This window comes from Marmota monax, unplaced genomic scaffold, assembly GCF_021218885.2.
Source record: "Marmota monax isolate L192 unplaced genomic scaffold, Marmota_monax_Labrador192_F-V1.1 WCK01_AAM20220418_F8-fsc00010, whole genome shotgun sequence".
NCBI classification, from domain to species: domain Eukaryota; kingdom Metazoa; phylum Chordata; class Mammalia; order Rodentia; family Sciuridae; genus Marmota; species Marmota monax.
Window position 1 is genome coordinate 6,845,910 of NW_026692321.1, and position 288,358 is coordinate 7,134,267.

Consider the following 288,358-nt stretch of genomic DNA (forward strand, 5'->3'; position numbering starts at 1 on the left):
GGCAGAATTCCACCCTTCTGGGGAGAAGTCAGACTGTTTTATCTTGAGGCTTTCAACTGATTGGACAAGTCTCACTCACATTATGGAGGTGAATCTACTATACTCAGATTGAAAAATCTCATCTAAAACATACCTTTATGAAAACATTCAGAGGGATGTGGATGTTTGAACAAACACCAGGGCACCATGGCCTGGCCAAGTTAATATATAAAATTAACATCACAAATGCTGATCTTCAATAGTGCCCCTGCTGATTCCAACGGAGAGTCAGGGTTGAGTACTGCTGATACAGAACCAGAACTTTCAGAGGCAAGAAATCTGATCAAACCTGACATACGGGCTCTCCACCCTGCCTGAGTCTCCCTCAGTTCCTTAGTTTCTTCTCTTCTGCCTACCTATGGTGCTCCTTGGCTACACATTCTAATTTTCTGAGAGCATTAAAAATTCTGATGCTCAGGATCACTGCCAGGGATATTTGTTTAACTTGGTAGGGAGTAATCAAAAAAATCACAAATGCAAAATGCAGCCTGGATGTCAAGGGCTTGGAAACGTCTCCAGGAGATTCTAATGGGACTGCCAAGTTGAGAACAGCCATTCAGTAGCTCCACGTATTTACTGAAACTTCAACTTTACTTGGGTTGCTGAGAAACTTACCTTTGCAGCTCCACCTTGTTTGTAGATCTTGCCTGACATGGGAGTACAGGACTGTGGATGGGCTTGGATATTTATTTCTGCCACAAACTCTGATTGACCAGTGTCCCTGAGGTGCCACTGTGAGCATCCAGCCGATCCCTCAGGGAGAACAGGATGGAGACAGTGGCACTGCTCAAGGAGTGACAGTGATTGGAGCAAGTGGAGGTCAGTGTCTCCAGCACACACCGTGCTGCTTGCTGGGCCGGGGGGGGGGGGGCGGAATCTGTGTGACCAGGGACTTCTCAAGGTGGGAAAGGGAATGGGGAGAGGTATCCTGGGCTAGGCCAGAGCTGCTCAACCGGCCCAGCCAGGCGTGGGGTGGGCCACTCCGGAAGTGGCAGGCGGTCTGGTGCTGGTGAGTCACTGGACTGCTGGACAGTGGGTGAGATTAGATGGTAAGGAGCTCTGAGGGCCAGAGTGAGGGGTGGGGACTTCTCCTGCACCTCCTAAGGTCACCACGACAGAGAGCATTTACTGATGTTTTGACAAACAATATCTGAGAGCAAGCAAAGGGCAGCACTGGGAGGAGGAAGGACAGACTCAAAAGAAAGTTCTAGAAACAATCAAGGTAAACAATTCTGAGGACCTGGATCAGGGAATTGCTTATGGAGATGGACGGGCTAATGGGAGGCTGGAGACAGGGGAGCCAGTCGAGGGGCAGGGCCAGAGTCTGCTCCAAGGGCTCCCACGTGTGTGCACATACATGTGCACACGTGCACACACTGCAGATGGGATGTGCCAGGCCTCACGCCGGGCACTGTGACAGACACGGTCACTGGCCTCTCTGTCCTGTCCTGGGGTGTGATGGAAACATGAAAGGGAGAAAGCAGCCTCCTGGACTCCAGGCTGCAGGGAAAGTGTCCAAGGAAGGACCATCTGAGTCGAGGCCTGAAAAGTGAGTTGGAGTCCGGGGAGAAGGGCAGCTGGGGGCAGGAGGCTGGGCAGCCAGCAGAGGGACTGGCAGCAGGAAGTCAGGAGGGAGGGCCTGTGGGCCAGTGTGTCGTCTCCGTGGAATGGGCTCCTCCTGATGGCACATGGGTGTGCGGGGACCGTGGTGGGCATCCCCACCTGGAGAGGGAAGCGGGGGCAGATCCAGTGACGCCAAGACGCTGAGCAATGCAGTGTGCACACACCACCCGGCAAGCCGTCTGCTCAGCATCAAAGAAAGGGGCAAGGAACTGTGGACAGATTGAATGACAGAGGGACAATGCTCCTCTTTATAAAATGAATCCGAAAATGCGGGACACTTTGATCTTGCAAAACTGTGAACAGTGAGGCTCTAGATTCTCAATAGACGTCACCTTAAGGAAAAATTCAAACTCTTTGAAATGACGGTTCCCTCTCCATTCTCCCTTGGCATCTCCATCGTCTATCTGGGGAACACCTGCTTGCCCTCTGTGTCTCATTCATGGGCCGACTTCCCTGAGAAACTATCTCAACTTCCTCATAAGACAAAGTCAGGTGACCCCTTCCCAAAACCAAAATGGCACCCCTATTTGATCATGTGTCAGGCAGTATTCAGAGCCTCAGCTCAGAGTTCTGGCTGCTCCTTCAGCTGGGAACTGGGGTGGGTCCATTCCTAATCCCTGGAGCCCAACGCTACCACAGTCAATATTGATGGACACTCGTCTATCTGTTCACCCCCCTCAATCATTATAACAAACAATGAGAGAGACCTTATTATCCTTAGTTTATAGCGAAACTAAATCCAAGGAAGGGTTGCAAACTGGGCTGGAACCCAAAGTCCATGTCTTTCAAATCACTGGCCAAAGGAGCTTCCAGGATTTGAACAGTTTTAATGAATAAATAAATTTGAATCCTGAGACCAAATCTCAGAACTGGCTATTACCCTTTCAAATTTAGAAGCATTCATTTCATAGCATATTGTGCAAAGTAGCACAGTAACTTGTTTAATAAGGACATACAACTTGAGGTCATCCAGTGGAAGGCCGAGGTATATCTACTTTGCTTTCCACTCTTCTGGCATTGGGGCCCCCAAAGGAAGCAGTTTTCCAGGTGGAAAGGTACTGTCCATCTTGGGGCACTCCTGGGAGATCCAGATGTGCAGTGGACATTGATCAACGTTAATCTTGCTGCGGAATCCCCACGCAACAATGTTTCCCCTGTTGTTTCAAATGTGAAGAACCGCAGCAGGGGACTGCTTCCTGGGATGAAGCTCTGACGTGGGCTCCCTGCTTAACACAATCATTCCTGCTAAGCTGATACCTAGAAAGTCTGCCATCTTTTCAAAGTAATAATGACAGCCACCATCACCACTTCCGCTACTTAGTCACATGGTCAATGTGACACACAGTGTTGCAAATATCTAAAGGCTCATGTGATCCTCACAACAACCTTCTGCATGATTCATGGTAACAAATTCCATTCCTGATAAGAAAACGTGCTGTAGAAAGCATTTCCTCCCAATTTACACTGCTACTGAATAACATGAGTATTATTCAAACGTTAAATGACATTGTTCTAGAACGTTAGCTGTCCATGAGGCACTTGTAGTTTTTGATCCAAACGTCCCATACCTGTCCTCTCTTTCTCTCAACTCTTTATGGAGTCAGGCTTCCTTTCAAATGTCTCCTGGTCCCCTCTTATAAAAATCACGAATATTGTAAAGTCCTTAGGACTTAGCCCAACCCTCTCTTCCAGCCCCAACTCCTGCAACACCTTCTTTGTCCCATGACAAGCCCAGCTTGGGCCACCCATGCTTCCTCCATGTGGCCTGGCAGCTTTGCCTGCCCATTATTCTGCTCATTTCTCTAATTCAGCTCCTTTGTGAAGCTGCTTCTTACTCTTATCAGGAGTGAGCTGTAATCTCAAAGCATCCCCACGCTCCACCCAACACACACCGCTCTGTTTACGTTTCCTTCTTTGCTTGGGTTCTCCCCATATGACCCTGGTAACTGCTGGGGGGAGACACTTGTTCTCATGCATCTCTCTCTACTTAATTCTCATATAGGGCCTGACACACAATTGTCCCTCAGTGAATTTCATTCTCACTGGTTTCTGCAAAGTTCTTATTGGCCACCATTTTGTTTGTGTCATGGTAATCATCTCTGCAGACACATAGAACAAGGCCCATGTTGTTTGGTTATCAAGTTTCCAAACCTAAGTAACTGAGAACATTGAATCAACTGGATTAAACTAGGAAAGCTGGACAAGATGGTTCTAGCCTCTACAATTAATGTAGCCACTCAATGGCATCATCAAGGACCCAGGCTCTTTCTACATTTCTTCTCTACAGTCTCCAGCATGTAGGTTGATGACCTCTTGCATCATCAGGTGACTGTTAACAATTCCAGGAATCACATCCAGGCACAGATCTATCTAGGGATAATTACCTGGCTTTTAAATCAGAAAATCCTCCCTGGGTGCTCTCAGCAGGACACCCCTACCATGTCTGAGTCACGACTCTCCAGAGAGAGCTGAGTGATCCACAGGTAAGTGCTGCTAACCTCTAGGGATGATGTGAAAATCACTTTCCTCATCTGCTGGGGAAATAGGGGATGGCTGTGTTTTTGATAGACAATCAAAGATGCTTTCTATAGGGAGTTCACAAATAAGCGTATTTTCACAATATGAAATTCACACATGGACTTAGAATATAAAAAGAGTTTGGAAAAAGTGTTTTGTCATGATGAATGCAATGATTGCCGTGATTCAATCAATGTGCTACTTATGGGTGATTAATTATTGGATAAGTTTCATATTATAGGAGACTTTGGAGCTGCACCTGAATTTACAGCGAATAAGATCCTGACTGCTGGACAAAGGGGGAACGAGTGTGTAGGCAAATAAATGACCACGTGGAACATGGAGAAAGAGGTGAGTTCAAGTGATTCCTTCATTGTGGCCCCACATAGGACTTGTTAGAGAATGGCAGGACATGGGGTAAAAGAAGTGACCTCTGCATTCGGGCTGTCTTTGGAGCCCATCAGAACTGTGGACACCCTGTGATGGAGGTGGCCTTCTTCTCCTTACCTTGGAATCCGTGGCCAGCACCTTGCAGATGTTGGGTTGTTGATGAATGAACAGACATTTGCAACTCAACTCATATGTTAAAATCACTCTTTCACTCTTCAGAGGCTTTGGGTTAACTGACACTTAAATGTCATTTGGCCTCTCAGATTCAGGAAGTCGGGTGTATTCCAGAGTAACAGGCTCTGACATCTGGAGACCCTAGCAAAGCCCCTCCCAGAGTCTCTCCCCATGGCCGACCATCACCTAGGATGCTTCTTTCTGGTTTTGTTTGAAGAAAGGTTCAGGAAACAATGCTTGGGCTTCCGAGCCACAGGCTACCCTGTCTTTCTTGGAGGCTGTGAGTCCTCATCCCTCTGCCTGAGTAGTCTCATCCCACCGCTAGACAGGCCTCAGTGTGCTTCCCCACATGGAGTCCTGAGTCTTCTGTCTTATCAGGCTCCTGGCTCAGGAGAGCTCTGCAGTCCGCTAACTGGGGTGATCCACAGAGGACGGCAGGAAGTCACACTGGAAAAGGATTTTAAGGACACCATTTTAACCATATGCCATTTATAAAAGAGGCAAATGAGACCCTAAAGGACAGGACTATTTAAAGACAGAACAGCAATCTAGAGCTGCAACCCAGTCTCCGGGATCCCTCCCAGTGTCTCTTGCACATGTTATGTATGCTTTTGTATCTTTGCTTAACGTCAAGGCGCGGTTGTGTTCAACTTCCTTGCTAAATGGCTCATTCAGGTTATTGTGCCATGAGCTTATTTATAATTATTAAGTCCTTACAACTGTAGCAATCGAATCTCTGCTCCCAGAGTGCACTGTGCTCTCTGCAGGGAGCCGATCCGTTTTATTCCTTCAGGGCTTATCATTAATTCTCTCGTCATCTTGAGTTTTATTATTCTCCTCCTTCCTCGGGCAAAAAAATGAACCCAAGCATTGAATTGCTTCATCACTACAGACAGTAAAAGTTTAACTTCAGATGTTTTCAAGGCACGTCCATTTCCTCCACTTCTGGCAGCGTCTGCCGCAGGCATGCTCAGGGCCCCATTCTTTCCCTTCCTCCTTCATCTCCCATCTCAATTTACGGCCACATTCAATTAAGGTTTATTGAGCAGATGCCATGCTGGATGCTTTGTATGCATGACATCACCGAATCCTGACAATGGATTCAGTGTGCTGAATATCATCATCCCCATTCTCTAAGAGAGAACAAAATATTGAGGCTCAGGAAGTGGAAGTCCCCTCCCTGGCCAGGCTTGCAGAAAGGACAGGAGTGAGCCAAAATGAGAACATAGGTTTTCTGCTTTGGGGGAATTTAGGTGAAATGATGGTTTTATACCCTTTTTCTGGCAGTGGACTTTTGTTGTGACCCGCTGCCTGCTAGCACCAAGATCTGGTTACCTCTCATTCCCGTGGGTCACTCAGACGCCTGCCATGAAAACCCTTTCTTTCTAGTGGGGATGGCCAGACCTGACAAGCGGACATTTCTTCCTCCTGAAGTGGGGACATGAAGGGAGCTGACTCAGAGCCGAGAGAGATCCTCTTCCTCCTCCGCAGGGTCTGATGGGGAGACCCAAGCACACTCTGGGTGGCTGCGGCTGACAGCTGAGCTGAGGGTGGGGGAGGGAGCCTGTGGTCAGAACTCCTGAAGGACCCGAGGTTGCCAGAGCAGGCTGCCTGGAGAGGTGGCCCAGAAGAATGACATGTGAATCCCACATGACTCAGCCCTCTGTGCAGGTAATGGAACCCTAATGAGACGCGAGCTTATTTAAGAAAATGCACAGGAAGAATTCATCATTGATGTGGCTATTTTGGGAGATGAAAGAGAGTTTGAAAAGGAGGAGCCTGTGAAATGTTTTCCAGCTGAGGGAGTGCGATGGGAAACAAGGTTTCCCTTCATAATTGAACACTAAAAATGAAATGTGTCCCCATCTTTCAAGTCTGAGGATGGACAGAGCGAGGCGTTGAGTACAGATGTGGGCAGCTCTTTGCTTCCTGGCTATACAGAGTGTGGTCTGGGGATACAGGGATTTGGGGAGGGATTTGCTTCTTTGTTTCTTTATTGTTGCTAAGAGAAGCCAGGCAAGCACTGTCCCCTGGGATTGGAGACGGTGGTTCCCCATGTCTGTGCCTAAATGTGACACGGCTTCCCTTATGAAAAGAGGTGTTGCTATCTGACGTCTCTGGTTACCTCACCGCTTGGTGAGAGCGGACATCCCTTCTAATCACTTGCAGGGGGGTCCATGTGGAGCCGTGATCCGCTCTGGGAAGATGCTTCGCAGGAAGGGTCTGATGCCTTTGATGAGATGGATCAGATGTGGGACCGACCTGTGTTCTTTCAACTTCAGTGAAGTCCCAAAGGGCAGGAGGAAGAGGCGAGTTTAAGCAAAGACAAGATTTAAGGCCCACGAAACTACAGTCCTGGCCGCTCTGCTAATTCCCGTTGTCCTGCGGCAGCTCTGACCAGCCTTTCTTCCAGGCCATGCAGAAAAGAGGCCCCAACACCTGACGTTGCCTTCTTGTTCCTGAATCTCTGATTCGGTTGCTCCCAGCCTTCCTGACTTCTGATTCCACAGTCCATTCACTCAGCACCTGTTCAAGAAGAGCCCCTCGGCCTCTGCTCCCTTCGCTGCCCCCCTTTTGTGACGCTCCACCTGTGGAAGCATTTGCTTCACATTCCCATGCCAGTCTCCTGCTCTGGCATCCTCCCACCGGGAACCACTTCCTCTGTCCATCTCTCCCTGGGGTTCAGCAATTCCTGATGCCTTCTGAGATATATTTGTTGGCAGGGATTCTCATATAAAGTCCAAATCAGTTTCTTTTCACTCTGTAGATATTTACTGAGACCTCTTAATAGGCCCTAAGAGATTCTGTGGATACAAGTGTGCAGTTAGACCTGTCCACCGCCTTCATGATCTTCATCATTCAACCAACCTGCAAAGAATCTTTGGAAGAGAAGTGAAGGGCATTACAGCCATCAAAAAGGCAAAGGGTTGTGACAAACCTCATTTGAAAGGGAAGGCTGAGATCTGGGTCAGGAGGAAGGATTCATTAGGCTGGGGGAAAAAAAAAAAGTGCCAAGTAGCAGGAACCATGTGTGTCAGGGCCCTACCGCTAGAAAGAGCAGGGCGCTCCAGGGCCAGAAGGAAGATGGTTGGGCTCCAGCACACGCAGTGCTTCAGAGGCAATCCTGGAGTGACTTTTGCGGAATCTTCTGGAGTGCATGCAAGAGTCCAAATGCCTGATCCGCATCTCTAATTATTGAATCAGAGACTCTAGGGACGGAGCTCTGGCAGGGTTTTCACCCTTTCCACAGCCCATTACCTTTGTGATGTTGCTTTGCAGTTCTTCCCAGCAGAGGTGGGGTCTCTCTATGACCTTTGGATCAGGGCTGGCCTTGTGACTCAGTGAGAACAACAACAGAATAAGGGGCAGTGTTCTCATGTCAATCACGAGCCCAAGACTCAGGAGGTAGAGTAGGATTCTGCACTCTCTCTTGGAACCTGCTGCCATCACATAGGCAAGAGCAGGCCAGCATGCTTCAGAATGAGGAGCCACATGGAATGGGGCCCACGTGTCCCTCTAGGCCACCCAGCCTGTAGCAAGCTATCCCCTAACATGTGAGTGAGGCCAGCTTCCCTGACCCACGACAGGCGTCAAAAGTCCAGAGACCAGTACGCGAACCCTGTAATCATTTGAATAAAATCAACTTATTAAGCCATTGAATGTGGGGTGGGTTTTTTTTTTTTTTTTTTGCAGAGACTTCACAGTTTCAGGGGCCAAGAGTATGGACAGGGATTTTGAGTGTGCTGGAAGAGGTCAGGTTGGTCACTCAGGCATGATGTGCATTTTTAACACTTTATCCTGAGGGCTACATGAAGTATTACAATGTTTTGAGCATGAAGTGGCACAATTAGGTTTGTGTTGTGGACAAGTTAAGTCGACTACTCTGTGGAGGTTCCGTGTTAGGAGCTTGGGTTTAGAAGGAATCACGGCAGATTGCAAGCTGAGTTTCTTTTTCTTCCTTTAAATATATACACTGAGCTCCAGTTGCATTCAGTTGTGGGGTTACAAGGAAAAAATCCTTCCATCTAGCTAGAAAGTTAAGGATTCTGACAAGCCCCACATCAGAGGCACATTCAGGTTGCCATGGCAGCCATGGAGAGAGCACCAGCCCAGCCTCAGGGAGAGAGGAGGGGCCCTGTCCAGCAGTGATGGCTGAGGCTGCCGTGAAGATGGAGGAATGTGGCTTCCCAGGAAGAGGCATGAACCCAAGTGAAAGTTGGCATCCCCGAGGGGCACCCTGAGAGGTGGGAAGCCAAGGGGAGGCGGGTGGGAGAGGGCAGGAGGGCTGGGCCCTGGAGAATCCTCTCAGGACTGAGGCCATGCACAAGCCAAAGTCCAAACCTAGGAACAGGGCACTGCTGCCTGAGAACTCGGCTGCTCTGTTGTCTTCCGGAAGCCAGCTCTCAGCGGAGGCAAGAAGAGAACATTTTTGAGCAGCACCGGCTCTTCCCTGGAGTGTTTGGCACCCTGTGCTGCCAGTCTCCAGCTGTCTGTCTAGACGGAGCACAGATTGGACCCGTGAGGTACTGAACACTGTGATCCAGGCCCACTCACTCTTGGCTGACTGGAGGGTGAGCATCCGAGGACAGAATCCAGGCTGGAGAGACTGGGGCCTCCTTCTCCCGTGAGCACTCGGGGGCTTGTCACAACCTGGAGGTCTCTGTCTGCTAAATCACCTCATCCCCAAATATGCCGTGTGTCCAGGCATGCTTCTCATGTCCTGATGACCACTTCCTGGGCACACAAGAAGCCTCATCTGATCTGCAGGGGCACAGATCCTTGGGAAGGTGCAAAACCTCCCTGTGCAGTAAGAGCTTTCACAGATGGAAGGCCCACGTGTATGAGATGTGGACACTCACATTTCTGCTCAGAATTCACCCAGTGAGCCTGTGGAAGAGACTTTGTTAAACTGATTGTAAAGTGTCAATTAGGCAAACACAATTTGGGGGAAATGTAGTAACTTGCCCATGACCACACAACTGCAGTTGCTGTGGACACAGAATTAGAACACAGAGCTCTTAACTCTAGATCCCATCCTCCATCCATTAAACTAGATCCCCCTGATGGCCAAAATCTTGATTTTAGATGAGGAAAGAGGGACAGAGAGACAGGGATTTGCTGAGGTGTGTAGCAGAGACTGGATCTTCATCCTTGGCTCTGGACTCCATTCTCTTCCCCTTCAGAGAACCCTGCATTCCCGTTGCCACTATTCCAAGCCCTTCTGACAGGCATGGGCTCACAGAGCTGTGGGCAGCGGCGTCTGATTGCTGTGTGCCCTGGCCTCCCCTGTCACTGAACAGCTTGGACAGAGCAGGTGCCAGGCGTGGGGTGCTGTGGGGAAACCCTGGAGTCCATCAGACATTCCCACTGGGAGGAGTTCTGGCAGGACACATGGACCTGGGTTCACTGGGATCCTCCCAACACGTCGTTGCCTCCCTTTCTGTTCTGCCACTTGAATCTTTAGGTGATCACTTGCCTGAGGTCTCAGAGAAACCCAGGGTTTGAAGGAAGTCCACCCTTCCATGTGGTCACCTCACACGGAACCCATGCACAGCCCCTGACGTCCTGAATCTGTAGCAAAGAGATGTCAGAATAACTACAGGAAGGGAGCTGCATCCTGGTTCTCCCCACATCGTGCGACCTTCTTTCCTTTCCCCCCAGCTGTTGACCCTGGGTCTTGCCCTGTACGTTCCACTCACTTTGGTTCCTTCCCATTCTGTTTCCTTCATCTTCCCGGTCTCACGGGGTCCTTGAAATGCCAGCCGTGCACGGTGGAAGACATCTCTCTCAGTTCCTCTGAGCACCTGCCGCTGTGAGGCTCAACGGCCAGGCATCAAAGAATCAAGGCAGGATCAGCTGCTTAATTTGTGGGCCCCAGTAAAAAATGAAAATTTAAGGTCTTTTTCCCATAAAAGTTGTTAATAATTTCAAGGGCTAGCAGAAGGGCATTAAAACAAACATAGGCCCATCTGCAGTTGGGCAATCGTGGAGGTGGTCCTATGTGGAGAAGAGAAGGAAGTCAGAGCTGCACTGGGTTCTGAGGATCAGCATCTCTATCTGTGAAGCAGGGTGATAGGCCTCACTTGATAATTGTACATTAATTTTCAGTAATGCACATAGACTACCGGGAAATCTTAGATGCCAGTTAAGGAGAGGTTCCTTCTCCGATGAGAGAATCTTGTTCAGATCCCTCATTTTGCAGAGAATCTTGTTCAGATCCCTCATTTTGCAGAGAATCTTGTTCAGATCCCTCATTTTGCAGAGGAGGAAGGTGAATCCCAGAGTAGAGAAACATCTTGCTCGTGTTCAGCCAGGTAAACGATTTGTGGTGGGGGTCCCAAGTCTCTTGATTCCCAGCCTGGTAGATGGTCCACTCAACCAGGCCATTTCTCATCTCGGCAGCTGCCTTGGCTGGTTCTTCCTTGACTAACGAGGCAGGGCCTCGGTCCTCATCAGCAGATGGTTTGGAGACAGAATCAACCATCTGTAAGATCAGGCTCCACTTCCTGCCCAGTTGCTGTGTCCCATGACCGAATAACTCTGAAATGAATGTTATCCTTATCACAGGATGCCTGGGTGGGGGATATCTTCCTCAAGTGACTTCTCACATGGTTCATGATGAAATAGTTTCTCTGCACACAGTTGCTGTGCAGTTACCAGATGGTTGCTCTGGGCATTAACAAATGGTGTACTTGGCAGTGATATAATTCAAAGCCTGTCCTGTAGACCAACACACGGTCCACTGAGCTCCATAACATTGGAATGCCACTGGCCATGCACTATGTCAGTGCTTCATAGTCAGGACACTGCTATCAAAGTATCTATAGGCATAAACTTTGGGGAATTATAAACCCCATGACAGATATCATCACTCAGATCTCAGAGGAAGGGCAAGAAAAAGAGTATGAAACTCACAATGACCTGACTAGCTACAGAAAGTCCCAGTGCTGTCCCTCTGGTGATGGTGGCCTTTGAGGAAAAAGACAGCTTTGATTGGTCTCTTTATCTCTGAGTCTTAGGAGAAAATTGGGAACTCCATCAGTGACACTTCTGAACTCTAAATTTTACCCAGCCAACACAATAGAATGTATTGGAAAGAAGAAAGATTTGGGTCTCCTGTACCATCACGGCCTCTCTGATGCTCATTCCCGGACACTGGAGGCTGGTGAAGCACACCACATTGTGACCTGGTGGTGTTCTTGAGTAGAGAACGCCCTGATGGATGGAGAAGAACATTGCAAGGGTAAGTGGGATGGCCCTATAATTTGTGGGGACCATGTTCCTGAATCATGGTCAAGTCTCAAAGTCATTTAGTGTGGAGAGCAGCAGATGACAAGTTTGAGTTTCTATGCAAAATTCCCCACAGCTTATGAATGAGTGAGTACAGCTGTGATTTTTTTTTAAAGCCCCAAATCTGTCCAAAGCTTCAGACCTGCATATGCCATTGTCTGTCAGACACAGATCTCGGGTGAATCCCAGGCACCCCAAACTTGGGATGTCTCTAAGGGAGCTCTGCCCCCTCCACCCCAGACACACTTTCCCTCTGGAGTCCCCTCTCCAAGTTGATATCAACATCTTTACCCATACTGGACTCTCTCCTCTCCTTCCTGTGATGGAACCAACTAGATTCTAAAATTCTGCTGCTCTACGGACCTCTCGCCCGAGACCTCCTGACTGCCTACCTTTCCCACCCTGCTCCCCAGGAACCTCATCTGTGGCCCTGCCCATTGAGTATTTTTTCTTTGATTTAGTGGTGTGCCAAGTACTTTCCTCTTGATAGCAAACCAGGAGGTAGCTAGTAAGACCATCTGGTTGATGGAACAGTGTAGTGAGAGTGTTCTTTCCCCCGAAGTTCCTGTTTCAGAAACTGAAGCTTCAGAGTCATGTGTGAGTGGTTTTTGGAGACGGGACCATTTGGAGGTGATCATGATTAGATGAGATCACGAGGCGGGGGCTCCCACGGTGGGATTAGTGGCTTTAGAAGAAGAGGAAGAGAGGCCTGAGCGGACATGCCTCTCTGTCTCTCCACTTGTGATGTCATCTGCTCGCCTCCGATGTGGCAGAAAGGCCTTCACCAGATGCAGCCCCCCACCCTGGACTCCCAGTCTCTGCAAATGAAGAAATGAATTTTTCTTTTCTTTTTTTTTTTCATAATTTATCCATCTCAGTCTCCTGACCACAGAAATGGACTAAGACACCAGAAAGCTGAAGAACAGATAGTTTAATTAACTTCTCCAAAGTCATGCAGCTGCTGGGTGAGGAAGCAGGGGTTTGTTTATTTCCAGAGACTTCGTTTGGCCCCTAGGTTATTATTTGGGGCTGAATATGTCCCTCCCAGCCCTCCAGTTCAGATGTTGAAGTCCTAATCCCCAGTGTCTCAGCATGTGACAAGAGAGGATTGTTCTTTAAGGAATCCATGAGTTGAAATGAGCTCTCTAGGATGGGTCTTAATCTGAAGAGGGGTCCTTATCCAAAGAGAAGGATGGGTAGACACACGTCCACACAGAGGAAAGAACACAGCAGGACACGGCAGAGGGGGGACAGCCCTGGGGAGAAGCCTCAGAAGGAACCGAACCTGCCCCAGTTTGATCTTGGAGCCCAGCTTCCAGAACTGTGAGGCGATAAACGTGTGCGGCTGGAGCCACCTGTGTGTGGCACCTGTCACGGCACCCTCACGGCAGCCCAGCCAACCAGCTGTGTTGCCTCTCGTGGCACCGGGACTTCTTTAGCACAACACAGTCTCCCCAGAGGGTGGACCTGCCTTCTCCTGGTCCCCTGGCTCCTGCCGCTGACAGCCCAGGTGTCCAGGCGTGCTGAGGAGTTGGCCCCTGGGTCCCAGGCCTCTCGTTGTTCCAAGACTTTCCATGGGGTTCCCGCCGCTTGCTTTATCACCTGGGGGCTTCCAGCCACCCTCTAAATTTCAACTCAGGTGTCACGTCTTCTCTGACGCTCACCTGACCCTCTGTTTGGACGTCCATTTAGTTGAGTCCCTCCCCACTGCTCCCGCACTGGCACCTTGTAGAGGAATCTGTTCCAACCCTCGTCCCGCACCGTTTCGTCACAGGGTCCTCAGCGCCCACCTAGGGAGGACAGAGGCCATGCTGGCATGGCCCTTCCATCCCGAGGTCGTGCCTGCGGGAGGCTCAGCAGGCTCACCACGGCGGGGGTCAGCCCCAGAGAAGGCCGCCAACCTGCTGGAGAAGCTGAGGCTGGAGGACTGGTGAGGAAGGGAAGAGATGGGGAGGGAGCAGGAAATTACAGGAAGGGAGCACCACAGCAGCCAGGCGGGACAAGGGCTGCCTGGGGCCTGAAGGAAATATGGGACCAATAAATCATCATCAAAAGAATAAGTCATGCATATTTCAGCAATCTTCACAATTTTCAATATATGGAAGCAGCATTTGTTCATCAACAGGTGAATGCATAGGGCTGGGGACGTAGCTCAGTTGGTAGAGTGCTTGCCTCGCATTCACAAGGCCCTGAGTTAAAACCCCAGCACCACACACACACACACACACACAAAAGCAGATAAATGAGTAAAGAACATGCAGTATATATTGCAGTGTGCATGTACAAGCATGTAGCAACAAATATCACAATTATGTAAAACTATGCTGCATCAATAAAACCATGAAAAAAAAACCATGCAGTATATACCACAATGGAATACCACACTTCCCTAAAAAGGAGAAAATCGTGACATTTGCAACAACTTGAATGAGACTGGCAGACAGTAAGATAAGTGAAATGATCTGGATCCAGATGCAGAAAGGTAAACCCTAGGATCTTATTTGTAAATGGAGTATAAAAAAGTCCATCTCACAGAAACAACCTCTCCAGAGACAAAATGGAGAGCAGGAGGGCCCAGGAAAGAGAGGTGCAGGAGAAAGGGTAGATGGTTTCCCTCAAGCTGGAGGAATGAGTGTTAAGGATTGACGGCACTGCATGGTGACTGCAGTTAATCATCATGTATTTTAAATTTCAAAATCACTTTAAAAAGGAGATTTTTAATATTCTTAACACAAAAAAAGATAAGATGATGAGATGATGGATATGTTAATTATCTTGAATATTTCTATAATGTACACATGGATCAAAACATCACTTCCTACTCCACAAGCATGCACGATTATTATTTATCAATTAAAAGAATTGAAAGGCAAAGAATAAATGCATGAGTGACTCAGTAACGAGTGAACAATTGAGGAATCAAACCAGCCTCAAGTATCAGTCAGGGCCTTGGTTGTGAGCATCGGAAGACCCCCCAGCTAGCTTAGGAAGGGAGTTTACTGGGAGACCAAGGGGAAGCTCCTCAGGTGGGAGGACAGAGAGCTGGCCCGGCACAGCAGGGACCAGCCAGCTCCAAGCCCAAGGACTGCCCGCCAGGCCCCTGGAGGCCACTGCTGCAGCAGGCGGGCTCCACACACGTCCTGTCTCCGTCTTCAGGTTCCCTTCTGATCTGGGCCGGGAGCATCCACCTGGCTAAGCAGGTCTCTGCTTCCCTGATTTTTTATCCAGTGGATACTTAATTTTCAAGTTAAAGTCAAGTGTCACGACCAAAAATGTGCACTAATCCTTAGAGAATGAAGAAAACCAATATCTACTACGTAGGAATTTTCAGATGATTCACAACTGGCTCTTTTTCATAAACTGAAGTATATTTAGAAATATTTTCATATTCAAAGTCATAGCTTGTTGGTGCTGACAGCTGTTGTCAGTCAATCCACAAGTGTAAAGTGCAGCCCTGAGAAGGAAGTGGCTCAGGGAGCCACGCCCTCTCCAGCCCCCTCCCAGGGGAGCCTTCCCACATCCCCTCCCAGTGCTACCCCACACCTGGGGTGCCTTCACCACCCCACACCAGTAGGGACTGAATGCTTTCATTTTCCCAGACTGATTTGACCGGACAAGGGTATTTATTTATTTTTTTATGAAGATTCTTAAATGACTATCTAGTGTTCCATAAAGGGAAACCTGCGTTTCTTTCTTATTCTCAATACAAGACAGAGGCCTGTATTTCCTTTATCAGTTTAGCATCAGAACTCTCTAACCTGGAGTTCTATAAAGTCTCTTGGTCTGAGCTAGGCACGATCCCTGGCAGGGGATTCAAAATCCAGGAGAATTCACTGCGGCCATTCTGATTTGGGATTCTACAGCATCTTTCTAGATTCTTCTCCTGGAGGGGATCTTGCCAGAGACCTCACTGAGACCCCATCCCCTTCCTGAAGCACCTCAGGGTGGAACCTCACTGACCAGACATAAAAGCTTACAAATCCCATTATTTCACACTCTAGAGAAAACTAGTGTAAGGCTGTAGAAAGCTCAAGAATTCTCCTTTTGTCTCTCAAATTGATCTGCTGAGATGTTTATAAACTCCCCAAGTCCTAAGGCTCTTTATTTTGGTAAGAAGCATCTCCCCTACAGAACACCGTGAGGAGGCGTTATCTTTATTCCCAGGTATGTTCTGGGTGTCTTTGTTTCTGAGTTTGTCCATGTGCTGCTCTGTGGGGGTCTCAGTGAGGTATCCAAGCTCTGGCCCTGGCTTGCCACGGGGCCACCAAAGTTCACCCAGTGACTCTAGACCTCTGTATGTGCAACTGCAAAATGGGAAACATAGCACTTATCTCACCTTTCCTTCTTTTTAGTCATTTTTGAATTGCAAATCCATGTAACATAGAACTTACCATTTTAGCCACCTTTAGGATACAATTAAGGGTGTAGAGCACATTTGTGTTGCTGTTCAAATCTCACCACCATTCTCAGAACGTTTTCCTCTTGCAGGACTGAAACTGCACCCTCTAAATAATAACTCCCCTTTCCCCCTTCTGTATGTAGCCCTTGGTGATAACCATCCTGCTTCCTGTCTCTGTGGGTTCAACTGCTTCAGGGACTTCAAATAAGTGAAGCCACCCGTGTGTGTCCTTTGCAACTGCCTGTTTCATTTAGCATCATGCCCTCAAGATACATTTATTTTGAGGCTTGGGTCAGAATTTTTTCTCTTTTTTATGAATAAATAATATTCCACTTGATGTATCCTTTTACATTTAAAATGATCATTGAGAGGGAAGATTTTAGTGTGGCCACTTTTTTATTTGCTTCAGCTCTGTCTTATATCTTTCTGGGACTCTTTCCTCGCTCACTGCTTTCCTTTGTGTGTAGCAGGATTTTGGGTTCCAATAGGTTTTGATTGTTATCTCATTTCCTTTTGTGCACATTCTATGTCCTTTGTGGTTACTAGGGGGATACATGTAACATCCTAAAGTCATAGCCACCAATTTTGAATGGCTGCCAACCTAACTTCCTATACAGACTCTCCACCTGTGGGATCCAACCCTTCTTCATGTAACTGATGCCATAAAGCACGTCTTTATAGTGTGGAGCCATTAATGTGGATTACATTTTCTACTTTTATCTTTTAAATTCTATAGGGGCATGAAAAGCAGAGTGGGACAAACCTAAATGACAACCGGGCTGCTTTTCTTTTTGTCTGTGTATTTACTTGACCAGGTGACTTTTCTCCTATGTTTTGTTTGGCTTCTCTTTTCATTCTAAGGTTAAGGAAAATTAAATATGCGGAATCTCCTCGTCAATATTTTTAGTGTGGAGGTGGAGTAAATCTGTCAAAAATGGTAGCAACCTCCGTGGAAATACCGAGGACCGACTGGTCCGGCTAAATGAAGGCATAGACGTTCCTCCTCCTCATAGTGAGGCCTGGGAGAAAGAGGCCACACTGGGGCGTCAGCAAAGATCACCACTGACTGCCCAATGTGAATAACCCGTAGCAGAGTGGGCCGGCCAGGCAGGCGGCTTGGATTGTCCCCCGGAGCGTTGTGTGGCCCCGGATGCTGGCTTTCGTGCTCTTACTGCAGTGGGGCACTGAGGCGAAGCTCACTTTTGGACAGCTCGACTGCACAGGTCCTCCTTCCCACTCACTGCTTCAGGAGGTCCCACTCACAGTCAACGCCGCGTGGTTTTGGTTTCCAGCTTGCTGTGACCGTGGAGGGTGGCGGAAGGGACGATTCATAAATCCCATCCTGACCTCGCTTACTCATGCTCAAGGTGCAGCAGGTGAGCTGCTGGCGCCGCTGGACTGAAGCATGGAGTTACTAAAGAGAAGCAGGAACTGCACGTTCAAGGCCCCGTCGAGAGGAACACATGTGCGCAGGAAAGACTCCGGCAAATGTGGATTCCAAATTGCTCATGCCCCTACGCGGGCTGTGCAAACTGACTTAACAACAACCGGGGGCGTGCATCTAGCCTCAAGCAGAGCGCGTGAAGCATCACGGTTGGCATGATTATGCAAATGCTGTTTGGCAGAACCAGGGAGACTCTGCCCGTTGAATTTGTTGGATTCACCTGCTGCCTGATCTACAAGCACTGTGGGACACAAAGGTAGAACATTGTGCCTGTTACAGAAAAGAAGCTGTAGTCTTCCAGTTACATGTTTTCTTCTTAAGATGATCTTTTATTATGTCATTCATACCCACAAATACATATTGTACATGTTCTATATGAAAGAATCATGTATCCAAGGGTTGAGATCTGAGTTGAAATCCTGCATCTGACCTGAGCATACAAGCCCAGGAACTCAGGTCACTCTTAGTGGCCCAAATTTCTTCATATATAAAGTAGAGGCAAATATTGATAGTGGATTTAAAAAAATAAACGAGGTATTATATTTATAAACACCTGACTGTCTATACTCAAGTATCTAATGTAGAGCAATTGTTGAACAAACACTGAATTTTTCTTCCTGTCACTCAATTGTTTCCTCACAAGTAAACTATGGGCAGGCTCTGCATCTTTTATCTAATAATAAAGCTTCCATTAGTATTCTGGAACTATCTTCAACTGAGGGGAAGGTAAGGCTATTTTGGGATTATCTCTGCTTCTGTAGGAGATGGTTACATTCCTCATATTTTTAGGAGGTATTAATATATGAATATATTTATACTTTGTAAATGTAAATTATAAGGTATAAGGTATTTTTTTGTTTTATAAATGTTTATAAACTCGGAGAGAAAGTTGAATTGAATCCATTCATTTGCATTCAATGCAAATACTGGGTTGTCAGTTATAGAAAAGTGTTTGATTATCATATTGAAATAGTACATACCATGACAATTTTGTATATCTTTGTAAGGAAAAAAATCATCATCGCTTTGTATTTCTTCAATAAATCATTTAAACCTGGTAATTACAATACTGACAAGTCCAAGTTTACTAGATGGCAGAAGTTCAGAGCAATTTCACGAAACATCTCGATTATAATGACTCTTACGGGAAGATTCTGAGAGCGTCTAGATGAATTCAGTGCAAACGTATAATCTCTCTCATAGATGCAAATAGGTTCTCAAGATTCCTTGGAATTCAACTGATCCATACATAGTTGATCTTGACATTTAAAAATCATAATTCCAAATTTTCTCCTCCTTTAAAGTTGTGTTTCTATTGCTTCAATTAGTTGTGCATGTGTCTTCAACATTTTTCTTTATCACGTGATATTTTTTCCAATGTACTGAGCAAGGTGGACTTTGTCGAGGCCACGGCATCAGGCAAGGAGGTGAGCACAGGCGCAGGGTAACACTGGGGCGCACAGCCATGGAACCACTCACCAAATGTCACAACCGCAGAGCGTGACCCGACACCCAGCGAGTTTCCTGTAGCTGGTATGGTCAGCTGCTTTTCCAGAGTCCCAAGTGTCTTGGAGTCATACCCCTGAACTCCAGAGAGAATCAAGGCGAGCGGGAAGACAGGCCAGGGCAGTGGCAGTGGACCCCATCACTGTCGCTTGCCCTATTTTAGACAACACAAGTTTACTCAACCACGGTCAAATTGTCTCAAGTTTTTAGTTTTCAGCGTACTTTAACAATGAGCTTTCTGTCAGTTATTCGTAGTAAGCCTGTGACAGGGGAATCAAGTCCTTGGAGAGAGAGGAGCCTTGCCTAACACCACCAGAGTGGCAAACATACTTAGACCCAGTTCCAAGTCCAGTGCCCTGGCCAAGCCCCCAGGGCCGTGCCTTTCCACCAGCAGAGCCAGCTCTCAGGGAGACGTGGGGCTGGGGGGAGTCAGGTATGGGGCAGGCACACCAGGGGCTTTCAGTACGACACAGACAAGACAGGACAGGTTGAAGGCCTCAGCTCCTGAGGGAGTTCAGAATGGATGCCTGTGCTCAAGGAGGAGGGGACATTGCAGCTGGCTGAGCTGGGTCTCTCCAGACCTGTGCCTCTGCTCTTACAAGCCATACAATCGCCACTTTTTAGATGCAGAAACTGAAGCCCCAAATTTTTGTCAAAGTTGCTCATTATTACCTTCAATTCAATGAGGTGGGGCAGGTGGAATCCAAAGTGCTCAGGACTATGGCTGCTAACTGCCCTCTCCTCTCACTGGCTCCGTCTGCAGGCCTGGATTTGACCTCAATCCTGATGCTCACATGACAAGGCCAAGTGTGTGTGTGTGTGTGTGTGTGTGTGTGTGTGTGTGTAGATACACATATTTACACAATACACACATATATGCACATATATAATATAAATAACAAATATAGTTTCCATATGTATGTAAAAGATTAGATGTCAGCAAACCAGCTTTGAATATGATCCTTAACCTCTTTGCCATTCAGTTTCCTCACTTATGAAACAGCTATAGGTACATGGACTTCATAGCATTTGTTGCTTGGGACATTCTCCATATCACATGCTTAACACCCATCTGGAAAGTACTGAAGCTAGAATGTCCATTTTTTCCTTCCTTCTTGGAATCTGTAGAACTGGGCTGTCTTCTCCCAATGCAGTCACTTGGTGTGATGGAACCACACACAGCCACAGCAGAGTGGCATGGATCATTCACACAGCACGCTCATTCCCTCCCAGGGATGCCAGTCCGCTCTACAGTGATTCAGCTGCTAATTAAACAACAGGGATGGGCACGATTTTACAGTGTCAGTCATCACAGTTACACTAAGCAGCAAGGACAGATGCTGTAGTTATTCCCATTTCATAGAAGGTCAAGACTCAAAGAAGCTCCCTAAGTTGCCCCAAGTCCTGGGCATTTGATTCCACGTTTCCTGGCTACTGCAGAGCACAGCTGGCCCAGCACTCACAGAGAACCAAAGGAAGCCCAGGCACGAAGAAAACTGGGTGGACACCATCTCACCCTTTCCCAGAACTGTAAAGGAAAGGTTTGTCACAGGGCTGATGTCACACTAAAGGCCACAGAATACTATTCTTCCTCAAAAGCCACGGAAGGTACGCAGGCGCTGCCTGGGAACACATCCCAGGACCCTGCCTTGGTTTGGGGACTTGTGCTCAGGTCAGGGAGAGGAGCCGCTGTCAGCAGGAAGAACCATCATTGTTTCTGCTCAGAACAAAACAAAAGCAACCCGTAACACAGCTGTTATTCTTTCAGATGTGGTTAGAGTGAACTGTTGATAAGAACTGTTTGCAATACTCCATGGAGAAAAATAAATCCCAAGCCATGGGATGGTTTAAGAGCTGTGGGCCTTAGAAACCATGCATTAAGAGTGGAAATAAAACAGAAGACTTGAAATTTCAAACAGTCCTGGCTTCCAACCCAAACTCCCAGCCTCATTTTGCCTCAGTTCCAACCCCTTGGACTTTGCAGAGCATGCTCTGCTGCCCGTCGCCTCCAACCCTTGCTTCATGGTCTCTGAATGGAATGACATTTCTCAACGCACACACAACACCTACGCAGCTCATTCTGAAAACTGTGCTCAGACATCCTCTGCTTGGCGACCCTTGTCTCAGTCTTGCCAGAAGTATGGCTTCTTTGTCCTGGACACCTTTTACTGTTGTATGTGTCATAAATAATCAAAATGATCTCCTTATACCATGCTACCCCACGAGGATGAGGGGAGGGTCACCCACCCCAAATGCTCTTAAGAGCTTAAGAGCCCAGAGTCTCCCATGTAGGTTTCCCGGGCGGTGGGGGGGCGGGATGTATAACAGAATAAAGGAATAAAAACATTGCAGGTTTCCGGCCACTTGAGCTCTCTCCTGCTTCTGACTGACATGGGTGGTGTGCTCAAGAGGACAAGCATAGTGAGAAGGCCACCACGTAGTGAGAGGCTTAGTGAGAAGGCCACCACATTTATACAGGCTGAGGGTGCAACCCAAAGAGGTTAATTCACATTTATCTAAATCCAAAGGACCTGGACTCTAATTCTTCTGTGCAATAAATAGAACCATCCATGCTACAGAAAAGCTGTGGGGGATTTGGTGGTGAGGGCCTTGGTAACTTCCACCTGTTAAAAGGTAAACGACAGCAGTCCTCGCACATGGAGCAGTGGGCTCTGAACAGTAATCCTTTGGCTGGGGCTTCTAGCTCTGGAGTAGCTCAGCTGTTAGTGGATGGGGCAGCTGGGAATGGGCTCCCTCGCTGGTTCTAACAAATCGACCAGCGACTCCTTTATTTACTATTAAACTGTGAGCACCTGGCAAGGCACCTGGTCCCTTTTGCTAGGTTATGACTGGGACTCATGGGACATGGCCATTAGACGAGCAGCTGGAATCTTTAAAATGTCAAGTAGGAAATTCCAAAGTTTCAGAAGTTGGGCACAGTTTCCTTTATGGGATAAGTGGGGAGGTTGGGTGGAATTAGAATGAGCTCGGAATCTGGGTTCCACAGGTTGAACTCACCTTGAACCCACACCTGGCACGGTTCTGATTGCTTTTGCAGGGTGAGATTTTGGGGTTGGTCCTGACAATGGGGTCTCCAAAGGGATTTTGTGGATCATTAATGTCTACCAAAAGCCCTGAGTCTGCAGAGAACCTACCTGGTAGAGTGGAGGAAAAGGGTTTGACATACCTCGGGTTTAATCTTGATCTTGTCAATACCAAGACCTTGGAAAAAATTCTGAAATTCCTAAGCCTTTTCCTCATCTGTAACACAGGGTGATAAATCTAGTTCAGGGAACCCTGAAGATGGTTCTAATGGTAAGCATCTTACCTGATACATCAGTCATCAAAAGAAATACTAGAAAACATTCCAAAGATCCATCCACTTGGCTGGTACCACAAGAATTGCATGGCACCCACGTATTTGGTTAAAACCAGGTTTCTCAGCCAGTTCAGAAGAGCACGAAGATTATTGCTCACTGTTCTTGTCTAGGACACTGCTGGACCTGATGTAGAAATCCTTCAATACCTTTACATGTTCCAAATACCGTGTTGTTCCTTCCAAAGTAAAATAACGTAACACTGTTAGTGATGATCCTTGATCATCACTAACATTTTATTCACTGTTCCATTTTATTCACTGTGATTTTCAAGTTTGGAATATGTTCAAAATGTTACACAAAGTTGAGTGAAAAGTGCAAAACTCCTGAGCTCACCAACTAGCCCCTTCATATCTGCTGAAAAACTTGAGAATCCTTATCCAAGCCCTCCTGCTCTCAGTGTCGACTTCTGTGAAATGGCAGCGTGAGGGTCACACCTCCGAGTCCTTGGGGGAATTCCCCGTGTTACAACTGGGAGAGTGCCAGAGAAGAGCACTCGGAACCCTGTGCTCATTCACCTTGGAACCGACTTCAGACACGGCCAACTGAAGCAGGCCAGGCTGCCCAAGATGGATGGCAGGAAATAGCCGGCCAGTGAGAGGCATCGGCAGTGAGTGAGAACTGGGTTATTTTGATGCTAGGCCAACCAGTAGACCCCTCCATTTACTCTGCACCTGTCCTCACCACAGGGTCCTCACGTTTTTCTGAGTATGGCTGCAGTGTCCAGTTTCTTTTGACTCCCCAGTCTCCTGTCTACGTCTCTCCATTGTTCAGCCTTTCTTGCCCCACCAGGCTTGATGTCACCTGGCTTCTTTGCCAGAATGACCTTCTCCCTGACTCCCACTGACTTCTCTCCACCCACCCATGGCTTTTTGTCTTTAAAATGTTTGCTATATAGGGCTGGGGCTGGGGCTCTGTGGTAGAGCGCTTGCCTAGCATGCATGAGGCACTAGGTTTGATTCTCAGCACCACATATAAATAAGTAAATAAAATAAAGGTCCATCAACTAATAAAATATTTTAAAATGTTATATATATCAAATATTTTATTAATATATATATATATATATATATATATATATATATATATATATAGTGATTATAACAAATCTGTTCCTATAGACAGGAGGATCTCCACACGAATGCATCATAAACTTTTTAGAAATGATGCAAAAATAGAAATCAAAAGGATATAGGTACTCAGTATGATTGCATCATGGTGTTGGGAATACCTGACTCTGATTCTCTACCTGTCAATCAGTCTGTTCTCCCCATCTTTGTCCATTCATAGATTCTTTCAAACTTTTTTTTAGCCTATCATTCAGCAGATGTTGCACTAAGCATCAAATAAAACATAGCACTGAGCAAGGCACGTCTTCATCCTCATGAAGTGTGTTGAATAGTGTTGAGGGTTGGATGTGAGGTGTCCCCCAAAGCTCCTGTTGGGTGCAGGAATGTTCAGAGGTGAAATGATTGATTAGGAGAGCTGTGACCTAATCAGCCCATTGTCGTTTGAATGGACTCACTGGGGGTGAGCAGGAGGTGAAGTATGGCTGCAGGGAGCTGGTCACAGGGTGGTCCCTGGAACAGAGGCTCTTCCTGGGGTCCCCCTCCCCTTCCTCTCCCTGCTTCCTGGCTGCCAGGAGCAGACACCCTCCCTGACTCCTTTTCATCTGGATGTTCTTCCTCACTTCAGGCCTAGAGCAGTGGAGCTGCTGACCATGGACTGAACCTCTGAAATTGTAAACCAAAATAAACATTTCCTTCTCCAATTGGATGTTACCAGGATTTTGGTTGCAGTGACAAAAAGCTGACTAATAAAAATAGTAAGAAACTTTCAAATCAGACTTTCATTTTATAAAAAGATTGTTGTGACTGACAGGGAAAGACACACTGGAGAGAAAAACCTACCATTAGAAAGTCATTAAAAGGTAGCTGCAGTGATTCAGGTGAGGTGGATGATGGAATAAAGGGAGAGAGGCAGGGAGATGCAGAACATCTGCATGAATAGCAACAGCAGCAGCCGCTCTGTGAGAGAGTCTGTGGGCTAGGGAATGGGCCAAGCACTTTACATATACTCTCTTTCAATCAGAATTCTGCAGAGAAGATATGGTCTTTCTTTGACAGACGAGGAAATTGATAGATCAATCTCATGCCAGTGGGGACACTGGTAATGAGCCTCAGAGCTGGGATGTGAACTTGGGTACCTCTGTCTACAGAGCTTGGGCTCTTAACCAGAACTTGGCTCTTGGCCTGGTAAAGGACAGGATCAAAAGGGAGGATCAGAGGGTCACTGGACAGGTTGTGCGGCAGCCCCTGTCCGCTCAGCCCCACTGCGCCTCGTCCTGACTTTGTGTCTTTCTTGTGGATACATCGGCCTGAGTGATGGCTTAGGTCTTTCCTGTGGTTTGAGATTCCCTTTGTTACCCTCTGTTCATTTTCTTCCAGGGCTGATTGTCTCAGCTGTCCTAGAGGAGGTGGCCATGGGCCTGGCTGAGACAGGAGCTGTGGCAACCCAGGGACCCACGTGTGATCCCTGGATCCATGCAGGCTTTGGCTTTGATGTAGCTGCTCCCAGGGACCCAATAAGCCAAGGAGGAGTGGAAGTGCTTTTGCTTTAAGAGCAAATTTTCACTTCTCTTGGGTAAATACCTATGAGGGATCACATAGTAAACACACATGGTGAATGTTTGAAGAAATGGCCAAACCACTTCCTTCCATGATCTGCCATTTCCCTTCTCACCAGCAGTGTAGGAGAGACTCAGTTAATCTACAGCCTCACCGACACGCAGGTCTGATGGGTCTTTTTATTTTAGTAATCACAAGAAACACAAAGTCGTTTCTCACAGTAGTGTTAAATTGCACTTTCCTGGTGGCAAATGCCTCTGATCATCTTTCCAAGTCCTTCCTAGGCATCCGTACACCTTCTTGGTAGTGTCTATTCAAACATTTGCCCATTTTTCAAAACATCGAGCTGCTGAATTTCTTGCTTTTGACTTGTGAGAGTTTTTAAAAATACATTCTAGATATGTGTCCTTCATCAGACACAAGTTCTGGAAATGATTTATCCCACTCTATGACTAGTGTGTTCTTTCTCCTCACGATGTCTTCCAAACAACAGATATTTCTAATTTTGATAAAGTCCAGTTTATCAGTTTGTTCTTTTATGGGTCTTGCTTTTAGTGTTTCATCTAAGACATTTTTTTCTAACCCAAGGTCATGAAAATTTTTTCCTATAATTTATCTTAGAAGTTGTATAGTTTTTTTTTTTTTTTTGGTGTGTGTGTGGGGGATGTAAATTTAGATCTAATTGACATTTTGAGTTGATTGTTTTGTATGTGTTGCAACATATAGATTGAAGTTTGTTTTTAAAAACAAGAGTCTGAAGTTTTCCAGGGCCTTCAGGCTCCCTGTTCTGACCTACCCATCTCTTTGCTCATCTTTATACCACATGACAGCTTCACGGTATGTGTGCAGATAGGGGGATATTGTTGTTCCTGTTTTGTTCTTTATTAAAGTTACTTGGCTATTCTAGGGTCTTTGCATTTCCCTAAGAATTAAAATTTCAGAATATCAATGTTCACAAATGAGCATGTTAAATTACAACTGGTGCATTTGGGGGGAATTTGTTTGTTCAGTTTACGTGTCTTTCACATCTTCTGCCAGGTTAATCCTTCATCATATCCTAGTTTTGATACTATTGAAAACATTATTGTTGTTCTAATGGACAATGTTGCCAATCAGATTTCTGGGGGGAAAAAAAGATTTCAGAGCCATAAAGAAAAGTGAATTAAAAAAATATGACTTCAATAGTGTGTGTGAGTGAGAAGACAGTGCAGGGGCAGATACTGCTCCTAGGGGAAGTGGATCTGTCATACAGGTGTCCCCCAGGAACACGGTGATTGGTCCAAGGACTCTCACAGACACTGGCATAGAGCACAAGCACATAACCCTGAATGTTTTACATCATCTCTGAATTGCTTATCTGACCAAATACATGTAAATGCTATATAAATAGTCGCTACACTGTATTGTCAGGGGAATAATGTGGAGAAAAAACACAGACACAATTTTACAGGAAAATATTTTCACTCTGCAGTTAGTTGATTCATAGATGCAGAACCTGTGGACAAGGAACACAGCCTGCATTTAAGATTTATTGAAATTAATACAACAGTCCGGTTGGTCCTGTGGGCAGGTGACAATGTGGTCTAGAGTGAAAGATGGAAACAGAAAAAAAAAAAATTGGCCTTTTGTTTCATGAGGTAATGCGTACTTTTAGGGGTGAGGTGAAGACATTCTTCCCGGGACCCCAGCCGGGCTCCATGAGTATCTTTCCCAGAAGACTCTGAGCTGCCCAGAGATTGGGGTCCTGTCTTATCTTTAAACTCCAAGAGCAGATCATACCTGCTGGGTTTATGGCTTAGGGGGTTCATCTGGGTTTTATCACTTCCCAACTTCCAAACAAATGACTTGAGCTCTCTAAAACTCAAGTTCCAACACACGAGGGGAGAAAAAAAGGAAAAAAAGAAGACCAGTAAGTGTATCTTCCTTAAGACAAAGAGGCACTCCATGAAAAGTAACTTTTTAAAAAGGAACTTTATGTATGATGGACAGGTGCATGTGTCTGTCCATCAGTTTCCTGAACATTTTCAATGTGCCAGGCACTGAGCCTCTTTTCATTTACTCACTACTCCTAATGATCACCGTGGGAAATGGGCCCTGTAGTCAGCTTCAGGTGACTCAGTGGAGAGGGGCACAGAGAGACAGAGTAGTGGCCCATGGCCACAGAGCCCGTCAGTGGTGGAGATCTGAGGTCTGACTGCGCGCAGTGTGGCTCTGGGGCCCACGCTGTCCTATCACCCCCACTGCAGCTCAGGGTACATGAACGAGCATACGCCCACAAACGGATTTTTTGGTCTGAATGACAAGAACTTACCATTTTAATGTGCTTGTTGCATTTTATCAATCATATACTTCAGAAGCTATTTACATACTGTCCAGCTGTGCTTTAAATATCTCCCCACTTCTAATCTTTATTGCAGCTGCCGTCATTCTATGTATAGGGAAGCAACGAATGGGCCTGCCTTATGTATCTCCAAGGCCACGTCTGAAGCTTTTTATGTCCTCTAGGACTCTGTTTCATTGCCATCCAAAGACTTCGCAGGAAGTAGAAAGGCACCTAACAGGTAGATGTTGACTTGTGTAAATCTCCTCACAAATTATTTTCCACAACTGCAGTATGCATTAAAGAGAGGGCCTCTGGACTAAGTGATGAATGACATCCAGCTCCTTCCTGCTTATTTATACATGTTTAGCAGTTCAAACTTATATAATGTAATTATCTGATCAATAAACAAATGCTTTTTGAAAAATTGAGCTTAATGCATTTTAATATTCCATGGGCATGAATTTTAGAGCAATGCACTGTTTGGCAAAGCAATGCTTTTGAAATGGAGAATTGTTTTATAGAGTGGAAAGGGTTGTGTTTTCATCATGCTGCATTTAGATCTAATTAATCTGGCTTCACTTCAGGTATGAAGTCCCTTGGTTTTACTGAGGAGCTGTTCCTGTCTACCGTCCTTCTTATCCTCCAGGGCCCATCTAAAGGCATCTCCAGGAAAGAGTCTCTGCTCCCTCTCCCTTCCACTCAGACAAAAGGACAAACCCCTCTTTGGTGCTCTCATAAACTGACACATGCCTCTACAAATCAAGTCCTTACTATATTAGTCCTGGTTATGGAGACCTTTTAAAGGACGGAAATTGGCATGTGATTTTTGGCCTTCATAATACCATTGTAGTTAGTTGAGTGTAAAACATTTATTGAATGTTGCCAAGTCTGAAAAGTGCATCAGTGTATTTCTGGAACACAGTAGAAGGTCAGAGGCAAGCTGAAAACAAGCTAAGAGGATTATGACCTTTTGGAGTTGGCTAGGTTGGCATCTCAGGGCACTCTTTAACTTGTTTGTATTCTTGTGGGGTACTAGCAAGTCACAGAGGTACAATGCAGAGGACAGTCTCTGAAGGTGGCTATCCATCATCTTGTCGGCACTACCTGCCCAGCATTTGGGTGCTCTTAAGGAAGGACTGGTGAGAAGTTCAGCTAAGCTATTGGAAAGTGCATGTTTTTACAAAGGAGTGTTGTGCAGTCAGTGGGCAATAAACCTTGGAAGGGCCTCAGTTCTGGTGAACGTTGAATGATCCTCCTCCCGGTTTAGATCCAAAGGCAGCCCAAATCCTGGAACAGGACACTAGGGTAAATAGAAAGAATCTCAGAAAAATAATTTCAGGTGAGAGGAGGATTTATCAGAAAAAATAGGAAATCCATTTTATTTTTTCTCTCTCTCAAGCAAGCTCCAGACTTGCATTTATGGCAAGAATGTCCCCTTGTGTTTGAAGGGGTAAAATAATAATACTAGTGAAAAAAGGAGTTTAAATATCACAATTTATAAAGTACCAACTAGATGAAAAAATACAAGAGTAAATCATACAATTTCAGGTTTGAAGTGACATCACAGAGCCTCTTCCTCCAATCCTTCCCTTGCAGAGGAGAAACACGTCATGATGGTGACGAAGGTGCATCCCCCAGTGGGTGGTGGTGCCAGTCTCTCGGGGTCTTATTGTTCAGCTGGATATTCTCTTTTCATAACCTGAAAGCTGCAGGATTCTTTGCCCATAGGCAGAACTACTGTGTGCAGCAGCAAATGTTTTCCTGAAGGATGCTACAGAGTACAGTCTAGTATATCTTCATGCCATCACTGTTGAATGAAGGAGCTTTGAATAAAAATGTCTAAACATAAGACTCTATTTTTTAAAAAATTTAATTTAAATAGACTTTCAAGAAAACCAAATTTTCTAGAACCGAGAGCCTCTAAAATTGCAGAGTTTTAACCAGGAAGGACCTTGTGCTGAGGCCCTTAGACAGTGGTGACTCGTCCCAGGTGGGTCACTCAGGGTGAAATTTCAACAGACCCAGAAAAAAGTCAGCGGAAAGGCTGCCTCAACATCCCCAAAGTCAGGGCTGACAGTTCTGCTCCACGGCTTCCCTTCGGTGTCTACCAGAAATTCTGATCCAGACTTCTGCAGATTTGGAGGCAGGGTATCATTTATCTTTTATTTTGTAGATGAGGAAGAAAGAGATGTTTTTCAATCATTTGCAGACTTTTTAAGAGATATTTCTTAATGACAGTCACCAAGAAATCAAGAGGCCTAATGCTTAACTTCACTTTGAAAAAACCACAGTTTTTGTTAAAGCCATGTTGAGCTCATTCTGCTGCAGTTCTGCTGGTGAAGGGCAGGTAAGGGTTTGAGTGACTTTACCAATGACACAAATGGCTCACCTGACCAATTTTGTCCCAATTAAATTAAATATGACCGGTGGAGTTTGTGTTTTATGTGAAAACTGTAGCCTTCAGTAAGAAATCAAGTGCATGATTTCAAGGTATTTAGTGGAGGGAAAAACTATCTGGTAGCCAACATAGTCAGTCTTTCCAACTTCAGCTCTTCCTCCAACTGTTTCCCTTTGCCCTGAGAATGTGGAGGTAATCACTGTGGCTGCCACTCATCTGGCCTTAGAGGTTCCCTGCTCAGCTGTGGCCAACAGGAACAAATGCACAGTCTGAATTTTCTAGAGCAGAGCTGAGGTTTAAAACAACATATTCAACATAATACATCTGAACTGATGTACCCTGTGAGGCGTGGCCTCCTTCCTACCATTGGGGTGGACAACCCTCGAAACTGTGGGCTGACCCAGGTGAAGGTACATGTCTAACATGGTCAGGTGGGAGCCAGGTCCAGGTCAGGCCAAGGCCCACATCCCCACCTGCCTGGAGAATGTTCTCATGGTGGAAGCTCCAAGAGCTTAGGCCCCAGTGGAGGTAGTTAGGTCAATGGTGGCACCACCCTCAGAAGAGAACAGGTGGTTCTCACCGTGGACTGTGAGTAGGTTGTGATAAAGCAAGGTCACCCCTCAAGTCTGGCTCCTCTTCATGAGGCCATTTTCCGTCTGCTTCTCTACCATGCTATCAGCAAACCCAGGGGACCCACCCAGAGGCTTTATGGATGGAGCTGTCTGGTGGTGGACTTCCAGCCTCCAAAATTAGAGGCTAAATAAACCTCTTTATTATATAATGTACCCAGCTCCAGGGAAATTGCTATAAAAACATAATATAGGCTAACATAGGCACAATCATAATGCAGCACAATGAGCCTGTTGCATGCATGTTTTTAAAAGTTGCCTAGGATTTGTAGTTGCTTTTGCAGTTCTCTATACAAAAAAATTGGGGTTAATAGATAGTTGAATAGTGTCCCCTCAAAATTTATGTCTGCTAGGACTCCTCAGAGTGTGACATTATTTGAAAGTAGCATCTTCGCAGATGTAATTTTTAAGGTGAGATTGTACTGGTTTCCTGTGGGCCCTAAGCTATTGACTGGAGTCCGTATAAGAGAAAAGGGAGACACACAGACTCACAGGGAGAAAATCGCAAGACAACAGAGGCAGAGATGGGAGCGATGCTGTCACAAGCTAAAGAACACAGAGGACTAATGGCTGTCACCAGAGGCTAGGGAGGAGGCATGGAATGGATTGTCCCTCTGAGCCCCAAAGGGAACTGACCCAGCTGACGCCCCAGTGTGGCATTCCCAGCCTCCACAGCTTTGAGAGGATGAATGTCTGCTATTTTAAGTCACTGAGTTTGTGATAATCTGTGCTGGCAGCATTAGGAATCAAATACGAGGGAAAGATATTGTCAATGAGGGTGGAACAAATGAAAGGTTGTACGAGGTTGGTAGAAAATTCTGTGTGATGCCACTGCGGTTTATAGTAAGACTTGCAAGGTTGTGTGCAAGTATGAACATGAAGAACTACTGTGTGTAATGTTAATGCACCAATAGGCAATTTAAAGAAAGCACAAATATCGTATTATCTATTAGTGATGCATACAAAAGAGCACACAAATTCTAGCAGATATATTGATGCATTTAAAACGAATTCTCATATTTTATCTGTATATACTTATCCTTTTAAAATATCAATTATTTCTGATTCTTAGAATTGCTCTGCAAAAGCAGGCAGGCCATATATTAATAAGTCCATTTTATAGCGATGTCACATAGTGACATATAGGCAATGGCTCCCTGTTGGTCCCCCATCCAGTTAGCAACAAGGCTGACCTTGGACCTGGATTCTCTTGGCTTTGTATGTGTTATTTGAACAATGCAGTAACCAATAATAACTTGAGCAGAGAACTGAGGCTCAGGAGGCACATGCTGCTCACCACAGTTACCTAGAGGGTAGCATAGGCAAGGATAAGAAGCCTGGGCTTTGCACCCATAAGGCCTGTGTGTTCTTAACTACTGGGCTGTCTGGAATTCTCACTCTTCTTCTGGGTGGATGGGTGTGTACATAAAGGAAATGATGAAATCAAAGCTTCATATTTAAAGAATGTACCCTGGGATGGCTCATTAGCTAATTGTATAGCATAAAGGAAAAGGAGAAAATATTAAACTGTTTTGATTGTTTTTCAATAGAATGTTCCAGAGCCAATGCAAATAGTTTTGGTACTTCAATCAACACATAATTAGCGTGATTGAATTGGAATAGTCATATTTAATCCCACTTTATAACTACTTTGTCTTATTTTATTTTAGGGACTTTAATTTAAATTAAAGTCTACTAATTAAGGAAAATTACAAATCTTTGAAATGTTGAGGGATTACTCAGAATCTATAAAACAATCCGGAAGGGAGTCCTTTGCCCACATCACTCCACGTCTGAGCAGTGACAATCCTCTGTAGATGTGAAAACCTCCCAGGACATGACATTCTCCATCCCTCAAGGCAGCCCTTATGTGTCTCACATCCTGTGTGATCAGAAAGCACTCTCTTACTCTGAGCACATGTTGGTCCTTTCTATAGCCTGGATTTCCACATAGCAATGAATCTAATCTCCCTTCGCTTGAAAATTTCTAAGAAATTGAGATTTTTCCTTCTGTTCAACTGCTCAGATTCTTTCACTTTCTAGTCTTTTCTTGATGAATATTAATATTGACCTATTTATTCATTTGACAAATATGCATTAAACACAAACAATGGTATAAGTAGTTTTCCACATTTATATAATACGTATCAAGGAACAAGCATGGCTCTGATTGTTTCTCAAACGTTGACTTTTAAATCTTCACAACAAATCTATGTGGGGTAAATACATTGATAATATATTTTTGAAGTTTAATAAGTATCTTTAAGGGATAAGAGAGTAAATGGATTGATAAATAGATGGATGTACAATGCAAGTATTTCATCACAGGGGCTCCCTCAGTTCTCTCCCATTACTCCTTTGATTTATACCTAACAACATTTTATACCTGTGACTACTATTTAAGCCAAAATAACCAATAAAAGCAGGCATAGTAGTCAGGTGTGGTGGCATGCCTGTCATCCCCGTGACTTGGGAGGCTGAGAAAGGAGGATCATAAGTTTGAGGTCAGCCTAAACAATTTAGTGAACTGCTAAGCAACTTAGTGAGACCCTATCTTAAAATAAAAAAATTTAAAAAATACGTGGGGATGTGGTTCAGATATTAACTGTCCCTGGGTTCAATCCCTAGTACCAACCAACTAACCAAAAAACAAACAAACAAACAAAGTATGCACAATGGACAATGTCATCAGGGCATTGTGAACCTTGAAAGAGGTGCCTCATTCAGAAATATCTGCTCAATATTCTGGGGGAAAAAGGTCTTCTCTTGAAATTATTCACATGGCTGAGTTCAGGGGACCCTGTGAAACAAACCAAAGGAGGTGATGCCTGCAGGGACCTTCTATCGTCCAGACAGCGTTCCGCTCGCTGTCCATCCTGCTCTAATTAGCTCAATTCCATTAAGCCTGTTGCTCATCCCTGTGAGCTCTTCAAACTCTGATGGCCACAAGTCGTGGTTTCTCTGGCTGTGATGAGAGTGACCTCCAGCACTTCCTTAGGATAACTGCTCCCACAGAGCATGAGCAAGGCAGGTGCCAGTGAGACTGGTCGTGCCCAGCTCTGCCATATTCAGCCAGGCTGAGCAAGAACTGTCGGGATCCCAAGGTGGGTATCCATTCGCAAGCACCCTCAGGTCGATTTCAGTGTGGTCAAGAAAGGTTTCAAGTCTGAAGGCAAATGAGGTATCGTAAAGGATCTGGTTTCAGGTAGAAATGGATGTTATTCCTATAGACCTGCATATAAAAAAAAATATTTCCTAAGCAATAAGGAAGGGTTTGTTTGTTTGTTTGTTTGGGGCTTAGTTTTTGTCAAGAATTGTTATTCATAGAGACTCTGCTTAAATACCACTGTTATAACGTCCCATCCTGGATTCTCTAGACAGAAATCATTCCTTTTTTCTCTCCAAACCATTTTAAATGTATTTGTGTCCTGCTTCCTGTTGGATGAAAAATGCCTGCTGAGTTCAGGGGACATGTGTCCCTTCCCTCTGTACCACATCTTCATTCACCTGAATGTCTTAGTAAACAAGACAAAGTCACCATCCATGGAGCTTGTACATTGATAGAGAGCTAAAAGTCATCCTATGTCCTAGGATGGGAGTGAGATAGAGGCTACGGATGCCAAGGCATCAGTGACTTTCTAGATGCTGGAGATGGGAATTTGATAAAAACAGAGATAGTTGAGTAAAAAAACTTGAGTTTTATGATAACTGAGATGTGGGTATGTGTGCCAGAAAGAGTGTGTTAAGAATAACCTCCACTTTTTTTTTTAACCTGGTTTTCCGATTCTCATGTTGTATAATAATACCACCCCAAATTCAACAATGTTCACTATTTCTGTGGGTCAGAAATTCAGAAATGGCACCCACTGTCGGGTTTCTTGTCTCAGCTCCATGATGTCTGAGCTGCATTTGGGAAAACCTGAGAGATGGGTGACTTGAAGACTGGGTGATGGAATCATCCAAAGGCTCATTCACTCACAGTACTAGCATCTAGGTGGGGGGACTTGTTGACTGGGGTGCCAAGACGTCATTCCATGTGGTTTGAATTCCACACAGTAGACTCAAGGTATTTGAGTCCCTTCCTCTCTGGCTCAGGTTCTAACTGAATGGACCGGGGAAGAGGTGGAAGCAATGTCTTCTGTGGCCCATGTTGGAAGTCATCTGGCATCACGACCACCATGTTGTGTTGGTGCCCAAGACAATGGTACATGGAATCTCCCTCTTGATGCAACACAGGTCAGAAGTTCTCAGGGCCATGTTTTAAAACTGCTAGAATTTGAACTCTAGGTACAAATTTATTCATATTTCTCTCACCTGTGAAATACTTCTACCCCTCAAAAACCTGAAATGTCTCATTTCATTACAGAATCAAATTTTTTAAAATCTAGGATCTTTTCATCTAAATCATGTCTCTATGCAGATGGGGCTCTTGAAGTACAATCTGTCCAGTGAGACTTCCTGATTAGAAGACTTATGAACAAAATAAATGATCTACCAGTCTCACCTACCCATTGCCCACCATGCAACGTAGTTATAAAATAACTTCTGTAGAACTCTGTTCAAAATGGAGAATAGGAGGCACACATCAATTTCTAAACCATAGCAATTTTGAAACCCAACTAAGCATCTGTTACCAGTTTCTTGATTAGGGCCTAACTTACTCCCTAGGATCAGTCCCCATTATTCTTGGCTTCAGTTCTGGGACTCTGTTTTTCTACCTAAATTCATCTCTTGTATTCTGAACACATGAATAAGCAAACACACACACACACACACACACACACACACACAAATGCTCACGTTTATAGCTGAGTAGTACACCTTTCAACCTGATTTCTCTCCATGTAAGGCTGAGAACTTACTCTCCATGTAAGTTCTCTTTTTATTTCCTGCTATATCTATACCTTTTAGGTAAAGCTGATACAATTCCTTTACAAATCTTTCAGAGTTCCTGTGAATCACTTTATTATACTAAAAAGGTCACCCTCATAGGCAGTACTGAGATAAGCTCTTCCCTGATTTAGGCTGCCTTGGGCAAACTCTTACAAGTCACAGAAGCCTTATGAAGAGAGTTTTCAAGGCATGCAAAGAAACAGAAAGATATCTAGAGATTTTAAGACTCTACAGCAGCCAGTAAAGCACCAACTTAAACCTTTTTAAGGTCTTGTTAAGTGATTTTAAAAGCACATACATGACTTTGTTATTACTTGAGACATCTTCTTGGGCAGCACCTTCAATTTGATCTTTGCTCCAGGCTCTTGCAAAGAATATTCTGCTAGGAGAGACTGGGGGAACATAGTTTACTTTTGAATCTAGCAAATCTTGGATCCTTGCTATTTTCTTAAAATTTTGCTGAAAGTTGAAAATTTATTTTCTTTTTTAGTTCATCTCTGTCTTTATCTTATCATTCACAGCTGAAGAAAGCCATTGGAAGTTTTAACAATCTGCCTTAAAATTGTCTCAGACAAAGCCATCAATTCATTAGGCATATTTTTCTGATTTCCATGACACAAACATTGACATTGTTACAAAATTTCCTCCCTGAACTCTCAGACTTTTCTCAAGGCCCTTCCAGTCCTACTTGCTGCCTGGTCCCATAACCAATGCCACATGTTTCCAGATTTTCTGTAGCAATACCCACAACCACATCCAAGCACAAAATTCTCTTCTAGGAATTCTTGTTGCCTAACAAGCCACCTCAAACCTCAAAAACAACCACCATTTTATGATGCTTATTGATCCTGAAGGTCAATAATTCAGAAGGGCATAATAAGAATGGCCTGTTTAAGCTTTGCCATGTTGGTGTGGGGCCCAGATTGGAAGAGCTCGGTGGCTGTGAGCTGTGTTTAACTAGTCTTATCCATAGGTCTGCCAGAAGATGGGGGCTGAAAATTAGGGAGCCTAGGAGTGTGTTCCCTGTGATTTGGTTTCCTTATTGCCCGGTGGCCTTTGAGTGGGTAGTTTTGCCTGGTGTGTCAGGGCTTCAAGTGCAGGAATGCTGGAAGTTATAGTGACCTTTGTGATCCCCTCTCAAGAGTCACACAGTGAAACTTCAGCAGTACACTATTAGTTGAAGCAAAAGCCCTCTCAAATTCAGGAAGATAGAAGATTGGCAGTACTTCTCCTTAAAAAGAATGTTAAAGAATTTTGGAGACATGCGTTAAGGCCTCTATGCATTTGTCTAAATTGTTTAGGAACAATCAGAGCAATAGTCTTGTGGAAAGGATGAGCCAGGTCAGGTTTGGAAATTTTGATTTTTTGAGCTGTCTGCATGCTCTTTAGTTGGTGATGATGTACAAAGTATTCATTCATATTTTGATCGAAGGATGAAATTTGAAGATGATTAGAGTTTGGGAAATCATCTCATTTAAATGAGATTTAAGATCTTGAGAGTGGGTGAAAATATCTGCAGAGATACGTAAGCTGAAAAAAGGTGTCCCATGATATACAGAAGACCACAGGTGAGCATATTCAGAAGACACTAAAGAAGCATAATTTAAAATAAATAAATAAATGAGCGTGTGTGTGTGTGTGTGTGTGTGCGTGTGTGTGTATGTGTGCCAGGATGCAAAGGAGGAAAGCATTTCAAGGAGGGGTTTGTAATTAATCCAAATACCTTAATAGGGACTTCACAATTTGATTTGGAAGACCATGGATGACTATGGGGGAAAATGTAGTTAATTCATAAAATATGCAAGTACATAAATGAACAAATAATAAAATAAGTTATTTTAAGTTATAAAATGCTGCTTAAGAACACAACTATTTCACGTTTCAATTCAGGATCCAAATTTTGTACATTGTATTGGATCAGTCTTCTCTATTATTCAAATACAAGGGACCCCCTTATCCATGGAAAATGTGTTCAGAGATGCCGTGTGGAGGCCTGAAAACCAAGTACAACCAGACTCCATGTATGTCATGTTGTCTCCTGCACATGCCTATCTATGATCAAGTTTAATTTACAAATTAGCAAAGCAAAAGATTAACAATAAAACAGAGCAATTAAAGCACTATACTGCCGTAAAATTGCCAGCATCACCACTCTTGAATTTTGGGGACATTTTTACGTAAAATAGGTGTTATTGGTGCAAGAACATTGAGATGCCATGACATTCTGTCTTATAAAGGAGACAGTTACTAAGGGACATGACAGGGTGGTATATACAGTGTGGCTGTGCTGGAACAAAGGGGTGACCGAGTCCTGGAGTGGGATGACATGAGCCGTTACCCTTTGGCTGCAGATGGCATGCAATTTAAAATTTGTGAAATATGTTTTCCAGGAATTTCCCACTGACTATTCTGAGACCACAGTTGAGCATGGGTAGCTTAACTCACAGAAAGCAATACTTTGGATAAAGAAAGACTACTGTGTACTAAGTGGAGTTAGAAATAAAAATCTTAGCATTCAGGTCAATTTTTTTATATGGGCTTTTCTTTATATAGATATTTTAAAAGTATTTTCTATTGTAGTATTTGGGAAGAATACTTCATATAGATGTTTATTGTATATTTTTTATTATAATGCAAGAAGCACCTGAAGTCAGTTTGTCCCACTATTATTGATACTAGATTTGACTTTGGTCCAAGGGCAGATAGCTTGGGCTGTCCATTCTAGAAGTATATTTTCCCTTTTGCAATTAGCGATGAATCTATGGGATGAAACTTTGAGATCATGTGACTGCTATATTTCCCAGAAACTTTTCATAAGGATCTTAGTTTCCATCCATGTATATACTTGCCTGAATCAGTTATTATATTGGTGACTGCAAAATAGGAATATTTCTCTAGCTAATATTCCTTCCCTATTTATATAATGGTTACTTTATGTGTCAACGTGCCTGGGTCACTAAATGTCCAGATAGCTGGTTACACATTACTTCAAGGCATGTCTGTGAGGGTGTTTCTGGAGATAAGCATTGGAATTGGTGGACAAAAGCAGATGACTCCCCCATGTCAAGGGGGGATCATCTGATCTACTGGAGAGAGCAAAAAGGAAAAGGGACATTGGGTTTCTGGTCATGTTTTGAGTTGAGACCCCCATCTTTGGCCCTCAGGGGTCCTGGCTCTGAGTTTTTCGTACCACACTGAAATCTATGCCCTGAGCTCAGGCACTCCAATTACTCCACCAGTTTTCCTGGGTCTGCAGCTTGCAGAGAACACACAGTGGGACTAACTAGCCTCCATAATATCGTGAGCCAATACTTTATAATAAATCTTTTCCAATATACGTGTATGCACACATATGGATCAATGTATGTATGACATATAAATAAATCTCCTATTGATTCTTTTTCTCTGGTGAACTCTGACTAGTACAAATTATAAGCTAGTTTTTCATTCCATTTTTCTCCTTTCTCTCTCTGTCTTTCCTAAATAACACTATGGACACAGTTATTTTTTTACATATTCAAATGTTATAATTCATTCCAAAATTATTCTGTCAAATTATCATATGTTTAGCCAATAAGAGCCTCTTAAAGATGGCTCCCGTGCTCCATTTGAGTTTCAAATTTGACTTTCAGTTCCAGTTTGACTCAAGTCACAATGAAAAGCAGGTTGTGTGAACTATAGGATGCAGAAGCAGAAGCAAGAGACCATACAAAATATTTTTAAGCATTTATGTTTTCAAGCCCTATTTGCTTAGAAAGCTGAGTAAAGGGAGGTGCGACTGAATCCCCTAACTGTTGGTGGTTTCCTCTGCCTTGCCCACCATGAGGAGTCCTCAGCCTGCTCGGATGCTGAGTTTCCTGAAGTTAGAAGAGGTGGACACAGGGCTGGGGTTGTAGCTCAGAGGTAGAGTGCGTGCCTTGCATGCGTGAGACACTGGGTTCAACCCCCAGCACCACATAAAACTAAACAAATAAAAATAAGATTAAATGTTGAGAGCCACAGTTTAGTCGGAATGACGCCTGGCATTTTGCTAGAGGGAATGGTTGAGCTCAGGGCAAGTGACCGGTGCTGGGGGCTTATGCAGCAGTATGGAGTCTTATCAAGTTCAGGGCCTGGGGGTTATTATACACCTCCTATTGTGTTAGCTCTAAGTGACATCATTCAGTTACATCATCTGGTTCAGTCATTCAGTTACATCATTATTCTGGAACGTTCTCACTCACCCTGTGGGTATCTTTCCGGGCAAGGGGGCCATATGCTTACTGGAGTTTCATCTGGGATGACATAACCTCTGATTTCAAGCAGACCAGCTGAGGTGCTCTTTGTAGGCTTTAAAACACACGGAGCACCCGCCTCGGTCCTTTCCTGGTGGTTTACTAAGCTTTGAGCACCTCTTTTCGCCACAAGGTTGCAGATTTATGGAGTCCTTCTCCTGCCTCAGATCTGCAATCAGACATTTATGGGGAAACCTGGTCACTGACTTTGGGAAGTAGGCCTCTGTGCCGGGTGTGCTTGGTGCTTCTGTGACATTGACTCTAGGTTCTTCAGCAGAGCTGCTAGGAAATAGTTCCACACTAAAACCACAAAGATACTGATGCTTCCATTTCAAACTTCATATCATGGGGCTTGCCTTATTTTATTTTATTTTATACTTTTATTTTCTTTTTCTTACAGTGAAAACTGGTATTAATGGTATCTATGGGCTTACTTATTTTCTCATCTATAGTAGGAATTAATACTTTCAGGTTTTTAATATCAATTTAATACCAACAACAAACCTACTAAATAAAGACAGCAGTTTCTTGACAGTTCTTCTTGTCCTTAAACAACATCACACCAAAAAATGTATGTACTGTGTTTAATATTAACTTTAATCATTTAGTTTCTCTGTCTGATTATGTTAAAAATTGAAGTAATTAAATCTTTTTTGTCTTTTAGTTGTATTTTTCCTGGATTTCCCATAACTACATAATTATTTGATAATTTGCTTTTACTGAATTTTCCGAAACTCCATAATTATTTTGAACCTAGAGTTATGTGCTTCCTTAAAAGTAATTACATTTCTCATAAATGATAAATACATATATACATTTAAATTATGATTACTATTAAGTGAAGAATATATCTATCACTAAGTGATAAATATATGTATATGTGTATATATTTATCATTAAATAATATATAAAAATATATTTGTGTGAATATATATATATAAATATATATATATATATATATATATATATATATATATATATTTCTCATTAAGTGATAAACATAAGTAAGTAAAAAATATTATTTCCATTTTGAGGATGAGAAAATCCAAAACTTGCCAGGTGTGGTGGCACATGCCTATAATCCCAGTGGCTCAAGAGGCCCAGGCAGGAGGATTGCTAGTTCAAAGCCAGACTCAGCAAAAGCAAGGTGCTAAGCAACTCAGTGAGACCCTGACTCTAACTAAAATACAAAATAGGGCTGGAGGTGTGGCTCAGTGGTTGAGTGCCCCTGGGTGCAATCCCTGGTACCAAAAAAAAGAAAGAAAGAAAAAAAAATCCAAGTAAGTATCTTGCAAAAGATGCACAGCTAAAAAAAAAAAAAAATGGAAGTCTTGGTCCATTTAACATAAATTCATCGTAAACTATGTTCCTACTTTGTATACTGTATATTTTAAAAAATGATACTTCCTTGTCAAAATCACAAATATAGAAAAAAATGAAGACCAATGTCAGCTTGGATTGGATTAGCAAAGAAGAGACTCCAAACTAAGGTGTTTGGCCATAGACTCCTGGGGAGACCTAGCACATATCTGGCACATAATGTTTACTTGGGACATTTGGGGAAAATACCACGTGCTAGGTGATTTTTCATAATTATGTGACATGAGCTGACATCATCAAAATCACTTTAAAACAACTTTTATGATGTCATGGTCCAACAAGATATAAAATAAAGACGAGAATGCACACACATCCACAAGGTCTGTTTACCAGAACCAGGCTTCTGTGATGGCCCAGTGGTGGTGGGCGGTGTGCTGGCTTACCAAGACATGGTGATGGAGTTCTCTCTCTGGGGAGGGCGTCTGTACCTTAGCAAATGAGAGGTGCCTTCCCTGTAGACTCACTACTCCAGACAAATGGAAATGGCTAGAGAAGAAGCATCAGCATTTGGAAAACTGGATCATAACAACTCCTATTTCTTTGAGGCCTAAGCCTATAATGTACACAGGTACTCTGCCAGGGTTTTCAAAATTATCAGGGAAATTTGAAAATGATCAAATTAATTCCTTTAATGATCAAAGGGTATATGTCTGATACGATTTCATTAAGAATTAATCCATATGATTTCAAGGTCAATGACAAACATCTACTCCACATAACTGCTTAAAACTCCCAGAAGGCATTTGAATGAAGAAGAAAGGCCTGTGACTAAGAACACACCTTTTAGCTTTAATAAAAAGTGATGTCTTTTAATTGCTGTGAAGTTGAAAAAGAAAGCATTCAAGGCCTCAGAGTTGGGCAAATTGTAGCTGCAATTAACATAGGAGATTCAACAACAGAATGGGAGTTTTCCATTTAGCCAGTGCTAGGATCTCCTGGCAGAGCTCAGCAATTTTACTCTGTGCAGTGCAGGCTCTCAAGAACATGAAATCAAGTTGAAGAAAATAGCGCGTGGAAATGGCTGGATTTCTTGATTGCAGTGGGTTCTCCCATTAATAGAGCCAGGACTCCAGAGCAAGGCTGAGACTCCTGGTGAGGAGAGGCCAGGAGCTAGCAAGAGAGGCAGAGCTCAAGCTGGTGGCTGGAAGAGAATTCTGGTGGGATGGCACCCAGATCAGACCAGGGGACCTGGGGCAAGATGGACTGTGGAACAACTCAGAGGATTCGGCACTTACATGAACAGGAGGAAGGCCCTTGTTCTCTCTTTTCTCCCTCTTTCTCATCTCATTTCTATTTCAGATCGGACAATTCCTGTTGATTCATCTCCAAGTTCACTGACAATCATCTGTAATTATACTTCCGCTAACTAATCTACCATTTAAAAAAAATAAGGTTGTATATTTTGAATTCTAAGATTTCCTTTTGCTTCTATTTTATATCTTCTATTTCCCTCATGGGGTTTCTTACATATGCATTCCCAAGGAAATTATCCTCTTTAATGCCTTTGAGCATTATTGAGCTTATTGGAGCAACGACTTTAAACTGGTAGTCTGCTAATTTCAACAATCGTACAATTTCAAAGTTTTGCTTATGCTGACTGACTCTTGCCCTGAGAATAGTTATATTTTCCCTGTTCACGTGTCAGACAATATTAGGCTACATCCTGAATATTGTGAATATTTTAGTATGAGGTGGTAGATTTATTACATTTCTCTGAAAAAATGTGATGTCTTCATTTTAGCTGAGCATTCACTTGGCCAGGGTCAAGCTGCAATCTTGTTCCCCCATCGGGCAGCTGCAGTGCAGACAGTCTGTTTCTTTTAAGGGAATGGCTTCGAGTTGGTCTCAGATTCAGCCGGAGTCTCGCAGAGTTTCCACACAGAACCTGGGGCTCCCTTCTCCGACTCTCTCCCTCCTGGGATACTGCCCTGACCTTCTCATGCTGTGGGTTCCTGGATTCTCCTAGCTCTCAGACCAGCATGATGGTGGTTTTCCATTTGGAGCTTCAGGCAGCCTCTGCCACGCTGGAACATGGTAACCCTTCATTTTGTACAGTCTGAAAAAAAATGCAGTGGAACTGAAATCATATTATTCCTTGTTAAAAAAGTCAACTTCTCTCCAGAACCTTTCTGCCTTTGACTTCTATTCAGAGTCTGTGGGAGTGGTTTTGCATGTTTTCCCATGGACTCTGATGGGTATGAAGTGTCCTCCGCCACATCAGAAGTGTAGCCTCCTTAGCTGAAGAGCTTCTGTTGGAAGTAGCATGAGGCCAGCTTTGCCTTCCTGTGGTGGTCAGCAAAAAGGCACAGTGGAGAGTAGTTTTCGTTGGACGGTAGGGTTGGCAGAGCGAGGAGGCCTCCACAGAGGGCTCACCATGAGAGGACCAGTGCTTGGGACAGATGAGGAGGGGCGGGTTTTAAAGATATTTAAGTAAAGTTGACAGAGTGTGGTGCTCTGGGGTTTTCAGAGTAAAAAGGGAAGATAACATGAGAAGAGGTCACCATTTTTTTTTTGGGTGAGTGACCACAGAGATTGAAATGAAAGAAATGGAAACAGCTTTGTTCATGGGAAGGAAGTGGGCATAAGGAGTCCAATTTGGGAAATTCTGAGTTTGCAAAGCTGTGGACAACCAAAATGGATGTTTATCATGTGCGATTTGACGTGTGGGTTTGGACCTTAGGCAAAGAAGTCCAGATCCAAGTGTTCATACATACGTGGCAGTCATGGGTTTATTTCTGTGGGTGTGGCAGCTGCAGGGGACTTGAGGAGAGGGAATGGAAGAGGCCCAGGGGGAAGCTCTGTCTGGGTTGGTGGAGGACAGCCTGGGGCTGCTGAGCAGAGGCTGGAGAGCAGGTGGCCAAGCAACGGCCGGCTTCAGGGATTCAGGCATGAAGGCATGCGGGGTGATGAACAGAGAGGATGTAAGTTTGGATAGATGGCGAGACTTGTGGCAGTTAAGAACGTGTATATCCTCCTGTATTACTCTGATCCTGAATGAAAAAATAAACAAACAAAAAGCAAACAAGCCAGATCTCCCACAGCACCTCTCCTCTCACCTGCAGCCAGTTCCTGTATCAGGGTTTCTACTCTGGTGCTGGGGAGGGCCTGTGGTTCCATGTGTTGATGTAGATCAAAACTTGACAGAGGGAGGACCAAACTTATGGTAGAACCATAGATTTCAGAGCAAAGCCTAGGGAAACATCATGAGCCTCCCGTGATCACGTTCAACCCTGAAAAGTCTTAAATTATTCACTCTTTTTATTACTTGCTAGCTCTTTGCTCTGACATTCCACTGGGTTATTTCTTTCCTTTGAATCCTTCAGAGCCCAGCTTTTATCACTTGCAACATTTAAAATAATCCCTTAGACTGTGGACCTGTCAGTTATTTATAGACAAATGGCAGAGCTGCCATGCCAGGCTGCGGCTACGGAACGCTTTAAGACTCCTTTAGCCTCTGCATTATTCATGTCGGAACAGACAAGCTTTTCCTGAAGACCTTCCTCCTTGCCCTTCTCCACATCCTCCGAAGTCCCCAGACCTAATTCCAGAGGTGAAAATAGTTCTTATCAGAAGGCAAGAGGAAAAATAGCTCCCTTATCAGAAACAGAGCTACTTTTATTTACAAACAACTCCAAATACTGTCTTTAGCTTTTGTGGGTGAGATGCCATGCTACAGGAAGCTGGAGTTGTCTTTACAATTCAAGAAAATCTGGAGCATCTAAGCCTTAAAAAAGGGACATTGCCAACTTGGCTTCTGATGAGTGATCATAGTCAGCTTTATCTTTTGGAATGCATGTCTGTCTGTATGTATGTACTATTATCAAATATTATATAACAGATATTGTGTGGTCAAGCCATCTTTTAAGGGATTTTAGGTATCTATTTGTCTCATTCTTATAATAACTGTGGCCCAGGGCCTCAGGAATGCTAAGCAAATGCTCTATCACTGAACTATACCCCCGATCCTGAGGTTGGTACTCTTGTATCCCCCGTTTTATAGGTGAATACACAGAGACTAAGAGCACATGGATTAGCTAACTCCCCCCAGGTTATGCGGTCCTAAGGGAAGGCGCAGGGTTGCAGCCGAGGCTGGGCTGGAATGGCTGCTTCTTACCAGTGTGCGGCACCACCTCTCTCAGTTCTGGACGTTCACTCCCTTATTGCAAAATGCAAATTATTAGGGAGGGAATTTCAAGGAGATTTTCCTGTCTAAGGTCTAGCATAATGTCCATCTCTTGAGAATCTCTGAAAACAGCAGGGAGCCTTATCTGATCTCAGTTTCCATTGGGTGTAGTGACACCCGCCTATAATCTCAGGGAATCAGGAGGCTGAGGCAGGAAGATGGCAAAGTCCAGGCCAGACTCAGCAATTTAGTAAGACATTGTCTCAAAATTTAAAACAAAGCTAGGGAAGTAGCTGAGTGGTAAAGTGCCTTTGGATTCAACCCCCATTACATACCCCCAAATCACTTGTTTGCCTAACAAATGAGTGTTGTAGTTCAAATATATTTAAATAAATACTATTCTGTTGACACATTATTGTCTCTTAAAGCATATTGATTTAATATAAATTTTGATTATATGTAGAATACAATGCAGTAACCTGTTCTTACATTTTAATGGTTCCATTGAGGATTCCATACACACAGAAGAGGCTCTTTTCACTGTACAGGATAGTCAGTGGTGGTTTCCTCCAGTTTGTTCCCGCAGCATGTAGGATGTGGGGCAGATGGAAGGTGGACTCTCCTCCCCTAGAAGTAGAGTCCGTGTTCCCTCCCCTTGAATCTGGATGGGTTCTGTAGTTGTCTTGATTAATAGAACTGGCAATAACGATACTAAAATACTCTTTGGGTCTGGAAACTTCTTGTCTTGACACCTAAGAAGAACTTGATGTCAGGGAGCAGGTGCACGTGGTAGAAGCCCATTTGGAGGGAAACCTCCCACTTTGGTGGAGCTGCCGTCAGATCCATGTCACCAGCTTTCCCAGTTCATGAAGAGAAAGAGAGAGAGAGAGAGAGAGAGAGAGAGAGAGAGAGAGAGAGAGAGAGAGAGAGAGAGATATGAGCCCTCCCCAAAGAGCCTTACTAACTTGTCTGGCTCATAAGCAAAGTGAATGGCATTCTTTTAAGATGCGAGCTTGGGGGTGATTTTTGATGTAGCAACAGATAACTGAGAAGGCTGAGGGTAGGCAATTGTAGACTGCTGCATTGATGGACGTGTGAGTTCTAACCAGGCTTCCAAGGGCTTAAAGCTTATTTAACTGGGAATAGGCTTATTGAAAAATAATTTAAAATGATGACAACAAAATTAATTGCTAAAGTAAATATTTATTTAGAACGAGAAAAAAAATTACCTAAAGATTTTGAAAACTTGGAGATAACAGTCCTCTTCTTCTGAGATCTCTTAAGACAATTGTGCTAAGTAGCTGGGCCTCCTGCTTGTCACCGGTTATCACTCTCCATCTGAGCACCTGCCCCTCCCACTCCTGGGAGGAGCCCCCACAGCCCAGACCCCTGAAAGGAAAGGTAAATCTCTCTCTTTTATTTAAAATATACCTTTCTTTTTAGACAGCATAGATTTGGGTCTTGTTCGTGAGTGTATGTGTGTGTGTGTGTATGTGTATGTGTGTGTGTGTGTGTGTGTGTGTGTGTGTGTGTGGTGCATGCATGGTGCAAGAGTAATACAATATAACAATAATCTCTGCTTTATATTTTCTTGTCTGTTTTTGTTCTTTTGCTTTCTTTTTCTGCCTGCCTTTGAATTCAAAATATTTTATGGTTACATTTTATTTCCACTACAGGCTTAGCAGTTACACTTCATTTCTAGTTTTTAAGTGATTGCCATATGGATAAGTTGATATATATATATATATATATATATATATATATATATATATATATCAGTCTACTCTCAAATAATACAGTATCACTTCATATATAGTACATGAATCTTAAAGCACTATACTTTTTCTAACTCATCCCTCCTGAATTTTACTATTATACATTTTGAGCCTTACTTGTGGCATAATCTCCAAAATATATTACTAAAATTTTTGTTTTAGACAGTAAATTATTTGATAAATTATGAAAATTTGCATCATTGGCACATTTTATAGCACTTGTCATTTCTTTCAGTACATTGCAAACTTTTGGCATAAGAACTTCCATTTGTGTTTTGTAACATGCAAGCAATGTAAGGATGTTTGTGTTAGGAAGGCAAGGTGGGTGGGGGAGAGGGAGGAACCAGGAGGGAGGGAGAAGGAGGGAGGGAGGGAGGGAGGGAGAAGGAGGGAGGGAAGGTGGCCCTTACATACACCCTGTCATTCATGGAGTACATCCTCGTGTCTTATGTTACCAACCGCCTTTTACTGACATCCTACTGATTGGGTACTTACTTAAGCACTTTATATACATATATATCAATCATTTAATTATCACACCAATCTTAGGACACCCATACAGATATTACATTAATTTTACACATCGTGGGACCTGGAAGTTTAATTTGCCTGAGATTATCCAAGGAGGCTATTCTCTGCACTGCTGTCATGCCTTCCTGTGAGCTGCCCATTCAGCCCATGCCACCCGTGGACTGCTGTCTGTTACAGATGAAGAGGACAGGTGGACACAGGAGCCTGCCACAGATCACCAAGAGGATACACCCTGGTGGAAACAATGGGAAAACAGGTGTTTGGTTTTGAATTCTGGGTGCTCCCCATCCCACAGAACTATGGCAAATGACCTGCGGCACAGTCCTCTGAGCCTCTTCTCTAAATTCTTCATAGCACTCTAGGCGATGCCTAAAGTATAATGCAATAAATTCTTATTGAATAATAAGGGAAAAGGATGGGAGAATGGAGGGAGAGAAACCGAAACAGGAGGAAGATTATAAAGATGACACAGCTCAAGAAGAAGACAAGTCCAAGCGCATAAGACGTTTTTGGAGGACAAGTCAGATTTCCTTCCCTGTGCTGTCAGGACGTGGCTTGCAATTTGTGGAAGCCATGGGCTGCAGATGTTGCCTCCCTTGTAGCTGCTCAGATCACCATGACAAAGGCGCAGCCTGTCTATAAATAGATGGTCAGATTGATTTCACATCCTGCCCTGGCTCTCCTGCAGCAGTGAGGGTTGTGAGAACGCGCTCCAGGAGTGATTCCATCCCAGCCACACAGGCCTGGCTGTGCTCCTGCTGGAGGGTGACAGTCAGGCTCATTACATGCAGCACAAAGGAGCCTCAGAGACATTTGTCCTCTCAGAGAAATTGAGCCTGTGCCCATTACCATCACATCAAAAGAAAAGATGTGATCTCATCAAGCCCTCCAGCCGAGACTCTGGTTAGAAAGACAATTTGGAGCCCTCCTTTGCCTGTTTCCATCATTGTTAGCTGAAACTTAAGTGGCCAGAGCAGAGGCCAGTCAGAGCTCAGGTCTAACTGGACACTAACGGGTTTCCACTTAAGTGCTGTGGGATGCATTTGTCATAGCTGGGAGTGGGGCCTGAAGAGCTGGTGCCAAGTTCTGCCACCAAATCCTTGACCTTGAGCAAATCATTGAAGTGCCCCAGGCTCAGCTCTTCCTTCCCAGGGTGTTTAAGAGCAGATTACCATTGGTGGGGGGTGTCAGGGCCCCAAGTCCCCTGCCCAGTGGCCTTGAGCACTTTGCCTACTCTTGCTAAATCCCAGTGTCCTCCCTGTGAACACAGTCAATAGCAGCACGTCCCTCGAAGTGGTTGTGAGCACCAAATGAAGAAGAAAATGCCGGGTACACTGTTTCCAGGCCATTTGACCCCGATGAAAAGGACGACAAGATAATTGGACAGTGTTGTGACCACTAAATGGCACAGTCTTATGGTGACTCTTACGATATTAAGATGACACCTATTATTATTATTACAATTAGAAGTCTTAGGGTGCATATTTAAGGTGTCTAACAGTATGTTATCCATTCAATTAACACTGGTTATGGGCATGTTATGTAATCAAGATATTTACAAAGCCAAGAAGGACTTCTGTCCATTGTAACAAAGGTCAGAATCACATATCCTTAACCTCCATTAAGATAGATTTCTCCTTTTGCGTAGACAGGCTCACACTGATGTGAGAGGTTTGCTCCCACCTAAGTGAGGGGACTTCAGATCCGCAGCTATTTCTCGTACTGGTCTCCACAGCTCCATGTTTGTGAACAAGAAAGGCCAAATTGGACGGGCCACAGGAGGCCTTAAAATGGCTATGTTAAGTATGCGGAATTTCTAGATTCTTCCATCAAGCCAGGCCCTACTCCTGTGTGGGAAGTCTGCATTTATTTGAGAATTTCTTTGATGTTCTGCCACGGTTCCAACACTGCGCTTGCTTTGCACTCTAGAACAACACGTGAACTTTTACTGGAAAACAAACATGCCTATATAAACCCCGGTGAAGGAGGCTGAGTCTCAATTAGGGCAGGAAGCCTGCCTCTCACCTGAAGCTCAGAGAATTGCCTGATCCAAGTACGGTGGTCCCCAGAGGCTAATCCCTGAGGCTCAGCATGGAGTACGCCAGCCCAGATGTGAGAGCTGTGGGTCTCAGGCCAGCTGCCTGGTGGCAGAGCAGAGCCAGGCAGAGGATTGTGTAAGGCAGAGTGTGACTTGGAAGCATAAAGGACAGATGTGGCACTTTCACTTTGCCAGGGTAAGAGGCTTCCAATATCTATCTCAGGATCCCAGCGGGCATGGAGGCCATGAGAATCAGGATTGTTTGTACATCTCTGTAACCGCATCAGTCTCTTAGAGTCTTACTTGTAGTTGATTAGAGTCGGGGCACAGTAGGTAACTCCGGAGTGTGCAGAAGGTGCAGACTGCCACTGTAGAACTTGCACACAAGCGTGCTTATGCTGGAAGTGAGGCTTGTCATTCCCAAGGTGTCCATCAGTGAGCCATGTTGAGGACATCTGTCTCAGTTCCCTTCCTTCCTGATATTTTGGAGTCTGACTGGAGTGTCTACTGAGGAGGCTGGGAAGCAGAAGGTAGGGTAGTGATACAGCCTGAAAGCAGAGGGAGAAGAGGCTGGGAAAGCCCAGGGCAGACCAGGTCCTGTTCAGCCAAGTGGGAACATGGTTTGTTCTGTGTAGCTCAGACCCTCTTAGTTCTTCCCCAGGATGTCAAGATTTTCATGACATTCTGTGAGAGCTGGTACTACAGTCTCCGTACCACAGAGGACAAATGGAAGCTCAGTGAGGTCAAGCCAAGGTCATGTACCTGCTAAGTAGCAGAGCAGCAGTCCAATTCACCTGGTCCTCTGGATTCCAGCGTCACATGCATCTGACAAAGTGATAGGAAGAGAAATATGAGTTATGACAGATGAATTCAGCCCTTCTCCACATTTACTCCTTTTGTTTTCTGGCTCTAGAATTCACACTTTCTAAAAAAATTATTTATTTATTAGTTTGTTTGTTGTAATCTGTTATACATGACAGCAGAATGCATTTTAGTGCATAGCACACAAATGGAGAACAATTTTTCATTTCTCTGGTTTTTCACAAAGTAGAGTCACATCATTCGTGTCTTCATACATGTATCTAGGGTAAAGATGAACATCTCATTCCACCATTTTTCCTACCCCATTCTCCCGCCCTTCTCCTCCCTCCTCTTTGTCCAGTCTAAAGATCCTCCATTTCTCCCATGCTCACCCACCCTACCCCCATTATGGATCAGCACAGAGAAAATATTTGGCTTTTGGTTTATGGGGACTGGCTTACTTCAGTTAGCATGATATTCTCCAACTCTATCCATTCACCTGCAAATGCCATGATTTTATTCTCTTAAAATACTGAGTAATCTTCCATTGTGTATATACACCACAGTTTCTTTATCCATTCATCTATCTAGGTTGGTTCCACAATTTAGCTATAGTGAATTGCGCTGCTGTGTGGCTACGTCACTGTAGCATGCTGATTTTAAGTCCTTCAGGTATAAACCAAGGAGTGGGATAGCTGAGTCAAATGGTGGTTCCTTTCCAAGTTTTCCAAGGAATCTCCATACTGCTTTCCAGAGTGGTTGCACCAATTTGCAGTCCCACCAGCGATATATGAGTGTGCCTTTTCCCCACATCCTTGCCAACACTTATTGTTGCTTGTATTCTTAATAGCTGCCATTCTCACTGGAGTGAGTGAGTTTTGATTTGCATTTCTCTAATTGCAGGAGATGTTGGACATTTTTTCATATATTTGTTGATTGATTGTATATCACCTTCTGAGAAGTGTCTGTTCAGTTCCTTGGCCCATTTATTGATTGGGTTATTTGGTTTTTTAGTGTTAAGTTTTTTGAGTTCTTTGTATATCCTGGAGATTATTAGTGCTCTATCTGACATGCATGTGATAAAAATTTGCTCCCATTCTGTAGGCTCTCTTTTCACCTCACTGATCATTTCTTTTGCTGTGAAGAGGCTTTTTAGTTTGAGCCCATCCATTTATTGATTCTTGATTTTATTTCTTGTGCTTTAGTAGTCTTGAAGGAAGTAGGGGTCTAATCCGACATGATGGAGATTTGAGCCTACTTTTTCTTCTACTAGATGCAATGTCTCTGGTCTAAATCCTAGGTCCTTTGTTCCACTTTGAGTTGAGTTTTGTACATGGTAAAAGATACGGGTTTCATTTCATTTTGCCACATATGGATTTCCAGTTCTCCCCAGCACCATTTGTTTCCATATTTGCTCCTTGAAGACACTTTTAAAAATTCATTATAAGAACATACCACAATTTTTTTCTTTTAATTATTCATCTGTGAATGGTCATTTGGGCTATTGCGTTTATTACCAAGTTTTTATTAGTAAAGTTTCGTTAAGCATTCATGTAGAAGTCTTTGTATCATTATGTTTTCATTTCTCTTGAATAAAATATAAAGGTAGAATTATGGGGTTATGTGATAAATGGATTTTTAACTTTATAAATTTTACCAAACACTTTTTCCAAAGTGCAAGGACCATGTTTCCTGCTAGCAATGTACGAGAGTTCCAGTTACTCCCTGTACTCATCAATGCTCACTCTGTCAGTCCTGTTATCATGATCCAGTCTGATTGACATGTCACTTAACAGCAAGCACAAAGCAGCCATCACCAGCACTCATTCACAGAGACACAAAAAATACACTGGAAAACACTACTGGCCAAGAGAAATCCACGTTATATATAGATGATCGCAAGTTCAGCACTTTTAAACTTAATTTTGCTCCTGGAAAGAACTTCAGCCCTAGAGTTCAAACTGGCTTAGTCAATTGTATCTTCACATGTGACATTGGTCAGGTGAGTCGGCCACTCTGAGCCTCAGTTCTGTCATTCTTAAAAGAAGCAACTATGTCTGCAGTAACAGATTGCTAAAAAGATTAAATTTATAGACATGAGTAGAAGGATGTGTACTGGAAATTCAGCAAATAAGAAAAGTAGTAACTATTGCTAGTATTTAAATAGCCTGCTGGGTAAAAAATGAGGGGTGCTCCTCCTGCAGATTGTGTGGAGGTGTTCTGGAGAGGTAGACAAGCGGAGAGGCCATTTTGGTTGGGGCAGCCTAAGAACCTACTCTTTTGACAGTCCAGAAGGAAGGGGTACTGCCCCTAGTCCAGGCAGCAGGGAGGACCCCAGAGAAGGCAATGGCCTCCCAGAGAAGGCAATGGCTGGGCTGAGTCTGGAAAGTGAACATCCTGGAGCTGTTACAGGATTTGGGCACAGAGACAAATTCTTTTAGAGCAAGTCTTTCTAGGGAAAGAAACAAGGAAAATCCAGATTCTTGTGGGATGGGTTTTCTTTATTAATGGTGCCTAATGGCCTGTAATTAAGGCACAACTTGTTAGCTAAACCAACAATTACCATTTGTTTGAAGTGCAAAGGGAAGATAATGAGTGACCTTATTCAGCAGTTTCCCTCCTTTAATGACTTGAGCAAGTGTTGGTGGAGTTTCAATGCCTCTTTCTCTCTCTCTCTCTTTCTCTCCCTCTCTCTCTCTCTCTTCCTTTCTCCCTTCTTTCTTTCTCCTTGTCTCCTTTTATTCTTCTGTCTCTTTCTTTTCTCCTCCCTCCCAACCCACATCTCTCTCTCTCTCTCTCTCTCTCTCTCTCTCTCTCTCTCTCTCTCTCACACACACACACACACACACACACACACACACAGAATTCTTCAACCTATTCAGAAAACAGCAGTCTCTCTTTTTAAGCATTTAGGAGACCTGACCTTCATTTAAACTCATTTCACAGCCCTTATTACCCCATCCTTGCCCTGGTGTCAGTATCAAAATGAGTTTGTAACTAACTCAGTGCTGGGGAAGCCAGTGAGCAGGGTGGTAAAGCAGAGTAAGTGCGTCTTCACTGGAGGCAAACACCTGAGAGATGGGCCTGCCTGGGGAGTTTCCACTCAGCTCCGTAGGAGATGGGTTTTCTGTTGAGAGAACCATTGCTGCTGTAAAATAGAAGAAATGTGAAGAGGATGTGGGGGTGGGGGGTGAGGGGGAGATTGATGAGATTGGGACTCAGGTTGAGCTTCAGGAAGTGGCAAGCTCATGTCAGGAGCTCTGTGGGCACACCAAGGCCAATACACATTCTACACAAAGCAAAGGCAAGAGGCAGGAGCAGGGGTAGGGAGAATGGGGAAGGGAGGTGGTGGTGGTCTCAGAGCTGCAAAGCTATCATAGTCATTCAGTCTCAGTCTGGAGGCATTTTTTTTATCACATTTTGTAGATGCTTAGAGTCCTAGGCCAAAGCCCAAGACTGAGAGCACCCATGAACCAGGCCAGCCACTAGCCCCCAAAACCAAATGGAAAAAAGTAATGGTGAAAAGAAGGAAAAGAACTTCAAATTTATGACCATACTGGCCATAAGAAGGGGACTGGCATTTCTAGCCCTATCTTCAGGGGTCCTGGCATGAGTCGAATTATGCAGATGGCGGACCACAAATATGCATAGTCAAGCAATCTTCATCAGATTGTGGTCTGGTTGATCATTATCTCAGGACTGGCCAGGCTGGGCCTTGCCTGTGGTAAGAAAGTTACTGTTGACCTGGGGATAGTTTTGACTCATCACAAGCTGTTTATTGATCAGACCTGTTGTTCCTGGAATCCAAGGTGACTCAGCAAAGGAAACAGGTACAAAACAGAGGCAGAGATGCCAAGGGTTTACATTCTCTGGCCCATGTGAAGAGTCACTGTGTTAGCCAAAGCAACCATTATGTCCTTGTTTCACTTGGAGTTGGGGGTGAGGAATGTTCTACTGCACAGATCTGCTCATGTAACAGATAGGAAAAAAATAGCCAAAGACACAGATGCTGTTGCCGTCTGTATCTAGAAGGAAGGAGCTTTGAGCCTGCTCAGGAAGGAGACTGCAACCTGTCTGCAGATGTATCTTCCATGTAACTTCCATGAACATGTGGCTGTCTGACATTGTTGGACTTGGGCTACTGCTAACCCAAGAGGTGGGTGGTGAGAAACTCTGTAACTAGTATGAACTAAAAAAATAAAAGATGTTCCATACCATTACGCATGGCAGCTTTTCTCAAAACTACTTCTTCAACATTTCACGGATGCTCCATTAATAATTAACTAGTGTTTAATACCAGAACCGGCTTGGGTGGATCCTTGGAAGTCCTTGGAAGGTAATCGTGTCCAGCGGTTGATCAAATCATTTGTAACAGTCACAACATGTGCTTTACCTTGGCTCTTTCATTGTGTGGCTGGAATTCAAAGTTAAAATAGTCATCACAAGGAGCGTGTGTGTGGGCGGGGGGGCGGGCGGGGAGAGAGGGAGGGAGCCTGTGATTGGAACTGGCACTTATTTATGAGCAGTGGTGAGTTTTTAAACTCTTTAAAATGAGATCATATGTCCATTTATATGTATTGTGAAGGCAGTACAAATACTGAATGAAATGATGTAAAAACCCATATCGTGATGCTGTCATATGATCAGAGCCCCACATGCGATAATAGCTATTACTTTTTGCTGTGAACTAAATCATGTCTCCCAGCTTCAAGTTTACACAGTGAAGTCTTTGCCCTCAATGCAACTCTATTGGAGATAGGGCCCTTAGGGAGGTAATTAAGGTTAAATGTAGTCATAAGGCTGGGTCCTAAACTGATAGGAAGAAGAAGAAACATAAGCTCCATCTCTCTCTCTCTCTCTCTCTCTCTCTCTCTCTCTCCACACATACATACCTTAAATGATGTGAAGGCACCATCAACAAACTGGGAGGAAGCCCTCATCAGAAACCAAATTTAATGGCCCCTTGATCTTGGACGAATAGTCTCCAAACCTTTGAGAAACAGAGATCTGCTATTGAAGCTGCCCTGTGGCATTTTGTGACGGCAGCCCAAGCTGACCACCACACTGGGTAGTCTCCACCCACGATGGCCACCAGTAATTCCCTCCCTGCCAGGGGCACATCTCTCCACCTGCTAAGGATAAAGTTGGAGTCAGTTTCCCCTCCTCTTGAATGTTGACTGACTGGTGACTTATTTTAACCAATACAAAGGTAGTGAAAATAACCCATGAACTTCCAGACTCAGCCCTTCAGAAGCCTGAAAGACTGTCATTTTGCTTTTGGGCACCCAGCTGCCCTGCCATGAATGTTCAAACCATGGTGCTGGAGCGAGGCCATGTGCAGGGCTCTGAGGATGCAGAGTCCTGTGGAGAAGGAGTTTTGGGGGAGAACAGAGATGCCCTAGCCCCAAACAGGTGAGGGAGACCTTCTTGTTCCTCCTGGGCCAGCTCTGAGAGCCACGTTAACGGAATAAAAGCATGCTGTGTGCTATAGCTTGAAGTCTGTGCTTTTAAAACCCATGCTGAAGCCTCCTCTCCATGTGATGGTATTAAGAAGCAGTGTTTGGGGGAAGGAACTAGGACATGAGCACAGAGCCCTAGTGAGTAGGATCAGTGCCCTTATGCAAGAGGCCCCACTTGAGGACAAGCACTGCAGGGCCTGTCTGAGAAGCAGAGCGCAGCCCTCAGCAGATACCACACCTGCAGGCACTCTGATCCCAGACCTTCAGCCTCTGGGACTATAGGAGATAGATTTCTACTGCTATAAGTTACTCAGTCTAGGACATTGTGTTATAGCAACCCCAACAGACCTAGATACCCCACGAAACAGAAGAACCACCTCGTCGATCTGGAACATGGTAAGAAAAACAAACCATCATTCAAACCCTGGTATTTCAGGGTGGTTTGTTATGGCACAAAAAGTGGCTAAAATGGAACATCCACCTAGGGTGCCTCCAGTGTGCTGTGGGTGGGGATGGGGTGATGGGGAGAGGTGTGGGTGGCAGGAAGTCTGTATCCTCACCCAGTCCTGCTCCACGGAGTCTCCTGGTATCACTGAAGGATACAGAAATGACCTGTTTAACTGAACGGCTATAATTTATTTATGTGTCTTGAGATGTACTGATTAGCCTCGTCTCTGATGTTTGCAAAAGTCGCAAATTAAAGTTTATTGCGGTTTGCTCTGTATGGCTTTTGATTACAGTTATACGTCAATCAGATCCCTCAAAGCCCAGCGGTCTTTTTGGATCCTGTTGAACTCTGTGCTCGTTGCTGTGATCAAAATCGCCATACACACGTTGGGGACGTGTCCTACTTGTCTATGACAGAACAGATGTGAAGCAATAAGTGCCACCGAAGGGAACACAGAGCCTGAAATGTGAGAGGATCCGACCGTGTGTGAAGGCTTGACTCAGGAATCAGCAGAATCCCAGAACCTGACCCAGGGCTCTAGCCTCTGTGTCACCTTCTGCATGAGAGGGGCCCAGAGGTGACATGTAGGTTGGTAATGCACTTTGCCTAGCTCAGCCTTCTCAAGAAGGTAGCTATGTGGATTAGTTTTCTGCTGCTGTGTGATAAATCACCATAGACTTCGTGTCTGAAGCAACACACATTCACTATCTCACAGTGTCTCTGCCTGGAGTAAACAGCCGAGTCTTCTGAGAGGGTCTACAGGCTGCAGTCAAGTGACTACGTGGCTTGCATTCCTTCTAGAGCTCAGAGTCTTTCTTCCAAGTTCCTGTATTTGGCAGAACTCAGTTCCTAGTGTCTGTAGGACTATTTCTTGGTGGCTGGAGGTTGGGGCCACCATCAGCTCCTAGAGGACACTCGGGTTCCTCGCCCCCTGAGGTGCTCCCAGGGCCTCTCACAGTAGGACAGCTCACTCACTTCTTCCAGGCCCAAGGAAAATCTGTCACTTCCGTCTGCTACGACGGAGTCTCACATAATCTGACACATGGTACACAGCAAGATGGTGGATCATGGCCATGATGCGCAGGGTCCCAGGGACCGGCCCTGCACCTTTGTCAGAAGTTACTGGCTGGAAGTGAGTCGTGAGGTGCAAGGATCTAAGGGCAGGGGGTGTCCCAGCCACAGCTCATCAGAGGTCAGCTGAGTGGGCCACCTCAGGGTGTCAGGAGACCTTGCTCTGAGGTGTCTTCAGATGGTGACTGAGCTGCAGCGGCTTATGGAGCAGCCTTCAGCCAACTCTCAGCAGCCTTCTGGGAAGACGCACAGAGCCCAGAGTTAAGCAAAGGAGGGTAGAGTGTGGAGGTGGAGGAGCCGGGGAAGCACCAATATTCCTCTGTAAAAGGGCCCTTCACATGATCCAGGGTATTGGACTGAAATTTGCTAGGTGAGAACCCGAAGCCTCGAGTGTAGACAAGAGGAGTGAGTTTTTCTCAGATGTTCCCGTAACCACAGGGGAATCCACGGGAAGACCCCAGGGACCTTTTTTTAATCCTCTCAAAGCACCATGCGGAGCAGAGTGGGGGTGCCTCTGAACAGCTGAAGGCTAACTGCAAGGTGACCACAGCCTGCGTACGGTTTTCCAGGGAAGCGAGTGGTTCCTTCTGTGGAGGCGCCTTTTAACAGGCCACCCACGCTGTACTGGGCGACTCACACAGAGCCCCGCTTAGTGCTCACAGCGAGGCGAGGCGATTTCCAGGTTCAGTTGTAGAAAACACGGCCCAGAGAAATCACTGATTTCTGGACCGGGCTGCCGTGAGAGCAGGGGTCTGCCTGGGTCGTGCCTGTGCACCCAGGGCCTTCAGATCACAGGTCATGGCTCAGGGGGAGCCTCACCCCTGCTGAGAGGTGTTGACAGGATCACAGCCCCAACACCTGCCTTCGCCACAGCACTCACTTCATCACAGTTAGGACTTCTCCCTGTCTGCTTGGATGGTATCGAGTTATCCTGGGTGGCCATTGCTGTCACTGGTCATCTCTGCGTGCCTTTGGTTTTTCACAAGGGGAGCCATTGCATCAGAAAATGGCAACAAAAGTCAAAACACTGACCTGTCCAGGGCAGGAAGAGGGGAGGGCATGGCTGGAGGGCAGACCGAGACCAGTATGTGGCCAGTACAGCACAAGGAGGCATCAGCAATCGTGCTGATCCTGACTGGTGACATCTTTATGCTCTGCTCAAAGAAATCAAAATGACTGCAGCCTAGCCTTGGTGAACATATCAAAATTTCAGGTAAAGACAGGACCTGATCCTGTCTTGGTGGGCTCACCTGACTTCACCCTTGTTACCTTGTGGCCTCAAGAGAAGGTAAGCAGGGACAAGGGAGAATAAGGACAGACAAGATGAGAACAGACACAAGAACCTCTCGTTCTTAGAACCCCAGCTGTCCAGGAACAGCCCTGGGTGGAGAGAAGCAAAGTTCTCCTGGTCCATAGAGCTGGGATTCCCAAGAAAGGCTGGCATCTCTAGAAAATGCATAAAATCCTCTTGGTCAACACCCTCTCCCATGTTTCATCGGGAAAGAGCAGCACTCAGGAGACTGGCCTGGCCTCCAGCACTAGCTCACTGTGTGATCTGGGGCCAGCCCTTCTCAATGGGCCTCAGTACAGCCATCTTTATAGGGAGGTTTGGGGACAGATGCTTTCTGAGTTCTCCTCCAGCTTGGAAATTCTAGAAGCCTGTGGATCATCAGCTTCCAGGCACGGTACTTAATCCTTTGCTCTTTGTGGAACTGCAGAATTCTAGGGAAAATCTGTGAGTAGGTCAGGTGTGGACATCTACCTATTAGCTTTCCTGGCCGCTTTCTCTTTTGTTTGATGATCAGTGGGTCCCAAGAAGAGGTTAGTAGTTGCTCCCAGTGGTCCCCAAAACCCGGGTCCTACCAAAGCTCTGCTGGACTACTTTTCTTCTTGTGACAGTATTGCATTGTCTGGCTGCCCCTTGGCTGGGTTTGTATCTAAGGTAAGAGCAACTACGTAAGGATGCATAATTGTCTAAGAATATCTGAGAGGCGGTCTGTCACAATGGTTGACTCCCAGATTGTTGGAGTGGGTGGTTTAGAGTTCAGTCTCTTCCTCTTACCAGGTGCTTTGGTCAGGGTGCAGGGAAAACAGAAGTTTTTTTGCAGAAAAAGCAAATGAACAGACAGGGATGTGAGAGGAAATCAGGAAAGGGCAGTCCCTCCGCCTTGCAGGGAGGGCATAATCGGAATCCAGTTGGCAAGCACATTTCTGTCCCAGCTTCACAGAGTATGGAAGGGTGGGCTTGGACCTAAAGGTCCCAACTCAGTAACTAGTGCACTAGCTATTTGACCTTAAGAGGATCACCTGGACTTTCTGTGTGCCCATTTACTCAGCTGTAAGACTAAATCAGTTAAATCATGAAAAGCACTTAAAACAGTTCCTGGAACAAAATGATTGTTTAATAAAAATTTATCTATCTGATGGGTAATTTTTGTCAATTTGAAGGAGATCAGAGAGGCCCAGAGAACAGGTAAGACATCATGTGTCTAGGTGTGTCTGTGAGGGTGCTTTAGGAAGGTATAAGCCTTTGAATAGGGAGACTAAATAAAGAAGTTTGTTCTCACAGAGGTGGGCAGCACCATCCACTCGTCCAGTCTGTGCCTGAGTAGCATGACAAGGAGGAGTGGTGGATTTGTGCATCTAAGCTCAGACATCTCAGACATGGACTGAATGATGTTACTTGCTTTCCTGACTTTCCAGCTTGCAAGATGGGACCTCTTGACCTCCTTATTTCTGGAAGCCCATTAATTCCCATAATAAATGGTGTTTGCCCGTGCACGTGTGTACAAATGTATTAGTTACATTTCTCTGGAGAACCCTGCATTATACTCACTGGGATTATTATACATGCAAAAGAGGAGAGGACATACATACAGAGGTGCCTGCCTTCCCCAAGGTTCTAGATTGACCTTTTCCTCTCAATTTGTGGCTTTGTTTCCAGAGTGACTTTGAGAAGTAAATGCCATTTCCCTGATATTCAGATATAAGGCGAGTGAGATCTGGAGTTGTGAGTCATACACCCAGGAGCTCGGGCAGGAGGATTTTGTGAGCAGCAGTTCAATGTAGATCCCTCCCATTCCAAAGACTCTTCTTGATATGGTGGTGTGCTGTTGTCCTGGATCTGGAGACACAGGTAATTCTGATCCTCAGTTCACTTATGGAAGACCACATGGCTATACTTTCCTACCCTTAAACTCCAGGTAAGCCCTCTATAAAATTAGAATGAATCATTTGTTTGGAACACCTAATGAAATTTTTAAAAAATAGCAAAATCAATCTCAACAGCAAGTCAACCAAGATGAAATAGGGGAGAACACACAGTGCTATAGGGTGTGTCTACTTTGACATGGAATCTGTGTTCCAGTAAATTGTGGAACTACACAAAGTTGTACCACGGAAACCACGAGACTCAAGGAAGAGATGGATTACAACACTCAGAAACTTGATCAGTCACATAAACTCACACAGATAGACATCTAATGAAAACTGTAGTGGAGCTGTACACATGTTAAGTGATTAAGCTACACATAAATACCAGGATAAATAGAGCACTTTCCCTTGACAAAGACCTGGAGCTCTTTTGTGGGAGTGGGTGCCAGAAGGGGGCAGCTTGGGAGTCACTATGACGTGGAGTGTGGAGCATGCTCAGAAATCCCAGGGAAGCCCTGGCACAGATGTGAGTGTCTGTGGCCCACACCCCGGGCGCTGCAGAGCCTGGTAGGAGGTGTGTTGCATATTCTTATGAAGCTCAGGTCACCTGTGTTCAGTGTCTGGCAGGTGACATAATCCTTATGCAAATGCACTTTCACATTGTGCTCGAATTGCCTTGTAATATGTTGATCGTGCTAGAAGATACCGATATTTCAAAACAAATGTGATAGTAAATCTGATGTTTTCAGATTCAAAAACTTAGCCAGGAAAAATACCCAATGGAAGAGACATGGCTTAACAACCATCTGGGATAGGAGTCCTCCTGCATCCCCAGACTTGGCCATTGGCACATTGTGCAAGAAGCGTCCCGGGTTGATGAAACCCCAGGTTGCATAAAGAAAAAATATAGTCCGACAACAGCAGCAATAATAATAAAGCATTTTGAGGACAGAGAACACTGAGGGAGACTATGTTAATTAATTCAACACGGAGAGGATCTGTGCTCGGCAGAGCCAGCCACTTGCCCCAGGGAGACTTTGGTCTAGGGATAGAGGGGCTGCAGAAAACTTTGACGATGTCTGAAGGCACTTGCATGCCATTACTCAAGTGTGAGGAAAGTGCTGTGGGAAGTAGCTTTGAGAAGTCTCTGGAAGCTTCCTGGAAGTTGATCATGGCTGGAAGGTGACCAGGACTAAAGGCAATTGAATCCTTGCCAGGAGAATGTTCCCTGGACAAGGCTGCTTCCCCGAAGTCTGGCGGGGGAGATGCCTCATCACTGAGTGCTGAACAGTGAGTTCCCAGTGCCAAGTCCTCCCTACCCAGTGAACCCAATGGGATTCTCATGGGCACAGTGACATTAATTGGTCATAGCATGATCTGTGTGTAGGTATTTTGGACTGGAACCAAAATATCTATCAAAAATAAGGCCATTCACACTGAGCATTTGTTCTGAGAAGTTCTCCATGTCCTCCCACCTGCCCCACCCCGTAGACGTGTCCCCATAGGCAGCCTTCTTCTTCCTCTCACACCAACTACTGGCGGTGGAGTGATGGGGGTTGGGCCACCTGCTCTCTCCCTGCATGACCAGCGGGTCCCACAGAGCAGGAACTGGGCTGGATCCCTCTCAGCTTCCCAAGGCTGAGATGCCATTTACAAGTTGAGATGCCCAAGTTGTGAGGCCCATGAGGACGGACAGAGGCCAGCTGAGCACGTCAGCCCTCCTGGGTGTCTAGGCAGCCCCTGGCATCAGGGAGGCACGCATGAAATATTGCTGGTGGAAAGCCTGACGGCTCCTGGAAGGTCGTTTTCATTCCATCAGCTAAGTAAATAAAAACCCATCTCTACAAAAATTATGTGGCCAACGGAGGGGAAAAGGTTCAGGGGGTCTTTAATGACATCAGGAAATATTTAGAGTATAATGTCGAGTGAGAAAAACTCAGGCTGTGAAGACCCAGGCCCAGTGTGGTCCCCCATTATGGCACAGCAATGGCCTCTGGCTTACCGTGCTTGTCTCTGGGTCCTCAGACGTGGGGTGACTTTTGCTCTCATGATTATACCTTTAGGTCATGTTCTAAATTATCTCAAATAACCCTGCATTACTTTAAAAATTGGAAGGAAATTGCTTTAAGAACAAATAATTTCATCTGGTGCTCTGGTTGATGTGTTTATTCAGTTGGGAACTTTTAGGGAAGGGATGACTTCTGATAAGGGAGATTTCACAAAACTGTTTTCTTTGCCGTAAGAAGGCCAAATTTCCTTTCAGTTCGGTGACTCTGGGGATTCTTAAAATTAGCTGGTGGCCTCCAGAGCGGGCCATGCCCTGAGGGGGAACATCTTTATTTCTGAGTTTCTGTTCCAGAGGAATCCAGGAAGACCAGGGCCCCCAGCTTTGATTTATGTTCCATTGTTTATTCTAATTGTGTGGGTTTGCTCTAGCTTGTGCCTGGGGGTGGCTGGAGATTAACACACGCTAGCGTTCACTCTATCAACCCAGATTGCTAGTGCTTTCGCTCCTCCCCCAGGGTCTCTGTGTGTTCTCTGGTAAGCATTAGTTTCATATCTTTATTTTTGTTTCATCACAATCTATGCCATTTTAAAAAATAAAGGAAACTGCCTTCGTGCATATGCATCCTTTTTTGTAACGACACGATCACTCGGTACAATAGACCCGGGTAAGCACAGAACACACTAGAGGCAGAAACTAGGCCATGGTGAGTCTATATGTGGCCCATGAACTAAGACTTTTTCATATTTTAATTGATTAAAAATAAATCAAAGGAAGAATAATATATTGGTATGTGGGACATATGTGAAATTCAAATTCCAGGGCTCATAAATAAAGTTTTATTGGAACACAGCTATGCCCATTTGTTTGCAAGTAGTCCATGGCCGCTTTTGCTCTGGGATGGCAGGGTTGAGCAGTTGCCATGGAGACCAAATGGCCAGTGAGCCTGAAATACTCACTCCCTGGCCCTGTATAGAAACAGACTGCCGACTCCTGAAACAGACCTCTGTCAGCGTTAAAAGGAAACGTGGAAGAGCTTCTGACCACATAGAGGTAAACCTAGATCAGACTGGACAAATTTGAAACACAAGAACTTGGGAAACCATGGAGTCCCAAGGTTCAGGCCCTCATCCTTCTTCATCTCAGTGACCTCAGGAGCCTCTGAACCTGCCTGCCCTTGTCTCAGCTTGATGCACACCCCATACCACGTCTGAGCTACCTCTCCCAACTACTGTCACACACACAGTGTGCCAAGCTGATTTTTCCAAAGGGAAACTCGTGGCACTGCTCTCCTGCTGGTGGTACTCCAAGGTTCTCATGGCCTACCCTGCAGGTCTTCCCTCTGGGCTCTGAGGAGTCCTGGATTCATTGGGAAATGTGTAAGGTACAGAAATGTTGCATGCATTTGTTTGCATAGGAAAAGCTATGGATCTTTCTCTCTGTGCCCCATTTCAACTGGAAAAGATCTATTTTTGCCTAATTTATACAATGCATTTTAGATGAAGAATGGTTTTTATTGCTTGAAAACAAATGACTTCAAAACCAGTAATGCATGAAGTTTAAGCTTCTTGCTATGGTGCTGTGCCATTTGGTGTGTTACACACAGTCAGTGCACACCAAGGCTGCATGTGCTCACTTGCGTTCCCCAGTCTCCCTTGCAGGGAATGGGCTGATGTGACAGGTCATTGCCCATGAACTTTTTTTTTTTAGTTGTATATGGACACAATGCCTTTATTTATTTTTATATGGTGTTGAGGACCCATTCCTCACACGTGCTCGGCAAGCCCTCTACACTGAGCTACAACTCCCGCTCTTCCTATGAACTTTGGGCTGGGATGACTCAGAGCAATGCACCTCCTCCATCTCTATTTACTCAGACTTAGGAACCATTCAGGCCACTTGTTCGGTGTCACAGTCTAAAGACAGTAGATGATGATCTTGTCGAGAACCATCAATGGCCATGCGGGATGTATTCTTCACCTTGACCTATTTTAGATAGGCATATTTAACTGCAAAACAAACTGTTGTAGTGGAAAATGCCTGAAATTTGGGGGTTTGTTTATTACTAGAGAATAGCATTACGTACTTGACAATTGAACCTGGCCCTTGTTAATCTGTCATATGTCAGTTGGTTGATTGAGTGGTTGATTCATTAATTCAACAATATCGACATAGATGAAGAGTCTGGTATCTAGTATGCTGGATGCTCAATACACTTAAAATATAGTCATAGCTCCCAGCCTGAATGTACAGTCACATCGCTTTCTCTCCAGAGTGTTCCCTTTACCTGGATCCCACAGCAGCCATTGTGAACTATCTGTGAATCCTTGAACTCACTCAGACTATTCCTACACTTCCACCTTGGCCTCCACTCTTTCGTTTCCTATGGATTGAGAAACCTCAGAATCTCAACGGCTGATGGCATTTTGTAAACTCACTGTACTATTTCCTACAGGTCACCAATGTGTTAAGTCACTCTGTGTAAAGGACTTGGACAGCCTCACTGAGTTTCCTTGCCCTCATCAGCACACATGTTTCAGGGAGCAGTGAGACCCCATAATTCATTCTGACACCTTCATTTCCCGATGCTACGCATCCCAATATTACGAAGCCATCTGGAGCATGTGTGCCTGCGGTGGTGATGTCTACACCTGCCTGTGAGAGGAAGACAGCCACTCTGCCAAGCCTGACAGCCACTGGCCACGTGAGGCCACTGAACAATTAAAATTCGGCCGGTGCCATGGAGGAACTTAATTGTTCACTTTAATCCCTTTTAATTACCTTCATTTTAAGCAGCCACATGTGACTGGTGGCTACCTTCTTGTCCAAAGTAGCTCTTGAGGATATTCAGATCTGCTTGTTTAAATGTTTCTTCTTCTTCTTTTTTTTTGTTATTGTTGCCTACATAGAATACATTTAACATATACAACCATTCACATCTGCAAATAACACGAAGGAGGTTGTTGCCAACTAAATAATAGGCTTATTTTCTCTACCAGCATTTCTCTGTCAGAGGGCTCTTCTTTTCACATTTCTCTCATTTACAGCTCTGGGCTATAACTTGGGCCACGAGGCCCAAATCCAAGGTCACCTGAGTCAAGAGGTTGCCTCAATCTCTGAGACCTCTGGTGTGATGACAGTGTCTCAGCAGAGCAGAGACATTAATTCAGTGATAATATTGGAAGTAGCCCAATAAACAAATGTAAAAATCTTTTTGCATTCTTTCAAGAAAAATATTTCAATGCTTAGTATACATTAGGCATGATTATTTTTGGTGCTAGGGATACATCAGAGAACAAATCAGAAAAAGATCCCTGACTTTCTGCAGCTCACATTTTAGTATAGCAGCCCAGGCAATAAGAATAAATAAATATACTAAGTAGGTAGACCACACAGTATAACAGAAAAACTATTTCAGAAGAAGTGGGTTGAGACACAGAAGGGAAAGACAGGAGAGAGGATGAAGTGTCAGAAGGAGACCTGGGAAAGGTGCATGGCGGCTACAGCTCCCATCTGTGAAGGGACACTCCCCATCCTGGGAGGAGGGCAGGCACGGGCCTGGCTGGTGTCCTGAGGGGGGTCTGAGCTGCAGGCAGGATGTCTGCATCAGGAGGGTGTGGGTGGGATAGAGATGGGTCAATGAAGAGGAGATCCTGGAATTCTGGATCATTCGAAGCAGGAATACTTTCATATGGAGTAACTAACTTTTCCCCCTTCATATCTTAACCAAGAAGCTTGGTACCAGGAGTCTGGAGTTCTGGTTCCCTCCTCTAAGATGGGGGCTCCTCTCTAGGAAGCATTCCCTATGGATTATGAGGCGATTTTGCAGAAGATTCCTGCATGGGCCTTCTACACCTACCAGTTGGCAGAGGTCAAGAATGTTAGGTACATGCACACAGTACTGACCTCCTAGGGTTGCCATAACAACGTGCCCCACCCTGGAACACTTCTGGAGGCCACAAGTTTGACATCAAGGGATTGGCAGGGTTGGTTCTTCTGAGGGCTCCTTCCTAGCACTGGGTGGCTCACTGGCCATCTTTGTCATGCTGTGGCTTGTAGACGTAGGGCCCAATCCTTCGTCTTCACGTGGCATTCTCCTGGTATGCATGTTTCTGTCCAAATGCCTTGTTTATGGTAAGACACCAGTCATATTGCGTTAAGGACTCACCCAACTCCAGCAAGACCTCATTCCTTAGCCTATCACATCTGCAATGACTCTGTTTCCAAATAAGTTCACGTGGTCAGGTCCTAGGGGCCAGGACTTCACATATGGCTCACGGGGACACACTTCAACCCATAATACAGGGTCAGACCAAGTAATGGAAAGTCTGCAGGTGTGCCTGGGCCTTATACACCTACAAATGACTCAAGAGGGTTCCCCCTAAATACTTCCCTCTACGCCATCAGCTAGCAATTATGAGTGACTATGGAACAGCCTCAGAAATCACGCAGACCTGAAAGACACTGATGTTATAATTATTTTTAATGTAAAACAGAAAACGATCTTGTTTGGATCTCTTTTCTTCTAGAAATGGATGTCTATTTTCAAAATATTGCACTGGCAGCTTCAGCTAAAGCAATCTATCGCCTGGAAAGGCAGAGAGAAGCCAACGTGCGCCTGCAGCTATCAATACGAGCCCGGAGTTCTACATGAGCAGAGGGAGCTCTGGCGGGGAGCCGGGCAGCCTGCCATGCAAGGAACGTCCTCTGAAACGCGGGGTTCGATCCCACAGATCACTAACCGGTGTTGTGTGATGTCATAGAAGCTGCAGCTCGAGGAACCTCTGGTCTCTCTGAAAACAAATTGCCAATGGGCACAGGCTCAGCCCTTCTCCACTTTTCAGAATCGATCTATGCAATGGGTCCTACTCCAAAATAGGGAACGCAGCATTTCAAATCGCATTTCATAGATTAATCAATAAGTGACATCTTCCAGGTAACAGGGCTTTTAAATGGCAGCCCTGGGACCTGACATCAGTCCTCCAACAGGATCGCACAGTTCCTATCCTCTCCACTGCCTGTGCTGCCTCCCAACCTTGAAAAATGTGGGTTTGAAATCTAAACGCCAGGAAAAAAAAAGTTTAAGATCAATATATTTCTAATTAAAAAAGGCGAAACAAAACAACTCAAAAACTTCCTAAAGACTTGAAGTCTGGAAATCTCCCCCTGTGTAAAAGGATGATCATAGGATTAAGAATAACAAAGGGTGTTTGAGAGTTTACCAAGTGCTTTTGCCCTGAAAATCTCACTTAATCCTCAGAAGTTTACGGGACGGTTGCTTGTGGCCCAGGTGGTAACGGGTGTAGTTAACACATCACCTCTGGGGTGTGGCTAAGCAGAGCTCAAACCTGCATTTAACGCAAAGGCAGATATTAACTCATTCCCTCTGCCTTTATTTCCTACTGTTTGTTTGCTTTTGTCCTGGTTTTGTATTGGAGCCAGCCTTCAGTTTCAATCAGAGTTGGAGATCTACATGAGCAGAACTAGCACAAGACCTTTGAAGACAGCTTCCGCGACTCATCGCGGCCCCGGCTTCTGGACCTCCAGCTATGCACTTCTCCTGATGCAGACTGGAGCTCTTCTGGATGCTGCCTTTGGGTGATGGTGGGGAACGGGCTCTTCTCCCTTCGCCTTGCTGTGTACCCTCAGCTCTGGTTAAGAGATGGTCTCTCTGCCTGGTACAGAGCTGCCATGGTCAGCCGGCCCCTCTGCCTTCAGCACCCTCAACCCACCACCTTTCTGAGATTGCTGGATCTTGTAGTGATTCTCATTAAAACATTATTTCAATTTAACCATTTGAGTGTCAATCCCATTTAAATGATTTCTGAATAATTTGGAAATTATTTGGGGACTATCTTATTGATTTGAATTCGAACTCTTTTCCACCAGATCCTTAGACTCATCAGCTAAGGGATGGACAGGCCGTCTCTCCCAACTGTGATGGCATGACCCAGGGAGAATTCCTCCTATGCCAGGATATTGTCTGCATCCTGGGACTACCAGTCTGTTTGCTTTGATGGGCTATATTTTACATTCTTTATTTGTCTCCAGATTACTGACTTGCATTTGGCATTAATGTTTAGCATCATGCGGAATGTTCTTCTCTCTCTCCAGCATGAACACCCTGGTGGGTTTCTCTGAGCCTATTATAGTCAGCTTTGGCGTATTGCAAAAATCACCCCGATAGGAGATGATTGTGAGTTCTTTCTAAATCCTGATTTCTGACCCCACGTGAATTTCAATTTGTATATATTACTGGGCATCATAGTTGCCACTTATTTTTATTTTGTTTTCTCAAGCTGGCTAATTTTAGATGGATGGTATCTCTCAGCTAGACGGCAGTGGGAAACATGCACTATAGGATCTACCAACTGCATGGAGAGGACACCGAAGCCCAAGGGACGGGCCACATGGAGGGTGTGCTAAGTCCCTGCCTTCCTTGCTACACTCTTCCAGCTACATCCCTCCCTGCAGGGAAGCTGGCCCCATCACGCTCCCTGAAGCAACCTACTCATTCCCATTTCTATTCACATAATGAGAATGAACTCTTCAAATAACTCTTCATCTGCTGGACCCTAAGTGGACACATATTTCGTACTGTGGCACTTAGCCCCGACTACAGCTCTGATTCAATATTCACCCCCACTTTCTAATGAGGAAAGAGGAGTTTTGGAGAGAACAAGGGGCATCCTTCAAACCACAGTCGGTAAGTGGCACCTCTGTGCTTCCAATCCAGGTCTGCCTCTGGTGTGGAGGATGCTCGTTCAGCACTGACAGGAGTTGCCTTTGAATTGTGACCCTTCCTTTCCGCTTTTCTCCTACATGCACTACCAGCGGGGCAAAGGCAGCCTGTTCTCCATCCTCCAAAGGGTTCCTACCAGGGCTCGCCCAGTCCGTCACCGCTCTTCTGGTCTGTGGGAAGCACACTGCTACCAGCTCTGATGACTTCCCTGCTCCATCCACAAAGGACAGGGACCTCAGAGTTCCCACGTTCTTTTCCCTCTGGCTCATTCTCCTCTCTTTCTGCAGCTCCTCCCAGCCCCTCACCTTCACAGATATTTACATGGACAAGTTCCTCTCTGCCACTGGGCCCACCTTGGCCTCTTTTAGAACACTGTTCTACACAATCATCTCTAGTCACAGGTGGAGACAGGTCCAGCCAGTGGTTTGCCCAAACCCAGCCTGTCCCTTACCCTTCCAGCCTCTGCTTCTGGGAGCTGGATGTACAAGACAGCTCCACTGGCTAGCCCATACCCACCCACGGTCAGGGCCAGTCCTCACCTAGCAGAAAATATACCAGGTCCAGGGTAGCATTCACTTCCAATTTTCCATGTGACCTTGGAACCAGAAATCTTTGGGTTTGCTTTTTTTAACAAAAAGTGCCAAATTTAATATTTGCTTTATGAAACTTTCAGGAATGCAATGAGCATCAAAACTGATTTCAAAAATAACAATAATAGCCGAGATGTGGCTCAGTGGTAGAGTCCTTGCCTAGCATGCACAAAACCTGGGATTCAATCCTCAGCACCAGCAAAAAAAATAACAATAACAACAACAACAACAACAACAACAAAACATTAGGCCCAGATGCAGGCAGATGACCTTGATTGACCTAACGTGGGGTTGTGGGTCATCACAGGTGAGTGGTAGAGGGCTGAGTGCTGAGCAGCCCCTGCCTCAAGAAGTTCACAATTTTAGAAAAAAAGAAAAAAAAAAAACAGGCTCATAATAATCAGCTCTGCAAAGTGTTTTCACGATGTTTTGCAACTGAAAGTCGTCATTCTGTGGACTCTCCTGGATTTATTTTTGTGCTGCTGGATACCTGTTGATAGTTTTCTTCTTTGAGAAAAATCAAGTTCTAGCAAAGGACATCTTTCACCCAAAGCACAAGATGCAGTCATGATGACCCAGGGTTGGGCTGTTGCCTTGATTTTTTTTTAAGGGCTGTCATTTATTTGCTCATTTAGTGACCCAGAGTCATGGATGGCTTTTTCCAGACCCCTAAGCACACTGTTAATGCCACATATCTAAGAAAACTAGGGTGGTCTGTGACATTTCTTTGCACATCATTGATGCCACTATGCCAATTTTGGTGCTGATGATGATTCTCCAATACACATTTGCTCCACTTATATAAAATTTACAGCCTAGAGCTCTATTTTTTTTATCTTTTTGTGCATAAATGCTGAATCAAAATCTTCCTGAAGAGATTCTCAGGGTGGTGAAGCTCAATATGGATGGTATTAATGATTTTCCCAAAGAACTAAAGTGGTGGCCGTGTGTCCAGCTCTGGTCCTAAACGATAGCCCCCTGCTGGCTAGTAGCATTTTCATGATTTAAAAGTTGTTAAGAACATTCTGATTTAAAAGATGTTAAACTATATAAAATGTGTGATTTAGAATGTATGAAATACAGTACTTGCTTTTAGCAAGAAATCTGCTTTTTTCCTGGCTAGGCTATAACATTTCTTTCAAAAACTGGGTCTCGCATTGCATGCTTGGCATCCAGAATGCCAAAAGAAAACAGCAGGTGCCAGGTATAGGTTACCTCTTGTCACGTGGGTTGTTTAGTTGGATCATTGAAACAGACCAGGTGTGGCCAGCACTTTCTTCACTTTGTGGAGTATTTTTATATCTATACTGAGCTCACCTGGCATCCCTTAAGACACAAAAGAGGCCCACCATAAACGGGCGGTCACAAGATTAACAATCATGTAGAGTAAGTAACTTTGTCATGGTCAGGCTTTTAGTTAGTATTGAATCTGAAAGTGATCTACAAGGGGCCAGTGAGTGACCCCGCCTTTGGCACTTACTAATCTGGCGCTCCCTAGACAGCCATGGCCTGGCAATAAGTGGAAGCCAAAAATATTTGCTAAATCTGTTGGAGAGAAAGAGAGAGGAAGGAAGGAAGGGAGAGAGGGAGGAGGAAATGGTATAGGGAAGGAGGAAGGGGTATTGAAAAATGAGAAGAAGACAAAAAAAGGAAAGACAAATATAAGACAAGAATAAACACAGAAATAACATCAGAGGAGGAAGGGCAGAGCAAGAGGGGAGGGTGACGGAAAGAGAGCTGTGGGCAGTGGCAAACCTCAGGCTCCTGGTGAGAAGGGATACTCTAACAGTGCCAAGCGGCTTTCCTCCGGATTTCATGGGTGTCACAGTGATTCCAGAAAGTTCTCTAAACATTGGTTTTGAAGGCAGCAACTAGCTCTACAGCTGTCCCTTGGGTCCAGGTTCTCAGCAAACAGAGACTTAATGAGTAACTTGTTTGCGAGGAGGACTGAGGAAGGACACTGGAAGGCACGTCCTGGTCAGCTTGGAGAGACAGCAAGCCACCAAGCTGTATGTGCCGTGTGCAAAGGTTTAAACGGAGGAGTTAGAAATGACTTTGTGTCATGCAACCTGCTCAAGGTGGAGCTTCAGGCACACTCCACAGAGCGATGGGAAGGCCCCACTTAGGAGCAGGAAAAGCTCGGAGCATCCTCACCAGGGTCCAGAGTGATGGAAGGGTGGGGGCCACTAGCAGACAGGCTGCTTCTCGCTCCCTCATCTTTATGTCTCAACAACCCTGGTCCTTCCAGTCTTGGTTCAAGTTCCCACTCAGGTCAGGAAAGCTCTCGACAGGTAAAACTGGGGCTCTGTGGGGAACACTGGGGTAGGACTCAGAGACCTGTGTTGCAGCCTTGGGGCCCACATACCAGTGACAAGCTGCTCCTCTCCCCTGGGTGTCCTCAGCCAGGTCAATTGCACTCAGGGACACGTGCTCAGACAACGCTCTGACACTGAGTCAAGGAGAACTTTCTGTACTCCAAGAAATATCATGTCTGTAAATACAAGAGCCAAGAAAGTAATACCCAGTTCTGGGGGAAACTGGAAAATATGGGGAATGTGAGAGAAAAGAAAAAGAAAATCCAGTCATGTAGAAATAAGCATCATTAATATGTTAATGGATCTTCTTTCACTAATATTATTGCGTACATAACACATATTGAGAAGCATATTGTATTGGTTTTTAACTTCTCTTTAAATTATTTATTAATTTAAATAATATCCAAAGTCATTAAATTATCTTTGGAAAAGAATGATTTTCAATGACTGCATATAACTCAAGCAGATTAACACTAATTAATTTGGACATTTATCTTGGTCTTTTCAGCTATTTTGATCATTTTTGCTAGTACAATAAGGTTGCTATGAACAAGATACTTGAATACACACACACACACACACGCACATACACACATATAGGCACACATATGCACGTCTACACTCTTCCAAGCAATGCATTGGGTAGATTACAATCACTAGGCAAAAGAATGAGGATCAATTTTAAATCATCCTGCAGAGAAGTTGTAGCAAGGTACCAGGAGGGATGGGAATGCTCACTCTATTACCTGAGGTCAGGGTTGAGTACCATGTAGCAAGAACAGTGAGGGAAACTTCACAAGGCATTTTCTCAGTCGACTAAGTGTGATTTAAGTTTTACCGTATGTGAATATTTATTTGATTACTAATGAGGCTAATATTTTTATTTCATGCTTATTTTGACATTTGCAAATCTTCTTTTCTAAGCTTTCTTTTGGCTACTTTGCACATAATTTGTATTAGCAGATGTTCATGCTTGTCCCTTAAATTTTTTAAATGATAAAAATAAAGAACATTGCTAAGTTTTACTATAGAAGTTGTATTAGCTTTTCACCACTGGAAAAGAATACCCGAGAAAATCAACTTAAAATAAAGAAATGTTTATTTTGGCTCCCATTTTCAGAAGTTTCAGTTCCTGGTGGTTCAGGTTTACCACTTTGGGCCTGTGGCAGGGCAGAACGTCATGGCGGAGAGCATGGAGCAGAGCAGACATGTCCACCTCATAGCAGCCAGGAAGCAAAGACAGTGAGAGGAAGGGACTGGGGTCCCCATATCCCTCTGGAGATGCCACCAGTGACCTAACTCCTTTTCCTGGCCCCACCTCCTCTGAGCTCCAACAGCACCATCAGCTGGGAACCAAGCCTTCAACACGCGAGACTTAGGGGCATATTTAAAATCCAAACCGTAACAGATGTTTTCTCATATTTCCTTTTATTATTATTTAAGGTGTTTTGTTTATAATATCTAAGGAAATATGTTTTTAGAATGGAAGTCAAGCTCCCTGAAGCTATGGAAATATATCACTTCCCACCATAAATACATTCTTTTTGTATTAGCACAGAGCTTTTAAAACAATAAACATACGATTCACATCAGAACTGTCTCTCGGTTTCTTTTTTTTTTTTTTTTCCAGTGAGCCAAATTCTCAGCCCATAAAAACAGCAGAACCTAAAATGTTCATGTTTTCATTCTGTGGCTATTGTTTTTTAGATGCAAAATATCCAGAGGACATTGCAACAATCATGTTAACAGTGAAGTTTTCTGTTCTTCCTCCCATAGTAGTTTCCTTGAAGTTAGAACATCATTCAGGAGAGCATCTCACTCTTCCTATAAGGATGTAACTGGAGCAAGGGATCTTTCTCGAAATTGACAAAAGTGAGGGATGAAAACCTTAATCTGAATCCCATGAAGCAAATAAATCAAATGCTTTAAAGACCTAGGATCTCAGAATTTGGATTTCCTAGCACGGCTGATTTTCTTTTTTAGCCTTGACCTGTTCTCACACTTTAGGAATGTATGATTGCACGGGTCTTCTTCTTTTTATAGTTTCCTGGATGATTACCTGCCTTCTTTTCCTTTGCAGCCCCATATGTCCATCTCTGTGCTCCTCAGCTGTGTCTCCTTAGCACAGGCCACCATGGTTTTTTTTTTTTTTTTTTACTGAGCACAGTTGTCATGTTTGAGCTCTGGCCCAATCATCTTCTGCATGCCCCTCACCTGGCTTCATGTCACATCTTCCTGTAACAAACAAAATAATAGCTATGTGTAACACCCCATTGAGATAAAAACTACTGCTAAGCATCTGGCATCCTCCCTTCCAACAACTCTTCTATGTTTCTATATAAGCATTAAACATGCCACCTTTTCCCAACATTTCATTTGAAATTATGTAGTTATCATTTCCCTAAACTGCAATTTTCAGTGCATATAGGACAATTCCACTGCTCCACAACAGACAGAAATTTAGGAGGTTTCCATTTTTCTTGCTTTGCATGGTAGTGACTGAGTGACTGGGCATTCATGGCTTGGATTGCTCTCCAATTATTTTCTTAGGGCAGATTCCTAGGTGCAGGGACACTGTGTTTTAAAAAAAAAGAATATCTATTTATACACACATGCACACACATATAAATTTCTTAGCATATAGATTAAAAATAATCTATAAAAAAAGTAAACCATGTTTCCTTCTGTTTTCAGAAGTTTCCAGGAGGAGAGTGTTTCTGTACATGGGAATATTCTGCCTTATGATCCCAAGAATGTGTTTCCGTATTTCCAATTTTTCAAAGTAATAATTATTACCTAATTGTGTTAATCAGAATTTAAGGAGCAAATGCAGAGGGAAAACATTAGCCCCGTCTCTAGTACAGACGTCCACAGCTCCAACTGTACAATTCCTCTCAGCAGTTCCCAACCCTTGCCTTCTAGGCCTTTCTGCACTAGGGGGACCAACAAGTTTCCACCCACATCCCCCTGAAACCCAAGGAGGCCGGCCTCCTTCTTCAGCTCAGAGCAGAGGGGAGCGTGGCCGGGTGGGCCAGTAGGGCCGGCCACACAGGTCCACATGCCCCGTGTGTTTGGAGAGGAGATTGCTGGAAGGTTTTGTTTAACAGACTGCGGTTTTGCGGTCGAGGGTAGGCAGGGGCGGTGGGAGCAGGCCTTGGGGGCAGGACAACCAGCAGCTACAAACCGCCCTGACCTTGGCGGCTAAGAGCGCTTAATCTCAGATTTTCTTAGAATTCCAAATAAGACTTTCAGCACTAAATTCTTAATCTCAAATATGCAAGACTAGCAAATTCTCTTGTGTGAAACGTGCATCTCTTAACACTGGTCCCAGTGTCCCATTTCAGTCAGGTGTCCCCTGGCCCCCGCTTCCCCTGCCTCCACCCAGTTCCGTTCTCCCCCTGCAGTCTCCCGGGGGTCCTCTCCAGCTCTGCTCTGCAGGGTCAACCAAGCCCCTCACGTCTGCAGGCCTTGGCCGGGCACTGGGGAAAGCTTTCTCCCTTTGGCTGTCAGGAATCCTGCCTTCCCTCGGCGTCTCTGGGGTCACTGTCCCTCCGGCCACCTCTAGGAATCACTGCTCTCCTCGCCTCCTTCTGACGGTGCCAGGCACCCAGAGCCTCCACGTGGCAGCGGTTTCACTGAATCCCAAGGAGTGAAGTGGTCCCTCCCACGAGTCTGCAGACCCCTTGAGGGCAATTCTGTGCCCAATTCCAGGGCCCAGAGAAAGTTGCTGACGACATGGAGAAGTAACAAACATGTTTTCATTGAGGGAAAGAGAGGAGAATGAAGGAGAGGTAGGAAAGAAATAAAGAAGGGAGAGAGGAAAAATAAACGTTTACAGCAGTGAATGGAAGCGGCTGCCGTCTTAGAGCCGGGAAGGGCCGGCACCTTTGATTTGATGTCTAAGACCTGGAGCTGCACAAATGTGTGAAAAGCCTCTTAACCGAAGGTCAGTGTAGCTCTCTGGGACAAGGCCAAGAAGTTGAAGGAAGTGAATATGTGGGACCCGCTCACAGAGGCCAGCGGAGAGGGAGCTCCCGTCCCTTGGGACCTGGCTCACAGTCCCCTTTCTGGTTCACCTGCTTGTTTGTCTATTGCCCTGAAAAGTGAAGATATAGTGTGTTTCCGAGAGCACATGCATTTCCTCTTTTACAGCGTCAAAAGCTATTTGAATCATTTACGTGAAGGGAAGGAGGAAATGGCACTGCTATTCCCAGGAGAGCTGGTCCCTGAGGGAGATGAAAATTCTGATGTGATTCAGCGCCATGCCCAGCCCCATCCAGGTAGGGGGTGCTGGTTTCCCAAAAGCCATCTGCAGTGTCTTCTCCGAGAACAATGGGCTGCTCCTGCCCCACTGCTGCCTGGGGAGAGTCTAGTGCACATTCATTTCCACAGAAAATATCAGATTTGCAGAGGATGGGAAGGGAGTTGTTTTGGTTGGCTGTTTTTTTTTTGTTGATGTGACCAAAAGACCTGACAAGAATAATCCTAGGAGGAGAAGTTTATTTGGGGATCATGGTTTCAAAGTTCTCAGCCCGTTGCTGTGTGCCTGAGGTGTGGCAGAACATCATGGCAGAAGAGTGTGGTGAAGGACATCAGCTGGGCAGGGACGTGGCACCAGGAACCTGAGAGAGAGACAGCTCCCGGCAAGGCACCAAGAACAAAATATGTACCCTCCAGGCACACCCCAGGACCTCCTCCAGCTGCAGCCTATACCTGCAGTTACCACCCAGTTAATCCACATTAAGGGATTAATACACTGATTAGGTTAAGACTCTGAATATCCAATCGCCTCACCTCCAAACTTCCTTGCATTTTCTCACCCAAGCTTTTGGGGGACACCTCATATGTGAACCATAACAGGAGTTCACTCAACAGGCCACTTTGGTTGAAAAGAGCTCCCCAGTCCGAGGCCCACGTGACTCTTGACAGCTTTGGTGATGTTACAGGGAGGGCTGTGCTCTCCAGAGAGCCATGTCCTCACAACTAAGGGGACAATTGTCTCATACACAAACTTAGCAAAATTGCTCAAAAAGTGGAATCTGTGTCAATGAGATGAATGTTCCAGGAAACAGGTAGAGAGTTCTCAGGAATTTGGATGTTTGGCCTGCCCATATTTCTCTAATTTTAATTTCATTTATTTATACTTTTTGAATTCAGGTTATAGAGTACAAAACTCATCTGTCGTCCCTTGTGGGAGACCAAACTTGCACGTGACAGAGTCACACTCCCCGGCTGGGTGCTGAGGTGCTCAGTCACAGAAATGTGGCAGAGCTTTCCCCACCCTTCTTGGGTTCGAGGGTTGGTATCTCGTGCATGGGTGTGTCTTGCTACAGCGCCATGGGTGAGGCTACGCTCACCTGTTCCTTTGTAATATAACCCCGTGCCCTGTTTAGGATAGAATCTTCCATGGAAGCACGTGCTCTCTCTCTCTCTTCCTGTGGACCCGTAAGGTCAGAGGAGCTGTCACAGCGACCCCAAAGAAAACAGGCATTTATGTCTCTTGTGTGGTTATTTCTCACAGCTCAGTTAGCCTAGTTTACCTGGAGTGACCCCTGAGCCTTTTAGTCACAAGAACGGAAACCCGGCAGACCCTGTCACCCAGTTAAAGCTTCTGTTACTGTCTGTGATTTGTGTGTCTTTTGTGTATATTGTAATACAAGAAAATGTATGTGTATATACATCTAAGTGTGTGTATGTGTTTATGCCATATTATGTTAATAATGACATATATTTATATATTTAGAATGCATCTTTCACACACACAGCCATGAATTTTGGTCTCATTTTCTATACATATGACAAATATCACAGTGTCGTACAGCTTGCCTGCCACACAGCAATGCACATCTGAGAACCTTCATGTCGTCTGTAGGACCTCATTCATTCATTCTATGTTAGGCCTGCAGAGCATTCCAGTGCGTGCAGTCTTCATGATGCTGGTTCAAGACCAGGGTTCTTTAAGGCTATTTCTAATCTTCTATTATTAGTAATCTAAATACAATAAAAAATCTGAAATATGGGTCATTCTGTGCCTATGTCGTTTAGGTTTAGCTGCAGAATAAATTTCTAGAGGAAAAGTTGCTAAATCAAGCCTAGGTGTACTCATAATTGTTTTTCCAGAATACCATGTTTTTAATTTATTTTTTGACTACCAAATACATGGATGTGAACCACACTTCAAAAGAATCAAAAATAGTGAAAATGGATCTCCTATATGTGCTTTTTCCTCCTTATAAGGAGGAAACTCAGTTGTACATTAAACACATAATGTCAACAACAAAATTTTGACACACAGCTTCATGGCAGAATATCTAGCCACATCAAACACTGGGACCCTTCATTCTCTAAGTTATATATATATAATATAAATTATATATATGTATACATATATATAAATAATATATAATGATATGTAATATATAATAATAATATATATTTTTTGCATACATATGTATCTCCAACTCATTTATTATTTTTGCATATTTCAGATGCAGTAGAGTGTGGTAGAAAACATTGCTGCCTTTGAAGCAAGAATCAAGTGACCCTAAGACTCCCTAAATAACAGTAGGAAACCCTGAGCTGTTACATTTACCCAACTAGATCAGTAAGAGAATCTGGCATTCAACACATAACACATTAACAACGTGTGTGGATACAGTACTCAGTATGTGATAGCTATCATCATTTCTAGAGACAGACAAAATACTTCATCTTTTCATTATTTTATATGCTAGCATATTTCAGGTGACAGCAGTAAAATTAGCTATGTTGCAAATACACTAAGGTAAATTGTCCCTGGAGAAACAATAACTCAGGGCAGAGCAGGGCTTGTGGGCAGCTCTGCTTCTATAGGACAGTTTCCAGGAAGCCGACTGTCAGGGCTCTCCGAGGACTTTTCATTACATTCATCTCAAATATAGAGTGATTTCATTTTAGATTACAGAAGCAACTACAGTCTCAGAGAGTGGGAAATTGGTAATCAGTCACAGCATCCAGAATTTAGAGAGGAGTTTTGTTCCTCTCCTGCCCACATGTAGGGTCCCAGGGAGCACCCAGGCACCTTTCAGAGACCTGCTTTTCAATACTCTAAGCAAGATGTCATGATACTGAGTATTCAGCTTGCTGGAACTGGGAGGGACACCAGGGACAGCCTAGTGATTAGTTTGTTCATTAACTTATGCATGCAGTAAATATAAATGGTGCATGATGAGTTAGCATCCTCCACGCGCCAGGTGTTATGCTAATGACTTTCCATCAATAATCTCCAATCCTGCAGCCACCCATCAGAAGAGGTATCATTGCCACATTTCTCATGTGAAGAGCTGCCATTTAGAGAGTTTAAGGAAACTTCCTGGGGTGACATCATTCCTTAGGGTGGAGTTGTGTTGGAAGCTGGGCATGCCTGAGTGCAAAACCCATAAACTCTCACTGTACCCTACTAAGGGCTCTCTGTGCTAGACAGCAGTGCTGGGTGTCTGTTCCTGCCGCATGGTGCAGTGAGATGGCAAGTGACTTCCTGTAATCGGGAAGAACAAATGGCTAGTTCAGAGGAGGTTTCCATGCTGGACCTTCCACTTGAGAACCCCACAACCCTGGCCATCCATACTTCAGTGATCCACATGAAATCCCACCCTGCCTCTGAGCAGATGAGGAAAAAATTTATTGGGAAGGACAGATTGGGATTCTTCCTGGTACCTATTTCTATGATCTCCTTGCTCTCAAAGTAAGATTATCTCTCTGTCTCTTACCACTGCTCCTGCACCATAACATATTATCTTAGAGGAGAAATACACCTTTATTCTTCTTCTAGATTTGCCCCTTGGAAACAGCATGTTCATATGATCTGAATGTATGATCCAGTCAACAGCCATTTTCTGCTCTTTCCCCGTATACACTCATTGATCTCTCCGTCCACTGCACTCAATTGCTGGCCCTACACTTCCTTCTGAGCCTCCACTTTCTCTCCCTACAGCCTCTACACTATCCTTCAGCACCACTGACTTCCCTAAAGGGAAGGACTCAGCGAGACCCACTTTCCTCAGCAAGAAGCCCCACGCTGTGAGCAGGAAGGTGGCCACAGTTCCAGTCTTGCTGTCCAAGTCTTTCTTTCTTGAGGGAAGTACAGCGTGTTCCTGTTCAACAGGGAGTCACATCAGCTCCAGATGCCCGCTCTGGTAGCCACTGGAAGATGCATCTAGAACTATCTTCCAGTGGCGTTGAATTGATTCGAGAGCCACGTTACTTTATCCTCCCCACAACCTGCTCCTGCACAGGGCTTTGCAATTCCCATTAAACAGCAAGAAGACCCTTTAAGTCTTTCACAGACTGTGAAAAAACGATCAAGTGAAATGTCCGGCTGAGCTCAGGTTCAACTTCAAGGTGGGAGGTGGATGTCTGCAGTGAGATTTTCTAAGCAGGGAACTATCACAAAGGGGCTCATGCTGTTTCTGGAAATCAGAGGTCTCATTTGCACATGCTTGTTTTGTTGCTACCTCCCTTCCTGTCCCCAGCAGCGCCTACTGTCACCCTGTCTTCCTAGCTGCTCTGTCTCAGCCCCGAGCCCTCAGAGGAGAGGAGATCTGTCTGTCTCACCTAGGCCTCTGAAAGGCAAACAGCAGGCTCCTGTCTCCACATTTAACGAGGAAAACCCAAGTCAGGAAGGCTGGTGCCGAGGTTTTATGGAGGCTCTGGGCCAAATGGCTTCGCCAGGAATTCAGCCCGCACTGGCCTCTCTCCTGGGAGCTGCAAAATGCAAACAGCTCTGGTAAAACCGGAGAGCAATTTCCCAAGCAGGAGACTGGGAGCTTTTAACGAGCTCAAGTGAGCTGCTTGTTCCTCCCCTGGTCCTCTGGTCTGGCTAATTAGATTGCCGGTTGTAAGAAGTGGTTGTAAGGAGCCCTTTGATGGCCCAGAGGCAGCACAAGGGTGGAGGCTCCCTCCGAGAGCCAGCAGTGCAGGTTGGGGTGACAGAAATGAGCAAGGCCTGTGAGGGGCTTTCAGGGTTTTGCAAGGTTTCTCTCCTTTTCACTCTGTCTTCTCTTTCCTTCCTAAGAGTCATGATATAGTTTCGAATTTTTCAAAGAAAGACGGAGGAGAGGGCAGGATGCACTCTCATTATGTTCTCATTCATTCATGCTTGCCTTTTCTTTCCCTCCCTCCTTCCCTTTAATTGACCTTGTTGGGTTTTAAGTTAGAGTTTGGGGTACCAAGATGACCTTGTGCACCTAAGACAGAGAATCCAGATACATTGAGAATTGCCAATTAATTAGGAAATTAATTAATCTGCATTAATTATCTGCATTAATCTCACTGCAGATATCCACCTCCCACCTTGCAGACAGAGCCCAGAGGCCCGTGAAGGTAGTGGGTCAACGGGGTGCTTTGGGGACAGGGAACAGTGACAATGCAAAGAGCATGTGCAGATCAGAAGTCTGATTCCCAGAGCAACAACTGGACTGAGTTTTATTTAAAAAAAAAAATCTATCTTTTGATATTAAAACACAAAAATAGCCAGATAAGTAAGAATTGGTAAGTTAAAGGATGAAAAGGACATTTCACTTAGTTGAAATGATATGAAATAAAGCAATGCTTGATAAATGCAGGGAATTGCATGTGGCTCAGAGTGACGGAGGGCTGCACCCTGACTTCTAGGCCACCCCCAGCATCGTCAAAAGCCTGTGCTTGTTCTCGGTGTTCTCAAGGGGGCATAGAAGAAGGGCAGCTCTGGCCGCCACCCAAGGCTGGCACTCCCTGACCAAGGAGGGGGTCTTCTGTGGTCTGTTCTGTCCCCCACATTCATACATTGAAACTCTCACCCCCAGTTTAGCTCCATTTGGCCATAGACCTGCAAGGAAGTAATTATGGCAGTTCCTTCCTAATCTAAGGGAGAAATAGCTAAGACTCCAGAGGAGTCCTGAGGGCTCAGATAGGACTGTACCCTACCTAGGCTTTTTCCCCCAGCCCATACCTATCTATGACAAAGCTTGGTTTATAAATTAGGCACAGTAAGAGATTAATAATTATCACCAATAATGGAATAATTACAACAGTATTCTACAATAATAATAATAATAATAATCTTTAAATCTTTTGCATTATTTATTTTTGGAAATTCCCATTTAGTATTTTTGGACTCCAGTTGAAAGCACATAAATGAAACATGATCCTGACATCCCTCGTACACGTCTGCCATGAGAACAGCGTGTCCAGAGAGGGGTTCTTCTCTAGCCAGACCCCAAAACTAAGGACACTCATGGAAGGCTGTGCCCAGTGTTACCAAGGGAAGCAGACGTGGAAATAAAAGGGAGGAAATCTCAGTGTTGTGAGGAAATCTCATCAAAGTTGAAGGAGTCCAATAACAGCTGCACAGGTGCGGCCCTGCCTTCAGCCTTCAACCCAGCAAGGCTGACCTGATGGCATTCCCAGGGCTCTCGCCAGGGCCGAGGAGTCGGGCAGGAGGACCAGGACTCACATGTGCCTGCAGCCCGCTGACCTCCTCACCGCTCTTTTTCAAGTACACGTGCCACAGGTGGAAAGACTGACTGGGGGGAGGTGAAACAGTCCAATCAGCCGAGCCTGAGAAAGTGCTGTGTCTAGCATAAGATTCACACTCAGTAAATACTGTCTTATGCTTTGAATGGCATTTTGGGTTTGTATTTTCTTATTCAGTGTAATATTAAGGACAGTTAAATGATGCTAGATTGAACAAATGATACTTGATTCAAATATTAAATTACCTATTAAATTAAAAAAAAAATCTGTGTACTTTCCCTGTGCTTGTGCTATGCTAGATAGTGAGGGGACAAAGAAGACACAAAGGCAACGGTTACCACCTTCAAGTACCTCTGAGTCAGGCGGGAGAGGAAAGCCTCAAAACTAATGTGATAACAAATGCGAACATTTGTTAGAATTGCTGTCACAGGTTTTTCTGAAGGAAATGGTGGAAGTGCAAAGAGGGAGTCGATTGATTCTAACTTGATCAGCCAGGAAAGAGATGGGAACTGGTGTGGGTGTGGGAGACGAGTTGGCACTTCACTGAGAAGACACACGTGTGCATGCACACACACACACACACACACACACACAACTGACTTGTGATGTAATAGGCAGGGACTGCATTTTATAAAATTTAATTTTAAAATTTATTTTAATTAGTTAAATATGGCAGTAGAATGCATTTATGCACTTTGATATATCACACATAGATGGGGTACAATTTCTCTTTTTTCTGAGAAATTGTACATGTTGTAGAATCACATTGGTCATGCAGTCACATATGTACATAAGGTAATAATGTCTGTTTGATTCTACTATCCTTCCTATCCCCACATCCCCTCCCCTCCCCTCCCTTCACTTCCCTCTACCTAATCTAGGGTAATGCTATTCTTCTCTAGCACCCACCTTCCCCTTATTGTGAATTAGCATCCGCATATTAGAGAAAATATTCAGCCTTTAGTTTTTTAGGATTGGCTTATTTCTCTTAGCATGATATTCTCCAACTCCATTCATTTACTGGCAAATGCCATAATTTCATTTTTCTCTAAAGCTGAGTAATATTCCACAGGACTGCATTTTTAATAAAGAAAAACATCTCTGGACAAATGGATTGCTATGGGGATATGAAGAAATTAAGGCAGAGAAAATATCTGAGATGTAATGCTTGATTCAGGGTAATTGATTCATTTAACAGATAATATTCATTGACATCTGATTTCACAGTTTGGTTCATTTAGAATTTCTCCCAGACTTGAATATCAGTGGACAAAAAGGCTTCCCTGTAGCCCCACAGAACAATAACTGTCCATTTGTCTCCGGGCTTACTGATTCAATTTAGGAGACATTATAGTTTAATGGAAAAAGAAATAGACTACCCGAGATACTTGGTCTCTAAGCTTTCTTGATTGTATTTCACTGGAAAAATACCTAAGACCCAGCTTCCCATCTGTGAGATGGGAAGAAAGGCAATATAATGTTAGTGTCATAGTAACAGTGACAAAGCAAGGTGCTGATAAACAGTTAGAGGACAGCAGGCTTCCCTTGATCACCCCGTCAATGAGGCTTGAGAAAACCAAGTGACTGGTTCTTCCCAGAAATCAAATCTATGAATTAGTTGAAATTTATTAAAATTTGCTGTTCTTTAAGAATATCTAGTAGTTAGAGTTGTGTACATACTAAGCCAAACTCTCCCCTCCAGCCCAGCCGCGATCCTTCCCGCTTCTTCCCATTTGTTGGCTCTGACAGTAGGTTGGAAATAAAGTTTTTAATGTCAAAATAGACCATTACAGAATGTCATCTTGCTCTCCTCTTTGTAACTTCCTTGCCACATAGAGAAAATGAACGGAATTAAGAATATTTGGAGACAAAACAAATCCTCTTTTGTGCTGTATCTCCTCAGATAATATATTTTCTAGAAAAAGCCAGAGAATTATGTAAAGTATCCTCTATTTTGGTGTCATATCTTGATTCCAAAAGCCAAATATGACATTGTCACTGTCCTACTCAAAACACTTTTGAGGATTTCCAAGTCAACTCAAGGTAAAGTCAAGATTAGTTCATTTCACGGTAGGCTCCGTGACCTGGTTCCCTTTCCACCCCCTTTCTTGCCCCTTGGCTTGGATCAAACCTAACTCTCCTCTCAACCCTGCTGGGATCCTTCCTGATTCCTTACATTTGCACCTGTCAGTCAGTCTGCAGCACACGGTTCTTGATCAGGGTCCAAGGATTCCAATGGATCTGTGGACAGACAGCTCAGGAGCCTGGCTGTGAAATTTTTATTTTTCTTTTTCATTTGCATCAACTGAAGTGTACTGTTTCCTTCAATTATGAATTTAGCAAACATACCATGGCAATTTTGTGATTTTCATCAGTAATAGAGATCCTAGTTTTTTCATATCACAACCTACTTGAAGATATCTTGAAATGTTGTTTTTGTCAACCTAGCCCTGGACTCTGCTAGAGTGCTTTGCTTAATACGATGTATAGGGCTGGGGGCATGACTCAAATATTTAAAGTTGTATTTTAATATAACATTTTAAAAGTATATAGTTTTCTTTATAAGTTTACATATTTGGCTCTGTGCAATTAAATACTACATCATATTTTAATGATAAACTCTGAGATGGAGTTTAGAGGTTTTGCTAGACAGCATAAGTCAGCCCTATCATGAAAATGTTGAGGGGATCCGAGGCTGTCTCCCCCCCCCCCAGCGGCATGGCTCCTGCGGAGCACCTGGGCTTTGCGTTCTCAAACCTCAGCGACCAGAATGGTCCCCAGGATGGCGATGTGCTCCATTTCATAATTAGTGACTTATTAGAATGAATGAGTAGGCAATCTTTGCCCATTTGAAGGAAAGGATCTGGATCAAGTAAATTGTTTGGGATCAGGAGTATGAATCAGACCATCTTGTCTGTTTTGGTGACTATGTGGAGGTATCTGAATAATCTGAATATCTGAATAATCCAGAACTTCTTGGTTCTCATGTTTTGACATGTAAATGCTTCTAAGGAATAGAGGACTCAGCCAGTTTGCTCTTTGGAGAACCAGGAGAATGTCATGTAGAAAAGCATACCTTGCTTCATTTGGCTCAGATTAACATTCACATCTGTGATAAAGGCCTTCGCTACCTTAGCTATGTTGCTTCATATGTAGGTTATAGTGTGTGTGAGAGATCCACCCCTGTGTCTATTTTTAGAGATATACATACACATTACCCAAAAGTCTGCATACTAAAGTGTACATGAATTTTAGGCAGGGAACAATCTATATTTAAGAAATAAGATTGAGAAACATTTGAGACAGTAGGCTACCCATGGCCTAGTACCTAGTTCTAGAGGCTCACGCTGGCTAAGCTGATCCTGCAGATGGGACACCCTACCTTTCCCCAGTGCTGTCTGTGACTTAGGGCAGCACGTATGTCCTAAAATGTAGAGACATTACTGGAAGAGTACAAGAGCCATCCATTAGGCCTCAAATATATTTCCACTTTCTGGTAGAATGGAAATTTGGGAATATCCATAGTAAATTTATGTATAGAAAGATTCAGTTATTGGTGTTGTTTCATTTTTGAGCTTTTAGACTCTACTTGTCAAATTTATAGATGGGCTATATTTTTATTCTAATTGTCCTACTATGTTTTGAATATGTCCCCCCAAAAGCAGTGTTAGAACCTGAGTCCCCAGTACAGCAGTGTTAAAAGCTAATTAAGTGCCCTCATGAATGGATTAATGACAGAGTTATAAATGGATTTGAGACTATGAGTTCAATCTCTTGTTCTCTGGCACCATGTGATACCTCTTACTATGTTATGATGCAGTAAGAATACCCTGGACAGATGGCAATGTCATGCCATTGAATGTCCCAGAACAGTGAGTCAATAAATTTCTATTCTACGGATTACTCTGTCTTAGGCATTTTGTTATAATAACACAAATAGAAATATATTTTAAAAATTGTACTTCTGTGTAAAACTTCCAAAATCAATTCCTTTATCATTCTAATGTAAATATGTTTTTGGTCCAGTTTTTAAAATTCCATGAATGGATTTTGCATTTTCCAAGTCAGCTTCTCAGATTTTGCCCTCAAGTTTCCTTTTCCCTCTCATGCTAACCAGGAAGGTTGTCCAGAGCTTGGGAGATTCTCCAATTGCTCTCTCTTGCATCTTGGAATTGTTGATCTAGAACTTGCTTGTTTTACTCAGAAAAACTGACTTATTATTAATCTCCTATCCTCCTCCCCTCTCCAACTAGGCCATTAGCTTTCTGTGTTCGACATTTTCTTATTCTCTACAAGGCACAGGCTAAAAATACCAAATAATTTGATTTTAGTTAAAAAGATACAAATCTTAGGTGTTTTAACAGTGCACCTCTCCAGGATGTTTCTGTGTGGTGGTAGAGGGTTGGGGGTCACCTGTGTGTCCGTTACTGGTATCATCATTAGGTAAGTGAGTAGACTACTAAAGGTGGTGCTTACCTGGGCACATTGGGTAGATATTGACAATAGAGCATGGTTAAAAAAAAAGTCAGAAGCATGATGGGATATGAAAAGCAAGGTTGCTTACAGCAATTCAGATACACTCATGCAAAACAACAGCTTGGGCAGCATGTAATGACATACAGCGAGGAACCCTGGCCAGAGTGGCATTGTGTCTGATTGTTGAAGTAAGGGAAACAGGAGACAGACATGGCCAGAAAGGGCGATCAGTAAGTTCACAGTAAATGTTTGAACAAATAAAAATTAAAATGTGCATTTGCACATACTGATAATAAACCAGAAACTGAGCAGTCTAGTGAACTCACCCTTCGCTGTGGTTATACCCAAACAGCAAGGGAAAATCAAGACCAAAGAGGTGCTCAGGAAGCATCCTCTGGGGCCCTCCTTCCTCCCTGCTCAGCGCGAGTTGCGCCTCTTCCCCCAGTGGCCACTGCCTCCGTTAACTCTAGTGGTGATGCTATCTTAGGAACTTTCAATCTTCTTTATTTTTTGTTGTTTGTGCAATTTGGCAGAAAAATGCTGTCTTCATCTACTTTATATTTCTAGCAACTTGCACAGCAATAGAAGGGGAGAAAGCATTACTGTACATGTCGACGGGATTAATTACTGATAAAGAAAACAAGGGGCATTGGACATAAATGAATAGAACTCACCCACCTTCATCAGAATGGTCCCTGCTCGGCACCTCTTCTCTCCCTGTCTCTCTCCTCCCCTCTCTCTCTTATTTGAAAGTTTTCACCATTATTTTCAAAACACTATGATTTCCAACAAACAAGTCATATTTACATCTTCTGCTTAAGTTTAATTCCAAGGAATCAAACTATTCCAAAATTTCCTTTGAAAATGCACCCTGGGATCTCAAGCCCCATGTGTGAAAGGAGGGATTCCTTGTGTTGTGGGGTAAGAGCCAGGGGTGGCAGGCATTCCACAAGCATCAGCTCGCCCCACTCAGACTCACACTTGGAGTGTGCTCTTCTCTTGCTTTAGCCTGTAGCAAGCAGGACGACTTGGAATTGTTTGTCCCAAGGCTATCTCTGCAGATGTCACAGCAGCCTTGCAACTTCAGCTTAATACCCTGGTTGTGGAAGATAAGTTATCAAAAAATGCGAAGGCAGTTGGTTTCCCTAATATGTACTTTGTCTGTGGTAAGAGTATTTGCCTTACTCCTTAATCTGAAAATACTTATCAGTGAAACAGCCGTTTCAGGGTTGGGCAGTGGCTGATTAACAATGGTCTGACCAAGAGTGTGTTAAGTGTATGTCTTTGGTAACTGCCACCCTCTTAGCTGCTAGAAACACCATCTTGTGACCTCAAATCCCTTGATCCTGTCTCCATAAAGCTACTTTAGATGAATGGACTATCTCATCAGTTCCTACTGCACTGGCAAAGCCCGACGATAATATTCTATGAAGTCAAATGGGAACTGTGCTAGGCACAAGTACAGTGTTTACTTCCAACGTGCAGTTCCACGGTCTGTCCACATTTAAAGAAGGCTATCTAGCAATTACAATAATTTGACTCAAGAATCAAATATTTAGGGCAGCAAACCATGTCTATTTCGGGCCTCGCAGCTGACGCACACTCTTAGGATATACAGGATAAACACAGTATTTCATTTCAAGTTCCTAAAAGGGGACGTGGCCATGGACAAAATGAAGAAGTTTTGTTTCCACATGCTGCACATGCCTGCAGCTGGCTGGAGTTGGGGCAGCGGAGCCGGGCCATTAATAAAAGTCTGACACAGCCTGTGACTGAAGCCATTTAAAAGGCTAACATGGTTCAGTCTTGCACAGAGGCATAAAGAAGTGCAGGTTGGCAGAGTTATTAATATATTAGTTGAGGCTGTAATTATTATCCTAATGGCTCTTATCAAAAGCAGCAAGAGGTAGGCAAGAAATGGGTAATTACAGGATGAGCAGAGGAAGATGGTTCCCCCCTCTCCCAAAAGCTTTCCATCAGCATAATGACCAAAGTATCTGGGACCTATTTTGAAATGCATTAACCAGATGATGTGATTACTAAGTCACTTACTTAATTAGCCCTGATCACCAAAGCTTAGTGTAATCCAGACTGCCCCCTCCATCCCCCTACCCCCAGGTAGAAACCATCCTTACCTCCCAACAGCCACTGTGCTCTCAGACCAGGCTTGAGTGGGTCATTGTTTTGATGACATTTTCCATAACCTGCTCAAAGGCAAACCTATCAATCTATCTATCCATCTACCTGATTTCCTGTCTCTCCAAAGTGAATTTGGATTAGCTGATAACAAATGATTAAAAACAGTAAGATTTGAAAGAAAAAAAAATCAAGTGGAAAAAAAAGAGAGAGAAAGACAGACAGATCGACACAGTAGAGTACTGTACACCTGGTCTTGCCTTGTTACTAGAAGTGGTCCTAATTTTGCTTTTCCTTATTCTACAGTCAAAGAAAGAAAAACTTTGTGTATGATAACTCCTAAAATTAACTATATCTTTAAGGCACAAATGAACAGGTCACTGAGGAGAAGCACAACTATATTTTTTTCTGAGATGAAAATCACATTCATCAAGAAAGGGGCACCCAAGGTGCTGTAGGTGTCCCCTCCGTGGCACTCCCACTGCACAGGGGCTCACTCCCCTAGCTCTCTCTTTAATGCCTGTTGGTGAAGCCAGCTGCACAACACCCATGGGAAAACGAGTGAATGTGAACTGAGGCAGCCCAAGTCTCCTAGCACCTCGACCCCTGCAGTTGAAGCAGTGATGCAGGGCTTTACAACCCCCTGTTTAGTTTCCTATCTCTGCATTCAAGTCCATTGCTTAAGACAGAGAATAGGATTTTACTCACCTGTAGCTCTACGGAGATTACCATGATGCCAGAATCAAATGAATTCATTCTTTTGTTGCAAATACAGGTTCTTTGGATCCTTCCTGTCTCCCTCCCTCATCTTCTCCCCACCCCACCCCCTTCTTGATAACACACTCAGAGTCACCAGAGGTTGAAAATGTGGGTCTGAGACGCTCACCAGAGCACCAGGCCAGTGGCCATCTCTGCTCTTTATTTCCAGTGTCTGCTGGTGCAAGGACACTGTGACGGTTCATGTAAGTCAGCTCATCTTGGTCACCATGCCCACAAGTGTGATCAAGCATTATTCTACAAGTTTCCATGAGGATGCTTTTTGATGATATTTACATTTATATATATTTATTTATTTCAAATTATTTATTCTAGTTTGGTATATTTGACAGTGGGATGCATTTTAATTCATATTACACATTGAGACCACAATTTTTCATGTCTTTGTACACAAACTAGAGTCACACCATTCGTGCCTTCATACATGTACTTGGGGTCATGATGTCCATCTCATTCCACTGTCTTTCCTACCCCCATGCCCTCTCCCTTCCCCTCCCTCCCCTTTGCCCTATTTAAAGTACATGCTCCCCACTCCCCTTCCCTATTATGGATCAACATCTACCTATCAGAGAAAACATTCGGCATTTGGTTTTCTGGGATTGACTATTACTTATAATTATATTCTCTAACTCCATCCATTTACCTGCAAATGCCATGATTTTATTCTCTTTTATTAATGATAATATTCCATTGTGTATATATACCACAGTTTCTTTATTCATTCATCTACTGAAGGGCAAATCTGACATGATTAAGATTTGGGCCTATTTTTCTTCTATTAGGCTCAGGGTCTCTGGTCTAATTCCTAGGTCCTTGATCCACTTTGAGTTGAGTTTTGTGCATGGTCAGAGATAGGGGCTTAGTTTCATTTTGTTGCATATGGATGTCCAGTTTTCCCAGCACCATTTGTTGAAGAGGCTATCCTTTCTCCAATATATGTTTTTAGCACCTTTGTCTAATATAATATAATTGTAATTTTGTGGGTTAGTCCCTGTGTCTTCTATTTGGTACCATTGGTCTACAAGTCTATTTTGGTGCCAATACCATGCTGTTTTGTTACTATTGCTTTGAAGCATAGTTCAAGGTCTGGTATAAGTGATGCCACCTGCTTCACTCTTCTTGTTTAGGATTGCTTTAGATATTCTGGGTCTCTTATTTTTCTAGATGAATTTCATGACTGCTTTTTCTATTTCTATGAGAAACATCATTGAGATTTTGATTGGAATAGCATTAAATCTGTATAGTGCTTTTGCTTTTGGTAGTATTGCTATTTTGACAGTATGGTTATTAATTCTGCCTATCCAAGAACAGGGGAGATCTTTCCATCTTCTAAGGTCTTGTTTAATTTCTTTCTTTAGTGTTCTGTAATTTTCATCGTAGAGGACTTTCGCCTCTTTTCGTTAAGTTGATTCGCAAGTTTTTTTTTTTTTTTTTTTTATTTTTTTTTTAGGCTATTGTAAATGGGGTAGTTTTCCTTTCAGAGGATTTGTCACTGATGCACAGAAATGACTTTGATTTATGGGTGTTGATTTTATATCCTGCTACTTTGCTGAATTCATTTATTAGTTCTAGAAGTTTTCTGGTGGAATTTTTTGAATTTTCTAGGTATAGATTCATATTATTGGCAAATAGTGCTAATTTGAATTCTTCTTTTCCTATACGTATCCCTTTAATTTCTTTTGTCTAATTGCTCTGGCTAGAGTTTCAAGAACTATGCTAAATAGGAGTGATGAAAGATGTCTTCTCTATCTTGTTCCAGTTTTTAGGGGGAATGCTTTTAATTTTTTCTCCATTTAGAATGATGTTGGCCTAGGGCTTAGCGTAAATAGTTTTTACAATGTTTAGATATGTTTCTCTTGTTATCCTTAGGTTTTTCAGAGTTTTGAACATGAAGGTGTGCTGTACTTTGTCAAATGCTTTTTCTGCATCTATTGAGATGATCATATGATTATTATCTTTAAGTCTATTGATGTGATGAAATACATTTATTGATTTATGGTATGTTGAACCAAACTTGCATCCCTAGGATGAACCCCATTAGATCATGGAGCACTATCTTTTTGATATGTTTTTGTATCTGATTTGCCAGAATATTATTGAGAATTTTTGTATCTATGTTAATCAGAGATATGATCTGGATTTTTCTTGCTTTGATGTATCTTTGGTTTTTAAATCAGGCAGATATTGGCCTCCTAGAATGAGTTTGGAAGTGTTATTTCTTTTTCTATTTCATGAACTAACTTTGAGCAGTATTGGTATTAGTTCTTCTTTGAAGGTCTTGTAGAACTCAGCTGTATATCCATCTCATCCTGGGTTTATCTTGTTGGTAGGCTTCTGATGGTGACTTGTATTTCATTGCTTGAAATTGATCTATTTAACTTGTATATATCATCCTAATTCAGTTTGGGCAAATCATATGACTCTAGAAATTTTTGGATTACTTCAATACTTTCTATTTTATTGTACTACAAATTTTCAAAATAATTTCTAATTATCTTCTGTATTTCTATAGAGTCAGTCATGATATTTCCTTTTTCATCACAGATGTTAATAATTTGAATTTTCTCTCGCCTTCTCTTCATTAGCATGGCTAAGGATTTATCAATTTTATTTATTTTTCAAAGAACAAACTTTTTGTTGTGTCAATTTTTTAAATTGTTTCTTTTGTTTCAATATCATTGATTTCAGCTCTGATTTTAATTATTTCCTGTCTTCTGCTTTTGGTGTTGGTTTGTTCTTCTTTTTGTAGGGCTTTGATATTTAATGTTGGGTCATTTATTTGTTGACTTTTTCTTATTTAAGGAATGAACTCCATGCATTGAACTTTCCTCTTAGTACTGCCTTCACAGTGTCCCAGAGACTTTTATATGTTGTATCAGCAGAAATTTTTTGATGTCTTTTGCAACCCATTGTTCATTCAATAACATATTATTTAGTCTCCAGGAGTTGGAGTATCTTATATTTTTTATTTTATCATTTATATCTAATTTCATTCCATTATAATCTGATAGAATTCAGGGTAATTTTTCTATTTTTTTTGTATTTGCTAAGAGTTGCTTTGTGGCATAATGTATGGTCTATTTTAGAGAAGGATCCATGTGCTGCTGAGAAGAAAATGTATTCACTTGTTGAATGCAATATTCTATATATATCTGTTAAATCTAAGTTATTGATTATATTATTGAGTTCTATAGTTTCTTTGTTTAGTTTTTGTTTGGAAGATCTATCCAGTGGTAAAAAAGGTGTGTTAAAGTAATCTAGAATTATTGAGTTGTGGTCTATTTGACTCTTGAACTTGAGAAGACTTTGTTTGATAGACATAGATGTTCTATTTTGGGGGGCATATAACTTTGTTATTGTTATGTCTTGTTGATGAATGGTTCCCTTAAGCAGTATGCAATGTCCTTCTTTATCCCTTTTGATTAACTTTGCCTTGAAGTCTACTTTATTTGATATAAAGATGGAAACCCCTGCTTGTTTCCACAGCCCATGTGAGTCGTACGTTTTTTTCCCAACATATTGTTGGGTCTTTTTTCTTAATTCAATCTGCTAGTCTATGCCTTTTGACTGGTGTGTTTAGGGCTTAACATTCAGGGTTATTATTGAGACATTGTTTGTATTCCCAGTCATATTTGTTTATTTTTGCTATTTAACTTGACTTTTTTTTTCCTTTGGTTGGTTTTTCCGTTAGCATAATACCTCCCTCTGCTGATTTTCATTGTTGTTTTTCATTTCCTCCTCATGGAATATTTTTCTGTGGATGTTCTGTAGTGCAGGCTTTCTAGTAGTAAATTCTTTTAACTTTTGTTTATCATAGAAGGTTTTTATTTAGTCATCAAATCTAAAGCTTAGTTTTGCCTCATATAAGATTCTTGGTTGGCATTCATTTTCTTTCAGAGCTTGGTATATGTTGTCCCAGGATCGTCTGGGTTGAACAATCTGCAGATAACCTAATTGGTTTCCCCCTACATGTGATCTGATTCCTTTCTCTTGTGGCTTTTAAAATTCTCTTCTTATTCTGCATGCCAGGTATTTTCATTATATGTGTCTTGGTGTGGGTCTGTTGTGATTTTGTACATTTGGTGTCCTGTAAGCCTCTTGTATTCAATTTTCCAATTCGTTCTTCCTGTTTGGAAAATTTTCTGATATTATTTCATTGAATAGAATGTTTATTCCTTTGGTTTGGAGCTCTATCCCTTCCTCTATCCCAATTATCCTTAAATTTGTTCTTTTTATGTTACCCCATGATTCTTGAATGTTCTGCTCATGGTTTCTTACCATCTTCACTAAGGTCTACATTCTTTTCAAGATTATATATTTTGTCTTCATTGTCTGAAGTTCTTCTTCCAAGTGATCTCTGTTGGTGATGATTTCTTTTGAGCTTTTAATTTGGTTTACTGTTTCTTTCATTTCAAGGATTTTTTCCCAGAACCTGTGTCTCCTTATTGAGGTAATTTTTTGCTTTCTATATTTGCTTATGTAGCTCTTTATTGAAATGATATTTTGTTACCTATATTTGCTCTCTTATATCATCCTTTAATTCACAGAACATTTTAATTATGTACATCTGAACTCCTTCTCTGTCATTTCTTCTGTTGTGCTGGCCACGGGTTCTAACAATGTAATATATTGGTTTGTTGGGAGCACTTTCTTCCATTGTCTTTTCATGTTGTAAGTTTGTCTTCCCTTTTAGTTCTGTGGATCTGAGGCATTAGAGTTTTTACCCTATAGGCTTATAGTGTCCCTGCCAGGTTCCTATACCTCTCCCTTAAGGGGGAGAACAATGTAAACAGATCCCAATACAGACTATATACAACCTTAAACCAAATAGCTGCAATTAAGATGGTTACAGTTTTGTCACAATATACAGAAATTGTAGGTTCAATTATTATCTACAATATAAACAGTAGTTTGAAAAGTATCTACAGTTTCTGGTGGTGGACAAAGAACTAGGGATGAGGTATAGAATGAGATGTTGAGGGGGTAGGAGGTGAGGATATAGAGTTATTAGATCTTAGGAATCTAAAGAAGTTGATTATTAGCAGGAGAAGAGGGAGGAAGTGATTTTGAGGAGACAAGTAAGTGGAAACAGTAGAGTACAAAAATCAAACGAACATAAATATTAAGAAAAGCAAAAAATATAAAAATAGGAGATAAAAAAATATACAATACCACTGTAATATTCTATTCAGACATCCCAGTCCTCAGTAGCCTAAATCATGAAAAGTTCTAGGTTTCACAAATGTTGGGGATGTGAGGGCAGGAGGAGAGAGAGGGAGACAGAGAGAGAGAGAGAGAGAGAGAGAGAGAGAGAGAGAGAGAGAGAGAATCTCCAAGGAAGATACAAGGATTGTTTTGGTTGGAGATCAGTATCTTTTCAGCTTCTTTTCTCATCCAACATGGGGGGTTGTCCCTAGATGGTGAAGGTTATTAGGGTGAGAAGGTTGGTCTTGGGGGTGGAGCTCCTGGGGGTGGGATGTAGTACTTGCCAGTCCTCAATGGGAGACTGCACCCCAAGGATCTCCTTTGGGACCCCCTCGTGTGATGGGGGTGCCTGTTTCTCCTTATATTACCTGTAGACCTCGCAATTTCTGGTCTCTAATTTAGTCTCTAAACTGTATCTCGCTCTCTCCCTCCCTTTCTATTTCCCAATCAGGAACATTTCTCTCTGGAGGCTTGTGGGTTGCTCTCTGCGGGCTGTGCACCTGTCACAGAGAGCTATTTTATATTGGGCAGTTGAGGACCCAGTTTTACAATCTGCTTTTGTGAGCTGCAGACTGGCCACGAAACCACAGGCCCTGTGCTGGGTTAGCCGCTGCCGGGGAGAGGGGGACACTGGGGACTTTCCATACCTTGATATTGTTTCTAAGACCCAATCAGTGTTCCAAGTTGGGAATTGTCTAACTAAAGATGGTGATGAAGGTGTCCCAAGATGGAGGTGGCTTCTTTCAGCAATGGGGTGTCGAGTCGGGTGGTGCCAGGCGGTGACACTGACCAGCATGTTCAGAGATGCAACTCTATGATGTGCAGCATTATGTCTGTTGGACCCAGTGCAGTGACCCCAGGTGCAGGCTACTGTGTGTAGGGGACTGTGGCTGTGGTTGCATTGCTCCCAGATGGAGGCAACCAGGGGAGCCCCACATTGGTAGATAGATGAGGATCTACATGGGAACAGCAGCCAGGAGTCCTGAGCAGGTGGGTGGCCAGGAGTCCTGTGTGGGTACTGATGTTGGTGGTCTTACTCAGGTACCCAGAGGACTACGTGGATGAGTGGCCGGGAGTCCTGAGCTGACACTGAGACCTGGAGACCTGTGTGGCAGAAGCAGCTGTCAGGGGTCTTGCAGAGAAACAGTATTCCCACACTTGACTCCCAGGTCCTGGAATGCTGCTGCCCTTGAGCCCACCATCTTGGATCTCTCTCATTTATTAATTTGAGGGATGGTCCTTTCTGAGATCTTCTGGTGCCATCCCCCAAATCTGGATCAATATTTATATTTAAACAGATGGGTTTTGCACAGAGCTTATCACCCTTGTAACATGAATGGCCTCGTCCAGTCAGCTGAAGGCCTGAGCAGAACCAAAGGCCAACACTCCCAAGTTTCCACGATCACCAGAGCCAATTCCTTAGGATAAATCCCATATTCATCCCCCCGTCTCCCAATCGATTGGTTCTATTTCCCTGTAGGATCCTTACTGGAAAAAATGTGTCCACTCCTCACTGGCCATCAGTAAGTTGATTACACCTCTAAGTGCCACAGAAATGTCCTCTCTTGCCCTGATCCTAGCTTCAGATGCATCCTAGGCACCACGGCTACCTCTACAGCTTGTGGCCCAGCAGAAAGCCTTATCTGGAAATGCAGCAGATCCACTGCAAACAGGAAACCAGCTAAGGGGGATCAAGGCCCAGGAGGCAGAGCCACTGCAAACAGGAAACCAGCTAAGGGGGATCAAGGCCCGGGAGGCAGAGCCACGGAGACACTGATCACTAGTCCATCCAGCAGTGCTTCCCCTGCTTTCTGGCTCTGAAGAGAGACGCAGGGGCTGAATCAGGCCAGACCTGAGCAGACTTTGCAGAAGGGTGTGAGTGACCTTTAAGGATAGATAAGCAGGACTTGGAGGGGTCTCAGGGCACCAGGAGATTAGAGCAGGAGAATAAACATCCAGGAGCCATGTGGTACCGGTTAGGAATAGGAAGCACAAACAACCTTCTGGAATTTGCTAGGGTTCAGGGATACAAGTCTCTCCTTGACAATTACATTTTTCCTATCTAGTAAGATGCAGGCTTGACCTGAATATCATCTGTTCATAGGAAACAAAGTTACATTCTTGTGATCTTGAATTTTTTTGTAGACTGAGAGTTATACTTGCTACAAAACTTAATTTTCTAGAGTAAGGTGACTTATCCCTTAATGCTTAGATTACATATGTTAAAATGTTCATTCAGAAGAGGTAGTAAAATAACACGCCTAGATATTGTGGTAAATGAAAAAGATACACGGTTGATTGATAACAACAGAATAAACAAGTGGTTTTGTGGTCACATGGGCTGGATCTGAACCTCAGATTCACGACTGGCTTGGGGAAGTTTAGACAGGTCCTGACATTCATTTTCTTAGGCTATGGGCATATCTGTAAAGTGGGGGAAAAGGCGTTGATGAACCTCGAGAGTTTTGCAGAAATAAATATGGTGATAAATCTAAATCATGTAGTCCACCTTCTAACCAGAGAGGGCTCAGCAAGTGACACCTCCTTTGTTCTGTCTCCCTGGTAAACTGCATAGGACAGAGCAGGAGGTCTGGAAGGAACAGACCTTGTGCCCTGGGGTGATGACATAATGCCTGATTATTACTAATATTATTTTTTATTTTTCAAAGCTTTCTGTAATGCTGCACCATTTCATTCAACAGACAAATATACATTAGAAAGTTGTCAATTCCTGCAGCAGGCCCTGAAGTCCACAAGTATACAGGAGTGTGTCAGAAGTGTTTGGCCCCTCTCTGTGCCAGTTCTTGCTGTGGCCCTCAGAAAGAGTGGAAGAGCCAAGTGGGACCCATTACTTCCATCTCTTGAATTTCAGTCTGGCCGGCTGATTGCAACACTCCAAAGCCTTGGACTTTCCCCAGCCTTTCTTTGAATATTTTGCTGAACTGCTGTCCACTGTCCAAGGGCAAAGTTTTTTATTTTTATTTTTTGGTCACACAGACCTGCAAGGTTACTGGGCACATATAAGGATAAAGAGAGATTCGAGTTACTCAATACTTGTTTTGCTTAGTCTGTTTTTTTTCCTTTTCTTTTCTTTTTTTAAATTGCATCATATCTCATTTGGTGATTGAGCAATGCAGGGTGGGTAACTAAACTGAAAGTTATGTAAGTCTGAGCTCTAGGCACCTTTGCAATTGAGACATCCATTTATACTCAAGTGGAAAATATTCAGCTCTTCTCAATTAAAAAAGAAATGTGTAAAAAGCCAATGAAAATAAATCCCAGTGTCCCTTGCATAAATCAAATAAGCAGGGAACATTTCCCTTCCTGTTTCTTCTCAGGTGTTTGGCACCCTGTGCTCACGTGATGACTATCAGTAAGATCAGATGTGGGTCCTTGAGACTCTGAGTTCCTGGTAACAGTGCCCCTGCACCCAGGATGGGCTCTCAGTACCAAGAGCACCAACCCTGGAAATGCCTAGTCTGGATTCAGCTCTTAGTTCTAACAGATTCTGGTTAGGTAACTTAAGGCAATGACTTAATCCTCCTGAATGTGAGCCTGCATCTTTATGAGGGGGATGATAATGTTGAAGCAAAAACTAACAGAGAAGGGCTGGAAAGGCCACAGCGGGGACACCGAGGGCCGGCAGCGCTCATACACTCCTTTCCAACTCCCAGCCTTCTTACAGGGCTCAGCCCCTCGGTGCTCCTGTACCGACCCCGACCACCCACCACTGTTCCACTCCGGAAGCTGCCCCAGTGCTTGGCAAGGGGATAAGACAGTCAAGCGTGGGCACTGCCCTTTGGGTGTAGAATGAGAAGACCTGAGATGGAAAAAGGAGAAATTCTTCCAAACTCAAAGATGCCTGCGATCGCTGGGGCGCAGGGGGGCACAGGAAGAAAAGCCAGACGTGGAGCTCGGGAACTTGAGCTCTATCCCGAAAAACCTCCGCCACAGTCTGTCTCCCAGGTGCTTCTCCATTTGGTGCTTCTCTAACGTTGGGGGGTCATTTCCCCGGTCAGCTTCCATCTCTTCACCTTATAGATTTGGCCAACACTCTCTGGTTTCTTGGTTTGGGGTCCCAGAGGAAGGGTGGCAGCACAGGGGGCTGGGAAAGAGTCTGGGAAGTTAATTAAGGCTCAGTGGCATCACGGATCTAAGAGTTTGTAGAGCATAAAGTCTTAATGGAACGTGAGATTATTAGGGTGCATAGATGCTCAGTGCAGGAGAAGTGGATTTTCAACCGGACAAAGGAATCAACGTTTGGTGCAGGTTCCATGCTGGTTTTTTTGAATAAAATAGATGCTGCTTTTCTTTGGCAGGAAGGCGAGGCGCTGCCCAGCCTGGAAGTTCCTACAAACAGCTCAAGAGCAGAGCTCAGGTCAGCTCCTCCCGCGCACTGCGCATGCTCAGTTGCATTGGAACCCTCTTGGCGCAAGAAGTACATCCACATATTCCCAGGGGCAAGAGCTGTGCAAATAACATACTTTCCGCAAGGTGTGGGACATACTGTGCTTGCTGTGGTCTGGGAATCTCAGAGTACAGCCAAGCTGGAGGGTATCTTCAAGCTGGATTCCTTATTCCTGAACTTAGCTCAAAGACCGGCACGACTTTTAAAATTGTAATCATAGAACCAAGAACTCTGAGAGGAAGCCTGTTAAAAGAAACGTGACATCTAGAAACTGGGGAGCTCTGGCATCATTCCATCAATTTAGTCCTTTGGGCACGGATGGCATTTACCTGAAAGTTTATTTAGCAACAGTGTTTCCAGGAAGGAGAGGTGAGGCTCTCACTAGACTGGGAAAATCAAACCTGTTATTTCAGGTACAGTTGTTACAGAAGGATAATTCCAACAGGAGCAGGGCAATTATCCACTTGATTCATTTTTTTAATTAAAAATATTGAATAGTACTATCCATTGATAATATTAACTTTGTCATTCAGAAATCCTACAGAGAAATTTTCCTATTGCTCCTCATTATTAATTTATTTGTTCAATCTTTTAAAAACCTTAGTATGACTTCTTTGATATTTTACCTGTCAGTTATCTCCCCACACTGCTCCTGTGTTCCTTTGACAACACCATCACTCTGTGTGTGTGTGTGTGTGTGTGTGTGTTATAGCATTTCTTTATTTTCTAGCATTTTAGGATGTTCCAAACTCAATTTTGCTTGTACCTTACTTTAGCTCTAGAATCATCTATTTTTCTGAGAATTCCTGGTTCTTTTTGTCGAAGATGGGTATTAGAAACCAAAATCTGGGCCCTCAGTGTGCCCATTCAACTGGGGTGTCATAGGCCCTTCCTTCTCAGCTGACAGTAAGAAAATTAACATGTGTGAACTAACACACTCACAAAACCACATCTATAAATAGTTTTACAAGCATCTGTGTCTATATTAGACTAAAAATGAGTTTCCATTCATGACTCCAACTTTAATCCATCCACACATGAATCATTTCAGCCTTTTCCTTCTGCTTGTCTTTAACCTCTCACTCCAAGGGTAAGAAATCTGGTCCTCACCCTCTGTTTACTAATTGATAATTTCTTGCACAGATGTATAGCAGTAACCAGATCATTAACCTATCATCATTGGAACAGCTTATCAATTAGAGAACAGTTCTTCTGTTCAGGCTTTTACCATTATTCTTACAGGCTCCACTCATCACTAAAGTTAGTTAGGGGAACATCCCTCTTGCCCACCACACTCCTCAGTGAGGTTGTTTTAGACATCTGAAGTACAACTGGATTATTTTGCCACGATCTGTATATCATACTGGAACTAAAACTTTTGAACCAATCTCCTATATGACATTTTTTTTTTTACACTGCCATACTATATCGCTTCATTCTTTGTGTTGTAAACATCTATGGATTCAAACAATGCTATTGTCATATATCCACCATTGTAAGAGCACCAACCCCAGTTGTCCCATCTTCATTTCTCCAACCCTTCTCCTGCCCTAACCCTGGAACACTGACCTTTTACCATTTCTGTAATTTCAATCTATGTATCCTGTAGCTAAGTCAGAATTCTTGGAACGACAGCATATTGTAGACCCATTTATTTGCTTACCTGATTGCAAATTTTAAATCAGTTCTAGTAAAGCTAGTAAATGTATTATTTCTAATGCAAGAAGCACAGAGAAAATTCTTTACATACTAAGGAAAATAAACTGTTTTAAGAATTTTAATAATTACTAATATGACCTCATAACTCATTAGTGCAGATTTTAGTGCTGATATTACTTAAATATGTAAAGTTCTTCAGGTATTAAAATATATACTTTGATATAATTAAACTGTTTTCTTAAACATTTCCAAGGCCAAACAAGTTTGTAACAGTTACTGTAGACAATGAATTGTCACTATTTACTTATATATACCATATTCAAATCAATAAAATAACTGCTTAAACAATCTGATTTAAAGCTACAGTCTGAAGATGTTCAAAATGTTCATTGGTAAAATATTTTTTGAAAAATCCTTGATAATATAATGCTTAATATTGAAATTCTTTGATATATTAATTTCATTTTGGAGACTATTTGGGGAACATTCTCAAAATTGTGGAAAATTTATGAAAAGAATTGGCTTTCATTGCAACAATGTTGCAGGACTTTTCCACAAAGCACATGAAACAGTAAATATAAATTTTATTCATTATAAATGTTTCTATAAAAGGGGAAATTTTAAAGCTTTTTATTTTTAACTAATTTTAGATTTTCAGAAAAGTTGCAGACAGTACAGAGAGCTCCTTTAGGCCTGTCAATCAGCGTCCCCCACAGTACAATGAAACCAGGAATGGCCACTGTGACAATAGGATCCCCACCCTTCAGAGGGTGAGAGACCCACTGGCTTCCCATAACATCCTTTTCTGTGCCAGGATCCTACTGAGAACCCCACTTGGCAAAAAACTGCTGTTTCTCTTAGTTTCTTCCATGAGTAGAAGTTTCTCAGTTTTCTTGCCTTGTGTGACATAGGGAGATGTTCGGCTTACTCTGGATGAGGAGGGCCAGACCTGAATGGCACAAAGACACACACACACACACACACACACACACACACACACACTGTCACACACACACACACACTCACACACACTCACACACACACGCACTCACACACTCTCACACACACACACTCACACATTCTCACACACACTCACACACTCTCACACACACGCGCACTCACACACACACACCCACACTTGCTGGGCTCAGCTCTACAAGGAGATACCTGGAAAACACGGGGAGAAAATGCCCCACAGTGAACAGTTCTCATTTTATCTTTGGGGGGAGGGTTATAGGTAAGCATTTCCCTGAAACTTTTTCTTCCTCTATTTTTTAAAGTATACTTTCAGAATTTGTCATCCAATATTTAAAATTAGAGGGAAAACACTTAAAATGAAACAAGTCGGAGGGTTTTTTTCCTGTCATTTCATTGGACTAAACATCATTTCACTACGTGGGAGTAGGCACATAATTCTTTCTTTTAGTTCTGATACAGCTCATCCTTTGCCAATTCAATTACTTTTCTCCCCTCCCTCCCTCCCTCCTTCTCTCTTTTCTTCTCTACTTCTTTCCACCAACATCCAGACATATTAAATGTGAAGGAACTGGTCAAAAATTAGTGGATGGGGCATGGGTTGTTAGAGGCACATCTAAAAGGACATCTCGAGGCATTCCAAGAGATCGCAGACACAGATGCTCCCTAGAGACAATGCCCGGGGCCAGACTCCACCTGAACCGCACCTTGCTGAAGGCAGGTGGAGCTGTGATGGAGAAATGGTCCTCACCTTCTCAAAACCCCCTGGGAAAAATCTGCTGTGCTACCCCCTCCGCAGTGTGCCATTCAAAACAACAGCTGAAGAAATAAATTCAAAACAGTCACCTTCTACCTGGAAGGTGCTAGAAACTAAAGTCCAGCATTTCTAATCACTGATCACGGAGGCATGTTAGCACACTACACTCTTGACTGATGGGTAGAATCCTTCAGAGTCTGTGGCCACAGAGCAGAAGAATCTACCAGGTGATGTGGAAAAGATCTGCCATTGAGCCTGTGGAGCTTGGGGGTGGCTCCTGGTTACCCACATGTACTAACTTTGGCTATTTATTGAGCACCTACTATGTTCATTCCCTTAGCACCAATTCAGTAATAAATCATAAGACAGGCAACATAAATCTACTATACACACAAGAAATTTGGAACTCTTACAGAGTATGCAACCGTGGGCAATGTAATCTGAGATTCTGTTTCCTCCTCTGTAGGAGAAAAGCAATCCTTTCCTGTGAAAGTTTTTGAAATTAAATGAACCACACAGAGAAAGCCCTGAATACATGCCCCAAGGTCCCGTGGGCACTGCAGAAGAGCTTTCTGTGCTGGCCAGATCCACAGCAGTGCTGCTTCTGGAGGCTTTGCCCAAAGTGTGATCTGGTTTAGATTTTTTAACTTAAGCCTAGAATCCCAAGGAGCTGCCAAGGACCAAGGCTCTACTTGGAATCTTCTTGAAATGCAAACAGTTTAAAGGTCACTGAAAACTTCATCCAGCGTGTATTTATATTTGTCTCATAAACTCCAGAGGAAGATTTTCCAGGAGATGGTGGCGTCTCAGGAGACTCTTCTCTGGGGCTCCTGTAACTCATTCTCTGTTGTTCTTGGCCTCTGCGTCCTGAAAGGAAAAGGGAACTCAGTGAAAAATGTTCAACAAGGCCAAAGATATAAATATTTTTGAAAAGCACTAAATAAAACGTGTTAGAAGCTATTGCTGTGGGGAGGTTTCTCAGCCACCAGTTCCAAGCGGGGACGAGCCTCAGCATCCCTGAATGCTCTTGCTTTTGGCTTCTGGGAGCTCCAGGCTCCTGGAATGAGGGGTGCTCTGGGTCCTATTGACAGGTGAGTGGGGATGTTAGAGGTGGGTAATGCGAGAGCTCTGATCTGTGCCCTTGTGGGGGAAGGTGGGGACTTCTCTACTACAGTGGTCCTCCTGTAGATACATAACAGGAGGTGCACACTGAAACACAGAAATGGGGCTTCAGTTCTTACCCTCTGTGTTTTCTCTCTTTCTTTTATCACTTTTTTCCCCACATGGAGCAACCCTGCTCCAAAAGTATCTTTTTTGGAGCAGAGTTCTATGAGATTGAACACAGGTATCAACTCATGGAATGAGTGTCAGAGTCAGAACACAGGGCACCTGGTCACTTCAACGCATTTGGTGCTCTCCCCTGACAGTCCCACCTTCTATACCTAAACCCTAGCAACCGTGGATCTGTCCTCCTTCCCCACAAGTGTCTTTTCAGGAGAGCCGTGTAGTGGAATCTTGCCACCCATGGTCTTTGAACCTGGTTTCTTGAGCTTTGAGCGTGGTGCTCATGGTCCACCCACACTATTGCTGGTGCCCAAATCTGTTCCTGTTATTGCTCAACAGCATTCCATTGTACAGGTGTGTGGCAGAAAGAGGGAAAGCTGGCCCAGTGCTGTCCTCATCCTCATGCTAAAATCCTACCTCACGTGGGGATTTCACAGATAGAATTACATTAAGGGTCTTGCAGTGGGGAAGTTTTCTTAGCTCATCCATGTGAGCCCAGTGCAATTGCATGGCCCCTGATAAGACAGAGTCGGGAGGGTCAGAGTCAGAGACAGGAGCTGTGACAACAGAAGCAGAGGTTGGAGTGATGGTCTTTGAAGATGGGAAAGGGCTATGGGCCAAAGAAGGCAAGAGAATTCCAGAAGTTGAAAACTCAAGGAAATGGTTGTATTCTGGAGCCTTTAGAAGGAATTTAGCCCTGAGAACACCTTAGTTTTACCCTCAAACAACTCATTTTGGACTCTTGACCTCTGGAACTATAAAACCTATATTGAGTTACTGAATTTGTGGTAATTTGTTATAGCAGCAAAACAAAACTAATACAGAACAAGTAACAGCTTCAACAGCTTGTGTCTGCTTCGTCCATTGAAGGACAGTTGCTATATTCAAACTTCTGGACCATCCTGAATAGAACTAAAAGACCTAAAAGTGGGACTCCTGGGTCCCAACAGTAACTCATGAGAGTTTCAGTTCCTCTTCTCCTGTTCAGCATGTGGTATCCCATGCCCGTGTATATACAAGTTGATTTGAGTAGCTCTATGATATGAGTAGCTCTATGATATGTGTGCCAATGTGGTCTACAGTCTGTAGAATGTAGAACACCTCATATACTTATCTGCCATCCATATATTTCTTGATTGACATGACTGTTCACATATTTTCCTATGCTTTTAAATTGAGTAGATTGGTTTCTTATTGTTGAGTTTTTGAGAATTATTTAAAGTTGTCCATATGGATCCTTTATTGGTTATTTGTGGTTTGCAAATATTGTGTCTTTTTGTTCTCTTGTTTCTTTTGCAGAGAAAAGTTTTCACATTCTGATGAAATCCAATTTATTATGCTTTTCTTTAATGGAATGTATTTTTGTTTTTGTTTAAGCCCATATGAAATTTTGTTTTATGTTCTAGACTAAAGATTGTATAGTGGATGTTTAGCCTTATGATCCATTTTGAATCAGTTTTTAATAACACCAGATCATTGTTTTTCATGAGGAGGTTCAAATTTTCTAACACCTTTGGAAAAGACTCCTTTTTTCCCATTGAGTTGGTTTTGCATCGTTGTAAAAATAGCTTATTTGTACCTGTATAGCCTACTCTGGGCTCTGGTCTGTGCCACTGATATATGTATTCCTTTGTCGATATCATGTTGCCATGATGATTGTAGCTTTGTAGTAAGTTTTAAAATTAGCTACTGCAATTTTTTCAACTTTATTCTTTTCCAAAATTGATCTTATTAGTATGCTTGCATTTTATGGCAAAAAAATTAGTGGGATTTAGATTTTTATTGGTATTTCATTGAATCTACATATTAGTTGGAAGGAACTAACATTTCTACTGCATTGAGAATTTCTATCCATGAACACTGTATGTTTCCCCCATTGTTTAGAATTCATATGATTTTTGTCAGCATTTTTCAGTATACAAAAGGAAAGAGATGTTATGGGAATCTTTCTGGATTTATAGCTATTTATCAAAGCTTTGAAAAATAACTTCAAAAAGTAACATAGCCTTGTATTGTAAGAATAAAAAGTTTCTTATTTGTGGTGCATGATTTTTAAACATTATTGGATTTGTTTTTCTAATAAGTTTTTATGATTTTTTAAATCCACATTATTAAGGAATATCGGTTTGAATCTTTTTGTACTATTTTTACTTATGGCATCAAATTATGTTGGCCTTATAACAGTAATTGGAAAAAAAAACTAATATTCCCTTTCTATTAGCCAGAATAGAGTTTATAGAATTGGTGATATTGAGACTCAGAGACCTGAAGTTTTTCAGCAGTATGCTTTTGAAATACCAGTCAACTCAGTTAATGGGTTTTGGATAATTCAAAGTATCAATTTAATCTTTGTTGTGTTTCAATTGTTTTGGTCATTTCTGAGAAATTGATGTGGCTTCACTGAAGTTGCCAAATATATATCCAGAGTCATGTGAATGTATGTGTAATATATATTCAACAATGATATATGTAAACAGTCTTGTAACAACTATGTATGTAAAAGAGCTATGTGTGTAGAAATGCTATACGTGGACTATAAATACTTGCAGGTAGAAATGTCCTTATCCTTGACGTATGTGTGGACCCTTTAGTGATATAAGCTTTCTTGCTCCCGCCATTTGTCATTTGTAACATCTCTCTCTCTCTCTCTCTCTCTCTCTCTCTCTCTCTGTGTGTGTGTGTGTGTGTGTTTTGCTAGAGGCATAACTACTTTATTCATTTATTCACTTAACCAGGTTTGTTTTCATTATTTCTTTCTGCTGTTTGTGATTTCACTGAATTCTCTTCTTAACTTCCTCCTCCTCCACCTCCTCCTCCTCCGCCTCCTCCTCCTCCTCCTCCTCCTCCTCTTCCTCTTCCTCTCCTCCTCCTCCTCCTTCTTGGCTTGCTTTGGCTTTATTTTACTATTCTTTCCTTAGTGTCTTATGGTGAAGTCTTACATTATTGATTTGAATCTTTTCTTCTCCTGTAAGTAAAAACATTTAATGCCAATAACCTTTCTATAATCATTGTTTCAACTGATCCCACAATGCTGTGGGGTGTTTAATTTTCATTTTATTTAACTAGAAATATTTTCTTATTTATCTTGTGACTTCCTCTGTAATTCATGTGTCTTGTTCAATTTCCATGTTTAGAAACTTTATTATCTTTCTGTTACTGTTTCCCAGTTTGATTCCATGTGATCTTTAATTGACTGAATTATGTTCCCTAAATATTCATATGTCAAAGTTCTAGCCCCAGGACCTCAAAATGGGATTGTGTTTGGAGACAGAGCTTTTTAAAGAAGCAATAAATTGTGGATTCATTAGGGTGGGCCCTGATCCAATATGACTGGAGATCTTATAAAGACAGATTAACGTAGACCATGGGATAATATGTCAGAATGCAGGGAGAGGGCGGCCATATCCAGCCAAGGAGAGAGGCCTCCAAAGAAAGGAACCTGCCTGCACCTCCATCCTGAACTTCCAGCCTCAATAACTGGGAGAAATTGCATTTCTGTCATTTAAATTGCTCTTAAGTGGTATTTTGTTAGTGCAGCCTAAACAAACTAGTGGTTGGTCTAAAGACCAGACTTTCTATGATTTAATTCTTTTAAATTTGTTAAGGCTTGATTTATAACCAAAGATAAGGTCTTTGTTGCTTAGTTCTACATATGCTAGAAAAGATTACACGTTCAGCTCCTTTTTTGATGGAATGATCTATAAATGTCAATTAAATCCAGTTGGCTGATGTCCTTGTTCAATTCTTCCACATCGCGTCTCATTTTCTCTTTGTCTGTTTTGTCAGTCATGGAGAAAGATGGCTGGGATCACAGCAATTTCCTGGACTGGAGTTGTTCTGAGTCCCTGTCACTAGACACGGCCTGTCAGCACTTTAGCATTGGTGTGTCTCTCTGTTCTGAAGCCAACTTTGTTGGGGTTAACATAGCCACTGTGGCTTTCTTTTCTTTTGTGTTCCTACGGCATATCCGTCACAGCCTTTTACGTTGGGACTACCTGTCATGACACTTGCAATGCCTTTCTCCCGGTCTTGTTCAGCTGGAGTTTCCTTGGCTTGAAGATTTGCAATTAAATGCTACTTCCAAGAATGTCCTCCCCTTATGAAGTCTGATTTTAAAATAATTTTTTCCTGAATTTTTGTATTTTATTCTAAGAGGATTCTCTAGAGAGACCAGCTTAGGCTCAATAGGAATCAGGCATCAGAAATCATTATAATATTTTCTTTTTCTTTTCTTTTGCCCATTTAGGGGCAATAGAAGTTGGTTAATATCATCTAAAATTTACATCTGAAGACAAAAAAAGAGATAAGGTAAGGTTACTTATTGGATTGGGAGTAATGGAACTTACAGAGGTGAGTGTGTCTGAAAATGTACAACTTACAGAGGTGAGTGTGTCTGAAAATGTACAACAAGGGACATTTGTCAAGGAATCAACTCAATCCAAGACCATTTAGGGCCATTGTTTATGTTCCCCATATTAGCCTGAAGAACAGCACATTATCTGTAATTCCTCACTGATTTCTGGCCCCAGCCCTCTGCACATCTCTTCCCTTGGTGTGTGGGTTCCCCTTTCTTTATCCACTACCCAACTACACAGTGCTGTCTGGCATGTGCCACTCGATGGCTGGCAGAGGCACCGGTGCAGATAACTGCTGAATCAGCAGGAAGACGTTGGGGCTGTCACCATAAAAATGGTCCTAATGATGTGTGCCAGACACGTTGCTTGTGCTTTTCCAGTATTTTCTTTACTCCTTCTCCAAGCAAAGTTCCTGACGTAGGTAGAGGTGCCATTATGTCAAATACAAGGAAACCAAGTCTTAAAGAGGCTGAACAACTTGCCCAGTATCTCCGAATTAGGAACTGTCCCTATGGGATGTCAGGTCCACTGGCCTGACCCCTGTGCTCTCAACCCCAGAGTATCCCTACCAGATGCTGGGGTTTTCAGGAAAATTCTGGAGTATAGAATCATTGTGAATTGGGGAAGACTTTTTTTTTTTATTAAAAAGGATTGGAAAGTGCAATTCTCTTTCTCTCAAAACTCTTGGCTTCCAAAACGCTCCTAAATTGGAGACAAAGAATATGAAGAAGATCTGATCGATTGGGACTCACCTCATGATGCCCATTTTCATTATTAATCTAGTGTACGTATGGAGGCCTGGCACTGTGATAGAAACCGTGCACCAGACAAGTAACCTGGGATCCAGGTCAGTCACATTACCTGTCTAAATAGATGGATAGTACAGGATTTTAAAGAACTGTGTGAAACATTTGGAGAGTGCCTGGTACATAATAAGCCTTATATATTGGTTGCTGCTTTTATTACTAATTCATGATTTTTCTATTCAACAAGCCTTCTGTAGAGGAATGGCGTAGAATTCATGTTTGGAATCAATAAAAGGTAGAGGTGATGATCATTCCGCTTTCCCGTGCACAACATTTGTTGCACACTAGACGTAAACAAATGTGGAGTTCTTTGGATCATGGCCCTGGCTGGGGAGTCTGCCTTTGGGTATAGAGTGTGAGAATGGGAGAAAGAAGGCCCAAGTGTCACCTCCTCTAAAGGCAGGACTGAGTGGCCCTATAGACTGATGAGATTTGAATGTTCAAGGAGTAGAAAGTCAGGCTGCCTGGGCATTTTTGAGCCAACCTGGAAAACAGACTTCTTAACCAAGTGAGGAGGTGGAGGAGAGAGAGCACTTGTTTCTCATTCAGATATAAAGACAGCAGAAGACCTAGGCATGTCTCAACACAACTTGTCCTTTCTTCTTTAATTTGCCATTGCAAAAACAAATTGAGATTGAAAAAGTAAATAAAACTACTATGGGTCATCATCGGGAGAAGTTGAAATAGGAGTATTAATCACCCAATTTAAATATCCAACATGGAAAAAATGACTAAGAAAATTATGACATATTTTATACACTAAAATGATGGCCTAGAAAATAAGGTTAACAAAGTTGTTGCAATGACATGAAATCGTGAGGTGCATTAATAAGTGGGAAGAACATAATGCAAGGTGGTTAGTAGAATATAATCTGGTTTTTGTGAACACATAAAATAGAGGAAAAAAAACCTAGGAAATGCTAAGCCCGTAGCTATTGCGTGCGGCTTTTGAACTATGCATGATTTTTTCCTACATTTTCATAGGTTTGGGTTCTTTTCAAATTTTCTTTTACAAAGATCCATTAAGTTGTTTAATAAGTCAGAGGAGGTGAGGATGACTACAAAACTACTCAGGGAAACACTTTCAGATGCTCCAGCCAGAGTAAGAGCAAGAATACACAAGCCGTATGTGCAGACACTGATGCGTGCTTATTTATGGAAGACTGGATGATATGTGAGCTCTAAGCATTTGTGTTCAGCCAATGTGTACTCAGGGTTTAACTCAGTGAAATTAAAAGTTAGTTTACCCTGGCATCACTTGGCATGGGGACCAAAGCTCATCCACTGAGGAACAGGCTGCTTCCTTACATAGGAGGCGATGCACTCGGGAGTGAATGGCCACATGGAACAGGAGTTACACAAGCATCTTTCCACATTCACTCGCTGGGAGAGCCTAATAAATTACTCATCCTTCTGTGTCCTGTTTTCTCTAACGCTACAATATGCACAATAATACTTCCCTCTCAAGATTATTTTAAGGATTGAATTGAAATACATCTGGTGTAATGCCTGGCATTGGTTTCCATGAATGACAGCAGTTGTTTATTTTCTTTCTTTCTCTCTTTCTTTCTTTCTTTCTTTTCTTCCTTCCTTCCTTCCTTCCTTCCTTCCTTCCTTCCTTCCTTCCTTCCTTCCTTCCTTTCTTTCTTTCTTTTTCTTTTCTTCCAAGAGATTGAATGCTCTATACTGAGCTACATCCCTAGCACTTTTTGTTTTGAGACAGGGTCCTGCTAAGTGGCCCAGAGAGGCCCTGGACTTGAGATCCTCTTGCCTCAGCCTCCCAAGTTGCTGGAATTACAGATATGAGCCACGGTGCCTGGACTCCATCATTATGTTCCTGTTCATATGGTGATCTGTCTTCCCATCTACGTACCCTATTTGTTCTTATGATTACATAGGGGACAGAGTAGATCAATTCTGTGTGGCAGTGACTATTTCTGCCTCATTCAACACTGGATTCCTACCACATCAAAAAGTGCCTGATGCAGAAGGCTTTTAACAAACCTCTGTGAAATGAGTGGGTGATGGTGAAGAACACAGGGTCGAGTCAAGAATGAAGTGGTCCTTAGTGCAGACCCAGGGTCTCTGATCAGAATAACTTTTGAGGACCTTCGGAGGTCCCTGGGCTCAGAAGGAACTCTGCCTCTGCAGATGTGCAGACGGGCACAGACCTTTGCCTCCGCCAACAGCCAGACCCAGAGCAAGAAGCAGGCCCATGAAGGTGAAGGCTGGGGAGGCCAGGAAGCAGAGGCGGGAGGGAGAATCCCAGAGGGTGGGTAACAGGCACCGAGGTTCATTCGAGGAAGAAGTAATTCTGATATTCTGTAGCACAGGATGCTCTACGACAGTCAATCACACATTTCAAAACAACTAGCAAAGAAGAGTGTGAAGGTTCCCAACACAGAATTGACAATATTTGGGGATATGGAAATGTGAGTTTCCTTGATTTAATCACTGCATGTTGTGTGACAAATGGTAATACTGTACCTGACGGGTAAGTGCAATTGTTATATGTCAACTTAAGAATAAAAAATAAGGAGCTGGGATGTAGCTCAGTGGTAGAACACTTGCCTAGCATGCGTGAGGCCCTGGGTTCAGTCGCCATCACTGCACACAAAAAATTAAGTACAATTTAAAAGGCAAATGAATAGAAATGAATATTGTCATTTCTGTGTTGGGAACCTTCACACTCTACTTTGCTAGTTGTTTTGAAATGTGTGATTGACTGTCACAGAGCATCCTGTGCTACAGATCAGACTTCATCCGAAGATCTCCCCACCTCTGCCTTTTTAGGTCCCCTGTCCCTTGTGACAATTTTAGCTGGGTTTACTCTTATTGGCAACAAACGTATTTTTGATGAGACACTCTTAAAATAGGAAGGATGCTACCTCCTAGATGCCATGTTCATTTATATCAGCCCATTATTTTCATACAATGTTGACTTAAAAACCATCCCAAATATCATTTATTTAGCAACAGACATCTGTTTGGTTCTCATGAGTCTGCTGGCCAATATTATTTTAAGCGATCTAGGATGGGCCTGGCTGGGACAGAGCTGTCCCTGGAGTGCATGGACAACAGACACATATTTTGTGTGAGGTCATATATACAGAAACAATTTCAGTCACTCCAAATCAACTCCTCTGTAGTATCTTAATCTCACGTGACTCCCACCAAAGAAATATGGGACTGTCTGGGAGAGCTTTCCTGGATTTGGGGGCGGCACTGGCTGGGGAAGGGGGGCTGTGATTCAGAGTATGGTTGTCTGGAGTTTTTTCTGTCATACTGGGGCCCAGGCTAAAGAAGCATTGGCTCCCCAGGGTCTGACTTTCTCATGGAGCAACCTGATCATCATCGTCATCATCATCACGGAGCACAGGACTCAAGCCAGACCGTGCAGAGGTATTTAAGGTCTCTGAAATCCTGTGGATCAACTCAAGCCCAAGAAAAATTATACTCTGCCCAAAGTAGAAGTGAATGAGTACTGAATAGAAGGTGGGTGATGATCTAAACTGTAACAGAAGTCATTCATTCATCTGATTGATAAGCATTTATCAACAGTGATACTGTCCTAGGGAGTATCTAGACACTGGGTACCCAACAGTGACCCCGATGAGGTTCTGGTCTATAGCAAACCCACAGTCCAGGAGGGCAGACGGGCATGTGAACATGCAGAGTCAAGACCATGAATCAGATGTTGATAATCACAGAGCTTGTTGTGTAGACAACATCTATTCTAAGGTGTGTCTTCACCTATTTTATCATCTCCACAGTTCTCTGAGGCACAGACAGGTTAAAGAACTTAGGCAAGGCCGAACAGCTTGGTTGGGACCCAAGGACTCAGTGTCAATCAATCTGCTTCTAGGATCTTTATTCAAAACTGCCATGATGTGTGTGTAATGAAAATAGCACCCAGTAGGAATTTGAATAATAAAGTAATTCAGCAATTATAAAATATTATACAGAAGCCAATTTTTATTTTTATGGGTTTTCAGACATTCTTCCAAGTAGATTCATAACATGTTAGATTTGGAAGGAGTATCAGAGTCTGATCCAGTCATCCAATATCTGCCTTTTGTGGGAAGGACAAAGACCTACAGAGGAGGAGAGACAGTCCTGGTCACATAGTTGGTTACTGATGAGTGGAGACCCTCCAAGCCCAGGACTGTACCAGGTTGTCTTTCTAGAAGATAACCATGTTGCCTGCACCAAAAAGTAAGGTTGATGCTGTGGAACAGAGACACAGAACGGCTACCTAACCATCGTGCCTGGGCTCAGAGAGTGAGTTCATCAGCCTTTGTTCACTTTAGAACCACTTAGTGGGTGAATGACAAATTGAGCAGTTTAAGACTTTTTAAGTAATATACAAAATTTGCCACAAGACAAACTGCAGTTTCTGATTTGCTTTGCATTCTATTTTGTGGAGAATAAAACAGGATAGAACTGGTGGCTGGTAAATAGTAACAGGGAAGGAAGGGCTGGGAAAATATTTGAAAGATACTTTTAAATATCAAAACAAACAACCCCAAATTCTTATTCGAATACACCCATACACACATGTGTGTTCAAAAAAGAATTTCCTGTCTTAAATAGACTTTCCAATTTCAGGATCTCTCCAAGGGTATGTTTGATTCAAAAACAGCATTTCCTGGTGAACATCCTGATGACAAGTCTACGGAATCTGAGAAGAAAGTTGCAAAATTAGCTCAGGGCTGGAGGTGAAAAGTCCTATTCTGCTAAAAAATAAAGAAAGAAGAAAAAAAAAAAAAAGAACAGGAGCAACAACAAGTAACCCAGTAAAATCACATTAAATGAGGCTAAAATGACAGTGGCCTGATGTCCATCAGAATCCTTTAGAGGGGGTTTCTAGCTCTCTCACTGGTTTGTTTCAGAGGAATTTCTCCTGCTTCTTCATCCTTCATCCTATTATTTAACAAATATTTGCTGAGCACTTCCCATGGCCCAGACTCTGTGGCTTGCTCTGAGGACACAGACATCATTCACCACTGGCGGGGCCTGCAGTGTGGCTGGACTGGGGCGGTGCAGGGCTCCCAAAGGGAGGAGAGGAGCAGCCGTGAATTACGTGCATGTCAGGGGCACGGTGGCCGAGGAGGCAGCCAAAAGGAGGTGACGCAGAACCTCCGGAAGACGAGTAGGCATCTGCTAGGAGGCGAAGGAAACGCTCCCACAGAGGGAAAGACAGGGACAAGGACCTGAGCCACAGGAGACTGCGGTGGGTTGGGAAAGTGTGAAGGGTGAGAAGTTCATTATCATTTCACCTCTGCCACCAGTAGAAGAAAAAATGGTGGTGTGATGTGCAAGGTCTCCCCTGGGCCCTCTGCGCATCTGGACAACAAGCCACCGAGGATACCAGAGGTGAGATGTCCTGCTTACCCAGGCGGTGTGAAGCTTTAGCCGCCCAGCACAGCCAGTCTGCCCTGCCCTGCTACAGAGCTGCAGCCTGACCTCCTGCTCCCCTTGGACACTGGCATGGGCAAGAGGAGGAGGAGAGAGGGAGGGCCCAGCCGCGAGGCCCTCCAGGGATGGTAGCTTAACGTTTTACATTGCATCCCTGAATCAATCCACAGAAAAGATTTTCCTCACCTGAAGTTCCGAGGTGGCTGCCAAAAAAAGCTGTAACACGCTGACATTCTAGGCAAAGCTTTTCCTGTGTATATGTGCAGTTCTGGGGAAAAGTCAGGCCATGTTTTTCCCCACTTAAAAAAAAAATATCTTCATAACCCTGAATAACTGAGATGCATTAATACAGAGGCAGAAGATTCAGAAATAAACAAAATCCTCATCGGTAGAACCAGCTTCTCTACAAAATGAAAATCTGAGCAGCAGCTTGAGCTCACATCCCAGACATAAGTTGATTCTGTGAGTTATTAACTGTGTGATTTCAGCTAATCACTCAACCTCTCTGGTTCCTTTTCTGTAAGAATGCCTACTTAGATTTTATTTTTTTGGGTGGCGGGGGAGAGTGAGTGAGGCTTAAAATAAAATAACATAAACAAATGACTACCATATCCTAGGGAATTCTATATCACAGTTAATTATTTTTACTATTATTATTACTGATATGCCGGGTTACCCAGGGGACAGAGACTTTCTGACTGAGTTTTTTTGGCAACAATATTTAGAGAAAAAACAGAGTCTGGCTGGAGACCTCTGCCTCCCAGTGTTCTGTTCCTGGCTGGTGTCTGTCTTTACCTTGAACTGCCCTAAGATGAGAATTTCTTGTAAACGTGACTTAATTATTCATCTGCATCCTTTTACCATCTGGGTCTGCTTCCCCCTGTGCACAGGGTAGCCCTGCTTCTCAGAAAGAACTAGAATGAGCCTATTGGTCTGCTCTCCTGAAGGGCAGGATCCCCCGGTCCCCGAAGGGAGGGCAGTTCAGCTCCTAGATTTCAAGTCCCTCTGCTCACATGCACCCACGGCCCCCAGTGGGCTTGTGCAGGGACCTGTTGGGGCTGGATGAGGGTTTTTAGCTAAGGGCGATTTGGGCAGAATGCAGTTATGTCTGGGAAAGAAACCGATGGGGTCAGCAGGAAGAGTATTAAACTAGCTGAAAATGAATGGGAAACTCCAGTCCCACACACTGGAGAAACAAGCAAGTTCTTCTACCAAAGGGCCTTGGAGAATCTCGGTGCTCAGGAGGGCCTCTACCCCTGGAGACTTGTTATTCTGTCTTAGTCAGCTTTTTTTCACCTCTGTGACCGAAAGACCCTATAAGAACAACTTGAGAGGAGGAAAAGTTTATTTGGCACTCAACCGTTTCAGAGGTCTCAGTTCCTAGTCGGCCGACTCTATTACTGTGAGCCAGAGGTGGAAGGGTGTGGAGGAAGAAAAGAGCTCAGGACACGGCCATCAGGAAGTTGAGGGACAAAATATAGACCCCCAAAGCACCCCCCACCACTGACCTCCCTCCTCCAGCCACTCCTACCTGCCTACAGTTACCACCCCTGAATCCATACAAGTGGACTAATTCACGGACAGCTTTCAGCTCTCATAACCCCATACTTTCAACTCTAAACTTTCTTGCTTTCTCTTACTCATGAACTTCTGGAGGATACCTCATAGCTAAGCCATTATACAGAGCAAATGTCACCTCTTTCCCAGAGCCTTGATAGGATGATAGGATGGAAATGGCTTCCTCTGTCCTGCATAGGCCAGAACATGCGTGCTGCAGCCCTCCTTCCCCCGGAGATGGCTCAGATGCTTCTCTTCTGTTGGAGAGTGGCCTGTGCTTGCCGGACACCTGGCACTGGTCAGAGTTCCTAAGAAGCTTCCTGTAAGTAGACATAAGAGAGAGGCAGATGGAGGGAGGGAGGAAAGGAGGGAGGGAAGGAAACATTTTTTGGTTTTGAATTTAACAGACAGGAGATACACTTCTATCTCCACAGTCTACTTCACGGACGGCCTTGAACAAACTTGAACTCTGAGGTCCAACTTCCTCATCTCTAAGAGGGAAGGATGTCCATTGTCTGCAGGTTTGTACTGGAGATCAAACAAGATCGATAACTGACAATAAAACGGCATTGAGATACTTATGAATCAGTTTCCTATTAAGAAAATAAAACATTGTGCCTCCCTGAAATTCTGTTGCTCCCCAGGATTTAGACCTTACATGTTGGTCAGGGCGACACTGGTGGCCTTTCTTCCCCTCACCCTTGGCAGAGCATCTATGTGTCCTCTCAAGGGCAGCATTCCCCAGCCTGGCCTGGTCTTCACCATCTCTCCTATGTGACCCTTGTGGCCTCCCAAGGAATCTGGAACTCCAGTCTCTCTCCCTTGCTGGCCTTCCTCTAGCAAATCACTCAGGTGGACTTCCTAGGACCCAAATGTCACCCTAATGCTGAAAAACACCCCCACTGCTTTCTCTGGTATCATCAGGACTATATCCAGGCGCCCTGGCCCAGCGCTCTGGGGCTGCCCCCGGCATGCCCGTCTCTCTCCTGCCCCCCCCACCTCCGTGCAGGCTGGGGCTGCAGTGGGGACACTTTCTTGGATGACTTTAGCCCGTCCATCCACAGAGAACCTCCTATCCTCCTGACTCAAAGGTCTCCTTCTCTTGGAAACCTGGTCTCCTCCTGAACCGAATTCACGGTGCTGCATCTGAGCTCCGGCAGCCCTACCCATGTGCCTCTCTTAGCTCCTGCACCCCTGCTCCGTAATGATTCCCCGAGGTGTCCTTCTCCCCTGCAGCCCAGGCAGTGCTCCAGGAGAAGGCCTAGGGCTTGTTCTTGGCGAAATTACAGTCCATGTTGAGAGTGAGTGAATAAATGAATGCACCTTACATGTACCCCATCCTTTCTGAGGGCCATGGAGGCACCTGCTCCCCGGGACGATCACTAGCCAGTGTGAATCAGAGCCTGACAAGCCATGATGGCCTTGCTGCCCCCCACACCACCCCACCAGCTGCTGTGGGCCTGCTCGTGTTCTCTGATATAGAAGCTTTTTTGTTCAACTCCCCTTCCTGTTATTTTAGCCTCCTGCCCCTTCAACACTAGACCGTGAGCCTTTGGAGGACAAGGGCCCTGTCCTAAGCATTCACACCCCACTCCATGACCAGCAGGGTGCTGGGGCCAGACCTGGAAGCAGGCCATTCTTTTCCTAAGTATGTCTTCAGCGGACAGCAGAGCAGACCCATAGGAGCCCAGTGCATTGCCTCCAAGGGACAGAGCTCCCCAGGCTCCTTGTCACATGCTGTAAAATGACTCTGTAGATACCCAGACATGGCAGGCTTCTTTTGCCCAACCACTGCATGCTGACAGCAGGTGAGCCAGACAGCATTCCTCCCAATTTTCCTGTAATTCTATTCTGTCTTTCATTTTCTTCTTCCTTCTGAAAATGCAATCACCACAATAAATTAAACTTTCATGACTCCATTTCCTTCTTTCCCATTGCAGAACCCTGACATATTTCCTTAAGGAAATACTTCTGAAATCATAATTGAAACACAATAATTCATAATGGAAATGGGAGGAGGGGAGTTAATAGATTTAGCTCTCGTTTCTCATGGCAGACATGTTAATTACATTTTCTATTTCCGCTCATTACCGTGGAGCAGGTCTCCACAGGCCTGCCCGCTCCCCCGCTCCTCCCGAGCTGAACCCAACCGGGGTATCTGAAATGACCATGTCATCCTGTGGGTGTGCACACCTTCAAAAAGGGCCAGTTCACCCATCCCGAATTAGGTTCCTCGGTGGGGATCAGAAGGCCCACCTAAGGGCCCTCCAGGTTGAGCCTGTAGTTCCATGGACAAGCTGCCCCTGCGTCTGAGACCCTGCATCCATGGCTACCTTGAGCAGGGATGCTCTTCCCTTGATTGTCCCAGGGGAACCTGCCTGGGAACTCCTGCTGTGTACTCAAGAGGCCCACTCCCCGGTCCATTCTGCCCTCACCGCCCTCCCGGGTAACACTGCTGCTCAGAGAAAGGACCTTCCGAAGCCCTTCTGGGGAAATCTGTGAAGCCCTGGGGAAAGAAAGAGAGACAGAGCCGAGATTCAAGTTAATGATGCTGTCTCCTGAAGATGAGCCCACCTGTGCCTGGCGGGGTGGGCTGCTGTGACCGGGCCCTGCCCACAGGTGAGCCCGGTTTAACACATCCGGGTTCTCGTCAGCCAGATTCATCAAACCTCTTCCCTTGGGAAGCAGGGACTGGTACATCTCAGAAAGTATCCTGCAAGGGGCCAGGGATCAGCTATCTTCTGCTGAATGTACAATGCTAACAAGGAGAAAGGCCCTGTCTCTCACCACACTCCGTCCCACACATGAATGAGTGGGAGAAGACCCCCGGAGGGCCCACATTTGTAGGCACCTTTCAGACACGTTGGGCTTGGTGACTGGGTCAAGGCGTTTGGAGGTGGATCATTCTCGATTTCTCCACAGCGTCATTATAGGATCAGATCTACATTTTTAAATCATTTAAATCATTCTGATGGTGGTAAAAAGAAAAATATTTTTCAGAGGAACAAGAGAACGAATTAAGATTTTTTTATTAAAATCTAGAGAAGAGATGACACTTGCTTAGTGTGGAACAGTGGTGAGACAAGAGAAGGGGCAGGTCCCAGAGGTCCTCCCGAGGGACTGGAAGGCTGTGGGGTGAGTCCCACGGAGGAGGGAGGCACGGGATAGTTTTAGGTGGCTATTTCACTGCTGTGACTAAAAGACCCAACCAGCACAATTGTAGGGAGGGAAAGTTTATCTGAAGGCTCATGGTTTCAGAGGTCTTGGTCCATAAAAGGCCATTCCTCAGGGCTCAAGGTGAGGCTGACCTCATGGCGGGAGAGGGTGGCAGAGGGAAGCAGCCCACAGGATGAGCAGCAGTAGCCCCAAGGGGCCTGATTACAGAGACTCTTGGCTCACACTTTTCCACTCCTTTACATCGTAATTGATTTTCCATTTGCTCCCATAAAATGATGATCTACATGGAGCCCTCCACCAGGCCCGTGCCTGCCTAATAGATGAAAGAAGACTATTGTGATTATTGTGATCACTTATTTGCTCATCTAGGAACAGCAATACTTCACTCAAAAACGATTAGATTCAGGTCTCCCTTGCCCAGACACTGTGTTTGACTTCGTCATTGAAACACCTGTGCTCCACAAATGCAACCTGGGGTTTTCTTCTTCATTTTTCCAATTCCAGCTGCAGCCCTTGGAGTGTTCCACATTCCACCCTTGGAGTGTCCACTTTCTGTTCATAATTTCCTCTCAGATTGGAAAGAACTCCTCTGTTCCCTGAAGACCCGAGGGATCCGAGTCCGCTCAGTGCTGCCTCCTTCTAAGGCCTGCCCATCGTCCACAAGACGCACAGAGCTCCTGACCCTCAGGCTCTGTGGGGGGTTCTCAATAGATAAATATGTAAGTAAAGTGTGAGCCTCATCTTTGACAGAAACCTTTGAGTTTAACTCGCCTTCTTTACTACCTACCGTCTGCTCTGTGTTTTAGTCCTGCCTTAATTGTCTGAAGAAGGAGGGAGTTCTGGAAAGGACACTGGACTCAGCCACTGCACCTGGTCCCAGCCCAGCTTGACCAGCGGTCTCACCTGGCTGCCCAGTGCTGAGAGCCTGCACCTTCTCATCCAGGAGGTAGCTTCACATAGTGCAATAGGATTGGATAAGGCCATTGATATAAAATGCCTTCTTCGTTGCAGAAACAGTGACACTTTTCCTTTCTCACTTGCTGCTCAAGGTCAGGGGTGGGAGTCAACCGTTCATTCACAGACTTGCACACGCCATTTCTGGTGCACACTTGGACACTCCATTAACTAAAAGGCGGATGTTGGGGTGGGAAGGAGAGGGACACGTGTTATACTACAGGGAGATTCTATCAGGCTTAACGACCAATTTTGCTGCTGTAGTTATTTCTGCGGAAAGCATGAGAAATTCCCTCGGATTTCTACAACAAGGTGTAAGAAGGAAGGAGACGTCTTGGTAGGCTGGACTCCTCGTGCCAACGAGGTCTCCCGCAGGAAGAGGAGGGCATTGCTGCTTCTCCAAGCTGGGCCTTGGAATTACAGAAATGCGATTTCCAAAGTCCAGGTGAGGAAATGAAGGCCCCGAGAAGAAACTGAGTAGGCCAAGCTGCAGAGAGTTCAAGAGACAAAATTCTAGGCATCTGGGCTCTGGCTCCCGGCCCAGGGCCCCTTCACCCTCACACTTCTGTCCCTGCCCTTTGCCACCTGTGCCCGCTTCCTCCATCCCAAGGGCAACAGCGTTCCCAGCTGCCCTCAGCCAGCACTGTCGGTGGTGATTCATGGATTAGAAGCTCTCTTTATTTTTTGGTCCTGAGCCACTTTAAATGTGATTCACAAGGTTACTTTTGAAAAAGAATGCAAGATACAAATAAAAATGGCTCATGGACTGTCAAGACCAATTGGAGTTCTTTTTTGTCTCACTAGAGAGAAAAGGTACTTCAGGTCATGGATAATATGCTAAATTAGTGAAAATGGGTAATTTTAACAATCATTGTCTGGAGCTGAACAGGATGCCAATATTTATTGATGCAGCTTCCTTCTGTGTAATATTTTTGTATTACTGATGTACATTTGCAACCAGGCAGTTCTGACTTGTTAAAATTAAAAATTAAAAAAAAAAAAAGAGCAAAAAGAAGAACAGTTTAAGGAGTTGAAAGATGGTTTTAAGTGATGTATCGGCAAAAAGAACACAGTACGTGAAAACCCTTCTCCTTTGTTTGCTGGCTGGGTGGCTGGAGCCTGTTGGAGGTCTCTGATGTTGTGCAGGAAAGGGTGGGAGCTCTCCTCCACCCTTCCCCTTCCTGCCCCACACTGCTTCAGCAGGCAAGAGAAGGTCAGGGCGACTCATACCGAAAGCCAGGGGAGCCTGGGGCGTGCAAATCAGTGTCACCTGACGGAGCTTGCGCAACCATGAGCCCAGATTAAACCAACCACACAGCCAATATAAAAAGGAAGATGACCTAGAATCATGCAAATTTCACAGGCTTTTGTGCACATCTCAGCCATGAAAACTAACAATTCGGGGTGGGGGTGTAGCTCAGTGGGGAACACTTGCCTAGCACGTGAGATGCCCTGGGTTTGATCCTCCACACAACAAAACTATTTCTTTGAAAAGAATAATTGTGTAGTATTTGAACACCATATCAACAAAGCTGTTATAAACAACAACATATTCAACAGCCGGGGGTCGTGCACAGGGGTTCAGCCTTGCTGGATGTCCAAAACCTTGAATTTGCTCAGCTCCTCACAACCGAGTGAGTTTTTATAGATCTTATCCAGTTGTTTCACACCTATGAGCAAAAGAGAAAGCATGAGTAAAGAAGCAGAAGCTTTTCTCCTGTGACAGTTGATGTTCCCAGGCCTACGCAGTGCCTGAACCTCAGGGACAGAATGTGCTGTTTTTTAGATTCTTTTATTTTTATTTTTTATTTATTGTTTTTATTTTTAGCTTTAGGTGGACAACAATATCTTTATTTTATTTTTATGTGGTGCTGAGGATCGAACCCAGTGCCTCACGCATGCCAGGCAAGCGCGCTACCACTCGAGCCACATCCCCAGCCCAGAATATGCTGTTTTAACCTCCATTTTTATTTCGAACCACCTCACCTCTTTGGTCTCTGTGGAAATGGGGAGATGAGCTTTCATATTTCACTTTTGGGGGAGTAACCATGAACTCTAAATGGTAAAGAAGTGATGCTAGGAGATGCTGGCTATCTCATGGAGCAAACATTGAGAAAATCATGGTGGCTGCAGCATGTGTGAAGTCTGCGGAGGCTTCAGTTACGCCCTGTGGCCTGTCAAGGGGTCTCTGAGGGCCCTGCTGAAGTCTGCCAGTTGGTGGATTTGGATTTCTTAGAGGATCAAGATTCTGAATGGTGAACTTGAACATGACCCTAAGTCTCCAGGGGGTCTCCCCAAGGGAAATGATAACTAAGCCCTGACCATGGTGGACCCAGGAGGGCAGGACCAGGCACTGCTGGGGAGAAGACTAATATCTACTTACCTGTGTGAGCTCGAAAATGCAAAAAATGTGTCAGAAGAACTAAGAGCATGTAAAAACATTCTGGAAAGGGACACATGAGACCTGAAGTTGAAATCAGAAAATTAAGAATTGGTGGTGGGGGAATCAGAGAATTGGCAACAGACAGAAAGCTTTTAGAACGGAGGATGCAAAGCCTGAGAGGAAGTCACCAGCCTGCTCAAAGCCACAGGTAGATGACAGCACCAAGGCAGGGGACATCAGGCGGGTTTCCGGATCCGGATCCGCGGCCGCTGTCACAGTACAGCCCTGCTCTGTGTCTGAACACGGGAACGCGACACTGCTGATTCAACCTTGCCGCCTCTGCTCGCAGATGCCGCCCGCGCCTCCCCCAGTGGCTACTTCCCACGTGAAACATCTGGTTTGAGGTTCACCAATAATAGCTCTGAAACCACAAGTCTAAGTCAGTGGGATCCAGAGTTGTCAAAAGAATCACCCAAAAATCCAAGAGAAAGGAAACAGATGACTTGGGTTTAAAATATTTTAATTGTGTTCTCTGGTTGGGAGTTTCAAATGAGGAGGCAATAAAAACAGATAGCAAGATAGTCATTATTTGCTTTTTTATTGAAAAAAAAATCACCCTCTAAATTCTTAGATCTTCAGTTGGAGCCTACTATTAAAACAGTGCTGCTCTGGAAAACTAACGGCGGTTCCCTCTGTTACTGGTGATGTTTTTCCTATGCCTGTATTAATTACTTTATGAATGTGAATTGAACATTGAGATCTCTGCCTGCAGCCCTGGGATTGGAGTTTTGGAAAACTCATTTGTAAAAGTACTGGGAGGGCAGCTGCCCCTGGACCTGCATTCTACCCTTACCATGGTCCAACTGACCTCACTCCCCCATGGTACTCCCATTCGAGGATGGGCATTCCAGCATGCAATGCAGAAACAGGAGGGTCAAGATTCCTTTACTGCTGAAGGCAGGAACTCTAGCTGGAGACCCTGGGAAGGATCCTGGTTCTAACAATTAGTAACCTGGAAAGTTACTTTAACTCCCCAATACCAAATTTCTCATCTTTAAAATTAAAGAGGTAATACCTACTCATTATGTTGTACTGGAGAGTAAGAAAGAAAATACACTAATACAAGAAGAGTGTCTAGCACAGAGCCTGGTACATAGTAAACTCTCAATAAATGCCAGCTATTGTTCTAGCCATGTTCACATAATAGTAAGCACATAATAATTATCAGATCCCCACAGGTTGGATGCATTTGAATCTTTGAACTTGCTAATAATTTACTTAACTTTCCCAAAACAGTGATGAGAGTTCATTATATTTACGATGGACGTGGGGAAACTAAGACCCGGTTGGTGTTTCTGAACAATACATTTGGTGACTTTTAACAGAAAGATAAAGATATGAATATCTTCTAGTAATGCCAATGGAAGTTCACTTCTTAAGCTAGGAGAGAAAGAGCGTCGCTCCTGCCTTCAGAACCTGTGAAGGTTTGGAGCCCAGTGGTTTCCTGGGGCAGTAGTCACAGTGAGCACACTCTGCGCCATCAATGTGCCACGTACCATTCTGGGGTTTTCTCCTGCTGCTCATTTTAAGAGCTCCAGCAGCCCTGGAGCAGGTGCACTGCTCCCATCTTACAGAGAAGGGGGTGAAGTTCAGAGAGTCAGCACTATTTCCATCTCCTGCATCTGCTGAACCTCAAAGTCAGGTTTCAAATCCAAGCCTGGGGGACTCCAGGGCCCCACTCTTTCCCACAACACCACGCCACCTCCCACGGGGTTCCTAAAATAGAACTAGAAAATGGTGTGACTCACAGTCCTCCTCGCCACAAAGTCACCTCAAAAATCTTTGGCTTGAAAACAAATTTGAATGGCACCGAGTCAGGCAGTCCTCTCTGCCACCCACACAATGGCGGACTCCCTTCTGCACGGCCTATCAAGAAATCTGTATGCCACTCAAACACACCAAACACAGAGCGCTGCCTGCCTGTGGGGGTGCTGAACAGGGTGGGTAGGGTGCAGAGTCCACTGACTCCATCCCTCACTCTAGGGACGATGGCATTGGGCCTACAGGCAGGCTGTGAGTTGTCCAGCACCCTGGGCTGAGCAGCACAGGCGCAGATTAGTGCTCTTTCTAGAGCAGCTTCACCAGATCCCAAGGCCCTATGGATTAACATCACCAAATCACAGACCATGCAGCCCAAGAGAGTCATTGGAATGCAGAAGGGTACCTCCAACTCTCCACGGCCAACATCTATACTTTCCAGAACAGTCTCTTGCAAGGGAAAGGAATTGCTCTGAAATAGTTTCCTTTTCCCTGTCCAGTCCCTGTAAGAAAAGACAACTGTCAGCTCAGCCAACGTGGGTGGAGAATGTAGCCCTTGACAAGATCCTATCCTGTCTTCACATGAACCCTGGAGAGGAAGCAGTGCACAAGCCACATGTCCCATGAGGGACTAGCGATGAATTAAATATAGTATTTGTCAATATTGCTACAAAAATGAGAGTACCTTAATATGTGAAGCGTTAAGATGGGGAGGGGGTCTTTATCAGTCACATCACAGTACAGTGAGTCAGTGGGATGGTTCGTCTAAAGGTGGTCATTCAGAGATTGGGGGTCCTCTGTCTGTCTCTCAGCCATCTACCACCTACCATCCATGGAGTCCTCACCAGCAGGTGAAGGATCACAGGAAGATTCTAAAAAATGGGCCAGCTTGGAAGCACAGTATATTCTACTCAGAATCCATCAGCTAGAATGTACACATAGAGTCATACCTAACTATCAGGGTTGGGACAGGTAACCTACCTGTGTGCCCAGAAAGAAGAGAAAATGGATGTTGGTGCTTTTAACAAACATTTGATAGTTTTTTTTCAGAATCATCTTGATTTATCAGGGCACAATGACATTTCTTTTCATTTTTGTGATTATTGGTGTAATGTGATGCTTTGATTCATGCATGTTAGGTGATGATCAAGAAAGGGTAATTAGCATACCATCACCTAAAACTTCCATTTTTTCCTTTATGCTGAGTACATTCAAAATTCTCTCTTCTAACCATGTGACCAAGGTTATTAGTTATGTTCACCCTTCTGCCCCACAGAACAGGAACTTGCTTCCTGTCTGACTGGACTACTGTGGCCCTGGACCAGCTGTCCTCATCCCCTCCAGTCTCTGGTAACTGCTCTTCTACTCTCAGCTTCTACAAGACCAACATTTTTAGATTTCACATATGAATGAGATCATAGGAGGTTTATCCTTCTGTGATTGGCTTAGTTCACTGAGCATAATGTCCTCCAGGTCCGTTTGTATTGTTGCAGACTATATAATGTGTATAATACACACTTATATAATTATGTATAATATGTGTATATGTATGAATTATTTATTATGTAGATAATAAATAATGTGTATATACGTACTATATACAAATGTACATGTATGCGTGAATATATAAATTTTTACACAAATATATGTACATACATATTTGATATAATATATATAACACCACACTTTCTTTATTGCTTTTTCTTTTGATGGATGCTTAGGTAATCAACTTAACAACAACAACAATAATAATAAGGTATGGAGGGGCTGGGGTTGTGGCTCAGAGGTACAGTGTGTGCCTACCATGCATGAGGCACTGAGTTCGATCCTCACACCACATAAAGTTAAATAAAGACATTGTGTCCACCTATAACTAAAAAAACAAATATTAAAAAAATGATAATAATAAGGTATGGAATCAAGATATGATTGGCAGTTGTGGCTGGTGCTGCAATCCTGGGCCTGCAGGTGTATCTTTGCCATGCTGATTTCATTTCCACTGGACATATATCCAGTGGTGGGACTGTTGGATTGTACAGTGGGTCCATTTTTACTTTTCTGAGACCCCTCCATATGCCTTCCTAGTTTAGATTCTCACCAACACTTTTCGGGCTCCCTGTTCACCATGCAATTTTAGCACAGCCTTTCTGGAGGTCTACGTGATCTCCTGTCCAGGCCCTACCCTGAGGAAGTACAAACCCTGAGCACGGCCCTCAAAGTCATGCACTAGGGTGCTTTTTCTCATCCTATCACCTTGACCATCTTGGGTGAATTCAAGTTCAGTGACATTGTTTAGACCAAACGGAGATTTTACCATCTTGGTGGCATCCAGTCCCTTGCCCCATCATTCTGGTTATTCAGGTCTCACTTTGATCCCTTTAGCTTCTTTTGGGGATTTTGTTCCATGTTATCTTTGTTCAACATTTATCTAGTCAACTCTTTGCTGAAAGCTTCCTTGTGTCAGGGGCCACAGAAATTCTGGACACTGGAGATTTAGAAATAAATAAAACATAGGGTTTGTGCTAAGAACAAAAAAATCTTATTTTGCACAGAGCACACCCTGCCTAATGGAGAAGCTGAGGAGACGAGTGATGAGACTGCGGCTGACAAGTGTTCTAATAAATCGAGCACACAGGAGAATGAAAGCAATTGTTCCTGCAGACGGTCTCAAAGTAGAAGCAATTTTTAAGATAAATCTTGAAGGATAAGTATGATTCCCAATGAGAGCATATCACAGACAGAAACAAAATACGTACCTATAGCAAGGACAAGATAATAATGAGAATTTTCTCCTGGCTCTTGCTTTGGAGAATGAAGGAGCAAAAGATAAATAGGAATTCAGAGTCTGGACCTAGAGAGTAAAAATGTGAGTGCCACGTAAAGGTTCTCAAATCCTTGCCTTATGGTCTTCAGGGAGAAATGACCCAGTAATCATTCAAATCCTGGTTTTCCAAACTTGCTTTCTGGTCACCGCCCTTGTTTTTCTCTTTAACTTAAAAAAAAAAGTGAAAATTCTACTTTTGGAACTTAGCTGAGAACACTGATCCATCTAAAGTTTTCTGTCTTTCCCTCTCTAGTCCCTCCTCGGTCATTTTCAAAGCGCTCACACAATGCCAGGAGATTTGTATAAAGTCACTGCCTTAGTGCAGCTCACAATCTAATAAGGGAGGCAAATAAACAAATAAAGCCCCAGATGCTGCTTAGAACCATTCCTCCAAACTGTTGGGAGGACAGGGGTCCATGCAGAGAGGCCGCAGGGCGTGAGAAGATGGTGCTTGTGCGACTTAATTCCTAAGGAGCCCTCTTTATTAAATTCCCTGCAGTGAGAAGAGGGAATTTTGAAGAGGGTCTAGTTGCCCTGCCCTACTAGAGAACAAGTTTGCAGGTTGCACCCACACAAGACTGTCAAAACATCCAAGTTCATGGAGCAGATGGGTGGCTTCCTAGTCTGGCAGCGAGGGTGTCCTTTGAGGCAGGGGTCTTTCTGGTGTCCTCTGAACCACTGGTCACTGAGGATTGCACTGCTTTCCAGAGTGTGGAGTCCTGATGGCTGGCCAAGTGCACTCAGAAGAGCAGCCCGTGGGAAGCCCAGATGCTTTCAGAGGGAGAAGCGCTGTCCTCAGAAGCCACAAGTGATGCTTCATCATCCTGCCCCCTCCCACACTAACTGTGCCCCGGGTCCGCAGCCGCCTCTCAGAGGCAGTGACACTGAACTTTCACTGTCTCCAGCATGCACCGGCCATGTCCTTGTGGTTAGCTGATGCCTTGGTTTTGCAATGAAAGACTAAATGAGCCTGAAAGGAAACCATGAGTCTGACCTCGGAGGATTTCATGTTCTCAACTTCACTGAGTCATCACTGAATTTATGAGGCAGGTGAGGGATTTCCAGAGACCAGATGTCGTGCAATGATTCCCTAAAACGTGACATTGAGGAAAACAGGAGAAGAAAAGAAGGTTATTACGTATCTCCCCAACTCCCAACTTCAAGTTTGAATTTTGTAAATCTTTCACTAATTCGGTATGGATTCTTTTTTTTTTTTTTTCTCACTATTCAATTCATCCTCAGAGAACATAGACTTTATCTGGCTTGGGTTCTGATCATTTTAATTAGGGATGAAATAAAAATTCTGGTCATAAGAGCAATGGCAAATTTGGCCTGAACCACAGTCATTCTAGATCAGTGTGAGACACCTGGGCTTCCCAGAACATTGTGGGGCCAGTCACATTTCTGTGCTTGCTGTTTTGTGAATGCGTGTGGGTAACCGCACTAGGTGACATAGGTGAACTCCCTTCTCCACCAGTGCTAGTTGTCTTAGCAGAACATTGATACAACTGAACTCGATTTTTACAGGAGTCTTTATTTATGCACAGTTTAATGTCTGCTAACTCTCTTGGGAATTGTTGATTTTCTCATCCTGAAAACTTGTTAATGGCACATTCTTTTGCTGTTCTTTAGTAGAGAGCCTAGGGTCAACCATGCACCTGAACGTATTATGGTCTCATCTTAATTCCTGCTTCTACTACCTTCACCATCCTGCCAGGCCTCAGGGTCCTTCAACTCCCTTTTCTCCCTCCTGCCTTAAATACCGGCCACTGTTACATCTTCCCGTTCCAATTCCCAGGACACGCGGGTTCCTGTAGTTTTTCAGTTAGGGTTCAGTCCGCTACCTTCCTCTTTCTCCTTTCCAGTGTTCCTTACCCCCTGTACATTTCATCTCTCCAGGGAGAACTATTTTCTTTCTCTTAAGTGATAAATTTTCTCAGTCTTTATTTGCCAAAAGCATATTTATTTCACCTTCATGTGCCCTGAATGTTTTTACAGCATGTGAAATTCTATGTTTAGCCATTTTCTTTTTGTATTTATTTAGCTTAAAGTTCACAGAGCCTCCTGAATATCTAGATCAAGGTCTTTCATCACTTTTGCAAAAACCCAGGCAGTGGTGTGTTTAACCATCGCTGTGATCCTTCCGGGGCTCCAATCACATGTATGTAAAATGTCGAAGCTTGTCCACAATAGCCCTACGTTCTCAATCTGCTTCTGTTTGCTGGTGGGTTTGGTAGTTTCATCTTTTCCTCTCTCTTCTCTAGTTTGTGTGTCTTGTTGACCTTCCCTTCAGAATAATTCTTGATTCTCTTGTGTCCAATCTGTTGTCAAGCCCATCCGTTGGAGTAATTGTTTAATCTATCCCATTTTTCTATTCTAAATTAGCATTCCATTAGTCAGTAATTGGTTCTACTTTTCTGATGAAACTCTATTGTTTTAATTATTTTGCTATTTTTTCGCTTTTCTTAAAAATGGTAGCCATAGATATTCTAAGGCTTTTGTCTAAGACCAATGATAGGTTTGGTTCTTCTGTAAGAGACCAGTTTTGCTCCCTCCCGCCGACACCCAGAGCCTGAAATGTCCCAGGTGGGGGAGGGGCAACTATGGGTCCCCAGCATGCTGTTCTCTGCAGATTTGGGACATTTAGTGTTGTTGTTTCATAGCCCTCTGATCCTTTAGCGACATGCAGGCTTTTACAACCTCTTTAGCTCTTTCTTTGTTGTCATCATAGAGGAAATGCTGGCCCATGTGACTTGTCACACCTCACATGCCATCGTTCCCTTAATGCTGCGTGTGGCTGCTCTGCCACATTCTTCGCTTCTCCTTTGCCCTCTGCCTGGAAAACTGAAAGGTGGTCTTCATACTCAACCATCCAGGATGCCTGGGACTCAAGGGGTCTCTTGGAAGAAGGATTTCTGCTACTGACCTCTCTACAGTCCAGGCCAAACCAGAGCAGCTGGTCACCTCCACCTTTCCCTCCTCACAATCACTCTATGGAAACAAACCTAGAGGTGTCCTGTTGACATTTCAGACCTAACATTGGGAAGCTCCCCTCTGTGAAGCTCTTTCACATCCCACACCCCCTCCGAGCCTGCACCAGAAGCCCCTTCTTTGTATCCTCCAGATACCTTTAGAACCCCATGACCTGTCAGGATGACCTGAGTCTTTGATTCCAGATATCTTATGTATGAGCTGCATGAAGCTCCAGATCATATCTATTCCGTGACCTTTACAGCATGGTCTTGTTCTTCTCTAGAACATGCTGCTAGTGACATTCATAAAGGCATTCATTTACTTATGTATTATTTATTTGTTGAATTCACAAATTCCATACTTATATACTGAGCACTTAACATGTTTCTGCTTCGGTGCCACACTGGAGAAACACGGAGGTGAGGAAAGCTGTTATATTTTACCTGTGTACACTGTACGGAAGTGGAGAATACATCGAATAAGTGCCTCTCATTTGCATTTTTTGTTGAGTAGGCAGACATTGTTTGTCACATTATTCAGAAAACAAAACTTATAAAAGTGTTTAACAATCTGCTCAGTATTTCTTGACTAGTAAGTTACGGGACCTGGGTTTTCTGAGACCAAGCCTAGTGTTCCCATCCCATGATATTACGGGTGCAAATAATTTGACTTAAAAGGGAAAATGCTTCTTATAAAATTATACCATTTCTTTAAAGAATTCCACTCTTCATGACCTTTTCAAAGATGTCCAATTCTTCCACTAGAGCGGTGCTTTCCAAAACAACTCTGTGTTGATGAAAATATTTTATATTTAGTGTGTATTATACACTGTGGTAACTAATAGTCACCATAGACCACTTGATAGGGGCCAGTGTGATAGTGTGATTGAAGACCTGAATTGCTAATTTTATTTAACTTTAAATAAACAGTGGTTGGCTTCCACCATATTGTATAGCACATGTCTCTTTGAAATCAAAGATTCAGCAAAGAAACAAGATTTTCTTCTTTGAAAATAAAAATCTTCCCCTCAGGAATCAAGCTTTTCTCAGCATACAACTTGACTTCCCACCACTTTAACAAATTTCATCAGTTAAAATGTCAGAAAATCTTAGATCTCTGTGTTCAAGGACTCAGTTCTAGGTAACTCTGGTCCTTCTCAGGGAAACCAAAGCACTAGAATTCTATTACCAGAACCCAGAAGCGTGTTTCCAGGGGAACCCTGGAACACAGAGGCGAGGGCTGTATGGAGAAGAAACCCATAAATTCATTTTGGAAAATAAGAATTATCAGATTCCTGACCTGAGGGAGAAAGAGTAAGAATGGCATGTTGAATATCAGCCACAGATATAGAAAGACAGGTGACACTTCATGCTTAGGGCAATCTTAACTCTATGAATTACAGTTTGCACATGTATGCTTACTTCTTACACTTAAAATATATAATAAGTCATTCATTCTTGAGAACTTCCTTCCTCCTAGTAGTTGTTCCTAAGCTTAGAAAACACCATTACTCATTTCTCCGTTGGCTCTATTCCTTGGCCACGGCTGAACTGACTTTGTGAAGGAGATCTGTCTATACATGCAAAAAAAAAAAATCTCTATATGAGTAAATACATAAATAAAATCTTCAGAGTCAGACCTGTGGCAATAAATATTGTGTTAGTGAGTTTTCTGTTGCTGTGACCAAAATATCTAGCATGAACATCTTAGAGAAGGAAAAGTTTATTTTGGCTCCGAGTCTGTAGGCCCATTCCATGGTCAGCCAACTGCACAGCTCTGGGCCCAAGTTGAGGCAGAGCATCATGGCAGAAGGACATGGTGGAGGACAGTTGCTCAGCTCACAGCAGCTGAGAGAGAGAGAGGAGAGCCAGGAACAAAATATCAACCCCAAGAGTACGTCCGCAGTGACCTACTTCCTCTAGCCATAGGGCCCCACCTGTCCACAGTTACCATTCAGTAATCCACTGGATTTATTAATCCATCAAAGGAGTTAATCCAATGATGAGGTTAGTGCTCTCATAATCTAATTGTTTCACCTTTGAACATTACTGCAGGATCTAACATGAGGGTTTTTTGGGGGAGGGCACCTCATATCTAAATCATATCTTTTTCCCATCTGTTAATTGTAAAGTAAACAAACAAACAAAAAAAAAACATAAGAAAGAAAGAAAAAAAAAAGTTGATCAGATTGGTAGGTACTTTGGTGTTATTTAGCCAGACTTTCCATTTACATAGGGGAAAACAAAGGTAGGGAGCACAATTCTTGACCAACAACAGTGTGCACCGACAACAAACCGCCACCAGAAGCTGGTGTGTCCGAAGAAGGAAGCTCCTTGCACAGGGTGAAGGCTGCTGCTCCCAGTCAGCTGAGGCTGTGGCAATGAATCCCTGGGAGGAGAATAAAGGTGTGAAAACAAAGACTGGAAGCCTGAGCCCAGCCATCTGTGCAGGTTGAGGCTGTCAGCAGGAGGTCAAGGCACCCAGAGATCCGGCTCCAGGTTAAAAGGAATCCATCACTTCTACTAGAAAGTGTTCAAGCGCCAGGCAGAAACCCTCAGCAGGGGCACCCAAGTGCCTCCCACAGTCCTGGGACAGAACCTGCAGCTTGTTCCCTGGAAGATGTACTGGTGTAGTAAGTGAGAAATGCAGTGTGTGTGTGTGTGTGTGTGTGGGCGCGCGTGCACGTGTGTGTACATGTATGCATGCACACACGCACGTTCTTCTTTATGCTCCTACCAGTTGAATTTCTCAGATTAATTTCCAGCCACAAACCCCTGACTGGAAAGATGCAGGGCCCCGTGGGGCTCAGCTGGGTGGGTGGTGTCTCCTTCATTCAGTTTGGTTTTAAATAATCTGCAGTGTTCTGGGGGATAACTGTTTAGAGGAGACTGACAGTTGAAGCTGCCTGCCCCCAGCAGCTCTTGTGGAATGTGATAATGTCAGCAGGCTCCAGCCCAGCAGGGGGAAGGTGCGAGAGCTGTGACTAAGGAGGCCTCAGCAGAAACCCCGAGCCTCGCAGGGACAGGTGGACACAGAGAGAGAAGGGAGTTGAGAGCCCACTATGTGCTGATGTTGCAGACTGACCTGAGTCTAGAAAGAACCCGGCAGTAATTCTTGTGCAGGTGAAAGATCTGAGGGTCAGGGAAAGCCAGTGACTTGCTCTGGGTCAAATAGCATACTGTATCCGGGCTGGACCTGCCCAGGGCAGGAGACTGATTCTTGGCTGATGCACTTACTTAGGACCTACTGGTCTCCAGGGTTGTGCTGGGAAGTCTGTGGTTAGTCCTGCGCCTTGCAGCTGATACGGCACCGGTCCAACCTGAAGGCTGCTGAGGAATCTTCTCCAAACACCAACTGTGCAGGAGCCTGCGATCTGTGATATGGTTCTAATCAACAGACTCAGGCCTCAGGTTTCTTGCCCGGTGGGGCATGGTCAGGGCAGAACATAGCCGAGGCTGATAACAAAGTCTGAGCTCTACCTCCTCGGCCCCTCCGCCTAGCTCCTCTTGCTTTATGTTTCCTTCTGTTGTTGGTGGTGTTTTTTTTTTTTTTTTTTTTTTTTTGTAATTGTACATGACACTAGAATCCATTTTGACATAATTATACAAGCATGGACTATATCTCGTTCTAATTCAGACCCCGGTACCTCTCCTTCCCCTTCCCTCCCCCCACCCCTTGCTTCTTCCCTCCGTTGATCTTTTTGCCCTTTACCCATAGTTATTTATTTTTGAATTAATTTCTTGCAGATGTAAACAATGGTGAGATTCACTGTGGTTTATTCCTATTTGTACATAGGAAATTTATGTCAGATTTATTCCACTGTCTTTACTTTAAAAGACATGGAAAAAGCTCTTCTGGATTTTCATTTTTTTTAATAGCCATTAGCCTCTGTGAGTGTGTGTGTGTGTGTGTGTGTGTTTTATATCACATTACTTTTCTTTCTCCCAAGCCAAATATTCATAACTCAGCTAGTTTGGGATGAAAGATAGCAGGGACTGTACTGCTTCTTCTCTCGAGGATGGGCACCACAGTTGAGAAGGTGTCAATGAGCTCCCCACTCCCCAGACTGCCAACTTTCCTGATTTCACCTGCCTTTGAAATAAGGGTGCCATGGTAATGTAACTAGAGAAATCATTTCGCATCTCAAAAGATACCAGCCTCGGGAATGCGAGGTGTATTATAACCAGGAGTGTGGCACTCCTCACCCAGGACATGATCCCACCACTGGTCAGCACTTAGAGCATGGCTGCAGGCCCCTCTGGAAATCCTTTTACACTGGACAAAAATCTCTGGGAGAATTGTTATAACTGGACTCCTATGGCCCCTTTATTCTTAATTACATTACTTGCTGCTCTACCCCCACCAGCCTGAACCCAGCCTACCCTACAGGCTGCCAGAATGATCTTTCCTGAACAGCCTCAAATCATGGTCAGGTTTGCTTACTATGTAAGGCCATGGTTTGTAATTGCTTATACAGTGAATTCCAGGTGCCCTGCAGGATGACCTGGCATTCAGGACCCTCTCTGAGAGGCCCACCTTCTCCTGGCCCATGCCTAGGGCTTGCCCTCACAGATCCTAAAGTGCAGGTAGCCCTGTCAACTATGCATTTCCCACCTGTACCCCTGAAGCCAGTCTCCCCGCAAGACTTCTCTTCTAGCACCTTTGCCTTGTCATAATCTTATCCATCCAGGGTCCCCAGCTCAAATCATTTCGGCTTTTTCTCAGCACAGCATGGAAAGTGCCTTTCCATTCCTTGTACTCTCCATACGACATGTTTAGATGGCTCTTTGACAAGCACTTCTGGTTTGCATGTTGTTAAAGATGAACAGACTCTCTGCTTGTAACTTGTCATGTTTCCTCTGTTCCACAAGCACCCACAATTCTGAGCATGGTGGCTTATACATGATAAGGGGTAAATACATTTTGCTAAATAGATTTTTTAAACTTTTCAAACTAGTCCATTCTCTGCTTTTAGCTTAATTCCACTTTTCAAAGAATCTACTGCACCAATTTTTATGTACACATATAAAGAAATGCAATTTCTGGCAATTTAACAATGACACTATGCTTTTTATCACAGATAATTTGTTTTATACTTATTTTAGACAGGAGATATTGTTTTTAATCTCACACCACTTATGAAAACATAAAAAATATGACAGGTGAATTGCAAAAGTATCCTAATGTGATCTCATACTCAGAACCACTTGTCTGACATTATTTTTATCTTAATTATATATTTTCATCACAAATTATAACCCTCTGGATCATTAAGAACTTTACACAATTGCTTCAAGATTCATTTCAATCCAATTAATTGGTTCTACAACTTTTTATGATGTCAGATTCTTCATGTTACCAAAAGGAGTCATTAATCAGCTGTCAGATGACAAGTAGGGTTCATGTTTATTCCTCAAATGGTTTTCAGGTGGGGGTCAATGGAAACACCACAGGTTCCATTGTCCTGTTAAGCTAACAAAATATTAACCAACTTCTTGCCAACAATAGAAATGTAACTATTTGGCAAATACTGCCTGGGGAATTATAATTGTAAAATGCTTCTCAATTTTATTTGTCAGGATGTGGTGCATGTAAAAGTACAACCCAGGATCAATAGTCAAAGAGTTGCCATTAAGTTCCATCTTGCAGAATAAAAGAGAATTCTAGATCCTTATTTTGTGTTTTCAGAACTGATGGCCCAGGAAACTTAAACATAGGTATGCAAAAGTCGCATTGCAGTGTGAAAGGGTCAGAGAAAATGGGCAGCAATTACCCTGTCTTTAGCTACTTGCCCAGGGCCCAAGCATAACCTAAAGGAGCAGTAGAAGAGAGGCATCCAAAGCAAAAGGAGAGCTTCAGGCACCACTGGCAAAGGGCAGACAAGGTATAGATAATTTCAAGAAAAATACCAGTTCTGACTGATCATCAGGTACTCAATCAAATCTACATTGCATCTGGAAGTGTATTTTTTTACTTTATTATTATTATTATTACTTTTATTATTATTCTTATTATTTCTACCAGAAACTTCTTAGTTTGCTTCTAGATAAACATAAAATAAGTGTTTTTTTTTTTAAAAAGGTCTTTGTTGATTTAGCAGTCGATTCTTTGTCTTCCAGATTCCATAAATATTACATCCACCTGAGGACCATGTAGAAGTTGAAAGTGACCACTGATTGGATTTGAACACACTTTCAAATGCAAATGATTTTTTGAAAAATATTTCTACCTGTCCAGATATGCTTTTCATCAATGGAAGTTGACATCTATGAAGCATGGATTTCCTCAAGAGAAAATTTAAATGTTTTTCTTTTTGTCTGTTGGCAGCAGCTATAGTTCAAGTACTAAATCAAAAGAGGGTGACTCAAAATAAGATACCCTCACCTCTGACTATTTGAGCATCATTGCTTTTAACTATGTGGCATGCTTATTGGTTGCATGAACCACTTTCAAAATCATTCTTTCATAATTCCATTCTAACTTTCATGATGACAAGCATTTTATTAATTTTCCCTTCAAGGAATTTCAAAATGACACCAGAATTTTAAATTTTTAGTTTAAGACGGCTCATCTTTCCTGTAAATTTTTCAGAGCTCCCTATCACCTTGGTAAAATACCAGGAGAGGCAAGAACATCGACACCAGAGGGAGGAGAGAGAGGCTGTCGTGGACACTGCATGTGCAAGGGCTTATCCCTGAGCTGACCCATCACCCAGACTTCACCCCACACGCCCTCTAACCTGCAGGACATGCTCTGGGCCCAGCAGCACTTACACAGACTCACCAGACAGGCCTGACCGCCCACCTAGGCAGAAATGTGTCTATCTTCATAACTTGACCTTAGAAAAAGAATGAAAACACTGCTCAAAACGCACAGCATAATAAACATGAGCACTTATTTGGAGACTGTAGGGAAGAAACTAGATCAAGATGTCAGACTGAGCACACATATCGCCTGTCCTTTCGCCTCACATCCATAGAAATGAGATAAAAGTTAGAAACAATTAAAAATAAAATCACAACAGTATCAGAAACCAAGGACGAGTACTATGGTTTACATAGAAATTCTTGAAATTCAGATTTTTACAGTTGAACAGGGATTCTCAAACAAGATGAAAAGAGATATAAGAATAAACCAGTGTTTTAAGAAAATAAATGAAAGAAACCAACCAACCAACCTTACAATTAAAAAAAATTAAAAATGAGAAATAATATATGAAAAGAGATATAATAATTAATAAATTTGGATGAACAAGACAAAAAAATCAGTCTCTTAAAAAAAGAGTCATTTCAGATTCGGGACAATAAAAGTGTGATCTTTAAATAAAAATCACTGGAGCAAAAAGGTAGGTAGAAGTCCACTTAAGAGAAAATTAGCAGACTGGAAGTTTGAGTCATGGAATTTCCCCAGAGGGCAATACAAAAGGACTAAGAGATGGGAATCAGTACAGAGGAAATTTAGAGACACCAGAGGAAGAGTCAGAAGATGCAGCCTCCTTCAAGTAGGCATTCTGGATAAGTAGCATAGGACAGAAGAAGTAATAAAACAAGAGGAAAACAACTGTCCAGGGTCTACAGGACTAAAGACACATAGAAAAGACAAACAGAATGAAAAATGCCAACATGTTAAACTGGTCCCAGTTGAACAAGGCTAAGATTTAGGAAATTCAGGTTGCTAATTAATGAGTAAAGCTGTTGCCATACTAAGGCCATCACTGGCAACTCCTGCTAAAAGATGACGGGGATTTCGATTAAAATTGTAAGAAATGGAAAGAAAAACTTAGAATTTTATTACCAACAAATCCACCCAGCATTCATAGGTAAAAGCAAAATAAATGTGTTTTAAATATACAGGATCTCCGGATGTGTAGTATTAACAGGCTATTACTGACTGTTATTTAAATCTGGACTCAAGCAAAGTACAAATTAATCCAAGAAAAAAGAGTAATTGGATATAAGACTTGGACAAAAAAGTAGTGTTACAATTGATAACATGTAGGCAATTCACAGAAGAGAAAATACTATAGGCTGATAAGCACATGAGGAAATGAGTGTTTCCTTACTTGAAGGTACAAGCAGAAAACAGACACTTTAGAAAACACATATAAACTAAAGGACGGCAATCACACTGTTAGAATAACTGCTGCGAGTGGAGGAAAGACGGGAATGGAGAATGAGGATAAAGGGAGAAATGAGACATAACCAGGAAGTGCACCTGGCACCGACTGATGAAATGAGGCACGTCACATGGTCAAAGTCCTCACCAGACAAAAATCAAACGCAAAGAAGCAGGTGCATTTGCAAATGCAGATCAAATAAAACACCGCAGCAGAAGTTCAAAACAGTGCCTCCTGAGCCAATCCAAAATAATTTAAAAAATAGCAGAAAAAGAAAAGGGGCAAAGGGGACTCCACCAAAATAAAAGAGAGATCAGTGGAGTAGAAGATGGGGATTGAAGGGGAGGGAAGAGGGGCCGTACAAGGGAAGAACAGGGGAATGAACCTGATCTAACTTTCTTACGTGTGGATATATATGAATACACCACAGTGAACCTCACCATAGGTATGTCCACAGGCACTGATTACAAAAAGATCTATAATAGCAGAAAGATCGATAGAGTAGAGGGAAGGGAACAGGAGGAGGGGAGGGAAAAAGGTGTACGAGGGACTGGATTAGAGCACTTTATATTCCATGCTTTTATGATAATGTCAAAATGCATCCTAATACTAGGTATGACTAAAAAGAACCGATCAAAAAGAAAAAAACCCAGTATCTATAGAGATATCAAATATCGCTGATCAAATCCTGTGTGTCCAGGAGAATGAAGAACTTCAAGTAGATATGTTAGGAATAGAAGGAGGTTGTTTTAGTCAGTGTTAACGTTGCTGCGGCCAAAAGACCTGACAAGAACAATTGCAGAGAAGGAAAAGTTAGTTTGAGGCTCAGGATTTTAGAGGCCTCAGTGTATAGAGAGCCGGCTGCATTCTGCAGGGCTCAGGGTGAGGCAGAATGTCATAGCACAGTGTGGCAGAAGAAAGAAGCTGGGGACAAAATGCCAGGCAGCAAAGAGATCTCTACTCAATAGGGACATATCACATACCCCAAAGGCCCACCCCAAGGACCTACCTCCTCAGCCACACCCTGCCTGCCTATAGCCAACCACCCAGGTGATCTCTACCAAAGGATTAGTGCACTGATCTGGTTAAGGTTCTCAGAACCCACTCATTTCATCTCCAAACATTTCTTGTATTGTCTCTTACATGCACTTTTGGGGGACACCTCATATCTAAATCATGGCAGAAGTAGTAAAACAAGTGATCTTCTTACTAAAAAGCTAAAAATATAAATGTGATTAAGCCAAAGAATAGAGAAGAAAGGAGAAACTAATGTTGGAACAGAAGCTTTTGAGCAATAATCCAAAGATCTGAGAGCGAGAACCACAATGGCAAAAACTGGTGTTTTGAAAGGATCAAGTAGAAGAGCTTGAGATAAGGCATAAGTAGAGTGTTCATCACCAGATGAATAACAGCCAATCAAATAAACCGTAAAATGCTTAAAACAGTTTTGCAAGTAATTTTGACAACGCAGTCTTTCAGAAAAACAATTGACTAACAGAGATTTACTCCAAAAGGAAAGTTTTAGTAATCCACTAAATAGAAATTGATTAAAGAAAAACAATGCTTTTGAATATTCAATTCCTCATAATATATCATGATCAAAGATTATTTTGGATAATTGAATTCAAATTTTGACTTAGCAAAATACAACTTTAAAGCCAGAATGTAATTTTTGAAAATATGATTGTTTGAATCTATTTCCATGGCATTCAGGTTGATTAAAGGATAAATTTCATAAAATATAACTTCTATTATTATTCAAATTGATCTACAGAACTGAAAAACAGAGAATATAAGCAAATCATTTTATGAAGCTTTGTTACAGTCTTGATAGTAAAACCAGAAAAGAATTGCATGACCAAGTGAAACAAAGATAAATCTCACTCTAAAATAAAAACAAAAGCTTATAAAGTTGTATTGGAAAACAAAATGCAATTATATATTAACCAAAATTCATGATCACCTTGGGTTTGTGCTAAGAAAGCAAGGAAGGCTAGACATGGAGACGCACACCTATAATCCCAGTGGCTCGGGAAGCTGAGGCGGGAGGATCGCAAGTTCAAAGCCAGCCTCAGCATCTTAGCGAGACTCTAAGTAACTTAGTGAGACTACATCTCAAAATTAAAAATAAAAACTGCTGGGGATGTGGCTTAGTGGTTAAGCATCCCAGGGTTCAATATATGATTAAAAGAAAGAAAGTAAGTAAGTTTTCATATTAACAATATGTTAGTGGAAGAAGAATCACATTAATACACTCTACTACACTGTCTGAGGCAGGAACCACGAGCCACTGTGACTACCAACATTTGGGGCTAATCCCAGTAGACACTGCCTTAAGTATAAAATGCACATTGGCTTCAAATACTTAATATGAAATAGATACAAAATGTCTCATTTGTAATTTGTATTGATGATTACATGTTAAAATGATAATAAGGATACATTGGTTAATTAAAATATATTTTGAAATTCACTTTGACTTGATTCCTTTTTTACTTTTTTTATATGGCTACTAGAAAATACACATTTAAATGTGACTCTTGGTGTAGCTTAGTGTGTAGTGATTGCTTAGCATGCACAAGGCCCTGGGTTGGGTTCCTAATATCTCCCTGAAACCACAAACAAAGATACAACAACGTGCACAAAAGAGTATACATAAAGATCAAGTTGGTTTCATTTCAAGGATGCAAGGATGGTTCAATATAGGCAAATCAATACACATAATGCACCACATAAATAGAATCAAGTATAAAAGCCACACGATGATCTCAATAGGTTAAAAAAAAGTCTTTGATCAAATTCAGCATTCCTTCATGATAAAATCCTTGTAGAAACCAGGGAGAGAAGATCTCGCTTCAATACAATAAATGATATTCATGACAAACATAAATTTAGTATCATGTCGTATAAGAAAAACTGAAAGCATTTCCTCTGAAATCAGAGCAAGACAAGAATGTAATCCTCACAACTCCTATTCAATATTTTACTTAAAATTTTAGTCAGAGCAATTAGGCAAGAGAAAGAAATAAAAGTGATATAAATAGGAAAGAAGTCATATTATTTCTACCTGCAGATGGTATGATCCTATACCCTAAAAACTCTACCAGCACACTTTTAGATCTGATCAACATATTATAAAAGTAATAGGATACAAAATTAACGCATGAAAATCAATAGCTTTTCTATTCACAAATAATGAAATTGCTAAAAAAATAAGAAAAACAATTCCACTTAAAATAGTTTCAAAGGAGGAAAAAAAAATCAGCTTTGGAATAAACCTAACCAAAAAGGTGAAAGACCTCTTCAATGAAAATTACAGAACACTGAAGAAAGAAATTGTAGAAGAATGTGGAATGTGGAAAGACTTCCCATGCTCATGGATTGGAAGAAATAAGATTTTTGAAATGGGCCATATCACTGAAAGCGATAAACACATTCAATGCACTCTTCTTCATCTAAACACCAATGACAAAAGTAAAATAAACAACCTTAAAATTAATATGGAAAAACCAAAGACTCTAGAATAGCCAAATCTCTGAGCAAAAAGAATAATTATTGAAGGCTTCACAAAACTCCATTTCAAAATATATTAAAGAGTCATAGCAACAAAACCAGCATGGCACTGGAATAAAACCAGACAAACCAACTTGTAGAATAGAATAGAGGACCCAGAGACAAACCCACAGAGCCACAGCCATCTGATTCTTGACCAAGGTGCCAAAAACAAACAATGGAGAATCTATGGCCTTTTTAACAAACGGTTCAGTAAACACTGGATATCCAGATGTGAAAGACTGAAAATAGGTCCCTATCTGACACTCGGTAGAAAAATCAACTCAAAACGAATCAAAGGCCTAGGTATAGGATGAAAACATTGAGACTGCTAAAACATACACTTCATCTTGTGGCATACCACCACCAACTTCCTGATTAGACTGTGATAGCTCAGCCAATAATAGCCCCAGTTAGCAAATGGGATGATGTCAAGCCAACAAGCCTCTGTACAGCAAAGGAAGCACTTAGCAGAATGGAGGATTAGCCTGCAGAACGGGAGACATTCTTTGCCAGCTACTCTTCTGACGACAGAGGACAATATTTAAAATAAATAAAGAACTCAAAACACATACCACCAATAAAATAACCCAAAGAATAAAGGGGCAAAGAAACTCAACACACTTTTCAAAAGAAATACAAATGACCAATAAATATATGGAAGATATTCAACATCTTTAACCATCAGAGATCACAAGTACATGGAGAATCCATCTCACCCTATCAGAATGGCAATCATCCAAAACACAAAGAACACAGGCTGGAGATGGTATGCAGGACAAAGGACGCTTGCACTCTGTTAGTGGGGACATTAGGTTAGAATAGCCACTATGGAAATCAGTATGGAGCTTTCCCCAAAGAGCAGGAATGGATCCACCACATGACCCACCTATACTGCTCCTCGTTATATATTCAAAATAATTAAAGTAGGTATAATCTAGAGATCCCCGCATGCCCCCATGTTTACCATGGCACAGTTCTCAATAGGCAAACCTGGATTCAGTCTAGGTGCCATCAAAAGAAAAGTGGATCAAGAAAATATGTACAGATACACAATGGAGTACTGTCCAGCCATCAGCAATGATGTGATGTCATTTGCAGGAAGATGGATGGGACTGGAGATCATCACATTAAGTGAAATAAGCCAGACTTAGACAAGCACTACAAGTTTTCCCTTGCATGTGGAATCTAGAGGGAGAAAATGACATGAAAAGGACACTATTGTAGGAACAGGGGATGGAGGGTACAGGTGGATAAGGGGAAGTGAAAATGAGAAGAATGTGTCTTATACGTATACAAACATGACACAAGGAACCCCTCTCTTCTGTATAATTAATATGCACTTATTAATCAGAAAGTTTTTAAAAAGATGGAAAATTGGTATTTTTTTTTTGTTAGAAGCTAGAGAATCTTCTTTTAATAAGAGATCCCTGTAGTGTAGGTGACCTCCAATGTCCAGGATAGTTTAACTATCTACAGAACAGGAACAAAACACCTGGACATAATTGTCAATCCGTCTCAGGAGGTCCCAGGAACAGGAAAATCTTATTGAACTTTTACTAAGTAAAGTCTGTGTGTCAGCAAATCCACGACAGGCCTTTCTCAGCACAAAGTAGAGCTCTACTTCTACACCCAGGCCCACCCAGGCCCACCCCAGCCGCTCAGTGGGGAGGTCTTCAAAACACCGGGATATGTCAAATCAGGGGGGCTGGGGCAGAGGGGCACACAGGGGACCTCTGACCACACCTGGCCCTTGCACTTTCTCTGTAGCTGCCTGGTCAGGGCTGTCGAGGTTGTCTTGTTGATCCCTTCCTGTGATGAGGAACTCAGGACACAGATAATTTTATTTTATTATTGGTTAATTGATGCTCTTCAGCTGAAATCTCCTTCTCCCAATTTTCCACGCAGAAGACCTGCCTAGAATAAGCCGCGGTTCTCTTCCTCTCGGCAGCTCCATTGGGTTGGAATCAAGGGTCTCCGTTCAGATTTCTGTCTTTAGCTCCACATCTCCTGGACCCTCCATGCTCTTTTCTCATTTGAATAGTTTTATAGTTTCATGATTGACTATCTAGTTACTTTTACTCCAGATAAACTCCTGTTTTACTTGTGAACTTTTATGCTCAGAACTAATAGCAGGAACTTGGTGTACTTGACCCAGCAAATGAATGCAGAAGGCAGCAGGGTTTCTCCCCACCGACCCTGTTCACCCACCGGCTTCCACGTTTTGTCTGTTTCACAGTCATGACGGGGGCGGGGGCGGGTCAAAGGGACTTCAGGTCCAGACCTGCCCCAGGGCTTTTATGTGAAGTACAAAGGTGTTATTGCACTTGATACCCACCCTGGAGCAGCTCTCCCTCCATCTCTCTTAAACCTCCCTATTTTAAATTGTATTCCACATATAATTAAGTTGGCTGGAAGCAAGCCCTCTGAATAGTAGAAAAATTCCTTAAATAGGAATTTTAAACAATATTTTCTAAATAATATGCTTGGAAAGAATTTTCCTGAAAGAGACATTTCCTGTTAAAAGCCTTGTTTCCAGCCATGATTGCTGACGTAGCTTTTGCGGAGGCTAGACTGCCACACGGTGCCCTGTGGTGGCCAGCAAGGGCAGAAGTCACTCTGCAGCTGAGTCAAGCTTATCGCCAACATGCACGGGGAGGTTTTTCTAGACAAGCCCTCTTCGAATGCCCACCAACTGCTGCATGCCTGTGCTGTGTCTCTCACTGTCCCTTTTCTGGTCCAAAGAGAAAGTTGACCTCATCTCTGGTGCCTAATGAAAAGAGGTTTTTCAAAACTAAAGTGACAGGCTTCAATCTTTTTTTAAAATTAATTAATTTATGTTTTATTTCAATTTGTTGTATATGACGGTAGATGCATTATAATTCATATTACACATACAGAGTACAATTTTTCATATCTCTGGTTTTACACAAAGTATATTCACTTTCGTGTCTTCCTACATGTACTTAGGGTAATGATGTCCATCTCATTCTACCATCTTTTCTACCCTCATTGCCCTCTCTTCCCCTCCTACCCACCTGCCCTATCTAGAGTTCGTCTATTCCTCCCATGCTCCCCGTCCCAACCTCACTATGAATCAGCCTCCTTATATCAGAGAAAACATTCGGCATTTGTTTTTTTTTTTTGGGGGGGGGATTGGCTACCTTAATTTAGCATTATATTCTCCAACTCCATCCATTTGCCTGCAAATGCCATGATTTTATTCTCTTTTATTGCTGAGTAATATTCCACTATGTATATGTACCACAGTTTCTTTATCCATTCATCCACTGAAGGGCATCTAGGATGGTTCCAAGTTTAGCTATTGTGAATTGTGCTGCTGTAAACATTGATGTGGCTGTGTCCCTGTAGTGTGCTGGTTTTAAGTCTTTTAGGTACAGACGGAGAAGAGGGATAGCTGGGGCAAATGGTGGTTCCATTTCCAGTTTTCCAAGGAATCTCCATACTGCTTTCCAGATTGGCTGCACCAACTTGCAGTCCCACCAGCAATGTGAGACTGTGCCTTTTCCCCACATCTTTGCCCACACTTGTTGTTGTTTGTATTCTGAATAGCTGGACAGGTTTCAGTCTTCAGGCAGGTGCTTTCTCTTCGTCGAGGTGTGGCTCCAACAGCAGTGTCCCCATAGTGACAGATTCAGCCAGTCTGGACACGACAAGGCAGTTGGCTATTTCCTGTGTCTTGCAATGGCAGACAGTTCCCACCTGACATTCACCAAGCTACACAAAGGAACCACACAGAGCTGGCTGCTTCACCCTCGAGTGATCCCTCCTGGCCAAGTCCTCACCTTCACGACTTGAAGATTCCCAGGGCAACGACCACACCAAGCTGTGCTCTGGCTTCCCCCTTCTCTGAAGAAGCCTCGTCTTGGAACTTGCTCTGAAGATGTCCTGTCTCGCTGAAGCTGACAAAGACCTCCCACAGGCAGAGCAGCATGCTCGGATTAGTGTCCATAAGTGCCACTGGCCTCAGAGGCTTGGCTTCCATGGCAACGGCTGAGGGATATGTCGTCACTGACGCATACCCCAGAACACGAGTTACGGCAAAAGGTCTGATGTTCCCTGCCCGGTATTCAACTGGAGACTTTTAAAAATGAAGAAAAAGAAAACTTTACATTTAGAATATCCAACAGCTCAACACTCTCCTCCTCCAGCATCTCGTGGTGTTCAACAACAGACAAAATGCCTACCTGTCCCACCGCCCGCAAGTCCCCCGTGCTCCTGCAGAAAGCACCATGCACACCCAGCCCAGGCAAAGAAGAGGGGCGTAGAGTGATTCCAAGGAAAACAAACAGCTCCATTTATACATGATGAACGAGAGAAAAAGTCTTGCTATGTCAAGCTAGAAATAACACATTTGAAGAGACAGAATTGTTACTGGAAGAAAGAAAAGTGTTTTGGCTCTGGGATGCCTGGCGAATGCAATCATCCAATTAAAATGCATTGTTCTGACTCTGGCAAGCATTTATCTGCTCACCAGAAGTGCAGAGGAGTCCATTGTCTTGGTTTCCTGAGTTCATGGAAAGCTTTACATCAGCGTATTGGTCTTGCGTGTCTTAAAGATTACTAGGTAGTGACGATGGAGAGACACTGAAGTCCTGACATCTCCTCTCTCTGTAACAGTACTTATGAAATCATTCAACAGGAAAGAAAGGGTGTGGGATCCTTAACAGAAGCTGAAATAGGTGACCTAGCTCATGTCTTTTAGATTTTGAAAAGTAGTTAGCAGCTCTCCACAGCACTAGCTAGACTGAACTAGCATGACTGGTGAGCCAGGACTGGTTCAAGTTCATATGCTTATGTATATTTTATTAGATTAGCACTACATACAACAAATGAAAAAATATGTAAAGGCAGCAGCACGATAGGGGTCCGTATATTGGTCAACTAAATCCCAAGAGTCACCTTCTTCATTAGTGCATAACTTTCCTTCACACTTTGACTCTGGGGGCCAGACTTCTTCTATGCTGGGACCCTGGTCTCTTAAATATGAGTTTTCCAAAGCAATTACTGTTTCATCTCAATGAATAGTGAGCCATGTCTCTGCTACCAGAAAGAAAACAAGGACTCCTCAGTTCTGCCATCTCCTCTCTTCCAATGAGAAGGCGAGTATGCAGGCACCACAGCTTATCTGCATTCAGATACAGGTGGCACTTAGGAGAGAACTTCAGTAGCCATTACAGGGACTGAGCTTTTAGTCCCTTCCAAAGTCCTCTTTCCAGGGAGTGAGACCAAAAGCAGGACTTTCCACAGGGGAGCCATGGGCCAGTGTGTTGGTATTCTGAGTAATAATTACTGTGGCATTCTGTTCAATCCAGTTCTGAAAATCAACATTATCTGACTTGCCCCATCAGAGAATGTATTTCCAGGGTTTTTTACGTTCAAATCTGTGCATTCAATCATCCATTCATCTTCTTGTTCCTTTAAAGAAACAAACTAAGGTATCCTATAAAACATATAATGTCCAATAAAATAACAGTTCCAGAATCTTGAAGTGGGGTCATTTTTATAGTGAAGTGGACTAAGCCAGCAGAGAGGGTGTGATGCTAAGTGTCCGCATAATGAGTCAAAGGTGGTCAACAGCTCCAGGTGAGAGCCACTGAATAAAGAAGCCCCCAGCACTGGGTCAGCCTTACTGTTCATGCTCTGTCCAGCGGGGTTCCCCAGCTCCCCGAATCTGAGTAGAGGCAAAACTCTTGGAGAGCAGACTTAATATGTAAGATCAAAATTTTAATTTAAAGAGAAAGACATGGACAAATATTATAGCAAGAACAGAAGAAAGAATAGTGTGGAAAGAGGAGAGCTCTGACAGTCTCAGTGCTGGGTCAGTGCAGGGCGGTGTGTGTGTGTGCATGTACGTGTGTGTGCATGTACGTGTGTGTGCAGGTGTGTGTGTGCATGTGTGCACGTGCATGTACATGTGTGTGCATGTGTGTGTGTGCGTGTGTGCATGTGTGTGTATGTGTGTGTGCATGTACATGTGTGTGCAAGTGTGTGCATGTGCATATACGTGTGTGTACAGGCGTGTGTGTATGTGTGTGTGCATGTACATGTGTGTGCATGTGTGTGTGTGCATGTGTGCATGTGCATGTGTGTGCATGTGTGTGCATGTGTGTGCATGTACATGTGTGTGCATGTGTGTGCATGTGTGCATGTGTGTGCATGTGTGTGTGCATGTGTGGGGGGGTGTCAAAGCACCCCAAAGAAACTAACAAACACTAGGAAGAACAGGAGAGGGAGTAGACCTAGAATGCACAAAACTCCATAAAAGGTATCCGAGCACGAGCGACGGCCCGTTTGACCAGACAGATATAAATAGAAGATCGTAGCATGCGGAATGTTCGTGGAATGCCTTATGATAACAATGAGCATCTTTTAAAAAAATAGTGTACCTCTCTTCCAAGTTCTATCAAAATATAAGAGGAAATAAAATATCAGTAACCCAAATACCCAAAGATATAAGTGAACATGAATAGATTATTGTATATTTATAAGAATGACTTTAGCACAACGTGGGACTTCAAATTTAAAATAAAAGTCACAGCAGATAAACAGCTTAATAATTTATGGTGTGTTCCCTGAATATATTACGTAGCTATTAAAATGAGCAGGGCGGAAACACCACAGCAACAAGTGAAGTTGTTTACTACATGGAGCCATGAAGAAGGGGACGGTCAAAACGGTGTGGCTGCAGAGATGACAAGTGGTGAACAGAACCGCGGGAAGGAGTGGGAAGGAGTCCTGAGAGAGCGCTTCAGGGTGAAGGTCACGGAGGTCTTTATTTCAATAGTGTAACTGACATTAGGGTTTCAGCAAGAATAAGCAGAATGTGAAAGGCAAAAGTAAAAGCCGCCCAGCCCCTCTCAGTGTTGAACTTGAACTTTCAGGCCTGGAAGTTCCCAGCATCGACGTGGAGAAGGGCTGGGGGCAGCCGGGACCGGGCTGCGGGGCACAGAGCTGGCCCGGGCCCACCCCGCTCCTGTCCTCCTGGCGGCTCCTTCGCCCTGGCCCTGCCCTGCCAGGATGGACAGGGGGGCGGGGGTCCTTCAGCAGGGCGCCCGGGCCCTGGTCCACGGCTCTGTGGCCTTCCTTTGGCCTCAGTTCTTCTGGTGCCCAGGTCAGGGGGGTGTCGTACTCCATGGAGACAGGTGGGTGGGGGCTGCGACTGCTAATGACGAGAGGCCATAGGGGTGTCTCCTCCCCCCTCTCCTTCCTGCCCCCCTCCTGTCCTTGTCCTGCTCCTCCCTGCCTCAGGGCGCACACTCCCCATCTACACACCCCAGTCTCGCCTGGCTCTCTCTCTGCTTCCAGAAGAACACGCTATTCCCTCCGCTTGCCAAACTCTGCTGCCACCAACAAGCCCCTGTTGTCTGTCTGCCCTTCACCTGGAATGAGTGCTTTGTGCCATTGCCATTGAGAGGACATGAGAACACGGCTTCACGGTAGGACTCTCTGACCTGAACTTCAGGTATCCCATCAGGGCTGGAGAGACCTGACTAAGCCAGTCTTCAGAACACGGCGTCGCCGCAGAGGTTAACAGCCTGACGCTTTCTCAAGGTTTCCAAACACTCTCTACCAATGCACATTTGGCCATTGAAAATAAAATATTTTAAATGTATTATCTCTTGTTAACGCCACCGGAACTGCAGGAGTTCAACAGAATGGATTGGGCCACTATGTCCATTTCACAAAAGAGAAAAGTGACAGCCACCTACATTAAGAAACACGCGTAAGTCAACCTCTCCTCAGTGGCAGGCCTGGGAAGGACCTCAGCCTCATGAAGGAGGGTGTGTGGATCCCACGCTGACGGTTACGGTGCGGCCCCAGGTCTCAAACTGTGACCTGCATCAGAATCACTGGGTCGCAGCCCACACCTCGGATGACTTCCTGACTCAGCAGATTTCGAGCAGGAATCTCTGTGGGTCAGTTTTTCATTAATGTGACAAATATCTGGGGAAAACAACAACAACAACAAAAAAACAACTTAGAGGAGGAAAGGTTTCAGAGGTGTCAGTCCCTGGTCTGCTGGTGCCACTGCCATGGGCCTGAGCGGAGGCAGAACACTACAGAAGGGGGCAGCAGGGAAAGCTATTCAGCTCATGATAGCCTGGAAGGGCGGGGGAGAGGGACATGGGGGGCATTGAAGGGACCTGGAACAAGGCATCTTCTTCCACCGCCCACCCCCGGTGACCTCTTCCCCCAGCCGGCCCCAGGGCCCATGGTTTCTGCCTCTTCCCAGTACTCCATTCAGTCTCTCATGATCCAGCCATTTCCCCCAAATCCCATATATCTGAACATTGCCGCTGGGGACTTCAGCACAGAAGCCTCTCGGGGACATCCCAGCCCCAAACTGTAAAGACCGAGTCCTTTGCATTCCCAACAGATTTCCCTGGAGACCCTGATGCGACTCTGTGAGAACCACGCATCTCCTCCAATTTTCTGAGGTGCTTAATATAGACTCCCAATTTTACCATTTCTTTGTGTATTAATGTCATTTTAAAAAACACCATCCTACCATCATGGCCAATTCTAAAGGTGTTTCTTAGCCTCTCGTGGTTATGTCTTCAGAAATTGTGTTTAATGGAGTTCGTGGGGGAGAAGGACTTGCCAGATGCATCGGTCTTTGGCCCTAGTCATTATTTAGAGTTTCCTGCACCTTGAGGAAAACAGGGCACACCATTGCGGCCAAGGGACACGCTGAGACACACAGGCCCCGTCAGGGGGAGAGGAACATGCAGACGGGCACCGTATATGTTAACTCCTTTTAAAACTAGCAATAACACCCAGAGCAACTTCGCTGGAGAAATCAATCACACTGGATCAGGCAAACGTTGTTGTTTCAGGTGGCAAAACTCGTTGCTCCAAACCTCAGCTTGGAGTTAAAAACAAAACCACAGGCCAGCAGGTCAGCCTGCAGTGTGGTCGTAGTCCGACAGCCGCCCTATTAACAGAAACTTAATACCATGACTTCAGGACGTGTAGACCGTGGCCTTCTTGCTGCTCAGGACAATGACGGAGTAAAGACCGCTGTGTAGAAACAGGAGCGGCTCCCTGGTCTTCCAGCAGGCGCTCCATGGGAAATACTTCTTTCACCTGTTGTCACCTGGATGCTTGTTCCCAAGGTCAAGAGTGTGACTGTGGGCTGGGAGCACATGTGTGGAGTTAGGTTTGGAGGCCTGGGATGAGAGCCTGGGCAGATGTGTTTGGAAACAGTTTTATGTAATTCATTCCTCTTGGAATGGGTGTCCCCAATATCACCTTGTGTGAATGAAACTTTAGCCCAGGACAGATGGTCATCAAGGGCTGAACCTGTCCAGCTATGCCACTGGAAGCCCAGCAGCGTGAACACTGTCCCAGCTGACATGATGCTGGGCTCCACCCCCGTCTTACCAGGTGAAGGCCAGCGTCTTGCTGCAGGCCTCCCACCCACAGGGAGAAGTCACTCCTCTGGGCAGAGGAAGGGCTTCCCAAGGAGGTTTCAGACAGGTAAGAAATACTCCACGACACAGTCTGGCCCCTGTTGCCTCTACATCTGAGGGTCCACACTGTTTGTTTCTGGGGGATTTTAACCTCAGTCGCCTTCATTAAAATGCTGACCTGCGTGACCCTCATCACGTTTCCTTCTCCATGAATAAGCCAGGCTTCTTCCGATTTAGGTCTGAGATTTATGGAGTACCTGCTGTGCACGGAGCCTCCGATTAGTGAAACCCCACAATGTTTCATCAGCATCAAGACCTTTCTGGTAAAAGCATTAAAACCAGTTTACAAATAATTAAAAAATAAACCCTAAATGATAGATCTAGTTCTTTACATAAGGTGAGATAAGTGGTGCAGGGTGGAAAATGGGTTCCAGGAAATGGTGGTGGGAACCCTTGGCTTTGCTCTCTCTGCCTCTAATGTGGCCCCGTTTTTCTGCAGAGGCACCAGCTTCCCACCTTGGCGGGCGAATCCAGTGCTGTCTCTTCTCTGTGGTTTCCCCTGACTCTTCCTCTGACCAAGCAGAGCTCCTGTGCGTCCTTCCTGTGTCCTCATACCCAAAAAGGCACTTACCACCCTGTTGTGAAGTTATTTACACATGATCCTATTATTAGAAGTTTATCCAAATATGGAGGATTTAGAAGCAATATTACACGGAACAGTTTTCAAAGTGATGAAAGCCATTTTATATTGCAAAATGGGGGACAGGAGACTAGAATGTAGAGACCAGCTGAGCAATGGTCACGAGGGGGGTCCTGAGGGTTTTTCACTGTGGCCTCTGCAACCCTCGTCACAGCCATCCCAATGCTGGAGTGCAGATCACAATATCTCTCCAGGATAGGTGAGGAAATTGGAGTTCAGTGATGTTGGTTAAATCACCTAATGTCACATAGCAGATATATAGTAAGAGTATGATTTTGATTCAGGTCTTTACCAACTCAATACTTCCTAAATAACAGTTGTGTCTTGAAGAATTGAGGCTGAGAGCATTTGAAGGTTTAGGGAAAAAGAAACAAACCAGGAGGCTGAGGCAGGAGGATCATGAATTCAAAGCCAGCCTCAATAACTTAGCGAGGCCCTGAGCAATTTAGTGAGACGCTGTATCTAAATAAAATACAAAAATGGGCTGGGGTGTATATGGCTCAGTGGTTAAGTGCCCCTGGGTTCAATCCCCAGTATCAAAAAAAAAAAAGACACAAATAATAAATAATAATAATAAAGGACTCCTACATTACTACTTAGTGTTAGCAAGTGGGATCCAATGAAGAATTGTGGAAAATTAGAACATCTGCTCCTTGTCTTGTTTCTCTTTCATATTATCAGTACAGACTTGGTCAAAACTCTGACCTTATGGAAGCATACACTTTCTTTTGGAACATTATTTAAATGGGAAATAAGTATCTGAGACCTTCTTGTTTTAGAGGAATATGTGGTGCTGATGCCTATGAAATCCCTAGTACACTGTAAAACACTTCAAGTGTCAGTGACAGATATGAGGATTTTTACCTCTTGAAGAAAGATAGTGGGTTGAGGCAGTCATGGTTCAATCATTTAATTACAAACTAAAAAATTCCTGCACACAAATTTCCTGAAGGGAGAGGCTTTTAACTTCTTTGCACAGTTGCTTTGGTCCCTTTAAATCCCATCGAGTTTGCAAAAGCTATAACCATTCTTTATAGGGCTTTGCTAACTCTGAGATGAGAAGGAAGCTCTGGACGTCCCAGATGAAGCTGAGAGTATGTGTTCTGGGAGGAAGAGGAGCAGCGCCTTGTGTGGCAACACCAGGGCTGCGTTGGGCTGTGCTGGGGCTCCAGGTGATCCTGGGCACTGTTTTCCCTCAACTCTCTGTTCCTGAGCTCCTCCTTCCCATGCAGAAGATGTGCTCCACCTCTCTGCTTTCCAGACCCACCGACGGTCTGCATCGCAGAGGACCACAGGTTCTGAAGCCAGGAAACCACATCTTTCCTTCCTTGCCCTCTGGGGTTCCTTCCTGATGGCTTCTGAGTTTTTATCACCATTGAACTTGACTCAATTCAGGTTACAGGACACACAGGCCCCTCCAAGTTTGCTGTTTTTTTTAAATCCTAGAAATTTTTTTGCAAAGTATATCTCAGGCTATAAGAGGTCATAAGTGAAGAAGCCACTTATGAAGATTTCATGATATTACACTTCAGAGGAAGAAAGCCACAGTGGCTCCCAAAGCACTGTGGAAAGCCAGATGCTACCTACACGGAGATGGAGGGGAGATTATGGACACCGGGAGGAGAGATTTAGTTACCCGCAGATTGAGATATCCACCAGATGATCACATATACGCAGGTATAAGGTTCAGACCAGAAGGTAAACTAGTAATTAACACACACGTACACACTCTTACACACCTGAGAGTCATCCACAAGACAGGAAAGCAAGAAGAGAAAGAATAAAAGACAGTGTATAACACAGATCAAAATAACATTAAATTTGCTCTCTAGGTCTTAACATATGTATACACACACACATAAACCTATATATAATATATATATATATATATATATATATATATATATATATATATATGCACATCTGTATATAATATGTACATATTATTTGATAATATTGATTATGTCCATCAAACAAAATATAAGCTTTCCATAATACATGTTTATATTTAAATCTAGTCAAATATTCATTTTCAGATTGGATAAAAATAGTGCATTATTTCTTAAGCTAGGTAGAAGTTTCATAGGAGCTTATTTCTTTATTATTTCTTAATAACAAACATTATCCCTTCAAATAAAGAAGCATTACATGCACTCTTGTGTACGCTATCTTTCAAAATAATTTTAAAGAACAAATTATCAAGGAACATAATGTCAGACTGAGAAAAAATAAGATCACATCTTAATCCTGTTGGGGAGAAGGATTGTGTGACTATTTGATCCACTGTTGTGAACGTAGGCTGTGGTTCTGACCTTGAATTTCCTGAGGACTTGCAAATTCCAGGAATCAGGTATTTTCTGATTGTTTTACTGGGAAACTTGAGGTGAGTTGGGTGAAATTATTATGCATTCATACCATGCACCAAAAATCAACCTGCAGATAACTTTTCAATTCAGACCATTCATTCGTCCACTGATTGAGTCCGTTCACAATCCTGGGGCTAATTCTTTCCCAGGTTCTGTGTTGACTTTTAAGGATCCTGATTCAATGGCACAGATCCATGCGCAGCTCCACCAGATACATACGGTGCTGGAGAACACAGCAGCACTGTGATGGGGGATGAGTGGGCTTCCTGGAGGTGACATTTGAGCTGAATATCAAGGCTGGGAAGAAGCTAGCTGGGTGGATGTGAGTGGGAACAGGGTTCCAGGGCCAGGGAAGTGGCCATGCAAAAGGTACATATTTCAGACCTGTCTGTGTCAGGGCTGGTATGCTGTCCTCTACGGAAATATCAGCAGAAGGAAGAGCTGCTCTCAGTTTAGCATGAATGACAGCTTCTTTGGATCAAAAAAAAAAGAAAGGCATGGATCCCTCTCCGTCTGAAGGTGAGTGATCCCCAAGGACTCCCCCCAACCCAGGTCTGTTTGCTTTGGTCTTTGTGTCTCTTTTTGAGCTTTTCCAACAGTCTATGTGATTCTCATTAAATGTAGTTTGGGATGCATGTATGTGTCCTGAACGATTCTCCAGGTGACGGAAACAAGCATTTGGGAAGTGAACACAGAAAGGAAGAAAGGAAAGCCCAAAAGCTTCCCTTCCCAGGGGCCCTCTGGAAGCACTGAGGAAGTGCTGCTCTTTCTGGTTTGCTAATTCAGGATCTCTGACAATGCTTAGCCTGGGATTCCATGAGAAAGCTGGGGGTGAATGGATCACTGGATCTGGGTTTAGTGTGTGGCAACACACGGGTGGGAATTTTAAAGTACTGTCATGCTGCAGTGATTGAGTAACCCAAAGTGCTTCCACATGCTGATAAAGTTCATCAGGCAGAGAGCTGGACTATTTCTCCTATTCCAGGTCCATATAACCTGCAAATTGCTTTTTCTATTATAGGGTGGAATCAGCAACTTTGAAGTGTATCATCCATGGGGGGATGAGCGGGGCACAGTATCTGATTTCATTCAGCCAAGCCCAACAACTTGCCTCTATAAAGAGGGGCGTAGCTGACCAGAGTCTTAGCTCTGCCTCTTAGCCTTGTTCCTGAAAAGGACATCAAGGATCTCTTTTTCTTCCCCGTGTTCTTTGCAGCATCATTCACAAGAGACAAGATGTTGAAGCAACTGCAGATTTTCCCACACCCAGTGTCTATCTGCCATGTCAGTCTAATAAGTTCACATAAGTCATAAGTGAACTTAGGACTTATGCTCAGATTCCATTTAATTCAGTAAAGGAAAGAGAGACAATTGTAAACCTTGCTTGATGTCATTATTTGAAGTTTGCATTTAAAGAATAATTTTCTATTAAATAGGCCAAAGTGTCTTTTTAAAAAAAAAGCTAAAAGGAAAATGAATGGAAAGGGAGCATACAAACTTGGCCAGAGGAATGGTCTCAGAGGATTGTTTCACTCTCTGAAAGTCTCTTTTCCGTCAGAATATGCTGCATCTCACATGAGACAGAATCACTGTGCTATCAATAGTCCTCAGTTATGAGGAGTAGAGGCCATCTCAGATTACCCACAGAATTGACCTTACACTACCCACAAGGCGCAGGAACTTAGAGAGAGAAATGAGAGACCTTCTCCTCTGTGGCAGACCCTGCCCAGTGTCTGTGCTCTGGGACAGACCCTGTGATGGGAAGGCTAAACTGATTGGTTGTCCTCCTATCCTGGCCTCCCATTCTCTCTGCAGACAAGGGGATCTTGAAGAGGGAGGAGAGAGGAGGACGGAAGGAGCTTGAGCCTCTTCCCAAACTGCCCTGTAGGGAGAGGACAGGCCCGAAGAGGAGGAATCAGCAGAACTTTGTCCTTACCAAGCTAGAGGGGAGAATGAGGAGAATGGTGAACATGGAAGGTGTGAGTGCACTTTAACAACGAACTTCCAAACATTTCATGGGACAGAGAGTAGAATGGTTGAATATAAAGTCATCTTGCATGGAAGAAACCCTCTAGCCTAACTTACTCCCATGGTGCAGGAGTGAGGAGGAGGTAGAGCTTATGTAACCGTGGGACCCTCTCTGGAGCAGCCCTCTCTATCCAGTGTGCCCTTACCAACACCTGCTTCTTTTGTAGAACACATTTTAGGCTTTTGCGTTTCAAAAGGTGTTTCAAAAGCCCTCTTTCTGGACCCACCCGAAAGAATGTTGTCTTGTCTGAAAAGGGATTTTGCTTGTTTGTCTTGTACTCAAACAGTGTCCTAACTCACTTTGAAAATAACCTTTTCTTCTTATTCCATCTCCAGGTAAAACTACTCAGAAACTTCCCTCTGAGAATTCAGCTAGTTGAGTTACAGTTTTATATCTTCTAGGGTGCAGGCACGTGATGATGTATAAAGAAAACCACTTTAAGGCATAATAGCACATGGTTCCAGTGTATGTGGTGTCTGTGACGTGTGTGGTGTGGGGATAACAGGGGCGATAGGTACAGTAAGTAAGATTATTACTTTTGGTGGGAGGAACCTAACATGCTTAACCAAAAGGTGGTCTTGCTTGTTTCCCGATCTTCTAAGTGTCAGCCCAACAACTGCAAGAGCAGAAGGAAATACTTGCTCCTATTTTAATTTCTCTCAAAATGTACATGTGTGAAAAGAAGGCAAAAAAAAAATATGAGAGGAGATTGACTGGGGTTCAAAGCAGGATGTATTTTTAGCTCCGTCCGTGGATCTTAAAGACAATGGAGAGGTACAGAGCATTTTTTTTTTCCCCAGAACATCAGGCCAAACTTTTCAGCTGGTAGAACAACCACAGGGACGAGGTGTGTGGCCCTAGCTCAATGTCCTGTCTTTAAAATGTGCTCACGAATGAGGCTCTCTTTGAGACTGCTGCTCCAACCCACTCTGGGGAGGATAAAAGTTGTCAAGTAATTGTATGTAGTTTTATCCACTCATTTATGGAGACTTGTGGTGCTGGAATTGGGCATGTGCCGCAGTCTGGCTGGGCACAAACTAACCGAGCCGCCACGAGGCACTTGTAGGTTCAAACAGGAACTTCTTTATTGCCCAAACTCCACCAGCACTCCACATGCACTTCTGCGCGAACTCTCCAGGAACCCGAGTCAACCGGCACTGCAAAGTAGTGGGCACCCGAGGCAGCAGGAGCCGCCCCTATTGCTGGAGCCACCCTATTGCCAGACAGCAGGGTCCATATACAACTCAATACACAGCCTGTTTCAATCCAGCATCATCCAGTCACAGCAATTATAACTTAATTATCATCATCTTAATGGCTCCCTGGAGTCACCTCTCAACCACTCCTTTTGGCAAAATGCCATGCACCATCCCGATTCGCTGTGGCTCTCAACAGGCATGAAAGTACTTTAGTTAAGATAACAATGATTAAAAATATCTTTGAACAAAGCTAAAACAGAACTAAGCCATGGTTAAAAAGGATCTTGAGGTTTATCACCTTCACCTCAATCATGAGCCTGAAGCACCATGCACACCCCCATAACAGGAGCACCATCATGGCACAGCCAAGGCCTGTGACCCTAAACCCTGCACACCTGGGACTGACTTCTGTCTCCACATGGCTGGCATGGCTTTGGAAAGTTAGTTAACTTCTCTGCTCCTCACTTCTTCATCTGTTAAACTGAGGCATTGAGACCTAAAGGAAAAACATGAAAAACCAACACGGCGACATAATAATGGAAAAAAATACTGAGAACAGCAACAGGATAATCGATCAATATCATCCCTTCGACGTACACAGGTGCAACGCACATGTGAAAACAGACACCCGCGCTCACATAGTGGACTGTGGGTAAAGTTTTTCCAAGATGAAGCTGAAACCTTGTGATGGAAAGACCAACTGCTGTGGAATGGTGGGATGCTGACATCTGTCTCATCCGCTATCTTTGAACATTCTTTTTTTTCAAGGAGTAATGCCAAATCTAGAATATTCTGCAGGAAAATGTTGAAAAACAAAAAGTGAAGATGGAGGGACCCTTGTTCTTTCTAAGATTCCAAATGTACTTGAATTTCAGCACAGTAGGTGAAAAGCCTATAAAATATATGTTGTAACCAACGTCTCTGTGAGCACGGGAGATTTGAAAAGGGACGTACGACTTCTCTCCTGTGCTTCATTGAGCCTCTCTTGTCTGAGGTAATAAAAATCAGCACATTCTTAGAAAAGAAGACAGAAAGCCTCTCAGCATTGTAGGTGCACACATGATTCTTTAAAACCTGCCAGTACCTCGTCACTGGAGGAATACAGGAACGCCACCACTTGCAATGAGAAGTGTGCTGATATAAAATGAGTTGCTTGGCAACAGATTAACTTATTTAAACTTTTATTGCTGCTTTGACAAAGAGGCTGTGGAGGATTGTGAAGACGACCATAGAATCCTCAGGATCAGTAGCTTCTGGGGGGCCTTGCAAAGTTCAAGATGGGAGCCTGCTGAGGCTGGAAGCCTGAGAACTACATTTCCCAAGCTCCCTTGCCAGCAGGATGCTGTTAGAATCGGCCAGTGGGAGGCACTGGCTGGAGGTCACAAGACTGGGGAGAGAAACTCCAGGTCTGCACTTCTGACAGGGCTGAAATGGCTGGATGTAGCTGCCAGTGAGCGTCGAGGAGGAGATTACCAGCTCCAGCAGTAGGAGCAGAGATGGCCTCTTTGTGGGGAGCCCAGGGCCCCTCGGCCCGTTGTCTCATTAGCTCAGAGGCAGGGTGGCCTGCAGCCTCGGTCAGGGCCGGTAGGTATTGTGATCCCTGAATCAGACACATCTTCCTTTTAATTCCCACACATCGTTTTCTTTTCTGTTCATCCTTCTGTTAACAACGCCATCCAGGCATTTAATCCCCTCTCCTTAAATCACCCCAAAGTGGGACTCTTCCTCCTGGAAGTCCCCAGACTCAAATCGCAGTCCCACATGTGGGCAAAAATGGAAATCAGCATTCCATGCAATCCAGGAAGGGCAGGGTGATGGTTAAACAGATCTCTCTCTATAGATACGGATAGTAATATCATTATTATCAGTAATTCCATCGATACAGACACAGAGACAGAAAAAGATGCAAACACAGACAATAGGAATACTTCCTTTGGTACTGTTTCTCTGGAGCACTCCAACTACACGGCCTGGAGGGGCAATGACCGACATGAGCCCATGCTGCTCTTGGCCAAGGACAGACATTGAAGAGCTCTAGGTGTGAGCTGATGGTCACAGGACTTTGTTCTGACATTCGTGGAAACTACTGCTAGTTTGGGGGAGAAGGATGACAAGATGGTATTTTATTTTCTGGTGGTAGGAGCATGGTGGAAGCATCTCAGGAAGCAAGATTTAGGACAATCTAACTCTCGAGGACACAGTTCTTCCACACATTCATCCAGCCTCTGCCCATTATTAGGAGGCTCATTTTCCATTTTCCTGCCACTTATATCCTCTGAATAATTACAGCCCAACTCACCCTTCCATGTGACATTCTATTTTACAGTGAGCTTGAGCCACCCCAGAGGCATGATGTCCTCAAGCACTAGCTCTGGATCATATCGCAATGAAGAAACAGCGCAGGGGAGGGTTTCGCCACATTCTGGTGGAATAATTTAGGGCATAAAGCTGTTATTCCTGACCCAGGACCTTTTCAATAACAACAGATCCTAAGTCAACAATCTGGGCAGCCAAAAATTTCACAGAAACAGAGATGGCCTCTGCACCCTGGCCCTGACAGCCATCATGGCTACAAGAGATCTACTTTCACATAAAACCAGTGTCCCAGCTCATGGTCTGGGATTAGCATGTGTTCTTTATTATCCCATTCGAGGTTTTTCTGAGAGATGTGAACAAGTCTTAAATTCTCCAAAAGCTCCAAACACAGAGCCAGGGGGCTATTTTCTGTGAATTTAATAAAACGTAAGCTTCTGAGCCCTCCATGTGCCATGGGACCCTTCCAATGCCCCCAGAGGGGCCTGACCTCGTTTAAATGCTCAGAGGCTTTGTAAAATCTGCATAAGTGAGGTGCTTCAACTGCAGTTACATGAGACCACAGTCTCCTTCCAATCCTCCTTCTCTGTCCTACACTCCCGTATGCTGGGTGGAGCTAGTTACCCACTGGCTCTTGGGTCCTACACTCCCGTATGCTGGGTGGAGCTAGTTACCCACTGGCTCTTGGGGACCTAACTCAGAACTTCAAGTGGGTTAGTCTGGGCTTATTGAAATGGAGTTATGCATCTCACATTTTCCTCCAGAGCAAAGGAGTTATTGCTAACCATCCTGCTGTAGGGATGGCTTCCAGAAATATTTCTCCCACCCACTGGGTTGACTCACCCTGCACCTTGACACAAAGGAGAAGGCTAGAGGTTGTTGGTTCAGAGCATCTACCTGCCCCACAGCCAGAGCGGTGTGCAGGGAGTCCAGGGAGCAGGCTTTGAAATGTGCAGAGTCAGAAGTTAATCTGTGGAAAATCCCTCCAATCATCAAACATGGAAAATTGTAAGCAGATAATTTGAAACAGAAGTTTTATTCTTCCAAGAATCTACATGATAATATAGCATATACTATTAAAATGCCCCACTTTTTAAATTTCTTTTCAGATGGGAATCTGATGAAATAGAATTATGAAAATAACTATTTCCTGCTGATTTAATAGGAAATTCTGACATTGACAAAATAACAAACTCATAATATGCCATTGTAACAAAGACATCTTGAGAAGCTCTTAATGAATGCTGTCTAATCAAAGTTTTTAAGAATGATTCCTGCACAAGGAAAGGCAAAATGACTGAAAGTCTTATAGCTTTTAAATAAAATAAATGTGATGGTAGATTTTCCTAATTTGACAATTTCCATGCACATTTTCATGACATTCCTGGTATGGAATTATGACAGGTAGGAAGTTTTTCTGAATTATTAATAACTTAAAGAAACCAATCTACTATGTGGGAGGAAAGATCAAATTATTTTTTTCTTCTTTACAGAAAATATTACAAAATTGTTCTCCTGTGAAGAAGTAAACAAAAGTCAAAGAACTTGCCACACCATTTTGTTAATATGGGGTAATTGATTCACAGCTCCTTTGACTGTGAGTTCTGTAAAGATGCAAATTCTGATCCAAAAGACCCAGAGAATATTGTGCTCAGGGAACACCAGCTGAATGAAGACATGAGTCAATTAAATTCATACATTTAAAAACCCTATTTTTTAAAATTCCTGTATGCTGATATATAAACTTAGAAATACGTAGATATATATTATCTATCTATCTATCTATATAAATACATAGATATATATTATCTATATTTATTATATATAATATATATATTCAGTTAATATATATATATAGATAATATACATATATTATCTATATATATATTAACTGCATATATATATATATATATATGCAGTTAAGAAAATCTTATTTTTTACTATTAATATCAATCAAGATTAATTGAGCAATTACCATATGTTAGGTACTGGCCTAACCATCTTGTTTGTTTTATTTTTTGTAATATATATTTTCTTATTAAAGAGATGTACTTAACTCACTCAGAGTATCGATGGTTCTGTAGTAGAGCTGTTTTCTCCAGAGGCAATTTGGACAATTGTTTATTTTTAAGGTCAGCAGAATAAAATATCACAACAGATTGAATTGCTTTTATTTCCTTGTAAAGATTCTATCCTGGAGCGCAGCACAGCTTTGGAGCCAGACAGATCTGAGCCTATGTCCACCGTGTATTCTTCGTCATCTACACTTTATCTTTTCTGTTCATCCTTCCCTTCAAGCTGAGGACCCTTTGAGGTTGTGGAGCCCACTTTGCTGTGTCTGGATTGGAGAGTGAAGATGTCAGAGAAAGCATATTAACCAGGGGCAAATTTCAATATAAAGAAATCACTGGTGTCATTTCACCAAAGCCCAAGTATCAGGAGAGGCATGGGAAGGGGTGTCTCATCCCCAGCTTCTCCTCAGTCTCAGAGGAGTTGCTCGCCCAAAATATCAGGTCAACGGTTTGTCATCTAGAAAAGACTTTCTCAGAAGAAACGTGGGTCTGGGGTGCTCAGAAACCACGCCTTGCTCTTCTGGACAGAAGTGGCTCACTGTGCCCGTAACTCCGGTGCAATCACATCCTCTGTGGCCCCAACCACAGCTCTTCCCCTCAAGACCTCAAGCCTGAGCTCAGCCACCTGGGCCACTGGCCCTTCCTCAAACCTGCCTTTCCCACACCTCCTTGCAGACTCACAGGCTGGGACCCTCTTCCCTCTCTTCTTCACCAACAAATTCTCGATAGACCTCACGGCCTAGCTTCAACATCAGGCCCGTGGGGAATTCTGCGTGCGTGCAGGAGGATTAGACCTCCTGGACGGCCCTCCTCTGCCTCTAGTCCACTCAGCTCATCACATGGACACTTCCCCATGAGTGTCTTTCCCTTTAAATGTGATCTGTGGGAAAGTGTTGCTGTCATTGTTTTGGAGGTGAAATATCTTTAAAGAAGAATGCAAAGTGTGAGTCAAAACTGCTCATAAACATTGAAAATGAGTGTCTGAGAGATAGAAGAAATACTGATTTCTGGAGTTAGGAAAAGGAATAAAGACCCTTGGAGGCCTATAAGAAAACGGAATTAAAAACTAGATAAATAAAGAGCGAGAGAGAAGACACAATTTTTTGGAACTGAATCAAAATATCAACATCAACTTGGCACCAGTTGAAGATGGTACCTGGTCTAACCACCACAACCAGGAAATCTAGCTCCCTGGTAAGAATTTCTTTTGGATAAGAGAATGATGATAAAGGAGATGGACTCGTCAGCTCAGGCCACAGGAACAGAATGCCACACACAGGGTGACATCAATGGCGGACATTTATTTTTTCCACAGTTCTGGAGACTGCAAGTTCAAGGTCAAGGCGATGGCAGGTTTGGACCCTTCCTGGATGGCAGATGGTAACGCTTCACTGTATTGTCACATGGCCTTTCTGCTGTGTGCATGGACCCTGAGGGGCTCTTTACCTGAGGACCTTAGATATCATCTCACCCCCGCTATCTCATAAAGGCACTGTCTCTAAATACAGTCATGGTAGGGTTTAGCTAAGTCTTCAACATAGGAATTTGAAGGGCGGGGTATGCACAGAATTTAGTCCCCAACAAGAAAGAACCAATGAAAGTGGAGGGAGAGCCACTGTACTGTGGCAGCTCCCATCTAGTGGCACTGAAAAGCCATGTTGCCAGATGGAGACGGACCCAAATGAGCAACCCAGGGTTCCAAAGAACACATCTGCAGCCACCCAGAAGCTGCCTCAGTCTGAGACTCTGGATTCTGCACAGGCCAAAGAGGCTCACCGAGGGGAGACTAAGGAGCCATGGGGGACAGCAGGTGGGGCAAGGGAGGGCAAGGAATTTGTCCCTCCAAGACCAGAGTAGCTCAGAGACAAGGTCATCAGGTTTGTGTCTCTGGCTCTTAAGTTAGATCAGGGCACAGGATGAATGATCAATCATTCCTCAATGGATCTCCTATGGTTCGATCCTTGGGTACATCACTTGGGATTTTCAGACAGGGGTTGCATATGTCTGAGGGGCTATGGAAGGCAGGTGTGCACTGAATGAGCAAATCCAGTCCTGGTCTAGGGTTCTGACTCCTTAATCCTTTTTAAAAAGGAGCTTGAAGTGCCTCCCATAGTTTGGAGGCACAAAATGTTCAGATTTTTGCTCCATTCTTGGTATTTTAGGGGATGACAATTTACAATATTTCTTCATCACAAACGCTGGAAATCAAACATTTTTTCCACAGTTCATTGCCTTTTGGAAGCACGTATGCAGGAAGCATTAATAACATCTCATTAAAAATCTCTTCTTTCAGCTGGTCCTGGGGTTGAACTCTTCATATGGACTGGGCTCAGAGGCTGCCCTGTCTGGCAGTGGCTCAGGGGTGGTTACAGACCCCTGTCCCTCACTCTCAGAGTCACACTGATTGACATTGTTCACCCCAAGAATTAAGTCAGACAGAGTGGGCCCAAACATAAGACAGCCTTTTAGAAACAGGCTCTGTGCTTACATTTTGCTGACTTTTATCATAAATTAGAGAAAACTTTGAAGAGAATGAGTCATAGAAAAGGAGAAAAAATAATAACCTGTTTCGGCAATCAGCTTATTATATCTCCCCAATGACTCATAACGTCAGACTCAAGTCAGGACAAACAGAGTCCCTGTCAGAGAGAAGTGCAGTTAAAAATAAAAGCAAAAATAGGAAGCAGGCGGGGGTGGGGGTTAACTGTACCTAGAACCCTTCCAGGCCTGGTTCCCTACCCAAGGCTGCAGGGGCAAAGAAGCTGCAGAGTTGGGATCAAACACAGCAGGAGAAGTGGCCCCCGGGAGTGAAGACACAGGGGTTCTTAAAATCCTAGGGTAGAGAAGCCGTGGAGTAGACATTGCCCCTTAAACATGAAGTGGGCAGGCAAGAAGGGCTTTCCCCAAGCAATTCTGCTCAGCAGAAAAAGCATCAGTTTCAGAGTTTGCAAAAAAAAAAAAAAATGCATCTTAATTTTGGCTCCACCAAAATCAGCTGTGCAACCTGGAGAGTTGAGGTTACTTCATATCCCTGATGCTTAGTTTCCACATCTGTTGAATGAGGATGATGCTATTGTTTGGAAGTGTCCCCAACAGGGCCACATGTTAAAGACTTGGTCACCAGCCCTTGGTCCCTTTTGGGGGGGTGGTGGAACCTTCAGTAGGCAGAGTTTAGTGGGAGAGTTTTGTCCCTGGGGGCATGCTCTCGGGGATAGTGGGACCCTGGCTTCTTTCTCTCTCTTTCTCTCTCTGCTTCTGGTCGCCATGCAGTGACAGGCCTGCCCTGCCATGCACTCCTGTTGTGATGTGCTGCTGCCACAGACTCAAAGATTACAGGGCCACGCGGCCATGGGCTGAATCTCTGCAACCATCAGCCAAAATAAATCTTTCCTTCTTTTAACTTGATTCTCTCAGATGTTTTGCTACAGGGACAGAAAGGCTAACGGTAATAAGAAACAACACAGAGCCATTGTGAAGATTAACTTATACTAAGTATGCAAAGTGCTTAGCAGAATGCCTACATCCACGGACAAGAGGATTAAGATTAAATAATTCTTTGCCTTAAAATATGGATGAAAACAAATGTAGACATGCATTTCTAAATCCCTAGTGGACAAAGGCAGATGCGTGTCTATGAAGCATTTTGCATATTTGCAGTCCCACGGCAGGGATTAAAACTATGCTGACCGAGGCTATTGTACCCTAAAACATTTTACTAAAAAAAAAAAAAATAGCTGGAGGGACCTAGGCTGGTCCAAAAGATTCCCCAGTCCATAGGCGACCCTCTTCAGTCTCTCCCAACCAATGCAGCAGGGCTCTGAATGCATATTCAGAAATCCAAAAAAGAAGTTTCCAACCAGAAAACAAGACTTAAGTGTCGACTCTAACTTGCTGCTTATGTAGCATTGGTGAGATTCTTGCTCCTTTGTAAAGCAGAGGAGATACCCACTAACTTAAATAGATGCTGGGATTTTTTTTTAAAAAGGAGCTAGAAGTGCCTCGCATAGTTTGGGGACACAAAATTAACTGATGGTCTGTTTCACTCTTCTAACTAGTGTCTGTATTTGGCAACTGGAAGTAAACGCATCAAAGCATCTGTGTTTATAGGAGTGTATTTGAGTAGTCAGCTCCTTCTCTAAGTGGCTCCAGGAAAGTAAATGAGACAAAAGCCCCCACTCTTGCCACTCAAGCCATCCCCAATGGGTCTTCACTGGTCTTCTGCTCCCTAGATTCCAGGGAGGGAGGAAGGGATATCTTCTTAGAGTGAAGGGGCCTGGAGTCCTCGCTGTCACCTGCCCCAGAACATGGCTGTGAAAAGTTGTTAGCAGTGGTTTTGTGCAGTTTCCTGCCTTCATGTGGCTTTACGAAGATGGTCACAGCATCACGGGAACCTCCATTTCCTCATTCTTAAGGCTGAGTGAGCTCACAGGGTCACTGTGAAAATCAAACAGCAGGAGGAAGGAGGCTGGCCCCCACCCCCGATAGCAACTGCTATGTGGCTGTCCCAGGCCACTCTGCATCCTGCACAGGGTCTCTTTTCTTCAGGACCCAGGACTGGGCTCTCATTTTGTTTCCAAACAGAAATCATTCATGACCTGTCCTTATAAATGGCTGCAAAGTGGAATCAGTCTGCAGCCAACGCTGTTCCTGTTGATCCTGAAGCCATGTCCAAGGCCATCAGCAATGATGGACCAGCAGCCCTCCAGGGGGAAGGGCAGAGGCTTGGAAACGTGCACAGTTCCCACAGCTGCAATGCCTGCCTGAGGTCCTGGCCCTTCCATGGGTTCCAGGGCTCAGCCATGTCTCAGGACGGTCCCTCGTGTCCTCACCACTCTCACCATCTGCCCACAGCATAGTGTCTCCCTCCTAGGGACTCCAGTGACTGGAGTGATGGGTAAGACTCCAGGTGGCAGATTACGGTCTTCAGAAACAGCCATGAAGAGAATTCTCCTTCCATAAGATCTTCCAGATTCTTGTTATCAAGGAGCACAGTTTCTTTATCTGTGGCTCAAGTCGTGGCCAGTCTTAATGGATGGCCTGACAGGGAGAAGGGTGAAAGGTGGCTTCTGAAGCCAGGCGAGAAGCCGTGGTAGACGTGTGACCGCTCTGTCTCTGTCTTGCTGTCTTGGGAAACACCTGGAGCCCTGATCCACCACTGAGGGTTCCAGCTGAGGCCTCTGCACAGGCGAGGCCCACTGGAGGAACCACACAGGGATAGATGGCCAAGGGCCCAGCTGCTCTGCCCGGGATGGACCTTTGGTGCTGCCACCTTGCAGGTGAAAGAGCAAACAGACGCTCCCAGTCCTAGACATGTGCCACTGAGCCACCCGAGAGGCACTGGGGAGGCACTGGTGAGACCTTTCCCTTGGTGTCCAGCCAAGCCCCAGAAACCTGAGAAATGGTAAGGAAAGTGGCGCTGCTGCTTAAGACCACTGCTGTGCAGGGCGACTGTCGGAGAGCCACAGCTCACTGGAACACCTCTTGGCACCGTTACATGAGGTAGCACTCCGTCAAGGTGCACAACATGGAGCCAGCGACAGAAACTACGTGACTCGGGACTATAGGACTCCAGGATGAAACAAAGGTTGAGGATCTTTGAAGAAACTGGACAGACTGAATGACCTCCAAAAAGTTCATCAGGGAAGAATTAAAGGTAAGTAAGGAAGAGGCTCCGGGAAGTGGGAGTAAAGGAGACCTTTCCTACACAGTGGTACAAAGTTTAGCATCATCCTCTGTAACTATCACATGGAAAACCGGCGATTGGTGGGACCTCCGGGGACCCAGTCAGGATTTCTGTGCAAATGTTCAGAATGTTGGTGGTTCCACGTCACCACTTCTGCCTGATGTAGCAAACTGAGAAAAGAGATACAAACGACGACGATAATAATAACAAAACTGTTCAATATGAAGGCCCCGGAACTGGGTTGGGAAAGAAAACTCTTTCTCATTCTCAGATCTCCCCACCCACAAAGACACACAATGCTGAAATCCAGACATGGCTTCTGGAAAGAAAATGAGCTCAGTATAGAAATCAGGAAAACGTGGTGTAAGGAGAAGTCGCCGGCTTGGGAGTAGAACCCTTAGCTGAGAACACAGGGTGATTTTGGACGTTGCCTGAGAGGCACTTTTGACAGAAAGAGATTCAGGTGAAGATCTGAGGCCTTGGTTGAAGACTCTACCCTTTAAGCAACAGGACTTCTGGGAATCCCAAGCCCAGTGTCCCCCAGAAGCCACCCGGGGAGGGACCATCTTAAGGAAATCTGTGGGTGTGGCTTTCATCTAATGAAGTGGATTATAAATTGATTGCCTGAAAATTCAGAAAGTATGTGGAGGGCTCACTCTGTTTATGCTGAATGGGATAAAGATATAAAATAAATAAATAAACAGGCCTCTGAATTTCTCAACAGGTCGGAAGCAGGATAAGAAAACTACGCAGTTGGGAACCTGGGTTTCATTTTAAGAAAAGGGATGAATAATTCAGAGGTTGCTGCTGGGCCCTTTTGGGAATCTTTGCCAAGCTTCAGACCTGACTTTAAAACTGGTAACGTCTTTTATCGACCCATTGGCCATGGGTACATGTTCTTTGAAGAAAAGTCTGTTCATCTCCCTTACTGATATTTTTTATTGTTGGGTTCTTGCTTTTGTTGTTGTTGTTGTTTGTTTTGCTGTGAACTGTAGAGGTTCCACATACATTTAAAAAATCAATCCCTTGGGGTTGGCTGGGGTTGTGGCTCAGCAGTAGTGCACTCACCTCGCACATGCGAGATCCTGGGTTGGATCCTCAGCACCACATAAAAATAAATAAGTGAAATAAAGGTATTGTGTCCAACTATGACCAAAAAATAAATATGAAAGAAAGAGAGAGAGAGAGAGAGAGAGAAAGAAAGAAAGAAAGAAAGGAAGAAAGAAAGAAAGAAAACCAATCCCTTCCTTCTGAAGATCACCCTTCCCCTGTCGGCTCTTTCCTCTGCTGCATAGGAACTTTGTAGTTGGATGAAGTCCCCTTGCCCTCTGCACCACCAAGACCCATGTCAAAAAGCTCTCCACTTAGATTTTTTTTTTAATTTTCTGGGCGTTTTATAGTTTTAATAAACTGCATTGAGGTCTTCAATCCATCTTGAGCTGATATTTTGTGTGTAAAAATAGAAATCAAAGAAAAGAAGACTTTGGAGGCAGGAAGAAAGATGATGGGGAACCCTGGGGAAATAGCCTCATCAACCTTTCTACCCCAAATCTAAGAAAATAAAAATAAATGAGCAAAGAGGAAAAAAAGAAATCTCCAACAGTGTACAAAAGAGAGGGGACATAACCTATTATTATCCCTTTTAAAGAAGTGAATCTGGGAACAGAGAGACAGAGGAATCTAGATGGGCCAGCGCTTACCTGGTCTCTCCAGTATGCTAGGGGACAGCTACAGCCAAAGCACCACCACGTTCTCTTTCTGTTCTCTAATTTGAAGTCCGTTCCGGATAATTTGATAAAGTATCTCATCCGTTGAGAAGACTTTCCCAGATACCAAAGAGGAAAAAAAAAATTAAGTAGGAAAAATTGATGGGAGGCCATCAGATTTCCGCCAAATGCACAGTGGGCCAGAATGGAAAGGATGATGGAGCTCATCTAATGACTTCCAATCATAAACCGTAACAAATTCAGTCCAACACTGTGATGGGATTGGGTTGTCCCTGGAGAAAGGCCTCGCTTCCTGTAGCTCCTTGTTGAGCTGATCACCCCCACTGACTTTCCCCAGCACTGGCCAGGAAGAGGCTCGCAGCACGGCGGAGCCTCAGGGAAGGGCGCTGTCAAGGGGCTGGATCCGTCAGGCCAGGATGATGCCGGCAGCAGAATCCAATAGAAACCGAATTTCCCTGTCCTCACAAGAAGGATACATCCCGGACTACCCAGAATAAATGGAATTATAATAATAAAGTTATACCACCTTGAAGAGGAAACATCAACAAATCAAGACAGTCACAACGACATCTGAGGCTTCTTAAGAAAATAGAAACGTAAGCAAACAAGCATCAGGGAGAACTGTCCCCGAGTGACCTAGGGGAGACACGAGAGCTTCCACCAACATGGGCCAGTCAGGAAGCAGTGTCTGCACAGTCTCACAGGGTCAAGGAAGTGTCCCCACAGAACTGCCAATATTAGAATAAAATGAAAGAAGTTATCATTTAAAAAACCATGGAAGAAAGAAAAAATAAGGAGAGAGAGAAGTAAGACAGGTAGCCCATGAGGTAGAAAACGGTCCTCTGGCAAAGTACAGACTACGTAATAGAATAGATATTCCTACAAAACTCTTTCTTACAATGACTTATAAGAACTGAAAGCTACAGTTAAGATGATAAACATTGATATAAACAAATATTAAAGCTAATTAATTAATAAAGCATGCCGAAAACAGATCACTGCTTCTATGTTTATTTTAGCACTACTCACAATTAACCAAGTTGTGGAATCACCCTAGGTGTCCATTGATGGTTGAATTGGTAAAGAAAATGTGATACACAATGGAATATTAGTCAGCCATAAAAAGTAAATCCTGTCATTTGTGGCTACAGGAAGAAAACTGAAAAAAATTGTATTAAGTAAAATATGCCAGGCACAAAAAGACAACTACCATAGGAGTTCACTCATTTGCGGTAGCTCAAAATGTCATTCCCATAGAAATAGAATCGGAATTACCAGAGGCTGAGAAGAAAAGGCAGAGATGGGAGAAAGAAAGGAGAGTTAACAGGTGAGAGAACACAGGAGGATCATGTTCTAGAGTTCTCCACACAGAAAGGCAACTATAAACCAGGTGCGGTGGCACACGTCTGTAATCCCAGCAGCTCAGGTGGCCGAGGAAGAGGGATCGTGAATTCAAAGCCAGCCTCAGTAAAAGTGAGGTGTTAAGCAATTCAGTGAGACTCTGTCTCTAAATAAAATACAAAAAATAGGGCTGGGGATATGGCTCAGGGATTAAGTGACTCTAAGTTTAATCCTCTTTATCCCACCTCCCCAAGAAAGAAAGACAACTATAGTCAAAAATCATTTATTGCATATTTCAAAATACCGACAAGGGAGGATTTTGAATGTTCCAAATACAAAGAAATCATAACCGTTTGATAGGATGGATCTGCTAATTTCCCTAATTTGATCATTACGTATTGTGTACACGAATCAAAATATTACACTAAGCCCAATAATGTGTATAATTATCGTTAGTAAAAACTAAAATACTACATAAAAATGTAATTTAAGGGGTAAAAGAGAAAAGCAGATTCTGTTTGAAAATCAAAACTGTGTTGTGCAAGAGAGAATTGAAATAATCAGAAAGATCGTCACTGGAAAACGGCAGAACGAGGACAATTACGACGATGATGGCAGATAAACTGATGCTGCCCATCAAAGAAGCTAGGCAAGGACATCTGTGGTTTGAAGGGAGGCGAGGGACTGAGGAGCTGGTACAGACCACCCAGAGGGGCTGAGACGCAGCCTCCGTGAGAAAGTTGCTGAGCCTCCAATCCTGAGACTCACGGGCCTCCACACAGGGAAGGCGGCACCGTGGACACCAACCCCAGCTCCATTCTCCAGGGGCTGCGTGACTCTGGGCAGGTATCTCAGGTGGGATTCTAATCTGCCAAGTGGGAATATCTAAAATACCAGCGACTTTGGTTGCTGTGAATGAGAATTCAACGCACTGACTGGTGTCATGGGCTGGGGGAGTTACTGGAACAGAGGATGTCTCTACACGGATCAGCCAGGGTGTGCGTCTTGGCAAGGTTCCTGAACATGAAGGGAAAAGAGAATCCTGTAAGGGGAAAACACTGGCTGCACTTTCACTTTTACAGAACATGAGGTCATTGCAGACAGTGATGTGAAAATGTGAATGGGGGCTTATGTGGGGGGAAACGGCGTGACCTGGGAATGTTACAGGCAGCTCGATGGCCATTCACCTATAAACGCATGCAGTAGTCAGTAGTCAATGCCAAGGAAGCTGGGGTTACGGAGAGTGAAGCCCTCTTGGAAAAAAGTAAATAAATAAATAAGCAATTTCCAGGGTGCAAAAAAAAGCTTAAACTATCCACGTGGAGAGACCCAGTACCAAAGAACTGGCAGAGAGCTCTTAGTCCACTTAATATAAAATAAGGTGAAATAATCGAAGCCATTCTGGTTACCTAAAATATATATTTTACAACCTAGGAAACTTAAAGGTATTTTTCTTCATGAAGGGAAATAAGATCACTATGGCAGACTATGGAAAAATGTTTGTAACGAACAGCAGGAAGTGAGGAGGGAGAGGAGAAGGCTGAGTTTCCTGTCTCCCTGTGACTGTAATGGAAAGTAAAGAGGTGGCCGGCTTATTGGAAGAGCTTTTTTTTTTTTTTTCTATAGATGTTGGCCCTAGAGGAACTAACAAGAAACAAGCTTTCCAAATATAATGAAAGGAAATGCAAATTAGAAACGAAAGCACATCTTCCCCATGAATTTCTGTATTTCTGAATGAACTGAAGCGCATTCCTCTGTGCTTAGAGTGAGGTGTGCCGGGGCGAACAGGGATCACAGCCGTTCCCTGGGAGGTGGGAATGTGTGCAGGTGGTGGCTAGGGACGGACTTATGTTCTTTTCTTCTTATTTCTTTTGTTTACTTTCGCTGATTAAAAACTAGCAAATAGCATGAAGAACGAGGTAAGAAACTGCTAGATATCTATTATCCTGAAATGACTGGTTTTTTTCACAATTTGTTATATTTATTTCAAGATTATTTTTAGACAGAAATAAACCACCACAGATGTAACAGAAGTCTCCTTAGCAGTTCCTTCTGTCTCTCCTTCCACTCTTCTCTGAGGCAGTTACAATGAAGAACTGGGTATGTGTCTGTTGAACTGAAATATCAAGCAGCGTGGAAGTGATGGTCTTCAGTATTGCCGGGGATGGCATCACGCAAGATGTCCTGCAAGACGCATTTGAAGCAGACACCCTTCTTTGTTTTCCTATTCCTTTCCTTGTTCTTCATGTAGGCATGTTCAGGGATTATCGTAAGATTAAAAAACCAGTGTTCTGCTAAAGAAAAAAAACATATATTCAATATGGTTAATTGTTGCCAAATGATTGTATCTTTATACTTTGTGTAAACAAACTCGCAGCCCCTTGAATGGATGAATTTCTAGAAAAATATCAAGACTGAACTACATTCCAAAAGAATTATTTAAACTCAAACCAAACAATAAATATGTATATTGTAGATTTTCAGATGACGATGGAAAGCAAGTGCCCCTCCCCCACACAGACACACCCACGCATCAGGGCACATGGAATGCATATGTTTCACAGACAGCTTGTTTTTATATTTTTGAGTACTATATAACCCCAAGGAGTTGGGTTGTTTTGGTGGGGGAACCGTTTTTTTTGTTTTTTTATTTGTTTGTTTAGAGTATTGCAATTATACAAAGCATTTGGGTTCTTTTTGACAGAATTATACCACAGAAAGCATTTTTCTGATTCTTTTCACTAAGCCAGTGTGAGTTTAAAATCAAAATCTGAAATAAGAGTTCAAATAGAAAACTACTGATTGTTGCTACTGAAGTAAAAACAAAATGTGAGAAACAGACTATTGCAGTATATTGCACATGAAATATGCATACACAGCTTTACATACTCTCTGTATGTGCATACATATGTGTGAGCATATATAACAGGACATATGTGAACATAAATATGTGTTTATTTATAGTCACACATATTAGTACATGTACACATGCAAATGAATGTATAACATAAAACACAAAATCCACGTGAATATACAGGTATGTGTATATGCAGAGGTGTTTTAGCAAAGTGAGCATTAGTTCATGAATATCAAAACAATTTAAAAAAAAACACAAAGGTAGTAGTTATAGGGTTGAAAGAATTAATTCTATTTGTTGTTAAGAAATAAAAAAGTAAAATTGAAGTTCAAGGTTATAATTTAAAACTGATTGCTTTTTAAAATTCTACTGTATTTCAGGATGTCCATTGTTGATATTTACTGACTTTAAAAATAACTAAGGTAAAATATGTTCACATACATCTGTCCACCAACAGAATTAACAAGTGTTAAAATATGCAATGTATTTTTTCAGAAAACGAAAATAAAAATAATTTTGAAATCAATTTTGGTATAAACACTTTCTAAGGGTCTTGTTAATTCCTGAACCATGCACATACTGGACAGAATCTGGCTGAAGAAGAAGATTTGAAATGAAATTTGAGCTGCCATTCATGAGGCAGAATTTGGTAACTGGGTGCAATCAGGTGAAATTCGCTCAAATCCAGCCAAGTTAAAACCTGCTTAATAAACCACCAACATTCCTAGGAAAAATATAAGGGAATTCCATCTTCAGTCCAACTCATTGCTGTTCCAGAACACCGTTCTAATAGGATGGGTTTCAGAGATCTTGTGATATGAGCTGCAAATACCTTGAATTGTAACCCGAAAGTATTTGACACACAAAGAATGACAAAAACATGATCTATTCTCAAGAGAAATAAATAGAAAATCGTGAAAGGTGACCCAGTTTGGTATCATCAAAATGCTAACTGTACAGCTACCATATGATCTATCAATTCCATTCCTAGGTATATACACACTGAAGGAAATTGAAAACATAGATATATTCTAAAACATACATGAATGTTCCTCATAGTATCATTGTTAATGATAGCCGGAAAGAGTAAATAATTCAAAAGCCCATCAACCAATGAATGAACAGACAAAATGTGGTATGCTTCAATAATAGGATATTATCCTGGCCATAAAATGAAATAGAAGTATTGATCAATGCTACATGACATGGACGAACCTAAAAACCATTATCCCCAGGGAAAGAGGCCTGGTTCGAAAAGCCACGTATTGTGCAATCCCATTGCACAAAACATCAAGAACACACAAAGCCATAGAGGCAGAAAATCAATAAGTAGTTGGGGGACACAGGGTGGGGGGGGGGGGATGGGCAGTATCTGCTAATGAGGAAAGGGTTTCTCTTGGGGGTGATGAAAATATGTTTAAATTAAATAGTAGTGATGGTTGCACAAGTCTGAGTTCACGATCCATGTCAGGCTGTGAGCCTTGACCAAGTTGTAGGCACTCTCTGCATTTCTCACCATCACCTGGGGTTATTACAATCACTGCTATTCTTAATCTTTTGGCTGTGATATCTATCGTGTTTTATTTTGTAAAATGTTGTCTTCTCACCACCTCCTGCTGCTTCATAATGCATCATCCTGCAGATGACTAGGTCCTGCTGACAGGCTCAGAAACCACACACCAATGATACAAAAATCTGCACGTGCCCCAGGGTCCTCGGATGCCTTAGGCATCCCCTCAAGCGGCAGGCTGGCAGGAAATCATGTGTGATAGAAGAGTCAAATTGTGAGATGACTTGAGATGTGGTAGTTCAAAGCCCTTGCCAATAACTCTTTATTATGTTTTGAATTTTTCAAAGCAAAATCACAACATGTTAGAAAGTGAATGAGGCAAATTACTGGTGATGTCATCAAAGTAATGACTGCTAATGAGCATCTTACTCGTGGGGATTGCCCGATGCCACACTGGCAGGAACGGGGGATCTGCTTTCTGTGAAATCTATTTGGATTATTTACAAGGCATCCTGAAGGTTGTAAAAGCATAATGTAAGAAATGATAGATCAAAGTTGGAATGCAGGGCTGGGATGCCAGAGAGAGAAAAGTACTCTCTTGTTGGGGAGCGGGCGTTTTGACAAGCGTTTGAAGGGTTTTGCTAAGAGGTGACAAGAAGCACAAATTTAAATGGTTGATTTCCACCGCAGTTAAAAATAAATAAAATTTCAACATGTGTTTATTTCCACAAAGGAGTTAGGAGTAAAGTGGTCACCAACAGGGAGGGTCACGTTTGACCTGGCATGCTGTTCTGGAGGCAGCGACCTCTCTGCACTGGTCTTTGACATCTGCTTGTGCTCTCCCATCTCTGCAACCAGGGCCCATTCGCATCTTCTCCAGAGGGAGAAACACAAAGAGAGAAACCCAGAGACTTTCATGGGTCATGGGGATATTCATAAAAACTGGCATGGTAGAAAGGAGAGAGAAGATTGTGTCAGTGGCTGGGAAGAAAAGTCAGAATATGAAAAAAAGAATTAAAGTGCTGAAGGAACACCAATGAATGGGTTTACATTTAGCTGTAAAGTCGGCTAGTGAGTCTGCTGCCCATCAATACACTGTCTAGATAGTAGCCCCATGAGACTGGCCACCCAGAGGAGCTGGATAAAATGTAACCAACATGTCCATGTAAAATATAATTTGCAAAGGTCTAGAAAGATCTAATATCTAGCCTCAGATCCCAGATGCAAGGGCAGAACCATAAGCAGGAGGAAAAACATGTAGTGGTGAATCATGAAGGTCAGGGACAAGGTCGGCCTCAGGATCCCATAGTGTCCATGCATGCAGGACTCCACACTTGGTGTGCTATCTTGAACTTTTTAGTGATTTTATTGTTGAACTTATACTTTGTGAGTGAAGTCAGATGCAACAACGGAACAGGCCTGTGAGCAGACACGCAAGGTTAAGTAAGCCTACCTTGTCCTCCACCCCAGGCCCACATGGTCCGAGATGCTCCTTCAGCACAGACTTGTGGCCCGTGGGAGTTTGGTGAGGCTTGGAGTGAGTTCATGGGAAGCATGTCACATCCAAGTTCTTGAAAGATCCCAATTCCCTTTAAACCAGAGTTTACTTCAAATGCAGAAAAAGGGCCATGAAGAATCGAGGAGGAAGTCATACATATCTTTCCTTCCACAGTCATGTTACTGCCCTGTGTTAGCTGATCATATATAGCTTCCTTTTTGGTCAACTTTTTTTTTTTTTTTGTCTCTGTAAGCAAAAGATTTGGCAAGAACAATGTGGAGGAGGAAAAGTCTATCTTGGCTCACAGTTTCAAAGGTTCAGTCCACGCTTGGCAGACTCGACTATGCTGGGCCCCAGGTGAAACCCATGGCAGCAGGGTGTGACAGAGGCAAGCAGCTCACAGCATGGAAAGTAGGGAGCGGAGAGAGCTCTGGTCCTCAAGGACGAACTATAAACCCCAAAGGCACACTCCCAGGACCCACCTCCTCCAGCCACACGCCACCTGCCTGCAGTTACTGATTAACCCCCTGATTAGGTCACGTGTCTAACCATCTGACCCTTTCACCTCTGAAGATGCTTGCATTGTCTCACATGTGAGTTTTGGGGGTTCACCTCATATCTAAATCATAATAGCTTGATTGTCCCATATCTGAAATGTCTGGTACCAGGAGTATTTTGAATTTCAGATATTCTTATGATATTTTTTGGAATATTTGCACATATATAATCAGTTGTATTAGAGATAGGACCCAAGTCTGAACAAAAAATTCATCACCTTTTACATATAGACTAAGGGTAATTTTAGACGATATTTTTTAATAACTTTACATGAGGCAAGGTTTCATGGTGTGGGATTATTCTCCATCTGTGGCCTCCTGTCAGCACTTAAAATGCTTCAAATTTTGGAATGTCTCAGATTTTGGACTCTGGGATTAAGCATGTTCAACTTCTATTTCAAAAATCAAAGTCATGTGAAGAGGAAGAAAGAGCGGCTGGCCTTTTCTTGCCTTCCAGCTCTGCCTTCTCTGCAAGAGTAAAAGGTAGAGCATTGGCAGCATGCGCACAGATCATGAAGTGAACAAAGACAGCGGAGTTAAAGCTCTGTGCGGTGTTTCCACAGTTCTAAGAAGAAGGCACACAGTGGGGACTACCCAAGATGAATCCTGCTAATTCGGTGATTCTTTGGAAGAATCAGATGCTCTTAAAATGACACTTTACACTTGCCTTGCACAAGTGGAATTTTTTTTTTTTACTTAGAACAGCATCGAATAGCAAATCAAAAACCCCATGACGAGGAAATGCATGTGGAAGAAAGAAAAGGCTTGATATCTGTACTTTGAACAGCACATTTCTGGCCCCATGTGTTCCTGTCACCCTGGATCCAGTCATTCATGTGACTGTCCTGGTCAGGAACAAGATCTGAGTGTGGAGAACTGGGTGGCTGAGATGGGCAAGTCAGAGGAGAGACAGCAGTGTCAGAAACTCTGTCCACGTGCCTGAAGGCACTGACCCAAGCCAGCCGTGGCGGTGTCTTCTCCACACCTGTACACAAGGGCCGAATGAGCCAGTTTTCTTCCATTTTTTGGTAGAAAATTAATGAAAACTTTAATAAACACTAACTAAAAATTGAAAAAGGGAAAAAAATCATATGCTCCTCCCAATAACACAACCAGCCTTTTTATTTCAATGCAATTTGCTTCAGCGTTCAGTGAACCCTTGGTTCCTGGCTCCTCCCTGAGGTTCACCTAGGACACCATTACTCTGACTCTCACATGGTCCTTGGCTTAAGCTTTTTCACGTGGGCAGCAGAGGCTCACCTGCTCCCGGGCTAGCTTAGAGAGGCCCAGCTGTGTGCCAGAGGCTCTCTCTGCATCTCTGGGTGAACACCCTACAACAACCCCTCCCTCATCTGCCATCCAGGAAGAAAGAGATGACAGGTGGGTGAGGCGAGCCACTCATAGCATTTCCTGTGTCCTCTCACAGCACCTAGGAAAATTAGCTGGCACTGCAGTACTGCCCTTGGAGATAGCATCAATTCTTTCAAAGTACTTTGTTCTGAGAGCATCCCATATGTGATTGTTTTTGTCAAAATGATAATAGATGAGTGGAGTGATTGGAAAGAAGATTTATAAATTATTTAATAGTAGATTGGTTTTAATGAAGTAAATTATGTGAGATTTGGCTTCTCAGCCAAAGAGAATAGAGAGATCCAGAGTAGATAACATTGAAAGTAACAGTCTATGGGAGAAACTCAAAATATAGCGCTGGAAGAGAAAGAGACTTTTCTCATTTCTCCAAAAGGCAAAGTGATCCAAAATCAATTAACATCTTGAAGCTTCCCACACTGAAACTCTTGAGACAGGGAAATCTTTGTCTGTTGACTCACTAGGATTTGAGACCTGGACTGGAAGTGGGGAGAGTTTGGTATAGTTATCAACGACAGGGCTTTGACAAATTTCCTGTGCCTAGATATTTGTCACCTGCCCACTGGGCATATAAGCACAGATCCAAAGTTCATCACTAGGCTTTTAAAATATCAAAGGCATGATGTCTGTAAAAGCACCTGGAAAATTCTGGAATTCCTGCAGAGTGAAAGAAAGGAGTGACTTCGACTGCTGAGCACTTCTCATCTACGGGTGCTGTGATTGGCATGTTGGATATATTTTTTCTCTTCATTTTTATCATGATTCTGAATAATCCAGACTGTGATCTCTTGCTTGGGATGAGAAAATAGATTGAGAGAGGAGGTAGATTAGCTAACTACACAGTGAACACCTGCCTTGTCCCTGCTCTGAGAAACCAGGACATGACCCCTGCAGGCAGGTACTGCCCTCCCCATTCATGCTCAGCTGGGCGGCCTGCTCTTGTTCTCTCCTAGTCTGAGGATTCTCTACCTCCATAACTGAGTGCATTTGTGCAAAGTGGTTTATGGTGAGAAATGCTGCACTCCAGCTTAGGCAGAGTATTTTTGTACAGCTCTACTGTGTCCCCAGGTGTGAGAAGGCAGAAGAAGAATACAAAGGAATTAGCTAGAAGGTGGTGTGCTGCTGAGATTCACGAGCAAGTCCACCTGACTACAAAAACATGGATTTTATCTTGTTAGAAACCAGTGTGGATGGACCCTTGCTTCCAACAGATGTCAATCACCCAATTCTTCTCTGCTGGTGGCTGATTGCCTGAACAATACTTTTAGGTGACTTTATAAAGCTGGGGTAGGAGACACTGATAACTAATAGACAAAAAGCTGTGAGCCAGTCTTTCTCATTTCCTAAAATAGTAATGAGCAACAGCATCCTTCTAGGCTTAAACCACAAGCTGATTTTACATTGAGCAACAGCTCTGTGGTCTCTTCAGAGTATTTTTTGCAAAATTCTGACCCAGCAATCAGGCAATTTGGGGGAATGCTGTTTTGGCTGTGGACACCAGCACCATGCTAAATGCACAGGGGCTACTGGCCACACTGTTCTCCTGCTAAACTCTGCAGAGCCCAGAGAGGTCATGAGCAGGTTGGTGGAAGGCAGGGCATGGTTCAGGTACCTCTGGGGGATATGAAGAGAGCAGCAGAACTGTGGCCTTGCTTTCCTGAAGGAGCTCATTTAGGCCCCAAGACTAACAAGTGAGAGCCCTGGGATATTTCGAAGCTGTGCTGAATGCACTGTCATGAGTCTCCATTTCTTGTACAAGTGCTGTGGCTGTCCCCTGCGGAGTTCAGAGAAGCCCATGTGAGCAGCTCTGGGATGGCTCAGATCCCATCAGCAACAACACGTTCTGCACAGTTCAGCTCATGCACCTTCACTTCCTAAATATCCCACAATGTTACACAGGCTGGACTTTAAAAATGTTCTTAGTGCTGTCTGGTGATTATAAAAGAAATCCATCTTGTTGGTCACAGCGATGTGTCCTTGATCCTAAGCACAATGCTGCAGTACAAGAGGCTGGGAGTGGACGCCGTCAGGGCTGAGCTCCAATCCTGCTTCTGCTAGTCATCTAAGGTCTCCAAGCTCCATTTTCTCATCTACACTTTGGGGTGCCATGGTATTGACCTCACTACATCATTAGGAGCAATAAACAAGAGGAAGCAATAAACCACTGAGCCCTGGGATGGATGTGGACATAGGATGCTTTGGCCCAGAGGGTGTTGTTCAGAGATGTGGCTTCAGGATCCCTCAAGAGAGTGGTGTTTTCTTCAACCTCCATGGCTGTATCCACCGTAGGCCTCATTACCACTCACCCAGGCTGTCGCCATAGCCCCTCACTTCATCTTTCTCCCTCAGCTCTTGCCTTACCTCACTTCCACAGAAGACCCATTTTATAAACTGCTAATGCTTCAGTCATTCACTGGCTCAAACACTCAGGAACACTAGGCCTTCTCCCGCTGTCCTTGTAGGAGAATTCCAGGCACCATGACATCACCCTTTATTTCTAGCCTCACCTGATAAATATTCATGCTAACTACCTACTGCTTTCTATACAGGAAAATATAAAGGTCTCTGAGGTCTGCTTGCAATTCTTCTATCACCCTGATTTCTCTGCCTATTAATATTCCACTCATAATGTATTCAACTAACTGTCGTTGAATGGGTGCTGGGTGTCAGCCCTGGGAGTTCAGAGGTCCTTTCCTTTGCAAAGCTTCTTTGGAAGCTCCCTTTGCTGAGCTCCCACTGCACTTGGGACATCATTTGATTATAGCTTGTATTGAAAGTATTAATTAGTCATGTGTTCTTGCCTCTTTGCTCTAGGGCATCTGGAGCATACATCTTGCCTTCAGGGCCATCTGGCTGGATCTAGCACACCACAGACCCTCAATCAACTTTTACTGACTGGGATCATTTTGAAATCCTTCTTCTATGTTCTAAAGAGTTAATAGTTAAGTTTTCACATTCCCTACTTACACCAAAAGGTATTAATTTGCATGGCTCACTGATAATTATTCTGGGACTCATTGTCTCTTTGGGGAGCATCGCCTGAGAATCATGTCATAATTCTGTGTATCAATAGCAGGGATAAGCCCGGTCCTGCAAAAGATAGAAAGAATCCTAATGTTCTGCCCACGTCTCCCTTGGGCAGAGTCAAAGCAAGGTAGCCATAGAGATGGGGCCCTCATAACTCCCTCGAAGGCAGGGCTTGCCTATCCCACACCTGTTGGTAGAATGTAGCAGACAGGCGCCAGCTGCTAGTTCTTTCGGGGATCCTCTCAGCCCAAGGTCATGCTCTTCCAAGGGTGACAGCGTCCAATGACTAATCACTTCAGGGGCTGCCAGCCACAGGGCAACTCTGACCATGTTAGTTTCCTATTTCTCCAAAAACCTGACTGACGCTGTGCCTGTGTTAGCTCAACTTTCCCTTTGTCTAATCCTGATTTTTATGTCTTCCTTGCATGGAGACTGGCTATAAAGACACTCTAATAGACCCTCTAAACATTAAGCTTCATCTCAGAATCTACATCCTGGTGAATTCAAATAGTGTCCTTGATGCAAACCAGGCTAGGATGGTGTTTGGGAACTGGATGGCTCATCACCAGCTGGTGATTAAGATGCAGCCACTCATGGCTGGTGGAGCACATATAGTCCTGGCACACGGTGACTTCCATTTGTCAAAACTTTGACTGGAGGTGCACTGGGATCTCTAGCAGTGGTAAGGCAGGCACTAGCTCATGTGTATTGGAGAAAGAGGGTCTATAAGAGCTGAGTGCTGAGTTGGGGTGTCTGTGATGGTGTGCCTCCAGAAGGAGGAGATCATGAGTCCAGGCAGTACAGGGTGGAGCCGAAGGGCACCCTTGAAAGTTCTAAGAGAAAGTTGGAGTTGACCTTTCACATTTGTAGGTCCCACATCCACAAATTCAACCAACCATGGAGAAAAAATTGAGGGGGAAAAATGTGTCTGTACTGAACATGTATAGACCTTCTATCTTGTCATCATTTCCTAAGTAAGTAAATGTCATATGGTCATATAGCAATATTTTACACAACATTTACATTGTACTAGGTTTTATAGGTGATCCAGAGGTGACTTAATATGTACCAGAGGGTATGGGTAGGATATGTGCAAAAATAGTGACATTTTACCTAAGGGACTTAAGGATGGATCTGTGAATTTTGTCCTGGAATCAATACCCCACGGACACTGAGAGAACTATATTCCCCAAGAGAGTTCTATACTTTCCACGCCATCAATTACACATGATATTAAACTAGTCATTTTGAGATGTTCACAAACTCAAAAAAATTATCTCTCATATTCCATTTTCTAGATTGCTATTCAAGGAGGCATTTTATAAAGAAAAAGAGAGAGAAGGAGGGGGAGAAAGAAGAAGAAGAGTAGTAGGAGGAGAAAACACCTAAAATAATGGAATTCATTAAATTAGAAATTCATCACAAGAGAATAGGTGTATCTGCACGTGTTATGGTTTAGATAATGAGGTATCCCCCAAAGCTCATGTAGGAGACAACGCAAGAAATTGTAGAGGTGAAATGATGGGGTTATCAGAATATTAACCTGTTGGGTACATTAATCCACAGGATAGGTATTAACTTGGTGGTAACAGTAGGCAGGTAGGGCGTGGCGGGAGGAGGTAAATCACTGGGGGAGTGCCTTTGGGGCATATATCTTGTCCTTGTTCAGAGGAGCTCTCTCTGACTCCTGGTGTGATGTTCCCAGCCATTTTCTTCCACCACACTCTTCCGCCATGATGTTCTGCCTGACCTCAGGCCCAAAGTAATGGACCCAGCCATCTCTGGACTAAGACTTCTGAAACCATTCGCCCCCAAATAACCTTTTCCTTCTCTCACTTTCTTGTAAGGTCTTTTGTTCACAGCAGCCATAAAGCTGTCTAAACAGCACACCATGCTGAGGGGGGCTTTCTGTGACAGCCAGGCCTCAGGCGATACCCAGACCTCAGGCCCCAGGTCCTGCAAGGTGACATCTGCTCAGGAGCTGCTGGGAAAGAGGTCTTCAATGAGAGGAAACTTCATGTGACTGATGTGCCCAAGCTGAGGAGATTTTATTTCTGGGGAAGAATTTGGGGCTGAATTAGTGTTCATAGAAGGAAAAAGAAATAACAAGAAGACTTCAGGGAAATGAAGTTGGGTAAGAAGTTCACGCAAGCACAGTAGGTCCCTTGATGGTGAAGACGCGGGCTGGTGGGCCAGGAAATGTGCACGAGGACGAGGCAGGGAGGGAGATGGAAAAAAGAGGTCAGTTCTTCCCTTCACATGCATGATTGGTGCTCAACTGTGATTTGAAGGGAAGTTGCAAGCCCAGATGCTGGAGCATGGCCAGAAAGAACTCTGCAGCTTCCTTCTGTGCTCATGCAACTGTATCTCCAGCCGTATGATAAATTTCTCTCCATTCAGGCATTTGACCAAGAAATTTGCCTCAGGAAAAACTTTTTCTGCTGTTCCTACTTTTTCCTTGTGAGCGCCACAAATCATGCTAGGCAGCATTTGCTCTTTTGCTTTGAATGCCAATGAATGCAGACTTTGCATTACATTTTTATCACGTGTACAGAATTTTCTGACATCCATCTTGAATACTAACTGCACCCCAGGTTCATTACATTTTCAGACCTTCATTTTTCCTTCCTCCAAAATTTCTTCATTTAAAAATTATTACAATGGCTGTATTCCCTCCAATACCCTTAATTTTCTTTTGTTTGTTTTGTTTTGGAATGAGGCAAGGTTAAACACAAACAAATAAATGCAGCTTTGGAACATGAATCCACTCTGTGCCTTTCCTAATTGCTGTGCCTGTTTATCCCATACTGACACCCCGTCTTTCCTGCTGGAGCATAAATTTACAAACATCATGCAAATACATTATTTGTAATAAAACTGACTAATGAGCATTAAAAGCCAATTATTTCTATACATCTGCTGGCTATGGCTGGTAATAATCGTGCATCATTCAGATTTGTGGCTATGTGTTTGCCTTAGTAAGATTTTAATCACTCATTAATTTATGGATTGCAATATGCATCATGGGCGCCTACATTCCCCCAAACTGCCGCAGACATATAAATCAGAAAGCTGGAGAACTTGGAAGTGTGACAACACAGCCTGCCTTTCTAAACTGTGCCTTCATACCAGTGTCTACTAGAGAATCATAGATGGGATCAGACAAAAGCCCCATAAAGCACACTGAGTGCAGTTGGCCTTCCAGCCTATGATGGATCGCTTATCATTGTTTTTAAGAGTACGCAGTATGCCTTATTACTTGAATTTTTTTGTTTGTTAGGAGTTCTTGGTAGCCTAACCTCTCTAGAAGCAGGGTATACACAGAAGGGGCATGCCTTGGTATTTGGGTACATCATGTTGCCAACTCTTACTTGTTGCAAAATCTTAAGCAAATTAATCTGTACCTCTAAACCCATACCTTAGAAAACATATTTTTAGTTTATTGATTTAGTTGATTATCAGCAGTGAGGATTTTGATGAACAACAGGCAGCCTCAGGAGTTGTTCTTAGCTATGGCAGGAATGAGATTGGGAGAGGTGGGTGGCTGGTGCCCACCTGCACCCCTGCAGCAGAGCATCTTAACCAAATAAGACAGCAGCTGGGGAATGCTGCCCACCTATGCTCTGTGACCCTCCCTGAAAGGTGTACCTCTCTGTGGCTGCACAAGGAGGCCTCTTATCATCATGTGCATACACTGCTCCTGAGCCAGGCAAGAAGACCTATTTCTTTCCTTTTCACTCACTGTCTGGCTTTATGCTCAGCTGCCCCTGCTCAGCAAGTCCAGCTGTGGAAACAGCAGTGCTGTCTGTAGCAAATCCATCAAGGACATGCAGAAGGCTCGAGGCAGAATGCTTGTCCCATTGTCACAGAACAAGAAAACACACAGATTGGTTCAGATTTGTAGAAGACAGGATAGAAGAACAAATGATTTCTGATAACAAGCCATATTAAGAGGATGAGGAGAGAGAGTCCCACTTTTGCAGCAAAGCTGCACAAGATAATGGCCACTGTGCACCAGACGCCCGGCTTAGAGCACAGCGTAGGATGTGAAGGGGATGTTAGGCTGCATCACCTGGGCCACAACAGATCCAAGTGAGTGTGTATTCCTGTCGGACAGTGAGCGGCAGACACGCACAGAGCTCACTTCAAAGGTGGAAACACAAGAGCAGAACAGCAACTGTATGAAAATACACACAGCAATAAAGACCTGGGGGAAGATGGACTTTTGAAACTCATTTCATTCAAATGGTAAGGAAAAAAAAAACTAGAAGTGATCACTGTGTGCTCTTAGCATAAAAGAAAATATAGTGGCCATGAAGTAAGATTATTTTGGTCCAGTGGTAGATGGTAGATAAGGTTTTAAAGGAATAGGAGGAGATAGAGGCGGAAATGCAATTAACCCAAATTACAATATGTAGAATTAAAATAGACATTGGAAACTAGGAAAAACTGAATCAATGATGTGGTGCAAGGGTCAGCAGAGAAAGGGCTAAGGGCCAAATCTGGACCATTCCTGTGATTATATCACTATGAGCTAAGAAGGGTTTTTACATTTTAAACAAAGAAGAATAAAATTTTATGGCATATGGAGCTTACCTGAAATTCAAATTTCATTGTCATACATAAAACTTCATGAGAACATAGGCACCCCTTCACCTTCATTTACCTAGTTCCCATGCTAATTTTCTGATACAAAGGCAATGTGTTTGGGACAGAAGCCATAGGCCCAGAGCCTACAGTATTTACTCTCTGACCTGAAACAGAAGGGTGCCTGCTTTTGAGGTGGAGGATTGACTTGTGACAGTGAGATGGGCTTTCTCTTTACTTTTTCTTTTTGTTGTTGTTGTTGTTGTTATTTTTTCTGATTGTGGTTTTACTATTCACCTTAAATATAGTTAGATTCATCTGGGTTTTTTTTTTTTTTTGCATTCTTTTTGGGGTTTTCCTTCCAGTCTTATTAATTTTATTTCTTTTTAATTCTAAAAGTCAACACAGTACAAAAACAGGTCCTCATGGAACTTCACTTCCCCCCATCCTTCCTGCCCCTTTCCGACCTCTCCATCCTATCCATGCTTTTCCTAAGTAAGTAACATCATTAATCTCTCGATGGTCTGTGTGTGAGTGTTCGACACAGATGAGGGTATGTGCATATTTGCTCCCTCTTCTTTCTTACATGCTAGATAGCCTATTATATATACCCTTTGTTTTGTTTTTGGTCTTGCTCAATTATATCCCAGGAATCATTTATAATCAATTTAGATCTTTACCACCCATTTTTAAAACCAAACAATGCTCCATTGGGTAATGTGTCCTATGTTTGGGCAATTTAGGTTGATTCCCAAACTTTGCAATTACAAACAATGCTGCTATAATCAACTTTTTGCATTTCTATTTCTGTACTGTTGAGAGGACATTGTTTTTATTTTGTATGTAAGAAAATAAAAGCTCACATTTGGGGGTGGAGCCCGGTGGTAGAGTGATCACCTACCATGCACAAGGTCCTGAGTTTGATTTCCCATACCACACACGAAAAAAATAGAATAGAGAAGTTAAATTATTGACCAAAGAACAAAGCTCTGAAATTTAAGCCACTTTAAAAATCATCTTTATTTTGGAACAATTTGTCAAGAGAGTATCAAGAGAGAGATTTGGACAACAGAAAATAAGTGGGAAATGCTTCATTAACGTACGATCAGTGACTTAGTTATAAGAAGAAGGAATGTTTGAGGTACAAAGTGAATTCAAAATGATATGGTCCAAGATGCATTGATTCCTTCAACAAATGCTGAGATCTTGTCATGGGTCAGACACAGGAGTATTAAATGATCAGAAAGTAAGCTAAGGGTGGTTTTGATTTGCATTTCTCTGACTGCTAGAGATGGTGAGCATTTTTTCATGTACTTGTTGATTGATTGTATGTCCTCCTCTGAGAAGTATCTATTCAGGTCCTTGGCCCATTTGTTGATTGGGTTATTTGTTTTCTTATTGTTTAATTTTGTTGAGTTCTTCGTATACTCTGGATATTAGGGCTCTATCTGAAGTGTGAGGAGTAAAGATTTGTTCCCAGGATGTAGGCTCCCTATTTACCTCTCTTATTGTTTCTCTTGCTGAGAAAAAACTTTTTAGTTTGAGTAAGTCCCATTTGTTGATTCTTGTTTTTAACTCTTGTGCTATGGGTGTCCTATTAAGGAATTTGGAGCCCGACCCCACAGTATGTAGATCGGAGCCAACTTTTTCTTCTATCAGACGCAGAGTCTCTGTTTTGATATCAAGCTCCTTGATCCATTTTCAGTTAACTTTTGTGCCTGGCGAGAGAAAGGGATTCAGATTCATTTTGTTGCATATGGATTTCCAGTTTTCCCAGCACCATTTGTTGAAGATGCTATCCTTCCTCCATTGCATGCTTTTAGCACCTTTATCAAATATAAGATAGTTGTAATTTTGTGGATTGGTCTCTGTGTCCTCTATTCTGTACCATTGGTCCACCCGCCTGTTTTGGTACCAGTACCATGCTGTTTTTGTTACTATTGCTCTGTAGTATAGTTTGAAGTCTGGTATCACTATACCGCCTTATTCACCTTTCCTGCTTAGAATTGTTTTTGCTATTCTGGGTCTTTTATTTTTCCATATGAATTTCATGATTGCTTTATCTATTTCTACAAGAAATGCCATTGGGATTTTGATTGGCATTGCATTAAACCTATAGAGAACTTTTGGTAATATTGCCATTTTGATGACGTTAGTTCTGCCTATCCATGAACAGGGTACATTTTTCCATCTTCTAAGATCTATCTCACTCCAGTAAGATTGGCAGCCATTATGAAGTCAAACAACAACAAGTGCTGGTGAGGATGTGGGGAAAAGTGTACACTTGTACATTGCTGGTGGGACTGAAAATTGGTGCAGCCAATTTGGAAAGTATTATGGAGATTCCTTGGAAAGCTAGGAATGGAACCACCATTTGACCCAGCTATTCCCCTTCTCGGTCTATTCTCTAAAGACCTAAAAAGAGTATACTACAGGGATACTGCTACATCGATGTTCATAGCAGCACAATTCACAATAGCTAGACTGTGGAACCAACCTAAATGCCCTTCAATAGATGAATGGATAAAAAAAAATGTGGCATTTATACACAATGGAATATTACTCTGCACTAAAAAATGACAAAATCATGGAATTTGCAGGGAAATGGATGGCATTAGAGCAGATTATGCTAAGTGAAGCTAGCCAATCCCTAAAAAACAAATGCCAAATGTCTTCTTTGATATAAGGAGAACAACTAAGAACAGAGCAGGGAGGAAGAGCATGAGAAGAAGATTAACATTAAACAGGCACGAGAGGTGGGAGGGAAAGGGAGAGAGAAGGGAAATTGCATGGAAATGGAAGGAAACCCTCATTGTTATACAAAATTACATATAAGAGGAAGAGAGGGGAAAGGGAAAAAAAACAAGAGAGAGAAATGAATTACAGTAGATGGGGTAGAGAGAGAAGAGGGGAGGGGATGGGAGGGAAGGAGGGATAGTAGAGGATAGGAAAGGCAGCAGAATACAACAGACACTAGTATGGCAATATGTAAAACAATGGATGTGTAACCGATGTGATTCTGCAATCTGTATACGGGGTAAAAATGGGAGTTCATAACCCACTTGAATCAAATGTATGAAATATGATATGTCAAGAGATTTGTGATGTTTTGAACAACCAACAATAAAAATTAAAAAAAAAAGAAAGTAAGCTAAGAAAGCTCACTTTCATATACAGTACATTTTAAATGGGGGACAATAATAAGCAAAAATATGTAATAAAATAGAGTATGTTAGAGGATGATGAAGTTCTATGAAGCCAAATTCAGTGGAGAAGGTGGAGAGAATCCACAGAATCTGGATTCACTGTGGCTGGGATCAAATATTCAAAAATCATTTGTGGCCACAGGCAGCAGTTTTCATTTTGATAAACAAGGAGAACATTACTGAGAAGGCGAATTTTGAATAAAGGCTATCACTGGATTAATGTGAATAACTTGGGTAAGAACATTCCAGACAGAGGAAGAGTGAGGTCTCTACAGCTGGACCCTCCTGACTGCAAGAATACCCAGGAAGCCATCAATCCTGAAGAAGAGTGACAGGGATCAAAGTGGCAGATAAGGACAGAGAAGCAACAGGGCCTGGAACATGTGGAACTTTTTCAACATTTGAAATGACAGTGAGTGAGGGGGAGACTATTGGGGAACTCTGAGCAGGAGAGTGATAGAACCAGACTCCTCTGTGGAGCTTGGGTGCCCAGGGGCTGGAGATGCTTATGTGTCGGCTGCATGTTTATTGATGAACATTCAAATAAATAAATAAAGTATGCTTTGGGAGCTCTCCCCAAAGAGCCAAAAGAGGACCGGGGCAGTGGCTGCAGAGAACATGACATTTTTATCTTTCTGGCTTCCCACCTATTTATAGTGCTCAATAAATACATGTGTCTTTATTCTGCTGTCGTGTAGCAGCAGAGATAAGAAATATATAACTGGGGGTCTGCAGGGGGCTGCTGAGTCACACATTGTCATAGATTTAGTGGCTGAAAACAGCCCAGAATCTGGATTCACTGTGGCTGGGATCAAATGTTCATGTACTCCACCATGGGGTAGATCTGCTCAGACAGTCAGGGTGTCTACCAGGAAACCAAGCTCATCTGAGGCTCTTCCTCGATGACTGCTTACTTACAGATTTAGATTCCTTGTAGTTGTGAGACTGAGGCCCTCTCTTTTGGAGATTATCCACCATTCCCTGAGATCTAGCTTTTTTTCACAAAGCACTTGTTTTAAAGAGCTCACCTGATTACATCAGACCCACCGAGAATTTTTATTCTGTCTAGATTACCTCAAATTCAACTGATCAGAGGTTAATCCCAGTTTGAGAATCTCAGCACCTCTGTCATATAACTAACCTAATTATGGGAATGACAGGCTTTGCATATATATAGGTCCTTCACACATTCAAGGGAAGGAGGAGATTATAAAAGGGTGTTATTGTTCAGATATAAACGGTCCCCCCAAAAGTTAACGTGGGAGACAATGCAAGAATTTTCAGAGGTGAGATAATTTATTAATCCACTGATAAGGACTAAATGACAATAACTGTAGGCAGAGAGGGTGTAGCAGGAGGAACTAAGTCACTGGAGGTGGCCCTTTGGGGTTTCATTTTGTCCTTGGTGAGTGCAGCTCTGTTTCCTGGTTGTCCCACCATGAGCTGTTTCCCTCTGCCACGCCCTTCCTCAGGCCCAGAGCTACGGAGTTGACTCCATGGACTGACCTCTGAAACCATGAGACAAAATAAACATATCCTTCTCTACATTGTTCTTGTCAGGTTTGGGGGGCACAGATTTGGAAAAGCTGACTTAAACGAAGTGTATATATCATTTTAAAACTGTGTTCACCACATGGGCTCTTCCCTGATCATGCGGCCCCTTCTGCTGATGTGCTGCTGTCTAGGGAAGCCCATGATTCCACAGAAGAATGATGCAAACAGTAGAGGTAGGAAGTATAGTTAGATACACTGTCCAGGATGTGAGCAGATCTCATTAGGTTTTTAACCCTAAATGCATCATGCAAGTATATTAGTCTTTTATTACTGGGAGACAGTTTTCCACTGGATTCTCAATTTCTAAGTATCCTGAAAGCACAGTCACTAAAAGATGAATATTGCCTTAGTGGATAGAGATGACATCACCCTCCTAAGCAGCGGGAAAGTTGGTTTACTGTTAGATAAAAGATAACATTTTCTTCTAGGGAAAAATTTGCACATGTATTTTTTTGTAGTCCACTATAAAAGAGTTAGGTTCCCTGAACTCTGGTTTCCTCAAATGTTATGCAAACCTACTGTTTGCCCAAGCCTACTTCTATGTTGCCTCCAAAGGAAACATGGGAAGCCAGGAGAACCAGGGTATCCACCAAGTTTCTGCTGCCAGCTGTGTCTAAATATTAAGTCATTTGTCTCTAAACCAAGAGTTTTATATCTTTTGCCATGAAACTCTAACAGCTATCCCGTCAGCCTGCAAAGAAGATAAAATTTCAGACCCTTCCTATTTCTTAATATTTTTCTATAGTACTTTGTACGAGGAGTTCTCCCAACTTCAATTCCTTAATAGCAGGACCACAAACATACATATTCTTTGAAAAGTTTCTTAAGTAGTCTGTATCTTCCTGAAAAAGTCAGTCACTCTCTATACTACCTTTCGGTTTATACTTTTTTTTTTTAATCACAGATGCCAGATTAAAAAGCAAAATTTATTTTTAAAAAATCCTTTTGGAAATAAGGAGTTGCCTTGTTTCTAATCTTGTTTAAAATCTATTCTATGGAGCTCTCCCCAACATTTTATCTTTTAAACCAGAATAGTATTTTTTAGAAGAGACATTAGCATGCAGCAACCTCAATAAAAACTGGTATGTGTCCCCACAGAAATCACTTAATGGAATTATTAACAAAGAGAGCAAAGAAATTTAATTTAGGTGTAAATATTCCCCTGGGGAGGGAGAGGTGGTCATGACCTCTCAAGTCCATTCCTTGTATGTTGTCACAAATAAGACTTTTAAAATCACATTCAGAAAGCACTAGAGTCAGAGATTTATGCTGTAAAGAAGGCTGTGAATAGTGAATGGAAACTTGTGGCTTGGAAACAAATTTACAGTGACAACATCTTATAAAGATTCATGAAGAACCGCCTCAAACAGCTCCGAAGCAGTGAGATGAGGTGTGCCCGAGGACTCCAGGAGCAGCTCTGCCGTGAGAGAGTCCTGACATCGAGGAGACGTGGGCAGTTTGAATGAATGTGCATCATGAGAGGAGATCACAACACAGTTTATACGGGATATTGTAAGCATATAACTAATTTGAAACATATTTTATGATGGTCACCTTTAGATATTGTGTGTGTGTGTGTGTGTGTGCGTACACATGCAACCCTAATGTAGACATTCTAATTAGGAATATTCACAGCCCTTTTGTATCTGGTCACAGATGGTGAACATTTCCTGCATTGGGTCACAGTGGTCTGTCTCCTCTTCTGAAGGAAATCAAGTGAGGAATCACTGCATCCTCAACAGCTTATATGGTCTCTGGCACAGGCTAGGCAGGGAAAGTCATTTGCAAACTAAATTCCTCACCTGGGACACCAATTTCCTTCTCTGTAAGATCAGGTGACTTGTCCTGGGCCCAGAGATTCTTAGGGTATCTCCTCCTGTCCCTGCCGGGGGCAGATGGTATAACTGAGGGCACATTCTGATGAGCAGACTTGGTTGGCTTCTCCCCGAGGCCCGATCAAGAGGGCTTCCAGGGTTGAATGGCCCCTTTGTGACAGTCGCCTGCTCCCTCTTGCCATGGGGCCTGGGTTTCTGTGGGACGAAGGCAAGCTCGTGCTTTATGGCATGTTTTGCTAATGTGAGAATCAAAGGCCTTCCAGGTGTTAATAGCGGCCACGGCGCAGAAAGCCCAGCTCGGCCTAACTGGTTCTGGGTCCTGGGCCTGACGGCCTTTCTTGGCATCCGCTAGCTCTCAGCTTCCTTTCACCTTTGGGTTGGAATGAACCTGGGAGCTGAGGCAGGGTTTCCTGGGGATTAGGATGTAAACCTGATCTTCCTGTGCGCCAGATCCCAGGGCTGGAAATCACTGGCTGAGAAAGGGGAGGGAGGGGTGTGGGCTACTAATCAGCACATGGAAGCCATGGCTCTCTCCCTGTGAAGAGATTCTGAGTCTTCTCTGTGAGACAAAGGCCTCTCTCTCCCTGTTCATATTGATTGCTGGTGTCTTCAGCCAGCTGCACAGAGGAAGAATGACTGACTCCACCCTCCCTGCGAAATCCCCTGTTAAACAGTTCTACCTGCTGGCTGTGGTGGCTGGAGGCCTGGGAACAACCTTTTCCAATTTTCACCTCCAAAACAAACCTATTCAACTCTCTGCAAAAACCGATGACATCATCAACACCAACCATGCAATCACTTCTTTCCACAGACTCCTACCCAAAATGTGTTCCTTCTAATTCCAAACTGCCTAGTGGATAATGAAGGTATCACTATTTGTACTGGCCAAATGGGGACCCAGAGACTCCCAAAAGCAAAGCAGCATTCTCAGGATTCATAAAGTGCTGTTCGCAGACTTGACCCAGGTCTATCGGATCCCGGACTCTCAGTGGGGAAGAAAACCATCTCACCCAGGGTCACCCAGGAACGGGCTTTTCACCCCTGATCACAAGGCTGATGTTTTGTGGCACAGGAAGAACGATGTATTTTAAGTGAATTAACTGTTACTTAATTTACTGTGTTATTTAACATCTCAAAAGCTCAGTTAAATTTTCTATAAAATGATCATAAGGATGCTTTTCTTCTGGGATTTCTGGGAGATATGAAGGCCAAAACGCAAGTAAAGTACCTGTAGGTCCTCAACAAATATTTTCTTTTTCCTTTTCTTTCTTTGCCATCAAGAATTTTATTTGCAGATCTCCCAAATGGCAGGGATAGAAAAAGATACATGAAAAAGAATAGGTTAAAATGTGAAGCCACATAGCCAAGAGGTGCCATGATCAGGAAGCGTCCACATCTGGCCTCCTCAGCCCCATGGCCACACAGGTCTCCTGGGCCTCTCTTCACACATGTCGGTTTCCGGTGGCTGTCACGTCTGGCTGATGCTCCATGCTACACCTTACTTGTCAAAAAATAGGAACTCGGACACCCAAAGAGTTACTGATGTGGCTCTAAAGACTCTGAACAAAATAGGGCATGGCGAGGAGAATCTAGGACAGTTCTTATTCTTCTACATGCAGTGGAAACAGAGCTCAGACCCCCAGGAACATCCTCTTGTTCTGCAGAGACCTGCAGACCCTGGCTCTCACACTGGTCCTTCCCACTGTCTTGGCAGAATGCACCCAGGGATTAATGGTCCCTGGACTTTCATCTTTACAGAACCACAGGTTGAACCACTGTGTTATCACACAGCACGCATGTACCACTGAGGTGCAAGAGACATCCAAGAGGTGACACTAAGGTTTTCAAAACCTGAAGCCAGAGAGATGGACTAGTAACGGAACTCCTTCATACCGAACTTCTAAAGTTTGCCATGTATTTTCCATGGAGATTCACTTCAAAGATATTCACACATTGGCCTCTTCACTCTCCTCTTTGTTTGAGCCAAGCCAGGGTCACATTCTAGCCTGTTTCTCCCTCAGTCACACGTAGTTTGCTAACTTGTTGGTTTCGTATAAGTAATTCATATTGAAGTAAACCTCCAATTTTTTGTGAACCTTCTGGGTTCGGTAAGATATACGGGGTCAACTACACAGTTCTGAGGTCCTATATGAATGTGGAAGTCGTTGTTTAGAAGCAATTTGAATTTCAAGATGGTAAGAAAAGAAGATTAAATCAATGTGGGGCCTTCCAGGGGCAGGACCTCATATAACATTTCAATGAGCAATCACTAAAGGTCTTTAGATCTGGTTACCTTCCACAAGCGCTTTAAAAATGCCTTCAAAAGTGATCAAACCGGGATAGCTAACTGCAATGGGCCAAGAGTCTAGAAAGCTCCTGAACATTCGTCCAGTCATTCCTGGCAGGGTTCAATGAGGGTCTATCGTGCTTCCCACTTGAGACCAGGAATGCAAACATTAACAAAGGTTGCTTTCTATTTCTAGAGCCCAGCAGAGCTCACAGTCTACTCTCAGAAGGCGTTTAGTCAAAGGTTAGGCCAATACAGCATGCGTAGACCCCCGACTCACAGTCTCCCTGGTCCACAGCAGGCCATCCTGAAAAGATGGAGGCCACAGCAGTTTTTCTACCAGGCACCTCTGCATCCTTTATTCCAACAAGTGGGATCTAGGCTCTTGTGCCTCAGGTGATGAAGGGGGGGGGGGTGGGTAGAAACTTATTTTCAGCTAACAGTATAGTCTCTGGGAAAGGCACAGGTAAGCCTGGGTGCCCAGCTGGCCCTCAGTCTGCTTTGGTCCCCGTGTGAGTCAGCTGAGTGTCTGAACATCTTTGATGTGTGTGCAGTGACCAGGTGACTGCAGCACAGAGCTCCAGTTTCAGAAGGTCAGTACGTCTCTCTCAAATTTATTTAAGAAGAAACTGAAGCTACAAGAAACTCAATGCCCTTCCCAAGGAGGCAGTTGACAGTCAACGTGCAGGCCCCAGCCGCACTCGGCTGCAGGAAGGCCGGCCTCGCCATCTCATCTGGAGAATGACAAGCGAGGGAGGTCACGGAGGAGGGGAAGTCAGGTGCAGGTGCCGGGAAATGCTGCGAAAGGGACTATGGCCATGTTTCAGCAAATAAAAGGAGACATTTTACACACACGGTTGTGGCTCAGTGGAGAGCGCTTGCCTAGCATGCATGAGTACTGGTTCGATCCCCAGGATCACATAAAAAATGAACAAATAAAATAAAGGTATCGTGTCCACCTACAACTAAAAAAACATTTTTAAAAAATAGCATTATGGGTTATTTTGTGTCCTTTACCAAGTCTTATGGCAATTATTTTCACTCTTATTATCTGATTATAAAAATCATGTAAGTTTATTGTGCAAACTAGAGATAACAGAGACAAAAGTCAGAGGAAATGCACTTATGACCTCAGACCCTAGTGATAAATACGCCTATCCAATGTTTCCTGTGTACGGGTCTCTAAAGTGCATTGCCAACACATACTGTACCCAACATAGGACTTGCTCCCTCCTCTTAAAACTTAGCACTGATTCAAACACTCAGCATAGCTGGCTTTTACTATTGCTGGAGGGTCCCAGGTCCTGGGAGAACAGAAAAGAGCAAAGCAAAGAGTGAAGGCGAGCGAGGCAGGTGCGTGCAGGCAGGCAGATATGAGAATGATCCTAATCAGATTTGGAGCAGGCACTGAAAGACTTTGCTAAGGAGTAACCCATGACTTCACACTAGAGGATAAGCAGGACTTCTTAGGGTTGGGGGTTGGGGTCAGGGAACAGCCTGTGCACAGGGACAGGAAAGAGCCTGGCTCACACGTGTACCAAGGGCCACAAACAAGGATCACAAATGCAGTGAGGGCACCCTCTGAATTTTCCAGCTCAGTTAAGCTGCATATGAAATATTGGGGATATCTGGGTCTGGTCTTAACTAAAAAACTTTAAAACATGATGGGACAGGTCACAGACAATCAGGCTCCCACACAGGGAGGTTTCCTCTCCCTAAGGAGCAGAGATCTGATCCAGAGGTCTATGGGTCTTTGTTATCCTTGTCACTGTCGCCTTTTCCCAGAGAAGTCAGAAAATGTTGCTTAAAACTATTGCATTGAAACGTAAATATTTATTTTATGTTCTTTGATGTATCTGTGTGAGTCTCTGGCTCCCCTTGGTCTTCCCCAGATCCCTTCAGATCTCAACTTTAAGGATTGGTTGTGTTTCCTCACAGTGTGGAGTGCCATGCTTGGGTCTCAAAGGTTCCCAAGGGCCATGTCCTAAACGGTTGGTCTCCAGCCTGCAGTAGTGGGACCTTTAAGAGGTGGGGCCTGGCGGGAGGAAGTTAGGTCATTGAAGAGCGTGCTCTGGAAGAGGATGTTGGGATCCTGCTCCCTCTTCTTTCTCTCTCCCCATGAAGTCAACAGGTTTCCTGTGTCACCGGTTTCCGTTTTGATGGACTGCCTCACCACAGGCCCCAAAGCAATGTGGCCCAGTGACGATAGGCTGAAACCTCTGAAACTATAAGCAAACATAAACCTTTCCTCTTTGTAAATTGATTTTCTTAGGTATTTTGTTACAGTAACAGAAAACTGACTTTGTCATCATCCTGCCTTTGGATCTTGGCCTGGCCTAAAAGGAAGCCACAACTCACCACCTCCTCAGTGTCTGAAGACTCTATCTCAGGTTCTAGAAGTAAAATGGGATGGCATCCAGGACATAAGTATCAGGTGTGTGGGGTTGGATCTCTGCCTCTGTCACTTATTGAGTGGCTTGGGACATCACTTAACCTCCTGAGATCTGTTTCCTCATGGGTACAAAAGGGTGGGTGGGCTGGCTCTGTGGGGATTCACATGAACTGAGCATGGACATGAGCAGTGCCTGGCCCTGAGGAGATGCAGTAAAGGGGGTTGCACGACCAACCTCAGGCTTGCTGTCTGCAGGGCCCACTCCTCACGTGGGCTTTTCCTGATAATCTAGCTCTCTACAAGTGCTGATTGATGGGCTCCTCTTTTCATGGATGCCCCCGCAGTGGTGACGGCTTGTGGATCAGGGTAATTGTTGTTTTCATTCTTTGTAGCACCCTGAGGTGATTTTCCCTTTATAGGAAAGTCCTCAATAAATGGCTAATTAAAATCCCATAAAATACAACTTTTGGAGCTATTTTTCATTCAAGTAGGAAACCAAAACTGTTCATGTTGTGTTTAGATCACAGCATACCTGGAATCCACTGATTTACTTAACAAGTCTCAGAGCCATCCATTTTCTCATCTCCCATGTGCTTGAACTCTGATGGAGACTGGGGTGAAGGCAGAGGGGGGAGGGAAAGAGCCTATCTTACCTGCAGGGTCGGCCCAATGGCAAATGCTTTCACTTAAATTTCCCCTCCTCCCTGGAGACAGATACTATCGTTTTGTTCCCATCCTATAGAGAAGGAATCCTAGGCTCAGACTGTCATGTGTAACTGTGTTAGTCAGCTGTTTCCCTGCTGTGACTAAAGGCTCTGACCAGCACAATTACAGAGGGGGAGAGTTTATTTGAGGGCTCCTGGTCTCAGAGGTCTCAGCCCATAGAAGGCTGGCTCCATTCTTGGGGCTTGAGGCGAGGCTGAACAGCATGGTGGAGAGGGTGGCAGAGGGACGCAGCTCACATTGTGATCGGAAAGAAGAGAAAGAGTCCACTCTCCAGATATAAATACGCACCCAAAGCCACACCCCAGTTCCCACCTCCCCCAGCCACACCCACCACTTCCGTTACCACCCAGTTAATCCCAACGACATTTCTTGTAGAAGTAGATAAAGCAATCATGAAATTCATATGGAAAAATAAAAGACCCAGAATAGCAAAAGCAACTCTAAGCAGGAAGTGTGAGTCAGGCAGTATAGCGATACCAGACTTCAAACTATACTACAGAGCAATAGTAACAAAAACAGCATGGTACTGGTACCAAAACAGGCGGGTGGACCAATGGTACAGAATAGAGGACACAGAGACCAATCCACAAAATTACAATTATCTTATATTTGACAAAGGGGCTAAAAGCATGCCATGGAGAAAAGATAGCATCTTCAACAAATGGTGCTGGGAAAACTGGAAATCCATATGCAACAAAATGAATCTGAACCCCTTTTTCTCGCCAGGCACAAAAGTTAACTCAAAATGGATCAAGGAGCTTGATACCAAGTCAGAGACTCTGCGTCTGATAGAAGAAAAAGTTGGCTCCAATCTACATATTGTGGGGTCGGGCTCCAGTTAATCCCTATCAGGGGATTAACTCACTGACTGGACACAACAATTCTTCAGAGAAGAATTGTTTCTTCTCTGAACCTTCTTGCATTGCACATGAGCTTTTGGGGGACACCACATCCAAACCATAACAGTAATTGACAAAGTCATGTGCCCAGGAAATGCCTGGGATTTGAAGCCAGGTACATTTGATTTCAAAGTGCCTGGCCTCTCCACTGGCTCATACACTGTTTCCAAAGAGGAATGAAAAGGGCCATTTTTTCTGGAAGGCCTCCATTCTGCTTAACTACAGAGAGTTCAAACTGAGCAAAGGCTGTAAAGAGGCCAGGCTGTCTGTTCTTTGAGTACTCATGAAGCTCGGTGTCGGATGGCCTGGGCATTACTGTGTTTTCTCCAAGGCTACAAGTGTGGGCAGGTAGAACACGGGTGCTCAGGGGAGGTGGCAGTGCTGCTCTTCAGAATGAGGTTGGCCTGGGAAGGGCCAATTCCAAAGCAAGTGCCCTGAACAAGGTACTCACAGTGTCTTAACAAATCCAAAGGCCAAATTCAAATGTGGTGTTTGTTTGTTTGTTTGTTTGTTTTGTGATGCCAGAGACAGAACTCGGGGTCTCATGCATGCTAGGCACATGCTCTACCTCTGAGCTTTACTTGTAGTCCCCAAATTCAAAGTTTTAAAGATGAGTTTCCATGACCCCGAGTTCCCACTAAGAAGTGGACAGACCCCTGTGTCATTGCTAAATGGAGAGCTCACACCACTGGTTCTCTCCTTGGCCTGGACATTGAAATGATCTGGGGCAATTTTAACTAATGTCTGGAATTTACACCCCAAATATCTATTTCATGGTCTATGAATTTCATCCTTACTAGGCATTTGTATTTTTTTAAATCTGCACAGGTGGATCAAACAGGCAGACGAACTTAGAAATCACTGACAGGGAGAATCCTCTTATCTACCATGGACCTCTTTTGCCCAGGAGCAATTTGAAGGATGAGTCTCATGGTGACACCTTCCTCTTTTCCTCTTCCCCTGTCAATGACAGCTCCTATCTCTCTTCCAGACTTATCATTTCCTGTCTCCTTCTTGCCCTCTGAGGGCCGTTACTGGCAATTTAACCCAAAGTACCAACTCCTGCCGTCTTCTAATTCAGAGAACATTCTTATTTTTACAAAGGGTCATTGACGAACTAATAACCACAACAAAGACGCAGGGGACACATGGGGTCTTTTGAGGGCTTCCAAGAGGAAATTCAGTGCTGTTATTGTAGGTAAACGAACCCACTTTCCATTCCTTGGAAAACAAACTTCTGATCCTAAGTAGAAGTCCATGCTTGAATCTTTAAATTATATCATCTCTGTAGGTAAAAATGAGCTTTTTAGAAGTAAGCAACCTCACAAATGTTAGCTGAACACAAAATTCCAAAGCTCCAAAGGGACTCTGTCAGGGGAGAGAGCTGATCTGGACTCCCAGGCTCTGCATTGTAACCATTCTGGCTGTTCCCCCCACTACCACCCTCAAAGACCTGCCCTGGAGCAGGTGGGGAGAACACAGCCAGAGACAGGACAGCAAGGTAAGAGAGCGCTTCTGCTGCTCAGCCTGGAACAGGTGTGTGCCCAGGGAAGGCTCCTGGTGGGAGACAAGGCCTGAGCCGAGACTTCCAGGGCATAGCAAGCCCCGGGGAAAGGCGTCCCAGGCAAGGGGACCCGAGAGAGCACAGGTGCAGAGAGGCAAAGAGCTGAGGAGATCCCTGCACTGGACTCCAGAGCCCTGGATGATTCCCATCCCAGCAGGGGGTTGATTAAGTCCTCTGTGTACAAAGTAGATAGGTCACCACCGCCCCCCACCGGCTCCCTGCTTCCCCACTGAGAAGTGGGGTGATCCTGCCTCCTCCCGCCTGCCATGACTCTAAGTTCATGAAGACTTGCCCGTCCCTGCCCTGTGCAGAGCCCACAGAGCAGTCACATCTGCCTGGAGATTTAGTTCTCCCTTTAATGGTTTGCCAGGTGACACCTCCTCCTCAGGCAGCAGGGGACAGAGGAAATGAAAGTGAGCCTTGTTCCATTAGCCAGCAGAGCACAAGTGTGTTCTGCTCAGAGTGGCGTGGGGCCTCCGCCTGGCCTCGCCGTCACACTGGGCAACATGCTTGGTTCAACTTGTGACAGAAAGTGTCAGCCAGAGAGCAGCCAACGGGGTCCTGGTGGGGTTGAGGCGCGGGCTGACTCGGGCAGGGCCAAGGTGTACACTGCCTTCCACTTGGCCAGGGTTAGCAGGTCTTGGTTTATGGCTCCCCAGGAGTGGACGGCAGGGTCTTCAGGGATGTTTTTCTTTGATTTCCTGCCTCTTCTTTCTTCTGGAAAAAAAAGTTTAACAAAACTTGTTCAGAATCCAAAGACAACAGCCTCCTCTGGCTGGCACAAGGTGGGTCTCCCTCCCAGGCTCCGCTCTCACTCACGGAGCAGCTCTATTTTGTGATTATACCAAATCCTGCTAGTGCCTGTGCCTTCTCCTGCCCCAACTCCCAGGCAGGCCTCATGGACCACAGCCCCCTGGCTACCCTGCCGTGGCTACTTTTTGACTGGCTACCTGGCCCTGAGCAGAACGGCAGAAAGCTAACTTTGATAGAGCACCTCCTTGTGTCTGTCTCCTTGGATGAGGCCAAAGTTCTGAGCCACGGTGTCACATGTGTGTCATTATTATCCTATTACTCCCGTCTTACCAGTGAAAAGTCATCAGCTCTGCCTGTAAGCCTGGCCTACACTGCCTTCCTACATGTTTTGTCTGAAACAGAAAATGTGTCTGCAGTTACCTGTGCTGCTGGAGGGGCCTGGAGTCAAGGTGAGGGCTTTTAAACAAGGGCAGACCCACACCACACCAGGCTTATGCAGTCATAGCCACAAAACAAAAGAGCAGCAATATCTTAAGCATTTGCAAACCCATTTTTTTTACTCTTCAGACAAATCTCTATTAGATTATAGAAAAAAAAAAACCAAGTAAACAAACACAAACAACCCTTTGTCTGTGGTAGATTGGTAGAAGTGCCAATCATGTGGGCAATGACCTCCCTCTGATGTCACAAACACCTTCTGTGTTCACTTGTCCATGAGGACCAGGGCTTCTTGGAACCTGCCCCAGACCCCCTCCTTGTGGGCTGAATTGTATGTCACTAAAATTCACTTACCAACTTCCTCACTCCAGTGTCTCAGAATGTGAGTGTGTTTGGAGACAGGAACTTTAAAGAGGTAATTAAGGTAAAATGAGGTCATTAGTGTTGGCCCTAATCCCAGGACTGGTGTTCTTTTAAGAAGAGGAAATTTAGACAGACAAAGAAAAGGAAATTTGGACACACAAAGAGACACCAGGGAAGTGTGTGCAGAGAGGAAAGACCACGTGAGGATACGGCCACAGGCCCATGCACAAGCCAGGGAGTGAGGCCTCGGAAAAACAACGGGGCCAATCCTTGAACTTGGGCTTCTAGCCTCCAAAACTGAGAAAATAAATGTCCACCATATAAGACACCCAGTTGGTGGCATGTTGGTATGGAAGCCCTATGGACGTAACACACCCCCATCCAAACCCTCTCTCTCCCCCAAGGCGGGGGTAATTTTCCCTCCACCAACTGCTCATGTTATGGCACTTGAACATGTTTGCATCTTTTCCTACAAGGGAGATCATTTAATAGCTGTAAATAATGCAGACCTACAGGAAGTGGGAAGCATTACTTAGGACACTTCTTTTTTTATGTTACTGACTTTCAGAGACATACAATTTTTAGAAGTCCTACTCCCACCAAGCCAGAATTTTCCTTTTCCTTTTGTCTTCGTCTCTGTCCCTTGTTTATGATGATTTTCGTAGCCAGATGATTTTGACCTATGTTTTCTCACCGGTAGTTAGAAATGATCACACCAGACACTGAAACCTGTTGTAGAGGTCAAGTGTTGATGGAATTTACAAACTCACTTAGCAGAGAGCTGGGCACCTAGTGGTGGTTCACTTAGTGATGATAAATTTCTCATTTTTTATCCAATCTCCTCTCAGAGCATCTGAGTGAAGGGAAATCTTAAGAACCATCAAGATGAAGTATTAGTCTATAGAGCTGCCATAGCAAAGTACCATAGACTAGGAAACTTCAGGGATGGAAATTCATCATATCATAGTTCAAGAAGCCACAAATCTAAGATCGAGGTGTCGATAGGATTTGTTGCTTCTGAATCTGTCTGTGCCTCGGCTTCTGGTGGCATGCTGGCCATCTTCGGTGATTCTTGGGTTGGAGAAGCGTCGCCTCCATCTGTGCCTTCATCTTCACATGACAATCTCCCTGTGTGCATCTCTGTTTTCAAGCTTCCCTTGTTAAAAGAAAATACCATTCATAACCCACTTGAATCAAAGTGTGAATGATATATCAAGAACTATGCAATGTTTTGAACAACCAACAATAAAAATTAAAAAAAGAAAATACCAACCCTACTGAATTCAGGTTTATCTATTGACCTTATCCCAAATAAATACATCTGCAAGGAAACTACCTCCATAATGAAGTCTTATTCTAAGGGACTGGGGGACAGGACTTCAGTGCATAAAATAAAGAAAGGGTGGGGAGATACAATTTGAATACCCACAGTTATCTTCTGGTGAATGCTAGAATTCCATTCACAACCTTCCTAGTCTTCCGGCCCAGTGATGGAAAAATCACTACCTTCCCAGGAACTCCTTTCGTCTGTGGATATCTTACAACTTCATTGCTTCTTTCTATATAATTCCAATGCTCACAGCCACAACATTTACCAAATTTATTTGCCTTCTAATTCATCTAAGTAATTTGAAGAAAACTACCCTCGGTTGGAGTGCCCAGGCTCCTTGGAGTCCCCATTATAACTGTGATCACCCTGACTGCTCACCTGATCATATAGTAAGTTTTGAAGGAAGGCTGATGTCCAGGACCATTGCAGGCCAATGACAGGAATCAGGGGCGAAAACAAACTTTGGTTTACTTGTGAAAACCCACAACGTGATTTCAGTGTACAGTCAAAGGTTAGCACCTACTGAGGTGCTGGGGGCTTGTCTCTTCTCTATAGCTGAGGAAACCAACCCTGCGCCACATGTTCTGAGGCCTTTAGCGGCAATCACCTATGCCACACTGGCATCCAACCTCAAAAGGCTGGGAAAACCCAAACTGAGTTTGCGTCAAATATTTCTTCATTTGATTTTAGTTTTAAATACATTATCTTTAGGAGGCAATGTGAACCATCTGTTTTTAATTCAGTGACACTTAAGTCATCATTGGAATGCTATTTTGTAAAAAGTTTGTTGGTGCCCCAGGATTGCATTTGAAAAGACCTGGTTGCTCAATCTGGAGGTGAGGGGGTGGGTGGGGAGTCACAGCTGAAGCCTCAAAGGATCCAGCCAGTTTCCAAACATGTTCTCCACGAGTGGGAAACCACAAAATAGCTGACTTCTTTATTTTTAGGATCGGGGTCATGCTGATAGATGCACTGGGACAAAGGAGTGGGGTTATGAGGCTGTGGGGGACTTATGGATAGCCTGTATACCTTTGTCCCATTCATATTGGTATAAAAGTTCAGACCTCTTTCATGAGCACACATGCTTAGCACGAGATCTTTACAGCATTCACTTGTCAAATTTACACTGATCTTTGCCAGTTCAGTCTTATGGAAAACAGAGCCAGAAATGTCTCATTCTGGGAAAGTCTGAGCTGAAAACGGTTCAATTCACCAAGAGCTCGGAGGGATATAGATATCATTAATGAAGATCACCATACAAATCTGTACCTAGGATATAAGAGAACATCTAATGCAGTTCCTTCAGGGTACAGATAGGGTGACAGAGATGGTGATGAGCACAGAATTATTTCCATATCCAGGGCAGAGACAAGGTCTTTTGCTTCCCAGGGATGTCTTCCAAACTCCATCTTGCTAGGAAATGCCCGAAGGACAGCAGACATACAAGCAAGATATACTCCATTTTGCTGCAGGGGAGTTGACCTGGGGCACCCTCGCCTTTGACTTCAAGTTGTTGTGCTAGGTTTTCTGGGCTGTCAGAAGGCAGAAGGCAGTGCCTGCTCAACAGCAGGAGATGACTGCCAAAGACAATGCACTCAACATGGCCCGAGAAAATGGTAAGACCAACCAGGCTGGGGGGCTTCAGTAGGAGCCTGTCTCAAATCCAGATGAGAGGGGAAGATGTTGTCCAGGCAAGGGGCTGAGGAGCAGGGTCGTTGGCACTGCATACGGCATCGTGGAGCCACAATCTCTAACCTCAGCTATCCATCAAAATGATGCAAGAGGAGTAAGATCAACACGGAAGCCCCGCTCCCTCTTCCTTCCTGTCCTCTGTGATTCTAATGGGTCCAAAATGGGACCGAGAAATAATTATTTCTTAAACATTTCCCTTGTTACATGTTTAAAAGTCCAGGAATGGGAAATTGGCATAGCAATGGTAAGAACTGGCATCATAGAAGGCCATGGGGGGTGGGGGGCAGTCATCCAAGAGTGATTGGAAGGGACTTAGTGACTGACTGGGTGAGGGAACGAGAGGAACGGAAGCCTCTGATGTGGGTGGTGTGGCAGGTGAGGGGTCTTTTCATTGGATGCAGATAGCACAGGATCCATGCTGGCTTGATGGGAATGATGAGGAACTGACCTTTAGGTCTGTTGAGGGTCAGATTGGCACTGTGTATGGCATTGTGGAGTCACGGTCTCTAACCTCAGCTATCCATCAAAATGATAGGAGTGTGGAGTGTGAAGTGGGTGGAGTGGGAAGAAGCCAGGTAGTGTTTGCAGTAGGAGATCATTGGAAGGGCCCTGGGGCTCGGCACACAGCCCTGTGGTGGGGATTGCTGTGTGTTAATATTTCCATCCCTGATCTATAAGTAAGATGAAAAATAAGTCCAGGATAAGGGCATCCACCAAGCCTCTGAGAGCACTGGACTGTCAATGTGCTCACCACGACTCCTGCCTCACGCTTGGCCAGATGCGTCATACTCCACTTCTCATTCAGGTGCCCTGTCACCCCAGGTTTCTGCGAACATGCTGTTTTTAATCAGCAAAGGCCTGTCCTAATCCTAGAGACCCTGGTGGAGGGGGGTGGGAACTGTGGAAAGGGAATGTGGGGAATGGCTGTGAAGGCCTCTCATTGTGTGTAGGTGGTTCTGAAAAGAGGAAGAAATAGATACCAGTAACAGAAACATCAGGGGCTGGAAAATGATACAAGCAGAGCCTCAGATCCGGGTCTCACCCAAGAGTTAAGCAAACACCCGAGCCTGACATCATGCCCCAGCTATCACCAAACACAGCTGAAGCCAGACCACCAAGGAGGGCCTCCGAGGTTCTGTCGTCCACCTATGCTCTGCCAAGAAAAGCTGTCCTGTTTGATTGGGGAGTGCAGCTCTGGACAAGAACAGGGAGGTCACCTTGAACCACTTGTGAGTGACTGGCCGAGGATGGGTGCCTGTCTTTCCCTCGGGTGAGACAGTGGACGTTTACTTGTTAGGAAAGACACAAACATTTGCAGTTTGGTTTCCCTGTGATGGCAGCAGGAGACCCATGCTACTGAGGGAGTCCAACTTCTGCTCATAAAAACCTCCCTCCATAGAGGACTTCTCCCAGTGCCTAGCTCCTTCTGTAAGCTGCTCAGATCTGAAGTTCAGGGCTGAGAATGCACAGGCTGTCTCAGACATGAATTGTCCTCCTCCACCCCCTACAAACTTCAGTAGGGTTTGGGGACCTATTCTGACTAGGGGATGGAACTGTGCTCTGGAAGTCACAGGACTTTGGGCGGGTGAGTTCAAAGGTCTGACTTTTTCATGTTTTTGGTTTCTTCCCTTTTCTATCAAGGCTTGGACATATCTGCAAGCTGAGGCACTTTCAGGACTGGGAGGGCCACCATGAGTCACCTTGAAATTATTAAAACCTTCGTGGTGGGCTGCCAGGGTGTGTTAAAGTGTTACACCAAGTGCCAGGACCTCAACATTAAGTTTGAGCTCTGCTGTTTACTAACTTTATCACTACAAAGTGCACACTTCATCCTTTGGATAACAATTTTCTCTTGTATATATCAAGGATAATAATACCTGATTCTTTTTTTTTTTTAAGATTGAAAGCTAAAGTTACTTTTAATAATGTCAACTTGCTCATTTAATGCCAGTGACTAGACCTTGACTAGGTAAGGAAGGTGCTACCCAACATTGGACTCCACCCGCGAAGCATGTGTGATTTTTGTGTGGCTCCCGTAAGATGCTCTTGTCATCTTATTTGGGTATCCCCAAGCTTTAAGCAATCCAACCCAACAGAACCTAGCTCAACGTAGCCATGTAAGAGCACTATCAACTAGCAAGATGGAAAACTAAGGTGACCCTTTTAACATTTAGCCTTGAAATGATTTGCATGTTTTCCCATGCCTATTACTCTTAGAGCTCAGTTAAAAAAAAATGGCCATGATTCAAAGAGAGTCAGTGAGACACAGTCCTTGGCAAGGCAGAAAAAGACACCTGATAATTCAATGTAGGCTAACATTTGTTTCTTCTGATCAAGCCAAATAAAAACTGTGAGGCCTAAGAGCTGAGCTGAATGTTCTCCTACCCTAACCTAGGTTTGCTCACATGGCCCAGTTGTTTAATTTACAGTATCATTTTTCGTAGACTTCCATATTTCAACTAAAGCTGATCCTAGGCATTTTTTTCAGTAAGAAGTATATTTAGAGATGGGGCAACCCTGACTTCATCTTAAACGGTACATGGTTTTTAAAATCAGACTTCTCTGAATCCAGGTCAGGGGATCTGGAGCAGAGTTCTGCCCTCTCTCTCCTGAATCACAAACGTGGGCACTCTTAAAGTGCAATAAACAGCCTGCTCCAGAGAACAACGCCCTCCTTGTTAATTGCTTCTTTGCAGAGCTGGGCTTTCTGCACTGCATGCCCTGGTGAGGAGGCCGAGCCACTCCTGGAAATGCGACTGCTCACTCCAGCGCTTCTGCAGGGACTGCAATCCAGCTCCTCACCCATCCTGACGGGGGAGACTAATTGGATGCAGCTGGATTATTCCAACCCTCTGAGCCTGAATTTGCTGGAGAAAGAGGTGTGAGAAAAGCAGTTCCCACTGCATCCTGTCTGAGCCTAAGGGCCATGGCAGACCTCTGAGATACCGGTTAAGAATCTGAAGTCTCTGCGTGCATTTTCCCAGCTGCCAAGACCCAGCTCCACAACACTGAGGTCATTCTCTAAGAATGCCTGCAGACTAAATTTAGCTCCAATTTGAATCATTGGGAATAAAAATTAATAATGGTGATAGTTTATAGTGTTACTTACTTTCCAAAGTATTTTCATTCACACTATCGGTTGATTGATACTGATTTTGTTCTGAAAACAAGATGTTTTAGAGTAGGACACAGACGGGGTAGGTAACATTGTGAGAACAGCACTCAGGTTCAAAACCCACACTGTGGATGACCAGTGTGTGATGCTGGGCAAGTCCCTCCAAATGTACCTGAATCTCTGTTTTCTCAGGTTACAAAAGCATTTTTTAAAAAAATCAGACTGAGGACTAAAACAGGGTATTGTAACTGGTGTCATCAGGTAGTCATAAAACTGGACATTTTTATATATTCTTTCTCTATTTTTCCTTTGCCCTTTCTTTTTCTTTTGAAGACCAGAAGGTATACATACACAAGAGTGCACTGCTTTCCAAGAGCTTCCTTGGAGAGGAACGCATACTTATTCCTATGGCATAGTGACTTTCAGAACGTGTTTGGCTTCCAACTAGGAGGTGACATGTCTCCCTCATGAAACACTTGAATTCGTATGACACGATTACATAATCCCATTTTTTGTTTTAATTTATTTTTATCCCCATTGATAAGTTGTTCCATTTATGTAATTGCCTTGACTTTGAATGATCTTTGGCTCTTTACAAAAACCAAATCCATCTGCAGAGTCCAAAGATTTACATCAGGAGGAAATCACAGTTTGCTCCTTCTTGCCTCAAATCAGTCCCTTAAAGATTGTGAGCCATCACCGCACAAAGGTTTTGCCTTCCACAATGCGATGATCTACCATAGAGAGAACCTTCACTGATTGGATGCCTCATGTCTGCGATGCTCTGTGTTGGGTGTATTTTGTGCAGGTCTGATTTCTTCTTCATAATAGTATTGCAAGATAGATAATGATAGACTTTCTAAAGAGGACACATTGAAGCTTGGGTACTTTTAACTAGTTTTCACCTACCTGGTAAAGGCAGAGCTACAATTAGACCCCAATTCTTCCTGAGTCCAAGGTCTTGTTTCTTTTCTGCCACACCAGCCTTCTCCATCCACTTGGAATGCACCCCAAAGGAAGAGCCTCATGGCTCTGAGTCCCAATTTCAGTCACTTGCTCAAACAACAGTGTCTGTTGGACCCTTACTTTGAATGTGGTTCTGAAGCAACCTGTGAGAGATCCAGGTTGTTATGAGATACACAAACTTCTCAGCTTACGAATCTCCAAAGTGTTCTACTTCCTCAGTGCTTGCAACAATGTGCCACAATAGTATCACACGAGTACTGAGTGTTAACTGAATATAACACAAAATTAATTCTTTACATGCTACTAATCAATGACGCTTTGACCTTGGAACAACCATAGAAGTGTTTTAGCTGGATCCAGATAAGATCAAAAGGAAACTGGAACTAGACCTTCCTGTTACCTGTCGTCCCAAACGTACCCTTAGGCATGAAATTTCGAAAAGTGGTGCCAAAAACACATACATTTTTAATTATATTTATCCTTTGGTTTTTATTAGAAATTTGGCAATAGACAGGTGATTCCTGACTTGTGATTGTTGGATTTAGGATTTTTTTTTTTTTTTTGCTTTATAGTAGTGTGAAAGAAATACATATTCAGTAGAAACCACATGTCAAATTTTGAACGTGGATCTCCCCCAAGCCAAAGATTTGCAGTGTGGTGTTCTCTTATGATGCTGGGCTGGCAAGGCTTCAATCAGTCACATAGTCATCAAAGAAAACAAAGAAAATGCTGGAGTGTGTTGCTAAGCTGTGGTCTTCAGTAGATTAGGTGCGTTAAATGCGTTTTTCAATTTGGATATTTTCAGAATGACATTGTCAGGACATAGTCCCATCTTACATTGAGTTACAACTATATTTTAAGGATCAAAAATAACAGTTTTAGAATACATATCTACTCAAGATAGAAAACAGGAGAAAATCTACCATCCCACCTGAAAAAATAAAAAGTGAACAAACAAAATATACAGGAAAATTGTTTCCAGTGCACCAAAAATCAGGCAGAAGTTGTGACCAATGAGAGATGGAAAAAAAACTGAATAAACCCTACACTTTTTCCAGCTTCCTATCATGGCAGTGTGCAGAAAGCTGTATCATGTTCCTATTCGATAAATTAAATCCATTTTGGCTATATTAATATCAGATGAAGTAGATTTTAGAGGAAAAGGTATTGCTATGAATCAAGGAGATAATTTCATAATGATAATGATAGAGTATGTGAAAGTTCTATACACTGAGAATGACACAGAATTGCATAGGGAAATTAGAAAAGACGTAAGTAAGTACAGAGATATGATGCTTTCCTGAGTCTGAGACTCACTATTGTTAAGTCATAAATTATCCCCAAATTAGTCTATAGATTCAATGTAATGCAATCGAAACCTCAATGGACACTTTAGTGGTAATCACACATCATTTATAAAATTCATTTTAAATCACACAAAACTAATGATAGCCTAAACAAAATTTTAAAAGGAACAAACATGGAAGACTACCACTTCCTAAGCTTAAGACTTATTATAAGAATGTAGCCCAGGAAACAGTAGTATCTGTGCTTAGATGGAGTGAGATAGATAGATCAGTACAACAGAGGAGAGGGTCCAGAAATCCACCCACATGTGTTGGGATGATGGGCTCGCAACCAACGTGCACAGGCAACTCAGTGAGGAAGACAGCCTTCTAGCAGATACCGCCGCACCATTTGATACCCGGGGGGAAAATAACATGAACTTGGCCCTACATCTTTCACCATGTGAAAAATAATGTGAAATAGATTATAGACTTAAATACAAAGCCTAAAACTATGAAATTTCTAGGAAAAAAAAAAAACATTGTGAGCTTGGGTTAGGCAAAGATATGATACTAAATATAAGAACCAGAAAAGTACAAATTAATAAATTAGACTTCATCAAAACCACTGTTCTCGAAACACTATTAAGAAAATGGATCTAAGTATTTGGCAAAGGTCTTGTATCCAGAATACAGAACAACTGTTTAAAACTTGTCACGAGGGCTGGGGTTGTAGCTCAGTGGTAGGGCACGTTCCTCACTCATATAAGGCCCTGGGTTCTATTCTCAGCACCACATAAAAATAAATAAATAAAGGTATTGTGCCCATCTTCATCTAAAAATATTTTAAAAATAAATAAACAAAACTTGTCAAGAAAATAAACCCAATTTTTAAAAAATGAGCAAAATATTTGAGTAGGCACTTCAGCAAAGAGTAGATCTAAACACACCAAAAGCAAGCTTATGAAAATAAGTCCTAAATCGTAAATCATTAGGGAAATGCAGGTTAAACCACACAAAGACTCATATTATACCTATTAGAATTACTTAACTTAAAAAGAACCACCATATCAAATATTGGTGAGTACACAGAATGCTCATGCACTGCTGATGTGGTGTCAAATGATAAAGGCACTTGAGAAAATAAATGGTTCAGCTGGTTCTGAAAAAGTTCAACATGCATCTATCACCCAGCCCATTCTGTGCCTACTTATTAACCTAAGATCAAAAAAAAGCATCTTTCTGTATAAAGACTTATTGGCTAATGGTCAAGGCAGCTTTCTTTGTAATAAATCAAACCTAGGAATAACCCAAATGCCAATAAATAAGAGGTGAATACATAAACAAACTGTGGTATGTCCATAAATGGAAGAAAGAACCAAAATACTGCTGCATTGTAGATGAGTCAGGAAACAATAAAGCTCTGGGAAAGAAGGCAGGCTAAAGCACAGCACATACCACACAATTTCACTTAGATAAAATCCCAGAAATGTGAGCTACTTGGTAGTAAAAGAAAGTGCACCACTGTTTGAGGCATAGAAAAGTAGAAAGGAATTTTGCACCAAATGTTCAACATCAATTAGAGAAATGCAAATCAAAGCCACTCTAAGATATCATCTCACTGCAGTCAGAATGGCAGCCGTTATGAAGACAAGCAACAATAAGTGTTGGCGAGGATGTGGGGAGAAAGGTACACTCATACACTGCTAGTGGGACTTTGAAACTTTGGGACTTTTCCTTTCAGAAAAATGTCCCTTATAACTAGTCTGCAATGGAGGGGAGGCCACCCAAGGGTGGTCAGCACTTGGAAGGAATTGCTGGCTTCCAGAGACACACAGGTAGAACTGGTCTGAGGGCAGAGGGGCAACAAGCTGCCAAACAAGAGAGGCACACAGAGTCCACTCTGACCTAAGCCCCAGAGAGGAGGCTTATGTCTCCCTCAGGCACACCGGCCAGTGGTCCTTGTAGAATGGACCAAAGAGCTATGGGTACAGTGGAGGGATGGGCCCTACACCTTAACCTGGAAGGCTTGAAGCCCTGGAGTCCCCACTCACCATCCCACAGTGTGGCAGAAAAGAACCTGAGCCTTGGTACTTGCTTCTTTTCTTCTGCACATCATCCAAAGCCTCATGGTGCATCGTCGCCCAGGATTGAAGCCACAGCACTGGGGCCTATTCTGCCATCTTGCAGTATTTCCAAATTGCTGTCCTTCAGTTTTTCTCTTCCTTCGTCTTCTCTTTTTCTTATTCTTGCATTTCTCTCTTTCCTTCAAATATGCTTTAGGTCATATTTGAACAAGGCAGGAAATATTAAATTCTCAAAGATTAATTCTTCATCAAATATTTGCTAAATGGCCTCTATGCTTCAGAAACTGTGTTGGGCAATGGAGTGAGCACGTGACGATAGCAGCAGGGCATTATTAACCTTGACCTTGAAAAGCCCTGTGGAAAAAACGAGGGCTTAGTGGATTGTTACAGAATGGCTCATAGATGCTGAAGGAAATATGAACCCATGATGATGAGAGCCTGGAAAAGGACCATTAGTTTCTAGTTTTGACCTCCAAGTACTCAGGGCAGAAGTTATCATGTGAGCCTCCTGAGAGAGTAGGGGTTCATCAGTCCAAGAATGGGGTGGCAGGAAAGTGGAGGTATTGCATGCAATCAGGCCAATGCAAAAGCAAATAGCAGTCAAGAGAAGTTTCTGTGAGCAGCAGAAAGAAATCCAGTGCGGCTGCAGTGAGACATGAAGATAGAACTGTGTCTGGCACAGTCTGAAGGTTTAGATTAAATGCTCTAAATAATTCAGATCTAGCCTCATGCATGACACTACCTCAGTCGCTATTTTTCTTTCCTCTGAAAAAAGGGGAATGGACTGATTACTACTAATCTTGGATACAGGTCTGTGAACTACTTGTCAACAGAATCCCTGGTCTCTTCCAATACGTGGATGTGCACCTATTGGCCTGACCACTGTAATTTTGAAGAGCACAGTGAACCATTTGTTGCATCAACAGGACCCACAAGCAGATCTCTCCCCTGAAACCTGAGCAAATGTTAGGCCCAAATCTGGTCTTTAGATGTAGTGGAGGATGAAGTGGGATGATTTAAAAGTTAATAACTTCGGGCTGGGGATGTGGCTCAAGCGGTAGTGCGCTCGCCTGGCATGCGTGCGGCCCGGGTTCAATCCTCAGCACCACATACAAACAAAGATGTTGTGTCCGCCAATAACTAAAAAATAAATATTAAAAAAATTCTCTCTCTCTCTCTCTCTCTCTAAAAAAAAAGTTAATAACTTCAAGAAGAAGTGCAGTAATGAATATTGGATATCCACAGGACCTTGCCAGCCCTGTTAGGTGGTATTCAAAATCCAAGAGGCATACATTATAGATACCTGTGCACTCTACCAAATCCTTTCCCTTGTTCTTAGGGACAATAATAGAAAATTCAGCAGAAGACCTGGGAAGTTTCATATAATAGTTAAGAGCCCTATCTCTGAAGCCAGCCCTTGTTCCCAAGCAACCAGCCAGCCTCGCTGTAGCACAGACTTGTACATGTCAGAATAAAGAGTTCCAAGCTCCACTTTACAGAAGAGAAAACTTCTTAGGAGGCCTAGGAAAGGAAGCCCAGAATGAGTAATGAAGCAAATGGTAGCTTCTTAGTGTTAAGTCTAGACTTCTGAGAATCAGTGTGAAAGAGATAGTATGCCTGGGACCTGGAGTCAGACCAAGGCTGGAACTCTTGTGTTGCACTTCCTGTAGGATCAGAGGTTGGCAGGATGGTCAAATTGTCTGCATTTCTTAGGTAATTGGGAATCAAAAGTCTATTGCCAAGGGTTGCCATAAGGATGGGGCTAATCCATGTGAAGGGCTTCACATGATTCCTGGTATGTATGATATCCAGTCTAACATCCCGTTGCATAAGGCCTACTCTCTGTTCCTCCGGTGAAGTGCAACGGAGATATTACACGCATAGGAGGTGTTAGGAAGCTAGCATAGAAGGTCAATTAGGAATAGCTAAATGGTCCCTGGAAATTACTTAGGAAGGTGCATGGCAGAGACAAAAAATTCTTTACTAACTCCAATGCAGTTGGCTTCTTGCATTTTTGTTTTGTTTTGTTTTGTTTTATTTAATCCAATAAAGCAACAGGTCACTATATATATATATATATATGATTGACTATTAGATGAAGAATGGAGTTGTATATCAAGGCAATATTCTATTTAAAATACATAATTTTAAAACTTCAGCTATTAAAGAGGCATACACTCAGTCACACTAGTGAATTCCAGAGCCAGAATTCATGAAGCCACATCACAGGCAACGAGTCCATGGTGATGATGGCCAAGTTTAAGGTGAAACCTGGAAGTAGTTAGTAAGGAAAGAGAGAACTGCAAAAGGCGGGTTTGTGGTCCATCTAAAGTCCGTGAGAGGGCTGGGGTTGTGGCTCAGTGGTAGAGCACTCGCCTCGCACAGGAGAAACCCTGGGTTCGATCCTCAGCACCACATAAAAATAAATAAACAAAATAAAGATATTGTGTCCGTGTGTTAGAGTCTGTAAACAAGTCAAAATAACACCTGGCATTTAAAAAAAAAAAGAAAAAATAAATAAATAAAGTCCGTGAGACTTTGCAGGACAATGTATTGTTGCAACAAACACTTCCCCTGTCCTGCTCTCCCTCCACTCCTGGCCTCAGGCACTCTGTCTCCCTGGACTGAAGCCTGGGGGCTGGAGGACAGAGAAGAGGTGTGGAAACCAGCTGCTGGTCATCTCAACCATTGAAATTTAATTCCAAAGTCTGTGTCTCCCATTCTCCTTGGGCACATCCTAGAAGTGACTATTCTACAGGACGTTTTTCCCAAGCTTAGGTATCAATGTAGGTGGTCTCCAAAGATGTTACCAACATCTTCTTCCTGTACCTAGCTGTCATGCCTCCCTCAAGAAGTGGACAGTGTTCCTCCTCCCACTGACTCTGACGCAGCCCAGGAGATGAAGCAGAGATGACATTGCCAATTCTGAAGAGGCCTGGTGGTTTCTATCCTCCCCTGAGCCATCGTGGAAAGAGGTCAGCTGCACTCCAGGAGAGACCACACAGACAGAGCAAGTCCCCCGGGAACAGGCGGGTCTCATCTGAGGGCCAGTCTCCACGCCTCAGGTGTGAGAAACCACCTTGACCTTTCTGGCCAGTCCAATAGAAGCTGAAGGTCTTCCTCCGTGACCCTGTTGACACGACTAGGAGCTATTCCAGGTATCCTCTGAGAGTAGTTGCACATGAGAACAAATAACCCACTATTTCCTTAAGACACTAAATGTTAGAGTGGTCTGCTTTGTAGGTATGTACCTGAAATAATTTTGCCTTCTTCATGATCTCAGAACTATAAAATGCAACTTACCAGTAAATATGATGATAGTATAGGAAAGTTCTCAGATCTTCAGTGCTCCTAGGATGTGACCAAAGACACCAAAACTCTTTCTAGTTTAAAATGCAACTTTGTATGAAACACAAATTCATCTTTTTCTTTTCTTCCCAATTTCAAATTCTCTATGATAAAATTTGTTTGAAAATAACCTAGTTCAAATAACATATTATTATATGGCCAAACCTCCAGATGCCCAAATTAAAATGGATAGCCAACCTACTCCTTGTTTCCAAAACCTGTGATGGCAGTAGCCCAGAGTGGAGCATAAATAGGGCCTGAAGCCACAACTGCCAGCTGTGCTTTCTATTGTCAGCATGAACGATGGGAAATCACTTGACCTCATACAAATCCTTTGCTTCCTCATCTGTCAAAAGAAGATAATAATAACAATGCACTATCAGGTATCCTGGCCTCTTTACAACTTTATTTTGAGGACCAAATTAAAAATGCAAGTGGAAAAAAAAAACACTTTTTAGATTGTAAGATATTTAAACATTAAAAATATTCAACAGGTCTATCTTTATGATGTTAATGGTAAAAAAAAGAAACAGAAACTTCTTGATGACAATTAAAATTTTTAAAATACAAAGGTAACATCAGTCACGTGCTGCAGCACGGGTGTGGATCTGTAAATACAAGGCCAGGGGATTTGGGCACCTCCAATCCAATCACAGATGGTCAAGTGTGATTTTGCCCAGGGAAACCAACACCTAGCTCCCAGATCTTTTTGTTATTGTCAGAATGGAGAGTTATCTGCGTGGACACGGGGCCCAAAGAGAATCCAAGAGCAAGTTAGCCATAAATATCTCCAACTCATGAGAAACTCAAGGAGCTCACATGACTATTCCCTCTTTACCGAGTCTCATGTGCACATCTTTGTTTTAACATTTAACATTCTAAAATTCAAATAACTCTCAATGGAAGGTGTCTTAAAATCACTGCCTGCAAGGGAGTGGTCAGGTTTTAATGGTCAATGACCATATTCTTGAACTTGGACTGAGCTGTTCCTGTTATTTTCACTTCTGTGTCTACAACAATAGAGGAAAGCTCTTTCACAGGTTCCAAGTGCCCTTCTGAAGTGACAAGGCTGCCTGTGCTGTCACACGATGACAGGGTTTCCCTCTCTCCCCTTCCCCCTCCTCCTCCTCCTTTGATTTCTCCTCTTCCTTCCTGCCTCTTCATGGTCACTGCAGTGTGGCGTTTGTACCTAGGGGTGTCCCAGTTGTGATGAATCGCATCAGGGATACAGAGGGGCAGCTGAAGTACACTAAGTTTGAAGACTTCCAGTCCCTCCTTGGCCAGGTGAGGAATAGCTTCTAGTTGTAATTAGGATCCCAAATGCCTTTCTCTAAAGGAGACACCTGTCACACAAGAGCGCCCCAGCAAGAGGGTTTCTCATGGGAAACCAGGAGTCCGAGGATGGGCTTCTACTTTCTACACCTAAAGGTCTGACCAGCGGGTTGAAAAGCTCCGGGACATTGAGGATGCTTGGCCAAAGCAGACCGTCCACTGTGGACTCGGGAGAAGACCCCACACCACCTCGGTGATCTCCTGGCATTTCTGTCCTTATGTGAGCCTCTGCCTAGCCCCCAGCCTGGCTCCCACAGGGCAGGTCTGGGCTGTGCCTTTTCTCTGCCTGTCCACCCTGTCTGAGCACTAGATGAGCGCTGCTACTCACCTTAAACCCGCCGTCCCTGCCAGTCCCGCCGCTTTCCAGGAGGGCAACTCCATTCAGGCTGCATTTTCCTGGTTCTCCTTCAGCTGATTCAGCTTGGGCTGAACCAGTGCAAGAGGGGGGGGGGGGGGGGAGATGCAGCTGGGGCATCTCCATCCTCTCTGCCTCAAATGGTATCCTAGCAGCAGCTGGCTCTGTCTCCCTTGTCTCCAGATCCCTGCCCCAGGGAAGGTCACCCTGTTCCACCTGACCCCAGCCCCTTGGCTTTCGCCATTCCGTTCTTCTAGACGGATCCTACTCTTCCCAGTGTTCACATGGCCTCTCTGGGTTCCTGTTGGCTTCTCAGCCCTTCATCCCTTGAAGGCTCCTTTCCTGGTTGGACTGTGATTAACATTCATGGCTCTGCATCCCCAGAATGACCATGAGTGGCTGGGTATCAACAACTCCTACTCAGTCAGCATCTTTGTTCACTTACATTTGAGTGGGTACTTAATCAATTGTTGTCCAGTTAAATTGGAAACATCTGATGTGAGTTCTAAGCGGACCAAACTAATATCCTGTGAAGGGGCTGTTCATTTAAAATAGGGATATTTGCAACTATAGTTAATCTAAGACTTGATTTTTAAATTTCACACATTCATGCCATCTCCAAGAGCTCAGGAACCTGCAGCATCACTTCCTCGGAATCAGCCACTGAAATGGAGGGAACCCCTGGGAGGCACTGAAGGAGATGACCTGCTGTCCTCCACTAAGTTCTGCAGTGGGCCGTGCTGGGTCCATCTTACAGAGGAGGAAAGTGAGGCTCTGAGACGTTGACGACTTGCTCCAAGTTCACCTGCTTAGCACAAAGCTGAGTTCACATGTGATCCTGTAATTCTGAAACTTTAGGGATTATAAGAATCAAGCATTTATTACAAATGGAAAGTCCTACCAGTGCGGTGGCCCACACCTGTCATCCCAAGGACTCTGGAGCAACTTAGTGAGGTCCTGTGCCGCTTAGTGAAACTCTGTCTCAAAATAAAAATAGAAAAGATAAGGGATGTGGCTCCATGGGTAAGTTCTGCGTTCAATGCTCAGTGCCAAAAAAAGAAAGAGAGAAAGAGAGAAAGAAAGAAAGGAAAGTCTCAAACCTGAAGGGTCATGGAAAAGATATTCCCACAAGACCACCCCCCAAAGAAAAGCAGAGAGAGACGGTGCACCTCCAGAGGAGGAGGGGGAACAGCCAAGCTTTAACCCCCCAATAAATCCTCTCCCAGGAATAGTGGGCCCTGTAGGAGGTGGGGATACTGAATGCTGGGCTCTGGACTTGAACCTTCCCCACTGCAAATCAGTGCTAAATGGAGACACAGTAAACAGTGAAACTCAGGGAGACAAGGAATCCCAGAGGAAAAATAAGCAATGGGCAAAACTTGAGTACTTATCCCTCCAGATCTGGGCTCCCATCTCTAAGTAACCATGAGTTCAACTCATTTACAACTTCACTCCTGGGTTAAAGTCTTAACCTGCACAACTAGCCCTGCCTGTCCCAAGAGCACATCCACAGTTTTCAATGATTAAACTACCCTCATTGTACCCTATAAAACTAAAGTCCCCTCTGTAACCAAAGGCTATTTTCGCATCCAGAAAATGAGCCCCTACGGTGTCAGAGTCCGCAAATGAATAAACGGCTTCTCTGAATCTGCTGAGGTCTCTGTCTGACATTTTGCACTCACTAAACCCATCGCCAGAGAATCTAATTTATCAAGTTAGAGAAGAGGCTATGTTCCCTGATCCAAAAACTCATTTATAACAATCTTCCCTTGATTTTGATACAGTTGATTCCTTAATTACGCTTTGAGAAATATCGTACTGTATTTTTCAGGGCATGTATCATTGTTAAATTGGTTAACTGGTACATCCCTGGGGCCTGGGCATGTGCCTGGTACTCAGCCAGTTCTTGTAGTCTGGATCTGACATGTTCCCCGAAAGCTCTTGTGTTGGAGGCTTGGTCCCCAGGGAAGCGATGTTCAGAGGTGAGGCTTTTAGGAAGTGACTGGATCTTGAGATGAGCGCTCTGACCTCCTCAATAGCGTAACCCACTGATGGAGTCATAATGTGAACAGACTATTGGAACATGTGGGGACAGTAGGAAGCAAGACCTAGTTGAAGGGAATGGGTCCTTGGGGACTGTATCTTGCCTTTCCTCTCTTTTTTTCTCTATCTCAGGTCCATAGCAATGGAATCAGCCCACCTCTAAGAGCAGGAGCCAAAATAAGTCTTTTCCTTTATAAAGTTGTTTTTCTCAGATATTTTGTCACAGCAACCAAAAGCTGACTAATATTCCATTGATCAATAAATAATTATAGAATTAATAAATGGAAGAATAATCAACTTAGCCATTTTTGTTTTCATGAAAATCTGAACATTTCCTGTTACCCAACTGTCATTTTCTAATTTTCTTTAGTTGTGGATGGATAACATGCCTTTATTTTACTTGTTTATTTTTTAATTTTTTTTAGTTTTAAGTGGACACAATATCTTTATTTTACATTTAGATGATGCTGAGGATCGAACTCAGTGCCTCAGGCACACTAGGCGAGCACTCTACCACTGAGCCACAACCCCAGCCCCAAGAGTTCTACTTTGTTATGGAAGAAACCAAGCAAGTAAGGGCAACAGAGACCTCCGAAGAAAATGTTAGAAACATGTTATTGTCATCTCTGTACAGGTAAATTCAGGCCTCAAAGAAGAGAATGCTCAGTTTCACCCAGAGGAAGGAAGTTAGGGAGACATTCCCCAGAAGAGGTAGTGCCCACAAGCAACCATGACACACAGACAGGGTGCAGGTGTATGCTTGTTACCTGTGGTAATGAGCCGCAGGTAACGAGCCACATGAAGGTAGAGCGTAATGGACTTCTGCAGGGTGTGGGTGCAAGGTGTGAAACTCACACGCTGGGGACTGACAGTGATGAAAACCATGCACATGTAAAAATGACAGAGGATTGATGGGTTTTGTATGGAAGGAAAATTCCTCTATTTTATTTTATTTTTTATTGGTTGTTCAAAACATTACAAAGCTCATGATATATCATCTTTCATACATTTGACTCAATTGGGTTATGAACTCCCATTTTTACCCCAAATACAAATTGCAGAATCACATCGGTTACACACTCCCATTTTTACATAATGGCATATTAGTGACTGTTGTATTCTGCTACCTTTCCTATCCCCAAAGCATCGTTTCTCCTTCACCTTCCCTACGGCATAGAGACTTACAGGGGATAGAAGGCTTTCAGCCTTGGCATAAGTGGTTAGAGCTGGGATTTTAGATCAGGACGGTCGAAGCTCAAAGGCCGGGCTTTCAAAAACACACTCACTTTGCTTTCCAAGAGACCGGGAAGTGAGAAGTGGAGGGAAGAAAATCTTGATCCAGCTTTTCCAATATGTGGTCCCCGGGCTCCACTTTAATACAAACCCAAACACTCACCAAGTAAAGGTCACTGTGTCCTCAATTTGTTTTTAAAATTTGTACTATTTCCCTTCCTCTAGAGCTGGGGAAACCAAAATGGCTCTCCCAGGGCCACCTCCTTGGGAAGCAGGGCACACCGTCCTCCCGTCCAGGGGCCTCAGCCACTGTGACCCTTTTCCTCCCCTGTTCTTGCTCTTGGTGGGGCTGCAAGAGCCGGATGGTGACATCTCTGCCCTGGGAGACCATCCAGAACTGCAAGGCCGCTCGGCGTCCTCTCGTTTCCCGTCCACAGATGGCAAGTGTCATCCTCAACTTACAGCCAAGGTCACTGAAAATGAAATCTGCCAGGGACTTGGCGAGCCACAGGGTCAAGAAATGGTTGGGCCATTTAGCTTAACTCACTTTGTACTTCAGTCTGAAATGTCCATGATCAAAAGAAATCCGTTTGTTTTTGGATTTTTCTTACTCCCCAAGAGCCTTTCTGTTTGTTTTTGGCACCAGGGATTGAACTCAGGGGCACTTACTCACTGAGCCACATCCCCTGCACCTTTCATATATTATTTAGAGACAGGGTGTCACGAGTTGCTTAGGGCCTCTCTAAGTTGCTGAGGCTGGCTTTGAACTCACAATCCTCCTGCCTCAGCCTCCCCAGCCATTGAGATTATGGGCATGAATAACCACACCTGGCCTCAAGAGCCATTTTTTTTTAAAGTACAACTATTTCATATGGAAAGCCATTACTAATTGCTTTGATGTTAAAAAGAAAAGAAATAGAGAAGGACATTCAATATACTCAGTAGTAGTTTAGTAAACCTAGGACCTCATTTTTATTCTTTTAATATGTAAGAAAACCATGAAACCATACCAGATAGGACCCTTGTTGAGCAGCAAAAACCTTTTAAATGACCACAACATTAGATCTTCAAAATATTTGCAGCAACATTTTTCTATAAGCTTTAGTTCTTCTCTTTAGTATTATCACATTTGACATAATTACACGTTATAAATACCTCAAATTTGTAATGACATCCTTTCAAGAATTAGTTCTAATTATTGTACTTGACATGACAAATTAAACATGTTGTTTGATGTAATTACACTAAATAATTCAAAATGCTAAGTATGCTTAGAAATAGCAATTAAACATAATTAAGTAAAAAAAAAAAAAGCCCTACTGTAAATTTCAATAATGATTCACTATCACAAACTAGAATTTTCTACAAGGATTTAATAAAGATTAGATGATGTGACTTCAAAATTATTTAATCAAGAATGATGAAATGTTTTCAATAGGTTCTTAAGTTCTGGACGAGATGATAGGGAGTATAATAATGGGAAGACAGTGGTGTTGTGCAAGGGCACTCTTGGAACCGCTAGGCTTGACTGAACTCCGTCTGGGGTGACTCCTGGTTAGCTCTGGCCTAGAGATCATTTCTTCCTGAAGGTTTTTCTCTATAAATGCAAGCCTCTAGGCCCAATAGAAGAATACATTAAAGATATATAGTGCCTGGCACGGTGTGTGACATCTTGAGAGGGCTCAATAAGAGCTGTGCTCCTTGTCCCCTACACATTAAGGATAAGACTGTGTTGGATGTAGACTCCTAGACTACTGGGAGGAAAAAGAATAGGGCCTAAAAAGGATTATTTTTCGTAAATATCATTCATAGCTTCTTTTCTCTTATACAAGAAGAAATTTGAGGCTGAGGGAGCCATTGATTTGCCCAAGGTTGATATCTACCTTGAAGCAGAACTTGAGCCCAAGTCTGAGAGTGATGGGCAGCTCTTTGCATCATGCTCTGTGTTTCAAAGGAGGGTATCCGGCACTGTGCTGTCCCTAGTGAAGGCACCCCTACGCCTGCTCTTCTGGGTGTTCCTTGGGCGAATGTCTGGGATCACCATGCCACCTTCCCTGCCTGGCAGGGCTATGGCTCTTCTTGCCACTTCTGTGGAGCATCAGAGCTGGTGAATAGACCCCATATGCATCTGAATCCTGACCATTCTAACCCTGTCTGTAAAACACTGTGATAAAGTAACTTTTTGTCTAAGAGAGTCAGTTTATCAGACACCGCATCAGGGAAGAATGACTGTCAAAGGCACTCTTTTTTTTTTAAGGTAAAAAGACCAGGGAGATGATGCTATTATGATGTAAATGAGCTGACAGGCAGGAACTGGTCCCCCAGGGAACTTAAAGAAGTCCTGACCCCACAGCTCTGATGGAGGTGGCTTCAGACACAGACCAGAAAAGCCAGTGATGAAAGCCTGGACCACTTTGCCTCAGTGAGACTTGAACTCCATGGTGCAAAGGGGTTTCTGCAGCCAAAGCAAGAGAAAAGAAAGACCTACTATGTGTAAGTGACTTAGCTGAGCATGACTGGGAGCGGTAGGAGGTAGGTGGATATGGTGTTGGGATGATGTCTGTCCTTCCAACTCCTTCCTGAGGACAGGCACGTGCAGACCTTGGTGAAGAATATGAAACGGGAGAAATGACTTGGGTACTAAGAAAGAGGTAAGGGGGTTAACACATTAAGGCTGTGGGAATCTAGTAGGTGCCTCTCACTCTCCACAGACAGGTGCAACGTCTGTGTGCTGGTCTGTTGTGCTCTTGCACCCTCAGCTGAGTGTGAGGTTAGAGTTCCCAGGCTTAGGAACTTCATGGACTACGGAGGAACCAATTCTAGAGACAAATAGGGTAGGACCTGCCCTTGTCCTGACTAGACAGGCAACTTCCTGAAGGTTCCTTTACTTCTGTGAGTCTTATGTTTTTCAGAATGTGTGTGTGGAGAAGGGGTGGGAAATGAGGCACCTTCACAGAGCTGTTGAGATGAAGTGAGGTTGGGAGTCTTCCCTGCCCCTTGACCATCCTCCAAGCCTTTCTGCAGGGTCTTGTTTTAGCTCCATGATTCCTCTAAGGTGCCCTCTCTCATCAGCGTTAAAGTGAGCAAACTTATCACTTCTTCCCACAATTCTGGTGTATGTCCAAACTCTAGGAAACTCCCCATCACTCAGATGCTAAATATGGAACACAGATTTTGGAGGCAGGAAACGAGTCTGATTGGCTTGACCAATTGGTTACAGGCATGTGACTGTGGAAACGCCACTCCCTTTCCCTGAACCTGTCCCATCCTTTGCAGACATGGGACTTCTAGAGCCCTGTGGGAAAGGAAAGCCAGGTATGAGATCCTGGACAGGATGCCACAGTGAGTCTAGCTGAGAGCCAAGGCAGAGGCCAGCGGTGGGGAAAGGTGACAGGAGCAAAGAAGGGGAAATTGTGAAAGAAGAAGGACAAGACTCGTCAGCTGACCAGCGATGGAGATCTGATTGGCCGATCTGGGTGAACAGAATGATCAGGAAGAGGAAGACAGAGGGGAGGAAGGAGAAGGTGTCCGGGGCTCTTCAGTAGTCCCTGGTCCTGCAGGTGGGCATGACCCTGGGGATGTAAAGAGACAGTCACTTGGCAGAGTTCTCCAGAGCTGGGAGGGGCAAAGGAAGAAAAGCAATGCGTTCTAGTGCCCATTCTGATGGACAAGGGAGAAATGGAAGCACTGAACAATTCGAAGGGACGGGACTGGAGAAATAGAAAGTCACCAGAGTCACATGTTCACTTTGCAAACATGGGGCCAAAGCAAGGATGCAGGCCGGGGAGACATGGGCGAGCTCAGGGGAGAGAGCAGCCTCGACAGCGGTGGACGCTTGGAGGAGGCACACAGGAGACTCACCTGAGTTGGCCCTCAGGAGCAGACCTTGCAGCGGAAAGGGTCTTTGGTTCTGCCCTGGTGCTCTGAGCCAGGCCCAGCAGGCCGACCCTCCACACCCATTGTCCTCAGAACAGCCCCTGTAGGCACCGCGCATTAACTTTTCTGTCGAATTTTATTCTGTGATGCATTGACTTGATAATAGAATAAGATAGACAATTCCACTCCCGGCAGCTATTCCATATCCGCTACACTATGCAAGCCCCTTGCCAACTTGTGGGTCAATCTACTGTCTCCCCTGTGCTCACTGTTTCCTGGACTGTAACCAGTCTGATGGCACCGCCATCTTCCTGAAGTTCACGTTCCTTCAGATTTGCCTCCTGGTGTTTCCCAGGGTTTCCTGGTTCTCCTTCTCGGCTCCCAACACAGGGCTCCAGGTGGGGCACCCCCTCAGGTGTGAGCTGGGAAGGTGGCCGCCGGACTTCCCCTGATTTTCAGTTCAGGGAAGGATCCCAGCAGAGGAAGTTCAGAGTGCGTGTGCCCACTACCTTGCTCAGGATCAAATGGCACGCAGAGAAGCCATGTGTGGGACGGGAGCAGCTCGGGGAAGAGAATTACTTGTTTTTCCAGATTGGAGGAAACATGAGCCTGTTATAAGGTCAGAATAAAGCTGTCTGAGAAAACGAGGAGATCACATGTGCTGGAGAGGTGGGGAGAGGGGCGAGGAGAAGGCTGGAGAGAAGGTCATTGGCAGAGGGAGGTGTGGAGGAGGAGACCCCGCGTTGTAGAGGTGATAAATGCTGATTGTCACTTCGAAAAGCTACCAGAAGAGGAGGAGGAGGGTCGGGAGGGGATTATTTGAGAGCCCTTCAACATCAGCCTCAACAGTCACCTGAGAATCTCGGTTTATCAAAATACATACAAAACAGAGAACGGTGGAAGGGAAGGAAGAAGGCAGAATGAGGATTGAACATGCTCATCATTTACATACGTTAGCATATTTAATTACCATACTATAAATCCAGGTGTGTTTGCATGACTGGGAGAAGTCAACTGTCCTTTAAGAGAACTTCAGTTTGTGATTTGATCGGGATTTGAGGCTCTGGATCTGTCCAACTTCATGGAGCACATTTTACCTTTGTGTGTGTGTGTGTGTGTGTGTGTGTGTGTGGTGCTGGGCATTGAACCCAGGGCCCTGTGCACATGAGGCAAGCACTCTACCAACTGAGCGGTATCCCCAGCCCTACCATTTAGTTTTGTTTGTTTTGTTTTCTTTTTGTCTTCTCCCCTATATCTCTACGCTTCTTTCTCCTGCATCAATAGTTTTCTGTTAGTGGATTTATCTCTGGCCAAGTCTTTTCCCATGATTTCTTGAGCCACCAGCAAAAGGAAATCTTTACATTTGTTCACATCTACAAACCAATAAAAAAAAAAAACTGATTTTATTTTCTGGAATCAAAATAAAATATAAATTAAAAAGTCTCTTCCTCCTAGATTTCCTTTCTAGGTAATCCACCATGTTTCCAGGGGACTAAGTGAGAAATCTCAGCATCCTCTGAGACCCGCACAGCAGCTACCTTCCATCCCCTCTAAGCCCAGTGCCACTCTCCTTTCCACTTTCTGCACCTGAGCTTACCCAGAGCTTTACTTACTTTTCCAACTTCCTCTGGCCCCTCTTCATTCCCCCATTTTCCTGCATTCCTTAAGATCGTATTTTTCTTCCCAATTTTGTCTCTATTCTTATGTCTTTGTCTCTATCCTTATGTTCACACAGGTCCCACTTTCCAAATGACCATCGGTCTTCTGCTTCCATCCAGGCACATTGGTCTGACAAATACCTAAGCAATTTCATTCCCTTCTAGGGGCCTTTCCTGATCTAGTCTCTTCTCTCCTCCCACCAGAATGAGACCCTATTCCCTGTGCAGAAGGCCATGTTATAAAGAGTCCATGATGTAGTGAGTTCATCTTACAAAGAGACCACGCTGTTATAGACAGTCCATCTTAGAGAGAACTCATGTTACGGAGAGTCCATCTGATAGAGAGTCTGTGTTATAGAGAGTCTCTGTTATGACAGAGAGTTTCTCTTAAGGACAGTCCATGTTGTTATGGAGATCCATGTAGCCATCTTATAGAATCCACGTTGTTACAGAGAGTTATCTTAGGGCTGGGGATATAGCTCACTTGCATGCACAAGGCCTTGGGTTCAATCCCCAGCACTGCTAACAACAACAAAAAAGAAAAGAGAGCCTATCTTAGAGAGAGTCCCTGTTAGAGAGCCCATCATATAGACAGTCCATGTGATACTGGGTCCAACTTATAGAATAAAATACCCATGTTGTTATAGAATCCATCATTTAGAGAGGTCATGTTATAAAAGTTCATCTTAGAGAGTCGATGTTATAGAGGGTCCATGTTGTTGAAGAGAGTCCATCTTCTAGAGAGTCCATGCTGTTATAGAGAGTTTATATTATAGAGGATCCACATTGTTCAAGAGAGTTAATGTAGAGCACCCCTATTGTTCTAGAGATGTACTAGGGAAGCCTTACACTCTACTGACCAGCTGATCAGAAAGCTGTTAATTCCTCTGAACCTCAGGGCCTGAGGAGCCTTCTGACATGGCTGGGTGGCACACGCCCTGAGTCAGGGCTTTCTCATGCTGAACGCAAATGGAAACTGAGGTCTGACCTGTGAGGGGACGAGCCACAGGTCATATGGGGTATGCTAGAGCCAAGACCTGAGCCAGGGCTGCCCAGCTCCCCTGGCTCCGGGGGTGGACCCTGAGCGTGTGATTAGCGTGGAATCATTTAAGTGACTGCTGAAAAACATAGTAGAACTTTCTTGAGTCTCTGGAAAGTCCCTTGAATAATCCTTCAAAAACTGTGTTTGAAAGAAGGGAACATGCAAGTGAGTAAAGCTTAGGACATCGGCAATGCTGCTTCTAGTCCTGGCTCTGAGGTCATATGCGCTGCCTGACCTTGGGGGAGACATTTTTGAAGACTTGACCCCTGTCAAATAAGGTGTCTGGGCTTCACGATTCCAAAAGTGCTTCCACCTCTGACCCTCTCACACCAGCAATCTGGTAGGATTGCTAATAGCTGATGAGCCCCAGCATCCATCCTTGTGTGTTATAAATAAATAAATGAGCAAATCGATTATTCATTCTTGTATTTTTCCTTGATTTTCAAGAAGTTCACCTTGTAGTGCAAGCTTTCTCTATGCTCTGTACGTCCTGACGTCTCTCTACCAACACAGGCCCTGTAGGTTGTTAGTGCTCAGTGGACATGAGAATAAAGCCAGACAAGTTGTGCAGAGGGGAACACAGCAAATGGCAGACTCAACGTGTGACATCTCAGCTCAGCCAAGGCAGAGGGGAGAGTGTAGGGAGGGCCACTGTGAGCCACTGGTTTCTGGAGAGTTATACTTTTGTAACCAAAAGCTGGGTCCTTGTCCCCAATGCTAGTTAGCACCAATTTAATAATGAGGACACAGTTTTGAGAAAAAGGAAAAAGTTGTTTTATTGCTTTGCTAGCAAAGGGGAAACAGAGGGGACTCCTGTCCCTGAGGCTGTGATTCTGCCCATCAGGAAGAACAAAGGCTGCATTCCAGGTGTGCCCGTGGCGGGTCTCAGGGTGCCCTGATGGTTGTGTTAGGATTCACTTGTTTATTTGGGAGACATTCACTTCCTAAGTCCTCTGGGAGGTTCTCTTCCTGTGAAGCACAAATAACTCCAGGTAATCTTGTTCCCTGCCTCCAGGTTAGGGAGGGGAAGGGGGAGAACAGGAAAAGAAAAACATGTCCCTTTAAAAAATAGGCCTCAGCACTATATCAAAAGACGAAGTGGATGCTGTTACACTTTTATTATGTTGTTTATGCATAATCAAGTCTTTTCTTCATTTAAAGTCAAGAACATTGTGGATGTAGTTGAATGTTCCTTTTCTCCTTGGCAACTATAAAGGAGAAGGAAAGCCATGTAGTCTAGAACTTGAGCAAAAAAAAGCCTTTTGAATGGCTTATGTCCACCCTGATCTCATGTCCAGAGTTCTTTCCTCAGTCCTGCACAGACATAGTTTCTAGTCATTGAAATCAAGATCTGCCTTGCTTCATCTCTGTAATGCTTGTCATTCTATCTTAACTACATCCCCAACACCTTCCCTTGGTCCTAGGTGTTGCTCCTACCTTTGATTCTATTAACTCCTTCAGTTTGAAAGCACGATTTGTGGATCCAAAGTTTGACTCAGTGCCTTCAAACGTGACCCTAGCTCCAGACCTGAGCACTGCAGATACAGTGGAGAAAAAGCACACAATTTCCTGCCCTTGAGGACTTCCCCAGCTCTAGGAAAGGCAAATATGAAAAAAAGAAAATGCCATTTCATGGGGGAAAAGCTCTAATAAAAATGAAATGCATGCCACAGTGATCCCCCAGGGAGGGGCCTGCTGACCCTGAAGGGGACAGGCTCAGTCGGCATAGACTGAGGCTGTGGCACTACAAGCAATCCTGAAGCCCTGGACCCCTCCTGTAGCCTCAACTTCCAGCTCACTTCTCACCAGGATCACAGCTTAGTTTAAAATTGGTGCCTCGCCATCTTTCCTCTGGAATTCAGGTGAAGGAGCAGCCTTGGAGAGGACAGCCTTGCCAGAGGACCAAGAGGTCACCTAGTGGGAACACACAGGGGGTTAGGAGTGGCCCTGTCTCTTCCTGTTACGCTCTACTGATGAAAGCAAGTGATGCATCCAAAACTGGCACAGGGATGGGTTTGTTCAGGGTCCCCAGGGAAGGTCTCCAAAGGTGCTATGCTGACAGCCTTGGGCAGCGCTTACCTCAGCGCATTCATGTGGCTGGAGCATGAGCGGGCAGCACTGGCAAGAGATGGGACTTGATATTAAGGCACAAACTAGATAATAGGGAACTTGGTAGTACCGAGAAACTTGGATTTGATCTGATGCATGGCCAGAGGGGAGGGACCACTGGAGAAGTCAGATTTCCAGCTGAAACACATCACCTCGGCTGGGTCGTGGATGGTGGTTGAAGGCAATAGACCAATGGCAGGAGCACAGGAAGGGCAGGCTGTGGAGAGGTGATGGTGGGGGGGTCCCGCCCTGAAGGAGGAAGTGGGGAGGAGGGAGACCCGAGAGCCTGAAGGGACAGCTCAGCTCCCTTATGTGGGTGAGTCCTGTGGTTAGGAAGCAAGCGTTCTTTTTTCATGGAATAGTGTGTTAAACCACAGAGAATGCCTGCCTAACTTGGAAAATATGGCAGAGGAGAAACAGTGAATGCCTAGTTTGGGGCTCTGGGAGTCCCCAGAAGATCTAGAAAGTCCTTGTCCCATTGCAACTCAGGTGCAGAGCAGATAACAGGAGGTAGGAGTCACAGCAGGACGTGTTCTGTGCACTGAGACCCGCCAAGAGGTGCCTGCCCTTTGCCCAACACTTCACAGGCACTTGGTGGAGCTGTGGAGGCTTTGGAGTGACGTGCACCTGAAATTCAGCCCCAGCTTGGCTGCTCACAAGCCAGTTCACCTGTCTCCTGAAGGAGGTACTTCAGGAAGGGAGTGTGTGCGAGTGTGAGTGTGAGTGTGTGTGTGTGCAGAGAGGGGGATGCTGAAGAATTGTCCTGTACAGTTTATACAGTCGTGGGGTCTGGGTGTGAGGCTCAGGTCTGATGAGGTCGAGTCTGGCAAGCTGAGAAGAGCCGCAGATTCCTTCTGCTCAGGGGCGGCCGGCTTAATGTCAATCTCATTCAAAACACCTCACGGAAACATCCAGAATAATGTTGAAGTGAATATCTGGGCTGCTTGTTTGGCCAAGTTGAGACACAAAATGAACCATCACAGAAGGGAAAATAGAAAGAAAGCAAGAGAAGAAAATGTAAGAAAAATGCTCAATAATCTGTGTTAAAATTCGAGCCCTGGTCCTGACTCACCAGACCATAGCTTGCTTTATTACTCTATCATCATCTTATTCTTATCTGTATATTCGTCTTTATTTCACAGAGGATAAGACTGAGTTTGGAGATTGTCACGAGCAGCTTCTCAGCCTTGTCTGGTTACCAGGAGTTCCCTTCCGGATATCTGCACTGGACCCCGGACCGCGACGTACGCGAACACCAAGCACGAACTCGATTGCCTTTTGAAATGCTGGTTTATTCGCACACCACACAAAGCAATACACGAGGTGGCTGGCTCACACTGCACGATCTTACTCTCAGGCGACGAGAGTTAGTTGTGAGCAATTACATGGAGTTTCCCCCGCGCTTATATACTTTACAAGCTGTTCATACCTAACTTATCTAACATAAGCATACTACCTGACTACTTTATCATCCTATGACCACAACTCGTTTACCACTTGGAAGGTTACATCATCCACACTCAAAAAGGTTACATCATCCACTTATCTAACATAGACACACTCTCTGGTCATCTTGTGACCAGCACTAAAAAGTCACTGAGTCACTGCAAAGTCCAAACAAGTCCAAACAAGTTTCTCTGCTGATCCATGCGGACCCTTCATTCCTGATGTTTTACTCCTGTCATTCCACCCCCTTGATACGGAGGTGCCGAGGGTACTGCTGGTGCCGATGTATCAAAGCGACAAGTACGGTCCCCTGTCTTAGGTCGTCCATTCGGAAGTTGCCCGTCCTCGGGGAAACGTATGGGCTGTCGCGGCCCTCCAAACCAATCTTCAGATTGGAAGATGCAATCCACGGCATCCATGCAGCCACCAACCACACAGGAGTGTAGAAAAGGTGCAATCATAGTACGAATCTCACAGCAAAAGGGAGCTTTCACATGTGGCACAAAAGGATGTGTCAGTCGTGAATAAACATCAAAATTCAAATCCTTCACTAACGATAAATCTATCACCATATTGTGAACTATCATAAATGGATAATCAACATCTTTTTCCAAGAACATCGGAATTGGAGTCATGCGATCCTTCCGGAACAACAGGTCGTTCCTCAATTTGCGTCCTAATATCCGTCTGATGATTATCTGGTCCACAGACATAGTTCCTCAAGAAATTCTATAACGTTAACCAAGTCTGGGTAAGTTTTGGTGACAATCGACATAAGTCCACAATTTAACAAAATAAGGCTTACAGATATTCCTTAAGCATATATCAAACAAAGATCTAGGGTTATACGTCTTCCTCCGTCTGCATCGCGCAAAACTCCTACATAATAACTCATCACCAAACAACAATGATCTATCATAGCTAAGGGAAATAATCCCATTAATGTAAAAAGCAAATGCATTAGATTGCTGTGTCAACAAATCATGATCAGACTTCATTACTTCCGTGAACAATCCAAATAAACCCTTAACACACGAGTGTACATCATACCTACAATAAACATTACAGTGCGAATTAATATTAGGAATACAATTCCAAACATGATTTAAGAATACACATAAAGAAGGTACAATACCCTCTAAATTATTATCCAGCGGACACCATGGTCCACTGCGTAAGGTTACTAGTCTACATAAAAGAGAAAAACGTTCCTGCCCAAACAGTGTATATGCACTATATAAAAACCATGTATTTACATGAAATTCGATGCAAAGATGACAATTTGCATAGTGCAACTGTTCAGAATAATTCCTCGATCTTGCCGTCCTTCTCCTTCTTGGATTTAATTTTCTTAGTGCCTTTCGCTTCATGGTCTCTGTAATGTTGAAGTTTATCCATTTTAATGTAAGTTTTCTTTCCTGCAGACTTATTAATCTTTAAACAAACCTTAATGCATAATACTAATAATACAAAACAACATACATATAGCAATCCTTCCTTAAGCCAATGGAAAGGATTCCATCTCATAATACAACTCACATCTGCATGAATTAATTTTCTAAAGAAACCTACAAAACTACAATCATAAGTATACTGAAAGTCACGCGGAATCAAGTATCCGGAATCAACCAACATTTTAACTTTATGAGTTTCTCCTGAGAATCTTTGGAGAAGTTCAGTAGTTTGATTATGTACTGTCTCAATTTCCTTTCCCAATGAAGCATAAATGGACTTAGCTGCCTCCGTCGCCTTCATCATATGTTTATATTCTTCCGACAGAGGTGGCTGGGGCACAAAAGTATGTAACCCAAAAGTATGATTAGACAAATAAACCACCTGAGTCAGGACTCGTACATTTCTCGTGTTAGTAAAATTCAAACTCCTAAACAGATGTTTCTGAACGGTCAAATTCATATGTTCCATCATCATGACATTAGTATGTATATGGCAACCAGCATTCAGACTCAAAGTTTCATTATAAGAAATGTTTTGCCATCGTCGAACCATGTAAGGTTCAGGATAACAAGACAACATATTAAAATTCCCAAGATCTAACAAAGTAGCCTGAGGCATAGATATAGTTATATCAGAAGTCCTAGGTTCATCTGAGAAAAGATCATAAGCTATAACAGTTGTTTTACCTATCGCATAAGTGGCTTCACTAGGCACATAATATGACATATTGTTCCATTTTAACCAATAAAACTTATCAAATGGTATTATCCAATCTTTACCAATTTTCTTCGGTATAGCCTTAGTTGGATATCCTATTACAACCTTAGATGTCGACATTTGCCATAAATTAATCATACAAACACCAGTTTCACACCAAGAATCCTTTGTAGGATCTAATATGGTTATAGCTGATGCAGTTTCCATGCCTATACCAGTTCTAAATAACAGTCTTATTTCTTCTAATCCCGCGGTGATCATTGCCTGCAGATGTTCACACTCCTGAGTTGCCTCCAATTGTTTCATGCGTACATTCCACGATGCATCCATGGTCTCAATCACCTTACTTAATGAATCAACATGATGTTTCAAAAGTTCCTGTTCTGCAGAAAGTCTTTCCATAAGTAAAGATGCGGAGTGCAGATTTTTAGATAATTGTGAGATAACAAAGTTCTGTTTATTCTGAAGTCCTCGAAGAGCTGAAATTTCCACTCGAAGTTCCTCCGTCATTGCTCCAGCGATTGCTGCCCCCAAAGCTGCTCCGGCCAGGAAAGCGCCAATCGCTGCGAACTGCAAAGGTCTCCGTCCTGCTGCATTTCTTTGAACTGAATAAAACAAATCTGGCAACACAGTAGACTCAAAAGAAGGACATACAGTTTCACCTTTCAACAAATCACTCACAGACAATCGTAACACAATGGGCTGTACTTGTGGTTGTATCAAAAATCTAACTGGCTGATGTAGTAAAGGTAAAAATCCTGGAGCCTCTAAGGTCTTCATAAAATTACCGTCCTTTTCCTTGCGTGGGAAGAGGACCGCTCTTGGGAAATGGGCAGTAACCCATCCCTTGGTTTCATCAAATCCTCCTCTATCGATTAAACAAGGATTCAAAGAGGTCGGTTCCATGTAGCATTTCTGCATATCCATCTTTGTACTATATATAATATGATTACCTGCATGTGCATCAAACACATCAGTATTATTATGTAAAACATCATGTGTTACAATATCATAAAGATTCCATTCATTATTACTTCCTGGCAATAACATATACCAGCAATAAGGTAATTTTCCTGGATATATTTTACTAGACCAAGTAGAGAAATCCATTCCTTGTGTCAACCACCATTTCAGAGTTCTTCTATCTGCTACATCCACATGGTATCTAATTATAGTATCCCAGAGCTGTGCTCTAGGGCACCCAGTCTTCAATGACCAGTAGTCATCAGCATTTACCAGGTAAGTTTCTGTTTTGTAATTCACTAAAGTAACTTCATCCAAATCTGGTGGTACAAATGCAAGAGAATATACTGTTGGATGTAAAGTATAATCCCTCGTTTGTTTTTCCTCATTGCCTAATACAACATTACCACCTTCATAATGTTTGGAAACATTTCCAGTTATATTTACATCAAGAGGAATATCATAGTACGTGGAATCATTATGCATAATAGACCTATGAATACCAATCACATATTGCCATGAATGTGGAAACCATCTGCAAATAGATCTTTCCATAGCTAAACTAACATTTTTAGTGTCCACATAATTAGAATCAACTCCCATCGGGATTGACATATTATGGACATTCACTCTGATTTTGTCATCACTCAAATTAAACACGGGAATCAAAGTCCCAAAGAAATTATCATAAAACTTAAAGGTACAGTCTTGGCATTTATAATAAGGCCACTTTGAAGATTCTCCTTTGGATCCATTATAAGTATAATCTACCTGCAGAAATGTAACATTATACAAGTGTTTTTCCAAAATATCCTTAGGTGTGACAACCAATACAGGTTGCCAGGACTGATTATCAAACCTATGCCACGTATTATTCACCTCAAGATGCATATGAGAGGCATTCAAATATACAGCATGAAGAGGATTCTGTACACAATTTTGTCTGCTAAAATTATAACACCATGTCCAATTAAATATATTATAATATTGTGTGTAGTTTTTCCACACTGTCTGGTTAACAATGTATTTGTCCACGGTGAATTTATAATCATATAACCCTGGACTATGCACTCTCTGTCCCAATTTCGGGCTATCCACAATCTCTGAGAGGTCCCATTCATTATTGGCATTTTTAAAGACATACCTCCTTGTTTTGTTTTCAAATAATAGCCATCCAGAGTGATTAAACATTCCAAATTCAGGATGTAATACCCCAGTCGTCCTGTAGGCTGGACCCAGCCTACAGGCCTGTGTGTGAATCTTATAAGTTACAGATGAATAATTACCAATTTTATAATAATATCTATATTGGCACCACTTAAGGAAGGTTGAATCAACAGGGAAGCAAACTCTACCAATAAATGCTTGTCCCTGTGTTCGGTTAAGCATATCTCCAAAAATGCTACGGATACAAACATACCCGATTTTATCCTTTAATTTAGGAGGCGTGGCCACTGGTTTAACCAAGTTATGGGTAAATGGCTGTGGTAAAGGGTCGGTCAACACAACAGGTGATCGCCAGGTGGCGGTACCTAAGGTATTGACTTTCCACCAATTATCTATAGTAAGATAAGATTGGTTCCGTATTTCTAAGGATCTATCAGGATTCTGTAGAATCTTGAACTTTCCATACATAGGTAAATTAGGAAAATCCGCTACACAAGATACATAATGGGTATAATTCAAATGAGTTCTGCTTTGCACATCTTCAATATATATAGACATATTCCTTTGTTTAGTGCTCATGGAATCTAGATACTGCTGTAACTCTTTTGGACACCATGTCCCGTAGGGTTCAACTAAAACTTGCGGCCATCTAGGCAACGGCCTAGCTCCTTGTAAATGTCTAGGCAATCTTTTCCACTCATCCAACATTTTCTTAGAATCATTATATGGCAACAAATTTATCCCCAACGTAGTTGTTCGTGGGGTTGTAGTTGTAAATTCACCAGAACCTTCTTCTTCTCCATCATCATATGAAGAATAGTCATATTCTTCATATTCATAATCGAATAAATTATAATCATTCTGTTTGTTGGACACCCAAACCTGAAAAGGCAGTGATGCAACATCCTTTTCTGCTGCTTTTATACATGTAAAGTCATCCTCTTCTGTAGACTCCTCAAAAGTATATACAGTAAGGTTTGGATTATTAAGCACTGCTGCTGTAGCATTATAGCTCTTAACTAAAGGTTTGCCTCCAAGTTTCCTATAATAATACACAAAATGTGGCTTATAAGACCACATATCCATAATCCCAGGTACCAGATGACATCAGAGGGGGTTAGTTTCATATTTATTAGAATATCCTCCATCCGCACTAGATCTAAACATTGGGCTATATACCCCAACTGTATTGATGTCCCAAAAATGGTCACACTCCTTAGGTGCGGAGTGTTTGTTATAATGGTGGCAAAATGCATAATTATGATAAAACAGGTATCTAATAGCAGTAAAATTTTGTAGGAATTTGTTACTTCTCCAATATTGTGGTATTACTGCACAAGAATTATTACACTCTTGAAGTGAATGAGTGAAATTAATATAATTGAAGATCCAATCTTTGTAAGAATGCTTGGTCAGGTTAATGTTCCTGATACCAAAATAATATGGAGTTGTAGTAGTAAAAGTAGTGGGAGTTGTAGTTTGATTTCCCATTACTGAATAGAACTGCAGGGCTATCAAAAGTAGCAGAAATAGCAAAAGTAACAAAGTCCTAGGTGCCATTACCAGAAACATAGTGTATAATTAAGTACATAACAGGGTAGCAAATCCCGTGCCAACAATTTATGATTCACGTTAATAAAACAAGTAGAACCATTCAAAAGAGCTGTCTGCCATTCGTTACAATAAAAATATCCACCCAAAAACAAGCAAGAATATACAATCAGGACAATAAAGCATATGTTAAACCAAACACACAAACGTTTACCTAGTGACAACATCTTGGCTTTTTACTAATCTGAGGTCCCCTTTTCCAGTTGATACCCATAGGGTATTTCCTTGTCCGTGTGATACAATCTCACCTTTAATCACAGAGTTATCTTTTCTGTTACGTATCCACACCTTATATGGTCTTATATTATCTGGGTTTGGGTCCCCGTCTGCCTGCACATCGATGTCCTTTCTGAATGTTTCCTCAAAGGGTGATCTCCTGTGCAGTCTTTGCCTAGAATTAAGTTCAAAAACTGCAATCAGTATTGCCTTGTCAAATGGCACATCTTGTCCTATCTGCCACAATTTAGTCTTTAATAATCCATTGAACCTTTCAATATTTCCTGCTGCTTGTGGATTATAGGCCAAATGAAAATCCCAATTAATTCCTAAAACGTCAGCTAATTTCTGAACATTTCTACCAGTAAAATGAGAACCCTGATCGGAAGTCACATTCCAAGGACATCCATATGCTGCACACCAGCTCCAAATAGTTTTCATAGTAGAGCTTTGATCTGCATGTCTACTTGCACATGCATGTCCCAATCCGGTACTACAATCTACCATAGTACACACATATTTTCCATTCTGCAAAGGACCAATATAATCAATTTGTACCTTTTCATTAAATCCTCTTGGTGACGGCCTATTATGGGGTGGATCCCTTCGGAAGCGTTGTACCGAGGATGCGCATAATTCACATCCAGATATCGCACGCTTGCATGCTCCCCAGGTGACTTTTATATTTCTTCCTTGAAACCACTGGAACATTCCATGTGTTCCAATATGTCCTAATTCCTTATGCAATTGTCGGATCTCATCCTCCGAAATATCAGCATTCAATTCAGGAAGTTTTATATGCCAATTTGGGTCACGTTTCAACCGAATCTTTGTATCTGTTCTATCTGATATTTTCCAAGGGGCCTTATTCACCAATTTTAGCCCTTCGGAGTCAAATTTACTCAATTTGTCTGCCACATCATTAAATTTAGATATTTCATCTGTACGTCCTGTGTGAGCATCAACGTGCGCTATCTTTACATGTATAGGTGCCTCCGCAAGAAATTTCCAAATATGTATTCCCCATACATCTTTTCCATTAATTTTATAATCAGATTCCTTCCACTTTGCAGACCATATGGCAATACCATTACAAACTGCCCATGAGTCCGAAAAAACGTGTGTATACTTTTTCTTTTCATGGATAGATTGTTCAACGGCCAATTTTACTGCACAGAGTTCTGCTAACTGTGCTGAGGCATCCGAGCCTTCCTTTACTAAGATCTTATTATCACTTGGTCGATATGCCACAGCTTTCCATTTAGTGATATTTCCTACTACTTTACTTGATCCATCTGTGAACCATGCATTTTTATGAGAAGCAACTGCCCCCCATCTTCCAATAGGTTGTGTCTTTGGCTGTTTAACCTCTACCGGTACTTCTACCATAGGCTGAGCAAAAACTAATTCTGATAACCTTAATGTCTTATTATTCCCTGACACTGTTGCATCATTAATTATAGTTAACAAATACCATTTCCATTTTAACACTTTTTGTTCCATGGGTAAACCTCTAAAGTCTTCCTCCTTAGTTCGTACTCAATCCAAAATTGGTATCTGAGTTCTCAATGTAACTACTCTATTAGTTAAAACAAAACCTAGACTCTGTACCGCCGTATAAGCTGTCCACACTGTTTTTTCAAAGAAAGAGTACTTGTTTTCGGAAAAAGGAAATCTTTTGGAGTAAAACCCAACTGGTTTAGTCTGACTATTACTTTTAGTATATATGCCCCAATTTCCAAAGTCATTGGCATATATTATATCAATTATAATTTCTTCACCAGGTTGAGGTACATATAATTGGGTATATGTCTGAACATATTCCTTAGCCAATTCTAATGACTTTTTCTGTTCCGGTCCCCATACAAAGTCCGCAGCTTTCCTGCATACCCTGTGTATTGGAGCCAGAATCATTTGCAAATATGGAATATGTAATCTCCAATATCCCAAAATGCCCATCACCTGCTGAGCCTCTGTCTTGGTTTTTGGTGACTGTAAAGCCAAAATCTTATTTATCACTGCATCCGGAACCTTAGGTCCTTCTGTAGTCCACACCACCCCCAGATACTTAACTGACGTGGCTGGACCCTGAATTTTATCAGGATTGATGGACCATCCTTTTGACTTCAATAATGTAACTACCTCGTCCTTTACCTTATTTAACTCGGTCATATCTTTCCCAGCAATTAATATATCATCTACATATGACCATAACTTAGTAGTTCCTTTATCTTGAAAATCCTTTAACGTTTCTTGTAAAGTTACATGTGCTATAATTGGGCTATTTTTATATCCTTGTGGTAACCTCTTAAACCTATATTGTACTGATTCCCAAGTGAATGTAGTCAATTCTCTACTCTTAATATCTAATGGGATAGCGAAAAACATATCACTCAAATCTATAGCACAAAAACAAGTAGGTGAAAAATTCCTAATTTGAGCATAAATGGACTCTACATCTGGAAGAGCACCTGGCATAGAGGGGGTTACTTTATTTATATTCCTATAGTCTACCGTCAATCTCCACTTGCCATTAGGTTTCATAACAGGCCATACTGGACTGTTATATTTAAATGATGATGCCTTTTCTATTATATCTTTTTCCAACATTTCCTTTATTGTGGTGCTAATCTCTTCATGTCCTCCTTTAATAGGATACTGTTTAGTAAATACTGGTGGAGTATGGGGCAATTTTACTGGATCAATCTTTACTTGACTTAAAATTTTTGTTTCAAAACACTTCAATCTCTTCAAAGGTAACCATTCACCATATAATAACCTGAGTTCCTGAATTCCTAATACTCCATGTGGAACTTTGCCTACCAATACTTGTATTGTATAATCCAAATCATATATTTTAAATGTTACCCATTCTTTTCTCATTTCTGCACTATGTCCAGATACTCCTTGTACTATAACTTTTTCCTTAGCTGGTTTATTATTTACAAAATCATCTCTGACTATTGTTACCTCGCTTCCCGTATCTATCAGGAAGGAGTCTGTATATTCTTGATTATCAACTATAAATTTTAATTGTATGAACGGCCGGGTGTCTGGCCGTTTTGCCATCTGGGTGTTCCAAACCTTGGCATTGTTAAACCAAACCTTCTTCTTTGGCCCTGGACCTGATTTCCTCGCGGTACCGGCCTTTGTGGCTTCATTCTGCTTCCTATCTGTCTGTTGTTTACAGCAACATTTCCTTGTGTCCAGGCTTGTCCTGGTCGCACCTTTCTCCAGTCTTTGCCATTTCCCAACATATTTCTGTTTCTTGGGAGGCTCCGCTGGCCAGGCGGGCCTCCCAAACGGAAGTTTTTTGTCTGGTAACATTTAATATTTCCGTTACCATTTGTTGGAAAACAGACTGGGTTTCGGGCTTTAGCTTGAAATGACATTGCAGCTTGAAATGACATTTTGTGCTCTTGTTGTAATTCTCGATGTTGCTTTAAGAACTCAACTACATCCCATAGGGTGTTGGCTCCAGCTAGCATGGTTGCCAACATCATTCTATGCTGTTCTGGTGCCCCTTTTATAATTATTCTCCTAAGCGCGGCTGTTAAGTGAGCACTTAAAGGGGATCCTTGAAACTGATTATAAATTTTGCTAAAAATAGCTAACTTCTTTACTATCTTAATCCCTTCACTGGGATTCTTCCACTGTACCTGGCCTTCAAAGACACCCCAATCTATATGTGGGATGGCCTCTGCCCAGGCTATTGCAATCCAATCCCAAAGTGTGCGTACCCTGTCAGGTTCCTCTTGTATAATCTTTGCCAAAGTGTCCGCAACACTCGGATTGTCTATCTGGATATTAACCACCTGCATCTCCTTGCCTGCGAGTCTTATAGACTCGCCTCCCTTACTATGAATTGTAAACAAAAAGTCTCCGTCGGTCTGACCTTTCTGTGAAAAATCTTGCCTTAACTGAACCATTTCAGGTCTAGTTAAGTCCCTTTTTTCAATAACTTGTTCCAACCCATCTGGGCGTCCCCGTCCGGGTGTGGACGTTTTAATTACTGAAACTGGCATGCTGGCCTTATCAGGGGCTTCCAGTTGGTTCAATATATCTTTCAAAAATGGGTTATTACTTCCATTTTTAAGGGCTTCTTTTACTAACCTTTTGCCTCTTAGCCTGTCATCATCTATATCATCTATAATTTTACATAATATTCCCGGGATTTCTTTCTTGTCAGCCCGTTCCATTATGGGCTTGACGGTCTGAGGATTACTTAACGTTACCTCAACTGTGGTTCCTTTCTGGAACTCAGGCATCTTTGCCTGAACAATTCTTTCAATACCTCGCCATGGCGATTGAGATTTTAATTCCTTTTGCTCGAGCTTTAGTTCTCCTATTCTACATTTCTGCCTAAATCTTTTTATTACTTCCTTGAAGCCCATGTTGCTATTTTTAAGAGGATCCTCAGTTTAGCTATATGAATTTTCCAAGCAATAAACCCGTTTGTTTCTGTCTTATAAGGTATCTGACTTATTCCCTGATGCCAGCTATATAGTGCCCAATTTTCTATCCTTTCCTTAAGCCACCCCATGCACAGGGACCACCGTCCTCCTAAGGATTTTGGTGGGGGCACTCCCCTTTCATTCCACCTTCAGCCTAGACGCCGGACGATCACGGTCATTCTAGGTTTTCAGTAGAAGAAATTGTGCATTGCCATGTGGGTTATATTTACCTGCTCCGGAGCTCTTCTTCCGTATCCTGCCGACTACGCCAACTGTCACGAGCAGCTTCTCAGCCTTGTCTGGTTACCAGGAGTTCCCTTCCGGATATCTGCACTGGACCCCGGACCGCGACGTACGCGAACACCAAGCACGAACTCGATTGCCTTTTGAAATGCTGGTTTATTCGCACACCACACAAAGCAATACACGAGGTGGCTGGCTCACACTGCACGATCTTACTCTCAGGCGACGAGAGTTAGTTGTGAGCAATTACATGGAGTTTCCCCCGCGCTTATATACTTTACAAGCTGTTCATACCTAACTTATCTAACATAAGCATACTACCTGACTACTTTATCATCCTATGACCACAACTTGTTTACCACTTGGAAGGTTACATCATCCACACTCAAAAAGGTTACATCATCCACTTATCTAACATAGACACACTCTCTGGTCATCTTGTGACCAGCACTAAAAAGTCACTGAGTCACTGCAAAGTCCAAACAAGTCCAAACAAGTTTCTCTGCTGATCCATGCGGACCCTTCATTCCTGATGTTTTACTCCTGTCAGAGATATATCCCCTGTTTAAAGACTCACAGCCTCTCTGTCCTATGGAGGTCATTCTGTCAATCATAGGACAGGGGTGATCACTTATCAGACTCTGGTCAGTTCTAAGATGGCCAGAGAATCCCGTTTTGCATGCAAATAACTTAATTTCCACTCAGCAGGGCCAATCAGAATGATCAATCGAGAGTACAATTGGATTCACTTGCAAATAAGAGAAACAAAACCTGACCTAGTTTAAGTCATTGTGTGGGGCTCCAGAGCTTCCTCTCTGCAGAAGGGGCGCTGAGAGTCCCCACGGGCTTTGTTTCATATGGACATCATCAATTAATTTGCTGATGTGACAGGACACGGTGAGCATACACTATCTGTGCTATAGGACCAGCGCAGAATCAGGCTTTGCAGGGACCCGAGAAGCAAAAAGCTGAGCATGGACTGTGTCCTCACGTTCCTGGCGTTGTATTCACAGGATGACCTCATTTTACTTTAAGCTGGATTCAGCTCTGGGAGAGATTAGTCTCACTAGGTTTCTTTGATTAGTAGGTTGTGAGAGGGCAGGATGCTACATTTTGCTGCAGGATTTCACAGCTGAGAAGCAGCGCGGAGTGCAGAGGGGCAGGCAGGCCAAATGGACCCGGCATGGGGCTGCGGGGGGCAGAGTGGGGGTCTGAAAAAACTCAGTGAGAACTAGCCCCTCTGCAGGTGCAGCGAGACCCAGAGACCGCCCACCCACATGAGCAGCAATCCCAGACCAGAATATCTGCAGACACCAGAGTGATGAGCTTCCTAGTTTCCCCAGCACCTCCCTACCTCTGAGCATCCCAAAGACAGGTGTGGTATTGTGGCCGGACAGTAAACTTTGAGTCGGGGGGGAAAAATGGGTGCTAGTTCTGCCACACGTTTTCTGTATGCCTTTAGTAAGCAACCTCCCTATCCTGCAGTGGGGGACAAGACAGATGACAGTGGCAGGTGTGGTTGTATGTAAAGGTCAGTCCCATGCCCAGCCCACCCTTGGTTCTCCAGATCACCTTATTATTGTGCTTGTGCTTATTACTCTCTCACCCAAGTTATGTGTAGCACCTTAGGGAGCTGTGGGGACAAAATGTCTGCCTTACCAAGAGCTCAGCTCTCACCTCTGGAAAAAGCCACCCCCTTGATGTGAGATCGACAGGCCAGGCTATTCTGAGAAGGACTAACTGCAGAACACATCCAGGGAGTGCCCTCTCGCCCACGCAGCTATCGGAGCTGTAATGTGACATGTAGCTCCCCTCTCCAAGCAGCCCAAACCTGTGGCACCTGTTGGCACGGTTGCCTATAGCAACAGTGGGGAGGGAGGAGCCCTGAGCATGGAAGTCCCTCACTGTGCCTGTGATTGGTTTTGCTCGTGAATTTTTTTTTCTTATGTATACACAGGTCTGAAGGAGCATGTGGGTAGGTGTGGGGATAATCACAGAGCAGGAGTGGGGGTTTGAGTCTGCATGAATTTTAATGTATGACTTCTTAAAAGATGAATGTCCACCTGGGGAAGCTCTTTATGCCACTTATTTGCAACACACAGTCATCCTTTGGTACCCATGAGAGATGATTCCCAGAACACCCATGGATACTGAAATCCTTGGATGCTCAAGTTTTTCATAGGAAATGGCATAGGATTTGTATATAACCTATGTTATCCTCCCATATAGTCATCTCTGGCATACTGACAATAATGTAAATGCTATGAACAATAGTTGCTATGTTGTATTAGAAATAATCAAACCCCCCCCTCAAAAAAAAAATGTCTGTATGCTCAGTATGGATGCGATTTTTTTCTGAATAATTTCAGTCTGTGGCTGGTTGACTCCACAGATGTGGAATCCGAGGATACAGAAGGTCGACTGTACAAATGTAGGTACAGTCTCACTTGCCTCGTCTCACTCTAAGTCACACTTACCCCTCCTAGGGAAATGGCTCTAGGCTCCCCTGGAGTTTTAGGATGATGACTGTGAAAAGACGCTGTGGGACCCCATGGAAACTTCCATCACAGGAAGATAAAATCTTGATAATAAACAGGCCCTGGAGTGCTTGAAAGGGGAGCACCAAGGGTCCATGGTTGAGTGTCTCCCCAGAGAGAACACCATCCCTCAGAGCCCCTGGAGACTTACCAAGAACATCCCTAGGTGGCACAGCCTTAGAAAACTCACCAGCCTCCTACCTGGGCACTCAACCCTCAGATGGGAACAACTCTGCCCTTTGGGTTGGTGAAAGGGCTCACCACCATGGGGAAAGTTGCTAACCTGATCCTCAGCACCTTGTGGCACCCAAATTCCATGCCTGGAAGGGACTCTCTGGATGGTGCAGTGAAAAGGTCCAGCCAATCCTTCTGTCTGTCTCTCATGTGGCACCTTCTCTGTTAGCTTCTCCTAACTTGGTCACTTACTGGCTGCGCGAGGACATGGGTGAGTCCTTTTGCCTTCTGAGTTAGCAGTGCCTGTGCCCACAGGCGAGAGCTCATGAAGAGTAGATGCGGACAGGAAGCGTGCCGCCCAGTGCCATGCTCGTCAGACCTCTGGAAGAGCCCCAGCCTTACCCGCAATGCACACCCTACAAGGGAGAGTGGCTGGGGATTGTGTGACGTTTGAATGTTTTCTCATCCCAAATAGAAACATCATACAAAGGGAAAATGGCATTCAGGTGGAGGAAGGGGATTGCTACCACTGTGCAGGGGGTTCCCGATCACCGACAAAGTGACAGGAAGGAAATCAGAGGAGAGGGACATCCAGAAAAATGCTGTTGACTGAAAAGGTTCATTTCCTCCAGTGCCTCAGAGAACTTTATCTGTGCCCCCATTTTCTTCTTGCTTTGTTATTTTTAATAATGGCATAAAACAAATTAATCATAAATTAATTATAAATTAATGCTTAGTGTTTTTTAGAAAGTATAAAGACCCCAAAATCATGTATAATCTCGTCATTTAGATGCACATCTTGCCTTACGCATATCTTCAATGTGCATCTCATGAGTATTCTCCCAGGCAAAGTTATTTGTCAATAGCTTGACCAATGTGCCGATTTTCATGGTAGTTTAACATTTTTTATTTGCTTACAGAATCTTTACTGTATTTCACAACATTGGTGGATATTCAAGAGTATTCACCCACCCTAACTTTTTGTGGGGAGTAGTGGGGATTGAACTCAGGGACATTCGGCCACTAAGCCACATCCCTAGCCCTGTTTGGCATTTTATTTAGAGTTAGGGTCTCACTGAGTTGTTTAGCACCTCTTTTTTGATGAGGTTGGCTTTGAACTCAAGATCCTTCTGCCTCAGCCTCCCAAGCCACTGGGATTACAGGAATATGCCACCACATTCCGGCCACACTAATTTTGAACTAAAGACTAAAGAAAAAATTTAGTAATATTTTTTTAGTAATACTGGTACAATTTTTTTAGCAATAAAACTGATCAAGTAATTTTTAAGTAATACTCATACAATTTTATATATAATAGTTACACCCCACTTTTTGGCAAAAAAAAAAAAAACTGGCATAATATCTGTAAGAATTACATAGTAAGATAGAATTCTCTTTAAAAACTCTTTAGTGTTTTCCTCCTTGTTTTGACATTTTATTCCTATTAACTTTTTTTTCAACTTGAAATTTTAAAGATATGCAAAAATTTTAAACTTTTATATATTTAAATCTATTATTACTCTTCTTTTCTCATTATTAGTACCTCTTTCCCAGATAAGTAATAGTCAATGAATTTGTAAGTGTGCTTTGGATTTATATCTTTTTAAGTAGATTTAATTTTTAATTGACAAATAAAATTTTATGGTATATAACATGACATTTTAATATGTCTTACACATTATGGCATGACTTAAGCAAGATATTTAACGTGTCTATTATCTCATATGCTTATTATTTTTCTGCGCTGAGGACATTTAAATCCTATCCTTTTAGCAATTTTGAATAAATAGTACACGGTAACTATAGTCACCATATTGTAAAAGAGATATCTGAACTCCTCCTCCTGTGTGACTCAACTTTTGTATCCTTTAGCTAACAGCTCTCCAATTCCACCCCCAACCCAGGTACCAGTAGCCACCATTCTGTGCTCTGCTTCTATGAGCTCAGTTACTTTATATTGCACATGTGCATTAGATCCAGCAGGAGATGACTTTCTGTGCCTGTTATTTTCACTTAGCATAATATCCTCCAGGTTCATCCTGAGGGGTATGGGGGTACACTTTCTTTGTCCATTGAGAACCATAGGATCCTGAATAGCCAAAGAACTGTTGAGCAACAAGAACAAAACTAGAGGCATCACACTTCCTGATCTCAAAATCTACAACATTATAGTGATCATAACAGGAAACTACTGGCACAAAAACAGACACACAGACTAATGGAACAAAACCCTAACCCTAACCTAGGAACAAATCCACACATATAGCCAATGGATCTTCAATAAAGATCCCCAGAACACATACTAGGGAAAGAACAGTCTCTTCTATAAATAAAGTGGGAAATACTGGCTATCTGCATGCAGAAGAATGAAATTTTACTCTTATCTCAGTCCATATGAAAAAAAAATCAACTCCAAATGGACCTAAGAATTAAATCCTCTTAAACATAAAACTCTCAAGCTAGAAAAAAACATAAAGAAAAATTTCATGCTAAGCAAAATAAACCAGTTCCCCAAAACCAAAGGCTGAATGTTTTCTCTGATATGTGGATGATAATTCACAATGGTGGGGGGCAGCACTAGGGAAGAATAGAGTTACTTTAGATTAGGAAGAGGGGAGTGAAGGGGGGGGGATATGGGGATAGGGAGAAGAGTAGAATGAAACAGACATTATTACCTATGTACCTATATGACTGCAGGATTGATGTGATTCTACAACATGTACAATCAGAAAAATGAGAAATGATAGCCCATTTATGTATGATACATCAAAGTGCAAAAATGCATTCTACTATTATGTATAACTAATTAAAACAAATTTTTTAAAAAAGAAAATTTACTCATATTTCATAGCAGCTTTATTCACAATGACCCCAAACTGGAAACAATCCAAATGTCCATCAATGAAGAAATGGGTAAAGAAAGCAGTTTATTTGTACATAATATCCTAATCAGGCAAAAAGAAAAAAAAATAAACTACTAAAAAAACAATCCATGACACTGTTCTAAGAAAATGTTTTTCAAATATGAATCTAAAGACACAGGCAACATAAGCAAAAAATGGACAAATGAGATTGCATCAAACTAAAAAGCTTCGATGTGGCAAAGGAAATAATTGACCCAGTGAATAAACCTACAGCACCGGAGAAATTTTGTGAACCATGTGTGTGAAAAGAGCTTAATATTCAAAATACATAAGAATCTCAAAAACTAAGCAACAAAACATAATCTGATTTTAAAAATGGACAAAGGATCTGAAAAGACTTTTCTTGAAAGAGGACATACAAATGGCCAACAGGTAAAATGCTCAACGTCACTAATCAATAGACAAATGCGAGCAGAACCATCAACATCTCCTCACATCTGCTAGGCCAGCTGTAGAGCAAGGGGAACTGTTAACATCATCGTCGGGAATGTAAATTTGTCCAGTCATTATGGAAAAGAATATGGAATTCCTCAGAAAACTAAAAATGGGATTACCATCTGATCCAGGAATTCCAGTCCTGGGTACATATCCAAAGGATCTGAGATCAGTGTGCCAAAGAGACATCTGCACCCTCAGTTCACTGCTCAGCATGGCTGTTCACCTTAGCCAGGATTCAGAACAATGACAAGCTTCCTTCCCTTAAGTCCAACAGAAATACATTTCATTATATGATGCAAAGTAAGAATTAAATGTAATTTTTTAAAAAGCTGTTAGCAAAATTATGAATGTATTTTATTGAATAGCTCATCTCTTTTGGGACTTATTATGTATCTTGATCACATACCAGATTCTTGTATATGACAGGATGAGTTTGCTGTGTTTTCTGTGCCTTACTATCCTATTTAGTGAACCATGTGCATCCACCACATTCTTTTAATTTATACCTACATAATAAATTACTGAATGAGATACGTCAAGTTCAACGTCTTGCTTCCTTTCTCCAATTTCTCACCTACTCCTATTTGCTTATTATTCAAGACAATATTTAGAAACTTTTAAAAGCTCTTGAATTCTTATAAAAATTGTTAAGCCCATAAATCAAAGTAGAAAAGACTGATATTTTTGTAGAACTAGTTATGCTATTAAGACTCAATCTTAGAACCCTTCCTCCCCTGTCATATTGAAAGCAGTGTGTATTCCTGTTATTTTATCTGAAATCATCTCTCACCTCTAGTCCAGGGTCTTCTGTGTTATAAATGGCCATTACATGTGAAGCAACACACAACTTCAGGAACAAGATTATTATCATATTTTGATAATATTTATGCTAGAATCCTATATATTACATGATTTTCAATCCTCATAATCCATGATAATTTCTAAAGCATGTAGATCTTTATTTTTTTTCAAGTGTGAGTGATCAAATTGTACATTTATATGGAGGGGAAAATTTGAGAATATAAAAATTTTGAAATAATCACCACTTTCAGGAAATACCTTCTTCTCCGCCCCCCAGAATGCCTGTAAAAATAGCACATAGCCCTTCTATCCATAAAATCTTTCACTGAGTCTCCAATTTTTTTTCTAGTGGTAATGCTGAGCATGTATACAATTATGGAATAAAATCTGATAATGATACATGGAATGATAAATCTGAGCCAACAGCTTAGAACTTGACAAAAGGGAATTCTTATTCCAGCATTTAAATGCCAATGATTTTTAAAAACAGATGACCAAGAAGATGACAAGAATGACCAGCATCGTTTGACTGAGACCTAGAAGGTGCCTCCTTTCCTTCTCTGGGCCTCAGTTTCCTCAGCATGACCAGACTGAAACCAAAGGCTATGGAGAGACCACAGGCCAATTATTTCCTAAAAGCTGCTTCCTCACCCATGAAGGGTTCAAATCTAATGGGACCTTCCAACAATGATATTGACAAATTGTGTCTAAAGCTACAACCCTCGTGACACCTGCTGTCACCTGTCAAGGTGTAGCTGAGAGCATAGTCAAAGAATGCTAACCCCCCCACACAAGACCTCACCGATCATGGCACATCTGAGGGGCACCTGAAGAAGACCAAAAATAATTTGAAATCACTTTTTAAAAAAACTTTTCCTAGCATGCCTGGACTTAGATTGCATCTTTGTTGTTAAAAGAAGAAAATAGCCTATTAAAGGGAAATTGAAGTCAATCGTAAGCTTAAATATTTTACAACTACCAAGAAAATAAAGAGGGAACCCTATACCTGGCCAAATAAAGGTATCTAGCTACAACTCAGGAAACTTGATTGACAGTTAAGAATTAAGCATCAGTTCTTGGCCACAGGGATGGACTCACCAATTAGTCTGACTTTCTGTGGATTCTGCCATCTCTGGTTGATCCTCTGTGTGTTGCATCCTGACATGGTCAAGGAGAACTGCCCCCAGCCCTGGCCCTCAAGAGGACTCACAGTTGGGATAGGTGAGTATGTAAAGAAGGTGGTGATAGGAGCTCACCCAGGACAAAGCAATAGGGGGGCAGTGAGTCTGGGCAGGCTCCTCTGGAGCACAGGGGTCAGTGATTACCTGTACCTGGAAGTTCTTAGAAAGGATAAGAAAGAATTTACCAGAAGAAAAAGAGAGGAGGGAGAAGGTCATGCCCTGCTGAGCATATGATATGTATAAATGCACAGAACACCTTCCCGGAAAGAGGCAATTAAGCTTCAGCCTATAGAAAGAATCAAGTTATCTTTGTAATAAGCAGATATCTGTGCAATCATGGTCCCTACTAAAGCATTATCATCACTGTGTGTATTTGAATTGAATCTTATACTTTATTTAAAAATACTACACAGAAAAACGAAATAAAAATACGCAATAGGAATTGCCACACCAGATTGCAATGTTCCCTGATCCCTTACCATCTTCGTGACTAAGGTCAAGTTGCTTTATCTCTTCAATTCTATGAATTTATCAATTAAGTAAGAATGAGACCAAGGTCTACCTCTCAAGGCTGGCATCGAGGTTCCAGGTGATGGCATAAAGTACAGTATGTGGCATGTGGTCGAAGGCAGCTGTGCCCCTTGACACACTGGGCACTCAAGCCCTGTGGACAGGACACCAGTTGCAGAGACATGTAAGTTACAGGTGGAGGTCCTCTATACAGATGTTGCAGGAGCACTGTTGCGGATGTTGCGGAGGGTCCATCACGCCCTCCCGAGGCAGCAAGATTACTCCTCCATCAATATTATAGTCATTCCTTGGCCTTTAATCCCCTTGGCTTCGGCAGAATACAAGAACTCATAATGTTGTTCAATAATAACAACAAATGAAACTGTATCAAGTGCAACCAAAGTTGAAATATGCACTGTTTGGGGAAGTTAAAAACACTGGAGGCTCTAGGAATAAAAGTATAATCAGCATGAACGGTAGCCTTTAATTGCCTGGAAAGATGAGAAGTGTTCTTTTTTTAATTTTTTTTTATTTATAGATGGACACAATGACTTTATTTTATTTGTTTATTTTTATGTGGTGCTGAGGATCAAATCCAGGGCCTGATGCATGCTAGGCAAGCGCCCTACCACTGAGCCACAACCCCAGCCCAAGAAATGTTCTTTAAAATATTAGACAATACTGATCCTTAAGAGGAGCAGATCCTCCTATACAGGAGGACAAATTGTGCATTTGTTATTTATGATTTACAAACACTGGAGCGTGTGATTTAAAAATTCTTTTTCTTCTTTCTAAGGTTTTTCTTGCTGATCTGTCACAGTCCTTACTTGGTGTAGAGAACACTGGGGAACCTAGAGTGTTAAAAGGGTTCCAGGGGAAAGAGCCATCTCCAGCAGAGCTTGGTTCATTTTTGTGATGGGTTTTGGACACAAACAGATGCTAGACTCTGACAGTAGTAACTCTTCATATTAGAAGAGATCAGTATGTCAGACTTTGATCCGTCAGTGGATCATACATCTCACATGCACATTGTGTCTGATTTCATTTCTCAGCATCTCATGTGGGCTTAACACATAGTGACCCTCCAGTCTTATGTAAAGAGTAGAGGATTTTTTTATGTTAATAACCCAAATATTTCATCAAAACCACACTATGTGTCAGTTATTCTGCTACAAGTTACTGCATGCGTTCCACCTTTCAAGAAGTCACAGTTGAGAGGACCACCCCTGCTGACTGGCAGACCCACAATGGAGCCCAGGTCCCAGGCCAGGATTGCCCACCACCGACCTGCCCAGGAGCCTATGTCAAGGTTAGGCCCAGGACTGCCCCACCAACTGGCAGACCCATGCCAGAGCCAAGACCCTGGCCCAGGACCACCTCTACCAACCTGTGCAGGAGCCTAGGCCAAGGTTAGGCCCAGCACCACTCCTCTGACCCATCATGAGCCTAGTCCTACCCACCTCCATCTTGGGACACTGCAGCCATTGCCATAATCCCCCCACCACCACGCAGTAGCCTCAACCTTGGGAGAATAGATAGGGCCTGGAGGCAACTGCATCTCTGAACAGGCAGCCCTCACTTTCAGTGTCATCTCTGAAAGTGGTTGCATTCATCTTGGGACACCCCACTGCTATCTCGCGTTACCTCTGCTCTTGTCACCACCCATTTAGTTGCAGCAGCATCCGTCATTGGACACTAGCTGGGGAGCAGAAGTCCAATACCAAGGTGAGGTACAGGTGATCTGCAGGGACACTATAAGATTATAGGGCAGAAACTCTGTAATAACTCAGATCCACCCTGTAAGTAAGGAAATCACATAGACAACATGATGAAACAAGGAGAAAAGTGCCCCAAACAAACCAAGATACTACAATAATAGGACCCACAGGCAAAATGATAAAATGTCAGACAAAGAGTTCAGATGTACATAATTAAAATGATCTATGAATTAAAGAATGACCTAAATGAGCAAATATAGGCAAAAATTGATCACTCCAACAAAGAGATAAGAAAGCAAATACAGGCAACCATTGATCACACCACCAAAGAGATAAGGGAGTAAATAGAGACAACCATCAATTGCACTAACAAAGAGATAAGGGAACAAATACAGGTGTCAAAAGATTACTTCAAAAAAGAGATAGAGATTCTGGGGGGGAAAAAACAATCATAAATCCTTGAAATGAAGGAAACGATAAACAAAATAAAATAAAGCTCAATAGAAAGCATCACCAACAGACTAGATCACTTGGAAGATAGAACATCAGATAATGAAGACAAAATAAATAAAGTTGACCACACAGTGAAGATAGTAAGAAACCATTAACAGAACATCCAAGAATTATGGGATAGCCTCAAAAGACCAAATCTAAGAGTTATTGGGATAGAGGAAGGCACAGAGATTCAAACCAAATGAATGCATAATCTCTTCAATGAAATAATATCAGAAAATTTTCCAAACATGCAGAATGAATTGGAAAATCAAATACAAGAGTCTTACAGGACACCAAATGTACACAATTACAACAGGTCTACACCAAGGCACATTATAATGAAAAAGCCTAGCATACAGAATAAGGATAGAATCTAATAGGCTGCAAGAGAAAGGATTCAGATCACATATAGGGAAAGACAAATTTGGATCTCAGCAGAGTTTTCAACCCAGATCTGCAAATCCAGGAGATCCTGGAACAACATATACCAAGCTCTGAAAGAAAATGTATGCTAACGAAGAATCTTATATCCAGCAAAATTAAGCTTCAAATTTGATGACAACATAAAAACCTTTCATGAAAAACAAAAGTTAAAAGAATTTACAGTGAGAAAGCCTGCAGTACAGAACACCCTCAGCAAAATATTCCAGGAGGAGGAAATGAAAAACAACCTTGAAAATCAGCAAAGGGAGGAACTACACTAAAAGAGAGGCCAATCAAAGGAGACACTAAGTTAAGTTAAAAACCAAAAATAAACCAAAATGTCTCAGTATGCAAGTCATATTTTAATAATAACCCTAAACGTGAATGACATAAACTCATCAATTAAAAGACATAGACTGACAGATTGGATTTTAAAAAAGAAGACCCAACATATGTTGCCCTCAAGAGACTCATCTCACAGGAAAAGACATCCACAGTCTGAAGGTGAAAGGGTGGGAAAAAATGTACCACTCACATGGACCACGTAAACAAGCAGGGGTTTCCATACTCATACCAGATAAAGTGGTCTTCAAACCAAAGCTAGTGAAAAGGACATTTCATACTGCTTAAGGGATTCAGACATCAACAAGACATAACCATCATAAATATCTATGCCCCAAACAATGGGGCATCTGTGAATGTCAAGCAGACCCTTCTCAACTACAAGAACCAAACAGATCACAACACAATAATACTGGGTGACTTTAATACAGCTCTCTCACTAATGGGTAGATCGTCCAAACAAAAACTAAACAAGGAAACTATAGAACTCAATAAAACAACAAGTTATACTTATATATAGAATATAAAATATTCCAATAATATAAAATATTCCATCCATCAATGGGCAAATATACTTTCTTCTCAGGAGCACATGGCTCCTTCTCCATAATGGACCACATGTTATGCCACAAAGAAGTCTTAGCAAATAAAGAGAGAGAGAGAGAGAGAGAGAGAGAGAGAGAGAGAGAGAGAGAGAGATACTACCTTGAATTCTATCTGACCATAAAGGAATGAAATTAGAAGTCAGTGATAAAATAAAAAATAGAATCTATTCCAGAGCCGGAGACTAAACAATACACTATTGAATGGTACATGGCTAACAGATACCATCGGGGGGAGATAAAAAAAATTCTTAGAGGTAAATGAGAACTCTGATAAAACTTATCAAAATCTATAGGATACTATAAAGGCAACATTAAAGGAAAGTTTATTGCATTAAGCTCATTCATTAAAAGAAGAAAAAGCCAACAAATAAACTACCTGACATTAAATTTCAAAGCCTTAGAAAAAGAAGAACAAACCAACACCCAAAGCAGTAGAAGGCAGGAAATAATTAAAATCAGGGCAGAAATTAACGAAATTGAAACAAAAGAAACAGTTCAAAAAATAGACAAAACAAAAAAGCTGGTTCTTTGAAAAAATAAATAAAATTGACAAACCCTTTGCCACCCTAATGAAAAGAAGGAGAGAGAAAACTCAAATTACTAAAATTTGTGATGAAAAAGGAAATATCATTACAGACACTTTTGAAATACAGAAAATAATTGGAAATTATTTTGAAAACTTATACTCCAGTAAAATAGAAAACCTTGAAGACACTGACAAATTTCTTAATTTCGTATGCTTAACCCAAACTAAATAAAGAGGTCCTACAATAGAAGTTGCCATCAAAAGCCTACCAACCAAGAATAGACACAGCTGAGTTCTATAAGACCTATAAAGAAAAATTAACACCAATACTCCTCAAAGTATTCCATGAAATAGTAAAGGAAGGAACCCTTCAAAAATCATTCTATGAAGCTAGTATCATTCTGATACTAAAACCAAGCAGAGACACATAGAGGAAAGAAAATTTTAGACCAATATCCCTGATGAACATTGATGCAAAAATTCCCAATAAAATTCTGGCAAATTGCATACAAAAAACATATGTAAAAAATAGTGCACCATGATCAAATGGGGTTCAATCCAGGGATGCAAGTTTGGTTCAACATACAGAAATCAATGAAGGTAATTCACTACATACTTAAAGAATTATGTGATTATCTTAATTGATGCAGAGAAAGCATTTGACAAAACACGGCATCCTTTCAAAGCACTAGAAAAACTAGGGATAGTAGGAACATGCCTCAACACTGTAAAAGCTATCTATGCTAAACCCAAGGCCAACATCATTCTAAATGGAGGAAAATTGGAAGCATTCCCTCTAAAAATTGGAATGAGACAGAGATGCCCTCTTTCATCACTTCTGTTCAACATAGTCTTTGAAACTCTAGCCAGTGTAATTAGACAGATGGAAAAAGTTAAAGGGATACGAATAGGAAAAGAAGAACTCAAACTATCATTATTTGCTGATAACATGATTCTATACTTAGAGGATCCAAAACACTCCACCAGAAAACTTCTAGAATTAATAAACGAATTCAGCAAAGTAGCAGGGTATAAAATCCATACCCATAAATCAAATGCATTTCTATACATCAGTGATAAATCCTCTGAAAGAGAAATTAGGAAAACTACCCCATTCACAATAGCATAAAAAAAACCCTTGGGAATCAACAAAAGAGGTGAAAGACCTCTAAAATGAAAATTACAGAACACTAAAGAAAGAAATTGAAGAAGACCTTAGAAGACGAAAAGATTTCCCATGCTCTTGGATAGGCAAAATTAATATTGTCAAATAGCCATACTACCAAAAGCTCTATACAGACTTAATGTGCTTTCAATTAAAGTCCCAACATGGAAATACAAAAAGCAATCATGAGGGCTGGGGTTATGGCCCAGTGGCAGAGTGCTTGCCTAGCATGTGTGAGGCCCTGGGTTCGATCCTCAGGTCCACATAAAAATAAATAAATAAAATAAAGATATTGTGTCCAACTACAACTAAAAAATAAACATATTAAAAAAAAGCAATTATGAAATTCATCTGAAAATAAGAGGTCCAGAATAGCCAAAGCAATCCTTAGCAAGAAGAGTGAAGCAGAAGGCATCATAATATCAGACCTTAAACTATACTACAAAGCTATAGTAACAAAAACAACATGCTATTGGCATCAAAATAGATATGTAGACCACTGGTACAAAAGACACAGAAACGAACCCACATAAGTACGGTTATCTCATACTATACAAAGGAGCTGAAAACATACAATAGAGAAAAGACAGCCTCTTCAACAAGTGGTGCTGGGAAAACTGGAAATCCATATGTAACAAAATGAAATTAAACTCCTATCTCTTATCATGCACAAAATTCAAAGTGGATCAAGGACCTAGGAAATAGACCAGAGACCCTGTGCCTAATAGAGGAAAAGGTAAGCCTCAGTCTTTATCATAATTGGATTAGGCCTTGACTTCCTTAACCGTGGACTCCTAATTCTTGTTACGAAATTCAGAATTAATAAATGGGATGGATTCAAACTAAAGAGCTTCTTCTCAGCAACAGAAACAACCAATGAGGTGAAAAGAGAGCCTACATTTTGGGAGCAAATTTTTACCACACACACGTCAGAGAGAGCACTAATCTCCAGGATATATAAAGAACTCAAAAAACTTAACACCAAAAAACAAAGAAACAAACAAATCAACAAATGGGCTAAGGAGCTGAACAGACATTTCTCAGAAGAAGATATACAATCTATCAACAGGTATATGAAAAGACGTTCAACATCTCTAGTAATTAGAGAAATGCAAATCAAAACTAAGATTTCATCTCTCACCAGTCAGAATGGCAGTTATCAAGAATACAAACAACAATAAGTGTTGGCAAGGATGTGGGGGGAAAAGCACACTCATACATTGCTGGTGGGACTGCAAATTGGTGCAACCAATCTGGAAAGCAGTATGGAGATTCCTCAGAAAACTTGAAATCTAACCACCATTTGACCCAGCTATCCCGCTCCGTGGTCTATACCCAAAGGACTTAAAATCAGCCTACTATAGGGATGCAGCCACAATAGCTAAACTGTAGAACCAACCTAGATGCTATTCAATAGATGAATGGATAAAGGATCTATGGTATATATATGCAATGGAATATTACTCAGCATTTAAAGAGAATAAAATTATGGCATTTGCAGGTAAATGGATGGAGTTGAAGAATATCATGCTAAGTGAAGTAAGCTAATCTCAAAAAAACAAAGACCGAATGTTCTCTCTGATATGTGGATGCTAATACATAATGCGGGGACCATATGGGAAAAAATGGAGGAACTTTGATTGGACAAAGGGGAGGGAGGGGAAGAGAGGGTGTAGGGGAGTAGGAAAGATGGTGGAATGAGATGGACATCATTACCCTAGGTACATGTATGACTGCACATATAGTGCTACACTACATTGTGTACAACCAGATGAAAAGTTGTGCTGCAATTGTGTACAATGAATCAAAATGCATTCTGCTGTCATGTATACCTAATTGAAGTAAATAAATATTTCACAGTTGAGAAGGTGAAACAAAAACGCCTGGTGGTAGGCATGTGCACATTGAGAAGAGAAGGAAAAATCTAAAACTGCCAGATGACAGGGCACTTCTAACGGCAGCGAAGTCAGGGCTGATCTCCAAGAATGGCTGGAGTTTGCCACCCCGGCAACTGAGAAGAAGGCATACGCAAGAAGAGATTCTTGGTCTTTGCAGTGTAGGGATTGAACCCAGGAAGTCCTACCTGCTGAGCCACACCCCAGGTCTTTCAAAAATTTTATTTAGGAGACAGGTTCTCTTGCTAAGTTGTTGAGGCTGGCTTCCCACTGAAGATCCTCCTTCCTCAGCCTCAGGAGTAGCTGAGATTTCAGACATGCCCCACGGCACCCAGCAACAGTGTATTCTAAATGGCAAATAAATTAAGTTCACAAAGTCTTTTTCTAATTTTTCATTTTTCTATTAACTTTTCATTGACTCATTTTAATTATCCACAAGAATAGGATTCATTGTGATATATTTGCATTTTCCATTGGTTTTCTGATGCCACTATTCCTTAAAATGGAACACAAAAGATTTCGACCCACTGGGATGCATTAAAAATTATTCCAATTAAAAAAGAAGAAAGAAAAAAAATACAGGGAAAATGTGGAGAAGTTACAAAAGGCTCCAAGAAATGTTCAGAGATTAAGGAAGGTCAAATAATTTTCAGTTGGGTCTTGCTTTCTCGTGATGGACACACAATAAGACCTGTCCTCCAACTCATAGGGACTTGGCTCAGCACATCCAGCAGCAGGGCAGGTGCTCACCTGTGACCCGCTCAGCCCCCACCTGTGTCAGCTAAGGAACACCACGGAGTTAAGGGGTACTGCTTGTGAGAGAGAGGGGAGGAGACACCAGTTCGGGCATCTAGAGCTTTCAGACCAGGACGCAGACCTGACCCCTGTGAAAGTGAGGGTGAGGGTGGCTCACCTGGGCAAGCAGCAAGGAGCTCCAGAGACAGGTGTCCTGTGCTTGAAGACATGCCTGGTCCCCGGCAACCTCCACGCTTAGGAGCCATTTGGCGTTTCCCTGGAAGAGCTCAGTCTCAACCTGCAAGTGCCTGGTAACGCCACAGCAAGTCCCATTTTGAAGAGAGACCTTACCCTGCACCTCCATGGCTGCCATACTACCCACATCCTAACTCTGCGGCTGCTTACACACACACGGAAGTTCCTAATCCTGGACCCCAGCTTGGGGACAAGTCACACTCTGTGGCCGTCCTTCCAAGACCCAGATCAAGCTACCTCATTGCCCCAGGCCCTCTAGGAAGGGATCCTCTCTTGCCAACCATGGATTCCAAATATGGAGCTGCTGTCCATCATGTCCTCAGAACTGAAAGATCAGCTGTTTTCGTTCACAAATTGAGGGCGCACATGCCTCTCTCTCAGGTTTCTTGGGGAGATTAAATATGGCAGCAGCTACAAGCAGACTTCCTAGTCTAGAGAAAGGAATCTCAGTGTGGGGGACCACTACTGCTTCCTCCTCAGTACCTGGGGGTGCTGAGCTCACCGCTGGCCAAATCATCCACCATTATAGCTGCTCTTTGTGAGTAACGTTCGCTTCCGTTTCCTCATGATTCGGGTCTTTGTGGTTTGCCTCTTCATTCTCATTAGACTGGAAGCCCCATGAGTACGGGGTTTGTCTTCTCTTTTCCCTTGGAACCACAGTAATTCATTAAACAGGACTTTGCAGAGAGCAAGTCTCCAGTAAGCACTTTGCAGAATAAATAACTATGGTCCTCTCAGCAGCTCTCCAAGGAAAGCATAATTCTGTCTACAGCTTAAAGATAGGGAAACCCAAATTGAAAGAGGAGAACTGTCCTGACGAGCGTCTCTCTGGTAGTCAGGGCTGCTCTGAACCCATGGTCGGATGCACTTGCTCCTCAGTGCCCATTCGACTCAGAACCCAGACTGCAAGGGATTCTACCCAATTCCTTTTCTCACACACCTGCACGTCCAACTACCATAGGAGGGAGTAATGTGGATGTTAGGAATGTGCTGGACGTTTCTCTCTCTTTTACTTTACTTAACCTCCACCACAAGCCAATGAAGAGGAACTGACACTGCCCTCCTTTTACAGGTGAGAAAGACGCAAGCTCAGAGAGACAGTCAGCTAGCAAGAGGGACGCACAGTACGGGGTGCGCTTGACTCCAGTCTCTGCATTTATTGTCCCTTCTTCTCTTTTCTCTATGTCCCTGGGCATGCTCCTTTCAGTCCTCAAATCATAACTTAAAAATTGCCTCTTCAGGGAGGTCTTCCTGGAGACCAACCAGGTGCCTGTTGCGGTGACCCCAGTTTCTTTCTACCAGGTTCTCCACTGCATCTTATAACAAGACCCCACTGGACCATTTCAGGGTTTGTTTCCCCCTTATTAGAATCAAATCTTCTTGCAGACAAGGACCCTGTCTTACTTTTGGCTCTGTCCTGTGCAGCCAGACAGTGGCGAGACAACCATGTGCACACTAACTGCCTCTTTCAACTACCCGAGGGAGCCTTTTTGTTCTGAGGTTGAGGGCATCATTTTGTGTCTCCTGGGCTCCACGGATCTGCCTGCAGTCAAAGGAATGAACAGAACAGGAGGCAGAGTCAATGCATCTGCTACATATAGGTGGGGAAATTGCTCTGATTTTCACATCCTCTGAAGATGAAAATCACCACTTTGCTCGGGATCTTTCCATGGCCTAGCCACTCTGCCAGGAAATTCCTCTACAGATCTGACCTAAATGTGTCCAGCTGTGGCTGAAACCAACTTTGTTCTGGGTGGTCCTCAGAGGGGACAGCTGGTGAAAGAACTCTTTGTGTCAAATGACACCACACCCCACCCAGACCTCTGCAGGCGAAGGAAGACAGGGCTTAGTGCAAGGCTCTGGCTGGACGGATTTAGCAGCTAAGGAGGCGGCCAGCGTACAGCACATGACCCCAGAGAAGCTGGATGAGCAGACTCCATTCCAGCTTGCCTTCCTGCTGGCTGACCTGAGCACAGTCATTCATTCAACCTCCAGATGTTATCTTGTCGCTAATAGTGCACACAACGCCTGTCTCTCGGGGGCTGTGTTTATGTGAGATGATGGCTGTGAGCCATACCTTGTGTGTTCATTTATTGCCACTCATAAGGGTTAACGCATTCAGCAAAGAAAAAAGACCTGCCCAAACTCACTGAGTGAATTTACAATAGAGTTCAAAATATCGTCGTCATCAAAGTCGCAGCATAACCTCTGTCACTTCCCCTGTGCGTCTGACAGCTTTGAAGATCTCTCCGATCACCTCAAAACAGTAAGGGAAAGTGTTAAATACAGAGGCTCTGAGACCAGATCATTGTTTAAACCATCACCCTGGAGGAGACGCTAGCCCTCCGGGATAGCTGGCAGACACGTTAGGCTCATACTTCACCTGCCACGTACCATGTTCAGCCAAACTGGCTTCAAGTCATCCTGTCCCCATAATTCCACGGAAAATGACAGTGTGGGTGCTGACAAGGCAGAGAAGCAGCAATGCCCAGGCTTCAGACGCAGCTGCCTCAGCCTCTGTCAGTGTCTACGCAGTCACTCAGATACCTGCAGCCAGGCGGGCCCAGCCGTGGGAGGTAGTGTCAGCGTTTCCTACTCAAATAAGCTTGTTTTTCAAAATTTCACCTACAGGCATTCAGGCACAGAACACAATTCTTAGTGACACAGCACCCCGGAACCTGTGCTGCAAATAGGAAGCTGTTGAGTGCAGAGGGGCTTATACTGGAGACTGATCTTGTAATGGCATGTGTAGTACCCTGGCCCCTGGGGAACAGCTCCATATTCCTCCCACAGCACCATGCTCAAGTCACTAGGCAATATCCAACTCAGAAAATCTCAAAGGCACATGTACAGTTTCCTATGTCTCCTTCCTTTGGAATCACAGAATTATTGAACCCCTGGGTCCAGTGATTGGCACATCAGCCATGTTTCCACTCCATCACTTATCACCTGGTTCTGATGCCACTGCCCGAAAGAACAGGCCCCAGTTGGATTGCTAGAGTTCCCCACTTGGCTGTGCTATTCATTGTCTGTGACCTGGGGCAAGCCACTCTCTCAATACTCTATGTATAACACCGGGAGAGCAAATGTGAGTGTCCTCATGAAGGTGATGAATTAAGTGAGTTACTGCATTTGAACTGCTTATGATGCTGGGCTTGTGGTAAGCACTGAACATTGGCCACTACTTCACCATTTCTGTTGGGTAGAAAAGGGAGCTGAGATGCCCTGGTGCCACCACGTCTGAGAGTGGACCATGGAAACCGGATGCTAGCTGCAGACATGGCTGATCTTGGTGGAATGTGCTTCCCTCCCCACCAGAGAAATTAACAGAATCACAAAATAGCCATGATAGAAAGAGCTTTAGGCCTCCTTCTGCCCAGTTCTTGGAACCCCTTGTGGAGAGGATGGGAAATAGAGATTGCTAGACCCTATTCTGAGTCTACAGAATTGGCATCTGCAGAGACAGTGCCTGAAATTTTGTATTTTTCACCATCATTCTTACAAACTAGCTCTTTGCGGACTTGTGGGTTGGGTTTGGGAGCCACTGAATGAGAACCCTCCAGCATGACAGGTATGGTGCTTAGTTGACCAGTTTGGTGTCTTTAGGCCAGTCTTCTACATTTTTAAAATATTTTACCTCTATTTTATGTCTATTTCTTTATAAGTGATATACTTGAACTACTACACTCAAACATTTTTATGTTCGTTATGAAACTCATAGTTAAACTATAGGAACTTTTAAGATGGACAGTTGACAAAATCAACGTAATCAGAAGTGCCAGATTTGTGTTCCCGGGGCATCGGCACATGCACTGGTGGAGCCCACCCTCCTCTGGAGGCCACAGTTCAGGAGACAAGGATATCGTTGAGAGGCCCTCAGTGCATGTCACCCAGCTGCTGTCTCCAGGTCTCCTGACCTGGCCTGGACTTTGTGAGGGCAGTTTTGAAGGAGAACCTGGTGAAGGGACCTCAACGGTCCTGGTTCCCTGCCGGCCTGGTCCCCGGGATCCTATTCACGTCAGGCTGAACCCATGATTCTCCTTCCCTCCTGTCCCTGCCCCAAGGAGAAGCACACTAATCTAATTGTACACTCTTTGAGTCATGTCTCTTACTGGGTGGGTCACTCTGTCTGTAAAGGTCATCCACATGGGTGTGGCTTGTCCTGCTTTGTGAACTTCTGGCTGGAGGGGTACCCTGACCTCAGGGCACAATGCACCAGCTCTGACACCCTTTTCTTTGTCTTCTCTAACTCGAATATTTACTGCTCAGTTTAAGGATTTAAAGGCCCCCACATGTCTTAGACCACATGCTTACCCAAGCTCTGTTGGAGTTTGGACCCCTTCCAGCAGATGCTGCTCTTGGCAAGTGGTGATAGGCTTTGCCATTGTTATCTTGAGTCCTCACAGGAAGGAGGAGTGGTGGGTCAGGCAGACATCAGCCCCTTTTGGTCTCACCCTCAGTTTCTTTCTTCGCATTCAGAGGGGTCTCTGCTTCTGCATATTCTATGTGCACCCCGATCGGCTTGATTCCAGCAACCATTTCCTAGTGAACTTTAATAAGTTGTAACTCAAGTTCTAAACTTGGGCAATACAAATTCTGCTGGCTTTCAGTCAGATCATTTTGGTTTCATACTGAATGCTTGGGTGACCTGGGGCAAGTCAATTTATCTAACTGGTTGTGTTTTCTCATCCACAAAATGAAGATAATAATGTCTACCCTGTTTCACTCATTTGACCAGTATGTGAGATGAAATTTGAAATTGTGTTTCGTAAACCAAAAGTTAATTCCCCAAAATGAAAGAGATTCAGGACCATGAATGAAAAGAAAACAAAATACAACTTTTGGTTATATTTTTAATACAGTACTATTTGAAACTTAGTGGTTTTTTTTTTTCTTTTTAAACTTCTCATTGGAATTAACATGCTAAGAAAATTTGGTAAAGACCTTGAAGGAGACTTCAGGCCCGTTGTAATTTTTTGTGCTTCCTTTTATAGTAAATAGGTACTACATTTCTTTTCTATATCAGACACACTCTGCCAGGAACTGGAGTAAAAGAGCTGAGCCAGGTGCAGCTCTCGTCAATGAGCTCGAAATCCAATGGGGAGAAGCAACCCTGCAATCAGACTGCACAGGGCTGTCTGTGATGGGAAGGTGGACGGACAGGGAGGCCACCAAATCGCCCAGGTCAGAGGGAAAGAAATTCCCTGAAACGTGCTGAATATGCAGAAGAGGTAACTGCTCTAAAGGAGGGCAGGGAGGGGCGCTCCACAGTGGGAGCATGTGTAAAGAACTGGAGTCACGAGAAGACTTGGTACCTTTGGAAAGATTCAAAGCATCCAACATGGAGTGTCCTATGAAAGGAGGTTAAGAGGGACACAGAGCAGTAGAAGCGTTAACCTGAAATATGACATGTTCTGACTTGTGTTTTAGAAAGATCATTCTGGAAATGACTTGAGTTGATTATATCCTGACATTTTTCAGAGTCTTGGGTTTCCAAAACCCAGATGGCTGAACCATCAAGGAACTTGGATTCCTACACACCACCTTCTAATCCTGAGCCTAAGGACGTGGCTTTAGAATGTGCTTTCCAGGAGATGCTCCTGATGTCATATGAACTACAGTGGAATTGAGAGTGGCTCCAATAGAGTACGTCATGCCCTAAACCCCCTAATCTATGGACGTTACCTTATGTGAAAAAAGATCTTTACAAATCGTTCAGGCTCATGGGAGCTTTCCCAGGGTTTTTCACGTGGGCCCTCAATAAGACTGCGAGCATCCTTGTAAGATAGACCAAAGACAGGAAGCAGAGGAGAGGAAGAAGCAGCGTGATCACTTGGGCAGAGCCTGGGTGTTGCAGCCACAGCCCAGGGACACCTGAGCCTACAGGCCCTGGGGGAGGGACGGAGGGAAACCTCTCCAGAGCCCCCAGAGTGAGCTCGGCCTGCCAGCTCCTGGGTTTCCGTCATCTGGCCTCCAAAGTTGTGAGGGGATATGCTTCTATTGTTGTGAGCTACCTGACCTGTGACTGGTTAAAGCAACCCTCAGAAACGAACACACACCAGCGGCAATTTAGCTTGTCCTTGCTGTTGGTGGACGTGGCCTTGTGGACAAACTTCAAACCAAACTAACCTACTGTGATCTCTCTGGAAGCTGCCTTCCCCAGCTCTCCAGGGGCAACTCCACGTCACTGACTGCGTTGAATAGCACAGGACTCCAAGGATGCGGTGGTCTGAGAGCAGCTCCATCCTTATTTCAGTCTTAATCCTGTTACGGTGCTGGCTGGGCAGAAGTCACATCAGTGAGGCTGCTGGGATCCTCTGGCCAGACAGCAGGGGCTCTGTGTTCATTTGGCAAGGCTGCAAAGGTTTCCTTAATAGGCTGAGTGTGTGTGTGTGTGTATGTGTGTGTGTGTGAGTGTCCCACTCCTCCCTAGGAGCCACTACTTAGGAAGCCCTTTTAATAATACTAACACAATTTCCAGAGCACCTACCAAGCCCAGGCTCTCCAGAAAACAAGGAAGTGAATTAGATGTAGTATCTGCCCTGAAACCTGTTCCCAGCCCAGTGAGAAGGGACGCGGTGTAATGTAAAGTGGAGGAAATGACTGGACCCAGACAAACTTCAGCTCAATTTTAGGCTCTGCTTTTGTCAGGTGTGTGACTATCAGGAAGATTCCTCAGCTCTTTGTGCCATGAAGAAAATAACACCGACTCCCGAAGTTACTGAAAGGATTGCGTAAGGCAGTGTGTGCAGAGCCCTCTGTGCACCTGTGGTCACCGGCTGGCCCTTCTTAAAATGGGGCTACTGTGACTTCACTTATGCTGTGGTAGAAGTGGGTAGAAGAGTCAAAAACTGACAGAAAGTAAAAAACTGTGTTTGTGGCGGAGTCAGGAGAAGCTTCTCAGAGCTGTGAATCACTGGGGCAGAGGGTTCAGGAGGAGGTGAGAACTGAGTGTGTGCGGAGGCACCAGAAGCCCCAGCTCCACACCAGCCTCGACCTTGAAGGTGATGAGAAAGTCATGTGGCTTTTCAATTGATGCCAATGGAGAACTAACACGGTATCCCCTAATTTCGCGTTTAGGAAACAGAAACTATTGATTTCAACAGCACAGCGTTTGCTTCATAGAATCATAGTGAACACCAACTACTCGAAGAATTAAGGTCTAAACTCTCATTTGGAGAAGGAACTATTTCACCTAAGAAAATTTCCTGCTTAGGACGAAAGCAAAAATGTAAAAACAAACAAACAAACAAAAAAAAACACATTAAAAAAAATTAAAAGCGGTTTACAAGCACATCCTCCATGCATTCAACATTTCCCACGTGTGCTTTAAGGCAATCCCATGTTATCACGTGGCCCAAGGCCATCATCACACACATCAGTGCTTCAGTGGGGTCTGCGGCAGACGCCTTCTCAGCAGCGTCTGTGACTGTGTCCTTACACCTGCTACATCTGCTCTTGCCTGGATCATGAGCTTCCTCTTTAGCTCTCTGTATGCCCTAGTCAAGCCTAACCTAGAAATACTTCCACACACCAGACCTTGTCTAATTTTAACCTTCATGACAGTCCTGGGAAAAGAACGTCATTATCTTCAATTCAAAAATCTTTAGTAACTCACCCAAATACATGCATCTAAGAGCTAGCGGGTTGAAGCTGGGTTTATTGGACTGAAAATGTGATTTTTCCTACACCAAAGCCTATTCCATTCCCATGCTTTCCTTCCTTCATTCATTCATTAAAGATATTTTGGGGGTGTGCTATGTGGGGACCCCCTGGATGCTGGAACTTAACATCTGCTGTCTTCTTACATCTTTTGCCTACTTTGGTCCTCTTTTTATCCCTTGAGATTTAGCAGATTGTCTATACCTTCAGATGCCTGAACTTAGAGATTGGAGGACCACCACCATGCGCTTCAACAACATCTCCTACAGCCTGGTCTCCAGAGGAGATCAGCTAATTCTGGTCTCGTCTCTTCTTTGAGTGTGTTCCAACCATCATTATTCCTCCAGAATTGTAGTGCTTAGATTCCCGTGGGATATTTCAAAATTGCCTGTACCAAACTGTTTACACCTTATTTAAGAGTAGTCTTTCCTAACTCAGACCAAGAGGATTGCAGAAAGATGAACTTGTGGCCCAAAGCATCACTGCCTTCTGATTTTCACAGGGACTCCCTACACCCACTATGGCCCTACTGAGAAAATTAGAAGGGAGTAGACCAAAATGGAATAGAATCACCAGATGTGAAAACTATTCCAAGCCTTGAAACCCACAGACATCTGAATTTTTTTTTTACTGAACTACAAATTCCAGTCTCATGCTGGATTAAAACTGCTTCCAAACACTTCACTAAACCTTGGTGGAGTGTTCTTTGGAAAAGCCCAAATATTCATGGAAGAGACATCTAATCATGGTACTCCTTGCTTTTAAATAAGATGAGGCAAGTAAAAGCAAGTGTCCCATAATTCATAATGTGAACTCTTTCAGAAAACATTTTTATGAAGAATTTGATTAATAGTGTAATTATATTAAGCATAAGGAGACTTTTCCAAATCTATAAAATGCATACATGTTTTTGGGAAAAGCTGAGAATATTTTCTGAGGACTGTTCTGCATCTAGGATTGGTTGGTCTAGAAACCAGGACAACAAGACAGGCTTGGCCTTCTCATTGGCTATTTGCAGCAGGGGACACTCCTGAAGGAGCCTGAATCAGCTAAACATTAGGTCTGTTCAGGGGCTGCTTCCTTACGTGGGAGAGACAGCATGCGCATCTAGAGAGCAATTGGCCTGCCTGCAATTGACTTTGGGTCTGCCATTCACAGCCTGTGTGCCCCACAAGGGATTTGGCCTCAGTTTCCAGTTGCACAGTTGGGAGGATCAAACCAGGCCCAGCATCTAAGTCCACAGCTTTACAACAGATGCACAATGAATGGCAGTGATTTTAGGTTCAACAATAGCCTAGTTACCTAGGTGGAAACCCGTGTTGGAGGAACATAGGCAGCTAGATTCTCCCCTAGATGCCTGAATGAGGGTCCACTGACATTTTCTGAGGTCCCTCTCTGTGTGGCAGGTACTCACTAGGCTCACATTCAGTACACTCTCCCTAGTGGGTTGAATGGTGATCCTCTGAAAGATATGTCCACATCCTGACCACTGGAAGCTGTGAATGTCACCTTATTTGCAAAAGAGTCTTTACAATTGTAATTAAATTAAGCACCTTGAAATGAGGAGATCATCCTGGATAATCTGGGAGTGTTGTCAATTTAATAAAAATGTCCTTAGACACACAGACACACGGAGGAAAAACTGATGTGGAGATGAAGGCAGAGATTGAAGTGATGTGACCACAAGCCCAGTAATGCTGGGGCAGCCGTCCAGAAGCTGGAAGAGGTAAGGGACAGATTCTCTCCCAAGCCCCCAGAGGGAGAATGTACCCCTGAACCACAGATTTTTAGCTTACAGAATTATGAGAGAATACATTCTGTCTTTTAAACCACCCAATTTGTGATAAGTTGTTACAGCAGTCTTCAGGAACTCATAGATGGTCCCTGCTGCATGGGTATTCCTGAACATTCAGAAACCTCAGAGAGGTTCAGTAACTGGTTTAAATTCATACCATCAGTAAATACTGGCACCAGATGTAAATGTGGGTCTCCTTCACATGAAGCACGTGATTGGGTGTTTGTTCAATTTACTTATCAAGTAGTTGTACTTAAGTCATCCATGAAGGCTATTGGATTAGGAATGAAGTATCATTACTTAGGAATGTTAGATGGGGTCCAGTGAACCAGCTCAGCATCTCCACCTCCATCTGACAAAATCCAACCTCTAGAACAAATCCAGTAAGCAGGAAGAGCTGGTTTCCTAAGGGGGCATTTCATATTGGCAGCACTGATGGCTATACATATACTTATTTAAAAGTTAATATTGTTTGGATTTTCCATCCTTAGTTCTACTCTAGAGTAGCAAATTATAGAAAATTCTGTGAAGTAAGGGGAAGTAGAATGGTCAGATACAAAGTTAGGGCTAGAAGACCCAGAAGTTTCCAGTTGCCTAGAGCAGATGAGAGTCATTTTAGCCCTTCTACCAACTTCCTGTATGATATGGAGAAAATCGTTAAATTTCTTGGGCTCCATTTTCTTCAGCAGGAAATGGAGAGTCTGGAATATACTATTTCTATGGGTTCTTTCATCAAGACCCCCAAGTACTACCTTTAGGATAAATATATATGGGGCAAGGAATCTGCACCAAGTTCTCACTCTGTTCTAGGACTACCTGGTCAAAAGTCACTGGCATATGTATAGTCCAATAGAGACTTTAAGAATATCACTCAGCAAAATATTGAACTGGAGAGAGACTCCAGGGTCATTTTGAACCTTAATAATCAGAGACGGATTAGATTTCTAGCTGTCAAGTTTTTGTTTACCATAAGCACATTTTTCCTGTATAAATAGCCCCTTACATTAGGCCTCACTGTGCAGCCTATAAGATGCTTCTTCCTCCACAGTCATTGATTTCCAGCCTGAGATGCGGGCTGGCACCGTCTCCAGTTCACAGAGGGCCAAGCAGGTCTTTCTTTAGTATAGGGTAAAACTAGAATGGATCCCAACCCCTTCTTGAGACAAAACCTCTGTATTTCAGATGCATGGACCCGAAATGGTACAACCGCATGATCCACTGTTTGCTTCTGTGAGTTAGGGGAGTGACTCTCACCAGCTCGCAGTCAGCACCTCCTGGAGAGAGTAAGTGACACCCCCACTTATGCTTGAAGGCAGTCATTTCATCTTATTTCCCCAGCACCTAGAATATAGGCAACACTCTATAGAAGTACATTGAATGAATGAAGAAATACAAGAAAAAATGAATCCACTAATATGGAAGTCAAAGCACAGAGAGGAAAAGAACCTTGCCCAGAACCACTGAGCCGAACTATGGGACAGAATTGGTCTTGCAGAGCCTGGCCGAGGGTGTACTGGGTGAGCCCTCTCTTCCTTAAAGTTCCTTCAGTCGTGTTAAATGACTAGAAATGCATCCTAATAAGAACCTGGACAACTTAAATTTATAACATTTTACCAAGTAAATCAAAGAGGTGGCCTGACCTTGAAGTCACTGTTTGTCTTCTTAGGATGAGGTGATGGGATGCCTCAGAAGAGCCCAGGAGAAGCCCGGAAGTTTCCTAAGAGTGATTTGTGCTGTGGCCTGGATGCTGGATCCAGTTGAATGGTTCCTCTGTCTTTGTCCTCACTGCTTCCCCTCTGTTCCAGGCTGCAGGCCCAACTCCTTTTGCATAATTGCTCCGGTTATGTAATCATTCCCCTCTCTGAGAGACCGCAGAGGTCATTCACTATGGCATGATGTCAGGACAAGAGCAGCCTGTGCTAATCAGACCACAGCCAGGAACAGGACTGGCTGCTCCTTCTGCTTGACCTGGGGCACCTGGCTTCTTGTCCCAGCTCAGGAGGCAGCTCTGAGGATGTTAGAAGCATGCAGAAATAAACTTGTCCTGTAACATCTAGGGAAGAAGGTGAGTGGCCCTCTGGGTCTCCCAGGCCAACAAGGAAGTGAGGGAATGGGGAGCCTCTGTGGCTCTCAGAGTCACTGAGGGTCATCACTATGGTATTGGGCGCTGGGGTGAGAGGGGAAGTGGGGTTCATGGCACTCACTGCCTGTGCCAAGCCCATCCATGTTAGTGAGAATATGCCAGAAGTTCATAGGTGCTGAGGAGAGACCAGTGTAAAGCCTTCATTTCTTCCACAAGGGAGGGGAAAGGAAATAGCTAAGGTCACTCGGAATGTGTGGCAGAGTTCAATCCAGTCTCATTTGACCAGAGTCAAATATGCCCCAATATCAGGGCTAAAGATTTTTAAATAGCTTATAAGATTAGGCTTTCTATTCCTTTCTACCATCAATAGACTTGGTGAACAGCAGGCAGGCAATACCTAGACACAGTTTCAAAGGTGTAGCCAAATAAGATTTTTAAAAGTTGAGAACATCCAGGGCCCATATGCCATTCAAAGTCTGCATGTGCCCTCTGTGTACCTGCCCCCCCCCATTCCAGGCTACCCCTAGCTTCCTGCAGTCCCCTGCTTGTTCCAAGGCACCCTAGATTCCTGACTCCTACCCTTACCTACACTCCTAAACTGGCTTCTCTGATTTAATAACAGTCTTATTTCTGGAACCTGTACCTCAACTTCTACCAACTCTGACCCATTAGCTCTAATTTCCGGACTGTACAGAACTCAGAAGTCCCGGGGGGGGGGGGTGCTGTTCCTGGACTTTCCCTCTGAGGAGAGTCAGCAACCATGTTGGGGACTGGGTTAAATTGAAGTCATTTACAAACCTCTTTTCTCATTCAAAGAGTCACAAATGAGAGAATAGTAGCCAGGAAGTTCATATTCTAGCCTCCTTTTAGTTTGGCTGTGACTCTTGCTCTAAATTTCCTTCACATCTTAAAGAGGGCAGCAGAACTTGAGTTCTGGCTTCAGTGTGATGTGAGTTTGTAAACTGGAGGAGATCAGACAGGTAAGAGGGGTTTTTCTGAATCCATCATGAAAAACATCACTCCAGCTAAGCAAATGCTATTAAACTTGAGGAACGCATGATTCTCTTAATGTCACAAACTATAAGTTAATTTACTGGAAAAAAATTATCCTAGTCCACTAAGAGCTATTTCTCTTGTGAATTTTCTTCCTCTAAGTGGAGCATCTCGGACTGTTAGAGTCTGTAAACAAGTCAGGATGGCGCCTGGCAAATGTAATGTATAAATACCTCTGTAGTCCTACAATAAACGGCTTCCACTCCTGCTGTATCAATATACACAAGTTGTTTGTCACCCCCCTGATTATTTTGCTGCAGCTGGACTGCAGCATCAGACAAGAACATTCTAGAGAACTTCTGAAGGAGTTGGATTCTTCTTCTAGAAGTTGGGTAAAGCGGGACTTTGTCCTGCTCTCACTAGATGCCCACTTCAGCAAGCCTTGGATTGCCCTGGCTTTTCCTCCTCGTCCCTGCATTTTCCGTATCTCAAAGGAAGAGACAGCACTGTGTCCGAGCCCACCCTAGCTTCTTAATGCTCCATCCCAGCCATCCATTCCTGTTCTTTTAATGTCTTTTGCTCAAATGATTCCTCTTGAATCCCACTCCTTCGTTGCAAAAACTCCATACAATCTCTCCAACAGGAGAAGGATCAATTTCTCCTTTGCTTCTTCGCAAACACCCAAAAAACACAAGTTTTGTTCTCCTAAAAGAGGAACCTCAGCCCCTGCATCCTATCCAGCTCCTAGCATCTCCGACTAGACCCCAGAGGACCCTGTGGCCATGGCCCAGTCTCCAGACCCATTCCAGCCCACCCTGTCCTTCTCCACACCACAGCCAGAGAAGAGTGGCACTTGCTCGGTCACCCCCGGCGTAGCAGACCATGTTTCCCAGCTGTCTTGAAGAAGCCCAGAGCCCACTGGCTGATGCTGGGAGTACTTGGCCTCGTGGTTTTGCCGATTCACCCCTCCCTCCCTCCCTTCATTGCAGAGGAGGATGCTGAGGAACTCAGCCTTCCTCCCGGGATTTACACAAGCACAGGTGCCCTTATCCCACCCTCCAATAGCCTCTCTACCCACAGCATCCTCAGGAGAGCTGGGGAGACCCTGGACAGCCCCAGAGGCCTGACTCCTCCACTGTGACGCCCACAGCCAAAATGCCGAACCATGGCTGGATGATCCTGTCTGTGCTTAAAATTCTTTCTCATTTTTTACGTAATGTTTACTCCCTCTCAATCTTTCTCTTTAATATTACTTTTACTAGTAAGAATGACGATAAAATTGTAACTAATATTGTATTGTACTTTTTTATAATATCCAAACTGTGTGTTTTCAAAATTCAGCTTTTCATTTAAAATTAAGTTAAAAGAAATAATAACAGATATCTCATGTGCCTCTACCTAGTTTCCTGCAATGGTAACTTCTAGAAAAACAATATAATATCCTAACCAGAGTATTGATCGACAATAAAGAACGTTTTCTTCATCTCAAGATTTCCCATTTGTCCCTTTGTGGCCCCACCCACATCCGCCCTTAATCCCTGGCACACTAATCTGTTCTCCATATCTAAAATATGGTCATTTCAGCAACTTAATGTGAATAAAGAGAGGAATCATAAAATATTTCGATAATGCAGTGTATAACTTGGGATCATTTTTTCAAATTTTTTGTTTTCATTGTTAGTATATGTAAATACAATTTTTGTGTTGCTCTTATATTCTGTGACATTGCTGAAATCACTAATTCATTTCAGAAGGTTCTTAAAATTATTTTTTACCTATTTATTTCCTTTAAGATGCCTTGGGATTTCTAAATAGAAATCTATGTCATCTGCAAAAGCAGAGAAACTTTTTCTCTTCCAATTTGTTGGCCTTTTCTTATTTTTCCTTTTGTCTTATTGCAGTGACTATAAATTCTAGTACCTGAATACTTCCACCATTCATATTCAAGTACTAGAATTTATAGCCACTGATCTTAGGGAATAAGCATTCTGCTTTTCATAAGTGTTATGTTTTGGCTTCATAGAACAACCTTAGAGTCTGCCGGAGATTCAGTTTTCAGATGATCAAATCTTGAAGACCGGATTTGATCCATCAGTGATTTATAAAGTAGAGTGAGTGGAAAGTATTCTTGAGTTCATGTTTTTGGATGTTTGTTTGTTATTCTAGTGGTATTTTGCACAACAATAGTATAAAAGGGGTAATACCGTTTCCAGAATCTTCCAGTACTACTAAAATAGAACACTGAATTTCCTTTCTGGCTCTGAGGTCCCTCATTCTCTGATGGCTTGTGGCCCTAGATCATGATGGTGGTGCTTCAGTTGTGTGATCTCTGTGAGATGCTTTTTCTGTGAGATGCTTTCATTTAATTATACCTATCACCTAAGTGTGGCAGGTGGTATGGCTTTATTTTCTACGTAGAGACTTTGAAACCTAGACAGAACAGGGACTTGCTCAAAGCCAACGGAAAGCAAAGAGCAATGCCTCTCTGCCTGTGGGATGCCTGTGAGACCAGGAGCAAGCGCACTTGCAGAGGGACTTGGGGTACCTACTCCCGTGCACATCAGTTGATCCACATATGTTGGCTAAGCACGTACTTTGGGTGTAGAAATGCAAAGACATGTGCAGCTTAAGGGGAAAGGAAATAATAATTTACTTCCCTGAGATCCCTGAAAACAGAACTGTTTCTGGTCCATCCCCCTGAGACAGTTCCTTAATCTCAGGGCACCTCAAAATTGTCATCTGTAAAGTGGGAAAGAAATATTTACCTCAAGGTTTATTAAAAGGCATCACATTTATATAAAAGACTAATAGACAACCACACCTGTAGTAAAAGCCCAATAAGAGGTATCTCTCATTCATTCAATTACTGTAAAAAAGTTCCATCATTATCTATCTTCGTAAAACAGGGTAGTTTATTGGGAAAATGGTAGTAATTACAAGAAGATGTATATTTGGTTTTATTTAAGCAACTTGTTCTGGTTTTACTCAGAAATGCCTCTAATGGGAGTTCTCAGCTCACAGCCAAGTTCTTGTCCTTTACCACCTGGATTTCTCTAAATAACTCCTGTTCGAGGAATCTCAGGAAAGAGCCTGGGACAGGTGGATGAGGAACATTGTGCACTTCTCAGGCCAACTCTGGTTTGAACCATTTTATTGAAAGTATTTTCTTTTAACCAGGAGTCTTACCAGTTGTCAACTTAACAACAAAACATCTACATGAAGAGTCCTGAGTTGGCATTTGCAGAGGAGCTGGAGGTAAAGTCAGATCTCTGCACGTGGTTGTCTGCTGGGCTTCAGTTGACCTGATTCTTCGGAGCTTTGGTTTATGATCTGTGTCTGGATCATAGACCATTGCTGCAAAGAGGAGATTTTAGACACAATGAAAAATGGAGGAGAGAAAATTCAGAGAAGATCTCTAAGCAAGATGAAATTGTCTGATTAGAATATTCCATGGCCACATCAACTCTATAGATCCCAAAGCAGCAGATGTTTAAGGGAAATCAGCAGACAGTGCATTTGGAGCTCTGAGTGAGCCCGGGCAGTGATTTTTCTTGCAGAGGTCATGGCTCCTACCTATACAAGAGGAGGATGCACCGGGGAATCCCTGCAATTGTCTCAACAAGGATGCTCCTCTGAACTTTGAGCTGACATGTCATCTTCATTTTTTTTTTCTCTCTGAGCACACGTGGCCAAGCACCAGCTCTGAGCACTGAGTGCAGGCACGTGTAGTTCCCAGAAACCTCCATGAATTCTCATGTTCTCGGATTGAAAGGAAGAAAATGAGAACTGAATTCCCTTGTCGTTAAAATTCCCTCCTAGACTACTGCGTTCCTGTGGAATTGAACAAATTATCTAAGAATCAGTGTCTGCGCTTAATTGGACGACGGTGGAAACCGCAAAGTCTGACAAGAGAGGGAGATGAAATAGAAATATCTCCAGGCATTGAAAAGTTTGACAGGCACAAGAGCTTGTGATTTGAAAGACACTTAATGCTGAACATGAGTCAGCATCAGACAGGCTAAAAAGTTAAATAATTAAGCTTACATAATAGCTATCTGCTTGAATATCTAGATTTGGATTTAATTAACATTTCTAACCTCTCTTTGTCAGTAACTATATTATTCCATTTAAAAGTGGAGAACTTTCACATTTTTTAAAGACATTTATTTTATAGCATGTCTATGAATTTGTTTCCAGGTTGAGCAAAGCAGCTCTGATCTTCCAACTCTTCCATTGCTCCCCCCAGAAAAATCTAGAATTCGTTTTTCTAAAATAGAGAGGAAATGGAGGCTCCCAAGTCATATTTCTATAGATAAAATTGGAATGCCAACGACAGCGTGCATCTAATTCACTTGAGCATCTACTGAGTGGCTGGCCCTTTTCCAGGCAGTGGGGGTTGTTGGGAGTTGTAGGGATTACCCAGCTGAGTGGTCACCAGGAGCAGCTCCCAGGCAAGGAGAAAGGCAGATCATTCAGTGAAGACCCTTCAGGGACAAGAAAGTATAAGATCTGCCAAGGAGGATGGAGTGACTCCTTGGGCAGGGGAGCGGGGGTCTAGCAGAACATCTGGTGGGGGAGGGAGCAAGGGAGGAAGAAGCCTTGGGTTAGGCCCCGAGGACCAAGTAGAATGCTCCCCAGTTGATTACCAACCATGCCTTCGTATATAATTATAATTTACAACCTCCTCAGGAAGGGTGGTGTGTACAAAAAATATTCAGAGGGCAAATAAGACAAAATCCTAGACTGTAGAATAAGACCAAAATCTTCCATGCTCTGATGGAGTGGGGAAGGGAGCAGGCCCTCTGGCCTTGCCCTGGACCTGGAGGGGTGGGCAGAATGTAAAGGGAGGACAGGGGGCCTGGAGGAAGATGCTCCATGTTTAGCTTTGCTTATGCAGAGAGCAAGGGAAGACAGAATCTGCAGCCTGAGGCTGGGAGGCCTTGGCTGCTAGGCTAGGTTTTATGTGTTGAATTTTGACAAAGCTCTATCAGTCATATACCATATACATGGGTCTTCCCCAATTGAAAAATATATACATTTCTTTTTTTCTTTTTCTTTCTTTTTAAAATCCTACCCCAAAGAGCCAACAAGATGACCTTCAAATCTGGTGCTCTCTGCTCAGAAGACAGGCATGTTCATTTCCTCCTGTTTTCCATAAGAAGTGACCACACACTTTCCTGGCCTCTGGCTAGTCTTGGCCTCTGGCTAGTCCTGGTCTGGCCCTGCCATTCATTCTCTCTCTCTCTCTCTCTCTCTCTCTCTCTCTCTCTCTCTCTCTCTCTCTCTCTGGTTTGATGTGTCCCTGTGTAACAGTGCTTCACTGGATGCTTTGACTATACCCTTGTGGCTTTGAAACTTACATGTTTGTTTCTTTTCCCCAAACTCCTCCTCTCTGATCTTCTTTTCCCTAACCTTCTCTTTCTTGATCTCTCCTCCCTAATCTCATTTTCTCTAAATGACCTCTTTAAAAACTTCCTGTTCCTGCTGATGGGCAGAATCACAGCTGTTGGGACAGGAGGCTCCTGTGTTTCTCCTTTGCTAGCAAAGCAATAAACCTTTTTCTCAAAACTGTGCCCTCATTATTGGACTGGCATAGAGGACAAGGACCAAGCTTTCAGCAACACATGTGGTGTTACCTTTGTCCTTAACCTCAGTTGCTCCTTAAAAGGCTCCGTTTAGGACTGGGGTTGTGGCTCAAGTGGTAGAGTGCTCACCTTGCACACGAGAGGCACTGGGTTTGATCCTCAGCACCACATACAAATAAAATAAAGATATTGTATTCACCAAAAATAAAAATTAAAAAAGCTCCATTTAGAGTCGAACCTTTTCAGTGGGACCTCGGTCCCAACTGGGTATCAGTAGTAAATCCTTCAACAGGTGGACCAAACGTGGAGAAATACCACAAAAGGAAAACTTTCTAAAATTTGTTTTTTTCTGGTTAAAATAAAGCATCCACATAGTCAACTTTGTTGAATTCGTTTTTACTTTGCAGTTTAGTTTTTGCTTTAAATTCAGATGAGAACACAATGGTGTTTATAAGGCACAAGGTCTTCAAAAATCTTCCACTTACCTGGCTGGACCCTATCTTCCCACTCCTGGTTTTCTCTGTCTTGGCGTAGGACCTATGCTGGCCCGACACAGACAGAAATCTCAGTGGGGCCAGAGGAGTTACAGGTCTCCTTGGGAAAGTTTGATCATGGAGGGTATTGTAAACCCAAGCAAGGGCAGGAGGGTAGGGTTGGATGGGGTCCAGGTGAGGCAGGTGCTCCAGGCCATAGAATGAAAGATATGGCCTGTCCTGTGCATCAGGATTTCCCCAGGAGGGAATCCATTCCCTCCTTGATCTCCCCACCTCAGCCATTCTGTCCTGGCTGCGAGTCACCAGTCCATCTTCTGCTATTCTGTGCACTTTCTAAGAGGAGTCCCCTTTGGATTGGGCTTCAACTTGTCCAGCAGTTACCACCTAACAAGGAAGACAGAGGAGAGGAGATAGTTACCATATCCCGGTAACGTAACTGTCATCGTGCTGGGCACTTTGCACAAATAATAACATTTGATTCTCATAACAAATAGTCAGTAGTGATGTCGATTGTCTCTTATTTTAGAGGAGCAATCTAAGCCTCAAAAAGTTTTGAGAAATTTCCTCAAAGAACTAGTAAGTGATAGAAGTGGACCTCACAGGCCAGCTTGTGCTGGAACACCACACTGACCCCAGGGCCGGCTCTGGAAGGAGCCTGCTGAGACCAAGCAGCCCAATCACACTCAGTCTCTCCTGGGAGATCACAGTCTAGTGTGACAGGCAATGACAGGTACCCTGACCTGTAGCAGTGCACCAGGAAAATTCGCTTCAGGATTCCTCTCAGGCATCCCATGGCCCAGAAAGCCTTCCACCAACATTCCTATCAGAATTGCTTTCTACTCTAGCAGAAAGTTCAAATGAGTGTGTGTGTGTGTGTGTTTTGCCAAGGGTGGGGGGTAATACAAACACTATCCTTTAGGTACTATAATTACTTGCCTGTTTCTCTTGCTTCCTAACTGAGTCCGGGACTCTTGGATGGAGACAGGTGAATTATGTGCACTGAGGGGGGATAATTAATCACTGTGTCCCCAGTACAAAGTGCAGTGTGCCCATGTAATTAGCAAAATAAATATGGAAGGTAGAGAGAGAAATTAACTGATCTATTACATTTGTGGACAACAGAGGGTCCTCTACTGTATATGGACCACATATAGTAACGACTTAATGTACTGGTAGAAAATGGCATTAAATATAGCATTGATGTAACAATGTCCCCTTCACTGTGTTTTTATTCTAGGACTAGTCATTGAGTGCTATCTTCATAGGTGTCAGGAGTAAAGTTGCGAATACAAGGAGAGTCTCGTCCACCCAGGGTTTAGTGACTTTATAAGGATGTATTGCACATTCCGTCCCAATGGAAATGCCACTTGTGGGGTCACGGGCTATATTTCTTAACTAGCTTTGCTGGCACATCAAGGGTGCACTGAGAAGTCTCGCCAATGGGCATGCGGCACATGGCTCCGAGGCTGTGCTCAATCAGTGACTGAGCAGGACAAGGGGAGGAGGGATTTCCCTATTGTTCCAGAGACAACCCTCCAACAGGACTCTTCTTGGTATATATCCGTGTCCAAAACCTTTAGCCAAAGAGCACGGAGTGACAAATTTCATGTGCTACAACCAGCTCCTGCGGAGTAAACGACGCCCCCTGACACCCCCTCACTGCTTCCCTGAGGATTTTCCTGGCACGTGGGCTGCAGAATAACACAATTTTGCAGCTTTTCCAGATTTTCCATCCCAGCAAGCATGAGTGCTAGTGAGAAAGATAGAAAATTATGCTCTTTTTAAAGGAAAAATGAGAGCTTTTGTTTTCCTTTGTCCTCAGGAACACAAGCTAGATGTGCGCTGTCAGTCTGGAAACTCTGCGTCCTGCACTCTGGCTCCTGGCTGTGACGGAGGGGCAGGCCTCTGCCGGGCTGTTCACAGAAAAGCTGTCCTTGTGACTCCCCTGGGTCACAGGAAGGACAGGATTGAAGTCCAAGGGAATCTGTAAGTCCAGTTGCAAGTGGAGTCTGATGTGACGGATCTTGACAGGAAGGACTCTGTCGTGTGCAGAGGTGGCATCTCCAGGGGAATCCAGACCACCTAGAAGGGACGACATGACCTTCTCTGCTGAATGAACCCTGAGCTCCCTGCAATAGGAAATCCTTGGTCCAGAGAATGTTGACCTAATAGCAAGGCAACCTGTCTTCTCCAGAAAGTAAACATTAACGATAACAAAGCCCAAGGGGACCACCTCCCCCCGTCCTAATTCCGAGGCCGTGGAGAAGACAGCGGGTGCCCGGCAGCTTTGGCTCTCTGTTGGGTACTGGAGCTGCTGTCCTGGAAACCGAGTGTGAACCATTCCACGCCTTCCTCAGGACTCCCTCAGTCGCAGAGGTCTCTCCAGAGGCCAACTCCACTCGATTTTTGAAATGGAAAGGCAGTCAGGGACCTAGAAACGGTGACAGAGTTTGGATAAGAGGTGTCTTCCAAAAGCTCCCGGTTAATCAGGGCTGTTTGGAGCTGAAATCCTTGGGTTGTGAGAGCTGTGACCTAGTCAGTCCATCCTAGTTTGAATGGACTGACTGGGTGGAGACTGTGGGCAGGCGTGACTGCAGGAGGTGGGTCACTGCAGCCGGGCATGTAGATGTGCGTCTGCCCTCTGGACCTTTCCCTTAGCTCTCTCTGCTTTAGGAGCCCCTTGTTCTGAGCAACTTTTCTCTGCCACACCTTTCTGCCATGTTGCTCCACTTTGTCTTGGGCCCAGGGCAATGGAGTCCTCCTACCATGGACTGAACCTCTGGAACCATGAACCCAAATCAACTTTCCCTTGTCTAAATTGTTCTTGTCCGGTACTGTGGTCATGGTGTCGGAGAGCTGACCGACACAGAGGGTGAGGGGTGTGGGGGGAAAGAGCTGCCTTGTCACTGCTGATGTCATACCCTCACCTTCTCACCCCTGAGGTGTGGACGATGACAATCTTGCATCCAATAAAGATGGATGAAAGTGCTAGCTATTGTGGGAGAAGAGGTGTCCCCAGAGAAGCATCCGAGGAGTTCCCAGAGAGAAGGGGGACTCGAACCAGAAGTAGCAGGGGTCTTGGCGTATGTGACAGAAAAGAATTTTAGCACATGCCAGTCAAGGCACAGACGGAGGTTTATTTAGGAAGGTAGATACACATTCAAAGGAGAGTGTGGGCTGTCTGGAGAGTAAGAGTCCAATATTTATAGAAGGGCAGCCTCAGGGACCAGCCTGGAGGCCGAGATGCACCATTTCATGAGAGTCTTCCCTGCTCTTGCCTGTTTCCCTCATTTTACAGGGCACGGGCCTCGAGCCTGTTGTTCGAGATTCTCAACTATGTTTCTGTGTCTCAATGGCTCATGGGCTTTTCCTTTAACACTAGTGTCTCTCTGTCTTTATCCTAAATCTTTATCTTTTTAGCTATTATAAATAACAGCCAACAAGAGCTACTACTAGAATTCCATCTCTCTTCCATTAGAGGGTGTCAACTCTCTGCCTCCTCCTTGCCAAAGGTGGGGTGATTCTGAGAGTGACCTTCCCCAAGAGGCCTGCCAAGAGGGTGTTGGGTCCTATAATCAAGGCATGTTTCTTTTGAGGTTTAAATCTTAAAATGTGATTAAGAAGAGCTCATGTTAGTCTCAGAATGATTCACTTTATGCTTTGAATATAGCCCTTGTTGCTCTGCCACTGCGACCTATTCTTAAAACCAACGTGTTTCTTTCTCTTCCTGTCTCCCTGCTCCTCCCTAATCTCTCCCTTCCCTAATCCTAGGAAAACAGGATCACCTTTCTTCCTCCTCCCAGGCAGAGTTATCTGTCCTTGAACACACACCCACCAGGAGAACAAAGTAATTCAGACTTTGGGGGTGGCACCAGAAGATCTCAGAAATGACTATCTCCTAAATTAACACGCGAATAACAACCCTAGACAGGACCCGTGGGATGTAGCTTTCGAATTATCTCTTTAAAAGTCCCCTGTTCCCCATCATGGGCAGAATCACAGATTCTGGGATAGGAGTCCCCTGTGTTTCTCCTTTACTAGCAAAGCAATAAAACTCAAAACCGTGACTTGTCACTGGAGTGGCATGGGGACAGGGACGGAACCTTTCCTAACACTGGGGCCAGTTCGGCAGCCTCAGTTTGGTTCCTCACCTTGGTGAGCTGCTGCACTCCGGAGGTGTCTGTCTGTCTCTCTTCTCTGCTCACAGCTCAACCCTAGGGCTTGCTGTGCACCATGAATGCTGGGCCTTCGGGAGCATGTGCTGTGGGAGCCCCCGAACCCAAAGCTTCCCTCCTGGATTCTTGAGCTGACCCCTGAGTCCATTTGAAATAAGACCAGCCTTTCTCCAGGCCCTTTCCATGGTGACAATGTCCTCCACAAAAGTTTATCTTCATATAATTGAAGTTTCTACCCTACCTTCTTCTTTTCAAGAAAATCTGTCAGGAAACCCAAACCCAGCCACAGCAGCAACAGAACTGTGAGGGGTAAAGATGTTGACTCAGGTACAGGCCCCGTTCAGTGACCTGGGGGTCTTCTACTGTGTGGGTGACTTGGGTGAGTTAATTTATCTCTCTGAGCCCTGCTTTCCTTATCTACAAATGAGGCAATGTGAGTACCTACCCTTTGCAGAACATTTGAAGACCAGAAAATTGAAGTCAAGTTCTCAAGGGAGTGGCATGTGGCTAACACACTGCCAATTGTTATCACAAGGACAACACCTGCCCGTTCAAGACAAGCCAGAGCTTTGCAGGCTTTTGCACGTCATGGATGGAGACAGGAGAAGGGAGGAAGGAGGGAGGGAAGGAGGCAAGTGCTAATTACTTATGCTGTGACTTGCAGGTGGGTTGAAAAGGGAGCAATCACTTTAGTCTAAAGGCTCACAACCACTTTGAAGTTCAAGGTCATTAATCCAATTTCAATTGATTACATTTATCAAAACTATCTCTTTTATTTGAGTTACCAATTTATTTTTTATGGATCATATTTTTGGATAAACACCTTTTTAAGTGATCCTATCTATTCACGCATATCTTCAGGATGATCACAATGTTATTAATAAAAATTAAAATATGGCCAGGCATGGTGGCAGACCCTTGTAATCATAGCAGTCATAAGCCTGAGACAGGAGGATCATGAGTTCAAAGTGACCTCAGTAATTTAGTAAGGCTCTAAGCAACTTTAAAAAAAAGCTGCCTCTATAAGAAATTTTAAAAAGAGCTGAGGATGTGGCTTAGGGGTTAAATGCCCCTGGGTTTAATCCCTGGTACCAAAACAACAACAACAATAATAATAATAATAAATTAAACTGAGTCATTCTGGAGACAGACAATACTAACAGATAGAACCACTCATATGGCCAACACTTGTGCCGCTTCTACTACACACCGGACACTCTCCTAAGCACATGATGCTCATGAGCCGATTCACTTGTCACTCTCACCCTGGAAGCCAGTGTTATGATGAGGTCCTTCTGCACAGCAGATGCTGAAGGGCTGGGGAGCTCTGCAGTTTCCTCACGTTACGGAGCTGCAATGTGGGGGATCCAGAATTCATGCTGGTCAAGAATTGATGCACGTGTTGGGATCAAGGCCTTAGTGTCAAGTCCTGCTCTGAACAGCTGAGTCTTGTGGGCAGGCAAGTTACTCTCCTAACCTTCAGTAACCACAGAGTAAAGGAGGTGGCTGTGTGCATCCACATGGCTGCCAAGAGTATGAAAGCCAGCATAGATTTAGACATGTTAACAGGGGAGTTAATGCTGCCCACTGGTTCTTTGTCACTACTGCTTCCATTCCTTCCAGGAAAGGGACACTGTTACCATTTGAATTCAGAAGCCTGGATACATGTGCCATGAGTTGTTATGAATCATGCCTCATGCACACCCCAAAGTAGCGTGTGCGCTCAGGCTGAAGTTGGAGTGAGGTTGGAGTGAGAACCTCTATTTCTGGGAGGTAGAGATGGTTTTTCTCAGGCCAAAGCCAAATCCCACACTCCAGGAGCTCATTGTATCTGGAAAAGAGCGTGACTGTTGGCCTCAAAGGACACGGGTTTGGAGAGGACATCTGCCCTGGATGAAGGTCTTCTTTCAAGGTGCAAGCCGGTACTGCCTCAGGGTCTCTGCACTCGCTCATCCTCTGTTTCAAATGTTCTCCACTTCTCTGTTTAACCTAGTTAATTCCAATGTCACATTCCATTTCCTTGGGGACGTTTGCCTTGCCTCCTAACTGGGCCAGGTCCCCCTTCTCCATGCTTGTTATCACCCTGTGCTTTGCTAGATCACGAGTTGGCTGAGCTCAGAGACAACAGGGATCTTTTCCAGAATTGTAACCCAGTGTCTACTCTGCCTCCTATACCTTGTATGTAGTAGGTGCTCATTAAATATTTTGAATGGAAGAGAGGACCAATTAGTTCCCTTCCAAAAGCCAGGGCCCTTTGAAGCTTAGTTTTCATAGACTTAACAGGACTTCCCATGTTGATTGAATTATTGTGGTATGAACACGGGAAATTTGAAAGTTCTCTGCACATGGAACAGTAGCATCACAGCCAGGGGATGAAGATCCACAGTTTCTATGAAGTATTTTAGGAGATAAGAAATACATGCAGTGGATACTGGATGGACCTGGAGCATACAAAACAAGGAGGGAAAAGAGGACTTGCTCAATTTGAGGGCAGAAGAACTTCCAAGCACAGAAGTGTCTCTGGGATTGTTGGAGGCCTCTCTGTGTGAGTCAGGTTACAAGGAGATATATTTGGTGCTAAGTGCTGCTTCACATGGGCCACGGGGATGAATTCTAACTTACTGTAAATAGAACGAGGAGAGCTTTGCTGCTACATTATTTATTGCAGTTTACATCTGGCCCTAAGCAGTGATGTTTTTAGGTTCCACAAAGGTATCTGTGTGTAGTGTATTGTCATTACATAAAGGAAACTCAGAGAGCTTACCTTATAAAATATAAATTAGCCATTCATCAACCACCAGCAAGCACACAGGGCACTCCAGTGTGGTGGGCAGGAGACTAGAAATAAGTGACTGCATCTTCTCTCAAACACCAGGTCCAGATCAGCCCGAGGATCGGCCCATGTTGTTTTCAACCTCGTAGAATCTGTGAACACCGGTTCTTAACTGAAATTGAAATGCAGAACGGACCTTTGATAAAGCCTCCCTCTGCAACAAGACAATCAGAGAAGGCCGTTCACTCGCTGCCTGTGACTTTGGTAGGTTTGGGATTGAGGGCGACAGGAACAGGGACACTCCTGTACCTTCTTTTGTGCATGGAGATATTACCTTTCCTGCGAAGGCAACCTTTGCCCCCGATTTTTCCTTTCTTTTCTTGCTTCTGCTCTTTTGATCCCCTCTTTTTTTTTCACTTTCAGGATGTGCCATCTCCTTGGCAAACATTTTTCAATCCCTGCTCTGAGTGGCACTGCGCTAGTCTCACTGCACCCACAGGCACCCATGGCCCTCCTTCAGCCACCAGGTGTCTGCAGTCAACCTGGGCACCTTGAAGGCAGAGCCTTCTCCTGGAGGCCCTGCCAGGTGCTGCCTGGGACCTTCACTTAGATGCATTTACTCAGCGAATCTTTCCAGAACTCAGGCTGGATCCAGTCCCTCTGCCCCCATCGGCCCTCAACACCTGCACCCTGTGCTCTCATTCTACCCCGGCTGACTGCTCTTGGGAACTTGCACACATCCAGCAATTCCCAGTGAAACCCTCCTTGTAGGCTGAGCTCCAGACTCCCTGTGGGCAAGTCCTAGGTCTGTGTTGTTCATCACTCTCTCCCTGTGGCTAGCTCAATGCCTGGCACATAGTAGATACATGCCTTTGTAGAGTGACTCTCCTGATTACAAATAACCACCAAGCTCCCAGTGGCCTCCATGGTCTAAGTCCACATCGCATTTACCACATAGCTATGCACGTCCCTTAACAGTGCCCCTCAGAGTGGCTGTCATCTGGGCAGCTGCTCAGGGACCTGTGTCCATCTGTGACTTCATCAGTGTCGCCAGCTTCTGGCCTGAGCTGACCCACAGTCATCAGCTGGCAGCTGGGGAACAGAGAGTGAGGGAAGGACACCTCCCTCTGGAAGGGATACATGTGGTGTTCTCACCCATGGTCCTCAGGCCAGAGTCAGTCACATGATAACCATCTGCAAGGGCAGCTGGTAGGCGGAGGGGGCCTGTTGCTATTCACGGTGATCCCTTCCACAGGTACCTAGGGACAATGAGGACTGTGACAGGCACAGCCCCGGAGGCCTCAGCAACCACCATAACCAGAGCACAGAGAGGGGAAAATAAAATTAGAAACCTAGGGACTGAGGAGGAGACATAAGAAATCTGGGGATGCCCTATAAACGCGTCTAGTGTCTTCAGGACAATAGGCTGAGAGGGAAGCAAACAGCTCATTAGAGACACTTGCTGCGAGCGAGGGCCAAGGTGCTCCCTGCCTACTCTCATCCTAGGGACTGCAAATGACTTGGACCTGGTCATCTCAGCATCCCGCTACCTCCACACAGGAGAAGAAGCAGCCCGGTGAGGGACCCCTGGCAAGGAGTCCCGGATGAAGGGGCTGGAGACCAGCAGCTCCCTGGGGAGCCGGTGCCCTTGGGGCGTTCCCTGGATGCCCTCAGTTGCTTTCTCACTGTGGATTTCATTGTTAATCCGCTGCCTCCAACCTGACATGGGGACAGGTGTGTGGGGGAAACACAGGTGTGCGCCACTTGCAGAGCAGACAGTCCTTCCAAATGTGTGCCTGAGCAACACTGTCCAACTCACATTCCAAAGACAAGTCCTGAAGACAGACACTTCCTGAGGACACAGAAGCCCCAAGGGAACCTGCCACCTGTGTGGCAATGTGACAAGATGCCACGTGCTGGGAACAGAGGGAATGAAGGAAGGGGAATCAGAATGCCCAGGTTTGGGGCCAGGTGTGGGCAGAAAGAGGCGATTTTAACCGAGGTGAGAGGAGGCCTCAGTAACAAGCAGCATGGGCACAAAGGCTCGAAGGACATGAGGTTAGCAGGGTGGGTACTTGGGGGAGAGGGTATCTGAAATGACAGCCTGTGGGAAGTCCCTATGGCTGGAGAGATCCTGATGAGACAACAAAAGGCAGACAGAGGGGAGGTGGCAGGGGAAGCAGCTGCAGGGAGACTGGGGGCTCTGGAGCATCTTCACTTCCGCACTGAGCCAAGGGTGCCACTGTGGGACAGTGCGGTGCAGCCTGGGGACCCAGCCAGGCCTGGAGGGGATCCCTCTGCTGTTTTGAGAGGGGACAGTGAGAGGCCATTGGAGGTTATTGCAGTGCCCAGGCATGAATCCTTCGTTGAAATCACTTCATAATCTGGTGTTCTATGGCACAGTATGGGGGTGACATTTAACAACGACTCACTCTGGATTTCAAAGTTTCCAGAAGAGAGGATTTTGGATGCTCCCAACACAAAGAAATAATGAAAGTTTGAGGTGAAGGAAATATTAATTACCCCAACTAGATCATCACACGTTGTATACATATTGAAATATCACACTGCACCCCATAAATATGTACAGATATTATGTATCAATTAAAATAAATAAAAAGTAATTAATAATCAAAACCTAATGTTCCAAGCATATGCCTGATACTTTACCTGGGTTATTCATATAAAAATTACAGAGTAGATATCAAGAAACCCCATTCTGTTCTTCAACTGAGAAAACTGAATGCAGGGAAATAAACCCACTATTACATATTTAGTTAGTGTTAGAGACAGGTTTCAAAGCCTGACTCGAAAGCATGGGCACCTACTGCATGCAGCACACTGTGAGACTGAGGAGACCCTGCTCTCCAGAGCCAGGCTGGCAGCTGATGGAAAGGGGGTCACCACTCTTGCAAAAGGCAAGAGACAGGGAGAGGGGGCGGCCTTCTCCTCTGCACACCCTGCCGGGCTCCCTGGTTGCTCACTAACATACTTCCCAGGGAGAAACCCTCTAGGCACTGGGGTAATATAAGAAAGCCATCGAGGAAAGCATAAAGAAACAGAAAAAAAAAAAAAAAAAAAGAGCAAACACAACAGCATAAAATCAGACTCCAGACTGCAGAGTGGAGAGGAAGAGACAGGCAGAAAGGGAGGTGAGGAGGGAGGAAGGGGAGGGGAGCCTCCTCCGTTTCTCTGCCCAGAGGGCTTGTCTCTCTCCTGCTCTCCTCTTGATCAAAGAAGGAATCATGTGGCCTCACCCCTTCATCCTCATCAAGCAAGCAAAGGCCAAAAAGCAGGCAAGCTGAGCAGACCCGGTGGCTGCCCATAGGTCCACCCCGCCGCCCAGCGCTGCTCCAGTCTGCACTAGAGGGGGATGCCCACAGCCCCGGACTCCTTCTCAGCTGGCTCTCTGTGGAGTGTCTTAGGTGAGAGAGAAGAAAGCACACGGAAAGGACAAACAGGCAGCTTCCTCCCCTCCTCCCTGTTGGGTGAGGTCCCGGCTTTAGTCCCTGCCCTGTTCTCTTCTCCTCCGCTTCTCTGATCTTGCATTACCTGTGCAGCTCATTCTTTGGATTAAATTCCTCCTGTTCTAAATACTTAAAGTGGT